Genomic DNA, 272581 nt, shown 5'->3' on the forward strand with positions numbered 1-272581 from the left:
CCGCCGGCCCTCCCCACCCCTGCTGTGGGCGTTGCCCTCCCTCCTGTGTCAGGTCTGAATTCCTGCTGGACTCTGTATTCTCCTGGACCACCCTTCAACTCCCTGCCCCTCAGTTTTGACTTTTTCTCCTTGCCAATGACCTCGTCATCTGCCCCAAGTATGCCCTCGACCCACCGCCCCCTCCCCTTGCACACCTCCTTGACTCCCGTGCCCCTTTCAGAACCTCACCTGGCAGAAGCTCAGACCTGGTAAACCAACCCTTCTGCTCACCCATTGGCCTTCCTGATGCTCCTCAGAGACACACAACCCCGTCTCCTCTGGCCAAAGCCCCCAGTGCCCCCCAGGCCTGGTATCTGCCCCCTCTAGCTCTCATCACCGCAGCTATCACATTGCCTACTTGTCTGTTCAGCGCCTGGGTCCTGGGCTGGACCGTGGGGTCGAGGAGCACAGAGGCCGGTGTCTTCTGCTCTGGCCTTGAAGAAGCGCTGCGGAGCAGACTGGTATTCAGCGCAGGTCGGTGGGGTGCAGACAGGAAGGGCTCCAGACACACCCACACCTCCAAGACCTTGGTTAGCTGCACACACACCCCAGCCTGACCATGCAGAAAGAAGCCCAGAGACAGGCAGCCCCTGCTGTGTCCCGGAGGGCAGCACGCCTAGCACTGGGGGAGAGGCTTCAAGGGTGCAATGACCTTTTCAATCCTGAGCTGCAGGTGGGAGAGACTGCCCTGGGCCATGACTGCTATTTCATATATGGGAACCTAGGGGTTAAGCCAGAACGAGTAGGTCAAAGTAGCCTACTATGCACACAGGGCGCCAGCTGATTTCCAGGAAGGCAAGACGCTTCATCCCTGTAACTCCAGGGAAAGGAAATCCTGGGGCAAAATACCTCTAAAACCAAAATCAGTCAAAGGGAGAAATAAAGTTTAAAACCCGTTTATTGCTTAGAAACTGCGGTCCCGGCTGTCTCTTTCCTGCTGGAGCTGAAACAAGCAAACCCGCCCCCTCACCTCTCAGGTTCAGATAAGCCCTTGGTTGTCCAGGTAGTTACCCATTGATACGGAGATGAACTTCTCTCCACCGGAATGCCTATTGATAGGCAGATGCACTAAAGCCAGGCGAGGTATTCTGGAAATATTACAATTTTACCCACAAGCCCTCATTCTGCAGAAGAGAAGGGTGGGGGGGTGTTGGGGTGCCAAGGAGCCAGACCAAAGGAGGTTCCTAGCCAGGGTGCAATCATGGCAGCCAGGGATTGGTAAATCCAGGAGGGGTGCACCTTTAAGCGAGGCTGGGCTGGGTTGGGGCCCCACTAGGGTGGAAGACGATGAGAAGGTGACCACAGGGCTCATGAGTGGGCCTAGCTTCTGGCTCTCCTGGGGGCAGGGTGCTGGGGACACTACACTGGAGGTCTCCCTGATGAAGTCTGGACTTTTGGCAACATGGGACCTGCCCAGGGCTGGAAGTGGCGCACCAACAACATAGAGAAAGATGGGACCGACGCTGCATCCTTGCCATCCCACGTGGGTCAGCGGCAGAGCCCAGCTGCAATCTGAGCAAGGACAAGGGGAAGAGTCCGCGAGACCGATGCTTCATGGGGGTGAGCTGGGGAGCTGAAGTGCCGGTGGGTGCCAAGGCTGGGGGTCTAGGCACAGGAAGGCAGCTGGATCTGCTGGGGGCCGAAGCAGCCATGCCTGGGGGCCTGGTTTCCCCTCTTCCAGCAAAGCTCCCAGGCTTCTAGCTCTCAGTGGAAGTAAGGGTGGCCTCCAGTGGAGGAGGGCTGGAACTTTCCCAAAGTGGGAGAATCGTCACTACCCTTCCACCACTCTCTCCTAGAGGGACCCCAGGACCGGGACGCAGAGACCTCAGGATACCCGGCGAGAGCAAGCCGGATACTGGAATGGAGGCGGGGCAGTGAAGCCCAAGTAATTCAGCCCGGGGCCGCATGTGTGCTCCACACCGGGCCGCTGCGGGGCTGATGACCCAGGCCTGGGCCCAGCTGCCCCTCCCCGCCGAGTGCCCCGAGGGGCTGCGGTCTCCACCCCAGCGAGCGTGAGCAAGACTGCCGAATGGTCCCTCGGGAGAGCCTGGCCTGGGACACACGTGTCTGCGCTCTGAGGCGTCACGCCTCGTTCTAGAGGCGTTGTTCAGAGGGTTGGGGGCCTAAGGGACGGGGAAATTGACAGAGAGGCAGGGAGGCGGACGACGAGACGGGTGATGAAGAGACAGAGAGGGTGGACGGAGAGACAAGGAGAGGAGGGCGATGCCGGAATGGGGGGTGAAGAGGGAGGCTCAAAGGATGGGGCCAGAGGTTGGGAGAGGAGTGGAGGCATGAGGGAAGAGGCCGCAGGGACAAAAGCACAGGGACCGAGTGGCAGGGTGTCTCATGGAAGGGCCGGGGATGTGGTCGGAGAGCAGAGATGGGGGCGCGCTGTCCGGGAGGGGGTGGAAGGCGCCTGGCGCGTTCCGCCGGCGTCCCGAGGGCTCGCCGGGTAATTAGGCCTCCGTCCAGATGGGCCCCCAGTTCCGCAATCAAAATGCTAATTGGCCTCGCGCCTCCGGCTGCGCCTCGGCCCAGACCCCTGGGAGGGGGCAGGAACTAGCGGCTGGCCGAGGGGGTCCCCGTCCCCGCCCCTACCTACTGCGGGCCGTGCCGGCTGCAGCTCTGCGATAAGGGGGCGGCCGCGCCCCGCCCTGGCCCCTCGGGAGAGCCTGCCACGCAAGATGGATATCCTGCCGCTGCATAAAGCGGGCCGGTGGTTTCCACCCTCCTCCACTCACACCCACCCTCGCTGGGCTCCTGGGCCGACAAGCGCGGGAAGCCGGGCGCAGGGCCGGAGGCAGCACGGCGCTGGGCGCAGCACTCCCAACACGCCCCCGCGTGCGCGCTCCCGACTGGTGTCCGCGGGTCCGCCCGCACAAGGTCACCGCGAGCAGCGATGGGTGCGCGCGCGCCCTCTTGCACGCAGTCCCGGCTCCGCCGCGCCGGGACACTACCCGGAGCCACCCGCGCGACCTAGGTCCCCAGCGGGCCGCGTGGAGGCGCGCTCGCAGCGTGGAGACGCGCTCGCAGCGTGGAGACCCGAGCCACCGGGCGGGGGCGGGTGAGGCGACAATGGCGGCGCAGGTCTTTAATTGGGGACATATGTCCCCGCGCGCAGCCATTGTGCGTCCCGGAACCCCCCGCACCTCGCACCGCGCCATTGGCTGCTGAGCCTGACGTCATGGGGCTGCAAATCCAGGCGGGCGGCCGCAGGAAGGGTTATCCGCCTGGTTGCGGGGCCGCCGTGGGGAGCTGTAGCCGTGCGGAAGGGCGGAAAACCAATGAAGCCGAATTTCTGGAGCAAGGGCATGGCAGCCCCTCTTCCCCTCTACACTCCGCTCGCTGCGTCGTCGCTGCGCTCGATATCCGCCCCCTGAGAGAGAGGCGGGGTGGAGGGAGGCCTCTCCAGCGGGCACGGGGTCAGGCCGGGTGACCGGGTGGTAGGGAGACGCTGCGGCACAGGGCGCGCGCAGCGCTTCCACACTGCGCTTTCGCTGCCTCAGCATTCTCTCCTACGCCTCCGCCATCCGCCCCCCGAAGATCCTTTGCCTTTCTACCCGAAAGCTAGGCGGGCCGGATCAGACTGTGGTCCACATGCTTTCCTCCCCAAAAGATCCCCAGTTCAGGCCTCGTGAGTCCCAGGCCTGTTTCAACTCTGCCCCCACGCCCGACAATGCCGCGGACCGCTGGGCCTGCGTATCCGGAGCCGCTCGGGGTAACTCCACACTTGCGGAGAGCGCGGCATCCTCCAAGACCCCTCAGGAGACTGGCCAGGGCCCGGCCCTGCGCAGCCGTTTCCTCTGGCCGCGCCCCCTTTCTCCCCTCCCCCTCCTGCACCTCCTGGGCTTTAAAAGCCGGAGGCTGGGTCCGGCCGCAGGCAGAGGCTGCCGCGGGCACAGGAGGCCCGGCCCAGGAGCTGTCCGAGCGCCGAGCCCCGCCCCCGGAGTCCCTGTCCCTCCCTCCCTCCTTCCCTCAGCCCGCCCTCCCTGCACACCCCTCCCCCCGAAGACCCCCGCCCGCCGTCGCCGTTCGCTCCGGCTGCAGAACAATAAAGCAAGCCTCTCAGAGACCCCCGTCGAGGACCCCCGCCCGGCGGCCGAGCCCCTGCGGCCCACCCCTCGCCGCTCGCGTCCCCGGAGAGCGCCCGGTCGCTGGCCGCGGTGCTGGCCACGCCGGCGCTGGCCGCGGTGCTGAAACTGCCGGCGCTCCCGCCTCCGCGGCGTTCTCCGGGCCCGGCGCCGCCACCCCCGGGGGCATGGGGGGCCGCTGACTGAGGCTTTACCGCCGCGGCGGGGGGGAGGGGAAGGGGGCCGCGGAGCCGGGCCAGCCCTGCACCCACTCGCAGCCTCCGGGCCTGGGACGGAGCCGCTCCCCCCTCCCCGCCCCCCCCAGCCTCCTCCCCCGCCTGTCCAGGGGCGGCACTGCGGGCTGGGAAGCCGGGACCAGAGGAGGGAAGGAAGGAAGGAAGGAGGGAAGGAAGAGACAAGACGAGAAGAGCAGAGAAGGACGGAAGGAGGATTCGGAGGAGCAGAGGACACGCAGGGCGGGCGGGCAGCAGGGAGGACGGCGCTCGCGCGGCAGCATCCAAAGGCCGGCGTGGGGACCCGTGCTGCCTCTGCCGCTCCTCGGATGGTGACGGGGCCCCGCCGCGGCCGCAGCCCCCCCGCGCCCCGGCTCCGCAGGCTTGCAGCGCCGGAGCCCTGCAGGAATCATGCCCAGGTCCTTCCTGGTCAAGAAGGTCAAACTTGACACCTTCTCCTCGGCAGACCTCGAGAGCTCCTACGGGCGCGCTCGCAGCGACCTCGGTGTGCGACTACACGAGAAAGGTGCGAGCGGGGCTGAGGCTGGAGCGGCTGGGGCCCACGGCAGTGCTGGAGGGGTGAAGGGCCAGAGTGTGGGGGTGGAGGGGACGGGGGACCCAGGAAATAGGCCTGTGGGAATCAGAAGAACAAGAGGCGGTGGCTGGAGCCGGGCTGTGGAAGGGCATGGAGATGATGTGGAGAGGGTAACGCAGAGGCAGGCCGGAATCAGGCCAAGGCTAGGCAGGAGAGAGGGTGGGGAACAGGGGTCAGAAGCAGGTGGCACCAGAAGGGACACACGGACCCATCCCCTGAACCATGCTGGGACAGACAGCGACAGGACCTGCCTGCATGTAGACCTACACCCAGAAACCTGGGTCTCATTAGTACTCTCCTCTCTTTGACTACACCTCCAGGACCCCTTGCTAGGCCCAGCAGGGGAGGTTGTGAGCTACAGGGAGTAGGCATGGAGGCACTGGGGGCCACCACCTGTCGGGGCAAAAGGGTCAGCAGAGGCAGCAATAGTACATTCCTTGAAGCCCGGGTCAGGGAGGTCCAAAGTGCTGGAGATAGGGAGAGGCTCTTTGTGTAAGGGTGCCCAAGTTCAAGGACAACTGTTAGCACGCAGGCAAGAGGGCTGGGAGTGCCAGCAACCTGGGGTGGCAGGACAAGTGTGACCTGCAGGAGCATGAGTCTGTGTGCACCCATGTGACTGCATGTGGCCATGTGACTGTGCGCTTGTGTGTGACCCTGTATCAGTGTGTGCCTGCCTATGTGCCACTACATGGGACCATGTGACCTGGAGGACCCACTGTACACCCATGTGACTAGCAACCCTGGCTCAGAGTGTGTCCAGGGTGCCTGCATGTGTGACCCTGCATGAGTAGGTGGCATGTGTGGGACCAGCACGCAGCTCAGTGAGGGGACTCCAGAGTTGACAGTGACTGGGAGGCTGTGTGTAGAAGCAGAGCCTGCATAGTGTGGGGTGTGCATTTGTGGCTGAGGCTGTGAGGCCTATCTTATGCCTTGAGAACAGCTGCAGTTACTGGCGTGAGTCCCTGTGAACGTGCCCCGTGGTAGACAACGACTCCCTCTCCCCCGCAAGGTGGTTCTCTCTCCAACACTGGATTTCCGTGGTCGCCTGTGCTGGGGCCTAAGAAGGCCCCCACGAGAAGTTAGGGCCTGGGGGAAGAGGACAGTGTGGAACGAGGTGGGACCCAATGGTGCAGGATGACCAAAGGGAGTGGGGGGAGAAGGGAGAGGATGGAGGGACATTGGGCTTCAGCCCAAAGGGGGTCAGGTCTAGTGAGTAGGGGAGATCTGGGAGATGGGGGAGGTGCCAGGGAGGGCAGGAGGGGCTGCAGTAGGAAGTCTCTAGGGCTTCTCGGGGGACTTAGAGGACCAGAGAGGGGCAGTATCATGGGCTCTGGAGGCCCAGGGGAAGAGCCGGCGGAAACCCCAAGAGGCGGGAGCAACGGGGTCCCTGGGCGAGCATCCTGGCTTTGTGCGCTGCGGGTCTGCAGTGTGTTGCATAATCACGGAAAACTGCTGAAGTGGGGAGAACCCGAGGGGGAGGGGAGGGAAGCACCGCCCCACCCCCCTGACCTTGAGGCTCCGAGGAAGGGGGGCACTCGCGCCCCGAGACGCTCCTCTTCCCACCCCTGCCAGGGTGGGGCGGGCAGCGGGGGCGGGGCCGGGCCGGCCGCGTCTCATCTGTCCTCTCTTCTCTTCCCCTCCCTGCCGTCTCCATCCTCCCTGCCCCGTGGTCCCTCGGCTCCTTGTCCTTTGTCCTTCCCCCTGCTCTTTCCTTCCCGGACCCCGGTGCCTCCCGCCGCCCGCCCGTGCTCTCGCCCGTTGCCATTTCTCTCCCGCTGTCTGCCTGTTCGCCTCGGCCCTCAGGATACCTCAGCGACTATGCGGGGCCCGCCTCTGTCTACGATGGCGACGCCGAGGCGGCCTTGCTCAAAGGGCCGTCCCCGGAGCCCATGTACGCCGCCGCCGTGCGGGGAGAGCTGGGCCCGGCGGCCGCGGGCTCGGCACCGCCGCCCACCCCGCGCCCGGAGCTGGCCACAGCCGCAGGCGGCTACATCAACGGCGACGCGGCGGTCAGCGAGGGCTACGCGGCTGACGCCTTCTTCATCACCGACGGGCGCTCGCGCCGTAAGGCCGCCAACGCCAACGCCAACGCTGCCGCCGCCCCCTCCACGGCCTCTGCAGCTTCCCCCGAAGGCGGCAGCCGAGGCGGAAGCGGCGCTGGGGCAGGCGCGCGTGGCGCTGGGTCGGGGGCCGGGGGTCGGAGCGGCGCGCGCTCGGGAGCGGGCCCAGAGGCGCGTGCGGGGCCCGGGGTCGGGGGCTCAGGGGGCCGGCACGCGTGCGGCGAGTGCGGCAAGACGTACGCCACGTCGTCGAACCTGAGCCGGCACAAGCAGACGCACCGCAGCTTGGACAGTCAGTTGGCGCGGCGGTGCCCGACGTGCGGCAAGGTGTACGTGTCCATGCCGGCCATGGCCATGCACCTGCTCACGCACGACCTGCGCCACAAGTGCGGGGTGTGCGGCAAGGCCTTTTCGAGGCCCTGGCTGCTGCAGGGCCACATGCGCTCCCATACCGGGGAGAAGCCTTTCGGCTGCGCGCACTGCGGCAAGGCCTTCGCCGACCGTTCCAACCTTCGCGCGCACATGCAGACGCACTCGGCCTTCAAGCACTTCCAGTGCAAGCGCTGCAAGAAGAGCTTCGCGCTCAAGTCCTATCTCAACAAGCACTACGAGTCGGCCTGCTTCAAGGGCGGCGCCGGCGGCGGTGGCCCCGCGGCCCCGGCGTCGGCTGCGCCGCCACAGCTCAGCCCTGTGCAGGCCTAGGGCGGCGGTATTTCCGTCAGCCTGGTCGGCTCTCAGCAATACGGGCCCCCAGGGAAGTCTCCGCGGGCGCGCGCGGGAGGGCCGGAGGGCGGGCCCCTCCTCACAGCAATAGGGGGAGGGGCCCGGCCCCGCCCCGCCCGCCAGGGGCCTCCCCGGCCCCTTCAAGCAATAGGGTCCCGAGGGGAGACCCACCCCGAACCCCCTCCCTTCCCCTCCAGGGTGCCCCAGGCTTTTTCCCAGCAATAGGGTCCAGGAGACCCAGAACCGAACCTCATCTCCGAGTTAAGTCTCTGAAAACGGGGTGGGGTGAGATAGGGAGCACCCCCTTCCTCCCTCTGAGCCCCTGGATCGCGTTGCAGAGACTCAGGTCTTCCCCAACCCTTCCTAAGCTTTCCAGGGTCAGACCTGCGGCCTAGACGTCCAGGGAGCAGACCGGGGGGAGGAGCAGGAGTCTCCTCAGTCTTTGCTGAACCCCGGAGTGATAGACGCGTTGGGGATCGGGGAGGGGGGCGGACGGCGGCACCCCTCTCCTCGGGTTCCTTCTGGGGCCTCCATCCGAGCCGCTCTCCTACCCTCGCCTCGCATCCTCTGCCAAATCCGAATTCTTCCAGCCCGGCTTCCCGGGCTCTGTCCTCCATAACGAATAATAATGACGCATACCGAATCGCATGGACTTATCCGACCTCCTCAGACCCCGCTCCCGCCCTGCCCCGGGGCTCCCTCCCTCGTACCCGGGCATTTGGTATTGGAGGATGGATTCCTGGGGCCCGGCAGGTAGGCCTGGGTACGGCCCTCTACATACTTCCCTGTATTCGCTTTGCGGGTAAATCCCCCTGGGGGGTTGCGGATGCGTCGGGTTTCTTTCTGTATTTGTACGTTTTATTTATGAACGGATTGCACTCGGGTCAGGGAAGGGGCGCTGAGCCCCTATCCTTCCCGCCGACGCCCGGGGTTTGGGATGTCCAGGATCACTTTCCCCGCCCCTGACCCCCGCCCCCACACCTGGGCTCCGCCTTCTGGGGTCTCAGGTCCCGCCTCTCAGAGGCTGGCCCCTCCTCTGAGCCCCGTGCCCCGCCCACACTGTTGCCAACTTTCGCCCGTCTATGCCAAAGCCTCGGCGGCGACCCGCCCCAAGGGCCCGCCCCATTGGCCGCCGCCTTTGTGACGTCACTGCATGCAGCCCCGACCCTTCTCCAGTCCCTTCCCGGGGCTGCCCGCTCCCGCTCCCGCTCCCGATCTTAGTTAGTCCGATGCCGACTATAGAGCAATAATGCGCACTGCATGTGAAGCTGCCGCCGCCTCTAGAGTTACTGAGAATCAGGTATCCCCTGCCCTGCCCACCCCATAGGCCCCTAGATCAGGGACGCTGCGCGGGGCCGGACGCGCAGACTTTCTCCCCCTTCCTCCCCCTTATGCCCCACGGCAGAGCCCGGCGGATGTAATGGTTCCAGGGGCAGGGGCGGGTTGTTTCCCCCCAAACCCCTCTTTCAGTCGTCCATCACCCACTGTCCGTTTACTGGGCACCTACAATTGGCCAGACCCGATGCTCAATCTGCAGGGGACGGGACGACCTTTGGGGGTGCACGTTGGTGATAGGGGCCCGATGGGCTTGGATGGGCCAGGGAGGGAGACAGATAGCGAGAGGCCTAGACCAGACCAGGTGCCCCTCACTACCCCCTGCTCTAGCCTGGGGCCAGTGCTGGGTGCAGTGGCATTCTACCTTTGACTTGTGCCTGGTGTTCTTGGCTCGGGTGGCAGAGACCCAAGGCCACCTACACTGACTCCCAGTCCTTCCATTCCCCGGCTGCCCACCCCTCTGCCGTGTGGGGCCAGTGCCCCAGGCTAGAGGAAAAGGTGCTCGCTAGAGGGTATGACATGGTCAGCCATCCCTGTGGGCACCAAGACCGGTTGCTGCCCAGCTACTTTCACAGGAGCGGATCCCAGGGTCCAGCACAGCAGGCCTGCATCCCAAACCCCTTACACCAGGGCTCAGTGCCCACATAGCTCCCAAGCTGGGGCCTGCCGGCCTGTACCGGGCACATCCGCATGTACACGCGCACACAGGTGCCCCACCCTACCCACACACACCTGTCTACCTACCTAAGGAGAAGGCCGCAGGGCTGTGGGCCAGCCAGGGTCTCCGCTTCTCTCCACACCCCGCCGCCGTGGAAAGCCATGGGCCCCCTCCCGCCCCATAACTAAGCAGCACAATAACCGACTTAGCGAATTCAGGTAGAAGGAACGTTTAGGTAGCGCCTATTTTGTACTGATTATACGAGTAGGGCCCGAGATGCGGGGGCCCTCGGGTGGGGGCTGCGGCCACCGGCCCGCCCTGCCCCCACCTCCGCCTGTGCCCCGCCGCCTTGTACATATCCCACCCGGAACAGGCCGGGATTTTTACTCGGGCTGCGCCCCTCTTCCGCCCCCGTTTGGGGCCGGGCCGGCCGGACAGACGGACGGACGGACAGACCTCCTTCCTAAGCACAATAGCACCAGCTCCCCGGAGCGCCGCACCTCCACGAGGAGAATAAATGCCACTCTTGATAGAACTTGAAGTGTTGGGCTGATGTATCCAGGGCTTGGCCACTCTGCAGGGGGTACAGGGGACATCTGGGGGGGGGCATCTTCCCCATCCTGCCACACCCCAGAGACCCAGCAGGCGAAGGCCCAGCACTGGGAGTGGCATCCTGCCCCTGCAGCCTTGGAGCCAGGTCACTGCCTTTTGTAGAGAGTGCTGGGGTCCCTTTTTGCAAGAGGGCTGTCTCCCACCTGCAAAAGGCCAGCTCGGAAGGCCAAGCCTCAGCTTGAAAGCAAAGCACTGCGGGAGCTAAGGGGCTCCAGCCTGAAGTCAGGCCCAGCTCAGGGGTGATTCAGAATTGCCTGAGTGGGTACAGCAGGGCCTGCAGTCCTATGGACTGTGTGCCCCCCACTCTCCCCCACTTTCTGTGTAGAGGCTCTTGTTGCCCTTGCAGCTGTGACAGCCACCACCAAGCCCTCTTTGATGCTGTCAGGGAAAATAGGGACAGCAGAGGGTGTGAGTTCTGTCCCTTTTCTGCAGCCTGCTGCCCACACCCATACCCCAAGACTTGGGGAATGTTTCCCCATTGTCTGAGGAGACCTCCATGGACAGCTGGGCCAGGCTGGTTCTGGGGAGGAGGTGCCATGGGGCAGAGAGGCTTCCGCTGCCACTCATAGCCCTGGAGCTCTAGATGGGATGAATCAAGTTGAGATGAGGGGTGGGGCTGTGCTGGGTTGGGACAGTCCAGGAACAGGGACTTCCTACTCCAGCAAAGCTCCCTGGCACCCAGGTAGGCAGGCATGAGCTGAAAGGCCCAAAGTCTTTGGAGACATGTAGTCAAACCAGGTCAGTCCAGCTGTCTACACCCTGGTAGGCAACAGGCCTGTTCCGGCTCCACTGGGGTGGACAGCAGGGGAGGCTGACCAGCAGTTCAGCCTGTGGGCCTGATGCTCAGGGTGGGGCTCACGTGGAGGGGGGGCGCCCCCTTCTGGGGAGCACTGTAGGCAGTAAAAACCTCAGGAGTGAAAGCCCCTGTACTGGAGGTCAGTAGCCAGGCCCTCCTGCACAGGGATCCTTGACTTCCACTGTTGCTAGTTTGGAGGCATTACCGCACAATTGGCATAGCAAGAATTTGAGTTTGAGGGAAACAGCTTATCCAGGAACTGCCTTTCATGTAAGCCTAATACGACCCCTTCTGACCCTACACCAGGAATCACATATAGGTGGGCACCAATTGCAGGCAGGAAGGCTCCTAGATGCCTACTCCTTCCCAGGGCTCCAGAGCTTCTGGGTCTGGACTGGCTATTTCTGCGTCTCCAGGACTCTTGAGAGGCAGTGGGAGTGGAAAGATGGAGGCTGCCTCCCCGCGGCTTGGGATGAGTGTGCCCCTCAGTCTCCACAGGTGTCCATGGACAGGACTTTGCATCCCAGAGAATGGGCAGCACAGGCTGCTGACCACTATGCCTCATGTCTGCCTGCTGGCTGCACCCCTCACAGGCCCCCACGTGCTGCCCACAGCACCTCCACCCTGGATCAGTCCGACCCCTTTCTGAACCCCTCATCCCTTCCAACTAGGCCTGCAAGGCTCCTTGTCCCCCCCATTTGTTGCTGCTCCCGGAAAGGAGATACCCGCTGAGCTTTCTTTGACACCCCCTCACGCACACCTTTGTCCCCATCCAACCTCACCTACCTTGGCTTTTTCCCTCTTTCCCTGGTGCTCTGGGCTGCACCTCACCGTGGATCTTGAACTCCTGGGGCTGTGGAGGGGTCTGGCATAGGCCCCGCCTCTGGCAAGGCCCTGTCCACCACCCTCCGCCCTCCCTCGGGCTCCTCAGGCCTTCTTTACTGCGCTCACAGGCTCGCTGCCCTGCTCTCCTCACCCTCAACTCCAATGCCGAACCTTGTCTCCCCCCAGACCCTGGCCAGATCGGCCCTCCGTGGTGGTCCCCAGTCCACTTCGGTCACCTCACTCCTGCTGCCACTTGTCAGCCATCGGCCGGGAGCCGGGAGATGGACACAAGGCAGATGCCTCCAATATGACCCTTCACCCGTCATTGGCCACTGCGTTCAGCCTCTCCGAACCTACTGGCTGCCTGTCAATCTTCTCCTTTGCCGACTGGTGTGCTAGTCAGGGCCGGCCCTCTGGTTCTCGGCTCTTCATTTGGAGGTTGGTATGGCCAGAAGGCGCTTACTGACTCGTGGGTGCGCGTGGCTGAGCTCACCCCGACGCTCTGGGCTCCCAAGAGGACCATCTCCTTCATCCGCCCTCCCTTGGGATCAGTAGTCAGAAAGGCTTAGCTCTGCCTGGCTCCAGTCAGCTGACGAACCGACGAACGTCCTAGGAGACTGGGTAGCAGACAGGGTCGGTCCTGAGCCACCAAAGCCAGCCACATGGGCTCGCAGGAGGGCTATCCCGCCTAGCTAGGGCAGTGCCTTTCAGCAGGCTACTCGAAGATCCCTGCCAGGTACACCCAGTCTGCCAGGTAGGGATGCCTTGCTGGCATCAGTCCCAGACGGCGTGGTGGCAGCAAGAATGTGTCACCAGGGGACCGGGGCACCAGGCAGTGGAGGTGCAGCAAGGGCGAGCCCACCGGAGAGGCGGTGGTCAGTCCATAAGGGAGGCCGCTGACCTCAGGCTGAGCCTCTTGGTTTGTTTGCTTCTCGAGTGGCGCTCTTGGCCCTGCTCACCTCGGGAGAAAATGGTTAATAGGTTAATCAGGTCAGAGTCCCCAGTGAACCCTCACACTCGACATCCAGGACTCTCACACTCCAGGCCTTGTACAAAGATGCTTGTCAAGTCAAGGTGGGATGAAGACTTGGCCGCCCGTGGACCGCTGTTAAGGTGGATTAGTTGCTTCATTTAACGAGTGGGCGATTCACAGGCTGGCATAACGCAGAAGCCTCTGGGTTCCCGTGATGCGGCACCCCTGGCTCCCTACGCTCTGGCGAACTGGCCCGGGTGGAAAACGGGAGGCCCTGCAAATCTGCGGGCAGGGCTGGCGTCTCGGGGACGCGGGGTCTGGGGCCTCTTTCCCTCTCCATTCTCTGGCCAGGCGCTTGTCTGGACAACCTACACTGAGGAAAAGCGGATGACTGCGGAGGTAACTAGAGGGATCGCGAAGCTCAACCGCGCCGCGAGATGCGCGTTCGGGAACCGAGGCGTTGGCGGCGGACTGCAGCGCACGAGGTTTTTCATAAATAACCTACATCCCCACCCTCCGCCTGGGCTGAATGACGAGAGCCTGTGTTTGTAGAGTGCGACAAGAAGCATCAAGCGTCGGGCGGGAAGCGCAGCTGCCAGGAAGCCAGGCGTGCTCCGCGGAGAAGCCGAGCCACGCGTGCGAGCCGGTCACCCACCCGCAGCACGCCTGCCGCCGCACTCCGCCCCTCCTCCCCTCGCCGGACCTCGGTTCCCGGCGTGCCCCGAGCCGGCCACCTCGGCTCCCAGCGCGCCTCGCGCGCCCCGCGCACTACAAATAGACGCGCGCCGAGTCCACAAGCCAGTGTGCAGCTCGCGGAGCGCCGCGGCCGTACGTCCTGGGAGGGCCCGGCGGGCGCACGCTGATTGGCGGCGCAGGCCGGCGCGCGGGCTACGGCGGCCGGCAGGGGGCGGTGGCGGGTGTTGGCCTAGGGCGCGGAGGCGGGGCTGCGGGCTGCGGGCTGCGGGCTCGGCAAGTCCGGTGGGCCACGACTTGGTCTCCGCAGGGTGTGGGCTGAGGCCATGGGTGACCGCGGCGGCGCGGGCGGCTCCCGGCGACGGAGGACTGGGTCGCGGCCCACGAGCCAGGGCGGCGGCGGTCCCGCGGGGGCGGACGACGAAGTGAGGGACGCGGGCGCAGGCGGGGACGCGGCGGCTCTGGTATCGGCCAAGGACAAGAACGGAGATGCCGACGTAGGTAGCGGCTACTGGGACCTGAGGTACGGGTGCACCAGGACTGTAACCTCTGACCCCGACCCCGGGCCCTGCGACCCTTCCGGTACCCCGGGCGTAGCCGCAGCAGCGCGGGTTCCGAGGCCCAGAGACTGGGCCCGTACTAAGCGCGCATCGGCGTGCCCCGCGGGCCTCCGCGGGGAAAGTGGCTCGGGGGTGGAGGGTCGCCTGCCAAGGTCATCCAGGTGGGAAGCTCGGAGGGGAGCCGCCAGTAGCCCAGTTTCGAAACCTCTCCTGTGTCAGCACGTCCTCAGGTGGGCCCGGAGGCTCTTCCCCAGGTCGAGGCCGGGAGCCCGGCGCCTTTGGCGGGCTGGTTCCAACCATGCTCAAGTTTCCTCGGTCTGGAAGGGATCGGGTGGTTTGTGATGAAGGGGGTCATTCCTGAGGCTGTGGGGGGGGCCTTGGGGATAAGGAAGCTCCCAGAGGAGGGTGAGCGCGCTACGGAGGGGGCCCGGAGAGAACAAGGCCGTTGGAGAGTGGTCTTTACGGGGGTACCTTCCCTTCATGGCTGGCTCATCCCTTACCTAGAGCTTGGCTGGTCTGGGGCCCCTGCTGTAGGGATAGAGTTGGGTTCTGTATTGGGCCCTCTTGGTTGGGGTACAGGAGAAGGATTTGAAGTGGGCACACCCACAGGTGGGCACCCCGCTTAGCTGAAAGACAACAGGAAGGAAGAGGTAGGCACAGCAGCCTGTGGGTGACAGGGAGAGCCTGGCCCACCTGGGCATTGGCTCTCTCCCCCAAGCTGGCTCCAAGCGGTCCTTTTGCCACCCTCCGGGTGCCCTCTGATTCTGGCCTTCACCCTGGCCCAGAGGCCTTCAGGAGCTCTGGCTTTGGGAGCAACTTCGGGGGTAGAGGTCACCAAGGAGGAAGTGGGCCATTAGTCGTTTGGCAAGGATTTGCTCTCTCATTAAACAGAACCAAGGTTTTCTTCACTAGGCACTGTGGGGAGGAGGTGGGTGAGGACAGATGGGGTGCAGGCTCTGTCCTGCCCTTGGGGTGCTCTCGTTCCGCCTGGGAGATAAGATAATCCCAGCACTGAACAGTGTGACCAAAGGTCAGGCACAGGGTTGTGGAAGGCCTGGTGGGGGAGGAGGTGGTTTCACTAAGAGGGGCACTTGTTGCCTGTGGGCCTGAGGTGGCACTGAGGGAGGCCTCAAAGGCAGGAGGATCCCGGGGTCTCCTCTGCCAACTCCTTGAGTTACCCTCTCCAGGGGGCAGGGGCATGGCTAGCATGATCTCCCTCCGGAGTGGGTGGTACATTGGGCCCTTTTGTGAGAGATGGGGGTATGCCGGCTTTGGGCCAAGGCGCCACCCCGAATGGCAGTCCCTTTCCCGCTGGGTGCGGGCTGAGTGAGTGAGAGCTGACTGCCACCCCTGAGGTCTGGAACTCTGGGAAGAAGAGCAGACGACGGCAGGGGTGGCCTGCCCGGGCTGGAGGGGGAGCTGGCTAGTGTGGTCACCTTCTGGTCTCCAGGACACACAGGCCATGTGTGCTTTTCCCTCAAACCCAGGTATCACGGGGGCCGGGGGCCCTTGGGGCTGCAGCATGGCCCGGGGGGCTGGCAGGGCCAGGCCTTGCTCCAGCTGCTCTTCTGGAGTTTGGCCTCTGCTCTCCCCATCCTCGTCAACCTCCTCTCCCTTGCCTCCCGTCCTTCCTGCTTGTTGCCTTTCCTCTTTCCCTCCCTCCTTGTGCCCTGTACTTCCTGTTCACCTTGGCCTGGCAGGCAGGCTGGTCAGGTTCTGGGTGTGAGCTCATTTCATCTGGCCCGTGGCAAGGTGTGGCTGTGGGGTCGAGAGGGCTCGGCTCCCCCTTCCACTCTGCCCCCGGGGCTCTGGGCAGGGCTTCCTGGCGGGGGAGTGTGTCCCTTTCCTCCAGCGGGGTCTGAGGGTGTGGGGATCCCACCCCACCACCTTGCCTCTCAGGGCTGGAGCCTGGGTAGTGGAAGAGCTGGAGAGGAGGCCTCTGGGAGGTGGGCTGGCTCTCTGCCCCCTCCTTGCCTTGACTTGGGGCTGGACTCTATGGGCCCCAGGCTTGGTCCACACTTGGGGGCTGTGCCCCTGGGCAAGCTTCAGAGCTCAGCGAGCCTCAGTTTCCCAGCGTGCCTGCCTCCCTGTGTTGATGTGAGGGTTGAGGGAGCTGACATCCGATGGGTTAGAATGGCCTTGCTGGCTGCGTGGGCCTGGAGACCAGTGTGAGCCCATTGGCACAGACACAGAGGCATGGGAGGCCCCCAAAGTAGGGGAGAGGGTGGCAAAGGCTGCTCTGGGCCATGCCTGCCTGCTGTCTGGCCCACTGCTGCTATCACTGTACTGGCAAGGCTGGGCCTTCATGGGTATTGGTGGACAGTGGGCTTCCTCCCCTGGGTGGGGCCTCTGACCTGTCAGGGAGTGTGGCTGCCTGGGACTGGGGTGGTCGGGAGGCCACAGAGTGACCTGAGGAGTGGGCGTGGCAGGTGGGGAAGGCCCTGAAAGCCTGATGCAAAGCTTTCACAGCGTTTGGCATCAGACTTGGGTGATGACATTCTTTCCCTGCCCAGGCTCTCATCTTAGAGATTGCTGAAAATAAAGCCAGCATGGTCTTCTTGGTGGCCCCAAGGGGGCAGGGGCCACACTCTTGTGAAACAGTCATCTGCGTGTGCTGGGCATCAACGTGCACACGGCAGTTGGCAGGCTGAGGTGCGACATAACTTTGGGCAGTCTCTGGAAGTGGACAGGCGTGAACTTGGGGGAGGGGGCCGGGGAGGTCAGTTTGGTGGGCAGACCATCCTGCCTGGGGGGTTGGGCTTGGCCCCCTGCTCGGCTGAGGAGGAGCAGGTGCAGAGACGGAGAGAAGAACGGCCTGGGTGGAGGTTACAGCATCACTGCAAGGTCCAGAGTGGACCTTGGAGATGGACACGAGGAGGCCAAGCTCACAACTGGGAGAACATCTGCCAGCAGCTTTTCAGCCTCCCTGGCGCTTCACTTCCTGGGTGACTCCAGCCATAGCCATGCTTGCCACTGAGGGAGGGCCAGCCCTGAGAGGGCATCTGAATGGCGGGGCCCCTGTTGTGCACTCCCGGTCCCACTTACCCTGCCCAGGTGTCTCTCGAGATAAAGCTGTGTGTCCACAGAGGAAGACGGGGAGGCCCTGGCCTTGTGTCTTACAAAACTGGAGGCCTTGCGCAACACTGTGGGGCTTCCTGGTGGTACGGCTGCTGGGGTGAGGTGAGGCCGCAGTCTGAGAGTGAGCCCAGGGCCTGGTCTGGGCCTTGCTCCTGCCAGCCTGTGGCCCCTCCTCCACCTCGGCCGGACTCTGGGGATCAGGCAAGAGACGGCTTGTGTGCCCCCCGACCCCAGCGCTGGGTGGGGGTGCTCATGGCAGGGCACCACAGGTGCCTTTTGCCTGTGTGTGTGCCGGAGACCTCCTCCCTGCCCTCTGGTCCCCTGCCATGGGTCAGGTGCCCCTCTAGGCCTCCTCTGCCCGGGCAGGAACACAGGGCCCACCCTGTGGCTGAACTGGGCAGGATCTCATGTCTCAACAACAGCTGGAGGCCACGCGTGCACAAGGGCCAGGCCCCAGCTCCCAGGAGGGTGCACGTGCGGCTGGGCGTTCATCTGGCCCTGGGTTCCTGTGCCCTCTTGGACTTGTGTGGGCCAAGTGTGGGGAGGAGGTGATTCGAGGTGGGGGCCCCTTGACTGGCTGAGTGGTGGGATAGGCTGACTGAGCTGGGTGGAGTTGCCCCCCAACTCCCACCTCCGCCTGTCTGGTATTGCTGTGGTCCCGCAGGCCCTAAGGGGGGGCTTTTCCCAAGGCCCATCACCACTCCGTAGCCAGAGCGCGTGGCGGCTGCAGAGGCCTCTGGGGTGTGAGTCTGGGCCCTGGGGCTGGGCGGGCTGGCTGTGTGCGCTTCTGTCTATAGCCTGGCCCTCCTTGCTGCCTGGAGGGTGGTCCTGAGAGCCTGCCCTGCCCGGGCCCTCTCTGCCTGTTAGGGGATAGGATGGGAGGACAGGGAGATGGCTTGCTGGAGCATGGGTCATGGCTGCTGGGCCAGGGTGGACCAGAGCTGCCCAGAGAAAGGGCTGGGGCCCATCCTGCCCTGGGCCCTGAGGCTGGCTCCTGAGGGACTGGGCCTCGGGTGTCTGCCAGGGCTCTGACCTGCCCCTGGGCTCGGAGGTGTAGGCCTGCTTCTGGTCTTGCCCAAGGTTCTTACCGCCGAGGGGCCAGGTGGGGCCAGCCCTGTTTTGGCGCCCGCTTGAGAGTGTTTCCCGCCCCGCCAGGTGCCACCGCCTGCAGGACTCTTTGTTCAGCTCTGATAGTGGCTTCAGCAACTACCGTGGCGTCCTGAACTGGTGTGTGGTGATGCTGGTGAGTGAGGTGGTCTGGTGTCTCTGTGGCAAGGTGGGGCCCAGCCTGGGCACAGGCTCTGCCCCCTGGGGGAGCGGGGCCAGGGCTGGCATGGCCAGGGTGTATCGGGCATGGGGCTGGTGGGGAGAGAGGCTATGGTGGGCCCTGCAGTGGCCACTCATTCAAGAGAGGCCTGCAGAGGGCAGGGTGGGAGGCCTTTGTACTGTGAGCTGTGCTCAAGGGGCACAGGGGTGTCCCTAGTAGCCTTCCTGCATGGGTGTGGGAGAGCAGGGAGGGGTGGACAGGCCCTGTGCTTGGCGGGCCATAGGGAAGATGGGGGGCTCTGTGGGCCTGGGCCTCCCTGGTAGCATGTGTGAGTGGTCTTGGGGGTCTGAGAAGAGTTTCTTGTGCTATTCCAAAGGCCCAGCTCTGCAGGCCCTGCCCTGCTCTGTCAGCCTGGGTCCTGTGTACCCCCAAAGAGGGAAGTTAGATGGGGTCCCTGCCTCTGTCTTACCCTGTGACCTGTTCCTGCTGGTGCCTGGTGGGGCCAGCAGCAGCTGGAGCCCAGGGCTGGGAGGGCGGGGCCTCTGACCCTCGCCTCAGCATGGCTGCCTGGGTCTTAGGCGCGGCTCCTCTTGCTGCCCACGTCACCCTCGCCCTTCCTGCCCATGTCCCAAGAGGCTCCCCACGGAGCTGTGGGGGTCATGCGGCCTAGTGGGGTTGAAGCTGGCTGGGCAAAAGCACCAGATGCCAGCCCAGCCTCCAGTTGATGCGTCCTTGGTCTCTGGAGGCCATTCCTGACCCATGCTGGGTTTGTAAAGCAGCAGCTGTGGAGGACAGGCTTGTCCTGTAAGCTGCTTGGCCTTTGGTGCAGCCCCAAAGCCTCTCCCTGTTCGGGGCCTCTACCGCCTCTCCCTCAGGAGGCATGCAGCCAGTGTTCAAGACTGCCTGCTGCATCCCCTGTGTGGCCTGAGCCTCTAGGTGGGTGCTGCCCATTAGCAGCTTTGTCTCCTGCCTGCCTTGGACTCAGGACATACTTTATCAGGCAGGTGACAGTGTGGGGCCCCATGTGTCCTGGCAGGAGGCCGGTGGTTCAGGCTTAAGGAGGGTGGGGCAGGGGCCCCTGCATCTCTGAGCTTGTCCCCTCATGACGCCTTCCTTGACCACCCAGGTAAGGGACCCTACCAGAGTCCCTTTTCCACAGAACCTACCATCACCCCTGCATGGGGCCTGCGCTTGAGGGTGAGGGGTTGGCAGAGTCTGCCTTGTGGGACAGAGGAGGAGGTCCCTGACCCTGCAAAGGGAAGCTAGGTGCCCGGTTTGATGGGACCGGGTCCTTGGAAGGAGCTTGGAGTGCTACAGCAACAGCCATGGTGGGGCCTGGGGGCCTGGTGCTGCTCCAGGCCCGGCCCCCTGGCCCCTTTTTACTCTGGCCAGTTTCTTCCTGCTGCCCCCTGGGCATGGATGCCCCTGGTGCAAGGCCTGCCACACACCTGGGCACTGCAAGGACTGGGTTGGTTGGCAGGGTGGTGCCCTGGGCACCTTGGACAGGCTTGGGCTGGGCTGTCAGTGCCAGCTTGGTGCCTCACCAGCTTGGTGGGATGGCTGAGGGCTGCTGGGCAATGGGTCTCCCTGCGGCTGCTCGTGGGCATCTGGGAGGTGCCTGGTGTTGGGGTTGGCTACCTTTCCCGGGGTAAGGGGCAGTGCTGAAGGACTTGAGGTTCCTGCCATTGGGGGAAGGTGGGTGGTACGCCCCAAGAGTTTGGTGTGGCAGTCAGACAGGCTGTGCCTGCAGGACCCAGGCTGTGGTCTAGCCCATGGCTACTGCTCCAGCAGGTACTGAGAGGAGCTGGGGTAGGTGCCCTGTGGCCAGGGCTAATGCCTACACCTTTCCCTTCTCTTTCGCAGATCTTGAGCAATGCGCGGTTATTTTTGGAGAATCTCATCAAGTAAGTGTCCTCCCTGGCCCTCCAGGCCCTATGCCTCACCCACTTCTTCCCTTCAGACCTGCTCAGACTGTCACTGCCTGATCCCCAGGTATGGGATCCTGGTGGACCCCATCCAGGTGGTGTCTCTGTTCCTGAAGGACCCCTACAGCTGGCCTGCCCTTTGCCTGGTTATTGGTGAGCTGGGCACTGAGGAGGGCTGAGGGGGTACAGGGCTGGCCCGGGCCTGAACCTGCCCTACGGTGCTTCTGTCCTCAGTGGCCAACGTCTTTGCTGTGGCTGCATTCCAGGTAGAGAAGCGCCTGGCGGTGGTAAGCAGTGGCCTCATGCCCCGCCGTACCAGGTCGGCTCTCCTTGCCAGGCCTGGGCTGAGGGTGGGAGGCCGTCCCATCCCACTGTCTCAGGCTGTGCTCAGCTCTCCTGGGAGTGGCCCTTCCCCGGGGAGACCCTTTGCTGAGCACTGCCCCAACCCAGGGTGCCCTGACGGAGCAGGCGGGGCTGCTGCTGCACGTGGTCAACCTCGCCACCGTTCTCTGCTTCCCCGCGGCTGTGGCCTTGCTGCTCGAGTCCATCACTCCAGGTGAGCCCTCATCCCACCTGTCCTCGCCCACCTTGGGGGCCCGCAGGAGAGACCCGGGCCTTCAGGGCTGCCCCGTGGCCACGGCTCTCCCGTGGGTGTTGCGCGAGGGCTGCAGCCTGAGCCTGCCTCTCCTGCAGTGGGCTCCGTGCTGGCTCTGATGGTGTACACCATCCTCTTCCTCAAGCTCGTCTCCTACCGGGACGTCAACCTGTGGTGCCGAGAGCGCCGGGCCAAGGCCACAGCTGGTGAGGGGCTGCCCAGGGCTGGAGCCACAGAGCCTGTGCCGCCTGCCATGGGACTGACCTGGGCAGCGGCAGCCTCACCCTCCCGTCCCCTCCCCTCCCCTGCCCGTAGCTTCTGGAAGCAAGGCCAATGGGGGAGTTGCGCTGTGTGCTGTGAGCTATCCTGACAACCTGACCTACAGCGGTGAGGATCCTTCAGGGGCTTGGCCCCAAGGGGGTGGGCAGCTGCAGGCCAGGCCCCTGTGGTGCCAGCCCTGCCTCTCCATTCCAGATCTGTACTACTTTCTCTTTGCGCCTACTCTGTGCTACGAGCTCAACTTCCCCCGCTCCCCTCGCATCCGTAAGCGCTTCCTGCTACGGCGGCTCCTGGAGATGGTGAGGCTAGCAGCTGGAGGGCTCAAGGGTCTGGGGCATACCAGGCACTAGGGGACTCAGTCTGCTGCTCTGTTTCCGCCCTTAGCTGTTCTTCACCCAGCTCCAGGTGGGGCTGATCCAGCAGGTACTCAGAGGCGCAGGCAGGGTGGCAGGGTGGGCAGCTCAGCAGGGCTCGGGGTCTGATGCCATGCCCTCCTCTGCAGTGGATGGTCCCCACCATCCAGAACTCCATGAAGCCTTTCAAGGTGAGTGGTCAGGTTCTCTGGGGGTGGGGGCACAGCCCAGGCCCAGCAGCTGCTGAGCCCCGTCTCTGCAGGATATGGACTATTCCCGAATCATGGAGCGCCTCCTGAAGCTGGCGGTGAGCAGCCTGGGTGGGTGGAGTGGGACGGGTGGGCAGGGGCAGGGGTGGCGGTGCTCTGGATCCTGGCATCCCTCCCCCAACAGGTCCCCAACCACCTCATCTGGCTCATCTTCTTCTACTGGCTCTTCCACTCCTGCCTGAATGCCGTGGCTGAGCTCATGCAGTTTGGAGACCGGGAATTCTACAGGGACTGGTGGTGGGTGGCCTTGGATGTGGGGTGGGGGCTGGGGGGGGTCACGGCACCATCTGGTCACCCTCTCGACCCGCAGGAACTCGGAGTCCGTCACCTACTTCTGGCAGAACTGGAACATCCCTGTGCACAAGTGGTGCATCAGGTGGGTGGGGTGTGCAGGAGGGCAGGCAGCTCCGTGCAGGGCCCTGGGCGCCCATCCAACTGCCCCTCCCCTGCAGACACTTCTACAAGCCTATGCTCCGACGGGGCAGCAGTAAGTGGGCAGCCAGAACGGGGGTGTTCCTGGCCTCAGCCTTCTTCCACGAGGTGAGTGCTCTGCGGGTGCACCGTCTGTCCTCTGGGGGTGCCACAGGCGCCCCTGACGCTCCTCTCCCCCCACCCAGTACCTGGTGAGCATCCCACTGCGCATGTTCCGCCTCTGGGCCTTCACGGGCATGATGGCTCAGGTGAGCACGCCTTGCACACGCCTCCCTGCCCTCTTCGAGCCGCTGGGCCAGCTGACCTTCCCCGTGTCCTCAGATCCCACTGGCCTGGATAGTGAGCCGTTTCTTCCGAGGCAACTATGGCAACGCAGCCGTGTGGCTGACGCTCATCATTGGACAGCCGGTAGCTGTGCTGATGTACGTCCACGACTACTACGTGCTCAACTACGAGGCCCCGCCAGCGGCCTGAGCCGCTCCAGGGCCGCCCGCCTCACTGCGGCCTCCCTGCCCGTGGCCAGGGCTGGCTGCTGCCTGTGTGCTGGTGGGGGGCGAGGGGGCCTGGCTGCCGTCTCCTCCTCCTGGCCCCTGGGCAGCCTCTCCGCCCCTATGGGGCGCCCTCCTGGCTGGCAGGAGGTGCTAGCGCCCTGGGAATACGTGATGACCCTGCCCAAGGCTCTGATGGCGTCAATAAAAGTGCTGTTGTGAGTGAGCTTCCTCTGCCTGCTGGGAGCCCGGGCCGGCAGGGGGTGGTGGCCTGGGCCACGTGGGGCCTACAGGACTGAGGCAGCTGCTTCAGGGGGCCAAAGGCCCTCCTCTGTCAGGTTGCCGGGGTGTTCTCGGGATGGGGGTGGAATCGGTGTCCCCAGGAGCAGCTGTCTGGCTATAGCTGAGCAGGGTGCAGGGGGGTGGGCAGCCTGGCCGAGACCTTGCCTGGGTCTCCCTCTCAAGAGCACATACCACCCACAAGGAGGCTCAGGGAAATGGTGCTCTGCAGCCCTTCCCAACCCATTTCTCTGGTACTGGGCAGGCCCCACGGGGCAGCCTGACCCCAGACCCTACCACCCTCAAAGTCTGAGGGAGGTGGGGGGCAGCCCTGGAACCCTGCTCCCACCTTTCCTTGGTGGGTAGGCTCTCTAGAAACTTGAGGCCATGCCAGGCTGGGTACAGCCTGACCTGTAGCCATGGCCTGACAAGGCAAGTGTCAGAGGTGGCACCTGGGTGGTAGACTCAGGCTGTACTACCCCTGCCCCAACCAGAAATTCTTAACCCCAAGTCCTCATCTCTGGACTGGTGGCTCGGGGGTCAGGGATGTCCTTTGGAACCTGGGGTGGAAGCAGTGTTTCCTGCACCCTGTTGAGAGGATGGGAGTAGTGGGTGACCCCCTGGGGACATGCATCTGGGCTGACGCAGCTCGACACCTCCCTCTGTGAGTGCCTCCCACCCCTTGGCTGGCAGGACGTCCTGGCAGCTTCCCTCCCTTCAGACCACATGGTGCTGAAACCCTCCCTTGCCCCAGGGCCAGCCCAGCCCTGAGAACGAGTAGCTCTGTCACCTGTGCCCACCTGGTCCCGTTGGGAGGCCTGTGGAGTCAATGGCTACAGCTGTGCTGTGGGCATCCGCCGTCCCACGAGGTGGCCACCACAGCCCAGACCTCCAGACCTTTCTGAGACCCGTGCCCTTCCCATACCACTGCCCACCTCATCCCTGGGTTTGAGCAAAGACAAGAACAGTGTAGAGCCTGCCATTTATAGACCTCTGCCTGTGTCATTTGTCCATCTGTCCATGTCTGTGTATCTCTGTGGGAGGGGGAAAGGGGAACTTTCATGTAAAAATCCAAAATAATAACTCTGGATGCCTGCCGTGCCAGTCAGTCCAGGCGTGGCTGGGAAGCCCCAGGCAAGCCATGGCACGCAGGGCTGGGGCCTCGCTGCTGGCCAGCCCCTAGGAGACAGTGGGGTCTTTGGATCTGGGGGGCTCAGAGCCCGTCAGTAGGGAGATGGCGGGGTCATCTGTGTAGTCTTCCCCCTCAGAGAAGTAGGGGCCCTCCCCCAGCTCGAAGAGCACGGGCAGGTCGCTGCTCCCCACGTCCACGGAGCCCGGGTCCAGCAGGAAGAGGGGCTGCGCCGTGTACTGCACCAGCTGCTTCCCTGGGGGCGGGGGCCAGGTCAGTGCGCGGGCGAGGGTGGGGCTGGAGCGGAGAGGTGGTGGTGCTCGGCTCACCTGAGTCGGGGCTGCTGCTCTCTGCCTCAAGGGGCCTGGGGGGCTCCTGGGGGGAGAGGAGCTCCTGGATCTGCAAGGCGGGGAGGGCACAGTGAGGGCTCTGCTTGCCCCCACCCCGCCCCCACCCTGCCCCCACCTACGCACACTGGCCAGGCTGCTGTCAAGGTCGGGCAGGCTCATGTCAGGCACTGTCACTGAGGGGCTGAACAGCTGCAGGGAAGGTAGGGCCGTCAGGCTGTGCCTCTGAGCAGGCAGGGGTGGGGCAGGTGGTGGGGTGGGACTCACATCCAGCAGGGCACTGGTGTCCACACTGAAGCCATGGTTCGTCAGCATGGTCTGCAGGTTGTCCAGGTTGGAGTCCATGGCATCCAAGTGGTCACTGAGCTCAGTCCTGGCCAGGGCAAGTGGGGCATGTGAATGGGTGCCCTAGGGCCCCCACCAGATGCCTTTCTGTTGGCACCAGCCAGAGAAGGGCTCCCCTCGGCCAGGCCCCGCCCCACCCAAGCTCCCGCTTTGCATGGGCAGCAATGGGCCCTGGGGTCAGTGTATGCACGGGCAGGGCCAGGGCACTTGGCCTTGGGGGAGAGTAGCCAGGCCTGCTCTCCTTCAGTGAGAGGCCCTGGGAGCCCTCGACAGCACTTCTGGCTGGACCAACATGCTGAGGGGCTTCCCACTCAGATGGGAGGGGGGCACAGTCTCTGTGGCTTGACAAGGTCTTGCCTTTGCATGGGAAGACGGCATGGACAGGGAAGGGGCTCTCCCCTGGAGCATGGCGGGAGAGACCCGGGTCTCGTGGCTGTGACTGAGACATCATGGGTGGCCAAACCAGTTCTGGAGGTACCCCACCCTGAGTCAAAGTGCGGCAGCTGGGACCCGGGCAGCACCAGCAATGGCCTCTGGCTGGGAGGCCACCCACTGCAGAGGGCCCGGGGTGCCCTTCTGCCAGGCAGGGCTCAGTGTTTACCACCAGGCTGGGCTCTGGTCTGAGGCTGAGGAGGGGCCTGAGTTCTGTTGGGGCCCTCCCTCCCCACTGGGGACAGCGCTAACCCTGGCTGGACTCGGCCATGCAGAGAGGAGGAGGGACAGGGGAAGAGGCGGGCGACCCCAGACATCTGTGGAGTGCGGGCCAAACTGCAAGATAGGAAGACAAGAGCCGCCCAGTAGCAGGTGGGGGCCGGGTGGGCTCTGTGCCCCCCACCCTTGCTTGCCCAGCCTCAGGCAGGGCCTCTGCTGGGCGGGACAGGACACAGTGAAGGGCCCAGTGGGCTATTGGGGGGTGGTGACGGCTGCAGCCAGGGCAGCCCAAGGAGCAGCTGCCACGTGCCTTTCATTCCTGAGGCTGTGGGGCAGCCCTGGCCGGCTCCCCTGGACTGTCCGAGCCAGAGGCCCAGCTGCACTCCCACACTCACTTGTCCAGGCAGGCTACGCTGAGGCACTTCTCGGGGGCTGGGGCAGGCGGGGGTGAGGCGGGCAGGGCACCCGCACCCGGGAGCGCCGTGACAGAGGCTGCAGGGGCAGGTTCGCTCTCTCGCAGGATGGAGTCAATGAGGGCAGTTGGGGAGAGGGGAATCTCCACGACGGAGGACGGGTGCCCAGGACTGGCCTCCTCCACCTGGGGGCTCCGAGGGGGGCTGGGAGGCTCCTCCTTGACTTGCACCAGGGGGCTGCTTGACAGGGGCCTGCATGCAGGGGACACACACCTCAGCAGGTGCCTCTGTAGGCCCCACCCTGTCCCGCCCCTGCCGGAAGGGTAATGTGCCCCCACCTCTCGTCTAGGATACCGCCAGGGGAGGCCAAGGGGCTGCTGGGAGCCAGCTCAGTGATGTCGGAGATGATAGGACCAGAGTTGGCAACGGCATCTGGGGAGTAGAGGCTGGAGCCACCATAGGCCGGGGACGGAGCCTGCCATCAAACGGAAGGGGCCTCATGCGGTGTGCGCCCTGGCACCTGCCATGCAGGCCAGTCGTGTTGCAGCTGGCGCTCACCGAGTAGGGGACTGAGCCGTGGATGTGCTCCAGGGAGTACTGGCGGCTGTACTTGGGCATGGAATGTGCCGAGCTGCTGTCATTGAGCATCAGAGGGCTGTGGGGAAGGTTTGGGGTTAGCTGCCTCTCCAGGCTCAGGCACCCAGGACACGGCACCCAGACCACGTGGCCTGGGCGCCGGGCCCCATGCGGAGGGACAGGCATCCCCAGCGGCTGGCTCACATCTTCCTCTTCACCCCCAGGATCCGGTTTGACTGCACCAGCGAGATGAGGAACTGGATGAGCTGCAGGGCAGAAGTGTGGTCAGCGGGGCTGCAGAGGGGACCCCCTTCTCCCTCCCCACCCGCCACCGCTCCACACCTTGTTGACGACCTTCTGCTGCTGGGCATGCTTCTGCCGCAGGCTGGCCACCTCCCGCCACAGAGCCTCGTTCTCGCTGCAATAGGCCAGGCATGACTAGAGGGCCGGGGTCCAGGAGCCCTGGGCTATGGGCCCAGCTGTGATGGGCCAGGGCCAGGACTTGCTGGCACCCCACCCCTCCTGGCTCTGCTGCACTTCCAGGGGCCAGCTGGGAGGCCCCTAGCTGTGGGGCTACCAAGGGAGGGGCTGGAGGCTAAGGTAGGATGGAGGGCACAGGGTGCTGGGTGCACCCCAGGATCCTTGCTGGGACTTTCCTGAGGCTTTTCTGGATGCCATCAAGGTGGTAGATGCTTGAGCACAGCCACCCACCCTCAGTCATCTCTGCCCCGACTGAGCAGGAGGGCAGGCCAGGGGGACAGTGGCTCAGAGGTGGCTCTGAGGGGCCCCTGAGCACTTCCTCCCTACCAGGTGAGCAGGCCTGTGAGCAGGCGGTGGCCTGTCCTTCCAGTGGGCCAGCAGCCCCACCCACCCACCCAGGCCCCATATCTTCTTAACATGGAATAGACGCTCATGCCTCGGCTGGAGAGGCAGCCATGTCCTGGAAGACCAAGCGCACCTGGCACCATCTCTAGGTGTCACGTGGCCACTGGCTTCTGTTGGGCCCCTGTGTGAGGAGAGCTGGGGGCCCGGCAGCCTTGTCCACAACACGCAGGTCAGGGGGATCTGCCCCTCTGCTCTGAGGCCACACCGAGCAGAGACGGCCACCTGGGTCAGAGTCTAGGGGTCCCCAAGGCCCCTCAGGAGCACAGGAGGAGACTCAGGCCAGGCTTCCTGGGGGTCCTGGCTTGAGGGGGGAGCGTAGGGTTGGTTATGTGGTGCTCAAACATGACTCAAGGGCAGCAGGGGGTTCCAAAAGGAATTCCAAATGTTTCCTGCTCTCTAGGTCTCAGGGGGAGGTGACAGGAGAGGTGCGATCTGTGCAGAAGGCAGGCAGAGGCAGGCTGGGGGGTAGGGCACATTGGGTGAGAAACCTGGCCACCCTGGCCAGCAGGGCTGCATGTGCACGTGCTCAGGGGACGGTGGGAGGAGCCCACGGAGGGCAGCAGAGTCACACCTAGCTCCATGCTGGAGGCTCTACCAGCCGGCAGGTGGGGCTGGGGCCTCCAACCAGGCTGATCCCAGCCCTGCCTTCCTGGCTGTTCCTGGGATTCCCTCGCCCCTTGTACAGTGGCCCGCCCCGCCCCACCTGCAGGACCTACTGCTTCATGGCCAGCAGCTTGGAGTCCATGCTCTCCTGCTTCCCCTTCATCAGCTGCACGTCGGTCAGCAGCTTGGTGACGCTGTCCTGATGAATCTTTATGTCCTCATTCTTCAGGGTGGACACCTGGTTCCCCAGGGGAAGCAGTCATTGAGATGGACCCCAAAGGAAGAGGGGAGGGCCTGGGATGTAACGCAGTGCCAAGGGGTTGCCCAACAGGAGAGGGCTCAGCGTGGCCCAGCCAGCAGGAGCGTAGCCTGAGGGAGCCGTGAGGACAAGGGTGGCAGATGGGCTACTCACGCTGGTCACTTTCCTCTTGATGTTCTCAAGGAGCTGCTCCTGGCCACGCAGGAAGCTCGGGTGCTGGAACTCAGTGTCATCCCTCTCAGGCTTGACCAGGCCACCCTGCTCGATGTGGACCACTTTCCGGAAGCCATCTGTACATGATGGGACAGGGGTGGCCCTGCCTCAGGGCTGGGGGGACCAGACTCCCCACTACAGCCTGGCCACCACCTGGTCACACCCCGTGCAGCCCTTAAAGATGGCCTGCATGCAGTGGCTGGGTGGCCCTGGTTTCAGAGAGACCCCACGTCCCAACACCCCCTCCTCCTTATGTGCGGCTGCATCCAGCTGGGGCTTCCCGAGCTCTTCCCCAGAGGACCCAACTCCTGGGGGAGAGGCACCTGCGCTCAGCCCCCAGGAGCACTGGAATGCAGACCAGGTGCTGGCCAATGTGTGGGGGCCCGGCAGTGCACACCCCCCTCCCTGGGGCCCTGTGCGCTGCACTCACACATGTTGAGCTGCCGCACGAAACTGGCCATGTTGTTGTGCTTGAAGTACTTGGGCAGCACCTCCTTGGCAAACTGGCCCTGGTCAGACACGTGGAAGCTGTTCCCACCCTGCAGGAGACACGGATGTCACACGTGGCCATGAGGGGGGCTGGCAGGAGGCAGAGCTCGCCAGAGGGACCACCAGCCTGCTGCCCCCAGCCTTAGAACCTGGACCTGCAGCCTGGCTGGGGCCCAGGACTGGGTGACGGAACCAGGTCCCAGGCTCCTGGACACTGAGTTACATTCATGAACTCTGCAGCACTTCAGACCCATTGTTCAGGGATCCCCCTTTGGCTTTAATCAGCACATTTTTTCTAAAACAAGACTCCAAATTGAGGCAGCCAAGAAAATGGGAACCTAATTTCAGTTACTGTGGAGGAAAACACACAGCTGTGTTCAGAAAGGCAACCTTTCTTTTTTTTTTTTGTATCTGAGACAAGAAATAGATTATTAAAAAAACTGTACACTACCCTCCCTCATGTCTTTCCTGACCTCAGTCTAAGAGCTGGTGGAAGGGCACTGAGGCAGGGGCCATAGAGCCCTGAGAGTGTCCATGGGGTGGTTGCGCGGTGCTGTGGATCTGTTAAGGGTGTCTGAAACAGTGTCCCCCTCGCACATGTTGAAGAGCAGAGCTCCAGTTCTGGCCCGCACCACGGTGGTCATTCTTTCTCCTGTCCTTATGCCTGAGCCCTGTCCCCAGACAACTAGCACGTGACCTGTCTGGCAACTCCTTGGAAGATCCCACTTGCAAGGCTGTCCTGGTATGACTCACTCCAAAGCTCTCCCAGGATGAAAAGCCTTTTCCCTAGGGCCGTTTGTTGTAAACATCAAAAGGCAATTCATAAACTTTGTGCCTGCCTAAAACACACGGGGGCAACAATAGCCTGACCAGAAAGCTTAAAAGGCAGGGCTGGGGAATAAGACATTGAGCTCCAGAGTGTTTCTGGGAACCCAGAAGCTGCATGCATGTGTACAGCTGTGTGCAGCCTCAGGAAGTGCCCCGAAAGCCCCAAGCTTTCACATCTGCCTGACTTTGAGGCTCTGAGGAAGCAGGAAGAAGGCAGTAAAGAAAAGCCGTCAACTGCCTGGGTAAGTGTTACAACAAAGACTGGGAGATTTTCTGGTTCCAAGCATTAAAGGGAATCTGCTCTTTTCACTACCTGACTGCAAATACTTCAGTGGCCACAAACAACAAATACAAACTGTCCAGAATCAGTTCAGAAAAACCACTAAACAAACAAACAAACAGCAACAAAAGAAACATGCAGAGAAACCAAGGTATGGCCCATATACTGGAAAAAGGCAATCAACAGACTGTCCCTTAAGGAAGCTCAGGTTTCAGACTTACTAAACTAAGACTTTAACTGTACTTTAAATATGTTCAAAGAACAAAATGAAACAGCATCTCAAGAAATAAAGGAAAGCATGAGAATGAGAGAGAATAAAGAAATTATAAAAAAAGAGCCAAGTCAGAATTCTGAAGTCGAAAAGTATAACAACTTAGATTTAAAATTCACTGGAGGGGCTCAAGAGCAGATCTGAGCAGGGAAAAGAAGGAATCAGCAAATATGAAGATAGGTCAACTGAGATTATCCAGTCTGAGAAACAAAGTAAAAAGAATGAAGAAAAATATACAGAGCCTCAGAAACATGTGAGATAATACCCAACACCAACATATGCATAATGGGAGTCCCAGAAGGAGAGAACAAAGAACATAAGAAGAAGTAACTGGCCACACCCCCACACCGCAGATTTGATGAAAATCACCCAGAGAGCTAAGCAAACTCCAGGATAAAACTTCAAGAGATTCACACTTAGATAGTTCCTAATCAACGAAGCAAAAATCCAAAAGAAAATCTTGAAAGCAGCAAGAAAGAGTAGACTTATCATGTATAAGGAATCCTTAATGAGATCAACATCAGGTTTCTAATCAGAAAGCACAGAGGCTAGAAGGCAGTGGGGTGACGTATTAAAGGTGCTGAATCAAAGAAAACAACCTGTCAGCCAAGAATTCTATGTCCAGCACATAGTCCTTTGAAAACAAAGGAGCAATTTCCATTTCTGGGATGGCGGTGTGAGGAGACCCACTGAACCACTACCAATGAAACAAGCAAAGTCATTCAATCATTTAGTCACTGGAAATTGTCCTAGAAGTATTTAATGAATGAATCCTTACTCAAGGGTACCTGTAGGAACACTGAGTCTGAAGCATTTGAGCCACGACCTGCTCCCTCCTCCTCACCCCAGTACACTCAGAAGGGGTGGCTGAGAAGATGGGGATTCTGCTCCCCTCAGTTTCCAATCAAAGCTTAAAGTACCTCATTGGGAGGGGCGGGCCACCATCTCCAAGCTGAAGGGGCTAAATTCCTGTTGTTTCCAACCAAGAGGTTGGGGGGTCCTTGTCTCCACTTGATCCCACCCACAGAATGGAGGCTCTGTCCCTGGCATGGCAGCTGAGAATCCTGGGCCCCAAATGCCCTCACTCCAGAGAACACCTACAGGGAGCAGCCATGCCAGGGGAGGTGGCCAAGACCACAGGCTTCCACCAGGCCCGGGGCCCAGAGTGGGGGCTCAGAGAATTTGTCCAGGGGAGGTGCAGTCCAAGGAAAGAGAGCCGCTGAAGCTCTCGCAAGGGAGTTCACTTTACTTGAAACAAAGTATGGGGAAGTTCAGGCCTGAGGGTGCTCTTGAAAATAGTAGCACCTCTACATTACGGGCAACAAGCTAAACCATGGCCAATTGTTCACAGGAAAGACAGCTAAGCGCCCTCCTGGGGTCATTACAAACCTTAAAGACTGACCTCAAAAACTACCACTGCTGAAATTTAACTGCACCAGATGCCCGAACAATCTGTGCCCTGAGGCTCTGCTGATAGCAGAACAGGGAGGCAGTGATCACAGGGCCTGAAGGCTGGTCTGGCGCCGGGAGACAGTACGCCGGCAGACCAGGGAGGAGGCAGACTTCGCTCAAATTGCCCAGCCAGGCCACAAAACCACCAAACCCCACAAAAACTATGGGGGTGGGGGTCACCTGGAAGTACTGCGATCCACTACCTAATGTAGTTCTTCAACAAAATTACAGGACATGTAACACAGTAAAGTGTGACCCACAGGGGAAAAAAGAGAAAGCAGCAAAACTGCCTGCAAAATGGACAAGCTGCCAGATTCAACCCAGACTCGGAGAAGCCATTATAAATGTGTTCAAAGGACCGAAGGGAATCATGACATAAAGGTAGTGAGGAGACAGTGTCTCGTCACAGAGCACCACCACCAAGAGGGAGGAGCCGCAGGGACCCAGATGGAGGTCATGGGGCCGAATGCACAAGGACCAAGATGAAGAGTTCACCGGGAGGACACCACAGCGATATGAGCTGGCAGGAGGACCAGTGAAAGTGGAAATAGCTGGCAGGTCATGGAACCTAAAGAACAGAGGGAAAACAGCAAAAAGAAAAAAGAAAGGGGCCTCAAATACACGTGCCAGCACACAGGCCACAGAAGTACCACCAGGAGGGAGAGAATGTGCCAGAACAGAGAATTACGGCCTGAAAATGCCCCCAGTGTGCCTGGAGAAAGAATCTATAAACATGGTATGCTTCTCCCTTTCCTTTAGTCAATGCTGCTCTCTGTTAAAAGTGTTTCTGTAATTTTATAGTTTTGTCACACAGGTCCATGTGTGTTTTATTAGGCTTGTATTTAAATAGTTAATTTTTTTTGAGCAATTGCAAATATTTTTACAAAACCAACTTCACATTGTTCATTAGAAATACAACAGATTTTTGTGTGTTGACTTTGTATCTAGTGACCTTGCAAAACCCAGTATTTAATTCTAGGAATATTTTTGTAGATTTCTTAGGATTTGCTATGTAGATAATCATGTTATCTGTGAATAAGGAGAATTTTATTTCTTCCTCTCCAATATATATTCCTTTAACTTCTTTTTCTTGTCTTGATGTACTGGATGGGACTTCTGTCTAGAACTGGTGAAAACAGACACTGGGCCTTGTTCTGACCTCAGAGGGAAGCACCCAGTCTCTTACTATTATGTATGAGATCAGGTGTAGTTTTTTGTACACCCTTTTGTATCAAGCTAAGTTCCCTGCTATTTCTAGTTTCCCAAGGTGTATATATATTTTAAACATTATGGTTGTGAATGTCAAGTTTTGTCAAATGCTTTTTCTGTATCAAAAAATATGGTCATATGGTTTTTCTGCCTTAGACTGTTAACATGGTGGGTTGTATTGATTAAAACTGAACCATCCCTGCATTCCTGGGATAAATCCCATTTGTTGTGACATTATTCTTTTTATATATTGCTGAATTTGATTAGCTATTATTTTATAGAAGACATTATGAAGGATACTGACCTGTAGCTTTCTTGGACTGTTTCTGTGTAGTTTGGGTATCAGGGTAGTGCTTGCCTCATCAAATAAGTTGCAAAGTATACTCTCCTGTTTTTCTGGAAAAGACTGTGTTTGTGTTATTTCTTCTCCAAATGTTTGAATTTACCAGTGAAATAATTTGGGCCTGTAGATTTCCTTTTAGCAAAGTTTATTACTAGGAATTCAATTTCATTAACAGATTCAGGACCAGTAAGGGTATCTGGTTTACCTTGGGTGAGTTTTCAAGGAACTCTCTTACTGTCTGTGGAGTCTGTAGTGATATATCCTTTTTGTTCATTATATTGGTAATTTATGTCTTCTCTTTTTGTCAGTCATGCTACAAATTACCAATTTTGATCTTTTCAAAGAATCAGCTTTTTAATTCATTTACCTTGTTTTACTTTTTCAATGTTATTATTTCTTCTGTTGTCTTTATTTCCTTCTTTCTGCCTGCGTTGGGTTTACTTTACTCTTCTCTTCCTACTTAGGTGGAAACTGGGGAGCCATGCTTACTTTCTAATATTGCCACTTAACGGAATAATTTCCCTGTAAGCACTGCTTTAGGTGAATCTCACACATTTCAGAGAGCAGGTGTTTGGTGGACTGCTGGTCAATGTCTGTGGCACAGGAGATGGAGATCCTCTCTGAGGGAAGAAACGGCTTCTTATGGGGCTGCATGCTCTTTCTTGGTCTTGCTGTTCACCAGGCTGCACTGTGCCTCAGTCTCCCCAGGTGGCATCCATCATCCATCCATGTGACTGAAACCATGTCCTGTCTCATCCCTAGGACACATTATGTGCTGAACTCCATCACCCCTGACTGGCATCTCTACACAGCTGGCTATCAGGGAAACTGCCCCCCATATGTCTAAAACGGAAGGTACAATCAATGTCAGGTTTATCATTTTAAGTGCGTATAGCTTGATCAATTTTTGACATAGTTGTTTGCCACAAGCAAGAAAGAAAAAATGCCTCTGTCACCCCCAAGTTGCCCTGTGTCCCCTCACAGCCATCACCGGCAGCCACTGGTGATTTTTGTCCCCAGCGTCAGAAGGTCAGGTAGATAAGAGTCAGAGTCTGTGGCCTTCTGGCATTTGGTGATCCCTTTGCAATGTGGCCACAGTGTTGCATGGGTGAACTGTCTGTCCCTCTTAAATGCTGAGGGGTACTCCATGGTAGGGGTGTCCCACAGTTTATCAACTTGCCAGGCATGGGCATCTGGGTTGTGTCCTGTTCTGCATATTATGCATAAAAGTGCTATAAATATTTGTGTCTGGGCTCTTCCGTCTTAGAAGTTTTATAGTTTTAGCTCTAACATTTTAGTCTTTCAGTTTGATGTGCATATGGCCTGAAGGACAGGCTCACATTTGTGCTAACTGGTGGGTATCCAAGTGTTTCAACACCTTTGTCAAAAAGACTGTTCTTTCTCCATTCACTTGGAGTGGCACTTTCATCAAAAATAAATTAACTTTCAATGGACAGGTCTATTTCTGGCCTCTCCAGTCAGTTCCATTTACATACATGTTTACAGTTAAGCCAACATCATTCAGTGTTATTATAGCTTTATAGTGAGTCTTGAAATGAGAGAGTGAGTCTCTGAATTTTGTCCTCCTTCAAAAAGAAGTTTGGCTCTTCTCCATTGAGAATGTTTGACTTAGCTTTTTCACATTAACTCTAGGATCAGCTTATCAATATCTACAAAAATGCCTGCTGGGATGTCACTGGGATTGTGTATCCATTTTCATCTTACCTAACATTGAGTCTTCTATTTATAACCATGACATTTCTCATTTACTTGGGTCCCCTTTAATTTTTCTCGGCAATGTTTTATCGTTTCCAGTGCATAAACTACATATATATTTTGCAGGATCTGCCCTGTGAGAACCAGCCTACAGACAGCCCCCAACGAGCCCACTTCCAGCATTCACGGCTGGTACTGCTTCCTCCCACGACACACCAGGCTGCCCTGTGACCAGAGCACCCAGATGCAGTGATGCTCCGGCCACATCACAGAAGCCACCTTGGGCTGCTGCCCTCTCGGGCCCCTGCTCTGGGAGAGGCAAGCTGACATGCCGTGGCGGCTCTGAGGCCCACACTGTCAAGAGTGGGGGTCTCCTGCCGACAGCCACTCGAGCGAGCTGGGTATCGGGCCCCTCAGCCTCAGGAGGGACCGAGCCAGAGGCAGTCTGTGCCTCTTGGAAACGGTAGCTGTTTTAAGCAGTTAAATTTGGAGCTAAACGGTTATACAGCAACAGATAATACAACCACTATTCTGTGTTTTTTGATATTATTGTAAATATTTCAATAGTTCACTGCTAATACATAGAAATATAATTTCCCTATATCGACCTTAAATCCTAACATCATTTATTAGTTCTAATAACTTTTTTGTAGATTCTTTGGGATTTTCTAAGTAAATGATGTTTCCTGTGAATGGAAACAGACTTTCTAATCTTTGTCTGTCTTTTACTCATTTATTTGCCTGACCAGGTAGAGAGAAGTGCTGAAAGCAGACACCCTTGCCTTCTTCTCCAGTCTTGGGGGAAAGTACTCGGTTTCTTACCATCAAGTACAATGTTAGCTGTAGCTTTTTTGTAGATGCTTTTTATCAGACTTAAGTATCTGCCTTCCTATTTTGGTGAACACCCATTATGAAATGGATGTTCAATTGTGTCAAATGCTGCTTCTGCCTCTGCCAAGATGCCAGTTTCTTTCCTGTTGGTGAACTGCACTGAGTTTTGGCTGCCAACCAGACTCCCGTCCCGCATAGTCACTCCTGAGACGTCAGCCGCACCATCATCTCTGCTCTCTTGTGCACAGTTCCATTTTTCTGGCTGCTTGTAAGATTTTTCTCTTCACCTATTTTCAGTGATTGGATAGTGATAAGCCTTCTTGGTATGTTTTTTCTGCTTAACCTCCTTGGGAATCATTGAAATTCTTGGATCTGTGGGTTTACAGCTTTGAAAAAATCGGGGAAAATTTTTTATCTTAATTTCTAAACATTCTCTTCCCACCTTTATTCTGCAACTTCAGTCGTGTGACATCATCCCCAGGAGGTGCTACTCGTTTTCTTCAGTCTTTTTCTTCTCTGTGCATCTCTGTGGATACTTTCTGTTGCTCTTCTACTTCAGTGATTTGTTTTTTTTTCTTGCAGTTTCTAATCTGCTGTTACTCTCCTCCAGTGAGTTATAAAAATAAGCTTTTAATTTTAAAATAATTCTGGATTTACAGAAAAGTTGGGAAGACAGTATGGAGTTCCCATACAGCCTGCACCCAGGTCCCCTACTTTAACAGCCTGCATTTGCCAGATGCCATGAATCAATACACACATTTCTCCCACTGTCCAAAAGTAGAGTGTTCCTATAAAACCTTTTGTAAGCCAAAATGCATAAAGCTAATTAACAATTACCATTAACTGTTGGTTATGGTATATATAAAGTTTATGCACTATAAACCATAAAACATTGCTGATACCTTAGGGCACACCTTGCTACCTGAGACAAAATAAACCAGATAAAAGTCTGCTGCTCACAGACACCATTTAAAGCGCTGAGGCCTAGAGTTGCGATGCTGACAGGTTGTGGGGGGAGCAGGGCAGGGCACTCTCCCTGCTCAGGGTGCGCCTCTGCAAGGCTCAGCACAAACCCAACTCCGAATGCCACCTTCCCTTCTGTGCTTTTCTCATAAAGGTGAGCGGCACTGCTCAGATTTCTTCCGCTTGGCAGAACAGGTGCTGATGCAGTTGTCCTGTAGAAGTGAGGTGGCATGAAGCAGACTTTCTAAAAGTGGGATCCTCATCATTACCAACTCAAGTCCCTATTTTATTTGTATCTTCTTAGTTTTTCCTAATATCCTTTGTTCCAGGACATCACCCAAGATATTACATTACATCACGTTACAGTCAGGTCTTCTTGTATTCCTGTTGGCTTTTGACAGCCTGACTTCCTGGTTTTCCATGGCCTTGACGGCTTCAGGGAGTACTGGTCTGGTACCTTGTAGAATGTCCTTCAATGAGGATTTGTTTGTTTTTCTCATGATTAGTTGGGGCCCTGTAAGTTTTGGGAGGAAGACCCAAAGATGGGGTGGCTTTCTTGCCACACTGCATCAGGCCACCTGCTGTCAAGCTGACTTACCACATCCTAGGGCTGAGGCCACGTCTGTCAGGTGTCTCCACTGCACAGTGACCCCCACCCTTCTTCCATCCTGTGCTCCTTGGAAGTCACTATGTGCAGCCCACACTTAAGGGGGGACTTCCGTGTCACCTTGGAAGGAGAGGCATCTATAGAAATAATTTGGAATTCTGTACGACAGACTTGTTCCAGTGACATTTTGTTCAACTTACTTTCTTCCCACATCATCCGTTTCTCTGTCTTCATGTTTCCGCTTTACTTCCTGAGCCCACGGAGCATCTCTGTTAACAGTCCTGGTGTCCCTGATGGCTAATGCCGTCACACCTGGCCCATGACTGTGATGCTCCCTCCTTGGCCGGAGGGTGGCTCTTCCGCCTGTCAGGTCATCTATCACTTGTGGCTGGGCCCTGGCATGGGGAGCCCTGTCTCACTTCCTGTCTATTTCTTCTTTTCAAGGGTGCTGAGTTCTCAGTCTGGCAGGAAGTTCAGTTCCACACAGATCGGCTTGACCCTTCTGAGGACTATGTCCATGCCGGTCATGCTGCATGTGGAGCAGCCTTTCTCTGGGGCGCTCAGCCCACTTCCAATCTGTGGCTCTTCTGGGGTCTCTGTTGGATGCTGTGTGCAAAGCAGCCTCTCTTCTCTGGCTCTGTGTATGCTGGTGGTGGCCCATGGGGGCTGCCCAGGGCTGCTCTTTCCCTGGCAGGCCCTCAGGCCAGCATCACAGGTCTCATTTTGTGGACTGGCAGGCCAGCACTTAGCCAAAGACCCAAGAGGCTCCCAGGCACTCCTGGAGCCCTTTCTTAGGGCAGTCCTTACTCCCAGTTCTAGCTGCCTCAGTGTCTCTGAAGTCCAGGCTCTGCCAGGTTCCCCCTTCTGCATGGGAGTTTGAAAACCACCTTCAGGAGAAAAGCCTGGGCCCCTGTGTGGCTTACCCATCCTCCTGTTCTCTAATCCTAAACAATGTTCAAGAGTGAGGTCCTGCTGACAGGCCCCACATTAAGGGCCCTCAGGAGCTGGAGAGGGTCAGCTGGCAAATCCATCACAAAATACAGTGTTTGTCTCCCTGCCTCACTGTTTCAAGGTCCTTCCTTCTCTTGTCACAGGCAGTTCCTGGAGAGGTCTTAGCTTATCCTCAGACATGATGAAAATCTGTGATTGGAAATGGGGGAGGACCAGGGAAAAGTGGTTGTCTGGCTGGTGAGCAGTGCTGTTTTCTGAAATGTAATTCTTGTTGAATGTAAAGTGTTATTGTAAATTCGGAGCCTGTGGCTCTATTTTCTACAGTATGACAAACAACCTGAAATGTATACAGAATCTTGCGTGTATGTACATTTTTATAGAGTGCCTCTGTCTTTGAATATTTTCTCAAAGGGCTCCATGACCCAAAAGGACTATAAACCACTGCATTCCACGAGGGGCCACCTGCACTTCCCACGTGTCTCCCCAGAACGCCAACCCAAAGACGAATCTGTGATGTGCTCTGGTCTCCTGGACACAGCTGGCTGACCGCTCCCTGGAATCCAGGAACACGTGCGAGCGTGTGGCTGGGAGCACGAGGACACTGAGTTCAGCCTGAAGAGCGAGGTAATGGACGAACAAAGTGGGGGCCGCTTCTACACCCCCCCCTGCCCTTAGCCTGTCCTCACCTGAGAGCACTGTCACGTCATTCCCTTGCTTCCCGTTCAAATTAGCTTCAGTTACAGACGGTGACAAACCATCTTCCTAATCTGTAGCTACTGGCCTCTGCACTGGGAATCTATGGGCCCAACCGAGCACATGCCAGTAGGTGATGCTCCGTGGCCATCAGGGTCCAGCAGGGGAAATAGTGGCAGCTGGCAGGCAGCCAGGGCCAGGAAGCATTCAGAGGGCTCACTTCCCTCCTTTCACACCTTGTAAGGACACCTTGCAATCAGAGGTGCAGGGGTCTACATGGATAGGGCTCTGGCCCCACCCCTTGTGACACTCACTCCAGGGCGGGTCCTGCAGCCCCACTGACCTCTCCCCGGCACCTTAATAAAGAATTCTGAGCACACATGGTCCTGTGGAGTCAGCAGGCATGGGTGTGCTGTGGGCATCCACCCTCCTTCCAGTGGCCACGGCAGCCCAGACCTCCAGCCCTTTCTGAGACCTGTGCTCTGGGACCCCCTTACCACACCCCTGCCCGACTCACCACTCTGGGTGGGAGGACAGCACAGAGCCTGCCATTTATAGACCTCTGCCTGTCATCCATCCGTCTGTGTCTACATCTGTGTATCTCTACAGCAGGGAGAAAAGGGGAACTCTCAGGTAAAAATCCGAAATACGACTCTGCCTGTGGATGCCCATGGTGCCAGTCAGTCCAGGTGTGGCTGGGGCCCAACTAAGGAAACAGGCAGGGTGGGAGTTAGAGCTGACGCAGTGGGCATGGATGGGGGGCCTCTGATGCTCGCTCAGAAAACACGGAGCTCCTGGCAAAGGCGGGCAGGGAGCAACAGCTGGGTGTCAGTGAGAGCACGTGCACTTGGGCTGGTGTCACCATTTTCTAGCTCTTACTTTGTTAAGTTTCTTAATGTCTTTGGGACTCACTTTTCTTATCTATAAAACGGCTGTTTGTCACCTCCTCGCACAGCTGAGCATGGAGCAATACTGACACGAGAAGGCTTAGCTTTGCGCTGCATGTGAGGACTTGAACAAGGACAATCATGCCAGCGTCTGGCAGCTGTTATTGCAGCCAGGCTCAGGGACGCACTGGAGCCTCGGGCCCGCAGCACACCTCCCAGCCTGCCGCCGGTGTGCAGTGACCTGCAGGGTGTGCTCCTTGGGCACTTCAGGTCAATGGTCAGGTCCCCAAGGGCGGGACCTAGAGGGCCTGCTGGGTCCTGGTGGCTGTCTGAGGACGACTCGGCAGGCGTGCCTCCCCCCCCCAGCTCTGGAGCCAGGGAAGGAGTGACCCTGCCTGTCAAGGGAGCTCTGGAAACAGCCCATGGCCTGCTCTGAGTTCAGGTTCGACCAGGCCAATCCCTTGAATGGCCACGTCGGGAGGCAGCCTAACTGTAGGAACAGCTTTGCCCTGGCCCCTCCAGTGGCAGCCTGCCAGAGGCACTCATCCAGGCTGCCTGGGATGGGCTCTGGCCTTGGCAACCTCCAGTTCCTAGTTCTCTGGGGTCCTCCCAGCCCCCACTAGGATCATTCCTGCTCCCCAAAATTAGAGAATTGTATTGATCAAACTGGGATGAGGGTGAGGCCAGAGAGGTCCCAGGAGCCAAAATTTAAGGAGGCCCTCACTCTCAGAGCCTCTAAGTGCAGATGGGCTTAAAAGAAGTGCCCCTTAAACTGTGCCCCTCGTTACCTCCTGGCCTTATCCAACCTAACCCTTTGGCCAGACAGGCTGATTCGTGGAGTGTCCCAGTGAGCGTGGCAGGCAAGGGGAACAGCACAGACTGTAGGCCGGGACAGCTGTGGCATTCCAGCCAGTCATGGTCACCAGATCCCCTCCCAAGGGCAGTGGCAGCTGCAAGGTTCTCCAGGACCTGTCTAGGGAGGAGCTGCATCTCTCGAAAGCCCTTGCCTACTCACCTGAGATCAGGCACTCGGCAGCCCCTTGGGCAACCCCAGAAAGGGCTTTCTTTTACTGTTGAGCTAGTGTACCAGCCCCCACCACTGTGTCCTGCACCAGCTGCCCCTGCTCAGCCTGTGTACAAACCAGGTAGGATAAATCACTTGCACTCCAGCTGGCTCTCCGGCCTCCCCACCCCGCCAGGAGTGTGTGCCAACAGCGCTCATGGGTGATGCGACCACTGTGATGGAGGCTGTCACAGGCCTGGCATGACTTTCTTGCTCCAAGGCCTCAGCCAGAAATCAAGCTGCGGGTCCTGGAGGGGTACGCTGATGGCACTTCACACGTGTGCCTCTCAATCCTTAAGCAGAAACAGCAAGCGGCTTAAGAGGCAGGAGGAATCATCCTGGTAGGGTTAGGCCTGGAATATCCCTGGGGATCAGTGATGCCCCTGAGCTGGATAACAGTGCTTCTTGGGAGAAAGGGAAAGGAAACGGAGAAGGGCAGAGGATGACAGGAACGTGGGGTGATTTCCTTTCATCAGGAAAGTTTCAGGTCTGGAATGTGGGATGGTGGTGACACGAGGACTCACGCTCACCATGAACAGGCACTACCGAGTGAAGGGCGCCCACATGGAGATGTCCCCGGGACCAACACAAACTATCTCCAACAAGAAAGCTGCATGATTTCTAATTCCTGTATTCCCAAAAACTCTTCAGGAAGAGTAGAGAGAGCTTCGGCAAACAACCCACCCAAAAGCAGAGAACCTGGCCTGTTGCTCAGGGCTAGCTTCCATCCAGACCTTTCTTCATCTCTAAGGGCTTCAGTGCAAAAAAGGCAAAAACTCAGTACAGACTGAGAAACCCGCGTTTTGGCCCTTAGGAGCCAAGCACGCCTGGAAGGGCCCGGAGGCTCTGCAGGGCCAGTGCCGCCCGTCTGCCGGCCCCGGCCTCCCCGCCACGACGTCACAGCCGGGATGCGGGGAGGATTCCGATCTCCAGCTCCAGACAGTTTCCGATTTACCTTTGCAAACCGGAGCGGTCCGGTCCTGCGGGGTCGGACCACGTAAACAAGCCTGCTGCCAGGCAACTGGAGACGGGGAAGTGCATAAAGACTCCGTGCGAGTAAGGAACAACGAGGCCGCTTTTGGGAAACTCGGCTCTGGGATCCCAGGACGGAGGGCTCGAGGTCTACGTGAACTTTACGATGTTTTACTTTGTTTTCGCTTCCCTTCCTTTTGCACTAGAGCAACGCCCTCTGACTCACGCCAAGTCCTGATTTTCTTCGAAAAGCCGCGGACCACACCACCCTATGACTCCTCTGAGAAAATATGAGGCACAATGTTCGCGGCGGCGCTGGCTTTTGTTCTAAGCACAGACACTTGCGCAGCCGTCCGACAGCGAGCGGAGCCCGGCAGAGGCGAAGCCCGCCGTGCAGCGCGCGCTGCTGGGCGTGGGCAGGGGCCGACCCGGCGCAGGACCCGACGCTGCGCCTCCGAAACCCCGGGCTCGCAGCCCCAAACCCTGCCCTCCCGCGGACGCGCCCCGGCCCCTCACCGGGCTCCAGCCGATGAGCGCGTCGGTGTCCGGGTCGCTCACGAGAGTCCACAGCTTGGTCAGGAAGGCCGGGACGTTGCTGGGCCCCGGCGCGCCGGGGCCCACGGGCAGATCCATGCCGGGCAAGGCGAGGACAGGCGGAGGAGAGGAGCGAGGACGGGGGCCGAGGGCCGGGCTAGTGCCGCCGCCGGGGCCGCGCCGCCGCCACCGCCCGCTGCGCACAAACAGGCCCGGGGCCTAGCATGGCGGCCGCCATCTTGCGACGGGCGCGCTCCTGCCGGCGCCACCCGCCCGCCCCTGGCGCGCGCACGCCGGACTCGCGCACGCCTCCAATCAGGCCCCGCCCCTGGGGCACGCGGCCGCTCGCTGCCGGAAGTGGTGCGGGTCGGGAACGGCGGGAGCATGGCGGGCGCGCAGGACGTGGGGTGCGTGGCGGCGGCGGCTGCTCGGCCCGGGAAGCGGCGGCCGGAGCCGGAGGAGGTGACCGCGGGCTGCGCGGAAGGGCGGCGGGCTGGGAGTGCGGGGGAGGAGGGTTGCCGGACTCGGTCGGGGCGGCCCCGGGGGCGTTCGCGAGCGGCGCGAGTGCGCCGGGCGGCTGGCGAGAGGCCAGAGCGGTCCGAGCAAGGGAGCAGGAGGCGGCTGGCTTCCCGCGCCGCGGCCCTCGGGCCCTCGGGCTGCGTGTTCGGTGCACAGGTCCGCGCGCGCGGTGCCTGCGGAGGCGTTGGGAGGGGAAAGGATATGAGAGCAGGAGGCGCGAAAAGACCCGGGGCCCGCTGCGCAGACGCCGCCCTCTAACTGGGAACAGGGCCGGTTCTGTGCAGCCGGGCCCCGGCTCCGTTCTGGGCATGTCAGCGTATGGAGGTCGGGGAACGTCGTAAAAGGGCATGGGCAGTCGAGTCTCTCTGGCCTCCGTTTAGCTGGGTTGTCGCTTTGTGACTTGCCCTCGTGTGGCTCCCCCATCAGCAGGCAGCTCTCGGAGCCTGGCTGGGCTGCTTCCACCACTGGGCTTTGTACTCATCAAGAGCCATTTGCGCCCGAACCGCTTATGCCACTTTCACTTGCTGTTGTCATTGTGCAGCAAACTAAATACTGGCGATGAACAATGTAAGTGTGTGTCCAGAGTCACATCTCTGAAAACTAAGTTGAGTGTTGTGGAATAAGTGGTAATCGCAGGCTGTCCAATTAGGTAAGGGACTAGTAAGCTGTTGCAAAACAGTGCAGTCTAGGATTCTGCACTCAAATGCTTCCTAAAAGCCTACAAGTTCATGTGTCACTTTCAAAAGCAAAGAGAAACCCACCCACTGTGCATTGTGTCCTGTACAGTTGGGGATTTAAATGGCACCTGTTCAGCAGAACTCTGCTCAGGAAAAGCTCTGGTCCTGTTCCATGAGGGGGTGAACGGGTATATATATACTTGTTTTTAAGTAGAGCTTGCGGCATTTTGATCACTCTTTAACCAACCTTTACAATTAACGGTCAGCTGTCCCCATCTGGGTGGGTACGGATACTTCTACTTCTGGAGGGAAAAGCCCCTCGAGTCTGTGCTGGCTGCAGCCCCTGCCCTTTTCCCTCTTGGCTCCAAGTGAATGTCAGAGTGGGTGTGGAGGGCGGAAAGCCAGTGTTGGTAACGCGATGGGAACTGAGCTCTAAGGAGGTGATGTTGTCCTTGAAAAGTTCCTCCCTTGTGAGAACTTGAGAGTGTCCCTTCTGTGAGCATGCAGCCCTACTTTTGACAAAGTGGACAAGGGAGGAAGGCCTGAGTTGGGTGGATGGTTTTGGTGGAGGTTGAGGCTTGTGATCTGAGGGCTGAGGCTCCGGAGGCTGGCCACACAGAGCTGTCTGTGGTCAGTGCCCAGTGCCTGGTGGGTGGGTTGTGGGGTCTGCTCGTCATCAACACTGTGCTCTTGCAGCCCTCTTTCCTCTGCCCTCCTGCTCCCAGCCTCCCAGGGGACGGCAGCGATTCTGGCCCCTCTGACAGCGAGGAGAGTGTGTTCTCTGGCCTCCAAGACTCTGGCAGTGACAGCGGTGAGGATGCCACGACTGAGGGAGAGGATGCGGCCAGCAGTGATGAGGGCCACAGGAGGACAGAGAGGACTGCTGGGCAGCCAGTGCAGGTGGGTGAGCAAGGGCCCTCCTGGTGGGCTCTCTCTTCAGAGGAGGTGGCTGGGAAAAGTGCGTCCACCAGCCTCGGGCTCTCTGGGGTGCCTGCACTGCTTTCTCCAGGTTTCCTTGGGAACCCCAAAGCCCTCATCCTTCCTCTGATGCACCTGGGGGAAAGTTCGGGGCTTAGTAGAGTGCTTGTTTGGAGCTGGGTGTGCCGTGCTCCCTTCTCCAGAACCCCAGAAATCTGTATGCATGCACCACACCCCCCAGGGGATTCTGCCCCCTGGGACTCTGCCCACTTTGCTATGCTGGCATCAGCTGGGTTCCCTGTGGCAAAGCCTGAGACAGGGATTTGTATGCAAGGCACTGTGTGAGAGAGCCCCCGCTGCCCTACTGGCCAAGGCTTTGGAGGTGGACCTGTTGCTGTGGTGGTGAGGAAGGATGCGAGAAGAGCTGAATTTAGCTAAAATGCAGCATTTGAAATTTAGGACGTTTTACAAACACGTTTGTAACTATACTTTCAGTGGCCCTGGTGTTCTGAAAGTTAGGATTTTGGTTCATACAGAAGTTCACTCCCACAATGGAAGCCAAAAAGCCATGCTTGTTTGTGATCTGCTTCCTTGAAGAAAGATTTAAAATCACACTTAAAACTTCCCCCATGCAAGCTTTAACGCTGGCATGCCCAGAGGGGAGGTGGTGTGCTAGCCGTGTTGCCTGTGTTTTGTAGAATTACAGGCAACTGTATGGTCCCCTCTTTATAGCTTCTTAAAATTACAGGTAGACCTTCCTCAGCAAAACCCAGGCATGGATGCTGTACAGGGGAGCGGACACTTACTCTCACTGCCCTTGTGCCAGGTGGTGGCCACAGTTTGTAGTTTAGTCATCTTTCCGGGTATTCCCACCCTTTCAAAATTAAGGATCCACACATTTAAGTATTTAAATTTCTTCCTTTAAAAGGGGATTTTTATCTTTTCTTGTAAATAGGATTTTAAATAATATTTAAAGAATTAAGTAATTCTCTTTCTTAATAAACAATAATTCTTACTTCTCTGAAGTAGGTAATGTGTACGAGTATCTGAAGGGGCTGCTGGCCAGTGGAGTCTGGTCGCGGGGTGCCTGCTCGGATGTGCTTAGCGTCTGCACCCTCTGAGTTGGGCATGTCCGCCTGGGTGCTTGGGCCTGAGGCTACAGCCCAGGAGAGAGGGATGCCCACCTTCCTGAGGGGCTAGGGGCAGCAGCTATCTGCCTTTGTGGTGCTGTCAGAGCCCTCAGGGCACTTGGGTGGGTATGGCCCTCAATGGGGGACTGCGCCCCTGAAAGCCAGGAGCTCTGCTCTGCTGGCGGTGGCGCCCCCTGCGTGGTGAGGCACCTCCTCCTGTTTTGCACCCCTGGCTCTGTGGGTGGCCTGGACACGGTTCTGTGGTCACAGTTCACAGTTCTGAGTTCGGCTGGCTGTAGGGGTGCCGCTGCAGACCTGCCCAGCTTATGCGTTCACGTCTCTGGCTTTTTTGTGCTGTAACTGAAGGGCACACGTGGCTCTGTAGAGTGTTCCCTGCTCTAAGGCATGGCCCTGCGTGCCGAGTTTGAGTTCCCCAGGCCGAGAGCACGTGTAGAGGGGGAGGACTCTCGGCCTTATACAGGGGATCCCCCATCTCCTTCCCCTGCCCAGTCTTCACCAGCCACCCACGTCCTTTGTCCAGCTGAACTGGTCACTCCGCTCCTTCAGCTGTGCCCCTGCTGTGTGGTGTCTGAGTTTTGTTCCTGTCCTGCAGCCCTGTAGGTGGAAGGTGAGCCGGCAGCCAGTCAGTGTGGCCTGCTGTGCCGAGGCATCCAAGGGCCTGTGTTTCATTGTGCTCTGCCTCCCACCGCGCCGCCCCTGGTCACACTGCTCCTCTGTTGCCCTGAAGCCAGGCCAGGGCTGCTCACACTAGAGCCTCCCCACCATGCTGGCGGGGAGCGGGGTCCCACGGGGTCAGGGCCCTCGGGGGGGGGTCTGCCAGCCCACATTCCTGCTGCATCTGGTGGGCCGTCCAACGTCATACCACGGAGGCTTCTGCCCAGATGTTCCTGCCACTGGAGATGGGGCCTCGACCCAAGACCCCTTCATTGAGCAGTTTCTAGAGTCAGTGTCTCCCTACCACCATTAGTTGTCCAAATCCATGCCTGTGGTGGCACGCCAGCTGCATGTCTTCTCCAGGGTCCCAGCACTTCAGCAGAAAGCCTTCAGGACTCTGTGGTGCCTGGCTCTGGCCACAGCCACTTGTGTGCTCTTGGAAGTAATCTTAGGTGAGCCACGCCACTGAGGGATGAGATGGCTTCTTTGACAAGAGAAACCAGCCCCACTGCTTTATCTCCCAGGCCTGCGTCCTCTTCCTGGGGCCTGATTCTTATCAGGGCTGCTGGGTGCTGACACTGCCCCTGGGTCTCATCACTTCTTTTCTGCGTTCAGGCAGTTACCGTCTGTTTCCTCCACATCTTGGCTGGATGTGTCCCCTATGCCCTGTCTTAAGGCTTCCACCACTTCCCGCCAAGGGTGGGTGGGCTGCCACCCCCCCCTTGGCCACTTTGTCTCACACATCCGAAGGGCGTCCTGCCGCGCCGTCAGGCTGCCTGTGTGGTGTCAAGGACATGCGCCATAAGGCACAGGCCCTGGCTGAAGGCGTGGTTCGCCCCGGGCCTTTCAGGGATGGGACAATCTGCCTGGACATGCTCATCACGTGACGAAGGTGGCCGGCTACCTAAGGGGTGTGGGTTGGCTGTGTTTACTGCTCTGATAGTTGGCAAGGCTGGAAAGTTGTTTTCCGGGAGTCCTGCCCCATAAATCTGTGGATTCCAGTGGGTCCATCATGTGCAAGGACGGCCACTCAGCTCTGTCCGGGCGCTCCTGGCACAGCAGGCCTGGCGTGGGCTGCGCCTGTTTCCGGACTCCAGGGCGCGGGCGCTTCTGCTGTCAAACGGCTGCTGTGGTCTCACTTGCACCTATTCACGTGCGCAGCCTTCCTGGTAGAAATTCTGAGAATGTCTGGGCCGGAGGGCCAGAGTGTTTTTCACTGTGGAGTCTGCAGAGTGTCCTGGGGCAGGGGTGCCTCTGTGCCCCTGGCACTGCATGTGGTGAAGCTTGCGAAATAGGAAGCGGTCTCTTGTGGCTTTGTGAACTTGTCCCTTTTGCAGGGAATGAAGTGTCTTCCCTGTGTTTCTGTGTGAACTGCCTCCGCTGAGACCCTGAGCCTTGACACAGCTGCTCTCGCACCCCCTCGTCCCTGCTGCGTGGTCAGAGTGCCGTGTGGATCTGGGGTTTGCCTCGGAGCTTGGGCCCCTGGGCCTCCACGCCACTCCCTTGGGCTTCAGTGTGGGTCCTGTCCTGGGCCCGGTGGCCCTGGGCGGCCATCTGCCCATGCTTTTCAGCCCCTTCCTAGAGCTCCCCTTGCCCCTCATCCCTGAGCTGCGGTTTCCTGCCCTGATCCCAGAGTCCCTGTCACCTTCTTCCCGAGATCGGAGCAGCTGAGCATTTGCCCAGATGTTCTCACCGGACCAGGTGGGGTTGGGGTCACCCCAGGGTCATCCTCATACTGGGCTGAGGTTCCAGGAGCAGGTTGCTGTTTTCTCCGTTTGTATGTTTTCTGTTGCTGTGCATCAAACTAACCCAAAACATGACAGCTTGCCCTTGCAAGCATTTGCTGCCTCGCTGTTTCTAACCCCAGGTGGGGGGTCGAGTTGTGGCAGGTCATCCGCAGGGCCTGGTGTGATGGTCAGGGTGCTGGCAGGGGCTGGAAGCTGTGCTTACAGGCTCGCTCACTCAGGCAGGGGAGCCCAGAGGTGCAGAAGGGCACGGTGTTCTGGGTGTGGCGGCCGCCTCATGGCTGGAACGCCCTCGTCCTCTGTGCCAGCTCCCTCTCTCTGCCTCTGAGCTCCACTCCTCCCTCCCAGCCCCTCAGGACTGCCAGGCCAGGTACCTGCTCACCTGGGGCCCTGACCCCATGCCCGGCCAGGGAGCCTTTACCTGCTGGCTGCCCCTGCGTCACCCGAGGAAGTGGGAGGGCCACACTGCGTGTGTGTGCCAGGTGTCTCCCTGCACACGTCGCCCGCAGCTGTGTCCCACCCCTGCCTGGCTCTCCGCTGACCCCCACAGCCCTCCTGCCTCCACTTTCAGGTGGGATCTGCCAGTCCCGCATCCTGCACTTTGCAGGGCTTAGGCTGGCCTTCCTGGGCCCCGGGATTTGAGTGGTTTGTGTACTTAAAGCCATCTCTCCCCTATGTGCTTGTGTGGACTCATTTTTCCTGCTTATGTCTGGTTTGGTCCTTTCTGTTTTTATGGTCTTTTCCTATTTTTTTCCTTCTGCTCCTGTGCAGAAGTTCCTGTTTTGGTTAGTTCTCTGCCATATTCAAGAATGCTGGTGTGTAGGTCGCATTTTCCAGCTGCCCAGGTGCTGCCTGCAGAGCCTTGGGCAGGGGGAGCCTGCCTGTTTCTTGAGGGCTTCGGGGAGCAGAGGAGGCACCCTGACGCAGTGCCACGGGCCGTGTGACTCTCAGGCCCAGGCCTGGCCTCGCAGCGTCCTTGGGGCGCCATCCAGGGAACCTGTGGTGGGTGCCATGGCTCCTCCAGTTCCACTGAGCGTGTCACCCCAGACTCGGCACCTTCCCTGTCCAGGGACCCCCCCAGAAACAAGTGGCACAAAGCGGCTGTTTGAGGCCTTGAAGTGCTGGGGCAGGTGCCCCGGGTATGGGGTCAGCCTTGGCTCCCTGGTCCGCAGGCGGGCACTTGTGCTGCAGGACGGCCCCTCTAACCAGCCAGAAGGCGCACTCCTCGGCTGGGCCCTGGGGCTCCGCTGCGAGCAGTGCATCCACTCCCCTGCCCCTCCTGGGCTCTGGTCCCTTCTGCCCAGGAGGGTCATCACTCAGATTGCACCCCATGTTTGGGGGTCCTGGAGCAGCTGGGCCCCTCCACTCTTGGCTGGGGTGATATGCATGGCTGGCAGTCCTGGGCACCTGTCTGCCTCTCTGTCCCTTCTCAGGGCTCCAGGCTCTGAGCAAGGCCTTTCTGACCTAGGCCCAAAGTCACGTCCTGTTGGCAGGTGAAGCAGCCACAAGCCCACCTGGATGTGGCGGTGGGGCACCTAGGTTCTGCTTCTTGAGAGGAAAATCCAGTTTGCAGTCATGGGTTGAAACAGCCACAGTCACATTCTCCTGTGGGCAGAATACACCTCTACCCAGCCCCTGACCTCATCTCATTGCCATTCTGGTCTGGGCTGTCCCTGGGTCTTGTCTGAATCAGGCCCAGGGGCAGGTGGGGCCCTTGGGGTTGTCCCCACCAGGCCATTTGCAGTGGTGGCACTGAGTCACCGTGGAACCTCTGTTCTGGTGGGGAAGCGCAGAGCACAGGCCCGGCTCTCCACCGTCGGGCATGTCGGCTGTGGCCTTATGCAGGGTTCCGCCTATTCTCAGGAACAACCCTGCCCTTGCCCTAGTCACCTGCCTTTTCTCTGAGAAACAAGGGTGTCCATCTTGTGATGTCTCTGGCCTCGTTAAGCACCACTGGTGTGTTTATTCTAAAAACTGTGTGTTCCTCCTATACCGACGTGTATGGCCCTTCTGGGAGAGCCGGTGTGTCACGGGGGCTTTCTGTGCCCAGCTCCCCGGGGGTCTTAGCAGCGTGTTGTCATCAGCAGGCTTCACCTTCTCAGGCTCCTTTGTGCGGATGCCCCCTGGCTCTCTGAGACTCTGTGTCACCACCAGTGTCTGGACTCGATCTCTGCTGAGGTCAGGAGTGTGCAAACAGGCCTGGCTGTACTTCATGCTGACCCACAGGGTGTCCTGGCTGCTGCCTCCTCTTGTGGGTGGGCCTGACCAGACCCCATCGGGAAGGCAGTTCAGGGAGTGACTTTAGCTCCACTGACCTGGGCTCAGTCACCACGCAGCACGGCACCGGCCATCCTGCTCACAGGAGGAGGTGGAGGGGCTTGGCTGTCATGTGCCTGGTTGGCGGCAACACGGGTGGGGGTGTGACTGGCGCTGGCTGGTGGCCCAATTGGGCCTGAGGCTGGGGGGTCTCCTGCACGGTCGCAGTAAGATGCCTTCGATCGGATGCGACAGGTCCAATCTGTCAGATGCTGTCAGAGCCCCGTGGGGTCGTCAGGCCCTCTTCTGGTCCCGGGGGTGAGCAGAGACCAGGCCCAGAGGCCACCTGGGGTCCAGGGACAAGGTGAGGCCGAGACTGCTGCTGCCCGGCTGTTGGTGCGGCTTCCCTCCCCCAGAAGGTCAGCACGCCTTCTGTGCCTCTGGCTTTGCCTGGGTGCTGGTCCTGGGCTCCGACTGCCCCCTCCCGCTGCTCTCCTCTTTGCTGCTGCCCCGTGGCCTCCCATGCTGGTGTCCTCCTGTCCCCCACCTTGGCGTGGCTTGCTGTCCCCTGGCTGCTCATTCCATTCTGCTCTGTAACCCAGGTGTGCCCACCCTGAGGCCCTCAGTCCTCGGTCTTGGACCTGCCTGCAGAGCTCTGCTTCCCTTTGGGCCCACCGAGCCCCTTGACCAGCCCACGAAGGCACGTCCGGGGCTGCCCCATGAAGGGCCTGCAGGCTGCATGATCTGGGCAGACCCCTCAGCCTGTGTCTACACCCTGGGCCAGGGTCTCATGTGCTGGCGGGTGAGGGCGTGTGTGCATCCCTCTAGTGGCTTACATTTCAGCCATCTTCTTAAGTTCTTTAAAAAATGCCCAATGCCCAACCACAACAAAGTGTTCCCAAACTTTGAGGGGTGGGTCTGCTGATTTGGGAAGCTGGCTGCGCCCCGCCCTGCTCCGCTGCTGCCCCCTGGCGGCTGCCATCGGCCCTGCGGCGTCCCGTGCGGAGGGAGGACCCCTCCAGGGGCGCAGCCTGTGACTGTGCGGAAGCTGGACGAGGGGACATGTCCGGCCCCTGCCAAGACGTTGGTCTGGCCTGCCGCACAGGTGGTGCAGGCCCCGGGCGTTCTGTGCTGCTGGGGGCACTGGGTGGGCTGTTGCTGTGGGCCTGCCGCAGGGCGGGGAAGCACGGGAGGCGTGGCCGACCCCCGCAGCGAGGCACCAGGTGCCCCTGGCGGCCTGGGCAGAGCAGGGGTGCTTGCCGGCTCCTGCGGCCCGCGAGGGTGGGAGCTCGGCCCGGGCAGCGTTCCTCCATGCCCCCCACCCACAGCCCCCGCTGCTGGGCAGCACTGACCCACTTTCCCTGGGCAGGGCTCCTTCAGCCCGACGCGGAGAGCAGGGGTTGAGGGGGGGAATGTGGAAACCGAATCCTGCCTTGTTCCTGGCCTGGAAAAAAACTTAGTCTCCCACCCTCCTTATATGGAGGGAGAGACTGGCCGCGGAAGAGCGGCCTTGCAGGCCCTTGGCTCCTGGCTGGGCAGGGGGAGTAGTGGGCTCTGGGCTCCGGCTCGGCTCTGAGCACTTTACTGCCCCCAGGGGTGAGAGGTGGGGCTGTTTTCCCCATCAGTCCTAGTTCCGGTACACCCGGTCCCCCAGCCTTTGAGGGGAGAATCTGTTTTCCAGGCTGGTGTGTGAATGCTCTGTACTGCCCGCTCACTGGCGGGTGGCACAGGGCGGCCGGGGGCGTGTCACGCCTGCATTCTCAGTGCTTGGGTGGCTCTCCCCCCGCTTGGCCGAATGTGGTGCTCTGCTGCTGTAGGCCCTGGGGAGGCCTCCTTGGGACAAAGGTCTTCGCCCAAGAGTGGACTGGCTGTGGCCCCTGTGGAAGCCACTGGCAGTGAGTGCCACATGCACTCAACCGAGTGCCCAGGTGGCCCGGCCCAGGTGTAGGTGACCCCCTGGCCCTTGTCTGCTGCCAGGCGGCCCCCCCACCTTGCTCCTGACCTTGGGCTGGCTCTGGGTTTGGTGGGCCGTGGGTGGGCAGTTGTGCTAGGAGCCCCGAAGCCGGGTTTTTGTGAAGAGGTGGGAGGGCTGGTGACTTTGCAGCTGACCGTCCCTTTTCCCAGTCGGCTCCAGGCATCAGCCCTCCCTGGAGTCCTCCCTTGGAGCCTGGGTGTTGTGGTGGGTCTGGCCCTTGACAAAGGACCCTGGGTGGGACCCCCAAGGAGCCCACTTAGAGTTTCTGTACCCCCATCTTGTCCTGAGACCCAGGGCCAGGTTGCCGCTGTTCAGAGATAGGAGGCGGCAGAACCTGTGGCCTCAGCATCAGCGGAAGGGAGTTTTTCCCGATCCCCCACTGCCAGGGAGGGGGCAGGTGGCCCTGGGCCTGAGATCTGCCTGAAGCCAAAGGGCACCAGCGGCCGGACGTAACCACTCTCCCCTTCTCTCCGCAGGCCAGGACCCCTTCCCCAAGGACAGACGCGGCCAGCGTGCCGGGTGACGATGAGTACGCGGAGGACAGTTCTGACGAGGAGGTGCCGTGTGGTGTGGTGGGGGCGGAGGGGGTTTTCCAGGGGCTGCACAGCTCTGGGAAGAGGGCAGTTAGGTCATGGTGAGGCCTGAATGGCAGCCTGGCCTTGGGCCCCACCCCGATGTGAAGAGCCATTTTGGGCCAGGGACACAGGAAAGCAGGAAGGCGGGGGTCTGGCAGCAGTGTGGGCATATCTGCAGGGTGGCTGGCTGACACTGGGGTCCCGGTGCATCCCATGGGGGCTGTGCTCGTGCTCAGCAATGCTCAGTAGGCGTGGAGAGGCTGGGGGTGGCTTCCCTCACAGCAACCGGCATGTGCTGGGGTCCACTGCTGGCCTTGTAGGCCCCGAGGGCAGCACTTGGTGCCCTTGTGCAGGAGACCCTGCCCCTCTCTCTGGCGTCCTGTCGAGTTCAGGGCCTGGACTAGGGAGCTCAGTCTGGTGTGCAGAGCGGCCGGAGGCTGAGGGGCTCTGAGCTTGGGGTGGCTGTGGTGCTGGTCTGCTGTCCCTCCCTGTGTGTTCAAGCCACCTGGCAGGTCTGTGGCCCCTGTCCCGAGCGCGCTGGGTTAAGTCTCACCAAGTGTGTGCCTCCTCGGTCAGCAGGCCTCGCTGGACTGGAGGGCAGCCTTGGGGCAGCCTGTCGGGGGTGCTGGCCCCTCAGGAGCGCCTCCTGCTGCCCAGTGCTGTGGGGCTGTGGAGGCACGTGTCTCCTCCCCTCTCGGCTTCCACCCCCGCCCGCACGCTCTCTTGGCAGCGGCTGCAGGAGCCTTGGCTGCCCGCCCGATCTGGTCTCTCTGTGTTCAGAGAACAGAGACAAAACAAAATAAATTGGTTTCCTGGCCGGAGCAGCGGGCGCACTCGGTGAGGGGCCAGCACAGCGCGGCTCCCTGCCTGTCTCCCCCCTCCCAGGGGCTCTGGCTGTCGGCAGCCACATCCTGTCGGCTACTTTTTTATATTTGGTATTTTGAGAAATCGATGATGATTGTAAATGGAGTGCAGAGGCTGGGGGCGGCCCTCCAGCCTGCCCACAGGGAGGTGCTCCTCCGGCCTGGTCCAGGGTCTCGGGGGCCGCAGGGGCTGCGGGGGCCGAGGGGCTGCTTCCTCTGGCAATGATTATCCCATATGTTGGCCTCAGTGACAGGAGGGAGCCGCCATGCCCGCCCTACCTGAGCTTCTGCCAGCACAGCCAGCTGGCGGCTTGAGGGGGCGACAGAGCTCAGCTTTCAGGAGCCAGGCCAGCCGGACAGATGCTTCCCCTCTTCTGAGGGGTGCTCGCGAGTGCCACCTTCACCCAGGCAGGGTGGGGTGGGCTTCGGGAAAGAGGCTGGGGCAGCAAGGGGGCCCCACTAGGGGCCTGGACGGGTGGGGTGTAGGGGGTTCAGAGCCAGGCTACAAGGTGACCAAGAGGGTGTGGGAGGGGCTTGGAGGCCTTCCCCTCCCTGTGGTTGGTGCCCGTGTCGAGGCAGCCCCTTTCCCAGCAGTGTCCTTGGGGGTGGCAGTGGATCCGAGTCCTCACCCAGGCTCTCGGTGGCCCCCAGGAGGGGTCCTGATGGGCTGTGTGCCTCTGGGAGAGAACCTTGAAGGCACGGCAGCCCCCACTGCCCCCGGGCCCTGCCCACCCCCTGGGTCTGGGTCTGAGGCCTGGTCTGGGGGACACGGGGGCTTCTGGGTCCTCTGAGTGCTGGCCTCTGCTAGCCTGGCTTTGGGGAACCCTGCATCCCAGACGCTGACAGGTGAGCGACAGTCCAGCTTGGGGGAGCCTGAGGCCTGTCTCCCTTGGTACCTTCCCCCAAATGCATGCCCGCGCTGTAGAAGGGCTGGGGATCCCTGGATGCACCTCCAGGCCTGCCAGGGGTCCTGGCTGTGGGAGCCAGGGAGCTGTCACCCTGCCCCACGTGTCTGCCTCACCCTCTCCCGTGGCACCTCGCAGACTGATCTCGTCCTGCCTCCCGGACCCGGGTGGGGACATGTGGGGAGGGCCCCTCGCAGGCTCGGCAGACAGTCCCTCCTCTCTGCCTGGAACAGCTGGGAGAAACCGAGGCAGGTGCCGGGCTGAGGAGCAGCCTTTGCCTTGGAAGCGTGCGAGTGAGGGGCTCAGGGCAGCCACGGACTCCCACCAGAGAGGCTGGGAGGAGCCTCCTGTCCTCAGCCCGCTGCGGGCGCCAGGTGCCGGAGACCCTCCTGGCCCCCGGGAGGCCTCCGCGGGTGGAGCAGGGCAGTAGCCCTGTGCCCCGAGACCGGCCTGCCGTGGCTCGGGATCCCGCGGGGGCCCGCCTGTCTGCATCCAGAACCTGCGATCCCCTCTGCTCTCTAGCCAAACGCCGTTAATGGCTTCTCCTAGCTACTGAACCGGCAGCTGCCTCCAGCGCTGGCGGCCGCCCGTTCCTCCGGCCGCCCGCCCACTGCACTTGCGTCGCTGTTGGCAGCAGGAGCCCGACGGCTCAGGTTTCTGAGCTGCTTGTGGCGGCCTTGCAGAGCCGCGGCCTCCCTGGCGGCCTCCCACCCCCACGGCTGGCCTCCGAATGGGGCTGCTGGCTGGGCTCCTGGGGCCCAGTCCCTTTCCAGTCTGCCCCAGCTGGCTTGCCTGCAAAGGGCCCGTGCACCACTGACCCACGGCCTTGCTGGAGGCCTCAGCCAGCCCCTGGGTGCCTTTGCTCAGCCCCACCTCTGGGCCTCCTCCTGCCAGCCCTGCCCCCGCCTCACATTGGCCTGGTGTTTCCCAGGAGCCTCTGGCTGCATCTGATTTCCTAGCTGGGGAAGAGGCTTCCCCCGGGGAGTGCAGGGTGGCTGTGAGTGAGGAGGGCACCGTGGTGGGAGCAGCTGCCCCTTCTGGAGAGTGCGATGAGCGTGCCGGGACGGAGCAGGGTCCTTCGGGGCTGTGTGGCAGCTGACGGGAAGGTGGCGTACGTGGGTGGTGGAGGCCACCTGGAGGGAGCAAGTGCCCTTGGCAGTGGGAGCCCAGCCGGGCAGGTGGGTGGGAGGTGCTGGGACGGGGGCCTCTGGAGAGGTTTGCCCTGGGGCTGGCGGTGCGGCTGGCAGAGCCAAGAGCTGGAAGCTCAATAGGAAAGGTGGGCAAGGGGTGCTGGCTGTGGAGCAGAGGGCGTGTGCTGGGGACAGGCCACACGGTCTGGCTGCGTGTGGGCTGTGTGTGGACTCAGGTGTCCCCCTGAGTGACGTTTCAGAGGTGGCTGGAGTGGGGCTGGGGGTTCTGTGGGGCCGTGGGACCAGGCCTGCCTTTGAATAATGGGACTCAGAACAGGCCTTCACCACTCAGCAAGGGTGTCCCGGGCCCGGGCCCACCCCCAGGTCTCCTGAGGGAGTTTCTGGGAACCACTGCCTGCAGGAAGCTACGAATCAGGGTGCCCCGTGTGGGAATGGCCCTTGAACCCTGTCAGCTCCAGGAGAGGAGCAGGTGGGTGGGCGCCTGGGAGCGGGGACAGCCTTGCGCCCCCTCCCCACCCCGTGGAACCTGGGGACCCTGTGGGGGCAGACTTGCCCCCGCCAGCTGTGGAGGTGCTGGTAGGGGCCAGGCAGTGTGCTCGGAGGGGCCCTGGGCCTGTGAGGGACAGAGGGAGGTGGTGGCATCCGGGCCAGCCTCAGAAGAGGTGCCCTTCTACCTGGATTGGCAAATGGGAGGGGCAGCTGATGGCAGAGTCTGGGTGCAGCCAGTGGGCCCTGCTTCTGCCCGTGTCTCTTGATGGGGTCCCCTCAGCTGGCCTTGGGCTTTGGGGCAGGAAGAAGCCGGGCAGAAATGGCTCTCTCCTCTTTGGTCTGCGCACCTGGACTCTGGCTGCTGAACCTTCTGCGGGCGCAGCAGCAGCAGCAGGTGAGTGGGCGGGCAGCCCGGCCTCCTCCGCCCGGCGGTGGGCGCTCCGACAGCCCCAGCCGCGGAGGCGCGCGGGGAGGCCCAGTGCGGAGGCCGAGCGCGTCCTAGACAGGCGGGAGCGTCGTGCAGGGGGGGCGGAGTGAACACTGCCGGCATTGTAATCGGAGCGGGGCGCGGGAAGAGGGAGCCCGAGCGAGGGCGGCTGACCCCTGGCTCCCAGGGGACAGGTGGGAGCGGCAACGAGGAGAGAGTGAAGGATTGCAGAGGTGGGCCGGCTTCCTCTCTCGCAGACAGACGCGGGAGGGGGGCGGGCGGCGGGCCAGGCCGTACCTGCAGTTCCAATCTGCGGTCCTGACAGCTGCAGCCACTTTGGGGCGGCGGAGGGGAGGGGGCTCACGAGAGCGGAAAAACCCCAGCCGGCGCATCAGCCAGTCGCGGCCTGTGTCCGGTGCAGTCTGGGGGTGGGGCCCCTGCTGCCTGGCCCCAAAGGCTTGCCCTGGGGGCAGAGGGAGCCCCAGGAGAGCCCGGCCGGGGGGGGGGGGGGGGCCCTGCCCTCCGCCTGGGCTTCTGGCAGGGTCGGCAGGCACGGCCCCTCAGGGTCCCATGTGCTTCCTGGCAGCCTGCAGGTGCTGAGCAGGGTGGGGGCCGGCTGGCCTGCGGAGGGCGGCCTGGTGATGGATCATGTGGTGCCGCCGGCAGCCGAGGCCGAGCACAGTGCCTCCAGCCCAGCTTGGCCTGCAGAGGCGGCTGCCGGCCCAGGGTGCAGGTGGCCCCCTCCTTTCCAGTGCCTCCGCACCCGCACAGGGAGCCCTGGGTCCTGGCGCCTGAGCTCACTGGGTGGGACGCATGGCCAGCGTTCTGGGGAGGAAGCCAGGGCTGTGGTGTGCCCGGTGGCTGGGGAGCTGAGGGGACTCGTGGGGCCAGGGTGCTCGGCTGGCTGCCACCCCCAGTCTGGTTTGAATTTCTGGAGCAGTGGAGGGTGACGGGGTGCGCCTCCCCCACCCCTCCTGCTGGCTGGTGGGCCAGGCCTACCTCCCACCAGTGCTACCGTGTGCAGCTCGCAGCTCGGAGAGCAAGGGCTCAGGCCTGCGTCCAGCCAAGCTGCAGGCCTGCTGGAGTCACAGGTCCAGCAGCTGAGGGCTTGGCCTACATGCACTGGGCCCTGACTGGCCAGGCCTCTGGGGACTGTCCCAGCAGCCTGTTCCCTCCCACCGACGTCCCACCTCTGCAGTGACCTGACCTGGCATCCCCTCCCGCTCAGGGCTCTGGGCCAGGGTCCCCTCCCTCTGCACTGTCTCTGGGGCCTTCCACAGGGCCTGCTCCCCTTTTTGTCCCTGCCACCTCCCTGGCCACTCTGTGACCACCCGCTGGGCTACCTGTCGACTGGGGAGGGTTCATGAGAGGTGTACACCCACTCAGACCCAGGTGTGAAATAGGAGGCCAGTGGGTGAGGGGCAGGTGGGCTGTGGACCCACCTGTGGCCATGCAGGGGGAGGCTGCACAGAGACAGTGGGGGACTTGCCTGCCCGGATTCTTCCCTCCCTCCCTCAGGTCATTCTCAAAGGGTCCTCAGTACCCAGGAGGGGAAGGGGGACCCCACATACCCTGCCTGCATCCTGGCTCTCTAGGCAGGCGGGCAGGGAGTGGCCACCTTACCCTCTCCCCCGCCCCCGGCCAGCTGTAGGCTCCTGCAGGATTAAAGAGAGGAAATTCGGCTTTGGGTTTCCGAGTGGAACCTGCCGTGTGATTTTGAGAATTTCCTCCAAAGTTACACCGCTGCTTCCTACTCTGCAGCTCACCGGAGCCTGTCCGTGCAGAGGAGGGGCAGCTCAGGCCCAGCCCTTTGGGGTGCCCGTGTGGGCCTCGGCACCTGGCATGGTCCTGCACCGAGGGCTGGAAGGCCTGGGCGGCACCTGGTGCTCTGGGTCACGCCCCACCCTGGCTGGTGGGAAGTTGGGCTTCTGGCCTGCCAGGTTGGTGGTGCTGCTTACTTTTCCTCCCTCTGTACCCGTGGCACTCACACCAGCAACCCTAATTGTCATCTGCAGGATTTAATGGCCAGCCAGCTGTGCACAACTCAGGGAGGGGCCTGAATCACCCTTCTCACAGCCAAGTGGGGTCTCTGAGGAGTTCGCTGGGTGCAGTGATAGCAGCTAGGAATCCTCTTGGTGAGGGTTGTGCTGCAAGGTGCTGAGTGCAGGGATGGGGGCAGGGGAGCTGGGGCAACCCTGGCAGGGGTGGGCCCCAGAGCTCTGGGTGCCTGGGATGGGCACTTGGAGGTACAAGCAGGCGGCTGTCCCCTGGCCTGTGCCCCAGGTCCAGCAAGACCTGGGAGCCCACTCTGCCCGGCAGCACCCCAAGGCCCAGCATGGTGCAAGCTATGAACGCGGCTCTTCTCACCCCCGCGAGGGCGTAGTGCCAGGCAGGCCCTTGGTCTCTTTAGTGGGGCAGCGTGCTCACCCTCCTCACCTGTGTCCTCTGGCCCACCACACCACAGTTCCCCGGCGGGAGGGGCCTCACGTCTGGGTAGCGATGGCCCTGAGAGCCCTAGAAGGTGAGGGCCCTCCCAGAACAGGGTTGCTCCTAGCCCAGGGTGGACAGGACGTGTGGAGAGAGAGCCCCAAGGGGTGGTGTGTGGGCTCCAGCTGGATTCTGAACTGTTCGAGAGAAGTGTACTTCCATGTTTGAAAGATACTGTTTTTAATTATACAAAATTTCCAGACTTTATATTATCATATCAAAGACACAAGATGCCAGTACGTAGTGGCCAGAAGAAAACCCAGGTAGGAAGCCAGCGTGGAAAGTTCCAGTGAGTCTGGGCAAGTGCTAGGCCAGCTCAGAGGCCTGCTGCCGCCTGTCTGTCCGTCGGCCTCCCTGGCAGCTGGGGGTGGAACTGGCCTGGTGGGTGCCCTTTAGGAAGGCCTGTGTCCAAGTCAGGTCCGTGAGGGGCCTGGGTTACCCCGCTGCTTCCACCTCTAACTCCGAATCGCTGTCTTTCTGTCGCGGTCCTTGCTCTGCAGAGGGGAGGGGCAGTGTCGGTCTGACAGGGCAGAAGCCAGTGCCAGCCCGCACCTCCGGGCTTGCCCCTGGATGCTGAGGCCTCCAGTGGTGGGTGCTAGAAGCACCCCCTTCGGTGTGCACCCCAGAGCCCCGAGCAGCGTGGGGAGGAGTGTGCTGCTGCACAGCCGGAATTGTAAAATTAAATTTCCCAGATGTTCAGGCCCCAGGAGCTCGCGCGTGCTGTCTGGAGAGGAAATGGGGATCGGGAAAGCCGTGCCGTATTTTCTCCCTGCTCACCCTGCTTTTCCGGTGCCACCAAGCACCGCAGGGGCTGTAAATCACAGCCAGCCATTCCCCACAAAGTGGCCCTCTCCCCCACGCCTCCCACCAGCCTTCTGCCTGCAGGCGACACTAGGTCTGTGTGGGCAGCCCCAGGGGCGGGGGCTTGGGGACACATGGCAGGTGGCAGGTACGCCTTAGGCCTGTGGCAGAGAAGAGGACCCTGGGAGGGGGAACTCCTTGCCACCTGGTCCCTCCTGAGCTCCTTTTCTGTAGGGCAGGGTGGGTGGCCAGAGTTCCTAGAACCAGCTGTGGTCTGGTCCCCCAGCCCCTTCCGGGTCGGTGTCCCCCCACCTTCCTACCAGACCCCTACTGGGCCCGCGGGGAGCGTGTGTCCTGGGCACTTGTGGGGACAAGGCCCAGGCCTGGCGGCTAGCTGGGCCCTGCCGGTCCTCCCTGCCCGGGCGCCGCTCCTGGGTTACAGGTGCTGCTGGAGGCTCCTGCCTGCGGCCCCGCCTCCCGCCTCCCGCCTCCGCGGCCGGCAGGGTGCCTGCAGGCGGGGGCGCCACGTCCTGGCTGCTTCCCTCCCCGGGGATGCGCGGGACACTCACCAGCTTTCTCTGGTTGCTGAGGCAGAAGGTGCAGATCTGTTTGGGTTGGGCGTTCTCGCCGTCGCGGGCTGGCGGCGGCGGGGGGCTGCCTGCACGCGCCGCGTGGAAGAAGGCGGACCCCGAGTGGCACGGCTGCCCGTCGCCGCAGGCCTCGCCCACCAGGAGCACGTTGCCCAGGTGCGAGATGTAGCTGGAGGCGAGGCGCAGCGTCTCAATCTTGGAGAGCTTGCGGTCGGCCGGCTCGGTGGGGATGAGCGTGCGCAGCGCCGTGAAGGCCGTGTTCACGCTGTTGGTGCGGTCCCGCTCGCGCGCGTTCGCCGTGTGCCGCTGCCGGGGCTCGCGGCCCGCCCGCCCGCCGGGCCCCGGGCCGCCCCCCGCCCGCCGGCCCCCCGCGCGTCTCCGGGCGCCCTGGAGGCCGCAGCGCGCGGCGTGCACGCGGCAGGGCTTCTCGTCGGAGCCCGAGCTCTCGCTGCCGCGGTCCTCGTCCTCCGACAGGGGGCTCACCTCGGGGAACAGGTAGCGGCCCGGCGGCGCCGAGCGTAGCATGGCGAAGGACATGGCCGGGGGCGCGCCGTCAGCTCCGCCGCGCGCAGCGCATGTCGCCGTCCGCGCGGGCCTCGCGGGCGGGCGGCGGTCTCGGGGCGCCCGCGGGCTGGGCGCCGCGCGCACGTGTGCGTCCCGGGCTGGAGCGGGGCCGCGGGCTCGGCCTTTATAGCGGCGGCCCCTCCCCCGCGCCGGCCCGCCCCCCTCCCCGCCTCCCAGCCCCTGGAGGCCGCTCGGAGCAGGGGCCCTGCGTCCCTCCTCCCCGCGCCGCGCGGAAGGAAAGGGCCTGGAGCATCTTGCTGTCTCCGGGGGATGTGGTGGAAGCGGGAGCCCCCTCGGGATGGCCCTAGGGCCGTGCGGCGCCCTCCCCTCCCCCTCAGCGGGGGTGGGGGTGGGGGTGGGGCGGGGCAGGAAGGTCAAGAGAGGCGCCGGACCCTGGCCTCCCCCACCAGGGCCGAGTTAACCCGGCTGCCCTGGCCCCGAGCCGGCCACACCCTGTCTCCCTCCCGCGCTTCACTTGAGCCCCGTGTGCCAGGTGGAGGGCCCCCTCCCCGGGCTGTCCCCACCGATTTGCTGGTGGGGTTGCCCTGTGGCACAGCCCATCAGCCCTGCACCTGCCCCCTGCTGGCATCAGCCACCCCCTCCAGACCCGACACAAGCCAGGCCCCCTGCCCGGAACCAACCCTTCTTCCCCAGCCCGTGCCTGTTGCCCTGCCTCACGCTGCAGTGGGCCTTTGCCCGGGTCTGTCCGGTTCAGAGATGGCGGTGTGGACTGGATTCAGTCTGTGTAGACCGGGAGGCCCTCACCCTGTGCCAAGGAGAAAGAAGGGCATCCTACAGTGAGAAGGGCCACAGCAGCTGGGAGGACTGTGCGCGGCAGGTCTTGGGGCAGGCAGGTGCAGGGGAGCAGGGTCCAGGGGGCCCTGTCCTGCAAGGGGCGCCTCGGGCTCCTTGGGGTCCCTCTCCGTGGCTCCTGGTGCAGGAAGTGGCCGCCTGGGCAGCAGTCCCCGTGCTGGGCGGAGGGAGGGTGGTGGCTGGCAGGGGCCTTGGCCAGGAATGTGTCCGGGAATGCGGCTGCTCTGGGGTGGGGGGCAGGACCTGGGGCTTAGGGGATCCTCAGATGCCTGCAGAGCAGAGTGGCTTCTGCTTCCGCTTGGAGTGGGCTGTCAGGGTCTTACAGGTCCCTGCCTGTGGCTACCCACTTTGCCTGAGGCCCCCCGCCAGGGGAGGGAGCCCATGGGCGATGAGGTCACCCTTGTCTGTGGCTGCCCAGAGCCCCAGCCAAGGAATCCGTAGGGGGAGGCTCTGGGGTTGGCACCACTTCAGTGGAAAATGTGAAGGTACAGCTCCGGCGCCTCCAAGGGCCAGGGGGGTGGGGACAGCACCAGCCACCGTGCCACGTCACACATCGGGAGAGGGCATGTGTCAGACGAGGGCCTGGGTGCTGTTGCCACCAGCCTCGAGGCCAGACCCTTTGCTCTCCTCATCCGGATCTCCAGGGGGACCTGACAGGAGGGGCGGGCCCCGTGGGTGTTCAGTGCTGACAGGCTGGCCTGCTGCCCAGGATGTCCGGAACACGGTGGGCAACGTGCCCCTGGAGTGGTACGATGACTTCCCCCATGTGGGCTATGACCTGGACGGCAGGCACATCTACAAGCCCCTTCGTACCCGTGATGAGCTGGACCAGTTTCTGGACAAAATGGACGACCCTGACCACTGGTGAGCGGGCAGACCTGCAGGGTGGGGCGGGGCCCATGGGGTACCCCCACCGGCTGGGCTCTGACGAGTGGTCCCCCAGGCGCACAGTCCGGGACCGGATGACTGGGCACAACGTGCGGCTGACAGATGAGCAGGTGGCCCTGGTGCAGCGGCTGCAGAGGGGCCAATTTGGGGATGGGAGCGTCAACCCACATGAGGTAGGTGGCCGCCGCTGGCCCCGGGGGGCCTGAGGCTCCTGTAGAGCCCCAGCGCACACGCCTGTGTCTGTCCCCACAGCCGGCCGTGGATTTCTTCAGCGGGGACCTCATGATCCACCCAGTGACCAACCGGCCTGCAGACAAGCGCAGCTTCATCCCATCTCTGGTGGAGAAGGAGAAGGTGGGTCCGGTCCTGCCCCTGGGAGCCCACCCACAGCCTGCTCTGACCAAGCCCGTCCACAGGTCTCACGCCTGGTGCATGCCATCAAGATGGGCTGGGTCCAGCCTCGTCGGCCCCGGGACCCCACCCCCAGCTTCTACGACCTGTGGGCCCAGGAGGACCCCAATGCTGTGCTGGGCCGTCACAAGATGCACGTACCTGCCCCCAAGCTGGCCCTGCCTGGCCATGCCGAGTCCTACAACCCACCTCCAGAGTACCTGCCCAGCGAGGAGGAGGTGGGCCTGGCATAGGGTGGGCAGGTGGCCCCGGTCCCCGGCCCCCGGCTCACCCCTGTCTCTGCAGCGCCTGGCATGGGAGCAGCAGGAGCCCAGCGAGAGGAAGCATGACTTCCTGCCATGCAAGTTCCTGAGCCTACGGGCTGTGCCCGCCTACAGCCGCTTCATCCAGGAACGCTTCGAGCGCTGTCTTGACCTTTACCTGTGCCCACGGCAGCGCAAGATGAGGGTGTGTGGGGGTGGGGTGCCTGGCGGGGCCCTGAGGATGGGCAGGGAGACTGAGTGCCCTCCTGCCACAGGTGAATGTGGACCCAGAAGACCTCATCCCCAGACTGCCGCGGCCTCGGGACCTGCGGCCGTTCCCCACCTGCCAGGCCTTGGTGAGCAGGCGGGGGGTGGGGGTGGGGGTGCGCCTGCTGGGTGTCTTGTCTCCTCACTGCTGCTCTGTAGGTCTACAGGGGCCACAGCGACCTTGTCCGCTGCCTGAGTGTTTCCCCGGGGGGTCAGTGGCTGGCTTCAGGTGAGCCCGTGTGGGGGCAGTCCCAGAGTTGGGGGCAGGGGGAGGGCCAGGTACTGAGGCCTTGTCTGCCCCGTCCAGGCTCTGATGATGGCTCGCTGCGGCTCTGGGAGGTGGCCACTGCCCGCTGCATGAAGACCGTTCCCGTGGGTGGCGTGGTGAAGAGCGTTGCCTGGAATCCCAACCCCACCACCTGCCTGGTGGCTGTGGCAGTGTAAGTGCCAGGCGAGGGCTGCGGGGGCAGTGGCAAGCCTGTGCCTGAGGGGCTGTGTGTGGTTCTGGCCTGCAGGGAGGACACGGTGCTGCTGCTGAACCCGGGCCTGGGGGACCGGCTGGTGGTGGGCAGCACAGACCAGCTGCTGGGTGCCTTCGCCCCACCCGAGGAGCCTGCCCTGCAGCCTGCCCGCTGGCGGGAGGCCTCTGAGCCGGAGCGCCAGAGGGGCCTGCGGCTGTACATCTGCCACGACAAGGTGGGAGCTGTGGGGGTGTTGGAAGAGGACGGGGGTGGGCGGGGAGGGCCCGCCGCAGCTGACCTCGCCCTTCTGCAGCCAGTGACACAGGCGACCTGGCACGGGCGTGGGGACTACATGGCCGTGGTGCTGGCCACCTCGGGCCACACCCAGGTGCTGATCCACCAGCTGAGCCGGCGCCGCAGCCAGAGTCCCTTTCGCCGCAGCCACGGGCAGGTGCAGCGCGTGGCCTTCCACCCCGTGCGGCCCTTCCTGCTGGCGGCCTCTCAGCGCAGTGTCCGTCTCTACCACCTGCTGCGCCAGGAGCTCACCAAGAAGCTGGTGCCAAACTGCAAATGGGTGTCCAGCCTGGCAGTGCACCCGGCAGGTGGGTGTGGGTGTGCCCTGGAGGTGGGGGCGGGGGCACCAGGCAAGGCCGCAGGGCCCCACCATGAATCTGCTCCCCAGGTGACAATGTCATCTGTGGCAGCTACGACAGCAAGCTGGTGTGGTTCGATCTGGACCTGTCCACCAGGCCGTACAGGGTGCTAAGGTGAGGTGCTGGGGTGGGTGCAGTGGGCTGGCAGGACCCCCCCAAACCTGCCCTCAATCTGACCTTCCCCCCTCCACCCACCAGGCACCACAAGAAGGCCCTGCGGGCTGTGGCCTTCCACGCCCGGTACCCACTCTTTGCATCTGGCTCTGATGACGGCAGCGTCATTGTGTGCCACGGGATGGTGTACAAGTGAGTGCCCACCTCACCCGCCCCGCCGGGACTCTGGGGTTGTGGGGCCGTGTGCCCATGTCCTGAGCCCATGCCTTCCTCACAGTGACCTGCTTCAGAACCCGCTGCTGGTGCCTGTGAAGGTGCTGAAGGGGCACGTGCTGACCCGAGGCCTGGGAGTGCTGGACGTGGCCTTCCACCCCACCCAGCCCTGGGTCTTCTCCTCGGGGGCTGACGGCACCATCCGCCTCTTCACCTAGGCGGCCTTGGTCTATGCTGGGGACGTTAATAGAGGTGTTGCTTCCGTGGACTGCAGGCGTGACCTTTGTGGGGGGTTCCTGATCAGCCACCCCCACTGCAGCCTGGGGCTTTAGCCCATTCACTGAATCTTCCCAACAGCAGGGGTGGGCACCCTGCTGACCTGTCCCATAAGGAACAGCCAGGCACTGCAGCCCCACGCCACCTGCTGAGTAGCAAATGGCTTTATTGGAAACTCGTTGGGGGCACTGGACTTGCCCCACCCTGCTTGGCCTCAGGCATTTGGTCCCTTGCAGCCGGGCTTCCCACCCTGCCCTCAGGCAGGGGTGCAGCCCAGCCCAGGCGGGTGTTGCTCTAGGGGTGGTACTGCCAGGAGCCTCAGGCGAACTTCACCAGGCGGCCCAGGGTCTCGGCAGCCTTCATGCGCACTGAGGGGGCCGGGTCCTTGAGCAGGAGCTGGAGTGCTGGGGGACGGGGAGCCACTGTGTGGGTGGGTGCGTCTGCACAGCCCAGGGTCCCTGCCCACACTCCCCCGGGGGCCAGGACCCCGTGATGCACACCCAGCCCTGTGCGGGGGGCAGCCCGCCCACGGCCCTCCCAAGACAGGCCTCTGCTGGGAGGGCTCAGGAGCCAACGGAAAGATAGTTTTTCCTTTTTTAGTGTTTTTTAAGCTCTTTTGGAACAGTTGGGAAGTTTCCGTGAATTACTAGAGACGATGAGGTCACCAGTGACAGGGAAAAATCCTTGAAATCCAGGAAAATCACTTAGTCCCCCCTGATGCCCACAGGTCAGCGGGTCCCTGGCAGCCAGACAGGCTGGGGACTGCGGGGCAAGGGGCGAGCAAGCAAGTGCGTGACTGGGGCACTCACCTGTGACGAGCTGCTCCAGGTCTACCTGCGGCCCCTGCTCGGGCTCCACATGCAGCACCAGGAACCCTGGGGGTGGGGGGCGGGGGCAGGCTTGGCTTCGCTGCTCAGCTCGGGCGCCTGCGAGCGGGGCACGGGGCGCTCACCTATGAACATGGGGGCTGCGGCACGGACGTCCTCCCAGCCGCTCTTGAAGTAGAACTGGCAGGTGCTCACCAGGCGTCCCAGCAGCTCCGGGAAGTGGCGCATCTGCGGAGAGGCAGTCAGCCACCTGGCCTGCCTTGTGCAGCTGCCCAGCCCTGCCACCCGGCCTGGCCCTGCCCTCACCAGGTGCTTGCAGGTGGTGTTCAGGAACTCCCCGAAGTGCAGGCCCCGGCCCTCCTGCAGGTGCTTCTGGAAGGCCGCCGCCAGCTCCTCGCACTCCAGGTTGGGGCCACACATGCGCAAGGCAAACCCGCAGGCCTGTGGGACATTCCGCTGAGTCCCCGGCCCTGACCCAGCGGGGCCCACCCATGCCCTGCTGGCAACTCACGGCAGCCACGGGGACCTGGGGGTCCTGCAGGTGCAGCAGCAGGGGGACCAGCCCACTGATGACCTGCTCCCGGAAGACGTCCTCACAGTCTGCTTGGCACGCCTCATTGAGGTGCCCAAAGAGGCGGATGGATGCAGACCGGAACTCTGCCTTTTCCTGTGGGGCTGGCAGGTGTCACCCCGCAGGGTCTACCGGCTCTGGGCCCCTCCCTACACCATCCCCTCGTGGCCCCCCAACCCCTGGACCATCCACACCATCAGCCCAACACCTGGGGCAGCGATGGGGAGGCCAGGCTGGCAAGGAAGGTCCCTCCAGGGAGGATACAGACCCACAGGGAAGCCAGGGGGCAGTGGGGGCCTGCAGCCCAGGGGGCTTCAGGGCTGGGGTGGGGGCCCACATACACTGTCGAAGAAGGGCCGGATGCGGATGGCCGCGTGGAGCAGCACCGGGCGCACGTCTCTGGGCTCCACGAGGCCCAGCAGCCTTGAGAGGCCTGCCATGGCCTCCAGGGCCACCAGGCCATGCGGGTCGTCCAGCCCACCCAGCATGGCTGTCAGGAGCTGGGTGCCGTGGGTCTGCACCTGGGGAGGCCCTGCCCTTAGCTGTGCCCCAGGCCTCCAGGCCCTGGTGCCCGCCACATGCCGTGTCCCACTGGGCCCAGCTGCCCCCACTGCACAGCCCCGTGACCCAGAGCACATCTGGCTGGTCTCTGCTGACCACAGGTCTCATCTCCCACAGGCAGGGCCCAGGGGGCCGGCTTGGCTGGCTTACCTTCCCAGGGCAGCTGGAGGTGACATTGGCCAGGCCACGGAGTGCCAGCCGCCTCACGCTGGGACATGTGTCATCCTGCCGGGCCTCCAGACTGTCCAGCAGTGGCTCCAGGAGCATCAGGTCATTTGCCACGTTGCTGCTGAGCAGCTGGAGGCAGAGGTGCCCCCTGAAGCCAGGGCCTCTCCCCCTGGGCCCACCACCCCTTCTGCCGCTCTGCTGGGTAGCCCCAGCCCAGGGCCACATGGGCTCATGCCCCGTGTCTGCTCTCCCCAACTCCTGACCCCAGTTGTAGCCTGGATCCATTGCTGTGACCGTGGCCCAGTTTTTGGCATCATCAGCCACAGACAGCCTGCAAGGGCCCTGGCTGCTGCCCTGCCCCACCATGGGGCCCAGCTCTGGCAGCCTCCGCAACCAGCAGCACGCAGCAGGCTGGGCAGTGGCTCTGGTGGGAGAGTCCCACCCCCCACCCCCGTGCCTACCCACACCGGCAGTCCAGAGCGCACAGCTCCTACCTCAGCCAGGAAGGCTGTGGAGGTGGTCCTCTGGATCTCATACGTGCTGCTCTGTATGCACATGAGTGCCTTCATCACGAGGGGCAGCCGGGGGCCTGCAAACTTGGCCATAGCTCTGGGAAAGGAGGCCACACAGTGCAGGCACTACCACCGTGGGCTGCCTCAGGCCCACCTCGGGCCTCCCACAGGCACCCTGGGTCACTTCTACCTCCAGAACCATCAGGCCACGGGTCTTACCACCCAGCCACTAAGCCTGTGTGTCCTGTCTCCCAGCTCCCTGCAGGCTCCATCAAGGGCCACCATCCTGGCAGCCTGCTCAGTATGTCCAGTGGGAGCCCCGGGTGGCCCTCGAGGTCAATGTACCTGCTTCTCCAGCTGCCCTCTGGCTTAGCTCCCTCCCATGTGCCATTGGTGGGCCTCATCTGTGCCTTCCTGCAGATCCCAGGGCCCCTAGATGTTTCTAGAACAGGACTTGGCCTGAAACACGTTGGGGATACACGTGGTCCACCTACCTGGCCAGCAGGGTGACCCCTTCCTCATGCCCGGCTGAAGTCCTGAGCAGCTCCCAGCCTCCCTCCAGCCCCACGTGCTGCACCACACCCTCACTCCCGCCTCGGGTCAGCATGGCTTGCAGGGCGGCCACTGCAGAGCTGCGGGAACCAAGGACCTGTGGGCTTGTCTGGCGGGGGCAGGCACTGGGCCAGATGCTGTGCCACTGAACCCCGCCCCCACCCCACAGACCTGCAGTCGTGGTAGAGGGGTCCCAGGATAGCCTGGACACTGCCCTGCCAGCCACATGTTGCTGGGAGGCCCTGGGCTCTCCCCTCCCCATAGTGGGCACCACTAGGTGACTTGGGACCTCTGGCCTCAGGCTGTGACAACTACTATCCCTGCAACTCCCAATGAGGAGGGGGTGACAGAGCTCAGCAGTGTCCCCAAGGTCCACTGCAAGCAAAGGGCCTCTGGTACTTTCAGGGGAACAACCAGTGGCTTTTCTTGCCTTAAAGACCTTCCTTTAATAAAAAAAGGAAAAACAAAGCCCTTCATGGAAGTGAACCCTAAAAGAACACCACCCAGGCATCAGATGGAGCCTGTGTCAGAGGGCTGGGTAGAAGCAGGGGTGGCTGGGGGGAGGTGGGCGCCCCTCTGGACCGAGTGTCTGCACCAGCCTTTCAAGGCACGCAGGGCTGTGGCTGCCTGGTTCTCCTCCCCAGATGTTGTCAGGTACACCAGGGACCACGTCCACAGCCCCGCCCCTTGGCCTGGCCCCGTGAAGCCCACCTGCACACTGAGGCCCTGCCCGGGGCCTGCAGGCACTCGGCCCTCCCATCACCCTCGCGGGGGCCACCATTCACCAGGGCCAGCTGGGTTTGGTGCCTGCCCCTCAAGTGGGTGAACCCTCCCAGCTTTCAGGGCCGCTGGTGGGCAGCGTTGGCCTAGCACCAAACCCTCGGCCCAGAGACAGCTTGGCAGAGTTCTCGGCGCGGCCCCCACCCGTGTGCCAGCCTCCTCCCTGCAAGCTGGCCACCTCACACTGGGGCAACGGAACAGCCATGGCCCACCAGTTCCTCCTGCCAGGCTCTGCCCCTGAGCACGATGGCTCAGCTGCTGGGTGCAGGGGGAGGTGAGCTGGAGGCTTGGCACGGGGGGCCTCACACAGATCTGGGGAGGCAGCAGGGTGGGTGTGGGAGCACGTGACCCCGGGCCTGTAAGGTTTCTGGGCAGGCCCCAGCCGGACAGTGAGGGGCCTTAAGGACTTAAGGACCAGTGCCTGAAGGGCCAGAGGAGCCCCAGGGACCCAGAGGTCTCAGTGGCCCAGGCAGACGCTGGTGGTTGCCCTGGAGCCCAGCAGTGTGGACACAGCCACTGCCCCCGCCCTGAGCCCACTTGCCCCCATGGTCACCCCTTGGGGGGTGTGAAGTCTGTGGGGATGTCCATGGGGTGGTCTGGTGGTCGCCTGGACAGGTTCCTAGGGAGTCCACCCTGAGTGTCCACAGACTGTGCTCCCCTGGGACGCTCCTTTGGAAAGCACGTCCTGGAAGGTGGCTCTCACTGTCCCAGCAGCCTGGTGATTCCAGTGGAGGCCTGGTCAGGGGTGTCCACCCTGGATACGGGGCAGCCCCCACTAGCTACAGACGCATGGAGAGCCAGCGGCTGCACTGCCGAGGGGCTGTGTGTGGCCCAGGCAGGACTGGTCCCAGCAGGGAATCCCTCCACCCCTGCCCAGGCCTAGAGGCCTGGCCACGGTGAGCTGCAGGCTGGCAGACTTGCTCAGGGCAATCTTCGGCTGGCCCTAACAGGCCTGAAGTGCCGCCCTTTACACTCATAAGCGCCTCCCTGGCCGTGTACCCTGCTGTCCAGGATTTCTGCGGATGTGGTGCCTATAAGGGTCTGATCACTGGTGGGCAGCTGCCATCAGATCCGAGACCTGTGCCTGGTTCTGTGTGTTCCAGCCTGGGGTGGCGGCCAGGGGCCCCTGGAGGGGCCCGAGCCCCCACAGCTCACAGGGCATGGAGCTGAGGCCTGGCGTGCCAGGCCCGATCAAGCTGGCGTCCACTGGCCACTCACACTTTCCACTTAGTCCATACCAAGCTGGGCAGACCCTGGCACACAGCCTCTGCTGGAGTTTTTGCACAGGTACTGTGGTGGGCAGCCCTGCTGTGGGTTTGGGCAGACTGACACTGGGGCACATCCCAGCCAAGGGGCACATCTGAACCCAGATGCCCAGGAAGGCGGGAGCCAGGCTCACTGCCTCTCAGCTCTGGGGACCCCCCATCAGCTCCTGCTCACCCTGTGGCCTCAGGTGGAGCCTGGGGTGTGTGGGGCCCTGAGGTGCCACCTTGGTGGGCCTGGGAATGGGCCTCGAGACCAGGACCCAGGGCCCATTTAGCACAAACCACAGGACCCCAAGCCCCAGTGAGAGCCAGCCCTGCTGATGTGGCGGCTGAGCGCTCCCCACAGGGCCAGAGGCTGCCGGTCACTGCGGAGTCTGGAGGCGGGGCCCTGATCACATGCAGGAGAGCCAGAAGCTAGAGGTGCGGGCTGAGGTTGCACCCCAGGTTCCCCACAGCTCTGCCTTCAGAAAGGGGCAGCTCTCTGGCCTGTCCTGAGGGTCCCCAAAAAGGCCCCACTGGCACCCTGAGACCTGCACTGCCTTCCCAGCCACCCCCGCCCTGCTGGAGGAGGGCGGCCCAAGGAAGCTGTGCTCCCAGCAGGGACAGCGTTCCTGGGCTGTCACCAGGGGGAGGAGCCAGCTCCCCCAGCACAATCTGGCTGCTGGGTCAAGCCCCCACCCCCCGTGGGCTCTCCCAGGGTCCACACCCTCACTGCCAGGGGAGCTGGGAAGCTGTACACAGTGCCAGAGGCGCAGTCAGGATGCACACTTGGGCTCACGCCCCCCATGGGAGTGGGAGGTGAGTTACCTGCAGGGCTCGAGGCTCCTGGAGACTGGAGCCGGGCTGGCACCCCCTCTCTCTTTGGTCTGCAGGTTCCGGGGCAGCTGAACACCCAGGGTGCAGCTGACACGCAGCAGGAGTGCCGTGAACAGTTGGGGGTAGAGCTTGAGCACGGCGGGCCCGGACGCTGGGGCAGACATGACCTCACACAGTGCCCAGGTGGCCTGTGGACAGAGGCGTCCTCAGGCTCGCCCCAGAGCCATCTCTGGGGGGCCGGCCACAGCAGAGGGTCAGCCCTGCACCCAGGACCCAGAGGCCTGGGCTCAGGGAGGGCCATTGGAGCAGGAGGCTGCCTCGGGGACGGGCCTCCAGCCGCCTCTTCTCGGTTCCTCAGCAAGGGGAGGACGGGACGCTCACAGCCGCTTTACTGCCGAAAACACTGCCAAGCCAGGGTAATTTTTCCAGGGGATGGGACAGAATGGCCTTTTCTGGGGACCAGCACCTGTGGGGCCTTCGCAAGGTGGAGCTACGAGTGTGCCAGCTCCATGGGGCCCTCCTGCCAGCGGCCCCCTCGTCAGGAGGGGAGAACAGGGCCCCCACTCACCACAAGGGGCAGCAGGGTGGCCACGCGGCTGGGAGAGCCACTCAGCAAGGAGGCCCGACTCTCCTGGAAGGGCGCATCTCTGCTCATCCTCTCCAGCAGCAGCCCCAGGACTGGTGTGGTCAGGCTGGGCTCTGCGGCCAGTGCCCGCCACAGGGCGCAGCTCTGGCTGGAGCAGAGTGGGAGGACGGTCACCTCGAGGCCCCTGCTGGGCCTGGCTCCAGCACCCCCACCCTCATGCCCGCCAGCTCAGCTCCAGCGAGACCTCAGATGAGAGCTCCCGCCACCCTCCGACCCCAGGAGTCTGTAAGCAGCTGCCTGGGGGCGAGCAGAACCGGCAGTAAAGGGCAGGGACAAAGGTCTGCCCACATAGGGGGTCTGAGATGGGTCTGGGAGGGGCGCCCTGGGAGCGGGCCAGCATTCTGGGCTTTCTGGAGGAGGGGGCAGTGCCTCCAGAGCGACAGCAGCACGCAGCCAGGGAGAGACTGGCACACGAGGGCCTCGGGCACAAGCAGGCACGCGGAGGTTGCAGAGAGGGGTCCGAGTGGCCTGCACACATCGGGCGCTCAGACTCAGGGCAGTGGCTGTGCTCAACGTGTTTACAGAGATGTGACAGACATCTACTGGGAACAAGGCGCCGCGAGAACAGCAGCCCTTTTGGATACAGCCGCACAGCAGGACCTGGGGGATGTAGCAGCGCCAGCCTGGCACAGCAGGAGATGCGGTGGGGTGTGAACGGAGCCCAGCACAGCAAAGGTCACAGCGGAAAACCAGACAGAGCAGGAGATGTGCGGACGGAACGGGAAGATCCGACAGACGCTACTAGGTCCGCATCCCAGAGGCTGAGGGGAGAGATTCTGGGGAGCAGAGGCTGGAAGGCGTTCAGAGCTGACTCAGGAAGCCCCGTGTCCGCAAAAGATGAAAGACAAATGTCCAGGCCACTGGCAAGAGCCGAGGGGCAACGCTGGGCCGACCAGCCTCCTGGCCTTCAGTCACACTCCAGGACAGCCGATGAGCATGTTTTCAGGGCCCAGAAGTGCAGCCGTGCTCAACACCCAGCACACACTCAGGAGATCTGGGGGACACACTTCAGGCAGGAGAGAGACTGAGATGCCAGGGACATGCCGTGGACAGCACACTCGGGGGCAAGGATGGGCCGTGCTGTGGGGGCACCCAGGAGGCTGGTGAACCGGCGGGGGACCTCCAAAACCGTTTCCAAGCGCAGTCGGCTCTGCACTTGCCCGTGACTACACAGGGCAGGAAGAGAAAGGGCAACTGTGCTGAGCACCCAAAGCCAGCACACTGCAGAGAAGCCGGAGGGGGTGCCACGGGATGCCGGCGACGCAGAGATCAAGGCCAGGCAGAGAACCTCTGATGACAGCAGGCAGGCAGCAGGGGTCGCCCTGAACCCTGTGCACTTGGAGGGGTCCCCGGGAGCATGAGGTGACACGGGGACAGCCGTGCAGAGTCAGGCGCAGGGCACGGGCTTCGGGCAGGGGTCTCTGTGGGAAGCACGGGTGCTGGGAGCGGGAGGGGGGCCCAGCTTGGGGGGTTCTGTGCAGATGGCCACGCTGTGGAGAAGGGACGGCAGAGCACACAAAAGTGGGCCAAGGGCACAGCCTGAAACCTGGGGTCAACAGACAACCTTCCGGGCAGCTTCAGGCCCACAGGGGAGGCACAGGGACCCCTGGCCGGCCTCTCACCCAGTCCAGGGCCCTCATGCGGTAGGGGGGTGGCAGGCTTGGGGCCCTGTCCACCCCAGCAGGCCAGTGGGTGCTGGATACCTGTCGAACGGCAGGGGGCTGCCCAGGAGACTGGACACCAAGGCTGCTCGGTGCTGGGAGGCCAGGAGGCACACGCTGCGCTGTGCAGCCTGCAGGACCTGCTCCTCCTGGGTCTCCTGCAGCTTGGAGTGCAGCATGCTCACGATCTCGGGCACCTGCGGGCGCACAGCTGTGGCAGTCAGGCCCTGGTGCACCCCTGTGCCTGCAGCCATCCCATGAGGCCAGAGCCCCTCCCCACTGGCTGGTGGCACTGGGGCACTTGGCGAAGCAGGAGGCGAGTCTGCTGGGGAAGCATTGGGGCCAACAGCACCAAGGACGCCTGGCCTCCAGCTGCTGCCTAGAAGCCGGGTGCGGCCCACGGGTAGAAGGACAGGCAGAGCAAGGCTACAGGGCAGCCTGTCCCCCAGCCCAGGCACGTGGGGCGGGCGGGGAGGACTCCGCAGCCCCTGACCAGCCTCCAGCTGACCCGGCGTGCTGAGCAGGCCGTCCAGGCAAAGGCCTCACCACGGGGCCTGTGCACCCAGGGCCACTGGTCCTGAGCACAGTGGCCCTCGCTGCCCAGCAGAGGTACAGCTGTGGGGGCTGCCTCCCCAGAGCCACCCTGGCATCGCTCAAAGGGCTTGTGGACTCCATGACAAGCGCTTCTGTTCAGGACCTCTCGTGCTGCTGGCCTTCAAATGACCTGGGCCTCTGCCGCAGCCCGCACTCTCCCGAGCCCAGACACATCTCCCTGACCCGGCAGCTGCCCCAGGAGAAAATCCGCCCCCTGCCACGTCAGCTCCCTCTGTATCACAGCAAGGGGCTGCTGAGCTCCGAGCGGTTTTTCCACCCAGCTGAGCGGGGTCTTGCTCCTTAGCCTGCCAGAAGAGTGACACTCACAGATGGCCGGGATCCCCCATGCACTCTCTGCTCCCACAGGGGCAGACCTCCCTCTCCATTGAGGGCTGTGGTCCCTTGAAGATGTGGGCCTGGGTGACAGCAGGTGGGCGCCCGGCATGAATGCTCAGCCCCAGACATGGTTCACCAACCCCCGACTGTCCCTCCTCTGCTGCCCTAACGGGTAAGCCCAGTGTCCTTTCAAGAGCCTGTCCCCCCTGCGGCAGGCTCCCGGCACGCGGCCGCTCACCAACACGGCATGTGCAGGTTCCTCCTTCTTTACCCTGCATTCTGATCTTTTGGATGTTGGCTCTTTCCCCATGACTTGTCTAATTTCTAATTGTTTCTGCAGGTCTGTCTATCTTTAATATTTTCTCTGATTTTGAATACTTTTTTCAGCATGCAGAACCCCACAGTGTGTGTGGCAGCTTGAACCTGTGCTTCCCATGAGCCTTGACCACAGTGTCCCTGTGCTCGGGCGAGGAGGGCTGTCGGGCGGGTGCCACCCAGGCTCCTGGGTCCCCTGGACTGGCAGGCGGGCCCATCCAGTTCCAGACAAGGTCATGTCCTACTGCCCCCCTGAGGGGCTCAGCCTGGCCCGCTCCGGGCTCCCCCGACCCTGCATCTGAGCCCTGGGCAGTTCCTCCCTTTACTTGCTGAGCAATGGCGGGGCCTCTGGCTTTCTGCCGCCTCACAACAGCTTAGCCAAGGAATGGTTCACATGCGGCCAGCTCACCTGCTGTAGGCCTACGATTCAGTGGTTTTCACTGTTTTTGCAGGACTGTGCAACCATCCCCACCCCCAATTCTGGAGCATTCCCAACACCCCAAAATTAGAAACTCCTCATTAGCTGCCATACCCTAAAAACTTAAACTGCTAATCGCCTACTGTTGATCGGAAAGCCCTACAGATAGCAAACAACCGATCAGACCGCACTGTCCCAGAGCGCGCTCCCACCGCGGAGGAAGCTGGAGAAGAGGGGACGCCTCTCAGCGCTCGCCTCGGCAGCGCAGACACTGAAACGCGAACGGTGAAACGCGAACGGTGCACAGCAGCGCAGCATGGGCCCTGACCAAGGACGATGCACAGTTTCGTGAAGGGTTCCATATCAAAAATTTTTTGAATTAAGAAAAGGAAAGTGCTTTTTCAAGTTGTCACAAATCTCAAAAAATTTTTTCCACTGTATTATAAAACACTCATGTGTAAGCACAGCCACACAGTTGGATCTGGGTTGTTCAAGGGCCCCCTGTATACACGTGCATGGAGCCACCAATGGCTGCTGCGCCAGCCTGTCTGACCCCCTTCCAGGCACAGAGCCATCAGGCACCTTTTTACCACTGCGATCTGACCAGGGGAGCCACACAGAAAGCAAAAGAAAATCCAGACCTTTCCCAGCAAACCAAACCGTCACGTCTGTGCCCTCGTCTGCTCTCCCTCCCAGGCCCTGACTCTGCCAAGCCCTCCATGCCACCAGCCCCCACCCTGCAAGGGCACACAGCCCCCTTGGCACATAGCCGCCTCCAGGGCCCCTCCCTCTTCTCCGTCAGCAAACGCCTGCCCATCCCTCTGAGAAGGTATTTGCCACAGAAGACTTGTGTCCAGACATACACTTCCACAAATTAACACGAAAAGCAGAGACAATCCAGAAGAAAAAAATGGGCAAAAGACTGGTATCCTCACTAAACAGGACAGGTGGCCAATCAACGTGAAAGCATTGAACTTCATAAGCCATCAGAGATGCAAATCAGACCCCAAGGGGAAGCCATCAAATACCCATCAGAGAAGGGGCAGCCTGGCTGCTGGAGGGAGGGGCGTGTCCTCTGCCCAAGGCCGCCTGGCAGCCCTGTCAGCTGCACGTGGCACCTCCTGCGGGTCCCAGTGGCTCTCCGGAGCATGCCCCCAACTGAAATGTGCCCCCAGGGCCAAAGGACCCGGACGTGACAGCCCAGCTGGGGACTGCCCTGGTGTCCACTGAGGCAGGCAGATGCGCAGCCCGGGCCATGTTCACACGGAGGAGTGACATGTGAATGACAGGTGCCCGAGTCTGCGGACAGCAGGGGTGTCCTCCCACTGGCGCCATGAGGGGCAGGATGGCTGCATCTCTGTGAGGCGCATCTGCCAGGCAGCGTCCCGTCCTGCAGTCCGTGGGTGGCGGGGGGTCCCTGGGGCTGCTTGTGCGTGCCCATGCCACCCCAGGGCCACAGCCCAGACAGGCCCACTTCTGTGCTGGTGGGCTTGAGTATGGAGCTTAAAAGCCCTGCAAGCAGAGACCCCTGCCCTGCCTCCCGCCTCCTCAGGACTGGCACGTGCTCTGGCAGCTGCTCGGTCCTCGGGGCCTCAGACCCACAAGGACCTGGAATGGGACACACATCCCAGGGGCTGCTTCACACATGCCTGACAGTCAAAGCCAGTGCTCATGTGGGGACAGCTACAGAGGGCCATCCGAGCTGCCTGGGCGTGGCCAACAGGCTCCAGGGCAGGCACGTGCGGCCCCCAGCAGAGCACCTGCATTTCCTGCCAACTTGTTTGCTCCCTTCCATTTCTGAGCAGGGGGAGGCTGGGCGCCCCGACCAGCCCGGCCCCGCACCCCTCACCTTCTCCAGGAGTACGCCGCCCCGCTCCTTCAGCAGGCAGTGGATCATGACCGCAGAGGCTCGGGAGCAGCTCTTGTCAGCGTCTCCCAGGCCCTCAAACATGGTTAGCAAGAGGCTGATGAGCTGATCTGGTGGGAGGCGCTTCCCAATAACCTAGGAGGGCAGTTGTGCCCCATGAGTGAGAGCGGCTCCGCCCCTCCAGGCCTGACACCCCGCAGCCCCAGCGTCAGTGTAAAAGGGGAAGCTGCCGCCACTCCCTCCTTCCCTGGTTCAGGAGCTCCTGCCTGGGACCAGACCCAGGACCCTGCAAGGTGGTCCCCGGGCGGCTGCAGGTCCTGGGCCAGAGCCTCCTGGAGGTGCCCCCTGACCAGTGGGCTGAGCTGGGAGTGGCCCATCAGTGCAGCCACTCTGTGGCTTTCTGTACACAGAGAATCAGGAAGGGCAGACAGTGTCTTCTGCAGCCCTGGACAGCCTGGCCATTGAAACCCCACAGGACCCTAAGTTACCCACCAACCCAGCAGCCGAGAGCAACCAGAAATTACACAGTAAGGCAGCGTGAAGGCTGGGGAAATGCTGGCCAGTGTACTACAGAGCTGGACTGCACCCAGTGCCTGGGCGTCCAGGACCAGGCCCCCCTGCACTCACCCTGGCACGGCCTCCCAGCGTCCGAGCCCCCCCGCCAAAGGGCCCTGTTGCCCCCTTGCCCCTTCCCGCTCTGCAGGAGAGAAAGCCTTTGGACCCAAGGGCTACTTCCAGACCCCACGTGGTATAACACCGCTGCCCTGGTGAGGGGCTCACAGGGTATCCAGGGGCAGTTTTCCCAACCTCTCAGCGCGAGGGCTGAGCCCCAGACCACACCCTGCCCTCTGCGCCTTGGAGGGCAGGCCCCACGCAGGGCAGATGGAGGTGGTTGTCAGACAGTGACTGAAAGAAACCTGCCCATGGCCCGTACACCCTGCAGGACCCACCAGGCGCAGGGGCTGCTCTGAGTCCCCCTCGGCCCCAGGCAGCGCCTCCTCCCCTGTGCAGACACCCCGGCAGGTACCTGGGCTATGCTGTGGCAGGTGTGGGAGAGGACAGCAGGGTCAGGATGCACGAGGCTGTCTTTGAGGACGAGGAGCTGCTCGGCCACGTGGTCCCGGTAGTCACGGGAAAAGCCTGCGGTGGCAGGAGAGAGTGTGGAGCCGGGCAGAAGCCTTCCCTGGCCACCCGAAGCCCAGGCTGCTCCTCGTGCCTCCAGCACCTCTGCGCAGCCAGGGGCTCACCCTCATAGCACAGCTGCAGGTACATCAAGGAGTAGATGCAGCTAACAGCCTCCTGGCGGCTGGCAGGCCACAGGTCCGCACACCGTGGGGAGAAGAGGCCAATGAGGAGGCCCAGGTTGTGGAAGGGCACCAGGGCCTGGAGAGGCAGATAGCGAGTTGCTGCAGGGCCCTGGGGGGGGCCAGCCAGAGAAGGGGGTGTGGCCCTGGGGCTGCTGTGGGTGGGCAGGTGCCACTGGCACTCTCACCCTGATATAGGCAGGAGTATGGCTGGGAGGGCAGCCCCAGGCACTCCCCATGGCCAGCACATCCCCTGTTGAGTTTTCCCACTAGAAGGCAGGCCTGCCAACTGTCAGTGTGGGCTCTGCTCAGCTCTGGCCACACCTGGGCTACGGCTCCAAGAGGGAAGGAGGGCTGGGGAGGTGTGTGCGGGCAGGAGGATGCCAAGATGGGCAGCAGGGGGCGGGGCTCTGCAGACACAGCTGACGTCCGTGGGAAGTGCCCGCCCTGCTGGTGAGGGGTTGCAGGAGACCCTTTCTCATCCCGACTGGGTCCTGGCCCCCCCATTCAGAGACTTTTCTTCTCTCCTCAAACATGGAGCCTTTAACTGCCCAGCCCTTAGATGGCCTTACTTCCTGCTGCATACCTGCCCCAGCACCCCCGACCCTCAGCCTGTCCACCCCAGCCCTGTGCAGGTGCCTTCCAGAAGGGGCCCTCCCTGGAGGAGAGAAGGCTGGACAAAGGGCCTAGGGGACCAGCTGCTGCTTCCCAAGCGAGGACAGGTGCCTCACGGGGCACGTGAAGACGAACTTTCATTGGATCAGGGGTATGTGAGAAGCAGGCCACGAAGGCAGTGAGCAGAAAAACCCAGCCGGGCACGTGCAGATTCCGCCACGTCCGTGCCAACTCCACTCTGGGGCTTAGAAAAAAACAAACCACCAAGAGAAAAAGCCTGCAATCACCCTGACTGACAACAGAAAGTTATCCAACAGCATCTAGTTATTCCTGATAAAAAGTCCTCATTAAAACAGATGGATGTTTCTGGAATATAAGAAATAAATATTGCCAACCCTGTCAAGCATCATGCTTAACAGTGACACTGTCTGCCGGCCGGGGCTGCCGCCAGCCCCCACCTTGCTCTGGAAGGCTGGGCAACAAGAAGGCGCTGCACCGCTGAGGGTGGAAGGCGGTGCTCCCGGCGTCAGGGGACATGCTCGCCGCCGAGAGGCACACAGCCGGGATCTGGAGGTGACGGGAGCATGTGGTCCCTGTGCTTCAGGTCCGCAGGTTCCCTCAAACACAATCCAGGAGAAAGCTACATGGTGACAGCAACGGCCCGGGGGATCTGCAGGCCGCAGCCCTGCTGTTTCCGAGGGCCCCACGGGCCTGCGCAGAGAGACCTGCTCTTAAAGGGCTTGCTAAGCAAATCAATCCACCACCTCCATGTGATCACCGCCAAAACTGCAGCCAATACTTTAGGGCGTGTCCAGCGTGTGCTACAATCAGCTGGACTCATGGCCTGCAGAACACGGTGGAATTCTGAGACAGTGTAGTAACAGCTACTTCTTGGAAATACTAAAACGCACAATAACTGTGCAGCCACGAAGGGGAGCCCCTCCCACGGGCTACTACCGCCCCCGTTTCTGCCTCCTCCACAGCATTCCCTGTGTCCAGGTCCCTCTGCCTTTGCCAAACTCCTGCTTCTGCCTCGAGTGTCCTCATTCCCTTTGACCCCACTGCCCGTCACCCTGCACTCACGTGGCAGATATGGCACACATCAGACCCACTGATGTGTGGGCGGCTGAGGACGAGGGTGCCCATCAGACTCGACACTGAGTGGCCAGCCCTGAGGACAATTCCTGAACCCGACAGGTCCTCCACCCACTTCCCCAAGAGGACACGGGACTTGCTGGAGTCCAGGAGGAGTCTAGGGCCGCAGGCAGAGGAAGGGCAGCCTGCAGGGGCCCTGGGTGCAAGGGCTGCGCAGAGTCCCTGGCCAGAGGAGCGGGAATGGGACCTGGGTACTCACGCTGACGTGCAGGTGCTCACGCAGGTGCTGTAGGAGGCAGGCGCTCAGGCCCAGAGCCCGCGCCCGCTCGTGGCCCTGAGGGGACTTGATCCATGGCCTCAGGTGCTGGGAAAGAGGGGGCTTCACACAGGGGCAGCTCAGGCCAGCCCAGGAAGCAGAAGCCTGTGTGCACCGGCGGGTCGGGGTCCTGCCTTGCTTGGCTGTGGGGCCAGCGGGCCCGGTCAGAGCAGGTCACCCGCTGCAGTTTCTCCTGCCCTGTCACTCTGTCCTGCTGGCCTGGCCCACAGAGGTACAGGGTGCTCCTGGAAGCAGGTGGGTCCCACTCCTACCTCCCACAGTGCTGAAAACACAGCCACCACACGCCCGTTCCCCAGGGGGCCAGGAAGCTTGTGTCTGGGGCACCTGTCATCTCTCCAGCCCAGCATGTGACTGAGGGGAGGCGAGAACAGGCCAGGCCCCCACCTGCATCAGGGCCCACCCCCATGTGCACACCTGTCTGCTCAGAGCCCCCCACACCCACATGAGCAGAGAGCACAGAACTGTCCCTGCAGCGCCTGGTAGCAAAAGGCAAAGGGAACCTGGCGAGGGGCTGCGCATGTGCCACTGCCTACCTCCACCATGGTCTGCAGGCCCTGGGGGGTCATGTTCCGCTGAAGGAGGCTTGTCAGCAAATCCTCAAGGGCATGCATGGTGTCCAGGTAGAGGCACTGGAAGCAGGTGAGGCACCACCTCCAGGGTCCCTGCCACCCACAGTGGCCTTCCTGCTGCCCCCCAAGATGCAGGCACGTGGGAGGGGGCCCGTGGTGATACCTCTTGGCCACCATCCTGCCCCTCGGGCTCGGGCAGCACAGCCATGACGCTGTGCAGGCAGCCACGGATCATGTCCACCCTGGCCTGCTCTTCCAGCGGGGGCTCCAGGGAGCTGAATGGGGAGTTAAGGGTGGAGCCTCTCTGAGCGGCACAGCACCCATGCCCAGCACTCACGCACAGACAGGTCCCTGAGCCCGCGTCAAGGATACACCAGGTGAGTGCAGGCAAGCATGGCCTTCTTCCGAATGGGTGTTCTCAGGGAGTCTGGGGGTTCGGCCTTGATGAACTCCTAGGGGTGGGGCCACACGACTCAGCCCGTGGCCAAAGGGCCGGCTTTCCTCCCGGTCAGCCTTCCGGTCAGTGCTGGCTACACGCTGACTCTGTCCTCAACCCGAGTGGGTGCTGGGGCCCCTCACTGCAGGCCCCTGCGTCCTGCCCCGGCCCGCCTTCCCTGTCTGTGCTGGCACCCTCGAAGCTGTCCTGGGACCCAGCCCGATCTCACCACCAAGTGTGCCACCAGCTCTGCTTTCTGCGAGAAGTGGAAGGAGCCGGCTTGCGGGCTGTTGCAGATGGCCTGGGTGGCCATGTGCAGGCTCTGGACGAGGCACAGCCTCAGGGCCGGGTCCTGGCGAGACGCAGGGCTGCAGGGGGCCGCTGGCACCTGGCCCCCGTGCAGCTCTGTCCCGAGGGTGGGCCACTGCCTCTTGGCCTTGGGGCTCAGCCCCGAATGGACAGCTGCCAAGAGCAGCAGAGGCCAGAGCACATGCCTTCCCTTCCCTCTGCTCCCCGCCAGCCAGTCGTCCAGCTATTACTAAAGCCACAGGACAGAGGGGGGCGTCTGTGAGGGGCCCCTGAGGCACCCAGCTCTCTCTGCCTGGACCAGGCCTGGGGGCCACCACAGCCCTGGGCAGACCCTGCTATGTGGCTGAGCGCCCGGATGCTAAAGGGCTGGGTAAAAGGCACGCCTCTCAGACTAGCCCTGCATCCCACCCAGCCAACCCCAGGAGACCCAAGGGGGCACGGGCTGCTCCCGGACGGAGGCTGCAGGCTAGTGCCGAGGTTCCAGAAGGGAAATGTCAGTGAGGCCAGAGGCCGCTGCCCGTGCCTCAGAGCTCACCCAGGCTCTCCCCACGTGGTGAGCCCCCATGAGCACCAGGGGCTGAGGAGAAGGTCTGTGGCCCGTGGCTCCCCACCCACCACCCAGAGCCCAGGGCGGAGCCGGCTCCCGGCCCCTCAGTACGTGGGGGCAGGCCTGGGAGGTCCTCAATGCTCTCCCCCTGGACTGGGCCCAGGAGGCCCGGGAGGTGTCCCGCGGCCACCCCTCCACAGGCTCTGCCGGAGCCCACAGCCCAGAGGACAGGGGGCAGGTGCAGCTCACCCGTCACCCTGGCACACTGTACCTTGGTCTCCACCTTCACTCCCAGAATCTGAACAATAAACAACAAAGTGAGTGGCCCTGCAGCCTGGTGCGACGCCCCCACCCGGGCTGCCTGGGCACCCGCCTTGGTGCTGAAGCACTGGAACATGTTCCGCAGGATGTCTGACTCCACCCGGGCCAGCAGCAGCTCAGGGGGGGCCCGGGCCGCCACGTGCCCGTAGCACAGGATCAGGGCACTCTTCGCCTTGTCCGCCTCGCTCTCACTTCGGTCCTGAGTGGCCAGAGTTGGCAGCATGTCCGAGATGAGCTAACCTCGGCCCCGGTGGGGAACCCTGGGGAAGAGCCCCCAGTCCCTCTGGCACAGGTGTGCGGCTGTCAGCAAGTTGGAGGCAAGCCCGGGCTGGAGGGCAGCACCGGCACACCCCAGGGCATCCCTCCACAGGGACAGCAGGACAGGCCAGCCTGGCCAGGTGAGGGCCTGCTGGGCACCAAGTGGCAGACAGGAAAGGGCCAAGTGGGGGCCAAGGTGGGAGGGGCGAGCAGGAGCTGGGGCACAACAGAAAGGCCCAGAGTTGGGGTTGCTGCCCACTGGGGCAGCTTGCACAGGGGCCTGTTTGCACCTGTGCACACAGCATGGTGGGCAGGGCCCCACACACCTGGCCCAGCACTGGGGTCCCATCACCAGGACCGGCACTGAGACCGAACACCGTAACACTGAGGGCCAAAGGCTGGGGGCAGGCAGGGTGGCCAGTCCCTCTGGAGTCAGGCTTGGGCGAGAACGAAGCCTCAGCTGGCTACCAAGGGACAAGCCACTCTCGCTGCCTCAAGCCCATCACTGTGGGGCTGGCGGGGGCAGAGGGCTGCATGCCCCGTGTCACCAGCTGGGAAGGGCCCACACACTCTGCCCACAAGTGGAGGCCAAAGGCTACCTCCCTGCCCCATGGGCAGGCTTCAGGGAATGTTGAGCCCCAAAGCGCTGGGACCTCCACCTCCCAGGCCCTCAAAACATAGGGAGTTGAGGCTGAGAAAAAACTCCCAGTCCCACCCAGAACTGCCCCAAGCTGTCAGCCTGACCTTTGTACCTTAAAAATGTTGAAAATGCCAATGGATTTTCTCAACACATCTGACTTTACAAAGTCCTCCAGTTGGGCTAGGGTGTCGTCCAGGTGGGAGATGGCACAGATCCCAAAACAACAGGCAAGGTCCTGGGGAGGTGCAACAGTGCCCACACGCCCGGGCAGGGACACGCGTGCACGCAGCCCGGGACAGCTGTGCCTGGCCCACACGAGCTGAGCCTGAGACAGGCCCGCCCGCCCGCCCGCCGGGGCTCACCTCGCGCTCTGCCTCCTCCTGGGAGCTGGCTGCCTCCAGCAGCTCACGCAGCTGCCCCCTCACCACCTCCTTACTCGAGGCGGCGCCCAGGGTGGTTCCTATGCACTTATACAGGAAGCTCTACAATAAAGCCGGCAGTGTGGTCGTGCCACACCCCCGAGGGAAGGATGCCCAGACCACCACGGGGCTGCTCCTGGCAGTGTCCACATGGCCACTGGGGCGCAGGAGGGGCCGTCAGGAGCCCACGTCCCTGGCCAACACAAGGACCTGGTGAGCTCTGGGCAGCAACTGAACAGAGGGTGGGGCTGTGGGTCCCGCATCTCCCAGGAATCAGCCGTGAAGAGGAGACACAAACGCCTTCTCCCCTGGCTCTACCAGGCCCACAGGGGATACCCGAGCAGGCTCGAGCTGAAAGTAATGCAGGGTCAGGGCACAAGAACTCGGAGCCTGAGGGTCATGTCCAGAACCCCAGGACAGGCTGTCCCCTGATCTCCTCCAGGGGCGCCCCCCCGTGCACCTTCTCCTGGGGCATCCTGTTGTAGCAGGGCAGCTGCTTGCACATCTCCAGGCTCAGCCGGCAGATCCATGTGTCATCAGACACAACGACCAGGGTGTCCCGAAGGAACTGCGGGCAGGAGCCAAACGGTGAGGCCAGGAGCCTAAGGCCCGGAGGGTCATGCACAGTGACCTCAGGGTGGTCCTGCACCAAGGCTTCGCAGAGTCTGTGGATGACCTTTGAGCCCAGGCAGAGCAAACCCTCGGTGGTCAACATGCAACCGGCTGAGGGTACAGATGGCTCTGGGCTGGGCAGGGACAGGACAGCGGCTCTCATGGCCAGGGCAGCTCAGAGTCCCTGAGACCTGGCCCTGTCACAGCAGGGTGGGCAATCTGAAAGGGCGACGGACAGTCCCCTCACCCCGGGACACCCACCTGTCCTCCTGCCCCTCCCCCAGCCCCTTGACACATCTGCTGCCCTGGCCAGAAGGACCCCCACGCCCTCCATCTGGCCCTCTCACCGTCAGCAGCTTCTCCTCCCACTGCCTCTGTGACAGGGTCTCCTCGGTATGTTCTGAAACGGCCAGTCACACATTCAGCCCACGGCAGCGGGCAGGAGTAGAGAGCTCCGAGGACCCTGCCCCCACACCCTCACCAGCCCCACACACCCTGACCAGAGCCCCCAAGGGCCAGCCCCACCCGACCTCCCCGGGCACAGAGGAAGCCCCAAGGCAGGGGCCACGTCCCAGGTGCCACCAGGTGCCACCCAGCGTGGGGGCCCTTCCCTACACCACAGTAGAAACCGCTTCTTCTGCCTGACAGGACCCTGGTCCCCACAGGCCGGGTCTGAGGCAGGCTGGCAGAAGCAGGGCCACAGATGGACGGGCACCGCCTGCCCCCCAGGGCCTTACCATCCAGGCACTTCAGCAGCAGGGCGATGGCTGCTGCCCACCGCTGGCCCAGCAAAGGGTGGATATTCTGATGCAGGACACTGAGGAGGCGCAGCGAGGCCACTCCGCGGCCACCCCCCAAGTAGGGGCTGGAGGCCACAGTCTGAGGGAGGCAGGGAGCCTGAGGGGTGGGGGCTCGGGCCCACCGGAGCACCTGGCCCTACTGAGAGGCAGCCTGGGGACACGGGGACATGGGCACAGCCTGCTCCCGTCCTGATGCCCATCGGGAGGGGATGCAGCCAGCGTGCATTGGGCGCAAAATACTGAAGCAGGATGCTCACCAGAAGTCTTGTGGTTATGGCGAAGGGAGACGGGAGGGCTGCTGGAAAGGGGGCCAGGCAACACTCAGGGGGCTGCCTGCACCCTGTGGTGGGGGCAGGGTGGGAGGAGGGCCAGAGCTGGGGCTGGGGTAGGGTGGAGACGGGGGGCAGTGAGGTCCGAGTCTGGGGAAAGCGGGCAGGGCGCACCATTGCTGCCATACTGGATGAGGAGGGCACCGGCCCCCGCCTCCTGCCTCTTCCGGGCCAGGTGCACGAGGCTCCTGCAGAGCGGGGTCAGCGCCCCAGTGAAACACACAGGGGTGAGGAACTCGAGCAGGTATGGCCAGAGGACCTGTAGGCATAGCTGTGGTCTGTCTCTGGCAGACAGCGGCTCAGAAGCACTGGCAGCCAGGGCAACAACCTTAGAAGAGCCCTCACTGCAGGCTCACGAAGGCCCGCCCAGTGCTGAGAGCAAGGCCACCCAAGTGCCCCCGAGGCTGCCCACTGCCGGGTCCAGAGTCACCGGGTGGGGCCAAGGGCTGGAGGGCCAGCTGCTTGGGTGCGCATGCCGGGGCAAGGGTGGGTGGGACTGCACACTCACGTCACTCATCCTGTCCACAGTGGTGCTGACCAGGTAGAGGGTGCTGACGCTGACAGCCCGCACGCTGTCGGCCACGAGGTCCTCCCCGTCAGGGCCCAGCTGCTGAGACTGGGGACAGGGGGCAAGGCAGGAGCCCATGTGGGGGACGTGGCCACGAGGACACAGCCTTTTGGAAGCAGGACAGACCCTGCCCAGCCTCCCCCAGGGCGACACCCAGGTCGTCTGCCCCTGGTGGGAAATGCATGTGTTGAACTAGCCCAGGGCAACAGGCTCACTGGCTTAGCTCTGGTCGCCAAACGAAAGGAAAACCCGAGCACGTCCTGTAAGACACCAATTCCGAAAGAGTTAACTTTATCCCTGACTTCGGCAATGCTGACAACCACAGACGTGAGAGGGCCTTTGTGCCAGTGACGACTGCCTAAGGAAACTCCACCTGCTGTCGGGAGCAGCTGACCTGGCTGGCGGCTCCCATGAGACGCCTGGTGTCCTCTTTGGTGAGAAGCACTGCAAAGCCCCTCGGGAACCCTCCGACGCCTTGTCTGAGCCTCCCCACTGATGCTTGGAAATACCAAAAGCAAACTGAACAGCAAGAGAAACTGGCAAAACCACAAGACTGCAAGAAACTTTCAATGTCTCTCACTTAGAAGTCAAAGATCACAGCAAAAATAGGGATATTTAGGCTTGCAAAACAATTGTTAAAGCATGCCTAAAAATGCAGATAGAACATTATACCAAGTGCATGTGAACAACTTTAAAGCCTGACTGTCTATTAGGCAAAACAAAAAAAAATACATCTCATCAAACTCTTAAAAGCAAAAATAAACCTGGCCAGATTCAAGGTAGACAATGCAATAAATTACATATCCACAATAGCAATGAAAAGCTATTCACTTAGGAAACTTTAAATACCCTAAAAGAAACTTTGGGCTAAACCCAAATAGAAACTGAAAGCTGTCTTACAATGAACACAGAGATGGCGCACAAACCTATCAGAAGCAGGCATGATATCACAGACAAAAGAACATGAACCTGACCCCAAACACACTAAAGGTGGAAAAATAGTATGAACCAAGAACCAGAAAAAAATGTGCAAGATTGTAGCACATGACATGTAGAATTTGATTCAGGAAATTAATAGTGAAACACATGATCACCACTGAGGAAGAAACTACTAACTCGGAAGAACAGATTGAAGACCTCAAGGGAAGAAGGAAAGGGGAATTTTTAAAGAACAAAAGATAAGTTAAAAGGTATGAAAGATGGAAGTACTAACTAACATTCAGCTAATAGAAGTACTGGAATTAGACAGAAATAAACATGGAGACCAAGAGAAATTTATAGAAAAAAGGAGACAAATTCCCCAGAAATAGGCGGTAAATGGAGCTCATTTGAAAAGGTCCCACAGAGCTGGGTCAAGGCGAGCCTAGAATGTCTTGTGCCGAAAAGGAAAGGGAGGCTCAAAGGATGCTGGAGACATGCCACACGGACACCAGAGCTGGCTAAGTGGGGACTTTCGGTGGCCACCAGAACCCACACCACAGACCATGGATCACAGCTCGTGAAACAAGAAGCCGTGAGCACACTTTGACCCATATGCGAACACGAGAATGGAAAGGCTCTTTGTTACAACAGAAGGCAAAAAAATTTACAGAAAAATTAATGGAGTTAGAGAATCATCAACTGATGCTAAAACCAGTAGGTAAAAGTTTAATCAGCTAACTATCAAAGTTTATTCATGTTGTAGCATGTGGCAGAATTTCCTTCCTTTTTAAGGAGGAAACATTCATCCACTGGTGGACTTGGGTTGCTCCTACATTTTAGCTACTGTGAACATGGGTGTACAAATCTCACTTCAAGATCTTGCTTTCAACTCTTCTGGGTATATATTCAGAAGTGGAATTGCTGGGTCATGCGGTAATTCCAATTTTAACTTTTCTGACGACCGGCCCTACTGGTTTCCAAGGCACCTGAAGTATTTAACATTAGGGAACTTGGCTTTTGACGTTTCCTAAGTGATAAGAGTGTTTTGGCTGCCTGCGGCACTGAGCACCTGCTCTCCTTTTGGGAGTCTGGAATTTTGGTGGTTGTGGCTGGCAGAAAGTGCCTACCTGGCCTGCCTCCAACTAAAACCTTGGACCCTGAATCTCAGGAATCTTGCACTTGTGTCGTGGCATTTCCTGCAGCAGGCGGGAGGGTCTTCTGCGTGGCAGCTTCTGGGAGAGCATGAGAAATCTGCCCATGGATGTAGCCATGAGTACAACTGCCTCTCAGTCCTGCAAGTCCTGAATCACTAAGCATACAGGTGGTCTCGGGGCCCTCGACCTAGAGACACACTAACAAAGCTACTCAAGAAAACCAGATGGCCTAAATGGTCCTTGGTTTCTTAAAGAAGTTGAATTCATGGTTAAAAACTTTCCAACAAAGAAACCTTCAGGCCCACATGGCTCTACTGAAAAATTCTACCAAAGATTTAAGGGAAAAAAATGATACCAAATCTTCACAAACTCTTCCAGAAATTAGAAGAGGAGGGAACATGTCTAAAACTCACTTAATGAGACTCTAGCATTGCCAGTGAAAGACATTACAAGGAAACAATAGACCAATATTCCTTCTGAACAGATGCAAAATCTGTCAGCAAAGTATTAGCAAATCAAAGTCAGCAATATATTTAAAGGATAATAAATTGTGATCAAGTGCAGTTTATCATGGTACTGAAAGGTTCATTCAACATTTAAAAAGCAATAGTTTATGTACAAAAGAACTGACAGCAAGATCTTTAATATTCAAAGAATGAATGTGTTCCCCTAAGAATAGGAACCAAACAAGGATATCTGCTCTCACTGCTTATTTTTAGCATCATACTGGAGATTCTAACCAATGCAATAAGGCAAGAAAAATAAATAAAAGTCATTCAGGTTTGAAAGCAAGAGTATATCTATTAGAAGACGACATGATACACTATGTAGAAAACCCCAAAGAATCTATAAAAATCAAGGCCATAGGATATAAGGTCAATATGTAAAAAACAATTGCATTTCTATATTCTAGCAATGAACAATTGGAGACTGAAGTTGATAAAACTATACTATTATAATAGCACTAAAAACATAAGTTACAAATTTAACAAAATATATGCTGAAAATTACAAACACTGAAGAAAGAAATTAAGGAAGACCTAAATAAATGTAGAGATATACTGTTTTCATGGATTGGAAGACTCGATATTATAGATTTCCATTCTTCACAATGGTCTACAGATTCAACACAATCCCAATCAAAATTCCAACAGGCTTATTTTTCAGAAATCAACAAGATAACTCTAAAATTTATATGGAAAGGCACAGGGACTGTAGCTATAATGACCAAAAACAATTAGAAGAGAAGGCCAAAGTTGAGGGACTCACACTGTTTAACTTCAAACGTTACATAACAATACAGACCAGTGTGGCTCCACCAACAGGACAGATGCAGATCAGTGCCACAAAACAGAGAGGCCATTATGTCATTTGATTTTTGACAAAGATGCAAAGGCAATTCATCAGTGTAGGAAGAAGAGTCTTTTCAATATGTTATGCTGGAATAACTGGATATCCATATGCAAAACAATGAACCTCAACCCATTCCTCACATTCAGGCAAAAAGTAAACCAAAAAGGATTAAAGACCTAAATGTAAAGCCTGAAACTTAAAACTTCTAGGAAAAAAAAACCAGGAGAGTGTCTTTGTGACCTTGGGTTAAGCAAGTATTTACTAGCTAAGACAACAAAAGCAAGACCCATTAATAAAAAAACTGATAAGCTGGACTTCTAAATTATTAAAGCTTCTGCTCTTTGAAAGACACTTAAGAAAATAAAAAGACAAACATGCAACAACCTTGTCAGACTATATTTACAAACCACAAATTTCATAAACAAATTGAACCCAGGATCTATAATGAACGCTCGATAGCCAATAATAAGGAAACAAACAATGCAATTTAAAAACAGGCAAAAGATATGAATAGACAATTAAAGGAATACATGGGTGGTAAACAAGCATAGGGGAAGATGGTCAATGCCAACAGTCATCAGTGAAATGCAAACTAAACCCACAGTACGACAGCACCTATTAGAATGGCTTAACAGACAGAGAGACAGACAGCCCCCATGTGCTAACAAGGATATGGGGTAACAGGAATTCTCACACACTGCTGGAGGATATGCAAAATGGTGCAGCTACTTTGGAGAACAGCATGGAAGTTTGTTACCAAGTTAAACATATACTCTCCATTTACCCCAGTGATCTCATACCTGGGTGTCTACCCCAGTGTACAAACAGATCCTCTTGCAGGAACCTGCACCCCAGCAGTCATGGTGGCTTTTTCATAACTGCAAAACCTGGAAACAATTTCAATGTTCTTCCATAAACAAACGGTGGTACATCCTTATGATGGAGTGCCACTCAGTAGTAAAACTGGACAGATTACTGATAGAAGTGACAACACAGATGACCTCAAATATCAAAGAAGTCAGACTTCAAGAGCTCCACACCATCTTACTCCACTTGGATGACATTTTGCAGAAGGTGAACCATGGGAAAGAAAACTAGAGGTGCCAGGGCCTTAGAGTGGAGAAGGCCTGGCTGCAAGGAGGCAAAGGGAACCTGGAGATGCTGGGATGTTCTGGGTCCTGATGTGAGCCTGTATAACTGTGAACTTGCCAAATGGCACATAACGGCACACTTCAAAGGGCACATTCTACTGTGTGCAAATTACACTTCAGTAACTGTCTTTAAAAGGACATTGGGTACAAAAAACAAAGTACAGATCAAAGAGTAAAATAATAATAAATAGAGGTGGAGCCAAGATGGCGGCGTGAGTAGAGCAGCAGAAATCTCCTCCCCAAACCACATATATCTATGAAAATATAACAAAGACAACTCTTCCTAGAATAAAGACCAGAGGACACAGGACAATATCCAGACCACATCCGCACCTGCGAGAACCCAGTGCCTCGTAAAGGGGGTGAGATACAAGCCCCGGCCCCGCGGGAGCCGAGCGCCCCTCCCCCCAGCTCCCGGCGGGAGAAGAGCAGGCAGAGCGGGAGGGAGACGGAGCCCAGGGCTGCCGAACACCCAGCACCCGCCATCCGGACCAGAGTGCAGACACAGTGCATGCACGGGGCCCTGGATACTAAGGAAACAGGGCAGCAGGACCGGTGAGTGGGTACTGGAGGCCTGGCGTCAGAGGACACCAGAAAAGCGAGCACCCATTTTTTTTTTTTTTTGCTCTTTTGTTTTGGTGTGTGCTTTTTGGAAGTCTTAAAAGGATAGGGACCCCAATACTAGGTAGGGAAACAGGGCAGCAAGACTGGTGAGCAGATGCCTGAGGCTGGCGCCAGAGAATAAAGAAACACGAGCGGCCATTTCTTATTTATTTATTTTTTTAATTTTTAAATTTTTTTTGTGGTCATTGTTTTGTTTTGGCGGGTGCTTTTTGGAAGTCTTCAAGGGGCAGGGCGGGCCACTTAATCCAGAGGTAGGGAACCCGGGATCTCAGGGCACCCTAACCCCTGGGCTGCAGGGAGCAGGGAGGCCCCTTACGGAGATAAATAGCCTCCCAGCAGCTCCTGCTCCAACGCGACTCCACCACTTGGAGCAGCTGCCCGAGCCAGGCCACGCCCACAGCAACAGCGGAGATTAACTCCATAGCAGCAGGGCAGGAAGCAGAAAGCCTGTCTGCGCGCAGCTGCGCAGCACAAGCCACTAGAGGCCGCTGTTCTCCCAGGAGAGGAGGGCCACAAACCAACAAGAAAGGAAGTCCTTCCAGCCGTCACTCGTCCCAGCTCTGCAGACTATTCCTATCACCATGAAAAGGCAAAGCTACAGGCAGACAAAGATCACAGAGACAACACCAGAGAAGGAGACAGACCTAACCAGTCTTCCTGACAAAGAATTCAAAATAAGAATCATAAACATGCTGACAGAGATGCAGAGAAATATGCAAGAGATATGGGATGAAGTCCGGAGGCAGATCACAGATGCCAGAAAGGAGATCGCAGAAATGAAACAAACTCTGGAAGGGTTTATAAGCAGAATGGATAGGATGCAAGAGGCCATTGATGGAACTGAAATCAGAGAACAGGAACGTATAGAAGCTGACATAGAGAGAGACAAAAGGATCTCCAGAAATGAAACAATATTAAGAGAACTGTGTGACCAATCCAAAAGGAACAATATCCGTATTATAGGGGTCCCAGAAGAAGAAGAGAGAGGAAAAGAGATGGAAAGTAACTTAGAAGAAATAATTGCTGAAAACTTCCCCACACTGGGGGAGGAAGTAATCGAACAGACCACGGAAATACACAGAACCCCCAACAGAAAGGATCCAAGAAGGGCAACACCAAGACACATAATAATTAAAATGGCAAAGATCAAGGACAAGGAAAGAGTTTTAAAGGCAGCTGGAGAGAAAAAGGTCACCTATAAAGGAAAATCCATCAGGCTATCATCAGACGTCTCAACAGAAACCCTACAGGCCAGAAGAGAATGGCATGATATATTTAATACAATGAAACAGAAGGGCCTTGAACCAAGGATACTGTATCCAGCACGACTATCATTCAAATATGATGGTGGGATTAAACAATTCCCAGACAGACAAAAGCTGAGGGAATTTGCTTCCCACAAACCACCTCTACAGGACATCTTACAGGAACTGCTCTAGATGGGAGCACTCCTAGAAAGAGCACAGAACAAAACACCCAACATATGAAGAATCGAGGAGGAGGAATAAGAAGGGAGAGAAGAACCAGACAGTGTATATAACAGCTCAATAAGCGAGCTAAGTTAGGCAGTAAGATACTAAAGAGGCTAACCTTGAACCTTTGGTAACGACGAATTTAAAGCCTGCAATGGCAATAAGTACATATCTTTCAATAGTCACCCTAAATGTAAATGGACTGAATGCACCAATCAAAAGACACAGAGTAATAGAATGGATAAAAAAGCAAGACCCATCTCTATGCTGCTTACAAGAAACTCACCTCAAACCCAAAGACATGTACAGGCTAAAAGTCAAGGGATGGAAAAACATATTTTAGGCAAACAACAGCGAGAAGAAAGCAGGGGTTGCAGTACTAATATCAGACAAAATAGACTTCAAAACAAAGAAAGTAACAAGAGATAAGGAAGGACACTACATAATGATAAAGGGCTCAGTCCAACAAGAGGATATAACCATTCTAAATATATATGCACCCAACACAGGAGCACCAGCATATGTGAAACAAATACTAACAGAACTAAAGGGGGAAATAGACTGCAATGCATTCATTCTAGGAGACTTCAACACACCACTCACCCCAAAGAATAGATCCACCGGGCAGAAAATAAGTAAGGACACGGAAGCACTGAACAACACAGTAGAGCAGATGGACCTAATAGACATCTATAGAACTCTACATCCAAAAGCAACAGGATATACATTCTTCTCAAGTGCACATGGAACATTCTCCAGAATAGACCACATACTAGGCCACAAAAAGAGCCTCAGTAAATTCCAAAGGACTGAAATCCTACCAACCAACTTTTCAGACCACAAAGGTATAAAACTAGAAATAAATTCTACAAAGAAGACAAAAAGGCTCACAAACACATGGAGGCTTAACAACATGCTCCTAATTAATCAATGGATCAACGAACAAATTAAAATAGAGATCAAGGAATATATAGAAACAAATGACAACAATAACACAAAGCCCCAACTTCTGTGGGACGCAGCGAAAGCAGTCTTAAGAGGAAAGTATATAGCGATCCAGGCACACTTGAAGAAGCAAGAACAATCCCAAATGAATAGTCTAACATCACAATTATCGAAATTGGAAAAAGAAGAACAAATGAGGCCTAAAGTCAGCAGAAGGAGGGACATAATAAAGATCAGAGAAGAAATAAACAAAATTGAGAAGAATAAAACAATAGCAAAAATCAATGAAACCAAGAGCTGCTTCTTTGAGAAAATAAACAAAATAGATAAGCCTCTAGACAAACTTATTAAGAGAAAAAGAGAATCAACACAAATCAACAGAATCACAAATGAGAACGGAAAAATCACGACAGACTCCACAGAAATACAAAGAATTATTAAAGACTACTATGAAAATCTATATGCCATCAAGCTGGAAAACCTAGAAGAAATGGACAACTTCCTAGAAAAATAAAACCTTCCAAGACTGACAAAGGAAGAAACACAAAAGTTAAACAAACCAATTACGAGCAAAGAAATTGAAACGGTAATCAAAAAACTACCCAAGAACAAAACACCCGGGCTGGATGGATTTACCTCGGAATTTTATCAGACACACAGAGAAGACATAATACCCATTCTCCTTAAAGTTTTCCAAAAAATAAGAGAGGAGGGAATACTCCCAAACTCATTCTCTGAAGCCAACATCACCCTAATACAAAAACCAGGCAAAGACCCTGCCAAAAAAGAAAATTACAGACCAATATCCCTGATGAATGTAGACGCAAAAATACTTAATAAAATATTAGCAAACCGAATACAAAAGTATATCAAAAGGATCATACACCATGACCAAGTGGGATTCATCCCAGGGATGCAAGGATGGTACAACATTCGAAAATCCATCAACATCATCCACCACATCAACAAAAAGAAAGACAAAAACCACATGATCATCTCCATAGATGCTGAAAAAGCATTTGACAAAATTCAGCATCCATTCATGATAAAAACTCTCAGCAAAATGGGAATAGAGGGCAAGTACCTCAACATAATAAAGGCCATCTATGATAAACCCACAGCCAACATCATACTGAACAGTGAGAAGCTGAAAGCTTTTCCTCTGAGATCAGGAACTAGACAGGGATGCCCACTCTCCCCACTGCTATTTAACATAGTACTGGAGGTCCTAGCGACGGCAATCAGACAAAACAAAGAAATACAAGGAATCCAGATTGGTAAAGAAGAAGTTAAACTGTCACTATTTGCAGATGACATGATACTGTACATAAAAAACCCTAAAGACTCCACCCCAAAACTACTAGAACTGATACTGGAATACAGCAAAGTTGCAGGATACAAAATTAACACACAGAAATCTGTAGCTTTCCTATACACTAACAATGAACCAAAAGGAAGAGAAATCAGGAAAACAATTCCATTCACAATTGCATCAAAAAGAATAAAATACCTAGGAATAAACCTAACCAAAGAAGTGAAAGACTTATACTCTGAAAACTACAAGTCACTCTTAAGAGAAATTAAAGGGGACACTAACAGATGGAAACGCATCCCATGCTCGTGGCTAGGAAGAATTAATATCGTCAAAATGGCCAACCTGCCCAAAGCAATATACAGATTTGATGCAATCCCTATGAAACTACCAGCAACATTCTTCAATGAACTGGAACAAATAATTCAAAAATTCATATGGAAACACCAAAGACCCCGAATAGCCAAAGCAATCCTGAGAAAGAAGAATAAAGTAGGGGGGGATCTCACTCCCCAATTTCAAGCTCTACTATAAAGCCATAGTAATCAAGACAATTTGATACTGGCACAGGAACAGAGCCACAGACCAATGGAACAGACTAGAGAATCCAGACATTAACTCAAACATATATGGTCAATTAATATTTGATAAAGGAGCCATGGACATACAATGGCGAAATGACAGTCTCTTCAACAGATGGTGCTGGCAAAACTGGACAGCTACATGTAGGAGAATGAAACTGGACCATTGTCTAACCCCATATACAAAAGTAAATTCAAAATGGATCAAAGACCTGAATGTAAGCCATGAAACCATTAAACTCGTGGAAAAAAACATAGGCAAAAACCTCTTAGACATAAACATGAGCAACCTCTTCTTGAACATATCTCCCCGGGCAAGGAAAACAACAGCAAAAATGAACAAGTGGGACTATATTAAGCTGAAAAGCTTCTGTACAGGAAAAGACACCATCAATAGAACAAAAAGGAACCCTACAGTATGGGAGAATATATTTGAAAATGACAGATCTGATAAAGGCTTGACGTCCAGAATATATAAAGAGCTCACATGCCTCAACAAACAAAAAACAAATAACCCAATTAAAAAATGGGCAGAGGAACTGAACAGACAGTTCTCCAAAAAAGAAATACAGATGGCCAACAGACACATGAAAAGATGCTCCACATCGCTAATTATCAGAGAAATGCAAATTAAAACTACAATGAGGTATCACCTCACACCAGTAAGGATGGCTGCCATCCAAAAGACAAACAACAACAAATGTTGGCAAGGCTGTGGAGAAAGGGGAACCCTCCTACACTGCTGGTGGGAATGTAAACTAGTTCAACCATTGTGGAAAGCAGTATGGAGGTTCATCAAAATGCTCAAAACAGACTTACTATTTGACAAAGGAATTCCACTCCTAGGAATTTACCCTAAGGACGCAGCAATCAAGTTTGAGAAAGACCAATGCACCCCTATGTTTATCGCAGCACTATTTACAATAGCCAAGAATTGGAAACAACCTAAATGTCCATCGGTAGATGAATGGATAAAGAAAATGTGGTACATATACACAATGGAATACTACTCAGCCATAAGGAGAGGGCAAATCCTACCATTTGCAGCAACATGGATGGAGCTGGAGGGTATTATGCTCAGTGAAACAAGCCAAGCAGAGAAAGAGAAATACCAAATGATTTCACTCATCTGTGGAGTATAAGACAAAGGAAAAACTGAAGGAACAAAACAGCAGCAGAATCACAGAACCCAAGAATGGACTAACGGGTACCAAAGGGAAAGGGACTGGGGAGGATGGGTGGGTAGGGAGGGATAAGGGGGGGAGGAAGTAGGGGGGTATTAAGATCAGCATGCATGGGGGGGTGGGAGAAAGGGGAGGGCTGTACAACACAGAGAAGACAAGTAGTGATTCTACAACATTTAGCTATGCTGATGGACAGTGACTGTAAAGGGGTTTATAGGGGAGACCTGGTATAGGGGAGAGCCTAGTAAACATAATATTCTTCATGTAAGTGTAGATTAAAGATAACAGAAAAAAAAGAAAAGAAAAGGGGGATTACTCCATGATAGGATAAAACTAAATGTAAATCAACGATTAATGCATGGTTTAAATATCCTTAACTTTGATCAGTTAGAGGGTGTCAGATGATCGGCTATGGAGGTACACTTTTCTGATAATATTCTTTTCTCTTAAAAAAAAACAAAAAAAGAAACAGCTCCTGTGTGGTGACCTCCAATGAGTTCTACACAATGGTATAAAGGGCAGATCAAAGTGTGGGCAAAGGGTCTGTTTGTATTTATACAGAGGATCAAAGCCTAATTTGGCTACCCAGAAAATGAACTAAGATACGATATGAAGAAGAACTTCCAACATCAGCACTCTCTGGAAGACTCATGCCAGAAGATGATCATCAAAAAACCTCAACAAAGATCCAGGTGATGCTGCAGTTGTAGCTGCATTCATCCCACTGGTTCCTGGACTTGCCATTGGAATGAAGAAGGAGATATCTAAGCTGGCCTGTGCATACAGTAAAACAACAAATTTGACTGGATCTATACTGTCGGAACTCAACCAAGAATTAGGAGAAGTGCAAGTTGCAGCGCTCCAAAATCTTGCGACTATAGACTATCTACTGTTAAAAGAACATATGGGATGTGAACAATTCCCAGGAATGGGCTGTTTTAATTTGTCTGATTTCTCTCAGACTGTTCAAGTACAGTTGGACAATATCCATCAAATCATAGACAAATTTTCACAAATGCCTAGGATGCCTAACTGGTTTTCTTGGCCTCACTGGAGATGACTGGTAATTATAGATCTGCTTTGGTTATGTAACTGTATTCCTGTTATGTGAGTGTGTGTGTGCAATTTAATTAGTAGTTTAAAACCTATACATGCTTAAATTACTCTACAAGAAGATACGTCAAAGAAATAATCAATCTCCCCATGTTTTCTTCCATCTGCTACTTCTATAGCTTTTCTTCTTCCTTCCTAATTACAACCCTTAAATAGAATTCGTGCCTCATATCGAATTTACCGAGTATCATAATTCCTCCAAGTGCTAAAGATACCTCAAGACAAGTTGGGCATAGAAGCCACAGGGCATAAATATGCAAAGAAGTAAAAAGCTAACCTTTTCAAACAATATGGCTTCTCTCTCACTTACCAACTTTACATCTCCCTGTATGGCCCCGGAAGATGACTGGTTAGCCAGAGATGGGTAAGATTCCTCAAGGGAGGAACAACCTAAGACAGGCACAGTCGCAGGGGGGCCATCAGGTGAGAAATTGGGGATCAACAGTGAGGCTTAGAAACTCTCCCCCCGTTTTGAGAGAAATCTTCTGCATCCGTGGATGTTTTGTTGCCCTTGTCTAGCTTGGATTAACACATACTCTACAGGCACACACCTGATCATCTACATTTGCTCTCTTACAACACTAAACTAAGTTTTCTACCTTTATCTTACATCTACCTACCACTTCAGCATTTTATTAAAAAAAATAATAATAATAATAATAAAGGGAGAAATGTGGGATCCACATATAAATCAAGTATAAAAATCAAATGAAAATTCATATTTGACCTGATTGTTTATGGTTCATAATGCGTGATCAAAACCGAAAGTTTCTGTGATGGCTGCCCTCGCACTGTTCACCATGTAAGAACTTATTCACTATGTAAGAATTTGTTCACCATGTAAGAACTTGTTCATTATACTTTAGAAGATTGGAGACTGTTGAGAATTAGGCTTGGGGTTGATTAATGATTGTGCATTGAGTCCCCTATACAGAATTTTATTGTTGTTAACAACCATTTGATCAATAAATATGAGATATGCCCTCTCAAAAAAAAATAAATAAATAAAAATAAATTTACTTAAACTACTCCAGAAAAAAAAAATAATAATAGTAAATAAATACTTTGAATCTTGGGCTCACACTTCTCTAAAGCATTCTAGGGGGACTGAGAACCAGCACAGCTTTTTGCCAATGCCCTGGCGCCTGGTGGCCCTGCTCTGGCCCGCACACCACCAGGCTGGCTGCCCCAAGGCCGACTTGTCAAAGAGCGTCAAGTCATTTCTGTTTCCTTTCAAGAATATTTTATCACTTTATTTAACATGCTAAAAACATCTAACATTTTATTGAAGCATACAAAAAGGCAGACAGACTGACATGCTGGCCCCCCACATGTGCACCCTGCTCCCATCCGCCAAGCAGGAAGCTGCACACACACGGCCACTGCTCATTTCAAAATCATTTAAATTTGTTAAATTCCCTCCTATACAAAACGTTGACAAGGAATTATAGAATTCATAGTACAACCTTCTTTATGCAAAGGAATTACAATTCTTACCATGGGAGTCTATAAATTTTCTAATATTAAGAGAGAGCTTCAAATCCCAAAATATTGGGGGCTAATAAACTAAACCAGAGGTCTTGATTCTCTCTAGTTTATGCCTGAGGAACTGGTGAAGATACAGAGGTCGAAACTGGCCAAATGGGCCAGCGGACACCCCCACGCTCCACCCCAGAGGCCTGTGGGAAGAGCCCTGAGCTGGGCTCCCTTTTGCTGTCAGTGCCCATGGCCGGGCATCCACTCACCCTGGGAGAACGAGGATTTCAACACAAATGAAGGGGTCTCGTTTGGGGATGTGGAGCCCTGGCCTTGGCACTGTGAACCCGAGGAGGCCCAGCGCAGAGCAGGAGGCCCTGGGGTCACTGTACTCGCCACAGGCTTTTGTGGCTGACAGTGAGGACACTGGGGCCTCTTTTGTTTTCATCACAGTCCACTTCACCCTCCAGAAAAGGAACTGGGATTTGCTTAGTGACGTTGGAATGGACAACACCCTAGGGAGCCACGTATCTACTTGGCCTCTGCTTTCCCAGTCCTGGCGGCTAAGGAAGTGAAGTGCCCAGACGCAGAGGCACCTGGGGAAAAGCTGCTGCACACAGGCCCAGACGCCTTATTCACCCTCACCCACCAGTGCCCAGCAGCTTCTAACATACGACAGGCTTGTGGCCCAAGCAGGTGGGTGAGGCCGCACTCCCTTACCTCCATCTCAGGGGGCAGCGCACACTGTCGCACAATGTACTCGATCATTGCCTCGCCTCCAGGCTGCTCCAGGTAGCCGTGGTGGGCCATGGCGCTGATCACCTGCACCACAGCCCGCTTCACCTGCCCAGAACCAAGGGAGACCAGGAAGGGCTCAGGGGGAGAGATCTTGGACAGCTCCATGTCTGTCCAGCTGGGAGACAGGAGTCTTGCCCTTTCCTCTGCCTGCACCTGTGCCTGCACCTGCACCCTCACCTGTGCATGCATCCACCCTACCCTGCACTACACTTGGCTTCTCCAGCTCCAAACATGCCGGGCCCTGCCTGGTGCTGCCCCACGTTGAGCACAGGGCTGGTGCCTCTTACATACCATCACCTTGGCCCGGGCCACCCTCCAGGTGAGGGCCCTGAATCTGCAGTTGTCACCCAAACAGTCCTGGAATTCTGGCCACCACCCAGTCCCACTCAGTAACTCCACCCAGTGACCTGTGGCGTGGCATGGCCAGTTAACGCCCAGGTAACCCAGCTGAAGACAGCACTGTCTTCCCAAGGTCTCTGCCTCTCCCGGAGCTCTGCTGCTGACACTGGCCCAATGCCCCTCCTTGGGGACCCTTCCCCTGGATCCAGATAACACCCCTCCTCCTTGGATCTCAGGTCAAACATCAGCCCCTGGCTGCCTCAGACTCTGTGCCACCCCCAACTACATGTGGACTGAGTGACAGGTATGGCAGATTCCAGGCTTGGCATGCGCCCAGCCACACATGTGGGTGGTGGCACAGGATGTAGTCCCTCTGGGTGTCTCAGGGTGCTGTCCCTGAGGAGTTGTTCCACGGCCTACCAGGTAGCTTCTGAAGCTCTCACAGAAGGTCCCCAAACCAGGACACCCAGGATGAGCACAAAGGCTAGGAAGGCCCCCGAGGCCAGGCAGGAGGGCTTCTGCCCCCGCAGTAAGCAGGCCTGCCTGCTGCGGGCTGGCACCAGCCTGGGGAGTACCAAGGACGGCCCTGCCCGCAGCCCCAGGGAGGTGGCAGCCACGCCCGTAGACATCTCGCCTGAGGTCAGCATCCTTGTTTCTCCTGGGGCTTCAGGCCCTGGCAGAGTCTGACAGTGACGTGGGTGGGGGCTTTGGGCCATGCAGTATCAGCTCAGCCCCCCAGTGGGCTGAAGGTTGAGGTCCACCATGCAGGCAGCCACCTGGTCTATGTCCTGGAGGCCAGATGATGGCCTGGGACACAAAGGCCAGGGTTCCCCTGGTCGGCAGCCTCCGTGCGTGCTGTTGCACTGCTGCCGGCTGCACACGGAGAGGACACCTGGCTGCTCCGGGTTGGGGACCTAGGCCCTGCCCCATGGGTCTCTTCCCTGGGCTGGTGTTAGTCTGACCTTTCCCTTCAATACACTGCGACCATGGTACGGGGACTCTCATGAGCTCTGGGTGTTCTTTGGGACAACTGTTGATCCCAAGGGGATCTTGGGGACCACTGCCTAACGTCATACCTGGTCAAGTGCCTCAGAAGGAAGATATGGGCAGCGTGCCCACTCCTGCATCTGATGTCCAGGCCTGGCCAGCAGTGGCTTCAGATCCAGGCCCAGCCACACTCCCTACAGCTGGTCGGTGTGGAGCTGGCCTGACCCACCAACTCACCTTGCTGTTGGGGTCTAGGAGAGGAAGCTTCATGGAGGAGAGGATAAAGGCCTTCTTGACTCCCATCTGAGCAGCTGCAAGAGACAGATGGTGGCTCAGCCTCCCCAAGACCAAGGCCAGCAGCTGGGCACCACGGGGCCCACAGCTGTGTGGTCAGTGGTCTGGCCCCCGCGTGGGCCTCCACGTGGGGTGGGAGAGAGCACAGGGGCCAGAGTCCACCTACATCTCTCTGGGGCACAGATGGCTTTTTCCCCCAAATAACATTATCTTACTCAAATAAAAAGCTGTAAGGCTGGCAGTTTAGGGCAGCAGGTCAGAATGGGCTGAGTCAGGCAGGGCCCCAAGGGTGGGGAGACCGGTACAGTATCAGCATCGCGTGCAGGCTTGTTAAACCCAGAACAGCCCAATCAGCTCTGCATTCAGGAGCGCCGTGCCCTGGGAGCTGGTGGTCTGGGGACCCCACTCTGAGAACCAGCAGTGCCAGCCTTTGTTGCCTGGTATTCAGGTGGGGATCGAACTGACTATCAAGAAGTGGTGGTGAGATTAACAATAATGAAAACAAAGACGTGGGCACAGTGCAGGCTACTGTATGCGATGGTGCTTTCACTCCACACGACTCTGCCAGGGTGTCCACACGACACCTCACATGGGGGCCCGAGCAGCCCTGTGCCCAAGGCCGCTCTCCAGGGCGCTGGACCGCAAAACCAGATGCACACCAGCCAGAAAGTGTGTGGGCAGTGGTATAAAGGAGCAGGGGGCAGTGCAACACCTGCAGCTGAGCGCCTGCTGACTCCAGACCCAGCCGAGGCCGACTGCAGCTTCTGAGGCCGTCTCAGTGGCCCCATTATCGGGGAATACAGAAGACACACAATGGTGGTGAAGGCGACACGAGATTCAGGATTGTGAGCCAGGAGGCACAGGGGCAGGACGTGGCCCCCAAGGCCCAGACACGCAGCCGGACTCAGGTCTTCAGTATAGACAGACCCAGACAGATCACAGGCAGATCAAGAGAAAGGTGGGCAAAGGACTGGAATGAGCCCACAAGATGTGCAATACCACAGGGCGCCATCCCCACAACCAGGGAATGCAGGGACACCTGCCCAGAGGGCAGAGGTGACATCTGGGGCAAAGCCACCCGCCAGCAAGGACAGGAGTGCCTGGATGCACACAGGTGCTGGGGACACCGGCACACGACTGGTTGACAGCATGTGACACCTCTGACAGCCATGGGTCTGCAGCAAGTTCGTGCTGGTGAAGGCCCTGCAGCCCAGTCCGTACACTGTGGGGCGGCAAAACCAGCCAACACCCAGGGGCATGTTTTTGGCAGGTGGGTGGAGTGACAGCACTGTTCCAGCCACTGACCAGGACAAAGCAGCAGAAGTGAGCCAACAGCTGCTAACGCCACCACCTGGAGGGATGCCAAGCCTCCTGCCAGGTGACAAGGCAAAGGGAAGATATGGCAGCCAGACGCCCCTGCCAACCCAACCCGGGCACAGAGCTCGGAACTGCGTGCCTCCTTCCCCAGGCTTGTGGGAAGCGAGGCTGGTGGAAGGGAGGGAGGGTGACCTCGGCAGAGAGGCCAGGGGGGAGGGGAGGCCGGATTGAAACACCTTGCCAAGCCACACGTGTGCACTCTGAGGTGTCAGCTGGTTTTATATTCCCAAGAAAAAGTTAAAAAGATTATATGAACAATCCACTGGAACATGGATGCAGGCCAGGACTCAGGCCAAGGATTGACATGAATCCAGGTCCACATCTCTGAGGTTCAGAACAACAAACAAGTATGAAAAGCACAAAGTGAAAAATAAAATCTGCCATTGGCTGCCGTACAGGTGGTGATGTTTGACAAGTGGGGCCTTTCGTCCACTCCTCAAGTTTGTGTTGGGCCTACTGTCAGCCACACCCTAGAAGGTGCTGAGGACATGACACAGAGAGGGCAGATGTGGCCTTGCCCATAAGTAGCTATGTCCCAGTGGGAGAGACATCATAACCGGATAATAAAGATCATCACAAACTTTCATAAAATCATGAAAGGCATAAACAAGAGGCAAAGAAAACAGACTGACAATGGGGCACCCAGTCTGGAAGGGTGGGCAGGGCCCAGGGGTGCTTCTAAACAAGGGACATTTAAACTAAGACCCAAAGGAAGAGCAGGAGCTGGCCCAGCAGAGCGCAGGGCAAAGAGCATTCCGGGTGGAAACAGCCTCCCACATCAGGCTGCCTGAGTGACTGAGGTGGGTGTCACTGTGGCCAGAGCAGCTGGAGGAGACATTGGGGTCGGCGACAGGGAGGAGAAGCCGTGGTACCCACGGGCATCACTGCAGGGGATGACCTGGGATGCCTAACACCAAGACAGCCTAGTCAAATCATTAGACTTTAAAGAAAAAGAAAAAATCCTTTGGATATCTGAAAACAAAAAGAAAGAAACATAATTGGCATATCAGAGTATAGGAGATTAGATTGTGATCAAACATGGATGGCAATTCTGTATGCCAGATAAATACATATGCTCAGTTAAGTCTAAATTTCAGACAAACAACAGGTAACTTTTAGTACAAGAACGTTCCCATCGAACATTTGGGACATCCTGTTTGTTTGTGCTAAATCTGGCAACTCCATGACAGGAGAAAATGGAATAACACTGGACACTCAAAGAATGTGAACCAAGAATTTTATAACCAGCAAAACTGACATCAAGTATAAAAAGCACAAACTTTTATCAATAAGCAAGAAATCAAGGAGTATCTTCCTGTGAGCCCTTCCTGTGGAATTTCCAGAGAAATAGCTTCAGACAAGAGAATGAACAGAGATAAGGGCCTCTGGAAGGAGAGAAGCACGTATCTGTAAACACCTGGAGAACTAAGATCAAATGAGGCCAAGCAGGGCAGAGGGCAGCACAGACTGGCCACCTGCTCAGGATGTAGATGTGGCGCACAACCGTTAAAACAATGGGTGGGTAAGGAAAGCACATGTAAAATGTTTTTCATGATTTTTGCCATTTTATTGGTAATGGTGCCATCAGTGTCACTCCAGTGTCAGTCTTGTGTGTAACAGGAGATGAACTGAGTATGTCTGAGATGTTCTAAACCTGTCTGCTTGAGAGCCAGCCAGATCCTTGTACTGAAACAACACAGATGCAGGTATAAGAGAAAAAAACAGAAGTAAGAGCTCTGGAGCCTATGTTTAGAGTGGAAGTGTCAACACACACCACAAGTGCTCCATCTACCGGCGGACATTTCCAGGCCCGTCTACTAAAAAGGCCCCAGGACAGAGGCCACCTGGAAGGACAAGCACCCCTCATTCCAGATTGCTGTCTTGAAAGATAATTTCTCATTAATGAAAACAAGGGCTTTTTGGAGAAATGATGGATTCCAGCTCTGGAGCAGGAAGCACAGAAAATGAGCCTGAGACACCCACTGTCCGAGAGCAGAGGGCAGAGGTCAGAGGGCTCGGGACCTGAAGGGACTCCTACTGCACAAGGCTGATATAATTTGAGCTTCAATAATGGTAACAACTGTAATGAACTGAAATCCACCAAACACGTCTAAATCTGTAAGACTTTAGGATTTTTTTTAAAGAGAAATGGTCACATTTAGACGATGACAGGGAAGCAATCTATTATCTTGAAAGCTGACAAATAAAGCCAAAGAACCAATGACTGGTCCCACCTCCCTCACAGGAGCCGCACTTCCGAGGAGAATCTCCTTATGGAGGTATTTCAATTAACCAATGAAAAGGAAACTGTAGAACCAGAGCATCACCAAAATGCCTGCAGCCACTGAGCATCAAGGCCGCCAGGGTCTCAGGAGAGAGAAACCAGATGACGTGTGCCTCCCATCATCCACAAAAGACGCGGACCTGAGTCTGAGCCTCCCTGAATTCAGGTGGAGGGAAGCACGTCGCCCTGTACCTTGCGAGGAGCAGCCAGCTGGGAAACCCCAGGGCGCATGGCCAGGTTCCTCTGCAGATAGATTACAAGACAAGGAGGATACTGGCTTAAAGACGGTGGTGAGAAGCGAGACAGAAACCTCCTCCCCAAACCACACATAATATGAAAATGTATCAGATACAGCGAGTCCAGAAAGAGTGACTGGAAAGAAGACCGACAGACTGCCTACATCTGCGGAAAAGAGAAGATCCTATGGGAAAGGGTAAAGTAGCAAAGTCACAATCTGACAGGACTCAAGCCCTCCCCCTGCCCCAGATCACTGGCAGGAGGAAGAGAAATGGAGCAGGGAGGGGGTAGAAGCCTAGGACTGCTGGACACCCAGCCCTGGAGGTCTGCTCCGGGAGCACAAATCCATATAACATGGTGCTCTGGAGATCAGTGGGGTTGGAAAGCAAAGACAAGCAGAACACTCGGAGAGACTGAGGTTCCAGCTGCCTGTGGAGAATAGGTACCAACAACCGGCCACTCCAGGGCAGAAGAAACACAGGCATTTTGAAAGACTTCCCAACAGCAAGAGGACTCCTAAAGGGGCAAGGATACACAGAGCTTGCTCCTCAGGAGAAGGACCAGATGAGCAAAATGGTCCCGGCACACTCAGCGCAGCAGGTTGGGAATTTTTCAGAGCTTCAGGCGCTCCATCCCCCTGGCTAGCAAGGCAGCTCCAAGGCCCCGAACAGTGACACACAGCCTGCCTCTCCTTCCCCCCAGCTGGCACCAGGTCACAAACCTGCTGCCCCCGCCATTGCACAAGGCCAGCCAGAGGGTGGCTCCACCTAGGGCACTACAGGGGCAGAGTTACGCGCTCAGCCCACTGGCCCTGGCAGTGGAGGCAGGCACTGCAGCTGGGAAGCAGGAAAGAGCTGTTTCCTCCCAGAAGGCACTGGTGCTGCTCAACTGCAAACCCCACCACTGATCCAGGTGCGGGGCAGCTCCAGACAGTGGAGCTTATGGGCACTAGAGGGCGCCACTTACACAAAGCTATTATTATTCCATACGAATCAATACAAATATGAAACGGCAAAAATACCTGGAACACACCAAAATCCCTCAAACACCAGAGAGAGGGCTAAGTGAAACTGAAATCACCAATTTTCCTGATAAAGATTTCAAAATCATACACATGTTCCCAGAACTATAGAAAAATAGTCAAGCCCTCAAGGAGGAATTCAAGAGATAGAAACTTTGAAACACACAGTATCTGAAATGAAACATAAAATGGAGGGATTTAAAACCAGATTACATGAGGTAGAGGAGATGGTAAATGAAACGAATTAGAGTACAGGAATACAAAGAAACTGAGGCACAGAGAGTAAAAAGGATCTCTAGGAATGAAAAAATATTGAGAGAAGTATGTGACAAATCCAAACAGAACAATATTTGCATTATAGGGGTACCAGAAGAAGAAGAGAGAGAGAAAAGGGATAAAAAGTGTCTTTGAAGAAATAATTGCTGAAAACTTCCCCAAAGTGGGGAAGGAAATAGTCTCTCAGACCATGGAAGTGAACAGATCTCCCAACACAAGGGACCCAAGAAAGACAACACCAAGACATGTAATAATTAAAATGGCAAAGATCAAGGACAAGAACAGAGTATTAAAAACAGCCAGAGAGAGAAAAAAGATCACATACAAAGGAAAACCTATCAGGCTATCATCAGACGTCTCCCTACAAAACTTACAGGTCAGAAGGGAGTGGCATGATATATTTAATGCAACAAAACAGAAGGGCCTTGAACCAAGAATACTGTATCCAGCATGACCATCATTTAAATTTGAAGCAGGGATTAAACAATTTCCAGATAATCAAAAGCTGAGGGAATTTACCTCCCACAAGCCATCTCTACAGTGTATTTTGGAGGAACTGCTATAGATGGAAGTGCTCCTGAGGCTAAATAGCTGTCACCAAAGAAAATAAAACCACATAAAGGAAGTAGACCAATTAATTACTAAGCAAATCCAAAATTAAATCAACTACCCACAAAGTCAGTCAAGGGATACAGAAAAAGTACAGAATATGACAGCTAATATATAAAGAGTGGAGGAGGAAGAAAAAGAAGGGAAGAAAAAATAAAGAACCTTTAGATTGTGTTTGAAATAGCATACTAAGCTAGTTAAGTTAGACTGTTAGATAGTAAAGAAGCTGCCCTTCAACCTTTAGTGACCTTGAATCTAAAGCCTGTAATGGAAATAAGCACATATGTATCGATAATCACCCTAAATGTAAATGTTCTAAATGTACCAATCAAAAGACATAGAGTCACTGAATGGATAAAAAAACAAGACCCACCTATATGATGCCTACAAGAGACTCACTTCAAACCCAAAGACGTAAACACACTAAAAGTGAAGGGATGGAAAAATGTATTTCATGCAACTAATAGGGAGAAAAAAGCAGGAGTTGCATGCAGTACTTGTATCAGACAAAACAGACTTCAAAACAAAGAAAGTAACAAGACACAAAGAAGGACATTACATAATGATAAAGGGGTCAATCCAACAAGAGGATATAACAATTATAAATACCTATGCACCAAACACAGGATCACCTACATATGTGAAACAAGTACTAACAGAATTAAAGGGGGAAATAGAATGCCATGCATTCTTTTTAGGAGACTTCAACACACCACTCACTCCAAAGGACAAAGCAGCCAGATAGAAAATAAGTAAGGAGACACAGGCACTGAACAACACAGTAGAGCAGATGAACCTAACAGACATCTACAGGACACTCCACCCAAAAGCAGCAGGATACATATTCTTCTCAAGTGCACATGGAACATTTTCAAGAACAGAGCATACAGTAGTAGGCCACAAAAAGGGGTTCAGGAAGTTCAGAAGGATTGAAATTGTACCAATCAGATTCTCAGACCACAAAGGTATGAAACTAGAAATAAATTTTGCACAGAAAACAAAAAAGGCCACAAACACATGGAGGCTTAACAACATGCTCCTAAATAATCAATGAATTAATGACCAAATAAAAACAGAGATCAAGAAATATATGGAGACAAATAGAAACAATAACTCAACCCTGCAAAATCTGTGGGACGCAGTGAAGGCCATGGTAAGAGGGAAGTATACTACAATATACAGGCCTACCTCAAGAAAGAAGAACAATCCCAAATGAACAGTCTAAACTTACAATTAATGAAACTAGAAAAAGAAGAAAAAATGAGCCCAAAGTCAGTAGAAGGAGGGACAGAATAAAGATCAAAAGCAGAAATAAATAAAATTGAGAAGAATAAAACATTAGAAAGAATCTATGAAAGCAGGAGCTGGTTTTTTGAGAAAATTAACGAAATAGATAAACCCATAACCAGACTTCTCAAGAAATGAAGAGGGTCTGCACACATAAACAGAATCAGAAATGAGAAAGGAAATATCAATATGGACACCACAGAAATACAAAGAATTATTAGAGAGTACTATGAATAATTATATGCTAACAGATTGGATAGCCTAGAAGAAATGGGCATCTTTCTAAAAAAACACAACCTTCCAAGGCTGACCCAGGAAGAAATAGAAAATCTAAATAGACAAATTACCAGCAAAGAAACTGAATTGGTAATCAAAAAACTACCTAAGAACAAACCCCCTGGAACAGATGGTTTCACTGCTGAATTTTATCAAACATTTAGTGAACACCAAAATCCATCCTCCTTAGAGTTTTCCAAAAAGTAGAAGAGGAGGGAATACTCCCAAACTCATTCTATGAGGTCAACATCACTCTAATACCAAAACTAGGCAAAGACACCACAAAAAAAGAAAACTACAGACCAATATCCCTGATGAACATAGATGCAAAAATACTCAACAAAATATTAGCAAACTGAATTCAAAAATACGTCAAAAAGATCATCCATCATGATCAAGTAGGATTTATTCCAGGGACACAAGGATGGGACAACATTTGAAAATCCATCAACATCATCCACCACATCAACAAAAAGGACAAAAACCACACAATCATCTCCATAGATGCTGAAATGGCATTTGACAAAATTCAACATCCATTCATGATAAAAACTCTGATCAAAATGGGTACAGAGGGCAAGTACTTCAACACAATAAAGGCCATATATGACAAACCCACAGCCAACATTATACTTAACAGTGAGAAGCTGAAAGCTTTTCCTTTAAGATTGGGAACAAGACAGGGATGCCCACTCTCCCCACTTTTATTCAACATAGTACTGGAGGTCCTAGTCACAGCAATTAGACAAAACAAAGAAATAAAAGCCATCCAGATTGGCAAGGAAGAAGTCAAACTGTCCTTGTTCACAGACAACATGATACTGTACATTAAAAACCCAAAAGAATCCACTCCAAAACTACTAAATCTAATATCTGAATTCAGCAGTTGTGGGATACAAAATTAATACACAGAAATATGTTGCATTCCTATACACTAACAATGAACTAGCATAAAGAGAATTCAGGAAAACAATTGCATTCACAAGTGCATCAAAAAGAATAAAATACCTAGGAATAAACCTAACCAAGGAAGTGAAAGACAGACCTATACCCGGAAAACTACAAGACACTCTTAAGAGAGATTAGAGAAGACACTAATAAATGGAAATTCATCCCATGCTCTTGGCTAGGAAGAAGTATTATTGTCAAAATGGCCATCCTGCTTAAAGCAATCTACAGATTCAATGCAATCCCTATTAAAATACCTACAGCATTCTTCAATGAATCAGAGCAAACAGTTCTAAAATTCATATGGAACCACAAAAGACCATGAATAGCCAAAGCAATCCTGAGAAGGAAGAATAAAGCAGGGGGGATCTCGCTTCCCAACTTCAAGCTCTACTAGAAAGCCACAGTAATCAAGACAATTTGGTACTGGCACCAGAACAGACCCACAGATCAATGGAACACAATAAGAGAGCTCAGATATAAACCCAAGCATATGTGGTCAATTAATATATGATAAAGGAGCCATGGATATACAATGGGGAAATGACAGCCTCTTCAACAGATGGTGTTGGCAAAACTGGACAGTTACATGCAAGTGAATGAAATTGGATCATTGTCTAACCCCACACACAAAAGTAAACTAAAAATGGATCAAAGACTGTTCAAAGTATTACTGTTATAGCTAGAATAATATCTAGCATATTTATTACTTTGTTTTCTATTTGTTGCCCTTGGTCTTTATTCCCATTTTTGTCTTCCACCTGTTTTATGCCTTTTGTGATTTAATGAAGCCTTTTATATGTTTCCATTTCTCTCTTCCTTCTTAGCATATCAGTTATACTTCCTTTTTCATTGTTTGAGTGGTTACCTTAAAGTATATAAAACACATTTACCTCTAATACAAGTCCACTTTAAATAACACTATACCACTTCACAGGTAGTGTGAGTAGTTTATAATAACAAAGTAATCCTAATTCTTTCATTACATTTGTTGTATACATGAGCATAAGCATACATAGGCATACATAATAAAAAAAATGAATCAAAGACCTGAATGTAAGTCATGAAACCATAAAACTCTTAGAAAAAAACATAGGCGACAATCTCTTGGACATAAACATGAGCGACTTCTTCATGAACATATCTCCCCAGGCAAGGGAAACAAAAGCAAAAATGAACAAGTGGGACTATATCAAGCTGAAAAGCTTCTGTACAGCAAAGGACACCACCAATAGAACAAAAAGACATCCTACAGTATGGGAGAATATATTCATAAATGACAGATCCGATAAGGGGCTGACATCCAAATTATATAAAGAGCTCACGCACCTCAACAAACAAAAAGCAAATAAGCCAATTAAAAAATGGGCAGAGGAGCTGAACAGACACTTCTCCAAAGAAGAAATTCAGATGGCCAACATACATAAGAAAAGATGCTCCACATCACTAATTATCAGGGAAATGCAAATTAAAACCACAATGAGATATCACGTCACACCAGTCAGGATGGCCAACACCCAAAAGACAAGGAACAACAAATGCTGGCGAGGATGTGGAGAAAGGGGAACCCTCCTACACTGCTGGTGGGAATATACATTAGTTCAACCATTGTGGAAAGCAGTATGGAGGTTCCTCAAAATGCTCAAAATAGAAATACCATTTGACTCAGTAATTCCACTTCTAGGAATTTACCCTAAGAATGCAGCACTCCAGTTTGAAAAAGACAGATGCACCCCTACGTTTATCGCAGCACTATTTACAATAGTCAAGATATGGAAGGAACCTAAGCATCCATCAGTAGATGAATGGATAAAGAAGATGTGGTATATATACACAATGGAATACCATTCAGCCATAAGAAGAAAACAAATCCTACCATTTGCAACAACATGGATGGAGCTAGAGGGTATTATGCTCAGTGAAATAAGCCAGGCGGAGAAAGACAAGTACCAAATGATTTCACTCATCTGTGGAGTAAAAGAACAAAGCAAAACTGAAGGAACGAAACAGTAGCGGACTCACAGACTCCAAGAAGGGAATAGTGGTTACCAAAGGGGAGGGGTGCAGGAGGGCGGGTGGGGTGGGAGGATTGAGGGGCATTATGATTGACATACATGGTGTGTGCGGGATCACAGGGAAGAAGCTGTAACACAGAGAAGTATTGACTCTGCGGCATCTTGCTATGCCAATGGACAGTGACTGGTCGGGTGTGTGTAGGGGACTTGATAATATGGGTTGAATGTAGTGACGACAATGTTGCTTATGTGAAATCTTCGTAAGAGTGTACATTAGTGATACCTTAATAAAAAAAATTACAATGGAAGGAAAGGAATGGCGGGGTACCTGTAATGTTAAAGAGACTTAAATATGGGGAGTTGTTGTTCAGTGGGGATAGAGTTTCAGTTTTGTGAGATGAGGAGCCCTGGAGATGGCGGCCCAGCACTGTGCACTGACATACCACACTGTGCGCCTCAGAGTGGTCAGGGTGGTATATTTTATGTTATGCGTATTTTGCTACATTATAAACAACAAATAAAATCACCAATGGCTGAACCTCAAAAAAAAGGAGAGACATATACATGTCACTTTTTAAAGGGGATGACTAAATTATAGCACCTCAGGGATGTACACCCGGTTGATAAAACTATAAACCTCAAGGAAGTGGTTAGTGTGAAATCAGCATCTCTTACTGACTGGGCGGGTGAAGGGGTAACGACTGGGACAGGGTGCAGGCAAGCGGCTCCTGGAGTGGCAAGTTCAAGACCAGGGATCTGGTGCAGCTATAAAGGTGTTTGTCTCAGAATGAGGCATTAAGCCACTCATCTGTTCTGTGTGGTTTGTGCCAGTGATTCGTCTTACAATAAAAAGATCTTTCTAATGGAGATGAACCATCCTGAAGAACAAGCTGAAGAATGATCTCTAACAGATCTACAGACTTACTAGAAAGTCACAAGAATTCAGAGGGTGGTACTGGCATAAGCAGATCAGTGGAACAGAGCAGAGTCCTGAAACGTACCTGCTGATAAATATTGTTATGGGCTGAACTGTGTCTCCCTATGTTCATATGCTGGAGTCCTAACCCCCAGGACCTCAGAATGTAATTTTATTTGGAAACAGGGTCATTGCAGATGTAGTTGGTTAATTCGGGATGAAATCACACTGGAATAGGGTGGGCCTTTAATCCAATACTACTGGTGTCCTTATAAAAAGGGAGAATTTGGACAGGCACCCAGGGAGGCACCTGCAGAGACAAAGATGAAGGCAGAGATCAGGATGATGTCTCCACATGCCAAGGAGCAGCAAGGATTGCCAGCAGGGGCTAACCCTGCTGACTCTCTAGCCTTAGGCACACAGATTCCAGAACAGTAACACGTAAATTTCTATTGCTCAAGCCACCGAGTTGGTGATACTTTGTTAAGGTGGCCCTAGCAGACTAACACATACGGTGTTAGTCCATATGTGATTTCACTTTCACGCCTGATTTCCTACCGAGCACTAAAGCAGTTTGGTGGGGAAAGGGAAAGTCTTTCCAAACCGTGATGCTGGAACCACTGTGTCCGTACAACTCCCTACATCTCACGCCATACCCCCAAATTAATTAAAAATGAATCACAGAACTAAATGTGGAAGTTCAAACAAGAAAACAGAGAACCTCATGACTCCTAGGAAGGCAAAGGTTTCCTAGATATAAGGCACTAACCACAAAGGAATATATATCTCTATTTATATGTGTCTGACAAAGAGCTTTAAAAAAGATAACAAAAAATCCAATTTAAAAATTGACAACAGTTTTGAAAAGGAAACTCGTTCACACAAAAAGGTATCTGATGATCAGTAAGCATATGAAAAGATGCTTAACTGATTTACTCATTAGGAAAATTCAAATTAAATCCATGGTAAGATACCACTACACAACCACTAATATGATTAGAATTTAAAAGACTGACAATGTCAAGGTCGGTGAGCATGTAAACAGAATGACTACTCAGCAGAAACATTCAGCATTTTCTGATACTATCACACATACCGACCCTACAGCCCAGTGAGCGCACGCCTGGAGCGGTGGGGTAAGTGCCGACAGACTGACCCACGTGACGGCAGCAGCTTCCTTCATGACTGTTCAAACTGCAAACAGCCCAAATGTCCACGAACAAGAAAATGAACCTTTTATTTATAAAATGTAATGGAATACAACTCAGCAATAAAAATGGATGAACTGATACAGAGAACAACACACATGAATCTCAAAAATATGCTTAGCGAAAGGAGACAGACACAAAAGTTACCTACTATAGTGAATTCATTTAGATGAAATTCAAAAACAGGCATAGATTTATTGTGAAAGAAGTCAGAAAAGTGGTAGGGGTATAGCTGTTGTCTGAAAATAAGTACAAGGAGGGTTTTTGGAAACAATGGTCGTATGAGTGTAAATGTGGAATATGTCACCAAGTTGTATACTTAATATTTGTGCATTTTACTGAATGTAACTTATTCTCAATACTAGAAAATGAAAATCTGGAAAGAAATACACACATGCACACACAAGAGACCAAAAAACTTTAAAATATTTGATTTAAGAGGCATAGAAGACAGGTAAAGTTGAACAACACACATATAACCAGGAATCCAAAGGGGTATTTTGAAGCAGTAGAATATTGAAATATTGTAATTTTAAAAAATTCCTGAGATAAAACAAGATTTGATGCTACATGTTGAAAGGGCACCCCACATAACTGGGGAAAATATCACCCAGAACAGCTAACACAGTCAGTAAAATTTCTGGATTTAGAATAAGGGAGTAAAAATCCTTTTAGCATCTAAGCAAAAAAGACTAAATCATTATAAGGAAAATCAGACTATCACGAGATTTTTCAATAACAATAATTGATGCTAGGAGACAATAAAGCAACATATTAAGATAGTTTAGGAAAGAAAATAAGAGGCAAGAATTTTACATGCACCCGTTTTTGAGTGGAAAGGTACAGGAATGCCCCTGGACCGCAGTGCAGAGGACTGAGCACACTGCCTTCGGGGCCTGGAGGAATCCAACCAAGATCCCGACTTTAATCATACCATGATGTTTTCATTCAAAATTTGAGGACTTCTGAAAACAACAGGGCTTGGTTCACTGCAAGCTGGGTTTGCCCTGTGATCATTTAAAGGCCGGAGGTGCTCCTGGGCCTCACCGAGCCTTACAGTCTCACCTACAGGACGGACAGTAAGAGCGCCTTCCATGGGTGCCCAGGAGGCTTACCGGAGCTCAGACACACGCACAGTGGCCCACACACGGCTGGTCCTTGGGACACAGCAGCTCCCACGACGAGCGAGGCCTGCAGCGGGGAGGGGGCACCCTGGTGGAGACGGCCCCCCACCCCAGGAGGAAGGCTGTAGTACCCATCTGCTGGAGCACCTCAACTTACACAGTGTCAGTTATATATCAATAAAGTTGAACAAAAAGGTAATCTGGTTGCTACTAAGGAAAAAAATGTTTTAAGAACAAGTAATTTCTCATTGTAAATAAAAATAAATATATTTTAAAATTTTATAAAACCTGCAGAGATACCATAATACACCCACCAAAAAGGCTAAAATTAATGACTGACAGGTATTGGCAAGACCTCAAAGTAGTGACACTCACTGCTGCGTGTGAATACAAGATGTGGGTCCAGACTGGGGAATAAACAGCTCTGCTGGAAGGTAAGTGGGTTTACCTGCTGAACTTGAGCACAGCATGCCTTGACCCCAAATCCTACCCTAGGCGTATGCTCCACTGCACAGCACAGGGAAGTCCGCAGTAGCACCGTGCACACGAGCAACCCGTGGCGGCCCTTCGCCATCGCCAGCACAGCGGACACCCAGCACAGGACACGAGGAGTGTCCCAGAGAGGAGCACAGCCCACCCTGAGTGCGTGGGCCTCGCCAGCAAGGCCCGAGGCTGGCAGCCAGTCCACACTCAGCATGGGGCCTCTCGGGGACTCCCATGTGGGGCCTCCCTGTGGGGGTGGCTGTTAGCCTTCAAGTCCACAACAGGCAATGGACACGTGTCTCATTTTGTGCTGACTCACTGAGCTGAACAGCTAAAAGTGTGCATCTTCTGTATGTTAATGAAAACAAGGAATGGACGGAGCCACCTGTGGGGGCCCTGAAGCTCTAAGATGTCCTAGAGAGTGCCAAGGCATGCCGCAGCTAGGTCGTCGGTCAGGGAGAAACCTCTCTGTTTGCATGTGCACCTACGTGTGAGTGTGCGGGCCCTCGAGGAGCACAGGAGGAGGGAAGCCGGTGAGACCGAGGGCCCCGGAGACAGGACGTGAGGGCTGGAGGGAAGGCGAGCTCGGTCAGCCGCATAAAAGTCTCAGACTTTGGATGCGTATCAGCAACTCTGACAAAAGTCAGTGAGCAAACGAAGGCCAGTCTGCGCTGGCCGGAACCCACACAGCGAGTCCCGCCCAGGGCCCCGGGAGCACGCGGCTGTGCGGGGCCACCTGCTTGCCACCTCCCCAGCCCCTGCCCCGGGCCCAGGCTGTCTGTGGCCCGCACTGACCCCCGGTGACCTCACAGGGCAGCGGTCCACACACCTGCTTTTTAAAGGGCCAGACACAGTGTCTTAGGCTTTGAGGGCCACACGTGGTCTCTGTCACACGCTCTTCACTTTTACATATAAACATGGAAAACCACTCTTGGCTTGCAGGCTGTACAAAGGCAGGCTTGCAGGCCCAACATGGCCACAGCCGTTGCCTATGGAACAACAGCCACCAAGAAATACAAACTCAGGTGTGAAAGACACTCAGCATTATTACTGGTTTAATCAAACCCAGGAGCACAAACCCCTCCACCCAAAGGCGAGGTTCCCATCACAATGCACACTGAGGGCCATTCTGCAGAGAAAGCGGCATGGACTCCAAGAAGGCCTGTGCCTAAGAGGCAGCCAGGCAATGTGCCCCTCCACCCAACCCAGGGGGCAGCTGTGGCCACAGCGTGGGATGAGCCCACTGGGCCCCAATGCCCAGGGCACATGGTGAACGCCCGGCCGGGGTCCAGGAGAGGCACCCAGCTGCCAAGGCAAGTGTCACAGATGTTGGCCGGTGGGCAGACCCTACTAATCCTGCAGCTTTCAGAAAGTTTGGGATTTGACAAAATAGAAAGTTGGGAATTTTTAAAAAGATTTGAATGCTCCTTTTCCCCTAAAAAACTAAGATTCCTGCCTAGTCCAAGCACTGCCCCATGCGGGCACTCACCAGCCGAGTTGATGATGTGCCTCACAGCCTGCAAGGTACCCACGCGGGTCCTCTCACCACTGGCGTCCAGCTTAGGCAGCAGGAAGGCCAGCAGACGGTCAGGCGAGCAGCAGGCTGCAGGGTAAGGACGTATCAGGATGCTGCTGGTCGCCACCTGCCCCGAGCTCCCCCCTCAGCACCCAGGCCTCTGGGCCCCCGTGGGGCACGTACCCAGCACTGTGAAGCAGCGCAGTACTGCCTTCTGGTTGCTCGTCCCCAGGGGGCTTGATGACTCCACAGGCACACAGATCTGCTCCAGGGCACAGAGGACGGTGGTTATTGGGGAAGGCACTGCCACCCCGGGGCCTGGCTGGGTGGCAGGGAAGGGCGTGCCCCCCAGCAGGCAGCAGGGCCTCCTCACCTGGCTGCAGGGAGGCCCTGGTCGGTGAACGCAGGCACACCCTTGCCATCTGGGGGAGGAGCAGCTGGCCTCACATCACAAGGGAAGAGTCTGGACCCCTTCTCCACCCTCCCTTCCACCAAAACCCAGGAGGAACGATTCCCAAGAGACACTCTTTTATGAGAAAGGAGGCTGTTTCCCCCTGTACTGACACACTCTTGGGCACAGGCTGGACACCACTAATCTCTACATTACAGAAAGCCCTTATTGGTCAAAGTAAAAAAAATCCTGAGGCTGTTGGCAGATGTGTCTCTGGGCCCCAGTGCCCCTCAGCAGAAGACACAGAAGCCCCCACTCACCAGGGGCTGAACTCTGGGAGAGCCGCCCATCCCCTGCCCCTCAGAGGCACAGCGAAGGGCACCAGCAGGGCCTCTGCACCAAGGGCTCTAAGGCAGCTCCTCAGTGGGGCGCCTTGTGAAGCCACAGTGCAGAGCAAGTCCCCAGAACCCAGGCTGTGCCTCAGCCTGGACTCTGCCAGATCTCAGAGAACCATGGGGCAGCCGGTGAGGTGGGTAGGGAAGTGCTGGCCCCAGGGCTCTGCTCCGAGTTCCCAGGTAGCTCCTTGGCATTCCCACAGTAAAGCCCTAACAGAATCAGAAAAGGCACCATGACCTCCCGCCCACTCCCTCGGGTCACTCGCTCTGGGGAAGCCAGCTGCCACATGAGGAGGACACGCCAGCTGCCCTCTGCAGAGCCACTGGCAAGGAGCTGAGGCCTCCAGCCAGCAGCCACGGGGGGCACCGAGGAAGCAAACCCCGCTTGTGGCCACAGGGGACCCTGAGCCAGAACCACCCTGCAGAGCTGTCCCTGGACTCCTGACCCACAGGCACTGAGAGATAATAAATGGTTGTTGTTCTGAGGTGCTAAGTCTTAGAGTAATTATTTACACAGAAATAGATAGTTAATGCAAATGGGTAGCCATCTAGAAAAAAATTTAAAAATCACTTTCCACAAAATAAATTCCAGATGAATTAAACAATAAAAATATAGGGGAAAATGGGAGAACCTGAAAAATTGCAGAATTTGGAAGTTTTTTTCTAAGTATAGCAAAACCTGAATTGTAATATAAAAGGTGAATGAATGATGCAAGAGGTAAATAATTTTGCATGGCAAAAGATATCATAAACAGAGCTGGCAAACGACAAACTGGGGATAAAGACTTATACATGTATGATGTGAGACTATGAATGACTGCTGCAGGTAAGCATGAAATAAACCTGACACGCAACAGAAAAACACAAGGGCAGCTCTGAGAAAAGGAAACATCACTTGTTCATCTTGTCAGCCCCATTAGTTCCCTTTCAAGCCCCTTCTCCAGGCCCAACCCACCCATTCTTTGCATGGGCACAGATCCACGCAGCACCGAGTGAATGGCAGCGTTCTGCCATGCTCAAGCCTCTCTGCTACATCTCAGAGTTGTGAACCTTTCCTCCGTAGAGGTTTTAGGCATTCTTGATTCCGCTAATTCCCAGACACTTCATAGTAAGTTTCTGTTGCTGTTATAAATGGTATTTTTTGTGTACTTCCTAGTTGGTCAATATAGGTGGAGAAAAATGCTCATTTTTATAGGTTGGTCTTGCTAAGAGGCAACGTTGCTGCACTTCCTAGTTCTAACGTGCTCATTCCCTTCATTCATGAGTGAATTTGTAAGGGAGCCAATCATCCATGAAACAAGTATTTATTGAGTGCTTACCAGTGATAGGTAGTATTCTAGGTGCTGAGACATAGCAGTGAACGCAGCACCCATCCCAGCCGGAGGGAGGCGAGCGGCAGTGAGCCATGGAGGGCACGGAAACAAGGCTAGCGCCATGCAGTGACCGACTGCCGCACATCCACGCACCTCCCATTTCTGCTTCTCTCCTTATAAAGCTGGCCCTGTGAGAATGGGGGTTCCTCCTGCTCTTGACCCTAATGGGATAGTGCCTATTTCCCATTCACTAAGACTCATCCTGAGGATTTGGGTATTCAAACTTTAGCAAGTTAAAGAAGTTCCTTCCCAATCCTAGTTGCTAAAGAGTTTTAATGAACTTCATCAAAAGCTTTTCTGCATCAGTAGAGATCAGAGGACATTTTCCCTAATCTTTTTCACCATGATGCACACTGATAGCTCAGCGCTGCTCAAGTGTACATGCCGGAGCTGAGCCCTGCCGGGTGGTGTGTTTTCTGAATATGGTCCTGGGTCAGTGAGCTTTCCTGTGTACCAGGTGCCCACATCTATCCTCATAATTGTGTCGCTACTGCATGGCCCTGACCCAGGCTCACAGAAGCAATGAGGCAACTCAGGATCATTCTGTGGTTTCCAGACTCACCAATATAGGACAGAACTTCATTGTTCTCTTAGTTTGGTAAAACACAGACTTTAAAGCACGTGGGTCCTGGCTTTGTTTTAAGGAAGGAAGGTCTTGGAATACTATTCCCATTTCTTTAGTGGTTTGGTCAAGTTCTCTATTTCTTTTGCCAGTTTTGACAGGTTTTTTCCAGGAATCTATCCATTTCACAGTTTTTTTAGTTCATCACCATTGCTCACAACACTCAGATTTCTGTTGAAGTTCTCTGACTATAGCCCCCACCGGCCCCTCACTGGGACCTAGAATCCCAAAGGCACAGCCTGTGTACAGCCTGTACAAGGGTCCACGGGTCTGCAGGGCCAGACTGACATACTGGTGGGAGTGGCAGGGCCCACGTGCCCAGAGAGGCCCCAGGAGTGGAACAAAGAAGTAAATCCAATCCCTTGCTTCTCTTCCGTGGGCAGGACTCCTGTCCCCATTGCCATCTCCCTGACCTTGACACCTCCCACCAGGCTCGGGGGCGGGGGTTGCACGGCTGAGGCCCCGTCCGAAGCCCCTTCACAGGTAGTCCCCAGGTCCCAGCCTCTAGGCCCCTCCTCCAGTGGCTGCCCAGCCTGGGCTCATCCCTCGGGGACCCACCCACAGTGCAGGTGCCCCCAGTGCTGTCTCAGGTTGCCCCTGCCCTGCTGGCCACCCACTCCTGCCACCTCCATGCGGGAGGGCCCCTGTGTCACACTGTGAGCGCCGTTGCTGGGCAACGACATGGCTCTGTCACCGAGAGGTGCACCTACACAGCTCGCGATGCCTGTGGTCAGCCGTCCGTGGCTGACACCCCACCCATGTCTTGCTCCCTGCCTCCCTCAGTGGGCACCTGGTGGTTCCAAGCCAGGCAGCACCGGGACACCCCACCTGCCCCCAGCGTGCTCCCCTGATGGTGAGCCCACTGTCCCCCCAAGAAGTCCCCACCCCTCCACCTCCTGCCCCAGCCCACCTGAGAGTGCAGAGCGGCCAGCAGCGAGTCGAGCTGGACCTCCAGCGTGCGGCTGCCCATGCTCATGGCTGCATCAAGGATCTGGCTCAGGCTCTGCTTGCAGCAGCGAGGAGGAGGGGGTGGTCAGTGCCATCTCGAACCCCCGCCCCATCCCAACTGAACATGAGTGCCACACGGACCCGACCCTGGACCCCACACCGGGGCTCAAATGAGGAAGCCCCACCTCTGTCTCTAGGATTCAGAGCTGGGCATGAGGAAGGGGCGCCACGAGCCACGTGGTGCAGGTACCCAGCTCTGCCCGGCGCAGGGTCAGGGTCCCACCCAGCACAGAATCTGAACCGTCCTCTCAGGGCCACCGCTGCAGGGAGGTGAGAGCAGACACAGGCCTCCAGTGCGAACCTTAGACACGTGGAAGGTCTCAGCATGCTTTTTGTAGAGCGCGAGGACTCCGGGCAAGAGCCTGGGAAGCTGCTCCTCCAGCTTCTCGCCTGGTAGCAGGTGGCTCATGGTCCCCAGGGCCTCCACTACCGCAAGCCGGAGCTGGAAGGGGACAGTGACCCCACGAACACATCCACACCGGCAGTGCGCTCATGGGCGGCCAGGCAGAAGGCAAGAGCCTGTCAGAACTGTGTAGACAGATGACACCACCCCCTTCCTCCGAGAGCCTGTGGCCCGGGCACCCCAAGGTGAGTCCGCAGGGCCCTGTGGGATGGCAGGCCATACCTTGGCTTCACGGCTCTGCAGCCAGTGGTGAGAGAGGACGTCATAGGCACCAGAGATGTCAGCGGCGAAGGTGTCCTTCCTGACTGTGGGGTCCGGGGCTTGGTCCAGGTTGGCCAGATACTCCAGAATGCTCTCGCTGAAACGCTGCAGAGCTAGTGACCGACAGCAGTGAGGCTGCCAGCCAGCAGCCACAGACTCACAAGCAACAGCCTGCGCCCCGTGGCCTCCGCTTCTAGAATCCCACGCCAGCCTGCAAGGCGCCCCCTGAGCACACTCAGCACGTGCAGGACTCCAGAACCACACTGGGGCAGGCGGCACTCCCCCTAAACTCAAGCCCTGCCCAGAGCCTCAGAGTGCGATCTTTCCTGGCAATAGCCTTGGCAGCATTATCAGCAGATATGGGGTCCGAGAGGGGTGGGGTGGCCCTAACGTCAGCAAGACCAAGCTCTGACGAGAGGACACAGAGAGGAGGCGGGTGGGGGACAGCGGCAGGGTGGACGAGGTGATGTAGCCTCCAGCCAGACGCCAGGCTGAGGCAGGTGGCTTACAGAATAAAGGCCCCCTCTGAGTCCCCGAAAAGAAACCAAGCTGGACAACACCTAGACCTTGGATGCCTGGCTTCCCACACTGCCAGAGAATAGTCCTGCTGCTTGAAGCAGCCCCAGCCTGTGGCACTGTCACAGCAGCCCTAGGAAACCAGCACAGGCCCAGCCTCCACAAAACCCCTGGGCCAAGTGTCCACCTTGCCCCCCACAGACAGGCATGAGTGTCACATGCTTGGCAAGGGCAGCAGTACCAGGCATGGCGTGCGCCCCAGGTTGAGTGCGGGACAGAGCCCAGGTACCAAGTGGAGGTGGACAGGCCGAGACAGAGGGCTGTGTCTGTGAAGGCGACCACGGCCGTGGATGTCCAGCTGGGCAAGTCCAGGCTCAGGTGTGTACCTGTGAGTGGTCAGCAGGGGCTGGGCCGTGGGTCGAGGGAGAAGACAGGGAACCGAGGAGAGAGGATGAAGCCCAGCCCCCCGTCACGCAGTCCTGCTAAGGCCAGGCAGCAGGAGCGGCGGGGCCTCACGTCCAGGCCACCCTCACCCGGCACAGAGGGAAGGAGACTGCAGCAGCGCACGACCGCCTTGAGGCAGCTCCCTGCACACCTACGGCTTCACTTGGGTGGACCCTGCCCAGGACCCACTAACCCGGCCCACTTACAAGGCTATTCCCAGCGTGTGTGACCCACAGGCCAACAGAAAATGAGCCAGAACCCAACCCTCCATGAGGCAACCCATGGGGTCAAGCTTCCAGAAGAAGGAATTAAAGAAATTTCATGCCTCCTAGAGTCCATGGAGGGAAGTTTCTCTCATCAGCCACCCTTTGGCTGAGGATGAGCCCTTGGGGGTCCAGTTCAGGGGGTTCTGACCCCTCAGCACCACAAGGCCTTGGTGCCCACCTGCCACGTGGCTACAGCTGCCTCCCCAGCCATGCAGCCTGCATGTGGGTCACACTGACCAGCATGTCCAGGGACTGTGTAGCGTGTGCACCTCATGGGCTGTGTTAACTTTTAATCGGTCACATGCTTGGGGTCAGAGCAATGTTCACACTGCCCGCTGCCCACGTCACCCTCGCTCCAGAAGCACACACAGTGGGTCAGGCTCTGTCTCTGGCTGAAAGTAAGGCAGGCCTCTGTGTGACACATCCACAGTGTCCCTGCAGGGCTCCCCAGGCCAGGGCCGCGCACTCCCAGCACACAGCCCCCTCCCCGTGGCAGCCTCTGTAGTCTCCTTGGTCCTCCAGGCGTGAACCATGAGTGCAACCTGCACACATTCTGCCAGGTGCCCAGGGTCCCCAGGGCCCTGCCGCATGGGGCGCACCCCTCTGCATGGACCCTCAATTCTCAAAAAAAGTCCCCACTCTGCTGCTCAAACAGCCTCTGGGCGAGGTCTGGCTCCGGCTCCCCGGGGCTGGGGAGAAGCCCCGGCCGCCCACCTCCTGTCTGCTCCTGCACCACCTGCGCCCAGCCAGGAGCAACAGGAGGGCCTTTCCAAGTAGGCCACCCCCACAGCACCCCTGCAATCTCCGTCCTCCTGTCCGGCATCTGTTATCTGTTATCTGTTACCCGTCTCTCCCTCCTATTTTCTCTATTCTTGCTGTTTTCTGGGGGATTTCCTCAACTTTGTCATCCATTTCTGTCTTCCATGTTATCATGTTTCTAATTCGCGAGAGCTCCATACCGTCCTCATACATAGCCTCTGGGCAGCAGTAAGTCCCACGGGGGGAGCCCGCACTCCGCCCACTGCCCCCAGCACCCCTGCTTTGGTGCCCTCTCTCCCATCAGGCTCTCCTGGCAGCCAGTCTTTGTGGCTGCCTGATGGTGCTGCAGGGTGGGCCTGGCCCGCCGTGCACCCAGCTGTCTGGGAGACGTCAAGGCTTCTCTGGGCCCTTCCAGCCCTTGTCCTGCCGGCCTCAGCATGCTGTGCACGGATGGGTGGGAACCTTCACATGGGCACGCATCCTACTGCTGGCCAGCGCCGCCACCCTTGGCGGGCCTGGGCATCTTGCTGAGGTGGATGCACGCCCACCCAGAACCAGAGGCGGCCTGCAGGACAGAGGCCTGCCCTCTTGTGGCTGCCGCACAGCAGAGTGTCTGCTGGCAAGCCCACTGGTCCCACACACCAGTGAGAATACCTACATGGTAAAACTGGCAGGAGGCCCCAGACCCACGAGGAAGGGACAAGGGCTCCTGAGACCTGTTGCAAGCTGCCTGCTCCGAACCCCAGCAGCCAGGAAGACTGATGTGTGTCCTCCTAGGTACCGTGCAGGCAAACGATGACCGAGCCCAGGGGACCAGAGCCCCTCTCATGGCCCTCCAGCCTGGCCGCACTGCCCTGGGCCCCTGCTCCACACCCTCCCACCCTGCTTCAGCTCCCATAAGTATTTGCTTAAGGCCACAACCCACACAGCTGTCATGGCTCCTTCTGGTCCTGCTTCTGCATTCCCAGCTCAGCTGCCTGGAATCCTATCACAAATTCCCTTTTTTAGCCCAAACCAGGCTCTGTCAATCACCCTGAGCCCACCGTCACCCAGAGGTCCCTTGGTGGAGGGGCCTGTGGGAGCAAGGCAGCAAAAAGGCCATGGCAGGACTGGCACGTCCCGGGCCCCTGGACCCAAAGCCACCTCGAGGAGCACGGGGGCCCAAGACTCCAGGCCCTGCCACAAAACCCTCAGGTGTGCACGGACAAGGCAGCTTCCCCAGCACCCCACCCCATGTTCCTGTGCCCCGAGAGGTGGGCCAAGAGGTGGCCAAGGCAGAACTAGGTCAGCTGACAAAGCTCCTACCCCTCAGGTGATGCTGTCCCTGTCACTGCACCCACTACTGTCACCTATCCCTTGCCAGGGCACACACACCAGGGGCAGGACGGCAGGCAACCCGTTCCAGTGCCCAGAGAGCACCAAACAGGAAGTGGCCACTGCCTAGAGGAAGCCTCTTCCCACCCCCCACCCCAGGTGTCCAGGCATTAGGGGGATGCTGTGCAAGGGGCAGAGGGGGTCCCAGCAGCAGACAGAAGCAGCCAGAGGGCAGGGCCTGGAACCTACACCTCTGCAGCCACCCTTCCCTCAACTTCCCTGCCTTCCGTCTGTGCCCTGAAGGACCCAGGCCCCCACAAAGAGGCACTGGAGATGGAATGCCAAAGAGTGGGCAGGCAGCGCCCAGTCCTGCCCTGGGAGACCCCATCTTACCATAGCAGAGCACCACCCTCGTTGTGTCATGCTTGGCCGCGCCCAGCATGGGCAGCATGGTGCTTAGGATGGACGTCAGGAAGGGCACCGTGCCGAACACTGCAGAGGGGGCATGTCAAGCCCACTGCCCCCACCCCACCGTCCCTCCCAAGCCCAGGGGCCACATGGCGGGGAGGGCCGAGCCTTCAGGGTGGAGCTGGAAAGCCACCATACTGAGAGGCTTGGGGGGGTGCTCAGGGCTCACTCGAGACGGGTGGGGAGTCAGGGCCAAGCTGCCACCTACCATTGGCAACTGCGAGGTCGGCCAGCGTCTGCACCACAAAGTGGTGCGGCAGGGCCCCAGGCTGGAACTTGCTCAGTACCTCCTCCATCACCAGGCCGATGTGCTGCTTCCCCACCGTCACCAGGACATTGCTGGCGGCCTGCTGCCAGTCACAAACCAATTCCTGTACCCCCAAGAAACCCTAAACTAGCACCCCAACCAGAGCAGAGAGGACCTCACCCTGAAATCCACCAAGGGGCAAAAACCAGACACTTGTCCTCAGCTGGGAGGCCTGTCAGAGGGGCCCTTGCACCCGGGGCCTCCCACCCCAGGAGGGTAGTCAATGCACAGGACTGAGAGGCCAGCCCCAGCTCTGCAAGGCAAACCCACGTGCTCAGCGCACTCGGGCAGAAAGGCCCTGGAGGAGGCACCTGTCCCCGCCCGGCCGAGCCTGCCCGCGCCCCGAGCACCTTCGCCTTGGTCATCTCCCTGGAGGCCAGGAGGACGGCAGCCCCGGCCACGGCCTTGTCCAGCTCGCCGGTGTGACCGCTCACCACCTTCTCCATGGCCCTCAGGATCGCCATCCGGTGTGGACGCGCCAGCTGAGGAGAGAGGTGGCCAAGGGCGGCCCCGGAAGGTGAGCTGTGCACCCGGGCACCCTGCCAGCACCACCCACTTTCTCTGCAGGGTTTACTCAAACAAAACCACCCCTTTCTGCCCCAACACAGAAGCAATACATCCAACCCTTCTTCCTGCCCCTCAGAACTTTCTTAAGGCCTCGCCCCAGAAAGGGCTCCTATTTGTGCGGGGGGCACATGGCCATCAGGAGGAGTCCCCCTCCCTGACCACCTTCGGGGCCTGCCTCAGCTGAACACCCAGTACCCCGTGTCCAGGACCTGCTCTCACAGCCCCTCCAGGCTCAGGAATGTGCCCAAGTCTTCTGAGTCTTAAATGTAAAGGACCACATGGCCGTGTCCCCCTCCAGCCACATCCCACCCACCCCACCAGGTCCTGGTCCTGGCGGCCCCACGTCCTGGTTAAGCCTCCACAAGCCGAGGCACAGGGCCAGCCCCACCTCCACCCAGACCCATCCCCACTACTCTGCACCCATCTTCTGTCACCAAGGACACACAGATGCCGCCACCGCTGTGGGGACAGGCCTGGAAGGACAGAACGCTCCACAGCTCAGCAGAGCCGAACCAGGAGTTCTTCCAGGGTGCTGACACACTGCAGGTGAGGCCACACACACCAGGACTGGGACCACGACCAGGACCCCCTGAAGCCCCTATCCACAGGAATGGAGTGTCCAGACCATGGTACAGATGAGGGAGGCACAATCTCTAGGTGGCAGACAGGGCCCAGGCCAGTGAGAACAGTGCAGCATAGGTGGGGCTGCAGCCCAGGTGACAACATGCCCCCGGCTCCCTCCCACACAACTGCCACAGCAGGAGTGGGAGCAGCAGATCAGGTGGACATATCAGCACCATCCCCATGTCAGCACTGTCTCCCCAGCACAGCCCCCCCATCAGCACTGTCCTCCATCAGCACCCGCCCCCCAACAGTACCGCCCATCAGCACCATCCCCCATCAGCACCATCCCCACGTCAGCACTGTCCCCTCAGCACCCTCCCATCAGCACCAGCCCCCCATCATCCCCCCATCAGCACCATCCCATTAGCACCGTCCCTCCAGCACCATTCCCCCATCAGCACCGCCCCCCCTAACAGTACCGCCCATCAGCACCAGCCCCCATCAGCACCATCCCATTAGCACCGTCCCCCCATCAGCACTGTCCCCCCAGTCAGTACTGTCCCCACATCAGCACCATCCCCACATTGGCACCTTCAGCTCAGTAAAGAAAGCCAACTGCAATGTCCAGACCTGTTTGAATGGTGTGGACGCCACGCTGCCTGGGTGAGCCAGCACCCAGAAGCTCATGTATGTGGACGGTGGCAGGCAGCACCCGCGCCCAAGCCACACTGTGCATGGCTGTGGCGTGACTCAGAGTCGGGAGCGCTAGGGGTCGATTTGCTGAGCATGCAACACACTCTGACCACCTGCCACCAGGACCACATGGACATAATTTTTATTCCTGAGAAAAGCCAACAGAGATCAAAGTGACAGGCACACTGCGTTTGCAGCAGCCCCTTGGGCTGAGTGCACCCTCCACCCTCTCCTTTCAGGCCTCTGCAAGCAGGCAGGCTTGCCCTTAAATTCTGAATCTGACAGTCATTACTTCAGGTCTTCTTCATCTGGACGCCCTCCCCAGGGAGGAAACTGAGTGCTCCGAGGGAAGTCCTCCTCGCTGGAGCTGAGCCATCACTGAAAGACAGGACTGGAGCACGAGACACGTTTTCTTTGCATTATGACAGAATTTGGGGAAAGAATGTAAAGTGAATGTAAACTGGGATGCCTCTAACCCAAATCCCCACCGACCTGGGAGCTGTAGCTCTGACATGGCTGCAATGTGAACACTCTCAATACGGACTCACATTACTTCTGTCTGCTTTAAATACGGTCGCTTTTTTATTCTTGGTCTTGGAAATACACTGCAAGGCACGTTATATGCCCTTTTTTTAAAATTTTGGTATCATTGATATAAAATCACATGAGCAACATGGTCCTTACTAGATTCCCCCCCACATACCCCATTACAGTCACTGTCCATCAGTGCAGTAAGATGCTACAGAGTCACTACTTGTCTTCTCTGCGCTATACGGCCTTCCCCGTGCCCCTTCCCCATATTATGTGTGCTAATCATAATGCCCCTTATTCCCCTTGTCCCTCCCTTCCCACCCCCACCCAGTCCCTTTCCCTTTGGTAACTGTTAGTCCATTCTTGGGTTCTGTGAGTCTGCTGCTGTTTTGTTCCTTCAGTTTTTTCTCTGTTCTTATGCTCCACAGATGAGTGAAATTATTTACTTGTCTTTCTCTGCCTGGCTTACTTCACTGAGCATAATTCCCTCTTGCTCCATCCATGCTTTTTCAAATTGTTGGGATTTGTTTTCTTTTTTATGGCCGAATAGCATTCCATTGTGTATATGTACCACCTCTTCTTTATCCATTCATCTACTGATGGACACTTAGGTTGCTTCCATTTCTTGGTTATTGTAAATAGTGCTGTGATAAACATAGGGGTGCATATGTCTTTTTGACACTGGAATACATTCTTAGGGTAAACTCCTAGGAGTGGAATTCCTGGGTCAAATGGTATTTCTATTTTTAGTTTTTTGAGGAACCTCCATACTGCTTTCCACAGTGGTTGAACTAGCTTACATTCCCACCAGCAGCGTGGGAGGGTTCCCATTTCTCCGCATCCCTGCCAGCATTGGTTGTTCCTGGTCGTTTTGATGTTGGCCGTCTTAACTGGTGTGAGGTGATATCTCATTGTGGTTTTCATTTGCATTTCCCAGATAATCAGCAATGTGATATACACCCACTTTTAACTGCTTTTGTTTTCTCATATGTGAGGACTCCGTGGGAGAAACTGCTTGGTTCCCCTGGAAAGCAGAGTGGAGACGTGGAACTGCTGGGGCTGGGGTCTGTGGGCTCCCACTGTCTGGCAGCCACTGTTCTGGCCAGCATGTCCGTCAGTGCAGTGGGACAGATGGTGCAACTGGGCCAGCGAGCCTGGGACAGGCAATGGAACTAGAAACCTAGGTGCCCATCAAAAAGGTTCATTGTCTGACACAAAGAAATAAAAGGCATCCAGATAGGAAAGGAAGAAGTTAAACTGCCACTATCTGCAGATGACATGACATTATACATAGAAAACCCTAAAGATTCCACCAAAAAACTATTAGAACTAATAACTGAATTCAGCAAAGTTGTGGGATACAAAATTAATACACAGAAATCTGTTGCAGTTCTATATACTAACAAAGAATTAGAAGAAACAGAAATCAGGAAAACAACTCCATTTACAACTGCATCAAAAAGAATAAAATACCTGAATATAAACCTAACCAAGGAGATGAAAGACCTATACCCTGAAAACTATAAGACACTGGGGAGAGAAATTAAAGAAGACATCAATAACTGGAAATCTATCCCATGCTCATAGATAGGAAGAATTCATATTGTCAAAATGGCCATCCTGCCTAAAGCAATCTACAGATTCAATGCAATCCCTATCAAAATACCAACAGCATTTTTCAATGAAATAGAGCAAATAGTTCTAAAATTCATATGGAACCACAAACGACCCTGAATAGCCAAAGAAATCCTGAGAAGGAAGAATAAAGTGGGGGGAATTACGTTCCCTGACTTCAAGCTCTACTACAAAGCCACAGTAATCAACACAGTACTGTCACAAGAACAGACCCATAGACCAATGGAACAGACTAGAGAACCCAGACATAAACCCAAGCACATATGGTCAAGTAATATACAATAAAGCAGCCATGGATATATACAATGGGGAAATGACAGCCTCTTCAACAGCTGGCGTTGGCAAAACTGGACAGCTACATGTAAGAGAATGAAACTAGATCATTGTCTAACCCCATACACAAAAGTAAACTCAAAACGGATCAAAGACCTGAATGTAAATCATGAAACCATAAAACTCTTAGAAAAAACATAGGCAAAAATCTCTTGGACATAAACACGAGCAACTTCTCTATGAACATGTCTCCCCTGGCAAGGAAACAAACAAAAGAAATGAACAAGTGGGACTATATCAAATTAAAAAGCTTCTGTACAGCAAAGGACACCATCAGTAGAACAAAAAAAATCCTACAGTATAGGAGAATATATTCATAAATGATAGATCTGATAAAGGGTTGACATCCAAAATATATAAAGAGCTCATGCACCTCAACAAACAAAAAGCAAATAAGCCAATTTAAAAATGGGCACAGGATCTGAACAGACAATTCTCCAAAGAAGAAATTCAGATGGCCAACAGACACATGAAAAGATTCTCCACGTCACTAGTCATCAGGGAAATGCAAATTAAAACCACAGTGAGATATCGCTTCACACCAGTTAGGATGGCCACCATCCAAAAGACAAACAACAACAAATGTTGGCAAGGTTGTGGAGAAAGGGGAACCCTCCTACACTGCTGGTGGGAATGTAAACTAGTTCAACCATTGTGGAGAGCAGTATGGAGGTTCCTCAAAACACTAAAAATAGAAATACCATTTGACTCAGGAGTTCAACTCCTAGGAATTCACCCTAAGAATGCAGGAGCCCAGTTTGAAAAAGACAAATGCACCCCTATGTTTATCACAGCACGATTCACAATAGCCAAGAAATGGAAGCAACCTAAGTGTCCATCAGTAGATGAATGGATAAAGAAGATGTGGTACATATACACAATAGAATATTATTCAGCCATAACAAGAAAAGAAATCCTACCATTTGCAACAACATGGATGGAGTTAGAGGGTATTATGCTCAGTGAAATAAGCCAGGCAGAGAAAGACAAGTACCAGATGATTTCACTCCTATGTGGAGTATAAGAACAAAGGAAAATTGAAGGAACAAAACAGCAGCAGAATCACAGAACCCAAGAATGGACTAACAGTTACCAAAGGGAAAGGGACTGCGGAGGATGGGTGGGAAGGGAGGGATAAGGGTAGAAAGGGGCATTACGATTAGCAGACACAATGTAGTGGGGGTGTCACAGGGAAGGCAGTATAGAACAGAGAAGACAAGTAGTGACTCTATAGCATCTTACTACGCTGATGGACAGTATGGGGTATGTGGTGGGGACTAGATAATGGGGGGAATCTAGTAACCATAATGTTGCTCGTGTAGCTGTATATTAATGATACCAAAATGAAGAATAAAAATAAATCATAAAATAAATAAACTAAAAAATTTTTTTCAATAAAAAAATAAAAATAAAAATAACAAAGCTCTTTTAGCCACCTTTGGTATTCTTCCCCTGCTTCCTCAAAATTTCCTGGGCAGCCCTAACTTTCTTTGTCTAACAATCAGACACAGAATTCAGTGCACCATGGTGATAAAGCCTTTCAGCCATGCACCCTAGGCCCTGACACCCAGCACATCAGGAATGCAAAGCTCCATGAGCCTGAGAACAGCTGTGTGGGCACATGTCAGGCCAACATGAGGGCACAGCTCTGTCTGCTGCATCTACAAGTGGCACATCTCCAATCCAGGTCCCAGCAGGCAGGCCTAGTGCTCCCATGCAAGCACAAAGGGCCATGGAAGCTCAGCCAGCCAGTGGGAGGGAGGCGAGCCCCTCAGCACCAGCCACCACAAACCTGCCACGGTCAGCTCAACAGCCACTCAGTGGCACTGGGCTATTTCTCCCAGGAGAGGGCAGCTGATGATGTGAGAGAGAAAACTAATGAAGGATGGAGATCCCTTTCTACAATTTGAAATGTCTGAACAATAAGAGAAATGGTCTTTTGAGACTGCAAAAGGATCTTCCTCTTCCAGGAATGGCCCTAAAACAAAAACTGAGGAAACAGAAGCAGTGCACTATTATTACAGACAACAGGGAGCTGGGAGTGCCATGGAGCCTAGCCAAGACCCAGGAGAGGGCAGAACACCAGGAGGAAGGTTGGCCCTAGCTCAGGTGGGCAAGCCAGCATCCCTGCTGGGCTGCAGTCGGGACAGCTGAGGAGGGAGTTAGCAACGTCTGGGGCAGGCAACGGGCTTTACGTTCCAGCCTCTAAGAGCGCCAGTCCACCTGTTACTCTTCTTGCGGCTGGTGGGAAGCAGCCTTTTCTGCCCTGGGGAGTTGACAGCACAGGGCCGGCAGGGAGAGCCATCCAGTCTCCAGCCAGGGAGTGAAAGAGGACATCACCATTGGGCCTCCATTCGAGAGCCCTGGCTGCTGCAGTGCTGACCCCCTCGCCCCACGCCCCCCAAAAAGAGAACAAGACACAGGCCGTAAGACAACACTGGTCATCTCCCTGGGAGCAGCCCACCTCCAAGAAGCCTGGGCTTGCTGGAGGCTGGCTGCACCTGCCCACCTGCCCCCCAACCACAGCAGGCCCCGCCCTCTGGGGATACCTTCTCCTGCTGCCTCATGTACTGCTCACAAGCGCGCAGTGCCTCCTCTGGCTGCGACTCCCCGAGTGCGCACAGGGCGCCACACACCTGCTCCTGCACCAGCGGGTCCTTGTCAGAGACGGCGTCCAGCAGGATGGCGGACAACCCTGCAGTAACAGAGCCGGGTGCGCGTGCTCAGGCCGGCACCGACCCCACCATGCCCGCCCGCAGCACCTGACTCGGACCCAGAACTGAGACGACACCCACCCCATGGCCTGGCCACTCTGCATGCACGCCTCGGCTGCGCAGATCTGACCTACTGTTGCCCACGTACCCCCACCTCACTCGGGTGTGTGTGGCGGTTCCCGACCTAAAAGGCATTCCAGCCACTTGTACCTTGGCTTTACATCCCAAGGGGCGATGGCGTCAAGCCTCCTGCCCCCACCCTGGACCACACAGAGGTCACAGGCTCCAAGCTGCGTGGGAAGCCGCCCCCCTAGAGCCCACGCTTTGCCTTGCCCCTTGCTGCCCCAGCCCCACCACCTGCTCTGGGAGACTTCACCCCCCCATCCCAAACACCAGCAGCCCACACCCAGAGCCAGGAGTGTCCTGCTCAGTGCCCTGTGGGCAGGAACTCATCATCCTCAGTGTCCTGAGTGCTCAGGGATCCGTGTCTGCATGTGCGCTCACAGGTCCCACCCCTGGGAACAGTGCTCTGCGAGGCAGGTCTGCCTCTTCCCCACCTCCAACCAGCCGGCTGTGCCCTCAGCAAACTGCTGGCCCTGGCTGTAGGGGCAGAGTGGCCAGCCAGAGTGGACAACACACCTGGGGCTTGTGTAGAAAAGGGCAAAGGTACAGAGACCTGCTCCCACCTAAGCACGGCAATCCCCGGCACCCTGCAAACACTGTTGCCTACATCAGACCGAGCCTGCAGCCAAATCGGCCCCAACCATGGCAGTATCTGCAGAGACTTGTTTTCTTTAATGAAAACTTAGAGAAAGCTTTGCACCCCAGTCATTCCTCAACTACAGCTGCACATGCCAAGCATCTATCTATGTCCTAAACTTAGAAGCAGGCAGGCTGATGCCAAGGCCTGCCCAGGAGGCCAACGCACACCCTGTCCCGCCTGCACTCACTCTGCACGTAGGACTCTGTCATTGCTGTGGCCTCAGCTTCCAGTCACCCAACGTGCGTGGTTCTCGAACCTGGAGTAACCAAAACAGCACATTTAATTCACAGCCTTCTCAGTTACTGTATTTGTGTAAAACACAATTCAGAACAATTTGCTCTGGGAGAACTCTGCCTCACAGTGGCCTGGGCAAGTGTGCTGAGCACCCCACCTACAGCACCTTCCTTGGCTCTCTAAAGAGAAGGCACAGGGAAGGCTGCATGGCTGCTGGTCTGTGCACAGCAGGGATACGTCTCCTGAGGGATGACGGCAGCCAGGATCCCTGGGGCCAGCATTTCCCGTGCCTGAGAACACCAGTGCAGCACTCTACAGGCCTCCAGGGACAGAGAGGTGGGGACAGGCAGCATGGATACAGGGGGCTCACGGGGGCCTGAAACCAGCCAACCAGCCCATGGGGCCTGAGCCACAGCTGCAAACACCACATGCCTTGAACCACCACTTGCCACGGACAGACCTCCACGGGACAGCTGGCTGCTTTCTGACACATGTGTCCTCTGTTTGGGGTGATTCCACTGCCCCATCAGTCCCTTGATCAGGTCCCATGCACAAAAAGATGGAGATAATAAAGCAGAGATGCTGGGGGAGGAGCCAAGATGGCGGCATGAGTAGGGCAGCGGAAATCTCCTCCCAAAACCACATATATTTTTGAAAATACAACAAATACAATTATTCCTAAAAGAGAGACCAGAAGACACAGGACAACAGTCAGACTACATCTACACAGGTGAGAACCCAGCGCCTCGCAAAGGGGGTGAGATACAAGCCCTGGCCTGGCGGGACCCGAGCGCCACCCCTACCCCAGCTTCTGGCGGGAGGAGAGGAGTCAGAGTGGGGAGGGAGAGGGAGCCCAGGACTGCTAAGTAGCCAGCCCCAGCCATCCGCACCAGAGCGCAGACACACAATGCGTGGGGTGCTGGATACCAGGGAAACGGGACAGTAAAACCTGCAAGCGGGTCACTGCAGCCGGCACCCCTGGGACAAAAGAAAAGACAGTGCCCTTTGAAAGTCTTAAAGGGACAGGGGCCTGACAGCTGGATGGAAGCGTCCCAGCACACTCAGCCCAGCAGCTGGGAATCCCGGGGAACTCTGGGCGCCTTAACCCCCTGGGCAGCAGAGCAGCTCGGAGGCCCCTCATGGCGATAAACAGCCTCCTGCCCGCTCCCCCTCCGGCACGGCTCTGCCATAGTGGAGCAGTAGCCTGAGGCCGGTCACGCCCACAGCAGCAGGGCAGGGCTTCTTTCACTGCAGCCAGGCAAGAATCAGAGACCCGTCTGCACGAAGCTGCCCAGCACAAGCCACTGGGGGTCGCTGTTCTCCCAGGAAAGGAAGGCCACAAACCAGCAAGAAGGGACGTTCTCCCACCGACACACGTGCCAGCTCCCCACAACTACCTCTATCACCATGAAAAGGCAGAAGAATTTAATCCAGACCAAAATTACAGAGACAACCTCTGAGAAGGAGCTTGGAGAGAGAGACATAACCAATCTTTCTGAAAAAGAATTCAAAATAAAGGTCATAACCATGCTGATTGAGCTACAGAGAAAAATGCAAGAGCTAACGGACAAAGTAGGGATGGAGACTACAGAAATAAAACAGTCTCTGGAAGGACTTAAAGCAGAATGGATAGGATGCAAGACGCCATTGATGGAATAGAAACCAGAGAACAGGAACGCAGAGAAGCTGACGCAGAGAGAGATGAAAAGATCTCCAGGAATGAAACAATATTAAGAGAACTGTGTGACCAATCCAAAAGGAACAATAGCCGCATTATAGGGGTACCAGAAGAAGAGAGAGAAAAAGGGATAGAAAGTGTATTTGAAGAAATAGTTGCTGAAAACTTCCCCAAACTGGGGGAGGAAATAGTCAATCAGACCACGGAAGCTAACAGACCTCCCAGAACAAGGGACCCAAGGAGGACAGCACCAAGACACATAATAATTAAAATGGCAAAGATCAAGGACAAGGACAGAGTTTTAAAGGCAGCTAGAGAGAAAAAGGTCACCTACAAAGGAAAGCCCATCAGGCTATCATCAGACTTCTCAACAGAAACCTTACAGGCCAGAAGAGAATGGCATGATATATTTAATGCAATGAAACAGAAGGGCCGTGAACCAAGAATACTATATCCAGCACAATTATCTTTTAAATATGAAGGAGGGATTAAACAATTCCCAGACAAGCAAAAGTTGAGGGAATTTGCCTCCCACAAACCACCTCAACAGGGTATTTTAGGGGGACTGCTCTAGATGGGAGCACTCCTAAGGCTAAACAGATGTCAGAAGAGAAAATAAAATCACAGCAAAGAAAGCAGACCAACCAAATACTAACTAAAGGCAAAAAATAAAATCGACTACCCACAAAAGCAGTTACAGGAAACACAAAAAAGCACAGAATAAAAAACCCAACATATAAAGAATGGAGGAGGAGGAATAAGAAGGGAGAGAAATAAAGGATCACCAGACAGTGTTTATAATAGCTCAATAAGCGAGTTAAGTTAGACACTAAGATAGTAAAGAAGCTAACCTTGAACTTTTGGTAACCACGAATCTAAAGCCTACAAGGGCAATAAGTACATATCTTTCAATAGTCACCCTAAATGTAAATGGACTGAATGCACCAATCAAAAGACACAGAGTAATAGAATGGATAAAAAAGCAAGACCCATCTCTATGCTGCTTACAAGAGACTCATCTCAAACCCAAAGACATGCACAGACTAAAAGTCAAGGATGGAAAAAGATATTCCACGCAAACAACAGGGAGAGAAAAGCAGGTGTTGCAATACTAGTATCAGACAAAATAGACTTCAAAACAAAGTAAGTAACAAGAGATAAAGAAGGACATTACATAATGATAAAGGGGTCACTCCAACAAGAGGATATAACTATTATGAATATATACACACCCAACACAGGAGCACCAGCATATGTGAAACAAATACTAACAGAAATAAAGGGGGAAATAGACTGCAATGCATTCATTCTAGGAGACTTCAACACACCACTCACCCCAAAGAATAGATCCACCGGGCAGAAAATAAGTAAGGACACGGAAGCACTGAACAACACAGTAGAGCAGATGGACCTAATAGACATCTATAGAACTCTACATCCAAAAGCAACAGGATATACATTCTTCTCAAGTGCACATGGAACATTCTCCAGAATAGACCACATACTAGGCCACAAAAAGAGCCTCAGTAAATTCCAAAAGACTGAAATCCTACCAACCAACTTTTCAGACCACAAAGGTATAAAATTAGAAATAAATTCTACAAAGAAAACAAAAAGGCTCACAAACACATGGAGGCTTAACAACATGCTCCTAATTAATCAATGGATCAGCGAACAAATTAAAATAGAGATCAAGGAATATATAGAAACAAATGACAACAATAACACAAAGCCCCAACTTCTGTGGGACGCAGCGAAAGCAGTCTTAAGAGGAAAGTATATAGCGATCCAGGCACACTTGAAGAAGCAAGAACAATCCCAAATGAATAGTCTAACATCACAATTATCGAAATTGGAAAAAGAAGAACAAATGAGGCCTAAAGTCAGCAGAAGGAGGGACATAATAAAGATCAGAGAAGAAATAAATAAAATTGAGAATAAAACAATAGGAAAAAATCAATGAAACCAAGAACTGGTTCTTTGAGAAAATAAACAAAATAGATAAGCCTCTAGCCAGACTTATTAAGAGAAAAAGAGAATCAACACACATCAACAGAATCAGAAACGAGAAAGGAAAAATCACAACAGACCCCACAGAAATACAAAGAATTATTAGAGAATACTATGAAAACCTATATGCTAACAAGCTGGAAAACCTAGAAGAAATGGACAACTTCCTAGAAAAATACAACCTTCCAAGACTGACCCAGAAAGAAACAGACAATCTAAACAGACCAATTACCAGCAACGAAATTGAAGCAGTAATCAAAAACCTACCCAAGAACAAACCCCCCGGGCCAGATGGATTTACCTCAGAATTTTATCAGACATACAGAGAAGACATAACACCCATTCACCTTAAAGTTTTCCAAAAAATAGAAGAGGAGAGAATACTCCCAAACTCTTCTATGAAGCCAACATCACCCTAATACCAAAACTAGGCAAAGACCCCACCAAAAAAGAAAACTACAGACCAATATCCCTGATGAATGTAGATGCAAACATACTCAACAAAGTATTAGCAAACCGAATTCAAAAATACATCAAAAGGATCATACACCATGACCAAGTGGGATTCATCCCAGGGATACAAGAATTTGAAAATCCATCAACATCATCCACCACATCAACAAAAAGAAGGACAAAAACCACATGATCATCTCCATAGATGCTGAAAAAGCATTCGACAAAATTCAACATCCATTCGTGATAAAAGCTCTCAACAAACTGGGTATAGAGGGCAAGTACCTCAACATAATAAAAGCCATATATGATAAACCCACAGCCAACATCATACTGAACAGAGAGAAGTTGAAAGCTTTTCCTCTGAGATCGGGAACAAGACAGGGATGCCCACTCTCCCCACTGTTATTCAACATAGTACTGGAGGTCCTAGCCACAGCAATCAGACAAAACAAAGAAATACAAGGAATCCAGATTGGTAAAGAAGAAGTCTTTACACAACGGGGAAACTGTCACTATTTGCAGATGACATGATATTGTACATAAAAAAACCCTAAAGACTCCACTCCAAAACTACTAGAATATCGGAATTCAGCAAAGTTGCAGGATACAAAATTAACACACAGAAATCTGTGGCTTTCCTATACACTAACAATTAACTAATAGAAAGAGAAATCAGGAAAACAATTCCATTCACAATTGCATCAAAAAGAATAAAATACCTAGGAATAAACCTAACCAAGGAAGTGAAAGACCTATACCCTGAAAACTGTAAGACACTCTTAAGAGAAATTAAAGAGGTCACTAACAAATGGAAAGTCATCCCATGCTCCTGGCTAGGAAGAATTAATATTGTCAAAATGGCCATCGTGTCCAAAATAATATACAGATTTGATGCAATCCCTATCAAATTACCAACAGCATTCTTCAATGAACTGGAACAAATAGTTCAAAAATTCATATGGAAACACCAAATACCCCGAATAGCTAAAGCAATCCTGAGAAGGAAGAATAAAGTGAGGGGGATCTCACTCCCTAACTTCAAGCTCTACTACAAAGCCACAGTAATCAAGACAATTTGGTACTGGCACAAAAACAGAGCCACAGACCAATGGAACAGAATAGAGACTCCAAACATTAACCCAAACATATATGGTCAATTAATATTTGATAAAGGAGCCATGGACATACAACGGGGAAATGACAGTCTCTTCAACAGATGGTGCTGGCAAAACTGGACAGCTACATGTAAGAGAATGAAACTGGACCACTGTCTAACCCCATATACAAAAGTAAATTCAAAATGGATCAAAGACTTGAACGTAAGTCATGAAACCATAAAACTCTTAGAAAAAACATAGGCAAAAATCTCTTAGACATAAACATGAGTGACCTCTTCTGGAATATATCTCCCCGGGCAAGGGAAACAAATGCAAAAATGAACAAGTGGGACTATATCAAGCTGAAAAGCTTCTGTACAGCAAAGGACACCATCAATAAAACAAAAAGGTACCCTACAGTATGGGAGAATATATTCACAAATGACAGATCCAATAAAGGGTTGACATCCAAAATATATAAAGAGCTCACACACCTCAACAAACAAAAAGCAAATAATCCAATTAAAAAACGGGCAGAGGAGCTGAATAGACAGTTCTCTAAAGAAGAAATTCAGATGGCCAACAGACACATGAAAAGATGCTCCGCATTGCTTGTCATCAGAGAAATGCAAATTAAAACCACAATGAGATATCACCTCACACCAGTAAGGATGGCTACCATCCAAAAGACAAACAACAACAAGTGTTGGTGAGGTTGTAGAGAAAGGGGAACCCTCCTACACTGCTGGATGGAATGTAAATTAGTTCAACCATTGTGGAAAGCAGTATGGAGGTTCCTCAAAATGCTCAAAATAGACATACCATTTGACCCACGAATTCCACTTCTAGGAATTTACCCTAAGAATGCAGCAACCCAGTTTGAAAAAGACATATGCACCCCTATGTTTACTGCAGCACTATTTACAATAGCCAAGATAGGGAAGCAACCTAAGTGTCCATCAGTAGATGAATGGGTAGAGAAGATGTGGTACATATACACAATGGAATATTATTCAGCCATAACAAGAAAACAAATCCTACCATTTGCAACAACATGGATGGAGCTAGAGGGTATTATGCTCAGTGAAATAAGCCAGGCAGAGAAAGACAAGTACCAAATGATTTCACTCATCTGTGGAGTATAAGAACATAGAAAAACTGAAGGAAGAAAACAGTAGCAGATTCACAGAACCCAACAATGGACTAACAGGTACCAAAGGGAAACGGACTGGGGAGGATGGGTGGGAAGGGAGGGATAAGGGGGAAAAAGGGGCATTACGATTAGCACACATAACGTAGGGGGTGAGGGGTACGGGGAGGGCTGTACAACACAGAGAGGACAGGTGGTGATTATACAGCATCTTGCTATGCTGATGGACAGTGACTGTAGTGGGGTGTGTGTGGGGGACTTGGTGAGGGGTAAGCCTGGAAAACATAGTGTTCTTCATGTAATTGTAGATTAATGATAGCAAAAAAAAAAAAAAAACTAAGCGGGGACATCTGCCCCCAGCCACAAACCTGGGCAAGCATGCACCCCATGGATGCCCCTCTATCCACTGGTGTCCCCTAGCCAGCAGCAGACAGCCCTGGGGGAGCAAGAAACAGCAACGTGCAGGTCTGAACAGCCACGGCAGCCTGGACATCAGTTTCAAGGCAACCAAGGCAACTCAAGTTGAGATCATTCCACTCAGGAAGTAAAGGGGGACCCGCTGTCTTGAGCCACGACAGCCCAAGGCCTGGCAACAAAGATTCTGCTGACAGCAGCCTCCGAGATTCCATGGGCGCAACGTGGCACAGTCAAGACACCACCGACGTGTCCTGTAACCGATGGTTCCCACGTCCACCTCCTGGGGCCTGTAGCTGGCTGGGAACCTCCGTCTGGGCCGCTCATCACCACACCAACCCCACGGCCCCAACTCCAACTCCCCGTCTCCGCCCCAGACCTCTCCCTGGCCCCACGGCCCCTGCCTCTTCCTGTGCCATCAGCACTCAGCTATCTGGGTTAGAAATCAGCATCACCCCCTCCTGCTCCTCTGCCTCCACACACACCCTACCTTCTCCACCTCTATCACCGTCCCCTTTCCAAAGTGGTCCCTGCCTCCAGGACTGTTCTCTCAAAGCCAGCTTCCAGCCCAACCCAGTGTGTTCCACCACGAGAAAGCCGTTCCAGCTTACATTCCCAGGCAGGGCCGCCCATCTCCCTCCCTACCCCAGTCCCCTCTGCACCCCCACCCCGGCTCCCCCCACACACACCGCTTTATGCTTGCCCTAGTGCTCTGGAGCCCACAGGTCGGTCCCACCCCAACCCTGGCTGGGCTAGCAAAGGGGAACCAACCTCAGTGTGTAGCTGGGAACTGCCGGCGCTCACAGAGCCCTCTCCTAGGGCCCCAACACTGCACTGCAGCTGAGCTCGTGCTGCAGGAAAATCGGAACCCAGAACCGGACCTACGAGCCCAGGGACTGGGGGCCAGCCCTGACCCAGCACCACCTGGCGCTCACTTGACTGAGAGCTGCACTGCCCACTGCTCTTCCGGCTTCAAGACCCGTGGCCAATAATCCCGTGACTGGACAAATTACCCCCCTGCTCCAGACCTCCTCCATTAACGTCAGGGAAAGCGGCCCCGAAGCTTCCCGTGGAGAGGACCCCCTGGGCGGGCAGGGACGTGGACCCCATGCCCCCCGGGAGCCGGCAGGCATTAGGACTGGGGACCTCATGCCCTCCAGGGAGGGGACGCGCACGAACACCAGGCACCCGCGTCCCATCCTGTGAGGGCTCGACAACCGGGACCGGGCACCCCGCGCCGGCGTGGGTGAGAACGTGAGCTGCTAGGCTTGCGGGCCTCTTCCGGGTTGTGACGCGGCAAATGCAGCTCTGCGAGGCGATGGGCGCACCGGAGCCCGGGGAAGGGGGCGGGCTCGGCCGCGCGACGCCCGGGAGCCGCCCGGCGCCGGCCCGCTGATCCTCTGACTCGGGCTCCCGTGCGGCCCGGCCTCCCCGAGGGACGCCTCCCTGAGGGAGCGCCGCCAGCCGCTGGTCCCAGCCCGTCGTTTACCTGAATCGCCGCCGCCGCGGCCGCGGTCCGGGAGCCGCCCTCGCGCCCAGCCGCGGTCCGGAGCGGGCGGGTCCGCGCGCCGAGCCCGCCCCTCCGCCCCCGGCCAACCGTGGCCCTGCGCGCCGCAGCCCTCCCCGCCCGCACGCAATCGCTGCGCTCATTGGTCGGAGGCGCGTCCTTCTCGCTTTCTGCGCCCCGCCCACCGAGCCCCCGCGGGCCGGAGTGCGCACGCTCCGCTCCGCCCCGCCCCGGCCGCCCACCGCCCACCCGCTAGTGGCTGTTTGGCGTGAGCGCCGCCGGCCCCTTCGCTCCCTCCGCGCGGGACCCGGGGGATTCTCCCACTCTTCTCCGTGTTCCCATCGGACACTTAAACCCCGACGAACCTCGCTCACAGACACCGCCGCACACACGAGGGATGGGCTGGAGACGCGGGCTCCTCACGCCTTTGTGCCCAAAGCTGGTTCCCTTGCAAACACGTACCTGTCCAGGTGCACACCTGGCCCGACCTGGGCACACACGGGCACTGCCACGCCCTATATTTCTCCCACATGAACAGACACACTGAACGCCCAACGAACACCCCTGAGGCCCCGGGGCCGCCGAGTCCTCCGCTCGCGCTCTCGCAAGGCACACGTTCAGTCCTACCAACAGACCATGCGAATCAGGACGACCGGGTCTTTGCATTCGGGACCTCGCATCCGAAGAGGCAGATAATAAGCAATAAACGGTGACTTAACACACTAAGTGTTGTGGAGGAGCGCCACCGGGCCGAGAGGAAGACGCGGGGAGAGGCACCTGCCTTATGGGCGGACTGCGAGGCTGAAAGCGCCTGGACTTGTTTACGGAAATAAAGGAGTTGGTGTCGCTCCCGAAGCTCAGGACCTGAAAAAAGTGATTTGAGAAAGTAGTAGTCAACCGCGGTCCGCCGCCGGGTCTCGCTGCGGGTTGGGTCTGCAGAGAACTGCCAGCGAGAGCACCAGGGTGTGAGGAGGCAAGGGGGGGTGATCCACGGGGGGCACTGGGGCAGGGTAGCGGCTGAACGGGGCAGGGAGGACTTGCTTTTCCACAGAGAGGTGGGCTTCAGCCTGTTCCGTTGCAGGGCTGGAGCGGGAAGGACAGGGCCTCTCACCCACCCTGCCGGGCAGGAGTGGGGAGGAGCTAACCTGGGCACATGGAAGTTGCCAGGGAGGGAGACGGGAGGCCTCTCCCAAGCTCACACCTGGGCTTCTCACCCTCCTGCCTAAGCTCCTCACGGCCAGTGCCCAGCACGCTCTGCTGGCCCTGCCCCTTCCCCAGCCTCAGCCGGACCTCTTCACTCCCTGTGCACACAAAGCTACCCCGCACCCGAGGCTTCCTTCTGCAGCAGAAAGCCCTACGGGAGACAGGCCAGTTACGGGACTGACTCCCAAGTGCTCAGCACCAGCCAGCATGCGATGGGTGTCCAGTGAGCCTCGTGGAACAGGCGGATGGTCTAGGGTACATAGAAAGGGACATAAGACCACAAGAGCAGGGGGAACAGAGCTGGCGGCCCTCCTGGATCCCGCCTGCCATCTCAGTGCAGCACTGCTGCCCTCCAGCTGCGTTGTGGTGGGAGCCAGGCAGGCAGGAGGGGCACGGTTCCCCCAGGCCCCAGCAGCAGCTGAATGGCACAGCCACCCTCGACGGGAGGGGGTTTTTCTGTGTGCTGCTCCAGCTCTTCTAATACCTGAGTAACAACTCTTCTGCTTGAAATACCAGAGACCAGAGTAGTTTCTCTTTTCCTAACTCCCAGGCCAGCAATAAACCAGTTAATGTGTCCACATTTTCCATATTAAGGCAGTATGTCAGAAAGGGGCTACGGGTGAGCGAGGGAGTACCAAACACAAGCCCTGCTCTCAAGAAGCTCATGGCCCAACGAGGATATTTCATCAGTTCAAGCTCAGGCATCCAAGGTCTACACCCATCGTCAATCCCAGTGCAGGACAAATCCGGACACCCATCTGGCCTCCATCAAGAAATAGCCCTCCTGGGACACGCCCAGGATGGCAGCCCACAGCCGCTTTGCCATCCCGCTGATAGACCGAGTATTTGGGCCTCTGCATTATCTGCAAAATGCGCATATTTTGTTTTGCTCCAACTTGAGACCCTGACGGTAGGACAGGCACACGGGCGTGGGCTGAGTGGGAGGCGGGGCTGCACGAGGTGTTAATTGCAGCTGCTGACTGCTCGGAACAGCACCTAGCTCCCAGCACGCAGTCGGAGTTAACAGCTGCTCCCTGGGGAAACCGTTCCCAAGACACCCCTAGGGCAGGAGAAGGGAGGGGCCACATCGGCTCCTCTCTCCTGAAGCTGGAGGGTGCGAGAGCTCAGGCCAGGGGCCCTCACTTGCCCTGGGGATGTGTCATTAAGTCTGCAGACTCAGTGAAAGACCTCCTGCAGCGGTGGGAGAGGCTTTGAGGGCTCAGCAGGGGTAGATTGGGTGGCTCCCCCTTTCCCTGCTGTAATTCTGGCTCAGCTTCTATTGTGGCCCATCCACCTACCACCTTGGTATCCTCTCAGATGACCAGGGGTGCACTTGAATTGGTTGCTGGCACAATGTACCCTCTTTTCCCTTCCCTGTGTCCTTAGAAACCCCACTCACCTTCCTGTGTTCACCCCTCCCCACCTGCTTCTCTAAAGGCCTTTTGTAGCCAGACACATCCAAAGTGACGCACACAGGCCTCACCCTGGCGCTAGCCCTTGGGGGCTCTCACCCCACAGAGAATGAGCCCTACACAGGGCAGGCACATCCTGAGGGACAGGACACCCCCTTTGAAGGCACAGTACAGGTACAGCTCCAGAACCCTCCACTCTAGAATCTATCCCTGCTTACCCAGAGCCTGCCCCCCCGTTGCCAGTCCTCAGCTGGTCAGCCTCCCACTCTGACTTTTCAGCCCTGGTCATTCCTCTGCGTTTGCCCCAGTCCCAGCAAGACTTCAGAAATTTGGCTGTGCCCACAGGGGACAGAGTTCCCACCTGGCATCCTGAGGCCCTAGCAAGGTGGATGGGGGTCTGGCAGGTGCAGCTGTATGAGACCTACCAGAACAGCCAGCGTGCCTACTTGATACTGGAGCTGGCAGCTCATGGCAACCTGCTGGAGCATATCAACAGTGCCTGACCACCACTGCCTCCAGGCCTGATGGCTGTTATGGCAGCTGGTCAGGGCTGTGGCCCACTGCCACAACCTGGGCATTGTACACTGGTGAGGGTGCAACTGGCCTGCCCACCCGCATGCATGGAGAGGCCTAGCTGAGTCCAGGCCCAGCAACACCTCCCCTTCCAATCAGGGACCTATAGTGTGAGCCCACCCTGCTGGATGACCAGGGCTTTCTAAAGCTGATTTGCGAGCTTGCCATCCCCAACCTGCCTGACTCGACCCAAGCCTTCAACTTCTGCAGGAGACTCCTACCTGCCTGTTCCAGCCAGGCCCCCAGCCTCTACACTAGCCCGCCCCACTTTTGACCCCAGCCTAGCTTGACCATCGGCAGCACTCCATGAAGACCCACACCCAACCTCACCACAGCCCGACTCGACTTGCTTAACTACCCCCTTGCCCACAGCCACACCTGCAGTCACACACACAGTGCTCCACATCTATCCCACAGCCACCTGCCTGGATCCCACCCATCACACCCCAGCCCCTCACACACTGTCCTGCCCTCCCTGCAGACTTCAGCTTCGCCAACCAGTCAGGGCTCAAGAACTCACTGCTGGGCACCTTCTGTTGTTCCGTGGTCTACACAACCCTCAAAATCCTCATGAGCAAGAAGTGTAGTGGGGCTCAGGCAGACCTGTGCAGCCTGAGTGCCACCCCAGGCCCACGGCCAGGACCCATGGGAGGGCAGGAGAGGGGGCATGCCCTGAGGAGTCCCTGCCCTCAGAGGTATTGTCCTCCATGCCACAGTGACTGGAAAGCTGCCTGTCAAGGAACACCAGCACCACCATTCTGCCCCTGAGGCACCAGGGCTCCACCTGCTGGCCAGGCCGACCCTCAGGTGCTGCCATCCTGTGTCCTTCCCAAGCCCCATCTGCAGTCTGGAGCGGGCAGTGAGACTTGAGTACAGGAGCAGGGTCATGCTGCGTGGCAGAGGGGCAGCAGGGGGAGACCGCCCTGGCATCCACCCCCACCCAGACTGGGGACCAGCCTGAGCACTGCATTGAGCTGGGATGGGGGGGCCTGACTCAGACCCATGGCCCATGCCCAGGACAAGCTGGGGACACACTCGGGCCCTTCTCCAGGCTGAATGAGATGGCTCCTCTGAGCCAACAGCATTGAGGGCAGTGGCAGGCGCAGGCTGGGGGCACAAGAGGGCAGATGACCGGAGGCCAAAGCCACGAGCCCTTGCCCAGTGTCAGGACCTGATCCAGGGCTGGCTGCAGTTGCGCCCCCACACTGCTGCATGCTACGCATGCACACACATGCACCTAGTTAGGTGGGGCGGGGCCCCACAGTCGGCAGGTGGGCTCCTGACACCCAACTGCATTTGGTTGCAGGGAAGACCAAGAAGTCCCAGCTCCCAGTGCCCTCAGATGACGTGGAGCTGGGCACAGACTCAGAGCCCCCAAGGCCGCTTCTGCAGCTGTGGCTGTGGCACCCCAGAAGCAGGGCGCCCTGCCAAGTGACTCTGCTGCAGCACCTGAGCCCCCAGAGGCCTGCTCAAGAGGAGGTGCAGGCTCTGCCAGGCAGCGGGTCCCGAGCACAAGAGCGGCCCGTCCAGAGACCAATGCCTCCAGGGAGCCACTGTGGCTGCACTGTGGCTGCTGTCAGGAGTGTGCGCAAGCACTACCTGGTCAACTGAGGGTGGACAGGTGGGCAGGGGTAAGGCCAGATAAAGAGTATATTCTCTGGAGCCAATGATGTGGACATCTTAGTGCAGGAAATGCACCCAGCCTTGGGGAGCTACGACGTGCTCCTGATTCTGGAAAAACACAAGTCCACATACCTCCACACCAGAGCTTTAGTTGGGCAGGGGGAACAGAGGGGACTGCAGAGGAGTCCATGCCCTCAGAGGTGTCATCCTGCAGAGGAGGGTGATACCAACAGAGCACCTGGCCTCAATGGGTAAGCACAAGTGGAGCCGACCTCCAGCTTTGGAGGCAGTTCCAGGACTGAGTAGGGATGCGCGAGCTCCTGAGGAGGCAAACTGCAGCCCGCCCTGGGTGCAGGGGACCTGGGAGGGACGGGACTGGGGGCTGTGCAAAGGGTGGCAATGGGTCCGGTGGAAGGCCCAGGAAGGGAGCAATGTGGTGAGGGCCACAGGGAACTGCGGGGACCAAGCACGGAGCCGGGGGATCACCAGGTTCTTGGGCCAACAGTGGGCTCCAGGGTGCAGAGGGTAGACTGGGGAACAGCTTCAAAAAGGGCAAGATGGCAGAGCCAGCGGGCAGGCTCTCAGTGTGGTAGGCAAGAAGCTCTGAGGTGCTGGGGCTCAGGAAAGTGACCAGAGAAGAGGGCCTAGCTGGCAAGGGGAACCTAGGGCATCGGGTTAGCCCAGGGCTGGAAAGCAGGACTTGAGGAGCTGGCAAGGGGCTGACAGCAGAGCTGGAGTACAGGTCAAGCAGGAAGGTGAAGAAGGAATGGCAGCATCTAGAAAGTGCTCCAAGGATAGGGGAGGCACTAGGAGGCCCCACAACAAGCTGTGGCTGGTGAAAGCATCAGGTCAGCCCTTTGAGGCTGGGTCTCAAGCAGGACAAGCTGAGGGCCCCAGGATGAAGGGACCTGGGGTGGGACTGGCAACAAGGGCACTGCTTTCACATGGGTGCCCACCTATGCTCAGAGCCCTGTAACATCCTTGGGACTGGGAAGCTTGGGCTGGCCTCTCAGGCTTGCAGAGTTTTTCTGTCAGCCCCACCTGCCATCTTCCGGGAGGGGTGAGAGTCAGGGCCCGGCCAGCTCTGGTTGAACAACCTTCCTCTGAGCAGCTGGCATTCTTGCTGGAAGCAACGACACAGGGAGGTGCTCCTGACCCTCCAATGCTTGTCAGGTATCCACCCTAGAGCCCTCAGCATAAGCGTGGAGCTTCAGTGCAGTTCTGCTTTTCAGCAGCGCACAGCCTCCAAGCAAGGCAACCCAGAGGCCTGCAGGTGGCTGCAGGAAGGCCTGGTTTCAGAGGCCTGGACGGATGAGCTAGCTAAGGTGGGCCTGGAGCGAGTGGCAGGCGGCAGGGCCCTCGGGTGGGTGCAGCCCCTCTGCCTGTGGCTCTGGCACCAGCTCCTGCTCCTGCTGTTTCCGTTCGCACTGCTCCTGCTCCCGGCGGTCCAGCTGCTGTAGCTGCTGCTCCACATCTTCAGGCACCTGCACCTCCAGCAGGTTTTCCATGCCGTGCTCCGGCTCATCCCCAATAAGCACCTGCCAGCAGGGGGGGCAGATGAGCAGCTGGCTGGCGCACTGTGAACACCCAGCCCCCCTCAAGCCCTGCACCCACCTGGATGAGTTTCTCACAAGCCACCCGAACGTCAGGCTCTGGCTCCCAGCTGTGCAGCTCGCGCAGGATCAGGTAGGCTCCCTGGCCCCTCACCTGCTGCCGGCCAGGTGCCGTGGCGGTCAGCTGAGAGAGGGCAGCGGTCACCAGATGTCAGTATCCATGTGTGTGTGTACTGGAGGGTGGCATTCACGAGCAGGACCCATACACACCAGCATGATGGCCTCGATGAGCATCCTCCGGATGTTGGCGTCAGGCTCTCGCTGCTTGTCTCGTGGCAGGTACTGCAGGTCAGCAGGCAGCCCTAGAGGAGAACGTGGGCAGCAGTGAATCCCTGTACTGGGCCATTAGGCCAGACCCTGTTTTTGTTCAAGCCCCACTTGTGCTTAGCAACTCCCTGCGGGAGGCTTCACAAGGGCCCTGACCTGGACTCCTCTTCCTGCTCTCCTACTGGTCTCCCTTCCTGCCCAGCCAAGCCCGAGGCTGCATCCAAGTCACTCACACTCCATCTCCTCCTCAGGGAAGTCCTCAGGCCCAGCCAGAGGCAGGAGCAAGAAGGGAAGAATGTCCACTTCGGGCCCAAGCAACCATTGGTGGTGGCCTGGGAGGAAAACAGGGATGAAGGCCAGTGTAGAGGCCGCACAGTCAGCCTCCTCCTCCCAACGCCCGCCCCCCACCACTCACGGTGCTCGAAGCAGCAGTTTCGCAGCGTTCCCACCACCCCGCCCCTGCGCACCGAGGAGTCTGGGTATTGAGTAAGGGGCAGCAGCCGCTGGACCACGCACCTAGAGGGAGGGACCACTCAGTGCCTCCCTGCTCACCTCCATTCCCTCCCCGCGAGCGCCCCCATGTCACCTGTCTGGATCCAGCAGGAAGGCGCGCGCCGCGGGACGCTGGCTGAGGTTGGAGAGCACCGGCCCCAGGTAGTGCAGGGGCGCGCGGGCATTGTAGCCAGGCGTGCAGAGCGCGCGCACCAGCCGCTCCAGGCTGGGGTCCCCCGGCTCCGCGGCCAGCGCAGCCATCAGCGCGGCACACGGCGTCGGCTCGCGGGTGAGATTGGCCAGCACGGCGGCCGCCTCCTCGGCCCAGGGCCACTGTGGGTCCAACGCGAGTTCCAGCAGGCGGGCAGGCAGCCCGGACTCGGTCGCCAGCAGCGGCTCGTGCAGGCCGGGGTCGGCGGCCAGGTTGACTAGCGCACGGGCGGCGTCGCGGGCCGCAGCCGGCGCCGAGGCGGCCGCCAGCTCGACCAGCGCCCGCAGCAGCGTCGCCTGGCCGGCCAGCAGCGCACGACCCTGCCCCGAGCCGGTCAGCGCCAGCACGTGCCGCGCCGCCTTTGCCTGCAGGTCTGCCCGCGCCTCGGGAGCCAGGAAGGGTAGCAGCTGCGCCGCTTCCGCCTGCAGGCAGGCTTCCTGCCCCCGCGACCCCGCGGGGCTCAGACCCCCGGCCGACTCGTTCGCGTCTGCCGCGGCCTCCCCCATGCGGCCTACCCCGGACGGCCGCCCTACGCCAGGGGCGGGACCGGCGCGCGGCCCGGGGGATTGTGGGACCGGAAGCCGACGGCCGCGCCGGGGGCGGTGGGGCCCCAGCGCAGCGCGGGTGCTGCGCGCCCCGCCTCCGCGGGATCCGGCCGGGGCGGCGCTCTTGCGCCGGGGACCGGCACGCGGGCCGTCACAGGGCTGCTCAACTTTGCTTTCCCGGCACAACCGCCAAAATGTATTTCCGTTTTTACAGATTGTTTCCAATTTCCTAAAATTTGTTTAGAATTTTTGCGTCTGTGCCCATGAGGGATATTCGTCTGTAGTTTTCTCATGAGCTCTTCGTTTTGGAGTCGGTGGCGCTGGCCTCAGGGCCCGGGGAAGTGCACCTCTTCTGGGAGGGTTTGCAAAAGCAGTGTTATTTCTTCCCTAAATGTCGGTGCAACTCCCCAGTGAAGCCATCTGGGCCTGAAATTTTATTTCTGGGAAGATTTTTTAACTACAAATCCAACTCCTTGAATATATACATGGCTGGCTATTCAGGTGGTTGCTTTCTTTTAAGCAATTGGGCCATTTCATATAAATTGTTGAATTTATTAGCAAACCGGGTTAGGCCTGTTTGCCCACACACGGGAAAACCAGTCACCAAAGCACAGGTCTTCTAAAGAAGTTTCACTCTAGGGAGACAGAAGGCTGGCTCAGATCGTCTCCCTGGCCACAGACGAGTCGGGAGTCTGCACCCGGGGCTTACGCGTATTCAGCAGGGGCTGGTGAATTAACAGACTTTTCTCCTGCCTATGTGTAGCATGTTAACTACACACACTGTATGTTCCAAAAACGGGCTAACTGCCCCCCTTACCCCACGCTGCGTGAGCTGCACAGCTGGGAGGCCGTGCCTGGTGTTCAGGTGGCTTGTGAGAAACCCATCCAGGTGCGTGCAGGGCTTGAGGGGGGCTGGGTGTTCACTGTGCGCCAGCCAGCTGCTCACCTGCCCCCCCTGCTGGCAGGTGCTTACTGGGGATGAGCGGAGCACAGCATGGAAAACCTGCTGGAGGGGCAGGTGCCTGAAGATGGGGAGCAGCAGCTGGAGAGCCGGGAGCAGGAGCCGCTCCCTCCCTGAGATCGGGGTAGGATAATGAAGGAAGGGTGACTCAGGCCGTCTGGAACTGTCCCTGCGGGGGAGCGGGAGGGGAGGGGAGGAAGGGGGAGGGGAGAAGGCTCACCCGTTTGCTCTGAGCGAACTACTCCAAGGGTCCTGCAAGATGACTGACTGCACGGTAACCGGTCTTACAGTGAACAACGCAGAGTGATGACCAGGAAATGGCTTGCCTCTTTAAAAGGCCACATTTTCAAATTCACTGGCATAAAGTTTTTTTAGTATTCCCTTATTATCCTTTTAATATCTGGTGAACTCCCAGTGGTGTCTTCTCTCTTTTCTGGTATTGGTAATTGTAGCTTTTCTGTCAGTCTTAACAGACGTTCATCAATCTCATTGATTTTGTTTTTGAAGAAATCACCTTTTGGATTCATTTCTCTATTTTTTCACTCTCATTGATTTGCCCTTTGACCTTACTATGTCTTTTCTTCTGCTTTTGTCTAGTTTGCTGTTCTCCTAGTTTCTTCAGGTAGACACTGAGGTCATTGGTTTGAGATCTTTTCTATAGAGGTTTTTTTCTCCCATTTATTCCTTGATTCATGGACTCATTAAGTACTTTAATTTTACATAGGGTATAAGTCTCTAATAGACTGATGTTTTTATTTCACACTAAGGACTAGAATGAATCTCTAGGGCAACGATGCCCAGGAGAGCCACTCACTGGGAACAGCATATGCCCTGAGGTCAGCAGGTTGTAAGGCCCAAGAGCTGGGGTTCTCTCCTGGCTACGACCCGTGGGGAGGGCACCTCACAGCCTCCACCCCAACCTAGCTTTGCACGATGTCCTGAAAGAGCAAACCGGGACTGACTCCATTTTGTTCTATATCCTCCATTTTGAGTAACTATGTCCCCGACATGGCCAATCAGCTAAGGCCACAACCATCACCCCACCAACTGCCCCTAGACCCCTATAAGACCTTGTGCTGCTGAAACTCTCTCTCTCTGGCATCTCGCCGCTGCGTCGGCGCAGACCGGAGATTGAGCTCGAGCTAGCACGAATAAAGACTCTTTGCTTTTGCATCGGGCTCAGCTCCCTGGTAGTCTTTAGGGATCACGAATTCTGGGCATAATAGTCCCATGAAAATTGAGGAAGAAGGTTCTTGAGTCCAAGGAAGCTGTAAGAGTTTGGAGTACTAAGGGTAATCTAGGAAAATGATGCCCTCTGATGGAGATTTTTTTTTGTTATCATTAATCTACAATTACATGAATTATGTTTACTAGGCTCTCCCCTTCACCAAGTCCCCCCCAGAAACCCCATTACAGTCACTGTCCATCAGCGTAGTAAGATGTTGTAGAATCACTACTTGTCTTCTGTGTTGCACAGCCCTCCCCATGCCCCCACCACATTATACATGCCATTCATAAGGCCCCCCTTCTTCCCCCCACCATCCCTCCCTTCCCACCCATCCTCCCCAGTCCCTTTCCCTTTGGTAACTGTTAGTCCATTCTTGGGTTCTATGTTTCTGCTGTTGTTTTGTTCCTTCAGTTTTTCCTTTGTTCTTATACTCCACAGATGAGTGAAATAATTTGGTACTTGTCTTTCTCCGCCTGGCTTATTTCACTGAGCATAATACCCTCTAGCTCCATCCATGTTGTTGCAAATGGTAGGATTTGTTTTCTTCTTATGGCTGAATAATATTCTATTGTGTATATGTACCACCTCTTCTTATCCATTCATCTACTGATGGACATTTAGGTTGCTTCCATATCTTGGCTATTGTAAATAGTGCTCAATGAACATAGGGGTGCATCTGTCTTTTTCAAACAGGGCTGATGCATTCTTAGGGTAAATTCCTAGGAGTGGAATTCCTGGGTCAAATGGTATTTCTATTTCGAATTTTTTGAGGAACCTCTGCACTGCTTTCCCTTCTTTTTCTTCCTCCTCCACTCTTTATATGTTAGGTGTTTTATTCTGTACTCTTTGTATTTCCCTTGACTGATTTTGTATATAGCTGATTTTATTTTGCATTTAGTTAGTATTTGGTTGGTCTACTTTGTTTGCTGTGGTTTTTTTTTCTGGTGACAGCTGTTTAACCTTAGGCGCACTCCCATCTAGAGCAGTCCCTTTAAAATACACTAGAGATGGTTTGTGGCAGGTAAATTCCCTCAACTTTTGCTTATCTGGGAATTGTTTAATCCCTCCTTCAAATTTAAATGATAATCTTGCTGGATACAATATTCTTGGTTCAAGGCCCTTCTATTTCATTGCATTGAATATATCATGCCATTCTCTTCTGGCCTGTAAAATTTCTGCTGAGAAGTCTGATGATAGCCTGATGGGTTTTCCTTTGTAGGTGATCTTTTTTCTTTCTCCAGCTGCTTTTAATACTCTGTCCTTGTCCTTGATCTTTTCCATTTTAATTATTATATGTCTTGGTGTTGTCTTCCTTGGGTTCCTTGTGTTGGGAGATCTGTGGACTTCCATTGTCTGAGAGACTATTTCACTCCTCAGATTGGGGAAGTTTTCATCAATTATTTCTTCAAGGACACTTTCTATCCCCTTTTCTCTCTCATCTTCTTCTGGTACCCCTATAATGCAAATATTTTTCTGTTTGGATTGGTCACACAGTTCTCTCAATATTCTTTCATTCCTGGAGATCCTTTTCTCTCTCTCTGCCTCAGCTTCTCTGTATTCCTGTTCTGTGTTTTCTATTCCATTGACAGTCTCTTGCACCTCATCCAATCTGCTCTTAAGTCCTTCCATTGTTTGTTTCATTTCTGTGTTCTCCCTCCTGAATTCTTCCCTCAGCTCATCAATGTTTCTCTGTAGCTCCATCAGCATGATTATGACTTTTATTTTGAATTTTTTTTCCAGGAAGATTGATTATTTCAGTCTCACCAGCCCCTGTCTCTCGTGTTTGAGGGATTTTGGACCAAACAAGGTTCTTCTGCCTTTTCATGGTGATGGGAGTGGTCGCCAGCAAGTGGTGCATGTGTCAGCTGGGAGAACAAACTCCCTTCCTGCTTGCTGGTCGCCTTGCCTGTCTCCGCTGTCTGTGCCGGTCCACCGCACACAGGGAGCAGCCTCCATGCTAACCTGTGTGGTTGCTGTGGGCGGGGCTGCTCCCTGGCTGTTCTGCAGCAATGGCGGGTCAGCTGGTTTGCTTGCAGTGGCAGCAGGGGGGAGCAACAGCAGGCTGCTTATCACCATGAGGGGGTTCAGAGCTGCTCTGCCACCCAGGGGGTTAGGGTGCCTGAAGTTCCTTAAAGTTCCCAGCCTGCTGGGCTGAGTGTGCCAGGATGATATAAGCCCTTGTCCCTTTAAGACATTTAAAGCACCTGCTTTTCTTTGTCCCAGGGCAGCCAGCTGTGGGAACCTGTTCACAGTCTTAATCTCAGATTTTGCTTTTCTGCTCCTCTAATATCCAGAGCACCATGCAGTGTGTGTCTGTGCTCCCGGTGTAGATTACTAGGGCTGGTTATTTAGCAGTCCTGTGCTTCCACTCCCTTCCCACTCTGATTCTTTTCCTCTTGCCGGTGAGCTGGGGTAGGGCGGGTGCTCAGGTCCTGCCGGGTCACCGCTTCGTATCTTACCGTTTTCTGCGAAATGCTGGGTTGTCGCAGATGTAGTCTGGCTCGTGTACTGTATCTTCTGGTCACTCTTAGGAATAGTTATATTTGCTGCATTTTCAAAATATATATGGTTTTGGGAGATTTTCCCCACCCTACTCATGCTGCTATGTTGAGAATCTCCATTTTAAACATCTTTAAATGTAAAATTCATGATATTAATTACACTCAGTGTTGTGCATTCATCACTATCATATATTTCCAAAACTTTGTCATCACCCCAAACAGAAATTCTGTAACCTTTAACATTAATTTCCTGTTCCCATTCCTCCTAACCCCAGTGACCTCTACTCTACTTGTGGTACCTCAGTGGTTACATCTTACATAACTATAACACAGTGTCAAAGCCAAGGTGTGCATGTAGTTCTATACCATCCTGTCATGTGTGTGTAGATTCACATTCCAGCACAATTGAAATACAGAAGTTTCATCACCACAAAGACCTCCTGGTGTTACACTTCTGCTCCCATCTTTAAACCGAGGCAATCACTGATCTGTTCTTCATCTCTGTAATTTTGTCACTTCTAGAATGTTACATAGATGGACTCATACAGTGTGTGATCTTTTGAGATCAGCTTATGTCACTCAGCGTAATTCTCTCGAGTCAACCAAGCTATTGTATGTATCAGTGATTTGTTCATCTTTATTGCTGGGAGTATTCATGGTGTGGGCGTGCCACAGCCTGGCCGACCATCCACCTGTCTGAGGACGTTCAGGTCACTTCCAGCTTTTAGCTATTACAAATAAAGCTGTTATAAACATTGGTGTGCCGGTTTTTGTTGCACACAGTCTTAATTTCTCTGGGATAAGTGCCTAGTGGTATGATTGCAGAGTCACAGGTAGGAGAATGTTTAGTTTTCAAAACACTGCCAAATCGCTTTCTAGAGTATCTGTACTATTTTACGCTCCCACCAGCAGTGTGTGGAGGTCTGGTGGTTCTGTGTCCTCACCAAAATTTGGTGGTGATGCACTTTACTTTAGCCATTCTGTAGTGGCTAGAGAAAGGGAGCATCTTTTCATGTGCTCATTTGCCATCTGATCTCCTTTTTGATAAACTGTTTCTTTTGCCCATTTTCTCATGAGATTGTTTGGTTTTTACAGGTAATTTTGAAAGTTTACATATTCTGGATATGTCTTTTGTGGATGTCATTTGCAGAATTTTCTCTTAGCTTGTAGCTTGTTTTTTCAACCTGTTAAAAGGCCTTTCACCAACAAAAGTTTTAAAATTTGGTGAAGTCCAATTTGTTTATACCTTTTATATAGAGTGCCTCGGGCATCCTGTCTAAGGTCTCTTCATCAGTTTCTAGGTCTGTTTTTATTCTAGTTTTATGATTTTTTCTAAAAATTTAGTTTTACATTTAAATATATGATCTACTTTGATGTTTGTCTTTAATTTTATGGTGTCCTTTCCCATAAATTTTTTTAATCAAGTACATGTCTTTTCCTTCTGAGTGTTAATATTTTTTCTAAATTTCCTCTTGTTATATTTATACAGTTGTATTTTCTATATTCTAATCTTCAAATTATCTGAAAATTACTCTTGTAAATGATACAGGAAGGGGTGAAGCCTTGTTTTCTGTCTATATACTCTCTGCCAGGTACTATCCCTAAGTACCTTAGATATAGTTCATTTAATCTTCACAGCAGCACTGTGAGGATTCTTAGCATTAATCACCCCATTCCATAGAAGGGTAAACTGAGGCTTAGGGAACTTAAGGAACTTGCTTAAGGTCACAAAGAATGTGGAGGAAATGTGTGTGTGTGTGTGTGTGTGTGTGTGTGTGTATTTGCTATTTTGACTTCTTCTATAGTGAAAACCCTGTTCTAGATTTTTGTACATTTTTCTATAAGGTTCTATAAATTTTTTGTTACTGATTTATCAAAGTTCTTTACATAGTTTGGACATGGGCCATTTTTAGTTGCATGTACTTACAGATATGTCTTCCCACTCTGTGACCTTTTTACTCTCTTAGTGGTATATTTAGATTAACAGATGTCTTTATTTAAAAAGTTACATATTAATATGCATTAATAAATATATTAATGCTTCCCTTTATGATTAGTGGCTTTTTACCTGTTTAAACTTGCCCTACCTTCTCATGTTTGTAATTTTCATGATTTAAAACAAGAAGCAGTGGCCCGGTGCCCAGTGACAGGAGCCCCTGCAGAGTTAGGTTCTGGAAGGTGTGGGAAGCTCGATTCTGACCATAAAGCCATTGAGAAGAAACTCCAAGTTGGAGGCTAAAAATTCTCACAGGGAAGAAGTCGCTGCTCAGGCAGAAGCGTATGGAAGCTAGAACGGCCCTTCTCAAAAGCAGGCCTAACAGCCAGTGCACAGGGGCCCCGTGGGCGGCTGGGTCAGGGCCACTCGGAAGGAAGCCGAGTCCCTCTGCCTCTGCACTTCACAGACAAGGCCGGCCTCTGCAGCTCTTTGGTTGAAGGGTCTAGAGGATGCCAACTCCGTATTGCTTCTCAGATGAAATACTGGGGCCCCTTCATCAGTTCTCCCTTCCAAACGCCTGGTGTCACCAGCATTAAACACATGCAGCCCCCTAGAGATCCTGTCTCTCCCCTCCATGCTTGGCCACTTAACTGGCCCATCAGTCTCCTGCTGCCACCTTGGCCCTCGTAACTGACTGATAAATGTGGGCCAAGTGCCCGAGCAGAGACATGCCCCCTCTCTAGGTCCCCTGTCTGGGTTTAGGCCCATCCCCACCTGTGCTGCCCCACACCCCAGCCCCTGTCCCACCCGACTCCACCAGGCCCCCAGCTCCTGCTGTGGTCCCCAGAGATGGAGGTGGCATCCGGTTTGCTCGCCGCAGCCTCTGCATTTTATTCTAGCCTGGAACGTGGCCAGGAGTGAAGAGTTGTGTCCCAACTCCATGCTGGAGGGGGGGGGAGGCTGGGGCCCCTGGCCAGGTTAGCTGTAGCTGTCAGGAGCCATGTTGCCTGGCAGGAAGTAGCGCTGCAGGGTCGGCTGCAGGGGCAGCGGGGGCAGTGGGCGGGCTGGCCTGGGCCAGTCTGGGGGAAACGGTTGCAGCTCCACCCGAGGTAGCGGCAGCTTCAGCGTCCGGATGGAGCCCTCGAGGGTGCGGCCCACCCCGAGCCAGGACAGTGTCAGGCCTGCGGCCAGCAGGACAGTGTGGCCTCAGGGGGGTCAACTCCTGGGCTGGGCTTGGGGTGGAAGTCAGAGTCCAGTTCTACCCCTGCCCTACTCACCCTTCTGTCTCCTCGGAAACCTCGGGACCTTGGCCTCCTGCAGCCGGAGGATGGAGTGGTGCCTGAGCAGGCAGGGAGGTGGGTTTGATGAGGCCGACCCCTCAGCACCCCACACAGGCCCTCCCTGTCCTGCTGGGGCTTTGCAGCTGGCTCACTGGTGATCCCAGGGCTGTGGCACCACTGTATTGGGCTCCAGTGGGCGCAGGCCGGGTCTCGGGCGCAGGTTCTCGGGCTCTTGCAAGGAGACCTGCTGCCGGGCCTGCTGCTGCTGGCAGAAGTAGTTGAGCGCGTCGATCGGCCCCAGGTCCAGCATCCGGGACTGTGGCCGGTCAGTCTGGTCCAGCGGCAGGGGCTCGTCAGGCAGGGCGGCTGGCACAGAGGATCGCAGGTGGGTCTCAGGCAAGGTAGAGAAGCATAGCAGCGTCTCGGAGAGCGTACGTCTGGTCTTCTGGACATGCGTGTGTGAGAGCATCTGCTGGGCTGGGGGCTCTGGGGTGGCTGCATCTGGCTCCCCAGGCGAGACCACCAGCGAAGGTGTCCAGGAATGGACTGGGGGTGTCACAGAGATATGAACGGGTGCCCCAGAGGCCATGGAAATCTGCAACATGGCCTCCTCGGGAGGAGGGGGAGGTGCTGAGGCCTCAGGAACTCTGGGAAGCGTCTCTGGCATCTCGGCTACAGGCGGCTGTGGAACTTCCTTCTGTGGGGAAGGCGGCCAGTGGAGGACACGCCAGGCCCAAGGCAGAGGCTGCCCTCCCCCGTCACAGAGGCCTGCATTCCCTGAGAGAGGAGCAGGGAGACCCTGAGGGACAGGGGCAGGGAGCACGGATGAGGCCCCGAGTTAACAGCCAGAGCCAGGCCAGGAGCCTGGAGGTCTCATCTGGTACTCCCCCTGAACTTGGGGAAAGCCTCTGGGAAGGCAGGGGGCTCCCCAGCAGGTGTCCCGCCCCAGGCCGTGGGCGCAGACCTGGAGCCGCTGCATCATCTCCTCCAGCTTCTGGCAGCAGCGCTCACGCAGTGCAGCCTTGTCACAGTCTGGGCCCTGGACCCAGGTCATCATCTCCTTGGACAGGACCCCCTGTGGGTCCTGCAGGCCTAGCCTGCCCAGCAGCTCCTTGAGCTCAGTCCTGCAACAGGTGCGGGCAGCTCATCCAGAGGCCCTTCCCTGAGGCTGGCGGCGGGGGGCGGCACCACTGCCGGGACAGGTACCGAGGGCTCACCGGCAGTGGGCAGGTGAGTAGAGGAAGTAGGACATGAGCTCCAAGACCACCTCGCGGGACTCCAGGGAGCAGGCCAGGAGCAGCTGCAGTGCCAGCATCACAAACCGCTTCTGCGTCTTGTCCTGAACACAGAAGAGGGGAGAGCAAGGGGTGCCTGGCTCAGTGGGGCAGGGCTGGCGGGGTGGGACAGGGGCACACCTCAAGGCTGGGGGGCTGGTCCAGGTTGAGCAGGTGCACGAGGATTCCCTGCAGCCTGCTGCAGAGGTCCCTGCTCAGGCCGGGCAGCAGCCTCAGCAGCGCCTGTAGCACGTGCACGCGGTCCGCCCAGGAGGCCTCGCCCAGCAGGTCCACGAACAAGGAGGCCAGGCCCTCCACCGTGCCCACCTCAGGGTACGCCTGCGGGGACAGATGCTGAGGTCTGGCCCCCAGCCCCACCAGTCCCTGCTTCCCAGACACCCGAGAATCCCCCAAACCTCCAGGGTGAAGATGGGGAACAGCCTTTTGAACCAGTTCTGGGTGACGAAAGAGTGCAGGAACCTGGGCAGATGCCCGTAGTGTGCCTCGCAGAGCAAGCGCCCGTGGTGGGGCAGGGTCAGAAGCAAGTGGGCCTCCGTCCTGGTGCCATCGTGGGAGCGCGTGGGCTTCGGGGTGGAGTGCTCAGAGCTCTGCGGGGAAATGGGCAGCTGCAGACCCACCTCTGGCAGCTCCTCCCTGGGCAGCCCCAGCCCCCTGCCTACCTGAGCCTCCAGCTCCTTGGGCCCCAGCAGCTGGTCGGAGGGCTGCCTGTGTGGGCTCAGGGAGTCAGAGGACCAGACCAGCTCTGGCTCCTCCTCCTCGTCCTCCTCCTGCTCATCCCCCAGCCGCTGGATCAGCTGCTGCGGCCGCTTGGCGTGGCGCTGCCTCCTGCCCCGCAGCTGCCACAGGTTGTCCTGGCTGGCACCTGGCTGTGGAGTGCAGAGGCAATGGCCTCACGTGCTGTGGGGACTCGGCCCTCTCACCGCGCCCTGCCTGCCGCACCCCTTGCCTTGGGTCCGCCGTGCCCTGTGAGCTGAGCCAGGGCTCCATGGCCGCTGGCCTCCCCGGGCAGCCACATCTGCTGCAGCACGACGGAGTTGGGAATGCAACCCGGGAAGCACATGGGCCGCCGCAGGCACTGGAGCAGAGCACAGCAGGGCAGGCTTGGACCTGATGCAGCCCATCCTGAGATGCCCAGGCGGGCATGGGGTCACAGGCCCCGTCTGCCAGGTCTCAACAAGCTGCACTGGGCTCGCACCCCCTGCCCCCAGCACCCAGATGGGGAGAGAGGACCTTTAGGAATCAGGCAGAAAGGCAGGCAGTGAGGCATCGACTCTGGTAACTAAGGAGGGAAATCTGGGCCTCCTGGCCTCTGAGAACCCGACAGCCTCACATGCTCACTGCCCGACTCAGCCCCCAGCTCTGGAGCAGAGAGGCGTCAAAATGAAGCATGCGGTGAGCATGGCAGCACTTCGGAGAGGCGGCTGCTAAGGGCCTGGGTCGCAGTGCAGCAGCTAGAAGGACCCTGGGACTCACCTGGGGGAGGGGCTGAGGCTTACCTGGGCATCCGGGTGGGAAGTGAGGGCAGGCACGGACTGCAAAGGGCCAGCCACTGCTGACTTTGTCTGGGAGACTAAAGTCCACAGGGGACCTGCCCACCCAGCACCCTGGCTGGGGAGGGGATATGGCATGGGCTCTGGCTTGCCCTGGGCGCTCTCTGATGGCAGTGTCTCTGTGGGAGCCCCTGGCCCCCTGGTGGCCACTCCCAGAGGGCAAGGAGCCTGGGCTCTGAGCAGCGGCTCAAGGCTGCTGGCATGGGGGTGCTAGGTGGGCGTGGCCTCTGGACAGAACGGAAGAACGGAAGACGGGGCGCACCAGGAGCGTGTGCCCCAGAGGGAGGGGCCTCGAGAGTGAGCACTCACCCGGGAGGGCTCGACAGCAGCAGGAAAAAAGCCCCCGAGGTTGGAGAGAAGTTCCTTGGGTCGTCTCTTCAGCAACAGGGGGCACTGGGGACAGGGCAGCGGCTCAGAGCCCAGCATAGACCCTGGTGTCCCTGGGCTCTGCCTCTGACAGGTAGCACCGCCCCTGCCCAGGCCCTCACCCTGTGCTGCAGAAGGGAGGACGGTGGGTCCAGGGCCACAGGCTTCTCCCCTCGGAGCTGCTCTGACTGTAGCTGCAGGTCCAGACTGAGGCCCAGGTCACAGCTCAGAGAGGAGCCGGCCAGCAGCTGGGCCATGGGAGGAGGAGTCACAGGAGGCGCCAGGGGTTACAAGGTCAGGGCAAAGGGTGGGAGAGGTGGGAGGCCTCACCCGGGCTGCCCTGCCATGCACCTTGTAGTGGGTTGTTTGGGGAGGGTGGGTGAAGTGCTGGCTTAGGGCACCCTCGTCCTGTGGAGGCAGGGCTCTTGGTGCTGCTGGGGCTTCAGTGCGGACCCCAGCCTGCCTGAGGCTGGGGCCAGCTCTGGGAGGGGCACACACATCCCATGTTCCCCTCTCCACTGTGAGGGCTACGGTGCCCCACTGCTGGGACTCTTCTCCACCGTGCAGGCCCTGGGAGGGTGGCAGGGCAGGTAGGCATTGTCAGAGGTCCAGGGCCAAGGGAGGGGCTGGGTCAGAGCTGGAACAGGGGAGGCCCCACACCCACCATCAGGCCAGGCCCGTAGATCAGATGGAGATAGTTGTCAAAGGCCTTCTGGCGCTGATGCCAGGAGGGTGAGGGCTGGGCTGCAGGCACCACCAGCTCTTGTCTCAGCTGCTGAAGGTCTTGATCTCGGGCAAGAAAGGCTTCCAAATCCTGGGGTAGGGGTCAGCCCATTCTTCCCTGAGCTCCGCCATGGGCTGCCCAGATAAACACAGGACTCCCAGGCCTACTCAGGGACTGAGGGGTGTGGCCTGAGCCTGGTCAAGGGGCCGAGCTGGGGCATTGGGGTGGTGAGGGGGTCAGGACCCACCCCACCTCTTCCAACACTGGCTGCCGAGGCGTTGCTGTCCGGTGATGGATGAAAGACAAGCCTGTGCTGCAGACAGGAACGGGCACAGGTGGGGCACTGGGCGGGCGATATGACCAGAATGATCAAGCAAAGGCTGGGACAAGGACTGGAGTGCCTAGGCCCCTGGCAGGGCACAGCAAACATGAATGGTGATGCCAGGGCTGGGACAGGCTTGCAGTGGCCCAAGGGGCCTGGAAGCCCTAAAGCATCGTGCAAGGGGCCTGCAGATAGGCCCTGACCCAGGGGAGTTGGTGGGGCCTCAAGGACAGCTCAGCCAGGCCTGTCCACAGACCTAAAGCTGGACCCTCCATGCAGGTTGGCGAGCCTCTGCAGTTGGGCTGAGGTTAGTGATTCCTGGCCTGTTAGGGGCAGAGGAGGGTCATCTACCACGTCTGGGATCTTCTGGCACAGGTTCTGAGTAGTAAAAAGGGCCAAGAGCCCTGGCTTAAGGGGCTCATCTGCCTGCAGTAGCCCCAACCTGCCCACTCTGGGCTCAGTGCCCACCTCAACCAGGTAGGACGTGGGCAGGTAGAGCCTGTGGGACACCAGGCAGAGGCGGGAGCCCAGTGCCAGAACCAGATCCCCGCTGTTGCTGCAGAAGGTCAGGGCCTGAGGGGCACCATTCAGCTGCAGAAGCCTGGAGGGGTGTCCAGGGCAAGAGTCCATCTCTGACTCACAGAGCAGTAAACAGAGGCAGCACAGGGGAAAGGCCTCTCCCCTGTCCAGCCATGGAGAGATGTGAAGAGCCCAGCGGGCTGCCCACAGGTTCCCAGCCCTCCCTCCCTCCCATCCCCAGCCCACCGCAGCAGGCGGTTCTCTGCTGTCCAGATGCGGATGGTGCGGTCCAGGCTGGAGCAGGCGGACACCTTGAGTGTGGGACAACAGCACAGGCCTGAAGGCAGGGCCCAGAGTCAGACACCAGGCCACATGACGGCCTGGGCTTTACCCCTGCTGAGCCCCTCACCAGTGATGCGGTCAGTGGGGTCATCCTGAGGCTGGTGATCATAGCGCCGGCTGTCGCCCAGGCCATACTGCACCAAGCCATAGGTGGCGCTGTCCGGGTCCTCAAAGCCCACCGTGACACGCTTCCCCAGCGCACAGAGTGCCATGGCTGGGTGGCAGCAGGAGAAAGTCCGCAGCAGGCTCAGGCTCTCCTCAGCATACGGGAAAACACACCACATCTTCACGGTCAAGTCTCCTCCTGCAGGCAGGGGAGCCAGGGCTAGGCTTCTGAGAGGGGACGGATTTCCACGCTGGCAGGGGAAGGGGAAATACCGACCTGAGGTCACCACGCTGTTCCGGGTGGATGCGATGGCAGTGACGGGGCCGGGGCTGTGTGCCTCCGTGCGGAAGACCGTCTTCAACCAGTGCCACCCCAGCACCGACAGGGCACCATCGGTGTGCCCCACCACAGGCAGGTACCTACGGGCAACAATAGCCCGTTGGCACAGACCCTGTCATCCTGCCCGCCGAGCCCTCACTTGCTCTCACACCCACCGGTTCTTGTCCTTGCAGGCCTGGCCCGTGTCACTACGGCACAGCTCACCCTTGTGCTGGCGCACGGTCTCCCAGTTGGCAAAGGCACTGCTGGGGTCTGTGAGGTGGCTGTAGAGGTGGAGGCAACAGGGCCTGGGCGCTGGCGACGGGGGCGGGCACACACGGTGCAGGACGCGCATGGGGCAGCGTGCTGCGTTGGCACACACCAGGTGCCCGGCGCGCGTCAGCAGCCACAGCGCTTCGCGTGGCAGGCAGTAAGCCACAGCAGCCGCGCAGTCGTCGGGCTCGAGCAGCAGCACGCTCACTGTGCGCCCGGTCGCCACTGACACCAGGTACACAGAGCCGTCGGCGCACGCGCACACGAGGCGCGCTGGCAGTGGCGGGTGCGCAGGCGCCGGCAGTGGGGGCACCGCCTGCAGGTGGAGCACTGGCGCTGACAGCTGTGCCAAAGGCGAGTAGAGCTCCTGAAGGCGCCACAGCTCCACGCTGCTTGCACGCAAGGAGAGTACCGGCCAACCTGGGCCAGCAGGTGCCAGCAGGCGGTTCACGCGTCTGGAAGGCACTTCCTGGCTCCAGCGGCTCAGCGCCACCTCGCCCACCTGCGCCGCCGCCTGCAGGTCCCATGTGCGTAGCGTCCCATCCTGCGAGGCCGACAGCACCAGGGACGTGTTCGGGAGTATGGTCATAGCTGTCACTGGGCCTGCAGGAGGGGTCGGGGTCACTCAGGCACACTAGGGACTAAGGGAAGGGGAGCCGTCAGCCCTGGTTGCAGCCAGCACAGAGAAGGACTGTCAGAGCGGGCAGAGGCTCTGGACAGCCCAGCTCCATAAGGCAGAGGCTGCGCACAGGGTGGAGAGAGAATGCTCAAGAGCTACAGGGGACAGCACACCTGTGTGTCCCACAAACACCATTCGGATCTGCCAGTCAGCCTCCCACACCTTCACTGTGCTGTCTTGGGCGGCTGTCACCATGGCGTCTACCTCTCTGCAGTAAGCCAGGTCGGAGATGGTGCTGCAGGGGAGGAGGCCAGACAGACTCGGCACCACCTCGTGTGTGCGTGCACCTCCGCCCGTCATTACCCGCTTGCCCTCACCGACTCGCCTCGCTGTCCCGCCAGCCCCTGGGCCCCCTCACGTTTTGTGCAGATCCTGGCGCACATCTATGAGAGCCCAGGTACGCAGATCAAAGGTGAGCACAGTGGAGCCGTAAGCAGCGAAGCAGTGCAGGATGCGGTGGGGAGGCAGGGGTGCCAGAGCCAGGCTCTCCAGCGCACCCACCGTGCTTGGTGGTGGCTGTAGAGGTGGCCCGTGAGGCACCAGGCAGCAACCTCCTGAACAGAACTTCCAGAGTGCCAAGCCGCCACCTGCCTCCGCCACTAGCAGCAGCCTTGCATCGGGCACCGGCAGGCAGCAAATGGGCTCGTGCCCAGGTGCCTTGCCCACCCCTGGCTTGCTCAGCCACAACAGGCTGAGATCAGGCCTCAGTATGGACAACCCTGTGGGGCCCCAGCCCACAAAGCGACCCACAGTGCCCAGGGGACCCAGCACTGCCACCAGCCCTGAAAGGGGGACAGGGGCCAGCAGCTTCTTGTGGCCCCAGCCATCCTCTCTGTGTAGGTGCAGGCGGCCCTTGCGATCTAGCACCACAAAGCACCTGCCCACTGGGTCCTGCGCCACCCAGCGCAGCCCAGCTGCCACCTCCAGGCGGCGCAGCAGCTCTAGCCCATGCGTCAAGTGCACCATGTGCAGCTCAGCTCTCTTTTCCTGTGGGCAGGAACGGGCAGGCCTGCAGTCAGCTGTGGACAGCCAGCTAAGAGGACCTGATCTGGGGTGGTCCTGGGGACCCTTAGGGGAATAGCCAGGCCAGGAAGGTGGCCTTGAGGCAGACCCCCTGGGCAAACCACACCTTTTCCACAAGGTCGTGGAGGCCTGTACGTAGGAGCAGCCACAGCTGGCGTGCACGGACACGTGGGGTTACGTTCTGCCACCGTGAGCTGCTGGCAAAAAACTGCGGTACCAGCTCCGAAAATGACGACTCTGTGGGTCGGAGGTGGAAACGTCACCGTGTGGCTTTGGGCACATAATCCTGGAGGTCATGGGCAGCCAGGAGCCCTCCTGAGGGCACTGCAGGTTAGGGGACTGCCCAAGTGTTGCCTTCCCGGCAGACTGAATGCCCGCCCCAGTGAGGCCTGCTGTTGAACCGGCAGTCTCCGGCGAGGCCAGGCAACCTCACCATTCTTTTCCTTGAGCAGCCCCGGGTCTGGGACATCATAGCTGTCAGTATCCAGGCCCAGGTCCAGAATCAGGCTGTCGCCTTCAACTGAAAAGGGATTGTCTGCATCCGACACTTCCGTTTCCATTTTGGTGGCCACAGATCCCAGCGCTCAACAGCTCCTGACACTGTTGCTAGGATACAGGATGCTATGGGCCCCGCCCTCGGTGCAGGCCCCGCCCCCCACGCAGCAGAGCCCAGGCCCGCACTAAGTCACAGAAAACTTTTATTGGAAACAAACAAGCTGCAGCAAAGTGACACTCAGTGCGCGCTGCCCAATGGGCGAGGTTGGGGGTACAAGTGGGTGCCAGGGGTTGGCCTAAGCCCAGGGCGTATGACCACTGGGGCCTACTTGCCGGGTATTGGGCATTTTGGGCCGGAGTGCGCAGGCCCAGGCCTGACCTGGTACAAAATACAAAAATAAACTCTGTGGTTCAGCTGTCCCTGCCTCTGTCAGTTCGTCTGGGCAGGTCAGTGGCTCATCCCAAGCCCTGTGCTGTTCCAACCAGCCACAGGGTGGGCAGCAAGGGCCTGGGGGGCTGAGCGAAATCCATAGGCTGGAGCCAAAGGGCAAGGTGGGCGTGGCCGTGGGGGGCGCTGGAGTTGTGGCAGCACCAGAGTCCGGCCAGCAGCTGGGGAGGCCTTGGGGCCCCTCAGGTGGGCAGGTCCAGGCACTGGTTGAAGCTGGGAACTCTGCTCCTCCTCCTCACATACAGATCACTGGGACCCTGGACAGAATGTGGCACACAGCGAACCTTGAAAAACCAACACCCAGGAGACTAGGCAGAGGGGCCCAACCTATCCTGCCTGTTCCAGGCTCCAGGGGGCCAGGCCACCACAACTGTCACACACCTGTCCTCCATGGTGCTGGTGTCCTCAGGTCTGCCCTCACTGCCTCCACCTGCGCATGCCTCCTCCTCCTCCCCCAGCTCCATGTCCAGCTCGTTGCCAGCCTCCGAGGGAGTGTAGGTGGACCCGCTGGGAGAGGGGTGGGAACTGGTGTCAGGACCACCTACCCCTGGCCTGCTGCTGATCCCGGGGAGGACGTCCAGGGAGGACAAGTCAGCAGTGCAGTGGGGCAGCTGGGGAAGGGGTGTGTAGGCCAAAGGGGGACTGGGGGAGGGAGGTGGACAGGAACCAACCTGATGGAGCGGCAGCTGAAGAACACAATCCGCTTAAGCCTTTTGTTGTAGAAGAAGTAGTTGAAGGACCAGAGACTGCCGTCCTCCCCAAAGGGATCTGAGTCCAAGTCTGGGTTGTAGCTGGGGAGTATGGGACGAGAGGTGGCGTGAGGACCCAAGCGCCACACACACCCGAGGACCAACGGCAGGGATGCCAGCCCACCTGTAGATGTCACATTCAGCCAGGCAGATCTCCTCATCCACCGCATTCCACAGCTGTGGCTTCAGGGCCTTGAAGTCCTCCCTCACAGCCGAAAACAAACTGCAGTTGACCGCATTCACCACCTAGGACAGCCACAGGTGGGGCTGACTAGGACCCAGGACTGCAGGCATGAACTGGGCAAAGCCAGGGGGAGGACAATGGGGATGTCCTGAGCAGCAGGTCCCTTCCCCCACTCGACCCTCACCCAGCTCAGGCTGGGCTCCCGGCTGAACTCATGGCTCCGGGCTGTGCTAAAGTCATAGTCAGGCCGGAAGGATTCATTGAGCGTAGCGATCAGGTAGAAGAGGGTCTTGCGGCTGCACTTGTCGCTGAGGGGGCCCTCATCTTCACCACCTTGGCTCTTGCTCAGTCTGCACAGACAGAAGCATCAACCCAGCACTGCCCTGCACCCCAGAGTCCCCAGTGGGCAGGCACCGCCCCGGCTCACCTGCTGGGGCTAAGGCCCGAAGTCTGGGGTGGGGACAGTGCCTCCAGAACGTGGGGCTGGCCCTCCTGGCAGAACTGCTTAAACATGTGTTTGTCGTCTCCTGCCATCTTACATGAGTAGCTCTCGATCCTACAAGACGCAGGCAGGACCGTGGAGCATGCCGCCAACAGGTGACTCAGGGCCAGGTCAGAGCGACCACTGAGACACCAGCCGCAGAGCCGTGGCCTCACCTGCCGATGATGTGGGCATCACCAGTCTCCACGGTCAGCTGTGAGTTGACGGCCTCAAAGCTTGAGTTCTCCAGCAGCTTCATGTCCTTGGGGGGTCCTGTGCTCCAAGGGGCTAGTGCTGCCTGAGGTGAGAGGCCAGTCAACGGGTAGCTATCCTCGGGGGCTCCCCGTCTAGGCTTCCTCCCCCAATAAGTGGAGCCGTTGTAAACAAGCTGGGTCCTTCCCGCAGCCTGCTCCTGAGCCCTGGGCACTGGCCAGAGAGGCGATGAGACCCTGTTATCTGGGCATGGCAAGTCCAGGCCCCAGCTCATACAGCCCCTGCACCTCATACCAGTTCTGGGGCCAGGCTGCGGAGTGCACGGGGCATCCTCCTCATCCTGGGGCTGCTGGCTCCATCTCCATTGACACTCCCCATCAAGACAGGAGCCCCACCCACCATGGGTGTCACTAAGAGCCTCAAGGGACAGACTCCCTGCAGGCTCTTCTGCCAGGGTAAGAGTCTGCACCCGGCAACACCAGGACAACTGGGGCGCGGGCCCTGCGGTCGCCTGGATGCAGCACTCTTCCCTGTTCTACCGGCTGCTTTTCTAACAAGGAGAGAGAAGACCCACAGCCGCCTCCGTTCTCTGCAAGTGCGCCCAGCTTCTTCCGACGCCAGGGAGCGGAGCGAGCCTCCTCCGAAGGGCCCGTTGGCGGGCCGCGGGGGCGCTCCAGCGGCGGCCGGCAGCACCCGTGTCCCCGCCCACGCGACGGGGAGCTCCAGCCCGCGCGAAAAACTACTCACCCCAGGAGGCCGCGCGACTCGGGCAGCGCGCACGCGCCAGCGCGAGGCCTGCCGGGGGCTGTGGTTCTGGGGGCCCCGAGACGGCGCCGGGCGCAAGGCGCACACCTACCTGCCTGCGCTGCGCTCCAGCTGGCCGGCCCGTCAGGCCGGGTCGGGTCGGTTGGCGTCCGCGCGAGTGGGAGGGCACTGCGGGCTCTGGGCGGCGCGGGCTCCTCAGGACTGGAGGGCGGCGCCGCGGCCTCCGCTCGGGCCGCACTGTGTCCGGAGAAAGAAGCTCCGAGACGACGTGCCGTTATTCCCGGCCCTGCCGGCCCTGTCGGGCTGCCACCGCGACATAGCCTCGCCCTGCACGGCGCCCAACTGTCCCGACCGACCTGCCGGCCGACCGCCACGGAAGGCCCGAGCGAACAAGCGAACGAGGGAGCGACCTCTGCTTCCCTGGGCTGGACAACAACAAGCGTCCGCGAAGCCCGGCCCCACGCCTCTGAATGGCCCGCTCCAGCCGCCGCGGTCGAGAGCGCGGATAGCTATTGGGAGGGGTGCCTGCCGCTCAGTCCCTTCTTTCACTTCTACTGGTTCTGGCGCTTGTCCGTCACTCTTCTCGGGGCGAACCCACCTTCCTCCCTGGCTCTCATTGGTCGCGGCTCCGCCTGCCCCACCCCCTGTGACCGCCGGGGAATTACCGGAGGGGTTGGAGCACCAACCGTTTGCGGACAGGACCCGTCCGCTGAACATCCCGGGAAGGGGTCTGGAAACAGCGTCCGGGTCCGGCCAGGCGTCGGGGGAACAGGGGCCGCCGGCTTGCTGCACCTGCGCTCCCGGGCCTCTAGGGCGAAGAGGCTTCGCCTGCCTTCCAGTTGTGACCGGTGTTTCCATCTCTGACACTGTCCCTCGGCGCACACACCACGTCCAGCATCGCCTGCCCTTGACCGGCGATCCTCGAGCCGAGTCCACCCTGGACAAAGCGAGGGGTTCGGACTCGGCCTGCTACCGGGTCCCGAAGCTCTGGTCGCTCCCGGAACGCCAGGCTCGAACCCCTGGTTTCCGGCCGGCCGAGGCGCTCAGCTGCCTGAGTCCACGGAAGCGGGCTCGGAGGGCCGGTCCCGGCCGGACCAGATATGGCGCCGCCGGCGGGCGGCGCGGCGGCTGCCTCGGACCCGGGCTCGGCCACGGTGCTCTTGGCCGTGCACGCCGCGGTGAGGCCCCTGGGCGCGGGACCGGACGCCGAGGAGCAGCTGCGGAGACTGCAGCTGAGCGCGGACCCCGAGCGGCCCGGGCACTTCCGGCTGGAGCTGCTGGGCGCTGGGCCCGCGGCGGTGAGTGTGAGCGGCGGGCGCGCGCGGCCTGGCTGGCTAAGGTCTGCGCCCAGGCCCGTCCGCTTGCCAGCTGCGTGCCCTTGAGCAGCAGACTTTGCCTTGCTTCCGTTTCCTCGTTTGTAAAATGGGGATAATGCTAGTACCTACCTTCATAGGACTCCTGAGAGGGTTTCGTAATTAGAATAAAGGGCTTAGAACAGCCTAAGTGGCTTCTAAATATTACCTCATATTTATTTTATCATCATTATGTGCTGGAGGGAGGCACTGAGCCTGGACTCTCCCTCTTCAGGTCAGTTTGGAGTGGCCCTTGGAGTCAGTCTCCTACACCGTCAGAAGTCCCAGCCAACACGAGCTGCAGCCTCCACCGGGAGGGCCTGGAACCCTCAGCCTGCACTTTCCCAACCCTCAGGAGGCTCAGCAGTGGGCAGCCCTGGTCCGAGGTGCCACTGTGGAGGGACAGAATGGTCAGTGCCCTGGAGCGAAGATTCGTTTGATTAGCCAGGGTCTGTGTTAGTGCTGCAAGGGAACAGGAGTAGACCTGGCACAGAAGGCCTGGGTCGGGGAAGAAGTGGGGAGAGCTGGACCCACCGTACTCATTGCTGGGGATTCTGGGGAGGCTCCCGGGGTGGAGAAAGTGGAGAAAAGGAATAGAGGCTGAAGAGCTGGAACCTGGGGGATCAGACAAGTGTAGAGGGGCAGAGCAAGCAGGCCCTCAGGACCTGGGTGAGAAAACAGACTTTATCAGGAACGACAGAAAAGCATTCAGTGGGAGAGTGACAAGCTCAAATTTGAGCTACATAAGACTAGTTAAGACCTGCGTCTGTGTGGGGTGGTGCAGGTAGGGCTGGAAATAAGAAGAATGTTTCCAGAGATGCTTATGAGGTGGAATTGGCTGGATTCATGGCTGTTGAAGTGGAAGAGTGAGTTAGTGGTTGAGACAAAGCTGGAGGGACCAGATAGAGTGCCAAACTCTTAAACATCTTGGGAGAGGCTGGGGAGATGGATCTGGGCTGGAGCTGGGGTTCCAGAGGTAAAGACTAGGTAGAATAGGACAACCACGGTCACCAGGAAAGAGAAGCAAGAGGAGAACGGCCTAGCAGGTAGACAGTACAGTGGGGAAAGCAAAGAGCACACAAATGCATCCAAAGAGCTGCCAGAGGGTGGGAAGAAAACTTGGCAGTGTGACATAAGAGAGGCCCAGATAACTGTCTTCCTTCAGTCAGTCACTCACCAGATGTGTATTCAGCACCTGCTCTATACTTAGCACCTCTTAGGCCTAGGAGATCAGCGTGAAACTCCAAATCCCTGCCCTCTTGGAGCTTGTGTTTCTAGAAGGGGCAGACGTGTAAGTAAAATTCTGTCAGATGGAGGAGACAGGGCTGCTAGAAGGAAAGGACTTGCAATTTAAAATAGGGGGGCAGGAAAGGCCTCATTAAGGTGACACTTGAGTGAAATTTGATCATCAGGTGGCAACCATGGGGCCAGGGAGCAGCAGGTACAAAAGCCAGGAAGTAAGTGTATGTACGTCATCTTCAGGACTCCGTGGGAGGCTGGCCAGGCCTGGTGCTGGGTGATCAGATCCCTGCTTATCCCAGTGGACAGACAGCTCAGAATACCGAGGGCCTGAGGCTGTCACAGGAACTGCATCAGCACCAGGTGGGCTGGGCAGCACACAACAGCTGCCCAGCTCTTTAAGAATACCTGGGGCAGGCAGTGGCCCGAGAGGAGGGCCTGACTGCAAGGCTTCTGGTGAACAGGAGGCGGCAGGCTCCTTCTGAGGACCTGCTTTGGTTTTGTGATGCCAAAGGAGCAGCCCTGACTGGCTGAATGGGCCTGTAGACACCAGAAGAAAGCATCTGTGGAGGAAGGGCACAGGCAACTGGACAGCAGAAAGGTCCAGGGCTCCAGAGCCCAGGGAAAAGCCTGTTATGGCTATGAGTAGTCTGTGGGAACGTCAGAGGATGCAAGGGCTCACGCTGCGGGGAAGGCCTGGCTTGAAGTGTGGCCAAGGCAGGGCCCTAACCGTCTGAGGTGAGGAGGGAGGAGGCAAAGATCCTGGAAACCTGAGGTCAGAGAACTGAGGCCTGGGTGAGTACTCAGCTGTGGGGTGGATGGACCTCGGGAGACCACCAGTCCACCCCACATCTTCCCTCCAAGGCATTGACAGCGTGCCTCCAGCCCTGGGCCCAGAAATGTGCCCTGTGTCCCCACCCAGCCCCCCTGAAGTGCCCACACCCAAGGCCCCCCAACCAAAGATGGATCTTCCCTGGAGTCCCGGAGACTTGGTGGAGAAAGGTAAAGGCAGGGGGCTGGTGGGACTTGGGGAGAGCAGCCCGTGCCTGGCTGTGATGGCTCTCTCCCTCCCTGCAGAAGAGCTAGCAGACCACCTGGCCCAGGCCATCGAGGGTGGAGATGAGAAGGGGGCAGCCCAAGCAGCTGCCATCCTGGCCCAACATCATGTGGCCCTCAATGTCCAGCTCCGGGAAGCCTGCTTCCCTCCCGGCCCCATCAGGTGAGACCTGGGCCTTCACCCTGACCCACCAACCCTCTCAGATCATCCATCTTTACCCCTGACCTACATTCTGGCCCAGGCTACAGGTCGCAGTTGAAGATGCTGCATCCTCTGCCCATGTCTCGCTGCAGGTCCACCCTCACTGCACCATAGCGGCCCTCAAAGAGCAGGTGAGCACTGGGTCTGGGGAGCCTGGGGGGAGGGGGTTTTGGGGGACACTGCCTGGCCCTGATACTCTGGCCCCAGGTGTTCTCGGAGTTTGGCTTCCCGCCGGCTGTGCAGCGCTGGGTCATCGGGCGGTGCCTGTGTGCACCTGAGTGCAGCCTTGCCTCCTATGGGGCACGGCGAGACGGGGACTCTGCTTTCCTCTATCTGCTCTCTGCCCCTCGAGAAGCCCCAGGTCAGTCAGTTGGGGTCGGGTGAGGAAGGCGGGTGCTGACTGACACTCCCTGAGTCCCATCCTCGCCACTGCAGGACGAAGCCCTCAGCAACCCCAGAAGATGGACGGGGAACCAGGCTGCCTGTTTCCTCCGGTGTCAGGGCTGCTTCAAGCCCCCCAGCCAGCCAGCTCCAGCCTCCCCAGCCCCCTTCAGGTGGGGAAGGGCCTGGGCAGGGCAGGCCTGGGCAGCTGTGGCCACTGGGAGGGAAGGAGAAGTTGCAACTGTCTCCCCACCTCCCCAGACCGGCTGGGCCTGCCCTTCCTGCACCTTCATCAATGCCTCAGCTCGACCAGGCTGTGAGATGTGCAGCACCCAGAGGCCCTGTGCTTGGGATCCCATTCCCCTAGCCTCCACCCAGCAGCCACCAAAGGTACCTGAGACAGAGCTACAGAAAGGATGGGGACAGGGTGGCACAACAAGCAGAAGGATGTGTTTTCTTCTACCCCCAGGTCACAAGGAGAGAGGATGGCCCTTCCCTCCCAGGCCCCAGGTTCCTGGACCCCCTTCCGAACCTCTCAGGGGATCTCTGCTGACTGCTCACTGGGGACAGAGACGGGTGGGGGAGGGGCCACGAGCCAGAGTCATTAAAGACACTTCTGAGCCTGCTGAGTGTCCCGTCACTGTGCCTTTGTGCACACAGGGCTGCTGGGAGATGGAAAAGTAGGACACAGCCTCTCCAGGATGGAACTTGGCAGAGGTGGGGCTTCTTAGTCAAGCCCAGGGGGCTGCTGAAGAGTGTACTTGGACCTCAAGTCTCAGGGGTCCTAGAAACATGGTTCTCTCTTGCCAGACCACAAGTTTGCAGAGTACACCCTGGCTGCTGACCACTGGGATGGGGCCCTCTGTGTGATTCCCTCAGAACCCCTCAGGCACATACCCCCTCCTTTGTCCCACCTGCCAGCCCCTGCCCCTGGGCTGCTCTAGCCAGGGCACCCCTTACAGTCTCTCTGGGGGACAAGAAAAGCTCAAACTAGGACCCCTGTGCAGCTAGGACAGCACCTCTGTGGCTACCCTGCCCTCACGTGAACCCAGATGCTGTCTGGCCCCACCTCCAGCTGCTTGGAAGTCATACCATTTAACAAACACCCCAAAGCCTCTCCACCCCTTGTGTGACCCTCAGCTGACAGCATGTCCAGCCGAGACCAGGAGCACATTCCAGGCAGTCTGCCTGCCGCTCTCTGTGAAGAGCCGTCTTCCTCCTCTCCCAGGAACAGCTCCTGCAGCTCCTACTTCAGGCTAGGCCTCTCCTGTTGGAAGTGCTGCCAGACTCCCTACTGCCCTAAGGATGAAGGCCACGTGGCTCCATAGTGACACTTGGCTGGTTACTCCAGCAGGTGCTTAGGCCCCTGGACCATGACCAGCTGGGCCAAGCCCTTTCCCCTCTGTGACCAGGTGATTTCCCCACCCTGAGTGTGCTGCCTTCTTTAACAGCTAGTACTCTGCTTCCTGGGCCATATCCAGTACTGCCTGGCCTCCCAGCTACCAGGCAGTGGTCAGTGCTGGCCACACTGCGTGGAGCACCCCTGGAAACCTGTGTTCCCATCACACAATGGCTCAAATGTGTTATGTTGAGAAAATTAATTTATTTCCATGATGGGGGTGGAAGGATCTCCAGGTAGAACTCAGTCTCCTGCCCCCTCCCCTCTCATCCTAGAGGGAGGGGGACTTGGCCGAGAAGGCCAGCTGGGGCCCGAACAGGCCCAGGGCAGCTCCTTGGCTTGCAGGCCTGTCCAGGCAGGATGGCCAGCAGACAAAGGGCAGGGTCACTTGGGCGGCCGATAGGCCAGCTTCCGGCTCTTCAAAACTGACCACTTATGCCGCTTCATGGCGTAGACCAGGGGCAACAGCAGACCCATCATGAGCAACATCTGGGGACGAGGCAGGCTCAGAAGAGGGAGGCAGACAGGACCCCTGCCAGCTCAGCCCCACCCAAACCCTTTGCCCAGCCCTGTCACCTTGAGCCCCATGCGTTTGCGATGGTCGTGCTCTGGCTCAGACGCCCAGCGCAGGAAGGTACACACATCCTTAGCTACCTGGGACATGGTAGCTGGGGTACCTGGGCCAAGGATAAGTGGTGAGAGCTCCCCTTGGGGGCCCCTGCCCAACACTGGGTAGCCCTCAAAGCATCCCCTCCATGGAGTAGAGATGGGGGCCTGGGCTAGACAAAACTGGGAAGGCTGCCCATGAGCCACTGCAGACACTGCCTCAGCCAGATGGGTGCAGCACCCCTGGCAGTAGGGAAGGTAAGGCACAGCTTGTCCATCGCCAAGGTGGGGGCCTCTCACCATCGTCAAACTCCAATATCTCGTTGTAGATGGGAGGGGCCATGGCAATGGCCTGTCCAGGGAAGTAGGGGTTGAAGTAGAGGCCTTCTCGCAGTGACACCCCAGTAGGTGGCTCACAGTAGCCGGTTAGCAGGGAGAAGACGTAGTCCTCGCCACCGTGCCTGCGACCAGATCCGTCCTCCTCAGCCCTGGCAAGAGTAAGACCTCCCCACCCCCCCTGCAACAGCCTGTAGGCAGCCCTGTACCTAGCTCGCACGATGTAGCTGAGGTCCGGGGGCAGGGCTCCACTGTTGGCTGCTCGAGCAGCCTCAGGGTTGGGGTACGGTTTGGGGAAGTAGTCAGACAGCTTCCCTGGCCGCATGAACATCTCCCCGTCCTCATTGGGGCCATCCTGAATCTCCACCTGTCACCAAGAGCCCTATCACAACCCTGCTGCCCACCACAGCAAGAGCCCCAATCCCTAGGTCCTCTGTATTCCCAGGCCCCACACCTCCTCTGCCAGCGCCTTAGCTTCCTCCTCTGTGTAGCACACACCAACCAGGTGGCGGTAAGCCACGTAGTCCATGCTGTGGCAGGAGGAGCACACCTGCTTATACACCTGGAAACCCCTCCGGATGCTAGAGAGAGAGAAAGGGTAAGGGATGCCAAGGATTTCACCCCACCAGAAACTCCCCCCAGCCAGCCAACCGCACACCTCGTATGGTCCAGGGAAGAGAGGAGGCCTCGGTGGGACCACGGATAGCTGGGGGGGTGCAGCTCCAGGTCACTGGCACTCACGGCAGAATGCAGAGCCACCGCCAGCCCTGCACCCCCTGCCGCCAGCATGCCCAGCGCTGACAGCATCACTTTCCGGCCCCGGGACATGCCGCACCTCGACGACAAGGACACTGCCTGCAAGAGCCTCGCTCAGCCCCCACCCGGCCCTACCTGGGGATCTCGCAGCTCCCACCTTTCCCACTCATCCACCCAGCACCGGTCGCCTCCTGCGGGACGCCAAAAACACGCCCTGCGCCCCGGCCCGCCCCACTCCTCCCCGCTGCTGGCCCTGAGGAGGGGGTGCGACGCGTGTTCTGGGGTCCTGAGCCGGGGATCAGGCCGAAGTGGACATGGGTGCTTGGGCAGGCCAAGGTCACAAGCAGCTGGCCGAGGTCAGGCTGAGGTCACTTAAGGACGGGGGCCCAGTCTGGAAGCCGGAACGGGAGCGGACCTGGGTGCGCCCCCCGGGGAAAGCCCCCCTCCCCAGGCCGCCCCGCCGCGCCCCACGCTCGCCACGAGGCGCCTCCACCGCCCGAAGGGGCGGGCACCAGACCCTGCTCCCGGACGCCCAAGGCCGGCGGGCAGCGGGGGTCCGGCCGGAGCAGGGGCGTCGGAGGCTGCGCCCCTGCCGCCTAGCCCGCGCCCGGAGCCTCCCCGCCGTGACCTTCACGGAGCCGCGAGGCCAGGGAGCGGCGCGGGAAGCCAGGGCCGGCGCTCACCTGAGGCGTCCGCAGCGGGAGCGGCCCGCGCCGCGCGCCACACAGCAGGCTCCGGGCCCGCGCGCCCGGCAGCCCGGCGCTGCGCGGGCCCAGCACCGCCCCGCGAAGCGAAGCCGCCGCCGCCGCCATCTTGGCCCTCTTCAGCGCGGCCGTCACTCCCGTCGGCCCCTGCGGAGTCGCGGGATGTCAAGCCTCGCGAGACTCGAGGGGCGCAGGGCGCGGGTGCCCTGTTGCCGCGACAGCACCCAGCTCCTCCGGTGTCCCAGCTCCGCCTCTGGTGTCAGGGTCTCTGCCGGGAGGCGCCCCTGGTCCGGAATCCACAGCGTCCTCGAGCCACCGCTGCCTTCGGCCAGCGGTATTTCCGTACCTGACCCGGCGGCTCACCGGACAGTCCCGGACAGGAGCGAGGCTCCCGGCCGCCCCGCGCTGTGGATGGGGTCTCGGCCGCAGGCAGGGCCTCCAGCTGCAGGAGGGAGGCCGGTGCGGAAGGCTGTGCCCCCCCACCCCCGGCCTGCACGGACTACGGCGGCACCTCTGGGCTGCACACTGTGATCTCCCTCGTACATTTGACAAGGATTTATTAAGCACATTGCCTAGAAACTGGCGGACGCAGGAACCATGAGCATGGCAGTCAAGGTCCCCCAAAAGTACTGTCAGGCATCAGAGAAAATTGAAGAGTAAGGAGCTCGGAAAATTGCCTCCCCTTCACCATAAAAATGAGGGGGGAAACGGATACATTGTCGGAGTCAACTTTTTCAGAACTCTGGAATATAAGCCTTGATTCAGCATCCTCAGCAGTGTTTATTACAAACAAGTAACTGAAACTCGGTAAGAACAGTGGGTTTTACGGTGTTTTAACTTTTCCTGGTCCTACGCCGCTCTGCATCTTAGTGAGTCTTTGAAGTAACAGCCCACATTCCTGGGACTGGAGTGTGAGAAACACACTCACTGGTCCAAATTCAGTAAGTGGACGCAGAGACAAAGAGGACAGCGGAACGAGGCTTTAATGAAGGCCTTGCAAGATCGGGTGTCTGGTGAACAGGCGCACCTGGGTAGTTTGGCGCCAGTGATTTATCTCCTAGTGCGCGAGTCCCTCCCCTCGCTCCTCATTGGCTGAGTACTACAGTGTTCACATTCTTTCCCGGATGTCGCCTAAGCCAGGTATATCTTTCCGTTACGTTTGTCTTAATCTTATCGGTAGGTTTAAAAAACCCAAACATGTATAGCCAGGCCGTTATCAATTCCCACTCCCTCTCTCAGCCTGAGCAGCTTCCACCACGTGGCCCTTTGTTAATACCTTATTGTTAAAATATTTTAAATCTCCTGGTGGGAATAAATCACATTTAGGTTTTATGCCGTTTTCTAACAGTTCCCCCTCTTTTTATTTAAGAATTTCTGATTTTATTCCCAGTAATGTATTTCAACTCACTCCTGGTCCTTTTTCAAACTTCTCCAACCAGTCTGTAAAAGCGTCTCTGATGGCCAGAGTTTGCAGCTAATTCGTTAGCTAAAGTGGTGAGTCCTTATAGGCCTTTAGAAATAATACCCATCAGGGGCAGTATTATTTGGGATAAAAACACAACATTTTCCTCTCAGCATAAGATTCCTCCTTTTTTCTCCTAACATCACATCTAATGCTACCCTCTTTTCCCAGGCCATCCTGCTGGTAGCATCTAATTGGCTAGCTACTCCTTGAAGTGCATGCCTGACATAATTAATAATAACCTTTTGTTGATTATAATAAATACAACTGACCAAATTTACCTTTTTGTTGATGGTGGACCACTAAAATAGTGCTGATTTAAACCCTACAGCTATTTGGTTTCTAGCTTTAAATTCATTAGGGACTCCTATTGAGTCAATGTATACATTCAAATCAAAGGATCTTTGTAATGATCCATGATTTCTATGAAATGTGGAGAGAAATGCCAGGGTAAATGGAATAGCCAATTGGACTAAAGCACAAGTCCCAGTCCAGTTGGGTGGCAACGAATAGTGCAGGTTCCCCTTTCCACAGTACCACCAAACATCTGCTCAGGGGACGCATAATTTCAAGAAGTTGCCCTCTTTAGGGACATTTAGGACGTGGGTACAAGTCAGTAAGTTTCCCCCCACAGGAGTTGTGAAACGTTCCCCTTGCCTAGAGAGGCGTGAGGAGTGATTCATATTCCTTATGGAAAAAGAGGAAGTTGCCCTCGGGTCTGACTTCTTCAGTGCATGAAAGAGTAAAGACAAGCCCTTGCAAGTCTCATCTCCCTAAGAGTCCTTGTCCTGACACAGGGCCAACGTACAGTTCACCCCAGTGCGGTCTGTGTCCCAGCTGAGAGGGAACGGGACCACCTGCACCTGTGGCCATCCAGCAGCACACGCATAACAATCACTTTTATTCAAAGCGAGTACTGAAGATTTAACCCACTCTACCCAGGCATTGGTATCTCCATAACCTATCTCTATTTCAAGAGTCTGTTTTAGATCTTTTATCTCTGTTACAGTAACTAGTCTAGGGTCATTATGGGGAAGCTCTGGCTCATTATTTCCCTCAGGATGGAGGGTGGCCACTATCGGTGAAGTCTTGTCTTTGATTAAATTAAGCCCAAACCTTCCCACAGGATCTACTCCAGTAACATCTGCACCGAGTCCGTAAACATGAGGAGCAGTCACAGGGTCTGAGTCTAAGTCTTGAGGTTTATGTATAGTTAATAAGAGGGAGTTACACTGTCTGTCCTGGCAATTATCAGGAGGAATTCCTTTAGCTAAGTGGAGCTTTCTTTTCAAAGATTTTTCTGCTGCATGAGGAGCCGTCCACCCTTGAAACTGGTCAGTCCACCAAACATTGCTCCACCCTGTACATGGGGGCCCACTTGCCTTTTTTATTCTATTACCATTTGTCCATTCAGGACAGAGATACTTTTTATCCCCAGAAAGCTGTCTTTGGTCATTTAAGTCACAAGAGAGAACCTGACAAGCATCAAACCTAATGGTTTGGGGCTTGATGTTTTAGTAATATTCATTACCAGTTTGACAGGATAACCAGGAGTTCCTTCCCATTCTAGGGGTCCCTGCGATTTGCCTGTGAAATATAGTTAGAAGGATAAAAGTTAACATTTTAGGTTCTTTTTAGTTTCAGCCTTAGAGGTTGGTTAGCCACCTGGGACACCGGCCAATTCTCTGTTGTGTCCCCACATCCCTCAGTCAGTTTCTTTACTCTGGTGTAGTGAGTCCAACCCTTTTCAGCCGTCCTCACTGTAGTCTCTGCGGTCAGGAGCATACAATAATGGAAATGAAAATTTTTACTAGAAGGGTTCCACTACAGTTTTGAGTAGGCAGAAGAAGAAATTAGGAAACTTGAAGTTAGGTCAATTAAGATTGTCCAGTTTGAGGACAGAAAGAAAAAAATGAAGAGAACGAACAGAGTCTCAGAGACCTGTGGGACACCAAGCACACCAACCTGTGAATCATTATCAGGAGCAAAGGAGAAAGAAAGGGGCAGAAAGAGCATCTAAAGAAATAATGGCTGAACACTTCCAAATTTGATGAAAAACATGAATCTATACATCCAGCAATTTCTATGAGCTCCAAGTAGAATAAACTAAAAGAGATCCACATCAAAGCGGTGAAAGCCAAAGAAAAAGAATCCAAAAGCAGTTAAGAAAGAAGCAATTCATTACCTGCAGATGATCCTCAACGACAGTAACAGATTTCACATCAGAAACCATGGAGTCCGGCAGGCAGTGAGTGGGATGACGTTCCAAGTGCTGAGAGAATAAACCTGCCAATCAAGAATTCTACATCTGGCAAAACCATCCCTCAAAAACAAAAGAGAAATTAAGACATTCCCAGATAAGTAAACAGGGTTTGTCACAAGCACCCTGGCTGCCCTCAAAGAAATACTAAATGGAATCCTCAGGCTGAAATGAAGGGACATCAGAGCATAGAAATAACAGCACCAGTAAGGGCAGTAAAGGTAACTACATAGGCAAATAGAAAAACAAACATAAATGTATTTTTGTTTGTAACTTTTTTCCAATCTGATTTAAAAACACCTGCAGAAAGTGATAACTATAAATCTATGTGGATAGGTACAGACTGTATAAAGATAGAATTTGTGGCAAAACACCATAAAGGAGAAAACAGAACTAGCTATATAGGAGCAACATCTGTTCAAATTAATCTAATGGTAATCCAAATCAGATGGTTACAAATTAAGATGTTAACTGTAATCCCATAGGCAACCACTAAGGAAATAACTAAAAAAAAAAAAAAGCCAAGGAAATTAAAAATTGAATTGAAATGGTACACTGGAAAATATCTAATAGAAAAGGTAATCATGAAGAAACTGAGGAACAAGAAAAGACTCAAGACATACAGAAACCAAATAGCAAGACAGTAGATGTAAATTGTACCATATTGTTCATTATGTTAAGTGTAAATGGATTAAAATCTCCAATTAAAGGGCAGAGACTGGCATAATGGATAAAATAAAGTATGATCCAACTATATAATATGTACAAGAAACACACTTTATAGATTCAAAGGTGCAAACAGAAAGTAAAAATTTGGACAAAAATATGCCACACCAATAGCAACCACAAGAGAGCTGGAGTAACTATACTAATAATATACAATACAGACTTTAAGACAAAAATTGATACTAGAGTCAAAGAAGTACATTTTATAATGAGAAAAGGATCAATCCATTGAGAAGACATAATAATAACCAAGATATATTTGCCCAACAGAGCCCCAAAAACATGAAGCAAAAATTAACAGAATTGAAGGCAGGAAAAGATAATTCAACAATAGTTGAAGACTTCAATACCCATTTTCAATAATTAATAGAACAACTAGATGGAAGATCAGCAAGGAAAGAGGGCACTTGAACAACACTGTATGCCAACTAGACCAAACAGACATCAATGGAACCTCTGCCCAACAACAGAACAGTACATATTCTTCCCAAGTACATAGGGAACATTTTTCAAGATAGACCAGATGTTAGTAAATAAAATAAGTCTCAAATTTAAAAACAGCAAACTCATACAACATGTTTTCTAAAGCCACAACAAAATGAAATTAAAAATCAGTGACAAGAGTCAACTGTACTTCAAAATTTTTTAATAAATAAAGACATTCCAAATTCCTGTGCTAGGAGATTTAAAATGCCATGAGACATGCCAGATCTTGAAAAAGTTTATGATTAAAACAAACCTAAAAAGAGGTCAGTAACAGAAAGTTGGAAAATTCATAAATATGTGAAAATTAAATAACATACTCCTAAATAACCAATTAGTCAAAGAAGAAATCACAAGGAAATTAAGAAATACTTTGAGGTAAATAAAAACAAAAATACAAAACTTATAGGATATATCAAGAGCAGTGCTGAGGGAAATTTAGTTTTAAATGCCAATATTAAAAAATAAAGTTTTAAACCAATAACCTAATATTCTAACTTAATGTTACAAAAAGAATAGAAAAAAAGAGAAGATAAACTAAAAGTTGGTTTGCCGGAGTCCAGCTCCAGCCTAGGGGTGGGATGCCCGAAGGTGCAGGACGGAGTCGGCGTATGGAGAGACAGGACACGGAGTCAGATGAAGGTGGTCTCTCAACAAAGTGTCGATGACAGCTTTATTTATACCATTTTGCATAAGGATATGATTATTTTTTATTATTTTGATGATTAATCAGAATAGGCAGTTGGTTAATAAGTATAGGCAAGCTTTTCTCTTTCTTCTCCTTTCTAATCTATTCATGGTTGGTCAAGCGTTAGACTTGGATGATTGTTTTTCTGTTCCTTGACGGAAACTTTTCCCATCAACATGTACTCTATTGTGTTTTACGTTTCTATGCAACGCAGTTTCTAAGTAGTGCATGTGACCGTAGCAGCGTGCAGTATGTAGCAACGACTATGGAGTCTATCAGCTCAGGGTGAAATACAGGTCACCTAGTGCCACAGTTAGCTAGGATTCTTTCCCACAAAAATATTCTTAGAGGCTTTAATAAATTTATAATCAATCTAAAATCATAAACTCGTATCTTCACCTTATACCCCTTTATAGGGCACAATAGGCAGCAAACTAAATTTCCCCTTCTTATCTACATTTCTTTCTTCTGTGTGGATACCAAAATCTCCCTGGCATATGCTACACAGGTCTCCATGACTCCACTACTGCAGGGACTGAACAAGTTCTTACATGGTGAACAATGCAAGGGCATTCATATCATAGAAACTATTTCTGTTTTACTACAAACCTTAAACTATAAACAATCACGTCAAATATAATGTATGATTATTCATTTGATTTTTATACTTTATATGTGAATCTAATAAAATGTTAATGTAGTAGGTAAATGCAAGATATAGATAGAAAGCATGATTTAGAACTGTAAGAAGGCAGGTGTAGATGATCAGGTTTGTGCCTACAGACCAGGTCTTAATCCAAGCTGAACAAGGGCAACAAAACATCCACAGGTGTAGAAGATTTCTCTCAAAACTGGGGGGGTAAGGTTGTAAGCCTCACCTCTGTTGGCCCCCTTTTTCTCACCTGATGGCACCCCCCCGCGACTGTGCCTGTCTTAGGTTGTTCCTCCCTTGAGGAATCTTACCCGTCTCTGGCTAACCAGCCATCTTACGGAGTCATACTGGGAGACGTAAAGCTGGTAAGTGAGAGAGAAGTAATGTTCTTTGAAAATGTTAGTTTTTTACTTCTTTGCAGATTTATGCCCTGTGGCTTCCGGGCCCAGCACTTGTCTTGAGGTATTTTTACTTTCTGGAAAATTATGGTTAAAGCACAAATTCTAGTAAATGGCTGTAATTAGGAAAGAAGAAAAACAAACTATAGAAGTAGTAGAGGGAAGAAAACAGGAGATGATTAATTAAGTGTCAACAGGGTTATTCTATTCAACATTCTCTCATAACTTTATTTCTATAAAAATTTCCATCACTAGTTTCACTAGCATTGTAAACAAGGGGGGCATTCTCAGTGGAAATGGGGTGGTCAATGTTTGACTAACAGCAGGTTTCGGTACTTTATGCCAAGATCGCCATTGGGCCCCTGCGTGTTCCATTCTTCAGGAGCACCATCCTGAAAAGCTTCTGGGAAACTTATTTTCTCATCCTTTCCACACTGCTCAGCAAAGGTTAGTTAACCCTTGGCAACAATGCAAGCAAAAAACAAAACCAATAGTATAATGGAGAAAAACAAAATCAAGGTGGGTAATAGAGGAAGCCAGCTGCGAAGGCCCCTGCTTTGCGGGGGTCTTCCTCCAGCCTGAGCTTTGCTACACAGCTTGAGTAGCATGGCTCCTGGCATTGGTTCTTTGAAAAGATGAACAAAAATGACACATTTTTAGCTATATTCACTAGATAAAAAGAGAAGACTCAAACTGCTAAAATTAGAAATGAAAAAAGTGACATTACTGCCAACCTTATTGGAACAAAAATGATTAGAAGGAATACTATAATTTATGCCAAAAAAATCAGATAGCCTATATGAAATAACCAAATTCCTAGAAGGACACAAACTGCCAAAACTGACTCAAGAAAAAGTAGAAAATCTAAGTAGACCTATAAAAGTAAATAAATTGAATTAGTAATTTTAAAAAAACCTCACAATTAAGAAAATCCCAGAATGAGATGGCTTCACTGGTAAATTCTAACAAAAGTTTAAAAAGAATACATTCTAATCCTGTGCAATCTCTTCCAAAAAATAGAAGAGGAGGGAACACATCCCAACTCATTCTTTGGGATCAGTATTACCTTGCTACTAAAACTAAGCAAAACATTGTAAAAGAAAACTACAGGCCTATATCCCATATGAATATAGATGTAAAAACCCCCAATAAAACACTAGCAAACTAAATCCAGTACTTACAAAATGTGTTATACATCTTTACCCAATCGGATTTATCCCATGAATGTAAAGATTGTTTACATCAATAATTCAATTAATGTAGACATTAATGTAAACAATCAATATACATAGCATAGTAACAAAGGGAAAAATGACCACATGATAATCTCAACAGACAACAGACACAGAAAAAGCATTTGAGAAAATTCAATACAGTTTCATGATAAAAGCCTCAACAAACTAGAAAGACAAGGGAACTTCCTCAATCTGAAAAAGGATATCTATGAACCCATGGCTAATATCAGACTCAATGGTGAAAGGCTGAAAGCTTCCCCAGGAAGGTCAGTAGAGAAAGATGTCTGCTTCTGACACTTCTATTCAACACTGTGTAGGGGGCCTATCCAGGGCAGGGGTATGAAATAGAAGGCAAGCAGATCTGAAAGAAGAGTCAACTATCTCTATTTGCACATAAACATATATATATATTTCATATTAAAAAAATATATATATATATGAAATTCTAAAGAATACACACACAAACTATTGGAGGTAATAAACAAATTCAGCAAATTTGTTTGATTCAAGATCAATGCACAAAAATCAGTTGTTTCTATACACTAGCAGTGCACAATCTGAAAATGAAGCTAAGAAAATATACTTACAAAAGAATAAAAAAATAAAATACTTAGTAAAAAATTTAACAATTACTGCAACATTCGTATACTGAAAATTACAAAATATTACTGAAATTAAAGAAGACCTAGATAAATGTAAATATATCCTGTGTTCACTTAATATTGCTATGATAGTAATATGTCCCAAGGAACCTATAGATTCAATACAATCCTTATCAAAATTTCAGTGGCCTGGGGGCATTACGATTAGCATGTATAATGTAGTGGGGGGGCATGGGGAGGGCTGTGCAACACAGTGAAGACAAGTCGTGATTCTACAGCATCTTACTATGCTGATGGACAGTGACTGTAATGGGGTGTGGGGTGGGGGACTTGGTGAAGGGGGGAGCCTAGTAAACATAATGTTCTTCATGTAATTGTAGATTAATGATAATAAAAAAAAAAATTTCAGTGGCCTGAAATGTAGAAATGAGCAAATTGATAAAAAACCTATACAGAAATACAAAGGACCTAGAACAGCCAAAACAATCTTGAAAAAGAACAAAATTCAAAAACTCACCTCTCCCAATTTCAAAATTTACTATAGAGCTACAGTAATCATGACCAGATGCTACTGGCACAAGGATAAACACATAGTTCAATGGTATGGAATTGAAAGCCTAAAAATAAGACCATACATCTATGATCAACTGATTTTTGACAAGGGTGCTAACAGCAAAGGGGAAAGAATAATCTCATTAACAAATTAGGACTAAAGAGAACAGGAACAACTGGATAGCTACCTGCAAAAGAATGAATTTGGACCCTTATCTCCTACCATTTACAATTAACTGAAAATAGAGTAAAGACTCAAGAGTAAGACCTGAAACTATAAAATTTTTATAAGAAAACATAGGCATACTAAAGCAATCTACAGATTCAATGCAATTCCTATCAAAATACCAACAGCATTCTTCAACGAACTAGAGAAAATCATACTAAAATTCATATAGAACCACAAAAGACCCCCAGTAGCCAAAGCAATCCTGATAAGGAAGAATAAAGTTCTCTAACTTCAAGCTCTACTACAAGGCCACAGTAATTAAGACAATTTGGTACTGGCACAAGAACAGACCCATAGACCAATGGAACAGACTAGAGAGCCCAGATATAAACCCAAGCATATATGATCAATTAATATTCGATAAAGGAGCCATGGATATACAATGGGAAAATGACAGCCTCTTCAACAGCTGGTGTTGTCAAAACTTGACAGCTACATGCTAAAGAATGAAACTGGATTATTGTTTAACCGCATAACACAAAAGTAAACGTGAAATGGATCAAAGACCTGAATGTAAGTCATGAAACCATAAAACTCTTAGAAGACAACATATGCAAACATCTCCTGAATATAAGCATGAGCAATTTCTTCCTGAACGCATCTCCTCGAGCAAAGGAAACAAAAGCAAAAATGAACTCATGGGACTACATCAAACTAAAAAGTTTCTGTATGGCAAAGGACACCATCAACAGAACAAAAAGGCATCCTACAGTATGGGAGAATATATTTGTAAATGACATATCCGACAAGGGGTTAACATCCAAAATATATAAAGAACTCACACGCCTCAACACCCAAGAAGCAAATAACCCGATTAACAAATGAGCAGAGGATATGAACAGACACTTCTCCAAAGAAGAAATTCAGATGGCCAACAGGCACATGAAAAGATGCTCCATATCACTAATCATCAGGGAAATGCAAATTAAAACCACAATGAAGATATCACCTCACACCAGTAAGGATGGCCAGCATCGAAAAGACTAAGAACAACAAATGCTGGCAAGGATGCAGAGAAAGGAGGATCCTCCTACACTGCTGGTGGGAATGTAAGCTAGTTCAACCATTGTGGAAAGCAATATGGAGGTTCCTCAAAAAACTAAAAATAGAAATACCATTTGATCCAGGAATCCCACTCCTTGGAATTTACCCAAAGAATACAACTTCTCAGATTTAAAAAGACATATGCACCCCTATGTTTATTGCAGCACAAAAACAATAGCCAAGATATGGAAGCAACCTAAGTGTCCTTCAGTAGATGAATGGATAAGATGTGGCACATATACACAATGGAATACTATTCAGCCATAAGAAAGAAATTAATCCTCCCATTTGCAACAACATGGATGGAGCTGGAGGACATTATGCTTAGTGAAATAAGCCAGGAGGAGAAAGACAAGTACCAAATGATTTCCCTCATTCGTGGAGTATAACAACAAAGCAAAACTGAAGGAACAAAATGGCAGCAGACTCAGAGACTCCAAGAAGGAACTAATGGTTACCAAAGGGGAGGGGTGGAGGAGGGCAGGTGGGGAGGGGGCAGAAGGGGACTGAGGGGTATTGTGTTTAGTACACATGGTGTCGGGGGTCACGGGGAGAACAATGTAACACAGAGAAGGCACATAGTGGATCTGTGGCGTCTTACTACACTGATGGACAGTGACTGCAAGGGGATATGGGTGGAGAGTTGATAATATGGGTAAATGTAGTAACCACATTGTTTTTTCATGGGAAACCTTCATAAGAGTGTATATCAATAACATCTCAATAAAAAAAAAAGAGAAAACATAGGCATAAAGCTTCATACCTTTAAATTAGGCAATGGTTTCTTAGATATGAGACCACAAGCACCACCAACCAAAGAAAATTGTATAAAATGGGCTTCCTCAAAATTAAAGACTTCTGTGCATCAAAGGACAGTATCAAAAAAGTAAAAACAAAAACAAAAAACAATGGAAAATATTTGCAAATCATGTCTTAAGAGTCTAGTATCCAGAATATATATATCCAGAAGAATGATGACAAGTTGACAATAAAAAGAAAAATAACCCCAAAAGACATAGGTTAGACATTTCTCCAAAAAAGATAATGTAAATGCCCAATAAGTACCTGAAAAGGTGCTTGTCATCAGTCATCAGGGAAATGCAAATCAAAACCACAATAAGATACCACTTCACTTCCACTAGGATGGCTATAATCAAAATGAACAATGGATAAGGATGTGAAAGAACTGGAGCTCTCATAAATTGCTGGTGGGAATTTAAAATGGTACAGCTGCTTTAGAAAATAGTTTGACAGTTTTTCACAAAGTTAAATACAGAGTTACTATATGACTCAATTCCATTCCTAAATATATACCCAAGAGAAATGAAAACTTATGTCCAAACAAAAACCTGTTCATGAATGTTGATGGCATTATCCATAATAGCCAGAAATGGAAACAAATGTACACCGATAAATGGATAAACAAAACGGGGCATGTCAACATTATAAACAGATTATCTGACCACAAAAAGGAGGTGCCAACACACGTGCAACATGGAGGAACCCTGGAAACACGCTGAGTGAACGGAGCCAGACACAAAAGGCCACGTACTGTGCGAGCCCGTTCAAACCAAAGCCTGGACTTGGCAAATCTATGGTGGAAGAAAGTAGACAACTGATACCATGGGCTGGAAGGGGTGCGGGGAGTGAGGTGCGGGACTTGTTTTCAGGGCAATGAAAGTGTTCGAAGAGCAAGGAGGTGTTGCCTGCACAGACCGTGGAAACCAAGGTAAGGAGTTTGATTTTATCCTGGGGCCATGGCACGCCCGGTCTGGAGAAGGAGGTGCTCAGGCTGGGGTAGGAGGACAGAGGCGGCCATGGCACACCCAGGAGGTGGAGGTGACAAGGTGGCACCTCAGAAGAGGCGCCTGGGCGGGAGAGGTGACCTGAGCACGGGCATGAAGGCAGCTGGGGCCTGAGGGAGCAGCCCTCGAGCTCCCAACATGGAAGCCTTGGGTGGAGCAGGGAGACCTGGAAAACGGTGTGAGACCAGAGGGAATCTGGGACACCAGGTCATTGTGGAGGCTGTCTGCAGAGGCCCTGGTTGCGGGAGGCTGCTGAATGCCATGAGGTGGTGGCTGGTGGCCTGATGGCTCTCGGCTTCCCCAGTCCTCCTGCCCTCCCCCGTGGCGTGCACCCCCATCACAAGCCACAAACAAACCCCCAGGCCCCTCCAAGGAGGATAGCTCTGCCCCTGGAGCTTCCTTGTGAACGTCCCTCCAGGGGGTCTCCTTCTGATTCTCTCCTTCTTTTCTTTTAACAAACACAGGTGAATACTCTACCTTGTGCCTGGCTCTGTGATGGACAAATTCCTTGCTCCCATGGAATGGCCATGGGGGGCACGCAACACACACGAGCACCTGCTACTGATTATCAGGACAATATAGGTACCTACATCTAAATCCCGTAGCTGGCAGCCACCTTGGTGTCCCACAGGAGCAGGCTCAGCAATAGTCCCTCTTGTATTGGGACTAGGTAGGACACTCCAAATAATGGCTTAACCGAGGTAGAAGTTTTTCCTCAAAAATGAAGTGTATTCTAGCAGCCTGGGGCCGCACTGATGGCTTTTGGTCAGGGAGAACCTCGTCTTCCTCCACCCTCAACATGGTAGAGGGGTCCCAGACATACTTCAGTTCCGTCACCCCACCTTTTCCACATGCAGGACTGGGCTGGGAGGGCTGCTCTCTGCTTGGAATTTGCTCTTGAAGCTTCTGCTCACATCTCATCAGCTGCTGCAATCATACGCTCCCAACACCCCCACATGGGATCTGGGGTGTCTTTGTTCAGGGAGACCTGTGCGTGTCAAAGTCTGGACTCTGCAACTAAGGAACACAGATACTGGGGGATGGGCAGAGACTGCCATGCCCTCAAAAGTAAAGCATTAAGGACCCTATACCCACACCCATTCCTTTTACATCTAACATCTTTACAGCCTGGCAATTTCTTTCTAAAAAAGTGGTACTGCACAAGCGACACTGGTGAAAGAGCAGAAATCCTGCTTCCCCAACAAACCAACTGTGTCACTCCCACGCTTCCCCAGCGAGTCTTTTATGTGGACAGAGCGAACTCTGCAACAGCTCAGCTCAGAAAACAACTGAGATTCTCTATTTCAGCTTTTCCCTCCTCCTAGTATGTTCCATGGTTTGATGCATTTTCACGAGTTGTGTTTTAAGTGACTAAGTCCTGTTAAAATGGCTGGCGGAGACCAAAGCCTAGCTAAAATGCCTGGAAGGGATTTTGTACCAGACGCCAGCCCAGAGATGACGAGAGGCCACCAGCAGAGACTCCTGCACACACTGGAAGACAGGAGGCCCATGGGCCAGCAGTGCCTGACTTGGGGGAGAGGCCCAGGGGAAGCCAGCCTGCTACGCACTCCTGCGTTTGCGGGGCTGCACGTCTCTCCCCAGCTTTAAGAGCCTGACAAGCCTGTCCAATGGCTAAAGGGGCTAGGGGTCCCCACCAGACCTCGGGACAACAGGTCAAAGACAGGTTGCTAGTCACAGTAGGTCTCTGGCGCCCTGCCCCGCCCCAGCAGTGCTGAATAGAACGCAAATGCCCCTCAACAGGGGGCCAACGGTGACTTCTTGGAGAGGTCCCAGAGAAAACCACTCCAGGTGTAGGTCCTGGGGGAGCATCAGCTGACCTCTGCTCCTGGGCCCTGGGGAGCCGGGGACGCCCAGGTGCCACAGCCGGCAGGGGCTTGGAGGCTGGGGCTTCTTTCTTGGGACTTCCCAGCTGCCACTCCGATTGCCAGGTGGTGCCCCCAGGCCTGCCTCGGTACTTGGCTCGCTGCCCCGGGGTGCTGGGAGGGGTACCTCCCCCTCTGGCAAGAGGAGGCCTCTCTGCCTGATGTGGCCCTGGCACCACCAAAGGGCCGCCCTGCATCTCTCTCTCCAGAATGGGCACTGGATGTCCTTCTGTTCCCCAGGGGCCTTGGTCCATTCAGCAGGTCCTCTCTGCACGGGGCCCTCAGCGCCTACCCCATGGGGCTGTCATCTCTGCCACAGGGCGTGTGTACTTTGCACGATGATCTCACTCAGCCTCTCCCACCTTATTCAGGCCTGGCCTGGGCTGCTCCAGTTCACACGAAATTGGGCTGGGGCTCCCCTTGGCCACACCCTGGCCCAAACCGGGGGCTCCTCTGAAGGGGTCCAGCTCCAGCCCTGTTGCCCCCTCAGCCCCAGCTGGAGATGGAGGTCTCTGGGTGCCTCAGATCCTGCGGGGCCCCATGTCCCCACAGCGTTGGACATGCACAGAGACCTCCAGGGCCAGGCGAGCACACCTTAGGCTCAGGAGGGTCTGCTCGTGCCACTTCCAAATCCTAAGCTCAGTGTTCACCCAAGGCTCTCCTCTGAGGCCACGGCCACTGGGACCTCCCTCCTGCCAGCAGTGCTTTGAGGCATGTGGGAATGCCAAAGCCTGCAGGCAGAGCTGCTTGCCCACGGCCCCCTAGGCCCCATATGAACAACAGGCCAGGAACCCAAAAGGCAGCTGAAACAAGACATCTGTTTATTTCCCAAGAAGGAGCAGATATGGGGTGCCTAGAGAGTCCCCACCCATTTTCATGCCACAAAGCAGGCAGTCACCTCCAGAACAGAACATTCCAGAAGAGCAGCCAGCAGGGGTAGAGACCCAGAGACAACAGCGGAAAGAGTACAGCACCATAGATATGGTGCTCCAGCACCCCCTGCGCTAGCGCCACCAGGAAGAGTTGCCAGCCCTCAGCCAGTGACAGTGGAGCCTCCTGCAGCTCCCGCCACAGGAACAGGCTGCCCAGGAGTGTGGCTGCCGGGCTTGTCAGCACCAGCAGTGCAGCGTACAGTGGCCTGGATGGAGGAACAAGATCACAGTGGGCTCTGAGGTGGGGACACGGGCAGAGGGAGAGGTACAAGTCAAGGCAGACCTCATGGAGCTGATCTGCACATACCGGGGCCCGTAGGGCTTGGTGAGCACAGCAGCAGGTACCATGGTGGCAGCCAGCAGGAAGCCCAGTGAGAAGTTGGTGAGGGTGATGCAGGCCAGCTGCAGTGCCAGGTAGATCAAAGCCACCAGCTTCAGGGCCATCCAGGCCCTGTCCGGGGCTTGTGCACTCACCACCCTACAAGGCAAGGGGCATGTAAGCCACCTGCATGTCCAGAGCGTCCCCTGCCTATGCCCAGCCAGCCCAGATCCTCACCGGTGAGTGTTGTGTGGAAGGGCCAAACCAGCTGCATAGATGGCCAGCAAGGTCAGCACCACGGCCTCAGCCTCAGCCACAGGGAAGTGCTGGGCAGCTACATGCTGGCCCAGCACTGGCAGGACATAGAGGGCCAGGCCCACAGCCTGTGAGATCAGCAAGGGCGCCACAAGCGAGGCCAGCCCCATGCCCTGCAGGGTACACGGGCACCTGGAGATAGGCCCTGGGGCCACGGGAGCCCCAAGGATCCTCATCCCCTCAACTAGTTAAGACTGAGTGGCAGCAGTAATCACGTGGGATTCCAGAAGCCCACCCCAACAGCAGGAGTGGGGGGACCATTACCTGTGCTAGGGAGGGGGGAGGGCTGGGTCCAGAGCCCCCCCGAGTGTCCTCAGGGCCCGCTCCAACTTCATGCAGCTGCATCCACAGTTCCAGAGCGTGGCTCAGTCAAGGACCCTGGTAAGACCCTGCCTAGTGGGGGACCCGGGCTCATCCCCACACCCCAATGCAAGGATGGAGGGCTCTCCCCAGCCGAGAGTGGCAGGGACCTGAGGCTGAACCCAAGCGCACAGTGCGGAGTAGAGGATATCTTGAGACCAAGGACCAGGAGCAAAAAACCAGCAGCTGGCATGTAGAGGCCGATGGAGACGAAGTGGGAGAGCGCAGGAAGCAGGTAGAAGAAGAAGGACTGGTGCAACCGCTCTAGAAGGTGGTTGAGTTTGCGGAACATGCCCTCCAGGGCCCTGCCGGGTGTGGGGCAGGGTCAGAGCCAGCCAGACCCCCAGGCACCCCACCCCAGGGAACGGGAAAGGGAGAGCAGGAGCCACTTACTTGCCCACTGCCGCCAGATCGTATTTATACTGGCGGAAACTATTGATGCCACGTAGGGTTAGAGCCTCCACACGGTAGCGGAGGAAGAGGCCATGGGGGCCGCGGGGGCGGCCGGAGGCCTGCTGCAGAACCATGAGCAGCAGTGTCTGCAGACCCTGCAGTGGCCCGTCTATCGATGTCCAGTCCTGGGGCTGCAGCTTAGAAGGTTTAGGGATGTGGTCAGATATTCCCTTCCCCCACAGGCCACATGTCCTCCCACCACACAGGCAACCCTACCTTGCCCTGTAGTGTGCACAGCAGTCCCCCCTTCTGGCAGAAGGTCTGGAAGAGGTTGAGCAGGTCGAGGTTAGGCAGCTGCCCATTGAGCCCCTCCACAGCCACATCAAGGCTAGTGACCACATCACTGCTCAGCTCCAGGGCTACAGCCGCCTGGATGGCCCCAGCCCGGCCCTGCAGTGGGGATGACTGCATGCCTGTAAGAACAGGCAAATGAGCTGCCAATGCGAGGCCGGTGAGGAGTGGCCGTGAGAGGGGCCAGGGCAGGGCCAGTGCACTCACCAGTGACATTGACATCATGATAAGCTTCAAGCCAAGCCTCAGTACCAAGAAGGTCATGTTCTGTCACCAGAAAGATGATGTCTTTGGCCCAATAAATCTGCCCTGGAGGCCAGAAGGACGGTCAGCAGTGCCTGGGGAGTGACCAAGCCCTTGCTTGCCAGCAGTTGCCTCTGAGCCTCACCTCGGAAGTGGGCAGCAAGTGCCAGCAGCAGCCCCACTGCCTGGCTGTTCGTAGAGTCAGGACCACAGGGTACAGTGAGCACCAAGGACTCAGTGCTGGCAGCGCGAGGGGCCCGCAGGATGCCGTACACGTTGGTGCCCGACACCATCTGCATACAGTATTGGCGGCGAAGCCTCAGCACGACCCTACTCTGGAAGGCGGAAGCCCCTCCCCTTCTAGCCCTAGAAAGCCCACTAGGGATTTCCCTAAGCCCTGGACATCGCCACCGCTAAGCTTCCAGGCCCCAAGTCCCTCCCCTCAAGGTGCTTTTGGTTCCAGGTACCCCTTCCCCTCCCGGCCTCTAATACATAGCGCTCGTGGGTCTCATCTGGAAAGGGCAGTTTCCGGGAGAAACTCTGCGAGTAGACCTCCAGCCCCACTGACCGCATCGTCCGCCCCAGCCAGGCCACTGGCAGAGCCCTGGAGACAAAGAGAGCCTCTGAGCAGAGCTCCCTAGCTTTGACCACCACTGCTTTGCCCGTACCCCCGCTCTGCGGCTCACCCCGACTTCCTGCGGTGAGCAGCGAAGTCCCGGGCGAAACCCCGCGCACGGTCTCCGCCAGCAAACTGCTCCTCCACCATGGTGGAGCCCATGGCGTTCTCCGACATGTAAGTGCGTTGGGTAAGCGGTGGGAAAGCCAGCGCCAGGAACCAGGCGATGCCCGCCACGTAGCTTAGTACGCTGCGGGGAGAGAGAACGGTGCTGGGACCCAGGCCCGTGGCCTCAACCTCTGCACTAGCGGCAGAAGGTGCCGAACCGAGTCCCAGCACCTGGGCCGCGGGACGGGAGAGGACGCGTGCGAATGCGGGGAGGCCGCAGGCAGCTCGAGCCCTGCCCCGCCTCCCCGGACCGCGTTCTCACCAGAGCGGCGCGTTGAGGCGCAGTACGAGGCGGGCAAGCGCGCGCCGCCGCACCGGGTCCGACAGGAGGCCCATGGCGGGGCAGGCAGCTCCGGGACGGCGCTCGCGACCCAGCCTTCACCGCTCCCGCCGGTCCCGGAGCCCGCAGGCACGGACGCACGCACTTCCGGCCCCAGCTGTCCTCGCGCTGCCGCGCATGCGCACCCTACTCCCTTCCCACCCCCGCCTCGGCGCCCTGTGGCGCATGCCCGGAGCGGCTTTGGGAAGGTCGGGCCGCAGCTGACGGCGGGCAGGTTCAGTGAAGACGACCCGCCCAACCCGGCCCAAGGTGGCCAGGGACAGTGAAAAGGCTGTGGCTCAGAGGCTCGCGGCAGAGTCAGAGACGACTAGGGCGGGTGGGAGGAAAACTGGAGCACGGACGCCTGGGGACTGTCGGTGCCAGGTCGGTGACAGGCCCGAGCGTCCGTAGGGTAGGCGGAACAGCCAAAGCCTTGGCACACCCATTCCCCATGTAGATGTGTCACCAGAAATGGAAAGTGGGTGCCCAAGCGTAATCAACATGAGCACAGCACCAAGGTCATCGGGAGCGGATGACCACAGGGAGGATGGTGCAGATGGTTCTTCTGGCCAAAATGGGCTGGGACATGTGAGGTAAAATGTAGGGCTTGTGATAGGGGCAAAGCAGCCCCTGGGTGAGAGCTGCAGAGGCTGAGGGTCAGGAGGCGGAGGAAGTGAGAGGTCCAGTAAAGTGGAGTAGCAGGTATGACAGAGAAAGGGTCAGAGTTGAGAAGACTGCGGGCAAGAATGTATCTCTTAGACTTTTGGAGCCCAAGATGAGCAGTGAGACAGGCCCAAGGGCTTCCCAGGGGGAAAAGGGCCACTCAGTTCAAACCATAAGCCAGAGGATGAGGGACATGACCCTCCCCATCTCCGAGGTGGGTACCCACAGTCAGCCGGGTTCTCCCCCCGCCCTTGTGCTAAACACCCTGGATATGTTGGGGTGACAGTAATTCCATAACCTGATGGTTTGACTTAATCTGCTAGACCACTCCTTGTTGCTGAACTACCTGGAACCTTTCCTAGTACAAGCTGCCCTCCACCCAGGGACATACTCCTCTCATCTTCAGGGCTTGAATCTTGAGGCTGCAGGAGGTATATGATTCATGTGTAGGAGACAGTCTCTCAGGACATTAAAGTACTGTGAGGAGGTAAAAGTACAAAGTACTATGTGTGGGTTTTATTCTAGGCATGGGTAGCTGGATATTCAGTCCCCCAGCAAAACAGAGGCCTCACGTACATGCTGCCGGACCACACGATCCAGCAGGGTGTGCACATCGCGGGCGGCCCGTGCAGCAGCCTCTAGCACCTGCTCCAGGTGGTCCTCATGCAGCCTGGCGTCCATCTCAAGCAGTGCAATCTGGCCTGAGGCTGGTAGAAGGGCCAGAGCCAGCTGGGGGCCACCAGCTGCTTCCTCCACATGGCTGAGGTCTGCCAGGGCTGTGCCATCCACAAAGCCAGCTGAGCAGGCACACACAAAATCCCGCATGGGTATCCCGGCGTCCAGCACTGCCAGTGTGGCTGCATTCACACAAGCTGCATAGGTCCCACCATCTGCCTGCAGCACCTGTGGGGACCCCCCCCTTCTGGCATCAGTCCATTAGGCTGCTGACCCCTGATCCCCATCCTCCCTTTAAACCTTCCATCTCTAGCTGCTGCCTACTCACCTGCACATAGATATCAATCTGGGAGCGTGGGTGCAGCTGTGTAAGGATGGCTGCCTCAAAGGTCTGACGCAGCTGCAGGCCCATCTCGCAGGACTTACGGTCTCCATGTGGCCGCCGCTTGCGTTCGCCCGTGCTGAAGGTGGCCGAACTGTACTGACAGTTCACTAGGGCCCTGTCAGGGAGGGCTCGGGCCCGGGAGCCCCGGATCTGGGGGAGGAAGGACGAATGAGCCAGGCCGGCTCCTCCCAGCTCACACTAGCCCTTCCTCGAACTCCAACATCAACAAGCACAGCTTCTTTACCTCCTAAACCCGGCCCGAGGGGGGGGCCACTGGCCAATCTCTCAACCACCCTCACCTCTGCACACCGCTCATCTCTTCCAACAGACCTGTTTCCATCCTTGCCTCATCCCTTCCCAATCCATTCTCCACTTGTAGCCAAAGTGTACGTACAAATATCAAGTCTGACTGTGTCTCCCTTACACACTCACATTTCCTACTTACCTCCCAAAGGTCTCCCATTACGTGTCAGAGAAAATCCTAAATTTCTTCCGAGTTCCTGCCTCTTGGGACACCCTCCAACTTCCCTACTGGCGGCCATTCTGCTCTACAAACGTGCCACGCTTGTTTCTACCCCTGCGGCTTTAACCGCAACCCCAACCCCACCTCCCCCAGCGCTTGGAGGCATGTCAGCAAAACCAGGTTTTATTTAACGCCTCTGTCCTCACGGAGTTCATGTTCCAGTGGATAAATAAACGATGAGAAATAAAATTGATGTCTGAGGTGCTAGGTGCGCCAAGCCAGGTAAGCGTGTGGCTGCAGGTGAGTGGACCTGCCACATGGATAAAGTAGTCGGGGGAGGCGCCACCAGGAGGCGCCATCGGAGTAGAGAGCTGGAGGCGAGGGAGAGGGCGGGAGACCGCTTCGAGGACGGGCAAAGGGACGAATGCGAGGGGCAGCGGCCAAGAAGAAAGGCAGCGCCAGGTCCAGGTGAACCAGGCTCTGAAGACGGGCGGGGGACAGGGAGCCTCTGCTGGGCCGGTGCCCCCACCCGTCCGCCCGCACACGCCCACTCGCCTCGTGCGGCCCGTAGACAACCGCTAGCGCCTTGGTGTTGCCCTGCTCTATGTAGGCCGAGCCGTCGGCCTGCGCGAACACGCCCATCCGCGCCTGGATCTTGCGCAGCTCCCCGGCACGACGCCCGTCCACCCGGTAGCCCTGGTCGGACAGGAGCTCCAGCCCCGCCATGCCGCCCGGCCGCCAGCCCCGCTTCCGCCTGACAAAGAACCAGTTCCCGTACTTCGGCCGCGGGTCGAGGGACACTACGGCTTCCGGCATCTGGGCTCTGCGCTTCCGGTGTCCGAGACCTAGTTCCGGGCGGCACCACTTTCCTCACTTCCGGTCCCGGGGAGTTTGGAGGTCGGCCCGGGGCGGGAAACCTGTGTCTGGGGACATCTTGGGGAGCTGTCTCGCGGCTGCCAGGAGTGGAAATCCACTGTGAGCAGAATCCCAGGGTTGCACCCCCTTGGGTTGTGGTGGGGGCGGTTCCCACGGCCCCAGGGGCGTGCGCTTGGTCCAGAGTCCCGGGCGCCCCCACTGCGCCTGCGCCCTGGCCGTCGGGCCCGCAGCCTTCGCTTCTCGCTGACGCCTGGAGCCCCCGAGTCCCCCTCGGCGGGAGCAGCGGCTGCCGGGGGCGCACGCGTCGCTCTGCCTCTGGTGGCTTCTGATCCTTCCACAGTCGTGAATGCATTCCTTCTCCCAAACTATACGCACTTTCTCTTGTTTTCTTCCCGTTTAGTTTTCGCGTTTTTCCATTTAAAAATATATTTGCAGTAGTATGCAGATACGTAACCATACTTATTTTTTTGGGAGAGTTTTAATTTTCCATGTTGGCTGGGCTCTCGCACCCCGCAATTTAACCTTAATCTAATGAATGTTTTTTTTCATGTCTTTCTCCATAGTCATGTAATGATTTGTGTGTACAAATCATACACAAATGCATGCAGTTGTATAATGGCTGGTTATTTTTTTAAACGAGATCATTTCATACACACTTCAGTGTTTTTCACTCAAAAACTATCTTATGAAATCTGTCCAAATAGTCCTGCGGAACTCTCATTAATGCTTTGTTGGCTGCCTGATACCCTTGGGGTGGACATACGAGGATGTAATCCCAGCCGCGGCTCCACTGTGGACAGCGGGTGTGTGTCCAGGGGCTTATACTTGGTGGGCAGATACCTAGGGTAGGGACTTTCTGGGTGAAGGCTGTAAGCATGTGGATTCATTTTCACCCCTTCCCACCCAGAGCAAGTGTCACTTTTCAAACATGATCCTGGCCAGCTTGCAGAGTGTATTGACTGACATGCTGCTGCTCTTCATTTCCTGGCCTGGTATATATATTCCAGCGTCTCATGTCAGTCCAATATGATGCAACTGCTGATAGGTCTAAAGGAGGGAGAAGTGAGGGGCTTTCCTCCCAGGTACCTCTTGTCCCAGTGGTCAAGGTCACCAGCAGGAAGCTCATTTCCCCCCTATCAGTTGCATTATTCAGACCCTCTGCAGTGCTGCGGAAACCCCATCCCACCCTTCAGATTTGAAGGTGGACAGATGAACCCACGGTTCATGAGAGGAGCCAACATTCATGAGGCCTAGGAAGGCACACCGGCCCGTATCCCAGCATGGCCCACACATGGCGTCTGTCAGGTCCTCTCATGCCCTCCCGTCATATCGAGCTGCCACAGTGCAATAAGATGGCCTTCCTTTCTCTCTTTGAGAATAAAGATACCCTCACCCTTTCCAGAAAGGGACTCTGTAGGAGATGTGTGTCTTTTTTTACCTTTTGGTGCATGACCTTAGTGATTTCAAATAACAAGCAATTAAGTCTCATAGTTTTGGGGGTTGCCTAGGCTCAGCTGGGTGGTTCGCACTTGGGGTCTTTCCTGCCTGCAGTCACCGAGGATAGTGGCGGGCAGCAGCATGAAGGCTTCCTCTCTCCTGTCTTTGGCAGGGGATTCTGGCTGTTGGCTGGGACCTCATCTGGTACTGTGAGACAGCACACCTACACACGGCCTCCATGCAGCCTGGGCCTCCTTCAAGCATGGCTCCTGGGTCCAAGGTGGCCTCTCAACACAGTAATGCAGGCCTGGGTGGTGTTTTAAGACCTAGCCTCAGAGGTCACAGTGTCAGTTCTGCCAGACTCTGTGGGTCATTGTGGTCACAGATGTCTGCCAAGCCTCAAGGGGAGGGAACGTGGATCCTGCCCCTCAGCAGGAACAGGATCAGTGCCAGGTTGTCAGGAGAGCAGGTGAAGCAGACACACTGGTGGGCTAGGCCTGAGTCCTGCAAGCACGACATCTCCAAGGCCCATGGTCTGGAAGACCGGGCACCAGAGCTGGTGAGCTGGCCACAGCCCTGCCACGGCAGCTTGTCCAAGGCTGTGATGGCCATCATTCTCTGCCACCAGCCACCCTTGACCGCCCACCCTCCCCTCCTCAGCTGTGCGGCTTGTTACTGTGGAGTGAGCTGGGCCTTCTTCCCTCAGCAGTTTGAGCTCTTGCTGTCCCTGTTCTTACCGGGCTAAGATTGCAACAGCTGTCCACTGACACAGGTCAAGGCCCACAGGTGTCCTGCCCTCTTGTGCCTCATCGGCCCTGGTGTTCAGGATTATCACAGTGATGCTGGTCCTGGGCCCAAGAAACCCCTAGTGGCTGAGTGGTGGCTGTTCCTTCCAGATCAGTGGAACCTTTACTATGTCTTCTGGTGGAAGTGTCACCCCCTTATCAGGAATGAAAACCTCCTGTCTTGAAGCATCTCCAGTTTAAGTCATGGGCCACTTCTGCCATGTTGGCTGACCCTTATGTTCCAGCCGTAGGCACACACGGGTGGGTCCAGGCTTTGGAGGCCTAAAGCTTATACAGATTTGGGAGCTCTGTTTGGGAGCTCTCTGTGGTCCCCAAGACCACCCCCAGATTCAGTGATTTGCTAGGAGGACTCATAATAATCAGTCCATATTGTTGTGCTTATGGCTAAGATTTATAACAGGAAGGATACTAAACTCAGCAAAGGGAAAAGGTGCATGGGGCCAAGTTAGAGGAAACAGACCACTTCCAGAGTCCTTTTCCCAGAGAAATGGCACAGGACACACTCCATTCCCCCAGCAAGAAGTGGTGACAATATGTGGGAAATGCCACCAGGGAAGCTCACTGGAGACTCCATACCCAGGGCTTTCGTGGGGGGTTGGTCAGAAGGCACCTTCTGTTTGGCATGTATGCAAATTTTCAACTCCCTGAAGGAAAGCAGAAGTTCAGAATAAGCCGTATTTATTTGTGCACACAGCGTATGCTCAGTGAGCCACTCTTACCAGGGAGTGGCAGGAACCTCCCCAATCTAAGTTTCTAAATGTGAGCTAACTTCGCAAGCAAGTCTTCTGAAGTAGAGCAATCTCAGGCCCGCTGTGTTGACTCTTCTCTGTGCAGGGCCCTCTTTACAGTAGAAGACAAAATCATATATCTAAAATTAAATAGATTTTAAATAGATTTCTCAAGAAATCCCAACATGTAACACGTTTTTTGAGTTGATCAATATCACAAACGTCACAAAACACAGAAAACCACATAATGTCATGAATTAGCTTCCTGACGTATTTTTCTAACATGTTCCCTTATGTCTTTCAGATGTATACTCTGATGGCCTCTTCAGGTGACAGCACTTTTATGATGTAAATGGATATTAAATTTTGTGAGATGCTTTTTCAGCACCTGCTGAGGTGATTATTTGATTTTTAATTTCATTTTGCTAATGAAATGTATCACATTGATTTGCTGATGTCGAACCATCCTTGCATCCCTGAAATAAATTCCAGTTGATGATACTGTATGATCCTTTTAATGTACTGTTGAATTCAGTTTGCTAATATTTTGTTGAGAATTTTTGCATTTATGTTCATCAAGGATGTTGGCCTGTAATTTTCTTTTTTTTTTTTTGGAATCCTTGTCTGGGTTTGGTATCAGGGTAATGCTGCCTCATAAGATGAGTTTAAAGCATTCCCTCCTCTTCAATATTTTTGAAAAGTTTGAGAAGAATAGGTATTAAATATTGGAATATTTGGTAGAATTCACAGTGAAATTGTCTGGTCCTGGAATTTCGTTTGCTGAGAGGTTTTTGTACACACAGTTTATGTGAGCATAAACTTCTCACTAGAAAACACTCCATTCAGAGTTACGATTTCTTCATGCTTCAGTCTTTGAAGATTGTATATTTCTAGGATCCTATTTCTTCTAGGTTGTCAAATGTGTCGGTATGTAATTATTCATATTAGTTTCTTATGTGGCATTGGTTGTAACTTCTTTTTCGTTTCTTATTTATTTGAGCCCTCTTTTTTTCTTGGTTAGTCTAGCTAAAGGTTTGTCAATTTTGTTTATCTTTTCAAAGAACCAGCTCTTAGTTTCACTGCCCTTTGCTATTGTCTTTTTCATCTCTATTCATTTCTTTCTGCTCTGATCTTTATTATTTGCTTCCTTTGGGCTTTGTCTGTTCTTCTTTTTCTAATTTCTTTAGGTATAAGGTTAGACTGGTTGACATATTTCTGGTGCTGTGGGGTAGGCCTGTGTTGCTGTGAATTTCTCTCTTAGAATTATTTTTGGTACATCCTATAGATTTTGGTACATCATATTTCTGTTTTCATTTGTCTTAGTTATTTTTTTATTTCCCCTTTGAGTTCTTCGATGATACATTGGTTGTTCAGTAACAGGTTATTTATTCCCCACATTTTTTTGTGTTTTTTCTAGTTTTCATCTTGTCATTGATTTCCAATTTCACACCATTGTGTTCTAAAAAGATGCTTGATATGATTTCAATCTTCTTGAATTCATTGAGACTTGTTTTGTGTACTTACATGTGATATATCCTAGAGAATGTTCTATGTGCAGTTGAGGAGAATGTGTATTCTGCTTTTGGATGGGATGTTCTGTATCTATCAATCACCACTTGGTCAAATTTGTCATTTAAGGCCAGTGTTTCCTTACTGATTTCCTGTCCAGATGACCCACCTGGGGATGTAACTGTGGTGTTAAAGTCCCCTACTATTACTGTATTGCTGTCAGTTTCTCCCTTTAGATCCATTATTATCTGCTTTATGTATTTTGATATACATATATTGGGTGTATATATACTTACAAATGTTATATTTTCTTACTAGATTGACCCCTTAGTCATTATGTAGTGACCTTCTTTGTCTTTTAGTACAGACTTCCTCTTGAAGTCTATTTTGTCTGATAGCTACAACAGCTTTATTTTCCATTTCCATTTGCATGGAGTGTCTTTCTCCATCGCTTCGCTCCCAGTCTGTGTGTCCTTACTTCTGAAGTGAGTCTCAGAGGCAATACAGAGGTGGGTCTTGTTTTTCTTTTTTTATACATTCATTAGCCACTCTGTCCTTTGATTGGGTAATTTAGTTAATTTACAGCTAGAGTAATTATTGATAGGTATGTACGTATTGCCATTTTGTTAATTGTTTTCTGGCTGTTTTTGTAGTTCTCTGCTCCTACTTCCTTCTCCCCTCTGCCCTTGAGGTTTGATGGCTTTCTTTAGTGTTATGTTTAGATTCTTTTCTCATTTTCTTTTGTGTATTTACGATAAGTTTTCCTTTGTGGTTACTGTGAGATTCACATATAAAATCCTATGTATGTAATAATGGGTTTTATGTTGATAGGAACTTAAATTTGAACAGATTCCAAAACTTTATATTTTTACTGCCCTCCCCCCACATTTTATATTTTTGATGTCACATTTTATATGTTTTAATTTTATACATTCCTTAACTAATAACTATAGTTTTAGTTACTTTTAATAATTTCATCTTAGAACCTTAATACTTGTTTTATAAGTGACTGGTCCATTCATTTTACTATATATTTACCTTTTCCAGTGAGATATTTCCTTTACTATGTTTTCATGTTATTAATTAGTAACACTTCTTTTCGGCTTGAAGAACGCCCTTTGACATTTCTTGAAAGGTTGGTTTAGTGGTGATAAAGTCCCTTAGCTTTTGCTTACCTGGAAAACTCTTAATCTCCTTTTATTCTGAATGATAATCTTGCTGGGTAGAGAATTCTTCATTGGAAGTTTTTTCCTTTCAGCACTTTGAATATGTCAGGCTGCTCCCTTCTGGGCTGCTAAGATTCTGCTGAAAATCTGCTGATAGTCTAATGGGTTTCCCTTGTATGCAACAAATTGTTTTTCTCTTACTGTTTTAAGATTCTTTACCTTTAACCTTTACTATTTTAATTGTAATGTGTTTGGTGTGGATCTCCTTAGGTTCGTCTTGTTTAGAACTCTCTGTGCCTCCTGGACCTGGAAGTCTGTTTCCTTCCCCAGATTAGGAAAGTTTTCAGCCATTATTTTTTCAAGTAAGTTTTCTGGCCCTTTATCTCTCTCTCTCTCCTCCTTCTGGGACCCCCTATCACGTGAATGTTGTTCTGCTTGGTGTGGTCCCAAAGGTCCCTTGAAGTATCTTTACCTTTTAACATTCTTCTTGTTGCTCTGTTTGGGTGAATTCCATCACTTTGCCTTCCAGCTCACTGATTGTTTCTTCTGCTCTATCTCGTCTGCTGCTGAATCTGTCTAGTCTAGTGTATTTTTCAGGCCAGTCATGTGTTCTTCAGCTTTGTGACTCTGTTTGGTATTTTCTTATGGTTTCCATCTCTTGGAATTCCGAGTTCACTCATTCTGCAGGTCGATAAGCATCTTTATGGTGATTACTGTGAACTCTTTTGTCAGGTAGGTTGCTTATCTCTGTTTCATTAAGGTATTTTCCTGAGGTCTTGTCCTGTTCATTCATCTGGAACATAATCCTGTATCTTAGCATTTTACCCGACTGTTTTTTTCTATGTATTAGGCAAATCAGCTCCTTCCAGTCTTGTGTAGGAGATGCCCTGTGGGGCTGAGGAGCACTGTCCCCACCGGCCTCCAGCGCCAGGCACTCCAGGGGCATCCTCTGTGAGAGCCGCACAGGCCTGCCTGCTGTGTGGCTGTGGCATGTGGCTGTGGTGCAGGGGCGGGTGGAGCCCTCAGTGGGGTGTGCTCTCTGGCACTGACAAGTTATAGGAAGAGTTCCAAAATGGTGCCCACCAGTACTAGCACTAGCAAGTTAGAATGACATCGCAGACATGGTGCCTGCGAGTGTCTCTGTCCCTGGGGAGTCCCAGCAAGTCCCTGCCTCTCTGGCAGACACTTTAAGATTAGTAAATGGGTCTCATTCACATGCAGCCAAGGCACTTTTCAAACTGGTGTTTTCGTGCTGCATCCCAGAGTGAGTGACTCTGTGCATGAGGCCTTAAAGAGCAGGGTCTCTGTTCCCTGCAGTCCTACAATTGTTCTGTATGTATTTGCTGTTGGTTTTCAGGGCCAGGTATTTTGGGAGCTTGTTTCTCCTGTACAGGATCTAGGGGCTGGGGTGCCTGATGTGGAGCACAGAACCCTTGCTTCTTTGTGAAAATTTCTTTATTTCTGAGACCTTTCCTGATTGTGGATCACCATGGGGTGGGGTTTTTGGCTTGACTATGTCTCTGCCTCTCTTGACCATTTCAATGCTGCCCTTTTGTCCTTTGTTGTGGAGGCTCAGTTTTTCAGGTCTTTCTCAGAGGAAATTATTCAGTACACAGCTGTAATTTATTGTGTCAGTAGGAGGAGGTGAGTTCAGGATTTTCCTGCATTGCTATCTTCTGAAGAACTTTAGTGTTTTTTGTGAGGTAGATCTGCTAGCAATGCATTATCTGTCCCTGTGTATCTTGGACCGTCTTTATTTCACCTTGATTTCCAGTTTCCAGATCATAGCATTCTGGCTTGGGTTTTAAAATGGCTTTCAGTGTGTCGTCCCATTGTCTCCCGGGCCCCACTGCTCCTGATGACAAGTTGCTTGTTGGTCTTGTTGGAATCTCTTACTTGAGGTTATTTTATTTTATTTTTTTTTGGTATCATTAATCTACAATCACATGAAGAACATTATGTTTACTACTCTTCCCGCTTCACCAAGTCACCCCCACAAACCTCATTACAGTCACTGTCCATCAGCCTAGTAAGATGCTGTAGAATCACTACTTGTCGTCTCTGGGTTGCACAGCCCTCCCCGTGCCCCCCCACATGATACATGCTAATTGTAAGGCCCGCTTTCTTTTTCCCCGCCCTTATCCCTCCCTACCGACCCATCCTCCCCAGTCCCTTTCCCTTTGGTAACTGTTAGTCCATTCTAGGGTTCTGTGAGTCTGCTGCTGTTTTGCTCCTTCAGTTTTTCTTTGTTCTTATACTCCACAGATGAGTGAAATCATTTGGTACTTGTCTTTCTCTGCTTGGCTTATTTCACTGAGCATAATACCCTCTAGCTCCATACATGTTGTTGCAAATGGTAGGATTTATTTTCTTCTTATGGCTGAATAATATTCCATTGTGTATATGTACCACATCTTCTTTATCCATTCATCTACTGATGGACACTTAGGTTGCTTCCATTTCTTGGCTATTGTAAATAGTGCTGCGATAAACATAGGGGTGCATGTGTCTTTTTCAAACTGGGCTGCTGCATTCTTAGGGTAAATTCCTAGGAGTGGAATTCCTGGGTCAAATGGTAAGTCTGTTTTGAGCTTTTTGAGGTACCTCCATATTGCTTTCCACAATGGTTGAACTAATTTATGTTCCCACTAGCAGTGTAGGATTCCCCTTTCTCCACAACCTCACCAACATTTGTTGTAGTTTGTCTTTGGATGGTGGCGATCCTTACTGGTGTGAGGTGATATCTCATTGTGGTTTTAATTTGCATTTCTCTGACGACAAGCAATGTGGAGCATCTTTTCATGTGTCTGTTGGCCATCTGAATTTCTTCTCTGGAGAAGTGTCTGTTCAGCTCCTCTACCCATTTTTTAATTGGATTATTTGATTTTTGTTTGTTGAGGTGTGTGAGCTCTTTATATATTGTGGATGTCAACCCTTTATTGAATCTGTCATTTACGAAAATATTCTCCCATACTGTAGGGTACCTTTTTGTTCTATTGATGGTGTCCTTTGCTGTACAGAAGCTTTTCAGCTTGATATAGTCCCACTTGTTCATTTTTGCTTTTGTTTCCCTTGCCCAGGGAGATATGTTCATGAAAAAGTTGCTCATGTTAATGTCCAAGAGATTTTTGCCTATGTTTTTTTCTAAGAGTTTTATGGTTTCATGTCTTACATTCAGGTCTTTGATCCATTTCTAATTTACTTTTGTGTATGGAGTTAGACAATGATACAGTTTCATTCTCCTACATGAAGCTGTCCAGTTTTTGCCAACACCATCTGTTGAAGAGGCTGTCATTTCCCCATCGTATGTCCATGGCTCCTTTATCGTATATTAATTGACCATATATGTTTGGGTTAATGTCTGGAGTCTCTATTCTGTTCCACTGGTCTGTGGCTCTGTTCTTGTGCCAGTACCAAATTGTCTTGATTACTATAGCTTTGTAGTAGAGCTTGAAGTTGGGGTGCGAGATCCCCCCACTTTATTCTTCCTTCTCAGGTTGCTTTGGCTATTTGGGGTCTTTGGTGTTTCCATATGAATTTTTGAGCTATTTGTTCCAGTTCATTGAATAATGCTGTTGGTAATTTGATAGGGATTGCACTGAATCTGCAATTCTTTGCTTTGGGCAGGATGGCCATTTTGACGATATTAATTCTTCCTAGCCAAGAACATGGGATGAGTTTCCATTTGTTAGTGTCCTCTTTAATTTCTCTTAAGAGTGTCCTGTACTTTTCAGGGAATAGGTCTTTCACTTCCTTGGTTAGGTTTATTCCTAGGTATTTTATTCTTTTTGGTGCAATTGTGAATGGAATTGTTTTCCTGATTTCTCTTTCTATTAGTTCATTGTTAGTGTATAGGAAAGCCATAGATTTCTGTGTGTTAATTTTGTATCCTGCAACTTTGCTGAATTCTGATATTAGTTCTAGTACTTTTGGAGTGGATTCTTTAGGTTTTGTTTTTTTTTTAGATAATTATTTTTTATTGAAGGGTAGTTGACACACAGTATTACATTACATTAGTTTCAGGTGTACAACATAGTGATTCAACATTTATATACATGACAATTCTAGGTACCAGCTATCACCATACCAAGCTGTTACAATATCTTGACTATATTCATTACATCCCGGTTACTTATTATTTTACCATTGGAAGTGTATACTTTTTTTGTGTGTGTGTGAGGGCATCTCTCATATTTATTGATCAAATGGTTGTTAACAACAATAAAATTCTGTATAGGGGAGTCAATGCTCAATGCACAATCATTAATCCACCCCAAGCCTAATTTTCGTCAGTCTCCAATCTTCTGAGGCATAACAAACAAGTGCTTACATGGAGAACAAATTCTTACATAGTGAATAAGTTACATGGTGAACAGTACAAGGGCAGCCATCACAGAAACCTTCGGTTTTGCTCATGCATTATGAACTATAAACAGTCAGTTCAAATATGAATACTCATTTGGTTTTTATACTTGATTTATATGTGGATACCACATTTCTCTCTTTATTATTATTATTTTTAATAAAATGCTGAATTGGTAGGTAGATACAAGATAAAGGTAGAAAACATAGTTCAGTGTTGTAAGAGAGCAAATGTAGATGATCAGGTGTGTGCCTGTAGACTATGTGTTAATCCAAGCTAGACAAGGGCAATAAAACATCCATGTATGCAGAAGATTTCTCTCAGAACGGGGGGGTGAGGTTCTAAGCCTCACCTCTGTTGATCCCCAATTTCTCACCTGATGGCCCCCCTGCGACTGTGCCTGTCTTAGGTTGTTCCTCCCTTGAGGAATCTTACCCGTCTCTGGCTAACCAGTCATCTTCTGGGGCCATACAGGGAAATGTAAAGTTGGTAAGTGAGAGGGAAGCCTTATTGTTTGAAAAGGTTAGCTTTTTACTTCTTTGCATATTTATGCCCTGTGGCTTCTTTGCCCAGCATTTGTCTTGAGGTATCTTTACCACTTGGAAGAATTATGATACTCGGTAAATTTGATATGAGGCATGAATTCTATTTAAGGGTTGTAATTAGGAAGGAAGAAGAAAAGCTATAGAAGTAGCAGGCGGCAGAAAACATGGGAATTTAGTTTTTTTTTGTACAATATCATGTCATCTGCAAATAGTGACAGTTTAACTTCTTCTTTACCAATCTGGATTCCTTGTATTTCTTTGTTTTGCCTAATTGCCGTGGCTAGGACCTCCAGTACTATGTTGAATAACAGTGGGGAGAGTGGGCATCCCTGTCTTGTTCCCAATCTCAGGGGAAAAGCTTTCAGCTTCTCGCTGTTCAGTATGATGTTGGCTGTGGGTTTATCATATATGGCCTTTATTAGGTTGAGGTACTTCCCCTCTATACCCATTTTGTTGAGGGTTTTTATCATGCATGGGTGTTGAACTTTGTCAAATGCTTTCTCAGCATCTATGGAGATGATCATGTGGTTTTTGTCCTTCTTTTTGTTTATGTAGTGGATGATGTTGATGGATTTTTTAATATTGTACCATCCTTGCATCCCTGAGATGGATCCCACTTGGTCATGGTTTATGATCCTTTTGATGTATTTTTGAATTCGGTTTGCTAATATTTTGTAGAGTATTTTGCATCTACGTTCATCAGGGATATTGGTCTGTAATTTTCTTTTTTACTGGGGTCTTTGCCTGGTTTTGGTATTAGAGTGATGTTGGCTTCATAGTATGAGTTTGGGAGTATTCCCTCCTCTTCTATTATTTGGGAAACTTTAAGGAAAATGGATATTATGTCTTCTCTGTATGTCTGATAAAATTCTGAGGTAAATCCATCTGGCCCGGGGGTTTTGTTCTTGGGTTGTGTTTTGATTACCGCTTCAATTTCGTTGCTGGTAATTGGTCTGTTTAGATTTTGTGTTTCTTCCTTGGTCAGTCTTGGAAGGTTGTATTTTTCTAGGAAGTTGTCCATTTCTTCTAGGTTTTCCAGCTTGTTAGCATATAGGTTTTCATAGTATTCTCTAATAATTCTTTGTATTTCTGTGGGGTCCGTCGTGATTTTTCCTTTCTCGTTTCTGATTCTGTTGATGTGTGTTGACTCTCTTTTTCTTTTAATAAGTCTGGCTTGAGGCTTATCTATTTTATTTATTTTCTCAAAGAACCAGCTCTTGGTTTCAATTATTTTTTCTATTGTTTTATTCTCAATTTTATTTATTTCTTCTTTGATCTTTATTATGTCCCTCCTTCTGCTGACTTTAGGCCTCATTTGTTCTTCTTTTCCAATTTCGATAATTGTGACATTAGACTATTCATTTGGGATTGTTCTTCCTTCTTTAAATATGCCTGGATTGCTATATACTTTCCTCTTAAGACTGCTTTCGCTGCGTCCCACAGAAGTTGGGACTTTGTATCATTGTTGTCATTTGTTTCCATACATTGCTTGATGTCTATTTTAATTTGGTTGTTGATCCATTGATTATTTAGGAGCATGTTGTTAAGCCTCCATGTGTTTGTGAGCCTTTTTGCTTTCTTTGTACAATTTATTTCTAGTTTTATACCTTGGTGGTCTGAAAAGTTGGTTGGTAGAATTTCAATTTTTTTTAATTTACTGAGGCTCTTTTTTGGCCTAGTATGTGGTCTATTCTGGAGAATTTTCCATGTGCACTTGAGAAGAATGTGTATTCTGTTGCGTTTGGATGTAGAGTTCTATAGATGTCTGTTTGGTCCATCTGTTCTAGTGTGTTGTTCTGTGCCTCTGTGTGCTTACTTATTTTCTGTCTGGTGGATCTGTCCTTTGGAGTGAGTGGTGTGTTGAAGTCTCCTAGAATGAATGCATTGCATTCTCTTTTCTCCTTTAATTTTGTTAGTATTTGTTTCACATATGCTGGTGCTCCTGTGTTGGGTGCATATATATTTAGAATGGTTATATCCTCTTGTTGGACTGAGCCCTTTATCATTATGTAATGTCCTTCTTTATCTCTTGTTACTTTTTTTGTATTGAAATCTATTTTGTCTGATATTAGTACTGCAACCCCTGCTTTTTTCTCCCTGTTGTTTGCATTAAATATCTTTTCCCATCCCTTGACTTTTAGTCTGTGCATGTCTTTGGGTTTGAGGTGAGTTTCTTGTAAGCAGCATATAGATGGGTCTTGCTTTTTTATCCATTCTGTTACTCTGTGTCTTTTTTATTTATTTATTTATTTATTTATTTATTTATTTATTTATTTATTTATTTATTTTTTAATAATTATTTTTATTGAAGGGTAGTTGACGCACAGTATTACATTACATGAGTTTCAAGTGTACAACACAGTGGTAGAACATTTATATACATAATTCTAGGTTCCAGCTATCACCCTACCAGGCTGTTACAATATCTTGACTATATTCCTTATGCTATACATTACATCCCGGTTACATATTTATTTTACCATTGGAAGTCTGTCCTTTTTTTTTTTTTTTTTTTGTGAGGGCATCTCTCATATTTATTGATCAAATGGTTGTTAACGACAATAAAATTCTGTATAGGGGAGTCAATGCTCAATGCACAATCATTATTCCACCCCAAGCCTAATTTTCATCAGTCTCCAATCTTCTGAGGCATAACAAACAAGTTTTTACATGTAGAACAAATTCTTACATAATGAATAAGTTACATAGTGAACAGTACAAGGGCAGTCATCACAGAAACTTTCGGTTTTGCTCATGCATTATGAACTCTAAACAGTCAGTTCAAATATGAATACTCATTTGATTTTTATACTTGATTTATATGTGGATACCACATTTCTCTTCATTATTATTATTTTTAATAAAATGCTGAAGTGGTAGGTAGGTACAAGATAAAGGTAGAAAACATAGTTTAGCGTTGTAAGAGAGCAAATGCAGATGATCAGGTGTGTGCCTGTAGACTATGTGTTAATCCAAGCTAGACAAGGGCAATAAAACATCCACGTATGCAGAAGATTTCTCTCAGAACAGGGGGGGTGAGGTTCTAAGCCTCACCTCTGTTGATCCCCAATTTCTCACCTGATGGCCCCCCTGCGACTGTGCCTGTCTTAGGTTGTTCCTCCCTTGAGGAATCTTACCCGTCTCTGGCTAACCAGTCATCTTCCGGGGCCATACAGGGAAATGTAAAGTTGGTAAGTGAGAGAGAAGCCTTATTGTTTGAAAAAGTTAGCTTTTTACTTCTTTGCATATTTATGCCCTGTAGCTTCTATGCCCAGCATTTGTCTTGAGGTATCTTTACCACTTGGAAGAATTATGATACTCGGTAAATTTGATATGAGGCACGAATTCTATTTAAGGGTTGTAATTAGGAAGGACGAAGAAAAGCTATAGAAGTAGCAGGCGGAAGAAAACATGGGAAGATTGATTATTTCTTTGACATATCTTCTTGTAGAGTAACTTCAGCATGTATAGGTTTTAAGCTACTACTTAAATTGCGCACACACATTAACATAATAGGAGTATAGTTACATAACCAAAGCATACCTGTAATTACCAGCCATCTCCAGTGAAACCGAGAAAACCAGTTAGGCACCTTAGGCATTTGTGAAAACTTATCTATGATATGGTGGATATTGTCCAACTGAACTTGAACAGTCTGAGAGAAATCAGACAAATTAAAACAACCCATTCCTGGGGAATGTTCACATCCCATATGTTCACTCTGTGTCTTTTGATTGGTGCATTCAATCCATTTACATTTAGGGTGATTATTGAAAGATATGTACTTATTGCCATTGCAGGCTTTAGATTCGTGGTTACCAAATGTTCAAGGTTAGCTTCTTTACTATCTTACTGTCTAACTTAACTCGCTTATTGAGCTGTTATAAACACAGTCTGCTGATTCTTTATTTATCTCCCTTCTTATTCCTCCTCCTCCATTCTTTATATGTTGCGTGTTTTATTCTGTGCTCTTTTGTGTTTCCTTTGACTGCTTTAGTTGGTAGTTGATTTTATGTTTTGCCTTTAGTTAGTATTTGGTTGGTCTGCTCTCTTTGGTATGATTTTATTTTCTCTGGTGACATCTATTTAGTCTTAGGAGTGCTCCCATCTAGAGCAGTCCCCCTAAAATACCCTGTAGAGGTGGTTTGTGGGAGGCAAATTCCCTCAGCTTTTGCTTGTCTGGGAATTGTTTAATCCCTCCTTCAAATTTAAGTGATAATCGTGCTGGATACAGTATCCTTGGTTCAAGGCCCTTCTCTTTCATTGCGTTAAGTATATCATGCCATTCTCTTCTGGCCTGTAAGGTTTCTGTTGAGAAGTCTGATGATAGCCTGATGGGTTTTCCTTTGTAGGTGACCTTTTTCTCTCTAGCTGCCCTTAATACTCTGTCCTTGTCCTTGATCTTTGCCATTTTAATTATTATATGTCTTGGTGTTGTCCTCCTTGGGTTCCTTCTGTTGGGAGTTCTGTACACTTCCATGGCCTGATCGACTATTTCCTCCCCCAGTTTGGGGAAGTTTTCAGCAATTATTTCTTCAAATACACTTTCTATCCCTTTTTATCTCTCTTCTTCTTCTGGTACCCCTATAATGCAGCTATTGTTCCTTTTGGATTGGTCACACGGTTCTCTTAACATTGTTTCATTCCTGGAGATCCTTTTATCTCTCTCTGCCTCAGCTTCTATGCGTTCCTGTTCTCTGGTTTCTATTCCATCAATGGCGTCTTGCATCTCATCCATTCTGCTTTTAAGTCCTTCCAGAGATTGTTTTATTTCTGTAGTCTCCCTCCCTACTTTGTCCGTTAGCTCTTGCATATTTCTGTGCAAGTCCATCAGCATGGTTATGACCTTTATTTTGAATTCTTCTTCAGAAAGATTGCTTAGGTCTATCTCCCCAAGCTCCTTCTCAGGAGTTGTCTCTGTTAGTCTGGTCTGGATCGAATTCTTCTGCCTTTTCATGGTGAAAGAGGTAGTTGTGGGGAGCTGGCATGTGTGTTGGCTGGGGGAACGTCCCTTCTTGCCAGTTTGTGGCCTTCCTCTCCTGGGAGAACGGCGACCCCTAGCGGCTTGTGCTGGGCAGCTGCGTGCAGATGGGGTCTGATTCTTGCCCAGGCTGCTGTGGGTGTGACTAGCCTCAGGCTGCTACTCCACTATGATGGGGCAGCGCCGTAGGGGGAACGGGCAGGAAGCTGTTTATCGCCGTGAGGGGCCTCCAAGTTGCCCTGCTGCCCAGGGGGTTCGGGCGCCTGGAGTTCCCCAGGATTCCCAGCTGCTGGGCTGAGTGTGCCGGGACGCTTCCGTCCAGCGGTGGGGTCCCTGTCCCTTTAAGACTCTGAAAAAGCACCCTCTTTTCTTTGTCCCCGGGGCGCCAGCCAGGGGGACCCACTCGCAGGTTTTACTGTCCCGTTTCCCTAGTTTCCAGCACCCCACGCACTGTGTGTCTGCGCTCTAGTGCGGATGGCTGGGGCTGGGTGTTCAGCAGTCCTGGGCTCCGTCTCCCTCCTGGCTCTGACTCCTCTCCTCCTGCTGGGAGCTGGGGGGATGGGTGCTCAGGTCCCACCGGGCCGGGGCTTGTATCTTACCCCCTTTGTAAGGCGCTGGGTTCTCACAGGTGTGGATGTGGTCTGGCTGTTGTCCTGTATCTTCTGGTCTCTCTTTTAGGGATAGTTGTATTTGTTGTATTTTCAAAAATATGTATGGTTTTGGGAGGAGATTTCCGCTGCTCTACTCATGCCGCCATCTTGGCTCCTCCCTCTGTGGTTAGTTATTTTTATCTTGTGACTTTTGAGGTTTTCTCTTTGTCTTTCAATGATTTGACCAGCCAGTGCCTAGACTGCCCACATTCCTGCCCACGGTCTCCTCCAGCAATGGAGAGCCTCCCTTGCATGGAATCTCTTTCATGCTGTGTGTGTCTTCCACAAGTCTTTTTTTTTTCTATCATTAATATACAGTTAAATGAGCAACATTGTGGTTACTAGACTCCCCCTATTATCAAGTCCCCCCCACACACCCCATTATAGTCACTGTCCATCAGCATAGTAAGATGCTACAGAGTCACTACTTGTCTTCTCTGTGCTGTACTGCCTTCCCCATGACCTTATGTCTGCTAATCATAATGCCCCTTTTCCCCCTTATCTCTCCCTTCCCACCCATCCTCCCCAGTCCCTTTCCCTTTGGCAACTGTTAGTCCATTCTTGGGTTCTGTGAGTCTGCTGCTGTTTTGTTTCTTCAGTTTTTGCTTTGTTCTTATACTCCACACATGAGTGAAACCATCTGTCTTCCATCAGTCCTTTTAAGGGCTCACCTGATTAAGTAAGGCTTACTCAGTATAAGCTCCCTTTATCCTCAGTCGTGCCATATAACATAACCTAATCATGGGAATAAAATCCATTCTATTCATAGTCCTTCGGATCATGCCAGGCATGCACACCAGGGCAGAAAACCTTGGGAACTTTCTTGTGATTCTGCCTACCACTGCACCTTCTGGCTTCTGGAGAGTCCGAGTTGGAAATTGACTGCCTTGGGCCTGTCATTCTTTTGGGGTAAGAGCTCTAGTCCTGCCAAAAATGCGTCATAATCCTTAGAATCATAATTATTTCCTAATTATAGGAACTATTAAAATTGTCATTATTTCCATTGAGATTAAGTGCAGTTGCCACTCAGTCTCCTAGAACGTCGCCCTCAGAGGCGTCCCCCACCGTGGACAGCACAGACGAGGACCCTGAACCAGAGGTCACCCCACCACCCTGAAGCAGCCAGGAAAGTTAGAGTCCCAGAACCTACCAGTTAACAGATGGAAGCTGAACTAAGCAAAGCAGCAAAAAGGAAATGATGATGTGAAATAAATTATAATAATAATGTAAGAGAAAGACACAAAATGATGGCAATTGCATGGAACTGTCCCATTAGAGCACAGAATAATTTTGGGTCAATTTAAAATAAATTTGGGTGAAAGAAATTTATATGTTCCAAAATATAAACCCTATTGCCAACCTGGGGTGGTTCCCCTGCTGCAGGTATCTGCTGTCCTTGGACCACTCATGGGGCCTTCCTGCCACCTGCCCTACATTCTCCCCTGAGGTTCTGGCCCTGCATGTGGCACTTTGTCCAGGGCACCTGCCCTCCCTATGACAGTACCACTCCCTGACACCCCAAAACAGGCGGACCACTGCCTGGTCCATCTCTTTGCCTCTAGTCCCATCCCAGCACACTTGTGGGCTCGCCCGACCCCACAGGCTCTGGTCCACTTTAGGCTCTGCTGCTTAGTTCCTGCTGCTGCTGGGCCAGAACCATCCCCTTTCTCAGGGCAGCTCAAACATCCCCCATCCTGACCCCTTCGGATGCTGTGCTGGTGGGAATGCCTCAGGGACCATGTCTGAACTTGCCACCCAGGTCCACGTGGCACAGGCAGGCATGGGTGCTGCAGCAGCTGGTGACCAGCAAGTGTCCAGGCTGGTGCGTGGGGATGCCTGAACCTTATACCCTTTCTCCCTGCAACACACCTGTGTCAGGCTGGGATGAAGAAGCTTCCTTCTCCAGGAGGGCCTTCCTCGAGGCACTGCAGGGCCTGGAGCATATGTGGGCTCCTCTAGGCATTCAGCCCTCAGGAGGCCAGAGGTCAGAGCTGGATGCACCCCTCTGGGTGGTTGGACCTGCTGGGCCCTGGCTCTAAAGCCCTGGAATGCGCTTAAGGCATGGGACAGGCGCAGCCGCGGACCTCACAATGGCGGGATCCGCTGTCCCCAGCCCGCCTGCCAGCCGCTGGCAGCTGCCACCCCACTGCTGCCAGGCACGTCCCTCCTCAGCAGCGACGAGGGCCTGCGGCAGGAGATCCGGCGGCCGGCGCAGGAGAACGAAGAGCCGCGCCGGCTTGTGCAGCTCATCCAGGAGAAGCAGGAGCTGAAGCTGCTGCTCCGCGACCGAGCCAGAGGCCGGGGCTTGTGCCGCTCCCGGCTCCCGGCTGAGTGGCTGTCAGCCCCCAGCTGCCCCGGCGCAGAACCTTGAGGTTCAAGGACGCTGGAAGACGTGAGCAGCGCGCACCCAAGGGGGCTCTTCTCAGAGCCCGTGGGCCCCACCCATGAGCTTGGGTCCAGACCGGGAAGAGTGGGGAATCCTGCCTCTGTGGGCTCTGGCCGGCCAGGTGCCGCAGGCACCACGGAGGGCTGCGGAGTGGAGTGAGGGGCGGGGGCTGGGGTCAGGGCTCTTCTGGGAGGTGCAGCAGAGAGAAGGTGACATTTCTGAGAAGCGAGTGGAGGGAAGGGCAGGAGCCACGAGGCTGGGGCAGAGCTTTCTGGGCTGAGGGGACGGTCTGTGCAAAAGCCCCGAGACAGCAGGCGTTGGGTGTGGGGAGGTCCAGTGCTGGGCCAGTGTTGGTGGAGGGGGGCGCAGATAAGGGCCTCTCAGGTCAGGCTTTGGCCCCAGGCCTGTGTCCTCTAGGCTCCCTGACTGACTGAGGGGGCCAGGGGACAGCTCTCCTGGTGAAGGTGACAGACTTGGCCAGGGCGGGGGGCGGTCTGGCTCTGATGCGCATTCTGCAGGCTGACTTGACAGCACTTGCGGCAGGCTGGGTGTGGGTGTGAGAGAGAGGGACTCGCCTCTGCTTGCAGGGCTCGGTTGGGACGCTGGGAGTGGGGCCGCCCTGGAAAGGGCAGGCTGGGAGGTGACCCCAGGCCTTGTGGGACAGGCACCATGCTTCAGGGAGTCCTCTGGCCACTCAGAGCCAAGGGGAGGCATGAGCAGGCGGTGGGTATCACGTCAGGCCTGGCGCTGTTTCCTCCTGGCTGCTGAGGGACTGTGGGCAAGGGGGGGTGTGACTAGACAGGACGCCTCAGACAGCACGGCGGCCACAGCAGCACCACAGGGGATGGCTCAGACGGAGACGCCACGTCCTCCAGGTCTGGAGGCTGGAAGCCCAAGGGCAGGACGCAGGCCGGTGCTGGAGAGGCCCTCGTCCTGGCCAAAGACACTGCCTTCTCTCCATGTCCTCGTGCCCTCGGCGGCTCCAGCTCCCATGCTGCTGCTTATAAGGGCACTAATCCCATCATGGGGTCACCTTCATGAACTGGTCGCCTCCCAAAAGGCCACACTTCCAGGTGCCACCCCACTGGGGGTTAGGCTTCGGCATGAATTTTGGGGGACACAGTTCAGTCCATAGCAGAGAGGAGTTACTTGGACACACACCCTTCAGGAGGATGTGGTAAAGAGGCCTGTAGGGGGCAGGTGGCCAAGCAGGTCAGGAGCCCAAAGTGAAGGTGCTTCCCAGGGATGGGACTGGGGAACAGGGAGGCCTCTGTTGGTCTTGCCTGGAGCAATTTCAGGGAGCAGGGGTAGAAGGTGGGCGCTTCTGGGGAGCAGAGTAGACCAGATCTGCTAGAAGGCCTTGGGGTGGGGCCTTCAGAACCTGCCATCGTGAGCTCATGGGCACCAGCTGGGGCATGAAAACGGGGCAGAGGTGTGGCCAGGGTGGTGCCTGTGGGCAGCAAAAGGCTTGGGGTCGGGAGCACAGGTGGGCCCAGCTGGCAGCATAGGCAGCTGAGTACAGGCTGCCAGGTGCTGGTGGGTGTGGATGGGGCCATGGAAGCCTCTCTGTGCGTCCTCGGCTGAGTAACGGGAAGGAGAGGCCATGTTGGAGGTCTGGTGGGCCAGGAAGGTGGGACAGTCACCTGGGAATGTGGGAGAGCGGGTGAGCTGCCATGAGGCTGTGGGTGGTGTTCTGGGATTGAAATGGGCTGCAGACCAGCAACATGCGGGTTTCAGAGCAGGGAGGGTAGGGCTCCTGCCTCATGGCTACAAGGATTGTCTAGGGGCCTGGCCGGGCCCAAGGGATGGGGAAGGTGGTAGGAGGTTGATGAGCTGGGGGGCTGGGGGCGGCACATGGCAGGCACCTGCCTGTGGGTGGGCGGTCACCTGCACATGGTCACAGCCCATCCCCAGGGGCGTGGGGACCATGTGCCTGACCCCGGGGCCAAGCCCTGTGTGCCAGCAGGCTGGAGTCTACCACGCTGAGCCCAGGCAGGGCTGGAGGAGGGCACACACCAACTGGCACCTGGGCTGGTGGAGGAGGGTGTGGGGTGGGGTCAGAGGTCACAGAGCCTGGCACCGCACTGAGTCAAAGGACCTCACATGTCTGCCTGTCTTGTGTCTGGAGCCAAGCATTTGGTCCTTTAATCCTCCTGACACAGAAGAGGATGCTGACACTTCAAGAGGCCATTGCACTGCCAGCAGGGTACCAGCCCAACGCCTGGCCTCATGTGACCCCCTCCTCCTGCCTCCCAGGGCTCACCAGGTGGCAGCCTGGGGTGTAGGAGGGGCCCAGGGTATAGGCAGTGACCCTGTCTGTCTGTAGCCATGAGCGTTCTGCTCCACTGCCGCCAGGTTCAGCCAGCCTGTCGAGCACAGAAAGAGCTCAGTCAACAAGCTAGAAGTTTGGTGTCTTGCCAATGGGTTTCAGCCCCAGGCAAGTTCACTATGGATTCAGTGTGACCACAGCAAAACATTCTTGGGGTGAAAGGGTTATACCCAACTTTATTCTCACAGGGCAGGTCAGTCACTAGAATCCCATTCACTCAAAGCGAGTCTGCATGCAGCAAGCTGGTCTCTGCCTCTGGGCCCCTCTGTCCTCACAGCCGTCCTCCAGGCCTCTCTGCACAGTCATCCCGCACAGCTGTCTTCTGGGCCTCTGTCCTCGGTGCTGCCACCACTCCAGCCTCTGCTCTGCTCTCCTGCAGCCTTGCAGCCTTGTCACTGTGTCACCCAGAGCACTGGGCGGAGCTCTTTATATAGAGTCAACAGCCAGGTATTGCCCACAGGTGTGCAGTGAGCTAGTCAGCCAGGGCCAGGTGAGAATCCTGGCCACAGGAGCTCTCATTTTATCCACATTTGGCTAATGCGGGGACTATTGTGCTAAGGACCCATTGTAATTGAGGGTTGATTTCAAGTTCCTCTTATGCTGGGGAGCGGGGAGCAGGAGGGGACATCCAGAGGTCAGCGGGGGTCGAGAGTCTTAAGACTCCGTGTGTTTGGCCGCTCAACTCCCATCAGCACAAGTGGGGTCACAGCATTCCTGCAAACTCTTCATAGAACAATTATGGTTGTATCTCTCAGGCTATAAGCAAAACGAAGAGGCCTGTGTGCAGAGATGCCCTCATTTTGGCAAATCTAAACAGGAGTGTTAAGGGTCTTGTGATAACTCATTTCTTCTCTTTGGTTTGTCTTTGGACTATTTCTGTCTCTGAACCCCAGGAACGAAAGAGACAGTGTTGCGCTGCCCATGCAGTTATCCTTATTCTGCTCCCTTTCAACTCCGTTGCACCTGGGCACACCGCCACCTGGCCGGGCACGTTAGCTCCCTTCAGCAACGTTCCCTCTGCTTGGGAGAGACCCGCCCTGCTCCTCTGTTGCTGAGCAGCTGCGTCTGGGGAGGGCTCTCCTTGCACAGTAGGTGAAGCCTCACCCTGCATGAGGGAGGGTTCTTGACTGTGCAGGAGAAAGAATTCTCCAGCAGGTCGGATGAGTGCAGATAAGGAAGGAATTCATTAAAGCAGGAGTAGCAGTGAATGGCAGCTGCCCTGCAGGCAGTGGAGAGCAGGGAAGTGCAGGGGGAAGGAGGGAAAATTCCTACTCAGCCTACGGCAGATTCTCTTGCCCGCTCCTGAAGCCAGGGTCACCTGGCGTCCCATGTCTGCTTGGGTCTGTGCCGTGTGGGGATGAGCCCCTACCACCCAGGACTTGGGGGAGCCGTGGGGCACGGTATGGAGTGAGATTATGTTCTGGGAACTTCCCAAAGAGATTTTCAGGCAGGCTACTAAAAGAAGATTGCACGGCTGACCATCCGGGTCACCCAGGCGGCGGGAACTTGCAGGCCCTGTTCTGAGCTCTCAGCTGCCCTTCCCTGCTTATCAGGAGGGAAGTGGAGACGGAGTGAAGACTTGGAAACAGAATGAAATAGCAAAGACGCTCACCACTGGAAGAGCGCAGAGACAAGACACGGGAAGTTGAGCAGTGAGGCTTTATTTAAAAAGTACACACTTGAAGAAAGGGGCATGCAGGCAGCCTCCGAGAGGAGGCGCACTGAAAGGCTGGGGATTCTGTCTTTTAAGGTTTCCAAGAATGCGGCAGTGGGCAGCGGGGCAGGGGGTGGGGCTGCAGGCTTGACCTGTGGTCCCGTGATGCCTCTCCAGCGAAAGGCCCTATGTCCTCATCCACAGTCAGTCTTACAGATAAATCTGTAAAATAAACTTAACACAAGGAACTTATTGGTCAGGTTCTCCAAGATGGTGGTTGCCCTCAAGCGGTGGGGACACATCATTCGGGCCCACTTGCCCTGCCCTAGTAGGTTGTTAGCTGATTACTAAAGAATATGTTAGGACTCTTACCTCCTAACTCCCTAGTTTTTAAAATGGAATCTCAGCCTTAAGACGGGGTCCTTCCTGTTCTTGCCACACTGTTTAAATCTCAGCATTTTTCATCATAGGCAGGAAAAGTCAGTCACGATGCTTGTCCCGTGTCCCTGCCCTGCCCCACGTCCAGGGAGCTCTGCAGGGCCCGCTCCGGGCAGCAGCCCCCATCGCGGGGAGAGCGGGGCGGAGGGCAGCCCGCCGGCCGATCACCGTGGGTCTGGCCTCTTCCCCCGGGTGTCGGGAGTCTGAGCTCGCCGGGGCCATCGCTTCTTTCGGGGCGGCCTGCCCCCATCTGACGCCTGGAGGCGGGTCCCCGGGTCGCTCGCGGAGCGGGGAGGGCGCGGCCCCCGCGGGCCGAGCCTGACGCAGACGTGGCTGCCGGGCGCGTCGGGACGGGTCGTGCGGGGAGCGCCCGCTTCCGGGCTGGGGGCGGGCGCGGGCACAGCCTGCAGGGAGCGCCGCCCGGACCCGTGGCGACGACCCGGAGCCGCCCGGCCAGGTGGGCCCCGCCCCCCGCCCCGCCCCCCGCCGGCCGTCGCCCGCTTCCCGGTTCGTCCGCCCCTCCGGCCGCGGGCCGCCCTCCGTCGTCGGCGCAGGCTCCGCCCCGTGTCTCCCTTGGGCCCGAAGGTCGAGCAACCGGGAGGTGAGCTCCACCCACCCACCTGACCCCCGGCCCGAGGGCCCCTGTGGCTCCCCCACCGCTGAAAGGCCTGATCCAGGTCGTGGTTCTGCCCCACCCCGGGACACTGAAGACAGGGCAGTGGGCGCAGTCGGCCCGGCGCGCGGCCCGCCCAGCTCTGGCTGTGCCTCCGGCTGCCCGCTGCGCTGGGCCCCGCAGTGCCGCTCTGCGCGGGGCCTCGGGGATCCGCGTCGTCTCCCCAGCCCCGCTGTGCTCAGGGCCGCCCGCCTGTGCTCACGCCCGGGGCCTGCGCACAGGTCCGCTGCTCTGTTCGGCTCTCCCACGTCTGCCGCCTGGAGAGTCGCCGCTGGACTCCAGCGCCGTCGTCATGGGCAGCCCAGAGGGGCGCTTCCATTTTGCCATTGACCGAGGAGGCACCTTCACAGACGTCTTTGCTCAGTGCCCAGGGGGGCACGTGAGGGTCTTGAAGCTGCTCTCAGAGGACCCTGCCAACTACGCAGACGCACCCACAGAGGGCATTCGCCGCATCCTGGAGCAGGTGGCCAGAGTGAGCAGCGGGTGGGAGGACCCCAGGCCCCAAGGCGCGATGCTGACCGCATGGCTCGTAGGAGAGAGGTGTGGTGCTGCCTCGGGACCGGCCGCTGGACACCAGTTGCATTGCCAGCATCCGCATGGGCACCACAGTGGCCACCAATGCGCTGCTGGAGCGGCGAGGGGAGCGGGTGGCACTGCTGGTGACACGTGGCTTCCGGGACCTGCTGCATGTGGGCACCCAGGCCCGTGAGGACCTCTTTGACCTGGTGAGCTCCCCCATGCCAGAGGGCAGCCGGGTTGTGCAGTTTATATTTTCCCATAGAGCCACAGCTCCTTGCGGGGGGTGGTCCTCAGAAACGGTGAGTGCTGGCCCAAGGCCACCAGCTGAGAGTCAGAGAGGAGGTTCCGGGCACTCGTAGTGGGCACTGCGTCCCTGTCCTCATAGTGCTTGCATGTTGTCCTCCTGTCTGCTGCCATGCCCTGTCCAAGACCTGGCTGTGCGGCAGCTGCAGGCAGCCTGTTCAGGGTGAGGGGTGGAGTTTTTCCCTCCATCTGCCTCCACTGCTGGGTTCTGGGAAGGAGCCCCCTTGGGGTGGGGCGGTTGGCCACCCAGATGCTGGGGACAGAGAGCTCCCCCCTGGCTGGTCCTCACTGGAGCCACTCCGGCTGACTGTCCCCTGACTGGCTGATTGGGACACATCCCTTTGCCCACACTCCCCACCCGGGCATGGACCCCAGCTAAGGCCCTCAGGCCTGGGCCTCCTCTGAGCCTCTGCCTGCCCCCAGGCAGTGCCCATGCCCGAGGTACTGTACGAAGAGGTGCTGGAGGTTGATGAGCGGGTGGTGCTGCATCGCGGAGAGCCAGGCACCAGGACACCTGTCAGAGGTGGGGTTGTCTCCAGTGAAGGGGTATGGGGTGGCAGGCCCTGATTGGCCTTTGACGGGGTGGTGGTGGGTTCCCTGGTAGGCTGCACGGGGGACCTGCTGGAGGTGCAGCAGCCTGTGGACCTTGGGGGCCTGCGCAGCAAGCTTCAGGGGCTCCTGTCCCGAGGCATCCGCAGCCTGGCAGTGGTGCTCATGCACTCCTACACGTGAGTGTGGGCTGGCCTGGGGCGGCAGACCGGGGCTGTGGGTGGGAGGGACCGTGCCATCGGGTGGTCGCCCTAGGTGGGCCCAGCACGAGCAGCAGGTGGGCGCACTGGCCCGGGAGCTGGGCTTCACACATGTGTCGCTGTCCTCGGAGACTATGCCTATGGCACGCATTGTCCCTCGGGGACACACAGCTTGCGCCGACGCCTACCTCACACCTGCTATCCAGCGCTATGTGCAAGGCTTCCGCCGTGGCTTCCAGGGCCAGCTCAAGGTGAGGCCCCTGCCCGCTCCTGGCCACCCCTCCCTGTGCTGGCCCAGCCCCTCACTGGCCCCCCTGCCCGCAGGATGTGCAGGTGCTGTTCATGCGCTCCGATGGCGGCCTGGCACCCGTGGACTCCTTCAGTGGCTCCCGTGCTGTGCTCTCGGGCCCTGCTGGGGGTGTGGTTGGCTACTCAGCCACCACCTACAGGGCGGAGGGCAGTCAGCCTGTCATCGGCTTTGACATGGGAGGTATGAGGACTGGAGGGTGGGGTGGGGGGTGTCAGCCAGCAGCACCCGGGCCTGTGGGGTGAGTCCTCTCTACCCGTCACTTTCCAGGCACGTCCACCGACGTGAGCCGCTATGCTGGGGAACTTGAACATGTCTTTGAGGCCAGTACAGCAGGTGTCACCCTCCAGGCCCCCCAGCTGGACATCAACACAGTGGCTGCTGGTGGGGGCTCCTGCCTCTTCTTCAGGTCAGCCCCGCCCCCACGCCTGGGCAGGGCACTCCCGGCCCGCCACTGACTCAGTCCTCCTCCCCCAAGGTCGGGCCTCTTCGTGGTGGGGCCCCAGTCCGCAGGAGCCCATCCTGGGCCCGCCTGCTACCGCAAAGGTGAGAGCTGGTGTCTGCCCTGCCAGGCCTCCTCTCGCACTGCCCCGGCCCACCCTACCCTTTCAGCCCCATCCTGCTGCCCACTCCTGGCCCCTGCCTCCAGCCCCCAACCCCCACACGGTGCATACCTCCAGGAGGCCCCTTGACAGTGACGGATGCTAATCTGGTCCTGGGTCGCCTTCTGCCTGCTTCCTTCCCCTGCATTTTTGGGCCGGGAGAGGACCAGCCGCTGTCCCCTGAGGCCTCCCGAAAGGCCCTGGAGGTGGTGGCCACTGAGGTCAACAGCTTCCTAACCAGTGGGCCCTGCCTGGCCTCCCCGCTGAGCCTGGAGGAGGTGGCCATGGGATTCGTGCGTGTGGCCAATGAGGCCATGTGCCGGCCCATCCGCGCACTCACACAGGTAGGCTGCCTGGTCCTCTGCCCCCCATGCCTCCCACTCGCAACCAACAGGTGAGAGCTGGGGGCTGGGCAGGGCAGGGTAGGCTGCTGAACCCTCTCTGTCTTCCCAGGCACGAGGCCATGACCCTTCGGCCCATGTGCTGGCTTGCTTTGGGGGAGCTGGTGGGCAGCACGCTTGCGCCATTGCCCGGGCCCTGGGCATGGACACTGTGCACATCCACAGGTGTGTCGGGTGTGGTGCGTGCGTCTTGGTGTGGGGGTTGTCTGTAGGAGGCTCCCTCGCCCTCATCACCATGTGACCCATCCCTGCAGGCACAGTGGGCTACTGTCAGCGCTGGGGCTGGCCCTGGCTGACGTGGTACATGAGGCGCAGGAGCCCTGCTCCTTGCTCTATGCGCCTGAGACCTTTGTGCAGCTGGACCGGAGGCTGACCCGCCTGGAGGAGCGGTGTTTGGATGCCCTGCAGGCCCAGGGCTTCCCAAGGTGGGGCTCTAGGGGTCTCTGTGCCTGGCAGAGGGCTTGCAGCATCCCAGCCACCCCAGGCGGGTTTTCCACCTGACTTTCCAGATGCTGCCAGGGGCTCTTTGGGCAGTGGTCAGGGAGGGCTAGACTCCAGACCAGGCATGCTCGAGGGACAGCCTTTGTGAGTGCCCCACCTGCCCACTGCTGCAGGTACCAGATCAGCACGGAGGGCTTCCTGCATCTGCGCTACCAGGGCACAGACTGCGCCCTGATGGTGTCTGCCCAGCAGCACCCAGCCACCACATGCTCACCCCGTGCCGGTGACTTTGGGGCAGCCTTCGTGGAAAAGTACGTGAGCTCTGAGTCCTGGGAGCCCGGGCAGTGGCCGCTGGTCAGCCACCCTGCCCTGACGGCTCCCTTGGGGCTGGTGGGTGTGCAGATACATGAGGGAGTTTGGCTTCGTCATCCCCCAGCGGCCAGTGGTGGTGGACGACGTGCGGGTGAGGGGCATTGGCTGCAGTGGCCTTCACCTTGAGGATGTCCCCAGAGCCCAGACTGGGCCTCCCCGGGTAGACAAGGTTGGTAGCCCTGCCTGTGCCCACCCACCCACACCCATAAGGGCATGGGGACAGGTGTGGATGGGGACATCTAGAGAGGAACCTCACTCACCCCACACTGTCCTCAGGTGACCCAGTGCTACTTTGAGGGGGGCTACCAGGAGACCCCTGTGTACCTGTTGGGAGAGCTGGGCTGCGGGCACAAGCTTCAGGGACCCTGCCTCATTATCGACAGCAACAGGTAGGCTGGGGTCTGGCCAGGGTGTGGCTGTGGGGCCAAGGGCTGGGGCCACAGCTGCCAGGGCCTTGGTGAGCCGGGCAGCCAGGTGGGGTTCTCTGGCCCAAAGCTCCGGGAGTCTGAAGGCCTCCGGGGCCCATCATGGTTGGGGTGCCCCTGACCTGGGGATGCTGGGCAGGAGAGCCTGGCCTACCCCTCTAGCCCCTCTGTGTTCCTGCCGCCAGCACCATCCTGGTGGAGCCAGGATGCCAGGCAGAGGTGACTGAGACTGGGGACATCCGCATCTCTGTGGGGGCTGAGACCCGCAGCATAGTGGGCGCCCAGCTTGACCCCGTCCACCTGTCCATCTTCTCGCATCGCTTCATGAGCATTGCTGGTGAGTGGCTGCCTCTCTCCTCCCCCATGGCCCTGCTCCCCGCGGTGTAGTTTGGGGGCCTGCATGTAGGGCAGAGATGGGTGCTGGCAGCGCAAGTGTGGCTGGCAGAGGGAGGGTGCTGCCCAGGGGAGGGGCAGACGCACTCCTGCTGGTGACAGGAAGATGGCCTGGCCCTGGCCCTGGAGGACACAGCCCCGCTGTACCAGCAGGCCTTGGGCAGGGTGGCCGCTCCCTTTCCACACCAGCAGGGTGTGATCTGGGGTCGCCATCCTGGGCGTGGACGGGAAGCACCGGAGACCCTGGAGTTTGTGCCTTGCCCAGGCTCTTGCCATGCTAGGCTGGCCGGAGGGTTGATGTGGGGCACTAGGCTCTCACCGGGGTGCCAGGCAGTGGTAGAGGCAGGGCGTGCCCCTCACACAGGCACGGTGGCCTGGCTGTGGCGTCACTGTGTCCAGGTGGGCCACCACCACCTTTGGATAATCAGGGCCCTGGAGGCTCTGAAGGCACAGGTACTGCCTCTTCGTACCCTGGGGCTCTGCTCTGGGAAGGATGCAGCCAGCAGATGCCTGGTCACTCTGTGTCCCCAGAGCAGATGGGCCGCATCCTACAACGCACAGCCATCTCCACCAACATCAAGGAACGCCTGGACTTCTCCTGTGCCCTCTTTGGGCCTGACGGGGGGCTGGTCTCCAATGCCCCCCACATCCCTGTGCACCTTGGCGCCATGCAGGAGACCGTGCAGTTCCAGGTTTGGTGGGCCCCTCTCCCCGCCCTCTTGCCCGGCCCCCTCTCCCCACCTCTGCTCTCCACACCTCCTGTCTCCTGGTTTCAGATCCAGCACTTGGGGGCTGACCTCCACCCCGGCGATGTGCTGCTAAGCAACCACCCCAGTGCAGGGGGCAGCCATCTGCCAGACCTGACTGTCATCACTCCGGTGAGGGCCACTATAGGGCACTTCTGGGGGGCAGGCGTGGCCGACACAACTGACTGTTGCTCTCCATCCCTAGGTGTTTTGGCCGGGTCAGACACGGCCTGTGTTCTATGTGGCCAGCCGTGGGCACCATGCTGACATTGGAGGCATCACACCAGGCTCCATGCCCCCACACTCCACCTCCCTGCAGCAGGAGGGCGCTGTCTTTCTGTCCTTCAAACTTGTCCAGGGTGGTGTCTTCCAGGAGGAGGGTGTGTAGGAATGGAGCTGGGCTTGGGGGTTGGCAGTTGGGGTTTCAGCCAGCACACGTGGCTGCCGCCCACAGCCAGGCAAGGCCAGACGCTGGAATGCAGCCACTGGCCCAGGCCTGCCTCAAGGCTGTGGGCGCCAGGCAGTGACCCCCTGGGGTTGGTTGCAGACCCTCTCTCAGAAATGAGCAGAGGATCTTTGCCTGGGCTCAGTGGTTTGGGGATGGGATGTTGGCCAGGATAACCAAAGGACTGGGTGCAGGAGAGGTCAGAACTGATCCCAAGGTAGGCAGCTGCTCTTGGTGTTTATGGTCTGCACTGGGGTTGCACTGGGTCCCTGGGCTGCAGAGAAGCCACGGGGCTAGGGGTCAGGGGCTGCAGGCTCTTGGAGAGAGTCACCGGGCAGCATCGCTGGCCCACGCTGGTCTGCCTGTGCCACAGGAGACCCCTGCCTGGGTGCAGAGTGAACACACGGTCTGAGGGTGGCCTGGAGGCTGGGTGGGGCTGTGGGGGAGGGGAAGCAGTAGGTGCCGTGGGTGATGCTGAGTCTCAAGCTGGGCAGCAAGGGTGGAGGTGGGGTGACAGCCACAGGCTGCTGTAGGTGCCGAGGACGCAGACACAGTGACCTAGGCCTGGCTGCTCCCTCAGCGTGGGATGGGGGCAGGGGGCAGGGGGCAGGGATCATGGGAGGGACATGGGCAGGCATGCAGCAGAGGATGCTGGCCTGGCAGCCTCAGAAAGGACGTGACCCGGACTCGGGAAAGAGGCTTTCCCAAAGCAGGGAGGGGTCCTTGGGGCCAGGACTTGCCCAGGGTGGCAGGACTGTTCAGGTCTGTTAGGCAAGATGGGGTAGGGGTGGGGGTGGGGATGGGGACAGGGCTAAGGGTAGTGTGAGTAGGGGGAAGGTCAAGAAGGTGGTATTTCCCCTGGAAGAGGAGGGGCTCCCAGAAAAGGCAGGAGGGAGTAGGACCTGTTGGCGGTGGGGCAGGACCAGAGTTGTGGAGGAGGGACCAGAGTTTGACAAGGGATGGACCCACCCCGCTCACCCTCCAGGCTCCTGCCCCTCCTGTGACGTGACAGGCAAAGCTGCCTGCCTGCCTGGGGTGCTCTGCGGGGCTGGGGCACGGGAAGAAGGTTCAGCAGATGGGGGAAGGCTGGGGGGTGTTCTGGGCACTGGAGCTAGCAAGATCATGGCGAGCCAGGGATGAGCCAACGTATGGGGGCCCCCACAGTGCCCAGAAGGGACACAGCTGGTGTGGAGCAGGGCGCCAGGCAGTCCCCTGGGGCTTGCAGGTGACTCAGTGGTGACCTCACCCGTCAGCGTTAACTGAGGCCCTTCGGGCACCAGGCAAGATTCCCGGCTGCAGCGGGACACGGAATCTGCATGACAACCTGTCAGACCTACGTGCCCAAGTGGCAGCCAACCAGAAAGGCATCCAGCTGGTGGGAGAGCTCATCGGGCAGTATGGTCTGGATGTGGTGCAGGCCTACATGGGCCATATTCAGGTGGGCCTGGTGGGCAGGAGCATGGGGGCAGCTCGGTGCCCACCCCCAGGCAGCTGGCCCACCTGGAAGGTGAACATACTCCTGGCTAGGCAAATGCTGAGCTGGCCGTGCGGGACATGCTGCGAGCCTTCGGGACCTCCCGGCAGGTGCGGGGACTGCCCCTGGAAGTGGCTGCAGAGGACCACATGGACGATGGCTCCCCAATCCAGCTCTGTGTGCAAATCAACCTGAGTCAGGTCGGGCTGTGGTGTAGGGAGTGAGGGAGGGGCCTGGGCGTCAGAGACGGTGTCTGGCTGCTGAGACCTCTCCCCCAACTTTGGCTGGCAGGGCAGCGCAGTGTTTGACTTCAGCGGCACCGGGCCTGAGGTATTTGGCAATCTCAACGCACCGCGGGCCATCACGCTGTCCGCCCTCATCTACTGCCTGCGTTGTCTGGTGGGCCAAGACATCCCACTCAACCAGGTGTGCAGTGTGGGTGGACAGCAGGACCTCAAGCCCCTGGTCACCTGGGTGAGCCTGGGATGAGGTCAGCCCAACAACGGACCGACCTTAGGAGTGCTAGTTGGGGGCAAACATGTATCTCCTAGTTGCCCCTAAGAGCTGGCCCCTCCCTCACAGGGCTGCCTGGCGCCAGTGCGCGTTGTGATTCCCAGAGGCTCCATTCTGGACCCGTCTCCTGAGGCGGCCGTGGTGGGTGGCAACGTGCTCACATCGCAGCGTGTGGTGGACGTCATCCTGAGGGCCTTCGAGGCCTGCGCGGCCTCCCAGGTGCGGTGGGTGGGTGGGCGCCGCTCAGGCTTGCTGGGCGGCAGGGCCTCGGGTGGGGAGGGGATGCCTGTCCAGCCGAGCGCAGCTGCCCCTTGATCCTGCCAGGGCTGCATGAACAACGTGACCCTGGGCAACGCCCACATGGGCTATTATGAGACGGTGGCGGGCGGCGCGGGCGCGGGCCCGGGTTGGCAGGGGCGCAGCGGCGTGCACACCCACATGACCAACACGCGCATCACCGACCCTGAGATCCTGGAGAGCAGGTGAGCGGTGGTGGGGGTGGGAGGGAGGAGGGCGGGGAGCGGGGCCTGGCCGCTTAGCCCCTGTGCCATGCAGGTATCCCGTCATCCTGCGCCGCTTCGAGCTGCGGCCGGGGTCCGGGGGTCGGGGCCGGTTCCGGGGCGGCGACGGCGTCATCCGCGAGCTGCTCTTCCGAGAGGAGGCGCTGCTGTCTGTGCTGACAGAGCGCCGTGCCTTCCGGCCGTACGGCCTCCACGGTGGGCGGCTCCCTTCCTCTGCACCCCAGTCTCTCTTCCCTACCTGCCCCCTATCCCGCCCCCCAGTGTCCCCTCCTTCCTCGCCCCCTGGGCCACGCCTCGCCCCTTCCCGCAGGGGGCGAGCCTGGCGCCTGCGGCCTAAACCTGCTGATCCGCAAGGACGGCCGGATGGTGAATCTGGGCGGGAAGACGTCCGTTCCCGTGTTCCCCGGGGTGAGGATCGCGGCCTCTCCTGCCCTGTCTGCCCCCCATCCCCCATCCCCCAACCCCCAGAGGGTTGACAGAGTTGAAAAATAACCAGAGACCGAGTTTGATTTGGTTCCTGAAGGAAAGGCGGCACCCACTGCGCCTCCGTGGCCCAGGCCGGCTGCTGTGGGTGCGCTGCCCCGGTCGGAGGGAACCGCAGCGGGAGGCAGGGCGGCGGCCATGCCTGCGCTGAACCCGGCCCTCTGATCCGCAGGACGTGTTTCGCCTCCACACCCCGGGCGGCGGCGGCTACGGGGACCCGGAGGACCCCGCCCCTCCGCGGCGGTGGGCTCGGCCGCCCGCGGCCTTCCCCGAGCGCGGCAGTGTCTCCGAGTACCGCAGGGCGCAGGAGGCCGTGTGAGGGAGGGAGGGAGGCCCACGCAATAAAGCTCCCCGGGCGCCCGGCCCCGCGGTCCCGGTCTGCGTCTCCACCCGGCCCCGCCGCTGCCGCCGCCTCAGGGCTTGGACCCTCGGAGTCGCAGTCCCACCGCCGGGTGGGCAGTGAGCCCCGTCAAGGCGGTGCTGGATGTCACCTGCTCCACCTCCTGGGGGCGAGAGTCGGGTTGACGAATCGCCCCAGGACCAGTGAGAGCAGCGCTCTGACCTCTGGCACTTACTGGGCTCAGAGGGCTCCCCGGGGCTCCCCGGAAGGTGAAGTAGTCCCGGCGGCCTCCGCCAGGAGGGCCGGCAGGTAGCGGAGGCGCCCTTCCTCCTGCCCCAGGGCCCTGAGGAGGGGCGGTGTCGCCAAGGCCCAGGCAGGGCACCTCTCTGTTCCGGGTGGTTGGCCGCTCACTTCCGCAGCATCTCCGGGGAGCGGGCCACCGAGTGGCGGGGCGTGGCGGTGCTCAGCACGGTTCCTGTGGGGCGCGGGGAGGGCGGTGTCAGCGGGAGCCCCGGCTAGAAGCCCGCCCCCGCCCGGCGCCGCACCCAGAGCCCAAGGCTGCTCCGGCCCGTGCCCAGCCGGCAAGGGTCCCGGAAGCGGCTGAAGAGCGGGTGCCGCTGCTCCTGCGCGTCCGCTGCGGAGAGAGACCCGCGCTCAGTGGGCGGGGCCGGGCCGCCCCCTGCGCCCTTCCCTCGCCTGGTGAGCAGTTGTCGAAATTTAGGTCACCCAGGAGCACGCTGAAGGCCACGTCCTCGTCATTCTGGCGGCTCTCGGCCTCGAACTGCTCGGCCCAGTCCAGCAGCAGCGAGAGCTGTTCACAGCGCAAGGGCCCGTCCTCTGCGGAGAGGAAGGCTCCTAAGGTGCCGCTCTGCGTCGGGGACACCCAGCCGCACCCGCTACCCCCGCACCCCGGTCCCGGTCTGCGAGCCCACCCGGGCACTCCCAGAGGCTCGCGGTGCCTGGGGCAGACGGTGAGGTGAGCAGAGGTGCAGGTGAGGGCTGGGACCTGCCGCCGCCGTGCAGAGAGGCGGCACCGTCAGCCCCACGCGAAGATCTCCTCCGCGGGGCTCACCACTCGGCGCATGTAAGTGCGTGCGGCGCAGAAAGCCCACGATGCGGCGCCCATCCAGGATGCCCAGCTGTGCCTGCAACACCGCATTCCGCCCCAGCAACCCTCGCTTGTTGTACCACACCCCCACCGCACCAGGGAGCGGCGCCGCGTGTGCGCGGGTACCTGTGCGGAAAACAGTCCCTTGGAGGCCAGCGATTCCTCGCGACTCGCGTGGGGGAAGGGCCGGAAGGAGGCACGCAGCAGGCCGCTGCCCAGCAGCTTGAGGTGCGGCTGGGGCTGCAGGCCGAACATGCCCACGTCGTACAGCACCGGGCCCAGATTGGGTGCCAGGCGGCTCACCAGGCTGCTCTCTGAGCGCAGATCGAACATCTCCTGCAGACAGACGAAATCCAGACCCGCAGGCACCGTAGCTGTCAGCATCCCGCACGGCGCCCCCGGCCCTGGAGGACTACAGCCCATAGCTTCATGGCGCGACGGCCGTAGGCCGGTGAGCAACACGGCCCCCACCGCCTCTGCTCGCCGTTGGCTGTGCCGCAAGTTGCTGAAGCGCGCCAGCCCGTCGGGGAGCAGGCACAGCTTGGCGCTGAGGAAGCCGAAGCAGCCCGCGAGCTCATTTGGGGGGCGCCAGGGCACAGGGGGTGCCCGGCACAGCGGAGGGGGCTGGTAGCAGAAAGGGCGGCGCCAAATCTGCAGCGGCAGCCAGAGCAGCAGGCCCGGCAGTGCCAGGGGCAGGCTGAGCAGCAGCAGCAGCAGGGCGGCTCCCGCGACCGCCGCCGTGCTCAGCCACCTCGGGCCTCTCCCGCGCGCCGCCGGGGCCCAGCAGCCAAGCAGCAGCCGGTCCAGGGCCCAGTAGGCCGGGAAGAGCAGCGCGCGGGCCAAACCATGGAGGGCGTGCAGAGCAGAGTGCGGGAAGGGAGAGGGCCGTAGGGTGCCGGGCGTCGGGGGCCAGTCGGGCGGGGATTGCATGGCGTTCGGGGCTGCGCGGCCGCGGGACGCCCCGGCGAATTATTCACTTCCAGCGTGGCCGCCGACTCGGCAGTGCGTCCTCCCGAGCTGCAGGGGAGTCACGGGAGTCCAGGCCACGTGGCCCAACCTGTGCGCGGAGCCGGTCAGACGCTGTGCCGAGGGAGCCTGGGGGCGCCCCCGAGGCCGGAGCGTCCAGGAAGCCGCCCTCCTCACCCGCGCGGAATTTCGGCGGCGTTAGGGAACATGAAGGGGAAAGCGAAGGGCAGCCTAGACTCGCCGTCCCGCCCCAATCCTCGCCCCGCTCTGCCCTCCTCCGAGGGCTGCAAGGAGAATTCCCAAAGTCGCCCAGCGGGAGCGGGGACTGGGGTGCACAGCGCCCCAAATGGACGGGGATCCTCTTTAGGGCTGGAGGGCGTAGCGCCAGCTACAGGAGTAGGAGGGGTGCACGCTGCGCCCTGCTCTCTCCCCTCCCCTCGCCTAAGTCTGCATGGAATTGACCCGGCGCTCCGCTGCCCAGACTGCGGGATCTACCCCGTCCCCACCCGACTCCCCGAGTCGCGATGTCCGCAACTGAGTTCAAAGACGGACTTGCAGTGGCCTAATCAGCCAGCCACTCAGCACCCCGCAGAGCCCCCCAGAAGGCCGCCTCTACCCCAGGACTTTACAGTCTGGGGGCAAGGGACCGTTGGTCGCCCTGCGCGGCTGCTCCCTCCCTCGCCCCAGGCACGCGCGCCGGAGGGAAGCCAGCCCCCCACCCGCGGAGCCCCCTCGCACCTGCTGGGTCGGTTCCGAGGACCCGGCCGCCCCGCGCTCCCCCAGGCGCCGCCGGGCCGGGGGCCTCCACCTTTGTAAGGAGAGCTGCGGGCCAGCCGCTCGGCTCTGGTGTTGGGCATCACGTTCCCCGGGTTTTGCGTCAGGGCTGCTCTTCAAGCGCTGCTGCACCACCCTCCCCACAAAATTCAGCAGAGATCCTGCATTCCCCTTGGAATTCAAGATCTGCGGCGGCGTGTGCTCCCGGCTACTTCTGTCCTCACCAGGCCTTCTCGGCACAGAGCTGGATTTATGTCGGGATCTTCACTTTCTACCTGTGGGGTCCTTCCCTGCTGGACTCCCTGAAGCAGACCAGGGAATCTGGGGGACCCCCGTACAGCCCACACAGCCTCCCCTCCCCTGTATGTAGGCTGGCTGCTGACATGGTTCCCCTGTTTGAACCCAGACCTTGGGGCTCCTCGGTTCCCTTGGGGTCCTTTGGCCCGTGAGTGCTGGTGCTCCGGGAGCTTCTGGGCGGGGGTCCTCATTCCAAGCCCCGCCCCTCCTCCCCTTCCTCGGGCGGGTCTTCCTCCCCCTGTGGGCCAGAGGCCACTCTGGGCTCCCCACAAGCTCCTCTCCACACGCATCCCTGGCAGGGACAAGCCTCCAGGCCCACAAGCCCCCATCTGAGTCTGAGGTCCCCCCAGGGTCCCCCCAGCCCATTCCACCTCCCCCCTGCTCCGGTACGCTCTCCAGTCCTGCCTGGGCTCCTCAGCTCCACCCCGCGGCAGGTGGGGTCTGGCCTGGCCAGAGGAGTGTCCTGCCCCAGATCTCCCAACCCTGTGGGGCTGGCCCCTTCTTCCTGGGTGTCTGTGCTGCGGGAGGGGCCCCATCTCCCTGGGCTGCCCTGTGCCCAGGTTCGGGTGAGGCTGCTTTCTCCTGGCTCCCCTCCCTCTAGTGTCCCCCTGCCCTCAGAAGCCCCCCAAGCCTTGCCCCCCTCCACCCCCCTCCCACACCCACATCCTCGTCCAGCTCCCACCTCTGCCTCAGCTCTGCACACAACACCAATACTTCTGGCACAGGCATGGCCCTTCCCTGCCTATTCGGCTCCTTTCTGCTTCCTTCTCCTACCCCTCCAAGCTCAGGGGCTCCTGCTGCCCCCACCACCAGGTGAGGGGAGCCCTGGGGCCTTCGACCACCTGGCCCAGACAGCTGCTGCGCTTTGGACTCATGGTTCCTACTAAGGACCCCGGAATGGGCATGGAACCCCCAGGACAGGGAGGGCCGGAGGGGTGCTGAGGAGGGGACGCTGGCCAGCCATCCCAGAGGAGGCAGCACCATGCAGGAGTGCTGGCCCAGCCCCAGCGGCCAGTGGCTGTTGGGAGCTTTATAGGAAGCTTTAATGGTCACACACGGGGTGAGGGCGGAGCCAGCTCGGGCTATGGGCGTCACCAGATAAACATGGGCTTGCCGTCGTCATGCGCCAACTGGCTGAGGCAGGACAGCAGCAGCAGCGCGTCGGTGAGCATGCTGGGGTGCACGGTCTCCACCAGCACGCGCTGCAGGAAATCCACAGTGTAGGAGCGTCCCTCGGAGGCAGCCAGCTCGGGCCGCTCGCGCAGGATGCCGTAGGCGTTCACCAGCTGCTCAGTCAGCGCGGGGTGCACGCGCCCATTGTACCCCAGGCTCTGCAGCCGGTTCATGATGCTCACGTAGCGCTGTGTGAGCGTCTGGCACAGCTCCTCGTCCAGCTTGTGGTCGCTGGGGTTCAGGGAGGCCTGAGGGAAGAGCAGTCATCAGGGACCCTCCTGCCCCACATAAGCAGGTGAGGGGCAAATAGGGCTGCAGCTGTGTGCTCGAGGAAGGTGTCCTGGCAGTCCTGGGGGAGAGGCCGTGAGGGGAAACCCAGTGGGCTGCGCCTGAGCAGGGAGGTTCCCCACACCATCCCTGCTCTGTCTGCCGCTTAGGGATTTGGCACAGAGCTGAGGCCGGGAGCAGCTGAGCACGGAGCCTGGCTCTGTGCCTGGAGGTGAAAGACAGATGGTGTTCCTAATGCTCCCAGGGCGGCCTGACTCGGGTGGCCCTCTCGGTGCCTTTCCCAGGCCTCCTCCTGCCTCCCTGCCCTGCTATAGCTACCGCAAGCCCCTTGTCTGTCACCCTGGACTGCGTCCTCAGAACCCTTCCCTCCCCTGGCTGAGCTGACGACCCCGGGCCCAAGCCAAGGCTCACGGGCTCCACAGTGGGGTCCTTGGGTGTTCCCTCCGGGTCTGGGACCTGGGCCTGGCCGCAGTGGGCCAGTCTCCACCAACTTCAGTGCCTGTGCCCCCAAACCCTCGTGATTGCCTCCAGCAGCACCTCACCAATAAGTCAGCCCTTCCTGTTCACCCCTCCCACCGTTGCCTCCTGGGCATGTGACCCGGGCAGTCACACAGGTCCCCAGGCTCAGAAGGACCATGCACTTGGCTTAATGCTCTGCTGTAACCATCTTTCAGTTCTTCATACTTCTGGAACATTGAGCCTTGTTCCAGGGCTCACCTACAAGGTCCCCCATCTGGGCTGCCCACCCCCTTCCTGTCATTCCCTAATTGCCCACCAGGCTGGTTTCTAACCTGCTGGGGATGCTCAGACAAGCTGTTCAGGCATCACCTCCTCTGGGAAGCCCCATCCTCTCCTCCCCAGGTGATCATGTGAGTAGAGCTTTAAGCTCATGGCTGGGCTCACCTGAGGTGACCCCTGACCTCTGGCAGGTACACCCAGAGCCCTGTGCTCAGCACCTTTGCTAAGACAGGCCTGTCTCCCTGACTCCAGGCTCCTCTTGGCCCCTTCGTTCACCTGTTCCCAGGCCTCATGCTGGGCAAAGGGCAGAAGCTCAGCTAACATTTGCAGATAAGCAAGTGAACCTACAGCCAGCCATCAGGATGGCATGGAGCACAGAAGGTGGGCCACTTTAAGCCTTAGCTCTGTTGGGCTGCGGTTGAGCTCCTGCCCTGGCCAGGCTGGGCACCCAGGTCTCTGCACATGAGCAGGAGTTTGGGGGTAGACTGTGCCACCCTACCTGGGTGCTGGAGAGAGGAGAGTGAAGTGGGCATATTTATGTTGAGAGATAAGGCCATGGCTGCCCCCAGGAAGTGACCCCTTGAGAGTGGAGGGCAGTTGAGGGAGAGTGAGTGGGGAAGAGCAGGACCAGCACCCCAGCTGTGAGGGAGCCATAGGGTGTGAGTCCTCCCTCCTCCCCAGGCACCTAGAAGCAGGCACAGGTGAGACTACCCATCTGCTGGCTTTGTGGTTTTGAAAGGTTAGGCTGACTACTATAGGGGACAGACAGAAGCTGATGAGAGAGGGTGAGGGGCTCTGTTTATCCATCCCGCAGATACTGTCTGAGGCCTGCCCTGTGCTGGGCACTGTACCAGGTGACAGCATTCAAGCGTGCGCAAAAGCCCTCTGAGTGTACAGTGATGACAAGACCATAGGGAGACAGTACTGTGAGCAACCCCGGTGGCTCCCGGGAGGGTGTCCTGGAGGGAAGGGGGTGGGGCTGAGATCTGAAGGCGGAGGAATAGCATGCTCTGCGTGGCAGATGCCAGGAGGCTGAGTGAAGAATGAGGGGCTCACAGGTAGAGCTAGGCTCAATGGCCATCTCTGTCACCACAGTGGATCTGAGCCTCCGTCTCCCCACTGTGAATGGAGGAAATCACAGCCCCACCTAACAGGGCTGCTTTGAGGATTAAAGGAAATGTTTCAAGCTCCTGTGTGGGTCAGCACCACCGTGTGGACATCCCTACACCGTGGACACACCGATGGGCTCTCAGTTGAGCTGAACTGTGTTTCAAAGGAAGAGAGAATGGAGGGGCATCCCCAGACAATGAAGTTTGTGGGGCGGGGGGCGGGGACAGGGTCTGGGTGGGAGACAGCCTGCACAGTGGCACCACATCTCAGCACCCAGCTCCCACCCTCAGACTCTCTTGCCCCTTGGGGTGAGAATCACCCCCTGACCCTCTAGCATACAGATTTGTGGCTTTTCTTGATTTTTGTAGGTCTCCCCAGGTAGGGGTGAGCTCCCCCAAGCAGAGACTTTGCCTGTATGGTATGCACTTGGCATACACTGAATGCCCAGTACTAGTCAGGGGTGAATAAATGGAGGGAGGATGACCAGTCCTGTGGCAAGTTTGGACTAGGGGTCAGGAGTGGGGGACAAAGAACATGCAGACCAAATACACACAAGCCCCAGAGACAGGGCACAGGTGCTCACCACCCAGACCCCCACTCTGGAACACCCCTGACACCGACCACGGGTTCAGTGAAGAGGGAAGTGGCAGCAGTGTCACAGAATCAGTGTGGCACAACACAGGGCAAGTGCGTTAGAAATCGACAGTAAAAAGACAGCCAGACGCCCCTCAGATGATAGAGACTGGAAAGTTCATCCTCACTGACTTATAGTTAGAGAGAAAATACCATGCAGTTTGTGAAATACTTAGGTCCGAACAGCCCCACGCCCGCGGGGAAACATCAGGACCTCCCCTAAGCCCTGGGTCCTGTTGCAGGATCCACCCTGGCTGGTGTTCCCGTTGTGCCAGTTGTTAAATCTAGTATCTCCCTAACTAGAGAGAACTTCCTTACCCCAAGTGTATTTATTTAGAAACAAGGGTTGTAAAATAAAAGTACTTAAATGCTCAACCCAAGAAAGAAAAATAAAGCAGATCTAAAGGAAGCAGAAAGAAGGAAATATTAAAGAGCAGAAATGAGGAAACAGAATCCAAAGGATCAATCGGTAGGATCAGCAGGACTACACTGGGCGAACCGACACCTTCCACTGAAGAGCACAGGCCTGCCTGCCTTTAGGAAATCAACTCCCGGCTGAGGCCACGCCTTCCACCCCCGCAGCAAGGCCGGACGTCACCACACTCGAGCCAATAGGGTAAAAGTAGAACCTTGAGCTCCGTCCCCTGGGCCGAGCCCGTGGACCGCGCCGCGATCCGGGCGGGACCTGGCCTAGCGAGCAGGTGGGCCGCAGGGCCGACCACCCTGTGGCGGCAGAACCCCCTGCGTCTCTGTCACAGCTGCTCGGCACGGTCTCTGGGAGCGTCGCGAAGCTGCCCAGGCCGTCAGCGCCGGCAGGCGAGCGCCCATCAGGAACGCCGGGGCGCGGGGCCGTGTGACCAGCCCGCCTCCGCCAGCGGCTCCCCAAGTTAAGAGAAACGGGGAGGGGGAGAAAACCCTGTGATCGTTTCAGGGAGGGACGTGAAGATCATTCTAAAGAGGTCAACATTTGTTCACCGTCAAGAATTAAACAAAAACTCAACAAACGTGAAAGAGGAAGAATTCCGACCCTGACGCGGCAGATCCTGAATGCGGCTCGTCCTGCTTCTGTTCCAGAGCCTTCCTCAAGTTAGAATCGCCGTTTCCAGACTTCTCCTGCGGCTTAGGTTCCTGTGACCTGGGTCTCTGCCCAGCAGATGCACACCGGCTGAACTTCCAGATGGAAGTGAATGCCAGGAAAAGGCAGTGCACGCTGAGAGGGCACGTTTTCCGGAGCGTGTGATGCCTGTGGCACTGGTTCTGCAGGGGCAGCTTTACCAAATTTGGGGCATCCAACAGGGTGTCTGCATGCTGTCCTAGGGCGGTGATGGCAATGCTGTGTCCACTAGGAAGGTCCCTTAGTGTGCTGGCATTTCCACTGGCTGTATAGCAAACAAGCCCAGATCTGTTTCTTTCCTGGAGCTCCTCTGACTGCCTAAACATTTATGACAAACCTTCTTATGCTTATGTCAGCTAATGTGGATTCTGTTATCTGCAACCTGTTATTCTGTTATCTGACTTATTTGCCTAAAGCAGATCTGGCAAAAAACCTGGAACACACATCGTAGTTAATGGGAAGACTAGAAGTGTGTGTTCCTAGTCAAGTGAGAAACAGGATGAGGTTGCCATATCATCTACCTCTTTAAAATACTGTACAGCGTGATTGTCTGCCTGGGAGAGCCAGGACAACGTACAGGCTGTTAGAATTCACGAGAGTGTTTGGCAAAGGAGCTGGGAGATGGGTAACAAATCATTGCACAAAACTCAAAAAACGTTCTCAGCAGGCCAGTGAGTGGGACTCTATAGAGAGCAGTGGGGCGCCACAGACCCAGCCAGACGCATCCCAGAGCACTGCCCTCGGTCACCCTCACATGGATGTACTGGACTCGGGGTCTCCCGGGACTGGGTGCCATAAAGGAGGGAGCTCAGAGCAGCTCCCAGAGAGCAGAAGACCTCTGCAGTCGGGTAGAAGAGACCCCAGGCGCGAGCACTCTTTAGTTGGGCTTAAGAGATGGTGCAACTGTCTGTGAACTTACAGAAGAGACAGCTGGGTTCTAGCTATTTCACGGCCACTGAAAAGTCAGTGAGGCCCTACTGAACAGTGGGGCTCCAGGAAAGCTGTGCAGCCACCAAGCTACAGAGCATTTGAGGAACATACGACCCCGGTTTAGACACCACCAGGTTTAACCAGGCTTAAGGAGTCTGGATAGAACTTAGGGATTCTAGCAACTTCCAGCATTGGAGTTCCATGTGCAGAAAACAAACAAGATGTCTTAATGATGGGAAATAAACGTCGGGTCAAAGTGGAATTTGATGCAGATAGGAAGCAACACATGGTCCAGCCAAGCAGGCAGGATGGCCTTGAGACCCGGACACATCTTTATGACCCTCAGAGCCAACCAGAACTGGGTCAGCCACAGAGGGCCAATCAGGGCGTGCTTGCCCAGGGACTGAAGCCTGCTGCATGCAGGGGGCTCCAGGGGAGCCACTTCCTGTGGGCTTGGGCAGCCCATGTCTGATCCCAGCAGCACCAGTCATTGTTCGTGGAGGTGAAGGAGGCCAATGGCTTTGGGACTGGTGAGAGTGGCCCCTGGGTAGAATGACCAGATGAGTGTGGTGGTGAGATGGCAGCTAAGGCACTGGTTCAGGGGCCACCAAGCTCCTTGACTTCCTCAAAAACCCCTCAAAATTACCTTACACACATTCCACTTTCCTCTTTCTGCCTCTTCTCTCAAGGGTTGCCATTTGTTGCTGTGACTGTTAAATTCTACAGCATAAGCAACACCTGGCATGCAAAGCGAAGAGGGGCCCTGGATGCGGCAGACCTCACACAGCCCCATGTCAGCAGGCATTTCTACCATCTTCCACTTAATGGTTGTTTTCAAACAAGGAAACCCGTCCTCACAGTTTAGCATCTAGTTTCTGTGTGAGCTACTAGACTTCTGCTTACACCTAAATGTAGTCTTGCCAACTACCTATCAGATGCAGGATTTTAGGGATGTAAATATGCCTCATCATTTTCCAGTGTTCAAGCAGCCACGGCCAGCCTGCACTTATGACACTGCAGTGGCGGCAGTGGCCCTGGGCACAAGTCACAGGTCACCAAGCCAAACAAGACCAAAACAGGCCCTGCTGACACAGGCAACAGAAATGATGGTGCTTAGGGATAACCAACATTGTAAAGAGGCAGAAGTTCCCCAGTTTATCAGTCAATGCAAAACCAAAATTTGAACTAAGTTTTTCCTGGAATTTGAAGGATTGATCCTAAAATTCACACTGAAGAGTGAAGGGCCAGAAAAGAATTCCATCAAAAAGAATAAAATACCTAGGAATAAACCTAACCAAGGAAGTGAAAGACCTATACCCTGAAAACTACAAGACACTCTTAAGAGAAATTAAAGACGACAATAATAAATGGAAATTCATCCCATGCTCTTGGGTAAGAAGAATTAACATTGTCAAAATGGCCATCCTGCCTAAAGCAATCTACAGATTCAGTACAATCCCTATCAAAATACCTATAGCATTCTTCAATGAACTAGAGCAAATAGTTCTAAAATTCACATTAAACCACAAAAGACCCCAAATAGCCAAAGCAATCCTGAGAAGGAAGAATAAAGCCGGGGGAATTATGCTCCCTGACTTTAAGCTCTACTACAAAGCCACAGTATTCAAGACAATTTGGTACTGGCACAGGAACAGACCCATAGACCAGTGGAACAGCATAGAGAGCCCAGACATTAACCCAAGCATATATGGTCAATTAATACATGATAAAGGAGCCATGGATATACAATGGGAAATGACAGCCTCTTCAACAGCTGGTGTTGGCAAAACTGGACAGCTACATGCATGAAACTGGATCATTGTCTAACCCCATACACAAAAGTAAACTCGAAATGGATGAAAGACCTGAATGTAAGTGATGAAGCCATAAAACTCTTAGAAAAAAACCATAGGCAGAAATCTCTTGGACATAAGCATGAGCAACTTCTTCATGAACACATCTCCCTGGGCAAGGGAAACAAAAGCAAAAAAGAACAAGTGGGACTATATCAAGCTGAAAAGCTTCTGTACAGTAAAGGACACCATCAGTAGAACAAAAAGACATCCTATAGTATGGGAGAATATATTCATAAATGACAGGTCCGATAAAGAGTTGACATTCCAAATTATATAAAGAGCTCACACACCTCAACAAACAAAAAGCAAATAAGCCAATTAAAAAATGGGCAGAGGAGCTGAACATACACTTCACCAAAGAAGAAATTCAGATGGCCAACAGGCACATGAAAAGATGCTCCACATCGCTAATAATCAGAGAAATGAAAATTAAAACCACAGTGAGATATCACCTCACACCAGTAAGGATGGACACCATCCAAAAGACAAACAACAACAAATGCTGGTGAGCATGAGGAGAAAGGGGAACCCTCCTACACTGCTGGTGGGAATGTAAATTAGTTCAACCATTGTGGAAAGCAGTATGGAGGTTCCTCAAAAACTAAAAATAGAAATACCATTTGACCCAGGAATTCCACTCCTAGAAATTTATCCAAAGAATGCAGGAGCCCAGCTTGAAAGAGACAGATGCACCCCTATGTTTATTGCAGCACTATTTACAATAGCCAAGAAATGGAAGCAACCTAAGTGTCCATTCGTAGATGAATGGATAAAGAAGATGTGGTACATACACACAATGGAATATTACTCAGCCATAAGAAGAAAACAAATCCTACCATTTGCAACAACATGGATGGAGCTAGAGGGTATTATGCTCAGTGAAATAAGCCAGGTGGAGAAAGACAAGTACCAAATGATTTCACTCATATGTGGAGTATAAGAACAAAGCAAAAACTGAAGGAACAGAACATCAGCAGACTCACAAAACCCAAGAATGGACTGACAGTTACCAAAGGGAAAGGGACTGGGGAGGATGGGTGGGAAGGGAGAGAGAAGGGGGAAAGGGGGCATTACGATTAGCACACATAAGGTCATGGGGAAGGCAGTACAGCCCAGAGAAGACAAGTAGTGACTCTATAGCATCTTACTATGCTGATGGACAGTAACTGTAATGGAGTGTGTGGGGGGGACTTGATAATAGGGGGAGTCTAGTAACCATAATGTTGTTCAAGTAATTGTACATTAACGATATCAACAAAAAAAATTGGAAAAAAAAATGAGTGAAGGGCCAAGAGAAGTTGAGACAATCTGGAGGAAGAGGGGTGCCCCGGCTCCATCGCCCTCCTGGGATGAGGACGGTACCAGACTGGTGGGCTGGGGAGAGGGGCTGAGGGGGGGCAGCGACCCTTTGCTCCCTGCTGCTCTAGCCTTACACAAGACATGAAAAGTATAAACAATAAAGGAAAAGGGGCATAATTCTGACCACATTAAAATAAAAACCTAACTAAAGGACTCCTTAACAAGAGGATGCAGGCTCTAACCTGGACACAGATGAACCCGCAGTACGCACACGTCAGACCTGCCTCAGGCCCATGGATAAAGACGGCCTGAGAGAGAATGGCTGGGAGCACGGAGGGCCATCTCTCTCCCAAAGGAGGCTCCAATGGCTGCAAGGCAGAGGAGGCGGTGGGGGCCCGTCCCTGTTGGTGTGTCAGTAGGGGAGGGCTCGCAGGTGCTCACTCAGGGCAGCCCCTCCTGGGCACCCAGCTAAGTGCAACCCCACCTGTGACCATACCCCCTCCTCAGAGACTTGGAGAGACTCACCCGTGGTGGGAAGGAATGTGCCCAAGCCCACTTGGGGAATGTCACCTTCTTTGTGCCTCAGCAGCCTCTCAGTGGACGGCATGCTAGGAGTCCATGGAATGAACCCCACAAGGCCACCAGCTGCCCAGAGGCCCTAGGACCTGCCTCCCATGTCCCCCCAGTGACCCCTGAGGATACTGACAGGGTGCAGGAGAAAGTGTCAGTTCTGCCAGTCTGGGAGGGCCCCGGAAAGCAGGGCCAGCTGTCTTGAGACCATTGCAGGGAAAGGGAGAGCACAGGACTCTGGGGAGGCTCCTCTGCCAGATGCCCTGGCCCCCAGGCACCACCAGGACAGGGTACTGTGCTTCCTCCGTCCTGGGGCACCCTTGGCTTCTGACATGCTACACCTGACTGGAGTGCAGGGCCCCTGCCGCCCCTCAAGGGTCAGCATGCTGCCCACCCCTGCCAGGTGCCAGGGCAGCCCCTCCGGCAGTGAGTGGGAAATAGGGCCACACACACCTGAATGATCTTTTCCGGAATGTTGGAGACCGTGAAGCCGTAGAGGCGCGCGTGCTCCGGGAAGATGCTGGCCAGGATCCTGCGGTCCAGCTGGAAGGCGATCTCCCCCACCAGCCTCTCCCAGGCCGGCTGCTTTGCCTCTGAGGAGGGCAGGGGGCAGAGGGAGTGGTCAGCGGCCATGGTCAGCAGCCCAGGAGGGGGTCGGGGGGGGAGACGCGCAGACGCAGACATGTGAACCCCACTGCCTCCCCGACCTCAGGAGTTGCCAGGGAACTTGCTGGGTTCTCGGTGTGCCGGCTTCCGCTCCAGCTCAGGGACGCTCTTCCGAGACGTGTCCGCGATGCGTGGGCCCCGGGTGCCGCTGACTGAAGCCAGGGAGGACGGGGTTCGACGTGGGGAGTGGGGGTTGCATGGAGGGGAGTGGGAGGTGGGCACGGGCTGAGTGGGAGAGTGGTGAGCCTGGTTGTCGGAGTGCGGGGAGTGCTGGGCAGTGTGGGTGGTGCTTGATGGGGTGTAGTCAGTGGCTGCCTGGGGGGCAGAGGCAAGGGCTGTGCTGGTGGGGGAGGCAGCAGCGGGGGTGGTGACAGGGGCAGGAATTGCACGTTCCTGGGGGGCACCAGGCTGGGTCTGGGCATTCGAGGTGCCATAGCTGAAGGCTGCCATGGGGCCGGGCACGCCCACAGTACTGACAGGGGTGGAGCTCTGGATGGGCGCACCCACTAACATCACGCCGAGGGGCTCTGGGTCCTGGGCCGGCTGGGGGTGCTCCGTGGAGAGAGGGACTAGTGAAGGGGTGGGGCAGGAAGGAGAGGAGGATTAGAGAAAGGCAGGACCAGGGACTGACCTGGTGGGGGCACCCTGCCTCCAGGGCCTCTCCCCACCCCCCACCCTGCCCGGCACCAATTACCTTTGGAGGTGGCAACAGGTCCCACACCAGCTGAGGGATGGGGTCCCGAGGGGCCTCCTTGGAGCGGCGTGGCCAGCCGTACCCCTGGGGCCTCCGACAGCACCAGATTGCTCATGGGGGCTGCCAGAAGGTTCTGAGAGACACCCAGAGGGGCAGCTCCAGCCACTGTGCCGGTCACAGGGCCCATCAGAGAGCTGCTGTGAGGTACTGCCTGGGGTTCCGCCGGGGAGCTGCTCGGAGTCAGGGGGCCAGTAGAGGGCAGGCCGAGGGAGCTGGCCAGGGTGCCCGCTGGAGGCGCTGCCGTGGGGCTGGCTAGGTGGCTGCTTGGATTCAGGGGGCCGGTAGACGGCAGGCCCAGGGAGCTGGCCAGGGTGCCTGCTGGAGGCGCTGCCGTGGGGCTGGCCAGGTGGCTGCTCAGGGGGCTGGTTAAGAGGCTGGTGAGCAGGTTGCTCTGTGACATGGATGCCGGGTCTGGCAGCAGTGTGGTGAGAGGGCCGGTCAGGGGGCTCACGATGGGGCCTGCTGCAGGGCTAGGCTGTCGGCTGTTTAGCATGTCGGCCAGGGGCGTCAGAGCCATAATTCCCACTTCTTCCAGGACAGGTTCATTTGCTGCTGCCTGGGATGGGGGCAGGAAGACACCTGTGGGAACACAGAGAAAGCACTGAGACCCTAGGGGGGCCCCTGGGGAAGGGGCTCTCTCTGCTGGGGCAGGGCCTGGCCAGGGTGCTGGTCTGCCTCTGATGAGCTGACCAGCTGTGCATGACCCCTCTGCCTCCCAGGGGGATCTGTGGGGGATTCAGCAGGTCCCAGAGGAGGGGCTGGCTCCTTGTCTCTGGGTCCTTTAAGGCAACTTTGTTCTTCCTAGGCTCACTTCTCTGAACATCTGCCCCCCGTCCACAGGGATTTTCCACAGCTGACCACCCCTCAATGTGTCCATGGCAAAGAGCTGCTGACCCCTCTCCAGGGAGAGGAGGGTGTCCTGGCAGCTGGACCCCTAGGTTGCCAGGTGGACCCCTCTGTTCCTGGGTAGGGAGGAGTTTCCTACCAGTGGCTCAGGTTTCCTACCACCATCCCTGGGGGGACAGCAGAGTGTCACCATGTGAGGGACCCTCAGGGAGGCCAGATGCAGAGCCTCATGTGGCACCAGTGGTGTGACTGGCCCCTGTGCACATGTGGACCCCATGAATGAAAGCAGGTGATTGGCCCAGATATGCTGCTTCACACTCCCACATCCACGTGGAGGCCCGGGAGCCCATTTTTCTTGTGTTCCCAAGGAGAGTGCTCATGAATGGCCCCTGTTTGGGGGAGAAGGCCCTTAGAGGCACAGAAGCTGGGGGGGGGAGCAGGGAAGGTTTGTGTGAATGTGCAATTTAATTGAAAACCTCCACATTTTTTTTGTTTATCAAAGCAGTACATGCACCTGTGAGAACTGATTAAGGGAAGCATCACTGACGTGTGTGTGCGCCGCTCCCCCCCCTCCGTGTGTCTGTGTCCAGCAGGGGGAGGTCTCTGGGCGGACCGCATCTTCCTCAATTGCAGGCCCCACAGGAAGAAGTCCTTACAAAACTGCTTTAGCTGCTTCCACTTCCTGCCCCGGGGAGGAAGGTTTCCACCACCCTGGCAACAGTCCAGCCAATGAGCAACCATGACACGTGGGCTCCCAGTTTCCTTCAATGGGCTTTTTGCTTAGAACAGCCCCCAGGTTCCCCTTTCTCCATAAGGGAGCCTTCTCTCTATTCTCCGGATTTGGCTGTGGTTTACCATAGTTTGTTGTGAGTTGCAATTCTCTGTAATTCTGGAGCAAACCCATTTTTGCTGATAAAATAACTGACAGTTTTATTTTTAAGGTTAACACTCATTACAGGGAAAGAATGGAAATACACAATGGTAAAAAAGTATTGAAAACCATTGGTAGTCCTGTCATTCTACGGTTCGTCATATTGAAAAGCTCTGTGCTGCCCTGATGACTTTCTCCACATGTTTATATAAATCAGTGGCTGACAGACCTTTTCTGTAATGGGCTGGTAGTAATTATTTCCAGCTTTGTTGGCCATCTGGTCTCTGTTGCAACTGCCCAGCTCTGCCTTCACCATGTCAGGCGGCCACTGACATTATCACCCTTTTTTGACAACAGCACCTGCTCTGGCTGCAGTAGTTTCCACCGTGTGCATGTGCCATTGTTTTGCGACTATTCCAATTTCCTTAAGACAAATCATTCTACTACATAAATCTTTACAATCAAATTTTTTCCCTGAAAACAGACATTTTAGAGCTTCTTAATGCACACTGCCAAATCTGCCTTTAAGATAGCCCAGAACTTTCTGACGTTCCCTTGGAAGCCTCTGCACATGGTACTTACATTTCTGCAGATGTGACACTGCACAATGTGTGGCAAGATGTCCTGCCATTTTATTTTCACTTTAAGTTTTGTTACGTCTTTCCAAACAAATGCACTAAAATTGCAATATTAAATCAATCAGTCTTGTCTCTCATGATTTCTTGTTTTGACTTTTTGGAAATTTTTGCTTTAGGATCAAAGAGACAATAAAGCTTGTGGGCCAAAGAGAAGTAGCCCACAGAGAGGAGGACCGTGAAAGAGAAGAAGGAGCTGCCGGGGCAGATCCGGGGCAGATGTCAGGGAACCTGGTGGGGAAGAATGCAGGACAGAGTGGGAGCGGGGAGCAGAGCTGGCGTGTTTGCCCTTTTCAGGCTGTTTCCTCTGAGGGGAGCCCAGGGTCTGGAAGATGTGGAAAAGGACCACTTGGGCAGCATCCTGTGGGTGGCGGAAAAGAAGCTGTGGTGGGTCATCTGTCCCTGACACAGCAGGGAAACGCTCACAGCACAGCCGAGTCCTCCCAGGCGCTCTGGTGGCTGGGACCCAGGTTTCTACCCGAGGGATCTCCCAGCTCCCATGGTCTCCTCAGTGTCCCTCAGAGAATCTCTGAGGTGTCGTCCGCACTCACTACCTCAGGCCACCTTCTCCTCTTCGCTCCTAGACCCTCTTCAGCCAGGCTCCTGCCCTCCCTCCATCTAAACAGCTGTCAGGCACCGGCGGCCCTGTGCTCCTGGGGGCCCCTTGCTGAAATCCTGTCTTGGTTCAGCGTCAGGCTCCTGGTCACCTGGCTTCCTCATGTGCCTTTCTAGGGCCAGCCCCAAGCTCCCCATCGAGCCTGCTCTGCCCCTGCGAGCTGACGCAGCTCAGGCACTGGGGACCAGCTGCACACACAGTCACTCCTCAGGATGGACCCCAGACTCAGAGAAGACAAGTAGTGACTCTATAGCATCTTACTATGCTGATGGACAGTGACTGTAATGGGGTATGTGGTGGGGACTTGATAATGGGGGGAATCTAGTAACCACAGTGTTGCTCATGTGAAACCTTCATAAAATTGTATATCAATGATACCTTAATAAAATAAAAAGATGGTAATACTCCCCAAGTTTATTTACAGATTCAATGTAGTCCCTATCAGAATCCAGGCTGGCCTTTTAGTGGATACTGACCAGCCGATCCTAAAGTACATATGGAATGTCAAGGGACCAGAATTGTCAAAGCAATATTGAAAAGAGAGAGGGAAGCCATCCTTAGAACTGCCAGTTAGCCGCCCTGCACTTTGCCCACTCACTCTACTCTCACCCTCCAAAAATAAGAAAAGAAAGAAGTCGGAGGATCCACTTTCAAATAGATTTCAAAATTTACTGCAAAGCTACAGTAATCAAGATTGCATGGCACTGGTGTGAGGATAGACCTGTAGATCAATGGACTAAAACAGAGAGTCCAGAATAAACCCATGTATCTATGGTCAACTGATTTTCTACAAGTGTGTCAAGACAATTCAATGGAGAAAGAATAATCGTTTCAAAAAATGGTGCCAGGACTACTGGATTTCCACATGTAAAAGAATGAAGTCGAATCCTTACTTCATACCATATACAGAAATTAACTCAAATGGATCAAAGGCCTAAATGTGAGAGCTAAAAGTACACAATTCCTGTTCGAAAACAGGTGTAAAGCTCCACAACCTTGGGTTTGGCAATGGCTTCTTAGATATGACACCAAAAGTATGAGCAACAAAAGAAACAACAGATAAGTTGGATTTCATCAAAATTAAAAGCTTCTATGTTTTAAAGGACACTATCAAGAAGGTGAAAAGACAACTGACAGAATAGGAGAAAAATATTTGCAGGTCGTATATTGATGAGGGACTTGTATCAAGAACTCTTATAACTAAATAATAAAAAGACGAACAGCCCAATTTAAAAATGGACAAAGGTCTGAACAGACATTTCGCAAAAGATTATATACTTACTAGTGGCCAATAAGCACAGAAAAGATGTTCACCATCATCAGTCATCAGAAAAATGCAAATTCAAACCAGTGAGACACCACTTCACACCCACTAGGATGGCTATAATCAAAAAGATAAATATTGGCAAGGACATGGAGAAATGTGAACACTCCTATATTGCTGGTGGAAATGTAAAAAAGTATAGCCACTTTGGAAAACAACCCAGCAGTTTCTCAAACATTTGTACATAGTTTCCATATGACCCAGCAGTTCTCACTCCTATATATACCCAAGAGAAATGGAAGCATACATTCACTCAAAACTTGCAGGTGAATGTTCATAGCAGTACTATTCCTAACAGTCAAAAGGAGGAAGCAACTCAAAAGGCCATTAATTGATGAATGGATAAACAAAGGATGGTATATATCCATTAATGGAATATTATTCAACCATAAAAAAAACTCCTAATCCCAACTAGAAGTACTGATTCACGCTACAACATGGATAAACCTTGAAAACATTATGCTATGTAAAAGAAGCCAGTCACAAAAGCCACAGATGCAGGATTTGTGGAATGTTCAGAATAGCAAACCCATGAAAACAGGAAGTAGGTAAGTGGTTGTTTAGAGTTGAGGAGTGGGCAGTGTCATAGCTAAAGGGGTTTTGGATGATAAAAGTTCTAAAATTGTGATATCTGTACTTATCTGGGACTATACGAAAACCCATTGAAATGCACACTTTAAATGGGCAAATTGTGTGGTATGAGAATTGTATCTCAATACAGTTGTTATTTTAAAAATGATTAATTGGGGCCACAGGCATTCAGGATTGCAGGAAATACATATTCATCTGTTCAGGGGCCAATTAAATGCACCCCTGCTCTGCAGGCACAGTGCACAGAGGGGTGTGTTTCCACTCCTCAGGGCCAAGACTGTGGTGGCCTCAGGGTCCATAGGGTTTGCAACCAAACAGGGTCACCGGTGAGAGTCTCAGGAGAGCCTTGCAGAAATCTGTGGCTGGGAAATGGGGGCACCTGAGTTTGGGGAGCACTCGTCATACTTATGCCAGTTCACATACATACACGTGTGAACAGGAGTGTTCTAACAGGAGCCCACTACCAGCCTCTGTTTGATTTCAGGATCAAAGCTTTGTGTTCTAGGGGTTGATGGTTTTAACCTTTTACTAATGTGCATTTAGCAGATTTAGATTTGTGAGTTGAAATCTTCCTAGGTTTAGGTGCAGTAATAGACCCTGAAAGGGAATTTTAGGTTCGCTGTATTTATGTTTATTTTATAAGGAAGAATTATTTAGGGCCCAGGAAGTGAAAAAAATAATCTCAGATTCACAAATGCAGCTTATGATGTTTTAAAACACTTAACTACGCTCCTGGTTTCTTCCCGCAGCTCCGTCCTGCAGCCCCGCCGCAGCCCCGGGTAGCCCCTCAGGGGCCAGCGCGCAGCCCCTCCCGGTTCGGACCCGCCCCCGCGGCCCTGGAGCCCGGAGGGGCCAGAGCCCCGAGCCCCGAGCCCCGAGCCCCGAGCCCCGAGCCCCGAGCCGTCGCTGCGAGGACGGCCACGGGGCGGGGCCTGAGCGGGCAGGGGGCGGGGCCGGGGCGGGGCCTGCGTGGGCGGGAGGCTGCTGCTCGAGCGGGGCCGGGGGCACACGCCGCGGACACCGGTGAGCCCGGGCGGCCTTCGCCGAGGCCCCGGGCAGGGCGGTAGAGAGGGGAGAAGCGAGGGGGGACGTTGGCAGGTCCTGGGGCGGGGAGGCCCCCGGGGGGCGGCCCCGAGGCGGGTGGATAGACCTTGGCGGGAGGAAGCCTGTCGGGTTCCGGGCGTGGGGTAGTAAAGGCCCTTCCGGCGGCGGAGGACGGCCTACCCAGCTGGGCAGCCCCCGCCAGCCTGCAGTGCCCAGGGGGAGGGGCCGGCCCTGGGGGCGGGGGGGCCCCGGGCCAGGGAGAGGGCGGGCTGGGAGGGCAGCGGAGGCCCGGCCCCTGCCCTGCCGGCCCCAGGGCGGAGCGGACGGCCCTGGCCGGCGGGGCGGAGCCAGGTGGGGGGCCCGGGCGGCCCGCACCCCCGGTGCCTCAGCAGCCCTGTGCGCGCGTCCCGCTGCGTCTTCTGAGGCAGCGCCCACGCCGAGCGGGGCCCGCGGGCCGAATCCCACCCTGGCCCACCTCGCACCTGCCTTGTTCGCAGGGCCCCCGGACCTGGCAGCCTGTCTGTGGCCTGGGGGGGCTCGGCCAGCAGCCGCCCTAGTTTCCGGCCACGCAGCAGCGCCTGTGCTGACCGTGAGGTCGCTCCAGGATGGGCCCACGCCTGGCCTGGGAGCCTGTCCAGGTCGCTGCCCTCGTCCCCTGGGCCCCACCGCAGCCACACACAGGCCCCAGGCCTCCTCTCCGCACCTGCCGCGCGCACTGCCCCAGCCCTGGCCCGCCCTCCCCGTTCCTCTCAGAGGCCAGGGCAGCCCCCCACTCTGGGCTCTCTAACGTGCCCCCTTCTCTTCCAGACCTTCCAGCGATCTCCCCTGGCCCCTTCCCTCAACATATAAACACACTTGGGCCTCTGTTGTCTGGAGAAGAAGCGCTGGACCCCAGCCCCAGGTGACATCCAGAACGGCAAGCTGGCCACCTGCCTTCTGCATTTCCTCATGCCCTCTGCCCTCTGCTCTGGGGGCTCCGCACCTGTGCTGGGAGGTCACGCTAACCCAGGTAATTAACACCAAGTTACTAAGGCTGTGGGTGGACCTCAGCAGCCTGTATTAACGCCGTCCCCTAGGAGGCTGTGGGCTTCCGTGACATTACGATTCGAGGTCCCCTGGCTGTCTGTGTGCCCCTCTGCCAGTGTCTCTGCCTGTCCTGACTCAGGCCTGTCCTTGCATCTCTCACTGTTCCCTCTCTTCCCAGACGGTCTCACCTTTTCTGTGACTTCAGTTATCAACAACCCTTGCATCTTCTCTCCAGCCCTGACCTTTCCTCCGAGCTTCCAGCTCATGGCTAGTGCCTCCTGGAGGCTGCTGCCTAAGGATGTTGTGTGTGTCTTCTCACCTGGGAGGTGCTGCCTGGCCAGGGGCCTGCGGCTCGCTGCAAGGCCAAGCTGCAACTCCTGTTCTTCCGAAGTGGGGATGGGCCCGGGCTCTGCGCTAGAGGGCTTGGGAGGCCCTGCTGTGCTCAGCAGACGGGGGACGGCCAGGCACAGGGAATGGGCAGAGGCCAAGTGAGGAAGTGGCCAGGGAAGGCAGCCCTGGGGACCCACCGCGGCTGGGCTGGGGACAGAGAGCCCTGTGGACTTGGAAGCGGCGCCAGCCACCCCGCCATCTCAGCACAGGTATTCTAGACTCTCTTCATCCCTCGCAACCAAGCAACTAGTTCTCATAGTAACTCAGAGCGATTCTCTGTGCCTGGTTTGTGCCGCCATCGCCTGCCCTTGACCGCGGTGGCCTCAGTCTAACCCCCTCCCTGCTTGCTCGTTGTCCTGGGATCCTGTCCCAGCAGCGGTTGGAAGGAGCTGCCGCGGTTCAGACGTGGCCATTCTGCCAGGAGCCACCAGGTCTGCTCGGCGCCTTCAGGAGCAAGTCCACAGCCTGGCGAGGCCCTTGCGACCCTTGGATCTGACCCCTGCTGACCTCTGTTCAGTTCTCACTGGTGCCAGTGCATGTGAACACACCCCACACATATGCCCACACGTCTGAACATCACACTCACTTGCTGGCACACACACACCATGAGCACATGTATCCCACCCAGCAGCTCACAAAACATGCCACACGGACTGCAGCCTCACACACTTCCCACTCATATCCCTTGACAGCCCCATACTCATATACTCATACCCCACACATGCTCGCACCCCCACACATCCACAATACACATGCACACGTCTCACTGCACACTCATGGACCACATGCACTTGAATACCACATTCATGTGCTCACACACAGCCCCCTCCCCACCCAGCTAACAGTTCAGATGGCAGACAGGCAACTGAAGTCGTGCTCACACCCCACACACCCACGTACTCTCACACATGCGCGCGCACACACACACACACACAGCCTGGGCTTTAACCGCCCGAATCTAGTTCTCATTCCTGCCACCCCCAAATCCAGGTCTTTGCACAGGCTGGTCCTTCTGAAATGCCCCCTTCCCCTTCACCACCGTCTGGGCTCACATACAGTTAGCCTTTCCTAACTGTAAGGTCGCCTTTCAGGAGTTGGAAGACCTGAAGTGGTCCAAGAACTCTCTTAAGAATCAGGCCTAAATGCAGGAGGCCTGCTTGGTCAACCTGGGAGTAGGAAAACAGATTCTAGTTCCTAAAACTGGGAAAATTTCTTATACATCATCCCTCCCCACGTGTGTTTTTGCCGCCATGTCATCTCGAGTCATTTGCAGCATAACCTTTGAAACGAGAGGCGCCTGTGTGCTTGTGATCAGTAAGGGGGGCTGTGGATGAAGAGCCAGGTGGGATGGCAGGAAACCCAGTGTGCAGGCACTGGGGGAGGCAGCTCTCAAGAGGGAAGATGGCTTTGAGCTGGGCAGTAGGGTGGTAGGGGTGGAGGGCAGGGCCAGAGCCAGCCTGGGGCAGCAGGGGTTGAGCTGGGGGTGGACGACCCACCAAAGGCACCCTTGGAACTCGGAGGAGGGTCATGAGTCCCAGATGCTGTGCAGAGGGTGAGAAGGATGTGGCACTTAGGAAGCCACCTGAGATCTTTCTAGAACAGCAGAGTGTTGGTCCAGTCCCAAGCTGTAGAAGCATAAGAGGCAGAGACCTCCTCTCACAGAAGGAGGGTATTTTCAGGCCTGATTATGGATGGGTGGGTGGGGAGGGGCTCAGCAGGGTGGGTGAGGCGCAGGGCCGGTGACGCAGGTCACTGCAGGGATGGGTGGACCCTGGGCACACGTGGAGAAGTCAGCCATCTCCAGGGCAGGAAGAACATGGTAGGGAGCAGCTGGGCTGTAGATGTGACAGCCACCAGCTTCTCATCACCCACTCACCCTGTGTACCCTTAACCAACACAGACCCCTATTGCCACCCCTGGGACTTGGCCACCCCCAATACTTTCAGTGTGCCAGCTGCTCTGCCCACAGCTTCCTGCTCTGGCAGCGTCCCCACCCCCTGGTTCCTGTTGCCACACTTGGCTGTGCAGCCCCTGGCCCCCTGGCCTGCGAGCGGCCCCCAGGCCGGCCCCACGGACCACCACCTAGATGCTGCTCCCTTCGCTGCTCACCTGCCCCCCCTCACCCTGTGGGGCCCTGCCGCAGCCATGACCCTCACCCCGGGCTTCGGTCCTGGTCTGCCCTTGGCTTCTAGGCTTGGGTGTGTGATAGCCTGCTGGCCACCTCTGAGTAGAGAGTAACGGGGGAGGGGGGCGGGGAGGCTGGGGACGAGGGACACACTGGCCCCAGCAGGGCAGGAGCTTGGGGTTCCTGAGCAGGGACTCCGCAGCTGGAGCCGCCTGGCGGCCCCGCCGAGGAGAGGTGGGAGGGTGTGTGGGGGGGGCTCCCACACGAGGTAGATGGCGGGGCCTGGTTTTGCCCACATGCCTGTGGTCCTGTGTCCCCCCACCGCCTGCTGGGGCCCTGTCTCATGGGTTTGTCACATCCACGGCCCCCTCCTTAGGAGGGCCTGAGGCCCCAGCACAAATAGGCTCTCCTCTTCCGAGCAGCCCCCCAGCCCCTCCTTGACCTCGGGCCTCTTACAGTTTCTCTGGCGTTGGGAAGGGCTGCCTGCCGCCTCACCAAGTCCACTGGTGAACCCGCTGATGCCCAGGCCACCCGCCTGTGTCTTGATCGCTGACTTCAGCTCGCGGTTCTCGCAGATGAGCCGCACCAGCTTCTTCAGCTCCTCATTCTCCCGTACCAGCCTCTCGATCTGATACCGAAGCCCCTCATAATTGGTGAGCAGAGACATGCCCCAGGGCTGTGGGGAAGGCGCGGCCCACGGGGGACACTTTACCTGGAGGCTGCCCAGGGCCCCGGGCCTTGCCCGGGTGGAGGAGGGTGCAGGAGTTTGGAAGCTGTCGGGCTGGCCCAGTGGGCCCTGGTATTGTGAGGTCAGCGGCTGTGCCCCCCCCAATGCCCTTCTGGCTGCCCAGGCCGTGCACAGGCCCTGCCTGCTCCTGGGCTGGGCTGGGCCGTTCTCTGTCCTGCTAGCCTCACTCTCAAGGGGCCTCACCTGTGACGCTTCCTCTAGGCCTCCAGGCTGCCCCCACGATGCGCCCTGCATCACGCACCTGGCCCTGGCACTGCTGTGAGGGTGACCCTGCTTTACAGTGAGGGTGGCAGCTGTGCAACAGGGGCCTGGAGCAGTGCGGGCAGGTGAATATCTTTTGAAGGGCATTTTGCAGCCTGTCTTCCTGGCTAGGACGCCCTTTCCTTGGGGTGTTGTGCACACCTGGATCCAGTCTGTCTGCCCCTTCCTGGGGACATTCTGGCTTGGACACCTGGACACTGGGCCCTGCTTTCTTCTGACGCCAGGAGCTCAGGGCCTTTCTCTGACTGTCAGCCCAAGGCTCCCTCGTCCTGGCCCCCTCCAGCTTGGGGCTTTCTTTTCTGTAGACTGTTCCTGTATTCCAAGTCTCTGGGCGATGCCACCTCTGTGCCCACACCTCTAGTCTTGGGTTCCTTGCGTCTGCCTGGCTATGCCCTTCAGTGACCTAAGATGACCCTGAAGGCTCCAGGGGCTCAGCCCTCTGAGTCCTCATCATACTCCCACTCCCTTTTTTAGGAGCTGTCTGCACAGGGAACTCTGTGGCTGGACCTTGGAAGTCAAGGGAGGCCGTGTCCTCATGACGTCCACTGGCTCTGTGGGCATCTGCTCTCAAACGGGGAGCTGGTTCGTCTGGGTGTAAGCCAGAGGGCACGCTGCTGGCCAGGCATGGGTGGGCGAGGACAGGGCTGGAGGTCAGCCAGGGCTGAGGTGGGTCTGAGCTGAGCATTCCATCTGGACCTCACAGTGGGGCCTGCCCCACCCTCCTCTGTGCCCCTGGCCGTATCCCAGCAGAGTCGCTCTGGCCCTGGGGACCTGGGTTGATCTCTCACACCCTCCGTCTATAGAACATCTGCCGAGCTTTCCTCCAGCAGTGACCGTGAGCTCTCGGCCTTCTCGGTCCTCTTCGACCACCCGGTCCTGCCCCAGTGTCGGCCTCTCCTCGGGCTGATATGTCTGATGCTTAGATTTTATGTGTCAGCTTGGTTGGGCCGTGGTGCCCAGGTGTCTGGTTAAACACCAGTCTAGACATTGCTGTGGAGATGTGTTGTAGATGTGATTAACATCTACGGTTAGTTGATTTTGAGTAAAGGCGGTTAGCCTCACTCATGTGGTGGGCCTCACCCAGTCAAAGGCCCTAAGAGCTGCAAACGGAATTTTCAGGGAAGAAGGAATTCGCCTCAACGCTGTCCGAGAAATCCTGCTGTTTCCAGCTTGCTGGCTTGCTCTGCAGACTTGGGGATGTTGAGCCTCAGCCGCCTCCTCCTCCTCTGTGTTCCCTGGTTCTAGGCCTCATCTGCGGTCTCTGCTCCTATTCCCCCTTCATTCTTATCTAATTTCCTTATCTTTTGTTCTATCATGAATGCACGTGTCCTTTGACACCCAACTGAGTTTGGGGGAGAACAAGGGCTTCCTCTAAAAAGTGTGTCCACGTGGACTTGGGTCCTGTGCCTGGGGGCGGAGGGGTGGCGGGCCGCCCTCCGCTGCCTTCTGTCCAGCTCTTCCCCTGAGCTCGTGGGCAGCATCGCTTAGGAACCGCCCAGCTCCTGCCTGCAGGGAGGTAGGGCCTGGCAGGAGCCTCCTGGCATCCTGTAGGGTTGCATATTCATGTGCTCATTAGGAATTCACTGCAGAGAGACCCGCAGTGTTTTTTCTCTGGCTTGTGCTGGCTCATATCACCCCACTTCTGGTCTTGGGTCACTGGCTTTGCTCAGTTTGTCTCCATTCAGATTTGCCTCATTAGATTCAGCTCAGCACACCAGCTTGGCAAGGCCTTCAGGGACTTTTGCTTCCATCTTGGCTTGGGATTCTTTGGGATTTAGCAACTTTCTTGTAAAGCCATCCTCTTCAGGCATAAAGGTGCTGAGAACAGGGATCTTTAACCTGGAGCTCTCTGTCCACACCCCTTCTACCTCCTGTCACACACACAGGGGTTCTGGGAGGCACCTCCCAGCAGTACCGGCCATGTGGTCCCTTTGGTCCTGCTCCCCCGTGGCTGCTTTTTCAGCCTCAGGCCTGCAGCACATGGCATCCTGTTGCTAAGCAGTTGCTGGGAGCGGTTTGTCCAGCCTGCACCCCACACAGCCATCCAGCACATGGAGCGCGGCTGCCTCAAGACCCACAGACGTGCGGCCGTCCTGATGAGGTTGCCCAGCCGAGTCTCACATAATGGGGTTGGCACAGGATGAGAGCCCACCTGTAGGGCATTCAGTGACCCTCTGCAGCCACTCAGGCTTCCCTGACCCTGGCCAGAGGCTGCTCTGGCCCCCATGCCTGCATGTTAGCCATGGGCTGGGGGGCTGGGCTCTGGACCTGGGATCGGCTTCCCAGCCTGCTTGTTCCTGGTCTGGATTCCAGCCAGACCTCAGTGGCAGGCCTGCCCCTGGGGGGAGGCGTGAGGTCTTCTCTGCCCTGTCTTAGCAGCCCGTCTCTTCTCTTCCCCCTCCTTTAGCCAGATCCAAAGGAAAGACTTTCCCAAACCCCAGCTCCCTCGACTCTCTGGGAGCCCTGGGATTCCGACACAGACCTTTCTAGATGTAAGCTCGCTTGCTGGGCGGTGGTGATGGGCACCTGCTTAGGCCAATCAGTGCTGCCCCCTGTGATGCTGCCAGCGTCCCACTGCATTCCTTAGAGGGGAGACCCTAGCCCCACACCGCTCTCAGCCTGTTGGTCCCCTGGGTGTCACGCTTGAGGAATGGTGGGCTGTAGTTTTCTAGTGAGGAGGAGTCTGGACTCTTTGCTTGTCGTGTTGCTGACAAAGCTGGTCACAGGAGGGCATCCTAAAATACCTCAGTTTTGCCATAATACTTGTTTTGAAAATGTGAACTTGTTTCAACGTGACTGACATACTTGGAAACAATTCAGCCTAAGGTAAATTTCCTTTCTGTGCAGTTTTGCCTCAAGAAGTGCTGGGTGGAAGCATAAAGCAAAAACCGCACCCGGCTGAACGGGCCAGAGCAGCAGGTGCACACCGGCTCTGCAGACCCCCGGGCGCACCTGGCTCTCGTGGTGCCGTGTGTGCTGAGCCACACCACCCTCACCCCGTCACGGGCTTGCATCCGACCACGCACCACTGCACAGTAACCCACGGCCCCTTGCTGATGGGCTTCAGGCCCTCTTGTAGCGAGGAGCCGAGCCCGTGCGGCCATCTGTGCTCCCCAGCTGACTTTCACGTGCAGGCTGCTCTGTCGAGTTTATCAGGCCCCCGGCATGTTTAGGTGTGTTCCTGGCGAGGCTTCTGTGTGGCGCGCCTCCAGCTCCATGTTTCCCCCGAGTCTTTGGGTTTTTGTTGTGTGGCTTGGACCCCGTGTGACCAGCTGCCACTCTGCTGGTTATTTAACCTCCGTGAGCCGCAGACTCCTCACCTGTGGCACAGCACTTACCTGGTTTATCTGTCACTCAGCAACCAAAGACTGGGGCAGGTCCCAGCTGTGAGCAGATGTGTTTGAAGCCCTGGGCACACAGTGCATGTGTGCATGCACCTGCTCTGGGAAAGCGGCAGGAGGGTGAGGGCTGTGCAGGTGCAGCAGGGGGCTGGGGGCAGAGGTGGCTGTGGAGCCTCTGGGGGACGCACTGGCTGAGAGCTAGGGATGAGGGGCAGAGTCCTCAGAGCCAGGGGATGGCGGGGCAAGGTGATGTGAGCCGGAAAGGCCAGGCAGAGCTGGGGAGGGAGGCTGCCGCCTGTTGGACCTGCACCCAGTACCTATACAGAGCAGGCTGGCACGCAGGTCTATGCGACAGAGGCAGGCAAGTTCATAGCAAGTGCTGGATGGGCATCAGCTCCGTTTGACTCCACACTGCAGGCAGGGGAGAGGGGAGGGATGCCGGGGACTGGAGACAGTGGGTGGGCAGAGGTCCATGAAGCACCACCAGGAGGACCCCAGACCTCCCCACTCTGTGACCATCCTCCCGGCCTTGGACTGACTCAGGACAGTCCTGGGAGGGCTTTAAGCTGGGCGTGTGGCATCACCTGTATGCCTAGTTTGCGCCTGCCGGTGGGGACGTTGTGTTCAGGATCTTGCAGAGGCCCAGATGGGATTGGGGGTGGTGCACAATTAGGACAGTGGCACTGGGGGTGGAAAGAGGGGTGCAGAATGGTGACCACCATCTTTCCTACGAGCTGAAAGCCAGGTCCTGAGACTGGCATCAGGGAGCGGCTCACCTGTGGGGAGGCTGATTCTTTTCCTTGGGGTGTCACCTGCCCCTTGAGCAATCTTCTCCATCCCACCCTTACCTGTGCATCCAACTTAGTGCCCCATGCTGTCTATCATGTGAGGCAACTCAGTGAGGACTAGATTTACTGGGCGCATCATGTGCCATACACTGTGCTTGGCATCGAGGTGGCACCACAGCTGTTACAGAGAAGTACAAAGCAGTGGGGTGCCCAGGTCAGCAAACAGGTGGTGATCATGCAGTGGGCAAGGGCTCTGCTGGGGAGCCAAGGCAGAGGGCATCTAGCCCTGGCAGGGGGGCTGGGGAGCACCCCAGGAAAGGACTTATAAGAACCTAATTCCTAAGAAGGAGCCAGCCACTGAAGGAATGTGAGGTGGGAACGGGGCGGGGGGCTGGGGGGAAATGCAAGGACCTGAAATCGGGGTTCGGTACAACTGACGTGCAGAGTGGGGGCCGCATCCCATGAGGGTGAGCTGCCCATTCGCCCTACCCAGGGCCTGACTTCTAGGAGTGTGTGGGGGCTCTTCTGGCCGTCACAAGGATTGGGGGCCATGGCCCCAAATGCTAAGCCCTCCTGTGCTATGCCAGGCAGGCAGTTCTGCAGTCCTCAGACCTGTGTCCCCGCTGAGAAACACTCCATCTTCAAAGCACAACCAACAAATAATAGTTTAGTTTCCAAATGTATTTTTTATTATCTTATTGTTAATTTTTAATTTTCTAACCTGGTGATCAGAGAATAAGATCACATTAATATCGTTCCGTGGTGTGGCCGCCCGGTCCTGTCGTTGGACACTCCCATTCTGTGCACATAACCACAGTTTTTATGTCCATAAACTTGTCTCTGGACATGTGGGTTGCCTCTAGGTTTTTGCTAATAATGAACAATGACACTGAACATTCTTTTACATATCCACAGGCATCCATGTGCAGAAGTTAATCTTGGACATACCTAATAGTAGAATTGTGGGCCATAGAAGTGTAAGTCTTCAACTTCATAGGATAATGCCAATTGACTAACTGACTTGCTTACCCACAATGTGTAAAGATCCTCCATACTTGATATTGTCAAGACTTATTTCTCCAGTTGAACGGATGTTAACCGGTATCTCACTATGGTCTTGATTTTAGTCAGTTATTCAATAAAATATTAACTGGGTGCTCACTCTGTGCTAAGCACTCTTAGGACTGGACTTACATTTCCTTGATAATTTACAAGGTGAATTTTTCATCATGTTTCATAGCCATTTGTGCTTACTCTTCTGTGAAACGCCCATTGTGGTATCCACCGGGGAGTCTTCTCAGTCCACTAAACATCCAGCCCCCGGACAAGATAACCAGAGGCCACCCTTGGCACCCATCTGCTCAAAAGGGTAGGAATATAACTCACGAGCAGCAGAGATGTGCCTTTTTCTTTTTCTCTCTTTTTTTTTTTTAATTAAGGTTTCACATGAAAACACTGCATCCTATACTCACCCATAGTATCAAGTCCCCCCACGCCCACTGCCCATCAGCATAGGGAGATGCCACAGAGTCACTACTTGTCTTCTCTGTGCTGTACTGTCCTCCCTGTGACCCCACACACCGTGTGTGCTAATCATAACGCCCCTCAATCCCCTTCTCCCTCCCTCTCCACCCGCCCTCCCACACCCCTTCCCTTTGGTAACCTCTGGTCCCTTCTGGGAGTCTGTGAATCTGCTGCTGTTTTGTTCCTTCAGTTTTGCTTTGTTATACTCCACAAATGAGGGAAATTAAATCATTTCGTACTTGTCTTTTTCTGCCTGGCTTAGTTCACTTAGCCTAACACCCTCTAGCTCCATCCATGTTGTTGCAAATGGTAGGATTTGTTTTCTTCTTATGGCTGAATAATATTCCATTGTGTATACGTACCACATCTTCTTTATCCATTCATCTACTGATGGACACTTAGGTTGCTTCCATGTCTTGGCTATTGTAAATAGTGCTGCGATAAACATAGGAGTGCATATGCCTTTTTTGAATTGGGATCTTGTTTTCTTCTGGGAAATTCCTAGGAGTGGAATTCCTGGGTCAGATGGTATTTCTGTTTTTAGTTTTTTGAGGAACCTCCATACTGCTTTCCACATTGCTTGAACTGATTTGCATTCCCACCAGCAGTGTAGGAGGGTTCCCCTTTCTCCACATCCTCACCAGCATTTGTTGTTCCTTGTCTTTTGGATGTTGGCCATCAGTGAGGTGATATCTCACTATGGTTTTAATTTGCATTTCTCTGATGATTAGCAATGTGGAGCATCTTTTCACGTGCCTGTTGGTCATCTGAATTTCTTCTTTGGAGAAGTGTCTGTTCATATCCTCTGCCCGCTTTTTAATGGGGTTATTTGCTTTTTGGGTGTTGAGGCACATGAGTTCTTTATTTATTTTGGATGTTAACCCCTTGTCGGATATGTCATTTACAAATATATTCTCCCATACTGTAGGATGCCTTTTTGTTCCACTGATGGTGTCCTTTGCTGTACAGAAGCTCTTTAGTTTGATGTAGTCCCATGTGTTCATTTTTGCTTTTGTTTCACTTGCCCAAGGAGATGTGTTCAGGAAGAAGTTGCTCATGTTTATAATTCAAGAGATTTTTGCCTATGTTTTCTTCACAGAGTTTTATGGTTTCATGACTTACATTCAGGCCTTTGATCCATTTCAAGTTTACTTTTGTGTATGGGGTTAAACAGTAATCCAGTTTCATTTTCTTGCGTGTAGTTGTCCAATTTTGCCAACACCAGCTGTTGAAGAGGCTGTCATTTCCTCATTGTATGTCCATGGCTCCTTTATCATGTATTAATTGACCATATATTTTGGGGGTAGATATCCTGCAGGGCCTGTGGTTACAGACCACCGCAGGTGAGTTCAGACTGAGGGTACGTGTGGTAAAGGCAGTTCTGAGGGGACAGGCTAAGCACCCACCTGTAGCTCTGCCTGTACCTTGGCAGGTGACAAATACTAAGCAGTATAAATTGTCTGGGGGGCAAAAGGAAATTGGATAAACCCTACAGGAGTTGGAGAGGGTGGGCATCATAAAGCCCACTCATAGTCCTTTTAATTCCCCAGTGTGGCCAGTGAGAAAGCCAGACGGCTCCTGGCATATGACTGTGGACTACAGGGAATTGAATAAAGTCACACCCCCTTTGCATGCTGCTGTCCCCTCTATAGCAGATGTTCTGGACACCCTCAGCCAAGAGCTGGGAACGTATCATTATGCAGTAGACCTTGCTGATGCTTTCTTCTCTATTGACACAGGAAAGCCAGGAACAGTTTGCCTTCACGTGGGAAGGCCGGCAGTGGACATTCACTGTCCTTCCACAGGGATACCTCCACAGTCCCACCATCTGTCACGGACTTGTAGCCCAGGACTTGGCCACACGGAGGAAACCACAAACAGTGCAGTTGTATCACTACATTGATGATGTTATGCTCACATTTGATTCTCTTTCAGGTTTAGGAGGGGCAGTTCCTAGACTGTTGCAACGTCTGCAGGAAAAAGGATGGGCTGTGAACAGCACCAGGGTTCAGAGACCCGGTTTGTCTGTGAAATTCTTGGGGGTTGTCTGGTCAGGTAAAACTAAAGTTGTTCCTGAACCAGTTATAGAGAAGGTCCAGGCCTTCCCCACCCCTACCACTGGGGCAGTATTATAAGAGTTTTGGGGTCTTTTGGGCTACCAGAGAGTGTTTATCCTGCTCTTGGCACAAATTCTGAAGCCCTTATACCAGTGGGCACGAAAGGGCATCAGGTGGGACTGGGGTAGGACATGTGCAGCTGCTTTTACTGCTGCCAAGTGGGCAGTCAAGGCCATACAGGCCTTGAACATAATGGACTCACCAAGGCCCTGTGAGCTAGATGTTCTTGTAACCAAGGATGGTTAAGGATGGAGTCTTTGGCAGCCGCTTGAATAGACATGCCAACCCACTGGATTCTGGTCACAACTATGGAAAGGAGCAGAGGTCCGGTACACCTCAATAGAGAAGCAACTGGCTGCTGTGCACCACGCCTTGCTGCTGCGGAGCCCATTGCCGGAACAGCTCCAACCAAGGTAATAACCACTTATCTCATCGTGGGGTGGGTGCAAGACTGGACCCAAAGGCCATGGAGTGGTGTGGCACAGACATGTACACTGGCCAAATGGGGCGCATATTTACAGCAGTGCAGTGCCCTCTCTACTAGCTCCTTGAGTGGAAAACTCCAACTCTTATTGAGGCCAGTGACGTATACCAGTGGAAAGCAGGAAGAACTTGCTTTTGAGCCCTTGGTAGCCGAGACTCCTTATCAGGAGGGAAAAGCCCCTATACCTGAAGATGCTTGGTACACAGATGGCTCCAGTCATGGGCAGCCCCTGAAGTGGATGACTGTGGCTTTCCATCCCAAGACTGAGACAACATGGATGGAGGATGGAGAGGGGAAGAGCAGCCAGTGGGCTGAGTTGCGGGCAGTATGGCTCATGATCACCCAGGAGCCCTCCCCCATAGTTGTCTGCACTGACAGCTGGGCCGTCTATCGGGGCTTTACCCTATGGCTATCGACATGGTACCATGCCAACTGGATGGTTGGTCACCAGCCCCTTTGGGGGTGAGAGTTGTGGCAAGTCCTATGGGCCTCTGGCCAGACTAAGACTGTTACCGTATATCATGTGACAAGCCATTTGCCTTCAGCATCCCCAGGGAATGATGGAGCAGACACACTGGCCCCAGTGTGCTGGCTAGAAGGAAAGCCTGCCTCTGATGTGGCCCAATGGCTATACCAATGTTTGTTGCACACGGGGCAAAAGACAATGTGGGCTGTAGCCCATAGGTGGGGCTTGCCACTGAGCTTTGAAGAAGTCAGCAGAGCCCGGAAGGAGTGCCTTGTGTGCTCTGAGAGGGACTTACACCAAGTCCCACAGCAACATGGGACAATAGTAAGGGGGCCAATACCCCTCGTCAGGTGGCAGATACACTGCATTGGGCCTCTGCCCACATCAGAAGGATATCGGTATGCCGTGACTTGTGTGGACACAGTTACTGGCCTGTTTGTTGCTTTTCCTGCACATATTGCAGATCAGCAAGCCACCCAGAGGGGCCTGGAGCATCTCTTTGCAGCCTATGGCCGGCCGCAGGTGATTGAGATCAGTCAAGGCTCCCACTTTACTGGACATGTGTTGCAAGGATGGGCGCAATTAGGAATAAAGTGGAAGCTTCATGTGCCATATAATCCTACTGGGGCAGGCGTGATAGAGAGGCACAGCGGTTTGTTGAAATCTGGCCCGAAGTCAGACACCAATAGTCTACGGGGCTGGTCAGTTCGTTTATGGATGGTGCTGCAGCATTTGAATGAGAATCCCTGAAAAGGAGCCTTGAGCCCTGTGGATACACTCACACACCTTGCTGCCTCCCCTATATAACTGTGTGTGCAAACCAAAGAGGAGGGTATGGCCAGGAGAGCTGCCTTCTGCTGCCAGCCCCAACTGCACCAATTCCTGGAGACACTGTTGAATGGACCTGGCCTTGGACATTTCGACACATGGACCAGTGATGGCTGGCCCGTCTGGCACCTTGGGGAAAAGTCCTGGAAGATGGCCTCCTGTGTGTTCCTGGAGTAACAGCAGAGTGGCCCCCAAAGATCACTGTAGTGTACCCAGAACGTCTGGGAGGTAAGAGCATCTTGCAGAGAAGTTTTGTTTTATCTTTATGGCCAGTGCATGCACCTCCCATAGCCCTATATACTGACCCACCTGTAACTCCCACAGGGAATGGGGTGAAAGTCTGGTACACTAGACCAGGACGAGATCCCATTCCTGCCATTGTCCTGTCACAGGACCCCTCTCTTGCACGTATCCTACCTGATGGACAAGATTTGTCTATGCTGGTGTCATTAAAACATGTGTCTTCTTGCCCTGAAGGTTATTTTCTTCTACAGTCCTGTGGCCTGGATGCGCCCCTGGTGGCAGCTGCTGTGTGGTGATTGCTCTGAACTGCCTACCTGTTTAGCTAGTGACTGCCTGTGGGATGGGCGAGATATGGACTCCACCTGCATAGGGCTTTGACTCTAGGCAAAGCCTCCAGCTTGAGGATTATCGTAATTTTACTGCTGTTGCTATTGTATGTTATTAGCCTGATCACAATGCTTCTGTTTTCTCACCCAAGGGCCATTGCGGAAGAGGGGGAATGTGGAGATTGTGAGGCAAGATTTCTGGAGGGGTGGGCTGTGGGTAAAATTGCACTATTTCCAGAATGTCTCGTCTGGCTTTCGTGCATCTGCATATCAATTGGTGTTTCTCAGGGGTGGATAGAATTAGTTCATCTACATATCAATAGGTGATTACAAGGGCGTGGGAGGGTTTATCTGGACTGCAGAGGTTGGGTGGAGCTCTTTTCTGCTGCAGCCAGGTCAAGAGAGAGACGGGACCACTGCTTGTAAGAAATAAACGGGTTTCTTTTTTTTTTACTTTTAAAAAAATTTTGGTGTCATTAATATACAGTTACATGAGCAACATTGTGGTTACTAGATTCCCCCCATTATCAAGTCCTCACCACATACATAAACAGGTTTCTTAAACTTTATTTCTCCCTTTGACTGATTTTGGTTTCAGAGGTATTTTGCCCTGGGATTTTCCCTTGGAGTTACAGTATATTTAAAAGCTTAAAAGTATTTTATCTAGCAGTTTTATGCATTCAGAGTGGGGGTTTGGATCCCTGGTCAGACCACAAGTCTGGAAAGCATTTAAATGGGGAGTGACACCCCTCTTTGCTGGCAGTACTGGTGGTGGCTGGAGACTAAGGCTGTGGCCTTGAGCTGGCAGGAGGGCTCAGAGGGAGGGGCAGCCTGGAGATAGAAGCTGAGATGCCCCAGGGTCATGACAGCAGTGGGCAGGATTCTGCAGTAGAGAGGAGGATCTTGAGCCCAGTGCTCGAGTCCTCCCAGAACCAGAAGACTGCCGGGTACCAGCAAAAGCTGCCTGGTGGGACGGAGGACTGTGGAATGGAGCTGCTGCAAGAGAGTCTAAAGGTTGGGGAGTTGCCATGGCAACAGGGAGCGGTGGATGATGCCGAGGTGGGTCAGGGCGAGGACCCTGGAGGAAGAGGCAGTGTTCAGCAGTGAAGATGGTGCTGCACCAAGGATCTGGAGTGTGTGGGAGGGGTTGCTTGCCTTTGGGGCCCTCGGAAAGGTCTCCAGAGCCCTACAAGCCCCAGACAAAGGTGACGCTGAGAACGCTGGATGTCTGGGTGGGGCGCAGGCCTGCTACCTGGGAAGCAGTGTCTGGGCCCATGCGGAGGTGCTGCATGGCTGCGGCACTGGGGCCAGGCCTCCCTGCACCCCCAGGACCCCCATTCCAGGCCTCCCTGCCCCCTCCAGGCCTCCCATCCCAGGACTCCCCCCCCAGGACCCCCATCCGAGGCCTCCCTGACCCCCCAGTCCTCCCTGCCCCCCAAGGCTCCCCAGCCCAGGCCTCCCTGCCCCCCCAATGCCCCCCATCCCTGCCGCCTCCCAGGCCTCCCTGTCCCCCCAGGCCTCCCATCCCAGGCCTCCCTGACCCCCCAGGCCCTCCCGAGGCCTCCCTGACCCCCAAGGCTCCCCAGCCCAGGCCTCCCTGCCCCCCCAGGCCTCACCATCACTGCAGTCCTTTGCCAATCTTCCTGCCTTTACAGAAACTACTTCCAGGCTTCTCAGAGAAGATCCCAGCAGTTCAGCACTGCCCAAAAAGTAGAGTTCAGACTCAAGCTTTCCGTCCATGGCTGCCCACACCTGACTTTTTGATCACACAGCTCTCTCAGGCATCCTCTTTTTTCCACCTGGTTCTCCCAAATGTGACTCCACGCATTCCCCTGAGCTTTTGCTCCTGAAACGCCTCCCACCCCTGTGGAGGCTGAGCTGAGGTCCAGGAGTCTGCAGCTCACTTCCCCAGCCAGCTAAAGCCTGCGTGCCTCCTTGCCTGTAAAGCTCACGCATTCTATGGCCAACACCAACTGGGGCAGGCTGGCTGGGTGCTAAAGCTCACAGGTCACACACAGTCCCTGCTCTGAAGGTGCTTCCAGTTCAGAGAAGGCAAACAGCCCTGGTCAGTCGGAAGGCAGGTGGCCCCCCTGCTGGTATGAACTGAGCCAGCGCCCATGCTGGCCACTGCCCGTGATTCTGTACTGATGACGGTTGCTCTGCAGGGCAGGGAATGTCATGGAGCCGTGGACACTTTGTGTCACTTAAGCTTGAAAACAAGCATGGATTGAGTGATTCTTGTCAGTAAACATTTTTGATTGAAGAAAAAATTAGCCGTCTGTGGCCTTAGTAGTGAGCCGTGCCATCACCCTCCAGCGGGAGCCACTGGGTCTTCTGCTTGCTGTGGTGAGGCTGGCTGCACGCTGCGGGGGCCTTGGAGGGTAGGGGTGCCGTAAGGACTTGGTGTGTGATTTGGCTCTTTGGGGTGAACTGGAGAGGGGCAGGGAAGCAGGGCTTTGCTTTGGATCGGATGCTCTCAGGAAGGGGAGTCACCCTGCGTCTGAGTGTCTCTGCACATCTTCAGCAGGAGGCTGACTAGAGGCAGGCTGAGGCTGTCAATTGCAGAGGCAGCAGCCGCTCGGATGAGGCAGCACAGAGCATGTCAGTCCTTCTTACGGCCTGCACGAGCCCCGTGTTTGCGTTCGGACATGATCGTGGAAGGGCTTTGTTCCTGTCTGGTTCTTGTTGGGTCACAGAGGAGTCTTGTCTGATAATGGTGGTTTGTGAAATCATTTTTATTTCAAATGGTAGAACACCAGTGTCCATATCTGGGGTGCCAGGCCAGCTGCCAGCAACTCCGGGGCCTATATCTGGGGTGCCAGGCCAGCTGCCAGCAACCCCAGGGCCTAGCTGATAGGCCCAGGCCAGCCGCCAGAGGCTGCTTCCTTCTTCACCTGAGAAATCACGTGGCCAGCCTCGCCATCCCTGTGGCTCCGTCCAGCTTTGCGGGTCGGCGCCTTCTACACTCACCGCACCAGTCGGATGACAAGCTGCCCCACCTCCCCTCCCTGGTGGGACACGGCAGACGGCAGGCCCCCTCTGCAGTGCTGCTGGCCCCCAGCACGTGCGCCCCCAGCCTGTCTCGCGCGTCTCAGCAGCACCCCCCCCCCCCCTCCGTGCTTGCCTTTCCAATCGCCATTCTGTGGCTGGATTCATCTTCCTGAACAGAAGCCCAGCTTTGGTGCCTGCGAGCCCCCTTGGCTGACAGGACAGGTCTGAGCCCTCAGCAGTGCGTGTCCCTGGCCATTTCTCTCATGTTAGGGGTCTCTGTTCTACATCCCCGCCCCCGGGGCCTGGCCACGTCCAGACCCTGGCGGTCCCCAAGGAGCCCGCAAGCGTTGGCATAGCCAAGGGTTTGTCCTGGAGCAAACGCGGTCGGTGCACATCCTGTGGGGCAGCCCTCCTCAGCCCGTCCTCTCACTGACGTGCTCTCCAGCTGCCGGGCCTCCCCCTCGGTGGATCCTGGCGGGCCTGCGCCAAGCAGGTTCCTGCGCAGAGCACTGGGGGCGCGGTGCCCTGGGTGAGGAGCTGCACCTGCACAAGGGGGTGGCTGCCGAACGGGGGAGGTGGAGGGGACCTGTGTCGCCTTCCCAGTGCCCAGCACGTGAACAAAGCCCAGCGATTAAGGATAGTGTGCTGAGAGCAGGGCAAGGAGAACCCCAGGCAGGGGCCCGGGGGGCTGGGAAGGCACTGCACACCCCCATCCAGTGAAGTGGGCCCGCCTGTAGCCCAGGCTGTACAGGCTCAGGCCTAGGGTTGAGGGGCCAGGGGAGCATGGGAGGCCAGCTGGAGCGGCCAGTGGGCAGATGGCAGGGCCTGTGTGCCAGGCAGAGACTATGGACTTCATCTCACTGGCAACCACAGGGGGGTTTTCAGCAGCAGGGTGGTATGATCAGTTTTGGAAACACACCAGGTGGCTGAGCAGCGGGTTGGCAGAGGTGGGCTGACAGGTGAACACGAGGTGACCTCTGGAGGCAGGGGAAGGTGGGCAGGAAGGAAGGGTACAGCAGGACAGAGGAGAGAGGACCGCCATTCCCAGCCTGGATGGCTGGGCAGGTGGCACCCAGGAGCTCCCACAGCAGCAGGTTTGGCAGCCAGACCTGCTTTGGGCAGGTCCCAGCTGTGGTGCCTGTGCACCTGGGGGGGTGTTGGCTTGCAGCAGGCCCCTTCTCAGATGCTGGGGTGCAGGCCAGTTAAAGGAGCAGGGTGATGGGCTGGTGAGCAGGAGGTGGAGGAGCCCCAAGAGGTGGCCCTCAGGCCACGCTGGAGGGAGGGTGTGTAGGGGAAGAGCAGTGGGGACAGCAGGGTCCATGGGGCTCAGGAAGCCTGACAGGGCCGGGCCCCAGGGCAGAAGGACCAGTCTGTGGGGAAGGCGAGGATGTGGGCAGCTGACTGACCTGTGAACACACACCCTAGAGCCAACCGGTGGGTGGATGAGGGCAGAGTTGAGGCAGCACGGGCCCCAGGAGGACGTAGGCAAAGCTGGGGTGGCCACAGAAGGTCCTCGAGCTCTCCAGGAGGGCGGAGTGCTGTGCAGGACCTTTGTGGGAGCCCAGCCTGGGCATCGGGTTAGATGATTGGCTCCCTGGCAGACACCACGCTCAACGTCAGAGAACCTGCCCCTCTGGGAGTGCAGCCGTACCCCACCACGTGGCCGGGCGACTGCTGAAAGGGACTCGGAAGCGAGGTGGGGAAAGGAGGTGGGAGAGGAGTCACCACGGCCGCCGGCCCGCCTGCCCCTGCCCCTCCAGCGCCCTGATGATGCCCACAGCCCCACAAGGAACCTGCAGCAAGTGTGACGAGAACAGAGAGCAGAGGGTCCCATTTATTGGAACTTAGCAGAGGGAGAGAGAGGTGGCTCCCCCAGAAATGTCCCCATCCTCTCTGCCCTCAGGGCTCAGCACGCAGGGACCAGGCCCCCCCCCAGGTCCCCAAGAGGGCAGCCTTGCAGGGTGGGGGTGGGAAGAGAAGGGGGTGCTCTACGCCAGGCAGGGGAGCAGGGACAGTAGGGGAGACGTGCACCCTCACTTCTTGGCTCAATCCCTCTCCCCTGGGACCTGGTGTTGCCCCCAGACCCTGGAGTGGGGCTGGCAGACAGGGCTCATGCAACAGTGAGTGGGCAGGAGGTGGCACAGAAGCCCAGCCCTGCTGCCCTTTGCGGCACGTGAGGGCTGGAGGGGCTGTGCTGGCCAGAGCGGGAATGAACAGGAGTATCTGCAGTGTACACACACGAGGTCTGACGGGCCCGGGGATGGGGGAGAGGAGACACTGACAGCACTGCCAGCGGGGCCGGGGGCCAGAAGCCAGGGCAGCCACACCAGCTGAGTGGCGCCCCGCATGGGCTACTCCTTGGCACGGCCGATGATGGTGAGGATGTACAGGAAGATGTTGATGATGTCCGTGTACAGGTTCAGCGCGGCAAACACGTACTCTTCCGGGCTCAGGGACAGCTGCTTGTTCCCCAGCAGCAGCTGGGTGTCCACTGCCAGGAACTGGGGATGACAGCAGGGTGGCGCTGAGGGACAAGCCCTCCCGCCCACCAGAGGCCCACCCCGCGCCGCCCACCCCTCACTCACGCAGGTGAAGAGCAGAGCGCCAAGCGAGGCGTACACAATCTCCAGGATGCGGTTCCGGATGAAGATGCAGAGGATGGCAAAGATGACCAGCACCACCATGCTCACCAGGAGCACGCCCATGCACGAGGTGAAGTCGTAACGTGTCTGGGGGCACAGGAGGGACAGGAGGCCCTGGGTGCCAGCCCCCCCACAGGCCTCGGGGCCCAGGGGGACTGGCAGCCTGCCCGGCAGGCCCCTCACCTGCATGGAGAAGATGACGACCGTGAAGCAGACGGTCGTGGTGATGCCCACAGCCATGATGACGGCCTCGGTGTTGTAGAAGCCGGCGATCATGCCCACCATGTAGGACAGGCTGACGGTCAGGACTGACTGCAGGGAGATGGAGACAGGTATAGGGAACCGCTCACCGCCCCCACCCCCACTGTCGCACCAAAGAATGGGAGCGTGGGGTGGGGAGGCTGGGCCCCAGGGCAGGGCTCAGGTTTGGGGGTTACCAGTGCAACGAGGTTCCAGGGGTGCTTTCGCCGGAAGTCCCCACAGCAGCTGAGGACGATGAGCGAGATAAAGAAGACGGCATAGGAGACGTAGTAGGTCCATACGTTCTCCTGGACGAAGCCCTTCACCTCCCTGACGAACGTGAACACGGCCACAGTGGACAGAGTCACAGACAGCTGCAC

The 272581-nt window shown here is 55.7% G+C and overlaps 18 protein-coding genes and 2 long non-coding RNA genes across 35 annotated transcripts in view; 8 read left to right on the forward strand and 12 right to left on the reverse strand.

Annotated features, from left to right (window-relative positions):
- Nucleotides 1–4738: 4738 nt before the first annotated feature.
- Nucleotides 4739–10248, forward strand: SCRT1 (scratch family transcriptional repressor 1). Its single transcript, XM_036923115.2, has 2 exons — nt 4739–4868; nt 6741–10248. The coding sequence occupies exons 1-2, from the start codon at nt 4754–4756 to the stop codon at nt 7697–7699; spliced, it is 1074 nt and encodes a 357-aa protein (XP_036779010.1). The 5' UTR covers nt 4739–4753; the 3' UTR covers nt 7700–10248.
- A 3490-nt stretch (nt 10249–13738) lies between these two features.
- DGAT1 (diacylglycerol O-acyltransferase 1) lies at nt 13739–23084 on the forward strand. Of its 6 annotated transcripts, none has more exons than XM_036923129.2 (17): nt 13740–14135; nt 18406–18493; nt 20381–20421; nt 20510–20595; nt 20677–20708; nt 20893–20998; nt 21136–21243; nt 21353–21424; nt 21512–21615; nt 21701–21739; nt 21819–21860; nt 21932–21976; nt 22063–22175; nt 22249–22314; nt 22391–22478; nt 22556–22618; nt 22692–23084. In XM_036923129.2, the coding sequence occupies exons 1-17, from the start codon at nt 13939–13941 to the stop codon at nt 22842–22844; spliced, it is 1443 nt and encodes a 480-aa protein (XP_036779024.2). In that variant the 5' UTR covers nt 13740–13938; the 3' UTR covers nt 22845–23084. The 6 variants fall into 6 exon arrangements, with proteins under 6 accessions (XP_057353604.1, XP_036779024.2, XP_036779026.2 ...); XM_036923128.2 differs by having other exon boundaries at nt 13741–14135; nt 20677–20729; XM_036923133.2 differs by having other exon boundaries at nt 13967–14109; nt 20677–20729.
- Nucleotides 23085–24316: 1232 nt separating this feature from the next.
- Nucleotides 24317–29691, reverse strand: HSF1 (heat shock transcription factor 1). The gene is made up of 13 exons (XM_057497588.1): nt 29680–29691; nt 28989–29097; nt 28499–28635; nt 28200–28324; nt 26941–27016; nt 26803–26864; nt 26581–26677; nt 26361–26497; nt 26005–26274; nt 24881–24986; nt 24740–24805; nt 24596–24665; nt 24317–24522 (listed from the first exon to the last, which is right to left on the reverse strand). The coding sequence occupies exons 1-13, from the start codon at nt 29689–29691 to the stop codon at nt 24317–24319; spliced, it is 1473 nt and encodes a 490-aa protein (XP_057353571.1).
- A 12664-nt stretch (nt 29692–42355) lies between these two features.
- BOP1 (BOP1 ribosomal biogenesis factor) lies at nt 42356–65724 on the forward strand. 3 transcript variants are annotated; one of them, XR_008996088.1, is made up of 16 exons: nt 42356–43109; nt 44540–44743; nt 53019–53099; nt 62917–63071; nt 63151–63268; nt 63348–63449; nt 63512–63724; nt 63792–63953; nt 64024–64104; nt 64175–64244; nt 64323–64455; nt 64531–64711; nt 64790–65078; nt 65181–65243; nt 65328–65435; nt 65521–65619. XR_008996088.1 is itself a non-coding variant. In XM_036923123.2 (16 exons), exons 1-16 carry the CDS (start codon nt 42414–42416, stop codon nt 65672–65674), a joined length of 2832 nt encoding a protein of 943 aa, XP_036779018.2. In that variant the 5' UTR covers nt 42362–42413; the 3' UTR covers nt 65675–65724. The 3 variants fall into 3 exon arrangements, 2 of the variants coding, with proteins under 2 accessions (XP_036779019.2, XP_036779018.2); XM_036923123.2 differs by having other exon boundaries at nt 42362–43109; nt 65159–65243; nt 65521–65724; XM_036923124.2 differs by lacking the exon at nt 44540–44743 and having other exon boundaries at nt 42359–43109; nt 65159–65243; nt 65521–65724.
- Nucleotides 59796–61367, reverse strand: SCX (scleraxis bHLH transcription factor). Its single transcript, XM_036923135.2, has 2 exons — nt 60810–61367; nt 59796–59933 (listed from the first exon to the last, which is right to left on the reverse strand). The coding sequence occupies exons 1-2, from the start codon at nt 61365–61367 to the stop codon at nt 59895–59897; spliced, it is 597 nt and encodes a 198-aa protein (XP_036779030.1). The 3' UTR covers nt 59796–59894.
- Nucleotides 65725–65880: 156 nt separating the features above from the next.
- MROH1 (maestro heat like repeat family member 1) lies at nt 65881–143018 on the reverse strand. 2 transcript variants are annotated; one of them, XM_036923118.2, is made up of 43 exons: nt 142917–143018; nt 134576–134644; nt 133461–133606; nt 126939–127070; nt 126490–126652; nt 126207–126305; nt 122476–122627; nt 122152–122292; nt 121753–121845; nt 118245–118323; nt 118035–118148; nt 102428–102501; nt 100787–100909; nt 86721–86828; nt 86327–86471; nt 86141–86181; nt 85821–85962; nt 85431–85483; nt 84932–85039; nt 84415–84534; nt 84165–84287; nt 83207–83353; nt 83105–83131; nt 82207–82329; nt 81914–81993; nt 81705–81816; nt 81506–81601; nt 80895–80999; nt 78869–79004; nt 78649–78761; nt 77604–77756; nt 74134–74288; nt 72353–72518; nt 71776–71972; nt 68866–69003; nt 68354–68468; nt 67842–67988; nt 67472–67651; nt 67071–67226; nt 66866–67000; nt 66685–66787; nt 66542–66607; nt 65881–66136 (listed from the first exon to the last, which is right to left on the reverse strand). In XM_036923118.2, the coding sequence occupies exons 2-43, from the start codon at nt 134595–134597 to the stop codon at nt 66051–66053; spliced, it is 4914 nt and encodes a 1637-aa protein (XP_036779013.2). In that variant the 5' UTR covers nt 134598–134644; nt 142917–143018; the 3' UTR covers nt 65881–66050. The 2 variants fall into 2 exon arrangements, with proteins under 2 accessions (XP_036779013.2, XP_057353603.1); XM_057497620.1 differs by having other exon boundaries at nt 66866–67226.
- Nucleotides 143019–143178: 160 nt separating this feature from the next.
- Nucleotides 143179–147730, forward strand: LOC130682786 (testis-specific serine/threonine-protein kinase 5-like). Its single transcript, XM_057497624.1, is given in 4 exon segments — nt 143179–146042; nt 146044–146136; nt 146222–146274; nt 146601–147730. Coding segments are annotated over 4 exon segments (540 nt in total). The 5' UTR covers nt 143179–145938; the 3' UTR covers nt 146891–147730.
- Nucleotides 147731–147874: 144 nt separating this feature from the next.
- On the reverse strand, nt 147875–150891 carry HGH1 (HGH1 homolog). Its single transcript, XM_036923134.2, has 6 exons — nt 150212–150891; nt 150041–150141; nt 149859–149957; nt 149569–149660; nt 149360–149482; nt 147875–149283 (listed from the first exon to the last, which is right to left on the reverse strand). The coding sequence occupies exons 1-6, from the start codon at nt 150832–150834 to the stop codon at nt 149062–149064; spliced, it is 1260 nt and encodes a 419-aa protein (XP_036779029.2). The 5' UTR covers nt 150835–150891; the 3' UTR covers nt 147875–149061.
- Nucleotides 150892–157972: 7081 nt separating this feature from the next.
- Nucleotides 157973–166878, reverse strand: WDR97 (WD repeat domain 97). Its single transcript, XM_057497625.1, has 25 exons — nt 166730–166878; nt 166403–166533; nt 165632–166260; nt 165387–165508; nt 164498–165197; nt 164280–164422; nt 163965–164201; nt 163802–163892; nt 163505–163637; nt 163293–163414; nt 162967–163027; nt 162655–162804; nt 162342–162560; nt 162113–162238; nt 161934–162017; nt 161405–161407; nt 161072–161149; nt 160734–160940; nt 160470–160661; nt 160195–160392; nt 159997–160118; nt 159744–159903; nt 158932–159578; nt 158777–158838; nt 157973–158680 (listed from the first exon to the last, which is right to left on the reverse strand). The coding sequence occupies exons 1-25, from the start codon at nt 166854–166856 to the stop codon at nt 158478–158480; spliced, it is 4947 nt and encodes a 1648-aa protein (XP_057353608.1). The 5' UTR covers nt 166857–166878; the 3' UTR covers nt 157973–158477.
- Nucleotides 166879–166977: 99 nt separating this feature from the next.
- Nucleotides 166978–170077, reverse strand: MAF1 (MAF1 homolog, negative regulator of RNA polymerase III). Its single transcript, XM_036923141.2, has 8 exons — nt 169723–170077; nt 168830–168951; nt 168600–168728; nt 168357–168522; nt 168113–168234; nt 167911–168030; nt 167621–167746; nt 166978–167496 (listed from the first exon to the last, which is right to left on the reverse strand). The coding sequence occupies exons 2-8, from the start codon at nt 168910–168912 to the stop codon at nt 167475–167477; spliced, it is 768 nt and encodes a 255-aa protein (XP_036779036.1). The 5' UTR covers nt 168913–168951; nt 169723–170077; the 3' UTR covers nt 166978–167474.
- Nucleotides 170078–170598: 521 nt separating this feature from the next.
- SHARPIN (SHANK associated RH domain interactor) lies at nt 170599–175572 on the forward strand. 3 transcript variants are annotated; one of them, XM_036923139.2, is made up of 9 exons: nt 170607–170929; nt 171219–171393; nt 173087–173224; nt 173300–173441; nt 173521–173611; nt 173688–173841; nt 173916–174034; nt 174123–174251; nt 174331–174486. In XM_036923139.2, exons 1-9 carry the CDS (start codon nt 170732–170734, stop codon nt 174412–174414), a joined length of 1230 nt encoding a protein of 409 aa, XP_036779034.2. In that variant the 5' UTR covers nt 170607–170731; the 3' UTR covers nt 174415–174486. The 3 variants fall into 3 exon arrangements, with proteins under 3 accessions (XP_036779033.2, XP_036779032.2, XP_036779034.2); XM_036923137.2 differs by having other exon boundaries at nt 170601–170929; nt 174123–175572; XM_036923138.2 differs by lacking the exon at nt 173087–173224 and having other exon boundaries at nt 170599–170929; nt 174123–175572.
- LOC118931041 (cytochrome c1, heme protein, mitochondrial) lies at nt 175445–177797 on the reverse strand. Of its 2 annotated transcripts, none has more exons than XM_036923142.2 (7): nt 177642–177797; nt 176861–177057; nt 176657–176783; nt 176412–176569; nt 176167–176327; nt 175837–175937; nt 175445–175749 (listed from the first exon to the last, which is right to left on the reverse strand). In XM_036923142.2, exons 1-7 carry the CDS (start codon nt 177768–177770, stop codon nt 175645–175647), a joined length of 978 nt encoding a protein of 325 aa, XP_036779037.1. In that variant the 5' UTR covers nt 177771–177797; the 3' UTR covers nt 175445–175644. The 2 variants fall into 2 exon arrangements, with proteins under 2 accessions (XP_036779037.1, XP_036779038.1); XM_036923143.2 differs by having other exon boundaries at nt 176861–177349; nt 177642–177777.
- Nucleotides 177798–192480: 14683 nt separating this feature from the next.
- Nucleotides 192481–195834, reverse strand: GPAA1 (glycosylphosphatidylinositol anchor attachment 1). Of its 2 annotated transcripts, XM_036923144.2 has the most exons (12): nt 195641–195834; nt 195281–195460; nt 195087–195198; nt 194740–194887; nt 194559–194660; nt 194277–194473; nt 194001–194197; nt 193759–193912; nt 193512–193607; nt 193170–193360; nt 192921–193091; nt 192481–192819 (listed from the first exon to the last, which is right to left on the reverse strand). In XM_036923144.2, exons 1-12 carry the CDS (start codon nt 195712–195714, stop codon nt 192576–192578), a joined length of 1866 nt encoding a protein of 621 aa, XP_036779039.2. In that variant the 5' UTR covers nt 195715–195834; the 3' UTR covers nt 192481–192575. The 2 variants fall into 2 exon arrangements, with proteins under 2 accessions (XP_036779039.2, XP_057353609.1); XM_057497626.1 differs by lacking the exons at nt 195087–195198; nt 195641–195834 and having other exon boundaries at nt 195281–195414.
- A 1020-nt stretch (nt 195835–196854) lies between these two features.
- EXOSC4 (exosome component 4) lies at nt 196855–198717 on the reverse strand. Its single transcript, XM_036923145.2, has 3 exons — nt 198439–198717; nt 197364–197570; nt 196855–197263 (listed from the first exon to the last, which is right to left on the reverse strand). Exons 1-3 carry the CDS (start codon nt 198697–198699, stop codon nt 196904–196906), a joined length of 828 nt encoding a protein of 275 aa, XP_036779040.1. The 5' UTR covers nt 198700–198717; the 3' UTR covers nt 196855–196903.
- LOC130682787 (uncharacterized) lies at nt 198717–216215 on the forward strand. 3 transcript variants are annotated; one of them, XR_008996089.1, is made up of 5 exons: nt 198717–198858; nt 202035–202126; nt 204676–204767; nt 215714–215853; nt 215953–216215. It is a non-coding gene; the product is annotated as an uncharacterized LOC130682787 (long non-coding RNA). The 3 variants fall into 3 exon arrangements; XR_008996091.1 differs by having other exon boundaries at nt 215975–216215; XR_008996090.1 differs by lacking the exon at nt 204676–204767 and having other exon boundaries at nt 198721–198858.
- Nucleotides 216216–222685: 6470 nt separating this feature from the next.
- Nucleotides 222686–231481, forward strand: OPLAH (5-oxoprolinase, ATP-hydrolysing). The gene is made up of 26 exons (XM_036923146.2): nt 222686–222887; nt 222958–223149; nt 223670–223769; nt 223851–223974; nt 224051–224246; nt 224320–224485; nt 224573–224711; nt 224781–224848; nt 224983–225248; nt 225358–225470; nt 225560–225730; nt 225920–226057; nt 226149–226287; nt 226395–226507; nt 226729–226880; nt 227468–227628; nt 227713–227814; nt 227888–228062; nt 229381–229565; nt 229655–229801; nt 229893–230027; nt 230184–230333; nt 230439–230596; nt 230670–230830; nt 230946–231043; nt 231291–231481. The coding sequence occupies exons 1-26, from the start codon at nt 222717–222719 to the stop codon at nt 231435–231437; spliced, it is 3867 nt and encodes a 1288-aa protein (XP_036779041.1). The 5' UTR covers nt 222686–222716; the 3' UTR covers nt 231438–231481.
- Nucleotides 231482–231531: 50 nt separating this feature from the next.
- LOC118931046 (sphingomyelin phosphodiesterase 5-like) lies at nt 231532–233606 on the reverse strand. The gene is given in 9 exon segments (XM_057497628.1): nt 231532–231621; nt 231694–231764; nt 231767–231801; nt 231870–231933; nt 232004–232027; nt 232030–232092; nt 232155–232295; nt 232531–232603; nt 232693–233606. Coding segments are annotated over 9 exon segments (1365 nt in total). The 5' UTR covers nt 233497–233606.
- Nucleotides 233607–235694: 2088 nt separating this feature from the next.
- SPATC1 (spermatogenesis and centriole associated 1) lies at nt 235695–255869 on the reverse strand. Its single transcript, XM_036923147.2, is given in 5 exon segments — nt 235695–236024; nt 244768–244907; nt 245022–245549; nt 245675–246313; nt 255659–255869. Coding segments are annotated over 5 exon segments (1848 nt in total).
- Nucleotides 251569–268301, forward strand: LOC118931048 (uncharacterized). 2 transcript variants are annotated; one of them, XR_008996093.1, is made up of 6 exons: nt 251569–251640; nt 252159–252299; nt 252469–252670; nt 255661–255855; nt 264246–267387; nt 267984–268301. It is a non-coding gene; the product is annotated as an uncharacterized LOC118931048 (long non-coding RNA). The 2 variants fall into 2 exon arrangements; XR_008996092.1 differs by lacking the exons at nt 255661–255855; nt 267984–268301 and having other exon boundaries at nt 264246–266908.
- Nucleotides 268302–271493: 3192 nt separating this feature from the next.
- Nucleotides 271494–272581, reverse strand: part of GRINA (glutamate ionotropic receptor NMDA type subunit associated protein 1) — a 2783-nt gene continuing 1695 nt past the window's right edge. Inside the window, exons 4-7 of the mRNA XM_036923175.2 lie at nt 272399–272581; nt 272145–272273; nt 271905–272048; nt 271494–271820 (exon numbers count right to left, since the gene is read on the reverse strand). The exon at nt 272399–272581 is cut by the window's right edge and continues 18 nt beyond it. Of these exons, the coding sequence (XP_036779070.1) occupies nt 271671–271820; nt 271905–272048; nt 272145–272273; nt 272399–272581 (606 nt within the window). The 3' untranslated portion in view covers nt 271494–271670. The remainder of the gene's footprint in view (nt 271821–271904; nt 272049–272144; nt 272274–272398) is intronic.

Source organism: Manis pentadactyla, chromosome 3 (assembly GCF_030020395.1).
Source record: "Manis pentadactyla isolate mManPen7 chromosome 3, mManPen7.hap1, whole genome shotgun sequence".
Classification (NCBI taxonomy): Eukaryota; Metazoa; Chordata; class Mammalia; order Pholidota; family Manidae; genus Manis; species Manis pentadactyla.

Coding starts and splice junctions, on each gene's coding strand:
- SCRT1 (XM_036923115.2), top strand. CDS start 4,754: ATGCCCAGGTCCTTCCTGGTCAAGAAGGTCAAACTTGACACCTTCTCC. Junction 4,869..6,740: donor TGTGCGACTACACGAGAAAG/GTGCGAGCGGGG, acceptor CTCGGCCCTCAG/GATACCTCAGCGACTATGCG.
- DGAT1 (XM_036923128.2), top strand. CDS start 13,939: ATGGGTGACCGCGGCGGCGCGGGCGGCTCCCGGCGACGGAGGACTGGG. Junction 20,730..20,892: donor TAGAGAAGCGCCTGGCGGTG/GTAAGCAGTGGC, acceptor GCCCCAACCCAG/GGTGCCCTGACGGAGCAGGC. Junction 22,619..22,691: donor TCACGGGCATGATGGCTCAG/GTGAGCACGCCT, acceptor CCGTGTCCTCAG/ATCCCACTGGCCTGGATAGT.
- HSF1 (XM_057497588.1), bottom strand. Junction 26,498..26,580: donor ACGGCTCAGTCCCCTACTCG/GTGAGCGCCAGC, acceptor GTTTGATGGCAG/GCTCCGTCCCCGGCCTATGG. Junction 24,523..24,595: donor GAGCAGCAGCCCCGACTCAG/GTGAGCCGAGCA, acceptor CCCCGCCCCCAG/GGAAGCAGCTGGTGCAGTAC.
- BOP1 (XM_036923123.2), top strand. CDS start 42,414: ATGTTCGCGGCGGCGCTGGCTTTTGTTCTAAGCACAGACACTTGCGCA. Junction 63,072..63,150: donor ATGGACGACCCTGACCACTG/GTGAGCGGGCAG, acceptor GTGGTCCCCCAG/GCGCACAGTCCGGGACCGGA. Junction 65,244..65,327: donor AGGCCGTACAGGGTGCTAAG/GTGAGGTGCTGG, acceptor TCCACCCACCAG/GCACCACAAGAAGGCCCTGC.
- SCX (XM_036923135.2), bottom strand. CDS start 61,367: ATGTCCTTCGCCATGCTACGCTCGGCGCCGCCGGGCCGCTACCTGTTC. Junction 59,934..60,809: donor TCAGCAACCAGAGAAAGCTG/GTGAGTGTCCCG, acceptor TCCCCTCTGCAG/AGCAAGGACCGCGACAGAAA.
- MROH1 (XM_057497620.1), bottom strand. CDS start 134,597: ATGACAGAGTCCTACGTGCAGA. Junction 102,502..118,034: donor GCACATCATCAACTCGGCTG/GTGAGTGCCCGC, acceptor TGTCTCTTGCAG/CTGCTCAGATGGGAGTCAAG. Junction 81,602..81,704: donor GGCAGGATGGTGGCCAAGAG/GTATCACCACGG, acceptor ACCTGCTTCCAG/TGCCTCTACCTGGACACCAT.
- HGH1 (XM_036923134.2), bottom strand. CDS start 150,834: ATGGGGGAGGCCGCGGCAGACGCGAACGAGTCGGCCGGGGGTCTGAGC. Junction 149,958..150,040: donor AAACTGCTGCTTCGAGCACC/GTGAGTGGTGGG, acceptor TTTTCCTCCCAG/GCCACCACCAATGGTTGCTT. Junction 149,483..149,568: donor TCATCGAGGCCATCATGCTG/GTGTGTATGGGT, acceptor GCCCTCTCTCAG/CTGACCGCCACGGCACCTGG.
- WDR97 (XM_057497625.1), bottom strand. CDS start 166,856: ATGGAAACGGAAGTGTCGGATGCAGACAATCCCTTTTCAGTTGAAGGC. Junction 164,202..164,279: donor GAACAGCGTGGTGACCTCAG/GTCGGTATTTCC, acceptor CCCTGCCTGCAG/GAGGAGACTTGACCGTGAAG. Junction 162,018..162,112: donor CCTCCCTTCTGCAGCACAGG/GTGAGGGCCTGG, acceptor CCCTGTCCCCAG/TGCCCCCTGTTGCTGAAGAG.
- MAF1 (XM_036923141.2), bottom strand. CDS start 168,912: ATGAAGCTGCTGGAGAACTCAAGCTTTGAGGCCGTCAACTCACAGCTG. Junction 168,235..168,356: donor GGGAGCCCAGCCTGAGCTGG/GTGAGGGTCGAG, acceptor TGGCTGTCCTAG/GTGGTGAATGCGGTCAACTG. Junction 167,747..167,910: donor TTCAGCTGCCGCTCCATCAG/GTTGGTTCCTGT, acceptor CCCCTCTCCCAG/CGGGTCCACCTACACTCCCT.
- SHARPIN (XM_036923137.2), top strand. CDS start 170,732: ATGGCGCCGCCGGCGGGCGGCGCGGCGGCTGCCTCGGACCCGGGCTCG. Junction 173,442..173,520: donor TTCCCTCCCGGCCCCATCAG/GTGAGACCTGGG, acceptor ATTCTGGCCCAG/GCTACAGGTCGCAGTTGAAG. Junction 173,842..173,915: donor TGCCCCTCGAGAAGCCCCAG/GTCAGTCAGTTG, acceptor TCGCCACTGCAG/GACGAAGCCCTCAGCAACCC.
- LOC118931041 (XM_036923142.2), bottom strand. CDS start 177,770: ATGGCGGCGGCGGCGGCTTCGCTTCGCGGGGCGGTGCTGGGCCCGCGC. Junction 175,938..176,166: donor GATATTGGAGTTTGACGATG/GTGAGAGGCCCC, acceptor TCCTTGGCCCAG/GTACCCCAGCTACCATGTCC. Junction 175,750..175,836: donor GCAAACGCATGGGGCTCAAG/GTGACAGGGCTG, acceptor CCTCGTCCCCAG/ATGTTGCTCATGATGGGTCT.
- GPAA1 (XM_036923144.2), bottom strand. CDS start 195,714: ATGGGCCTCCTGTCGGACCCGGTGCGGCGGCGCGCGCTTGCCCGCCTC. Junction 195,199..195,280: donor GCTCACCGCAGGAAGTCGGG/GTGAGCCGCAGA, acceptor CTTTGTCTCCAG/GGCTCTGCCAGTGGCCTGGC. Junction 194,474..194,558: donor TCATGATGTCAATGTCACTG/GTGAGTGCACTG, acceptor CTGTTCTTACAG/GCATGCAGTCATCCCCACTG.
- EXOSC4 (XM_036923145.2), bottom strand. CDS start 198,699: ATGCCGGAAGCCGTAGTGTCCCTCGACCCGCGGCCGAAGTACGGGAAC. Junction 197,571..198,438: donor TTGTCTACGGGCCGCACGAG/GCGAGTGGGCGT, acceptor TTCCTCCCCCAG/ATCCGGGGCTCCCGGGCCCG. Junction 197,264..197,363: donor AGATTGATATCTATGTGCAG/GTGAGTAGGCAG, acceptor GGGTCCCCACAG/GTGCTGCAGGCAGATGGTGG.
- OPLAH (XM_036923146.2), top strand. CDS start 222,717: ATGGGCAGCCCAGAGGGGCGCTTCCATTTTGCCATTGACCGAGGAGGC. Junction 223,770..223,850: donor CACCAGGACACCTGTCAGAG/GTGGGGTTGTCT, acceptor GTTCCCTGGTAG/GCTGCACGGGGGACCTGCTG. Junction 225,731..225,919: donor CAGGCCCAGGGCTTCCCAAG/GTGGGGCTCTAG, acceptor CCACTGCTGCAG/GTACCAGATCAGCACGGAGG.